We start from the raw sequence: 288,358 nt of genomic DNA, 5'->3' as shown, positions 1-288,358 counted from the left end.
CTAGCCTTGCTTGTTTTTCCTGAAAGGTGAGAATACTTTTTTGTGAATAACTTTATTGTTTATTGTGCTAGAGTTTTCATTCCAAAAGTTTTAGAAAGAGGACGTTTTGTTTGTTGAGATGAGCTATCATACACTCCTATAGCTGGAAAACCAGAGGATAGAAACGACCCCCAACGTCGTGGTTCCTCTGGGAACCATCCGGCGGTAGCAAGACCAGATGAGACGGTAAGCCGTATACAGTGTGAGATGCCTAGATATCATGAAAACAGTTGCTTTACACCATTGGAATCAAATTTTGAGAGCTCGACCATGTCTCGACCATGTTCTGTGGCTTCAAGGAACCATCCGGCATGCATAGCTCCGAATTAGCCAGATGCTGCGTGGAAGGATCATCTTGTCGTCGACCAAGAAATGAGTGGCAAGACACCCCTGGAATTTGTCAGGCTGTTTTTTGACCAAGGCGTGGTCAACCATATACGTGACCAAACGAAAATTTACACTCTTCAAAAAGATGCCAAAGAATTTGGAGTTTCATCTGCCGAGGTGGAATGCTTCTTAGGGATCCTTGCATTCACAGGAATAGTGAAAATGCCGTCATACCGCAGTTACTGGTCAAACGAAACGCGCTACCCTGTTAAGGCTGATGCCATGCCGCGTGACAGATTCGAGCAGATCAAAAAGTATCTTCATTTCAACGACAATCTTACCCAGAAACCACGAGAAGACCCTGGGCACGACAAGATCCACAAAGTTCGTCCTCTGATAGAGATGATCAGAGATAACTTTATGAAGATACCCCCAGAAGAACACCAGGCAGTAGACGAGCAAATTGTGCCGACAAAACAGAGAATTTCGTTAAAGCAGTACAATCCCAAGAAACCGCATAAGTGGGGTTATAAGTTCATCTCAAGGGCTGGGGAGAGTGGTTTCGTTTACGACTTTGAAATGTATACGGGTAAGGGGTCGGTTGATGTCAGTGACCTGGGAGTTGGAGCTGATTTTGTCCTGCGGCTTGCAAGAGGAATACCCAAGCACAAAAATTACAAGCTATTCTTTGACAATTGGTTCTCCTCGTTAGACTTGGCACAAACACTAAGTGATCAGGGCATACTTACACTGGCCACAGTGAGGGCAAACAGGTTGAAAGGCTGTGCTTTGGAATCCGACAGCAAATTGAAAGCCCGAGGAAGAGGCTCTTACGACTGGCGAGTGGAAACGCAGTCGAATACCATTGTGGTGAAGCGGTATGACAATAAGCCAGTCCACTTGATTTCGACCTATGCCGCCCTAGACCCAGAAGATACGTGTAGGCGGTGGGATGGTAAACGAAAAGAGTATGCCGATGTCAAGCGACCATATTGTGTGAAGGAGTACAACCGCTTTCTGGGTGGTGTAGATCTTGCCGACATGTTGCTGGAGCTTTACAGGATCGACTTCAAGTCACGGAGCAAATGGTAAATGAGGATCTTCTTCTTCTTGTTTGACCTCTCCGTTGTGAATGGCTGGCTCTTATACCGCAGGTGTCTTGCTGCTGGGCAGAAACCAATGAACCTGCTACAGTTCAGACAGATGTGGCACGTGCACTTCTATCTGGTGCATCTTTGGCAACACCAAAGAGAGGTAGACCTCTCAGTGACGCAGATACCAACTCTCAGAAAAAAGAAATTATACTTGTCGCCCCCCAGATTCGACAAGACTCGATGGACAGGGGCACTTCCCGGCTTAGATAGGGAGCAAACAGAGATGCAGAGTATGTGTACAAGCTCATTCCAAAGTGAAATGCGTAAAATGTGAAGTGTCCTTGTGTTTCACACCCAACAGGAATTGTTTTCTGACTTACCACACTATGTAGCCGATCAGAGTGTTTTTGTGCCATGATTGCCGGATGGTTCCTGTGGGAACCATTTTTTTTATTTCATCATCTTTATCAATACATTTTTTTTCTTGCCATTTCTGTCGTGGAATAGGTCATAACGAAGCCTGGAAACGGCCGAAATATTTTTCCCATTCTTTTTTCATAATTCAGGCATCAAAGGGTTAATAAAAGTAATTTGAATCCAAATCCTGTCATAATCCCACTCTTATGGTCTGTTATATGGAAACTCTGGATTGTACAACATGTGCTGTTTCAGAAAATTCACCATTGGCTTGGTGCAAGCGAGAAATTCAGGATTTGAATTCAGAAAATATGGGCTTTCTGAGTCATTTTCAAATGTTTAATGAAATCTATCAACTTGATGTTTCCAGTTACTATATTTCTTGTAAATGGAGAGTCGGCGCCTAAAAAAAAGGAGTAACTTTGTTACTAGGGAGAAAGCTTCTTTATTCTGTCCTAGTGTGTAATCGGTAAGGATATTTTAATAAATAAACTTTTTCTGAAACGAATAGTAGGAACTAATAACAAATGACCAAGGAAATCCAAGGTTCTGTTTTAACTATTGTATTAACCGAAAATGCAGTGCAAGCACGAGACAACCAATAAAATTTATAAAAACGCCTAACTAATTGGAAAAGAATTTAAGATGGATGAAATAATTTTTGAAAGACAATTTGTGAAGTTCCTGATGATGACTTAGGAACTTCAAGCGGCCTTAAAAGGAAAAAACTCTGAATCGAACAAAACCACTTTTTTTAATCTTTTCTTTCTCCCCTTTCTAAATAAAATCTTAATTTCAGCAAACCTGTTCTCAAGTAAAGTTAATCCGTCAGGTTTCATTGTTAGTTCGTCAGTCTCACAATCATCACTAGATTTTTTTTTTGTATTCCTGGTATTTCTCTGTAAGCACAGACTTCAAGCGCCCTAAAAAGGAAAAAAAATCAGTATCGAATAAAAATCCTTTTGTCTTAATCTTTTCTTTCTTCCCTTTCTATCTTTTGAATTAGTCTGAATCTGAAATCTGAAGTGCAGCAAATCTGTTGCTAGGTAAAGGCAGTTTCTTAGATTGTCTTTCAGGCTTGTTCTTCCTTATTTTTTCTTCATCTTTTTTAGTTTTTTTGTCTTCTTCGTAATTCACTGTACGCACAGAAAACGTGTCAAAAACTTTATCTAGTAAGGAGTGTACTGAACATGCATCTTTAACTTTTTGCCTCCTATCTGGCTTATTCACCGCGTTAGACAAATAGAGAAATCGTCCACTGTAATTTGTCACCATATCATTTTCAGGATACGGAACAAATGTTAATTACTAATATAACAATTGCTAATATAACTTGAAGCATTATAATTTCGAAAAGATAAAATTGGCCTAATCATTACACACATACGCTCCATAATTGACAAAATGTTGAAAAGAGCATGGCGTTATACAGAACAAAGGAAATAATAGAGAGTCAATTTCAGCCATTCTTTTATCAACGTCTTCTTTATTTTTTTTTTATCTGAGTTAGGGAATGTTAGGGAACAAGAAACCCTTTCTTTCCTTCTGCGCATCCTCACTTGGTTGCAATCCTTTGTCTAATTTTAGGAATTGAAAAAAGGATTCCTTTAATTCGTTAGTATTTTTCTTCAGTCTCATTACTTGTTCAAATAATTTTTCGAACGGCATATGATCTAGTTTCATCAATATTTTGTTATTTGTTAGAAGCGAATGTGTGTGCTTGAATAATACTCCATGTTTTTTTGATTTCCTGTGCATTTGTATGAATAAAAATGCTCATCAAAATCGTTATGAGCTTCATTTTAATTTTCTAAAACTAACGTTAATATTATTTGAGTTCCAAAGCAATTCTCTTTATTTTTCTTGTTCAAAAGTAATTCTCTTAATTATACTAAGTTTTTTTTTAATATTTGTGTTTTTAGAAAGAATATTTGGGAGGTAGTCGTTATTTTGTATTTTATTATCTACTCTGAAAAATGCTTTACTCAAAGGTCGTAATTATTGACCATATAATACATGTCATAGAGTTCAGTCAAACATAGCCTCGTTGGCTACAGGGCAAGAGACACAATTTCTAGAAGTGACCAATTATTGGTAAATAATATAAAATTATTTATTTGCAAACTTAAAAATGATAAATCGTGGCAAAAACGCCAGTTAAGTTCTTATATTTGAGAACTTGAGATAGGTGGCCTCCAGTGCCATTAGGACTACCTTACGTGACCATTCAAAAGGATCAAAATTACTGCAAATCATAATATAAGAGTCATAATTAAACTTATACAAAATTCGAACGTCTCATAAACTAGAAAAAATTCAACTGATGGCTTTAAATAAGAAATTCTCTTTTGTATATTCAAAGAATTGCGTAGTTGGTTTTTGCAACTGCACAGGAATTATTTTTGCATTAAGAAATCCGCACGTGCTATGCATAATAATTTTCCCTTGTGTGCATAAATTTCAAAAAGGAAGTATTTTTCTTTGAAATTTTATTCTGGAAAGATGAAACTTTTATTGCTGTAGCTTTTTTTCAGTCTTTTTATTATATTTTTCTGTGTTCAAATGTGTGTATCATCTCAGACAAATATTGGATTTCACGGCATGATATGGCTTTGATTTTATTATTAAAGTTACAGCTGAAGGAGCCTTGACCAGTCAAAAGGATCAAAATTACTGCAAAACAAAATGTAACAGTCATAATTAAACTTATACAAAATTCGACACTTATCATCTTATAAATTTGGCTATCTGTTCGCGCAACTTTTCAAACAATTTCACAGCATTTTTAAACCATTCAAACCTTTCGTGATCGATTCCATCCTTTTCGGGATCGAAATTGTTACTGCACCAATATCTGATTATAAACATATATTTCTCAAATCTTTTATTTCGCTTCATGTCTATATCGTCCACCAAAAAAAATTTTTTTTTGTGTCTTATAAATAATTTCTTCCACTCCTCGTCTTCACAATTACTTTCACTTTTTGAGAATTCCTTTCCCATGTCACTTATAAGCTTCTCCATTTCCTGTATATCATTACAACTCTTCTTGATTGAAACTGTTCTTAGTAAATACTTTGCATACGATTCTTCATAGATTAAATCTTTTGTGAACTTTTCTATGAGTTTTTTAATTACTACATCAAGTTTGAGAAGATCAACACGCATTTCATCTAAATCCAACAATATGTCCACATCTGATGAAATTAAATCTGATGACCTGTGATACATTGGGTTTCTCATTTGACCCATTTCAGATAATAAAATACTGAAAAGATCTGCGGGACTCCTTGGGTATTCATCCTCTAAGATACTCACCTTAACTTTATAGAATACAAATTCAAGATACTCCAGATTTTCTTCATCACATTTTCTTCTTCAAATACTCAAGATTTTCTTCATCACAATCAGGATGTGTTGCAAGCAATCTGTGTTCAAATATGTGTATCATTTCAAACAAATATTGGATTTCACGGCATGATATGGCTTTGATTTTACAATCTTCACAATTACTTTCACTTTTTGAAAATTCCTTTCCTATGTCACTTATAAGCTTCTCCGTTTGCTGTATATCATTACAACTCTTCTTGATTGAAACTCTTCTTAGTAAATACTTTGTATACGATTCTTCATAGATTAAATCTTTTGTGAAGTTTTCTATGAGTTTTTTAATTACTACATCAAGTTTGAGAAGATCAACACGCATTTCATCTAAATCCAGCAATATGTCCACATCTGATGACATTAAATTTGATGACCTGTGATACATTGGGTTTCTCATTTGACCCATTTCAGATAATAAAATAATGAAAAGATCTGCGGGATTCCTTGGGTATTCATCCTCTAAGATACTCACCTTAACTTTATAGAATACAAACTCCAGATACTCCAGATTTTCTTCATCACATTTTCTTCTTCAAATACTCCAGATTTTCTTCATCACAATCAGGATGTGTTGCAAGCAATCTGTGTTCAAATATGTGTATCATTTCAAACAAATATTGGATTTCACGGCATGATATGGCTTTGATTTTACAATCTTCACAATTACTTTCACTTTTTGAAAATTCCTTTCCTATGTCACTTATAAGCTTCTCCGTTTGCTGTATATCATTACAACTCTTCTTGATTGAAACTCTTCTTAGTAAATACTTTGCGTACGATTCTTCATAGATTAAATCTTTTGTGAAGTTTTCTATGAGTTCTTTAATTACTACATCAAGTTTGAGAAGATCAACACGCATTTCATCTAAATCCAGCAATATGTCCACATCTGATGACATTAAATCTGATGACCTCTGATTCATTGGGTTTCTTATTTGACCCATTTCAGATAATAAAATACTGAAAAGATCTGCGGGATTTCTTGGGTATACATCCTCTAAGATACTCAGTTTAACTTTATAGAAGACAAACTCCAGATGCTCTAGATTTTCTTCATCACAATCAGGATGTGTTGCAAGCAATCTGTGTTCAAATATGTGTATCATTTCAGACAAATATTGGATTTCACGGCATGATATGGCTTTGATTTTATTATTAAAGTTACAGCTGAAGGAGCCATGACCATTCAAAAGGATCCAAATTACTGCAAAACACAATGTAAGAGTCATAATTAAATTTATACAAAATTCGACACTTATCATCTTATAAATGTGGCTATCTGTTCGCGCAACTTTTCAAACAATTTCACAGCATTTTTAAACCATTCAAACCTTTCGTGATCGATTCCATCCTTTTCGCGATCGAAATCATTACTGCACCAATATCTGATTATAAACATATATTTCTCGAATCTTTTCTTTCGCTTCACGGCTGTATCGTTCACCAAAAAAAAATTGTTTTTGTGTCTTATAAATAATTTCTTCCACTCCTCGTCTTCACAATTACTTTCACTTTTTGAAAATTCGTTTTCCATGTCACTTATAAGCTTCTCGAGTTGCTGTATATCATTACAACTCTTCTTGATTGAAACTCTTCTTAGTAAATACTTTGCATACGATTCTTCATAGATTAAATCTTCTGTGAACTTTTCTATGAGTTCTGTAATTACTACATCAAGTTTGAGAAGATCAACACGCATTTCATCTAAATCCAGCAATATGTCCACATCTGATGACATTAAATCTGATGACCTGTGATACATTGGGTTTCTCGTTTCACCCATTCCAGATAATAAAATACTGAAAAAATCTGCGGGATTCCTTGGGTATACATCCTCTAAGATACTCACTTTAACTTTATAGAATACAAACTCCAGATACTCCAGATTTTCTTCATCACAATCAGGATGTGTTGCAAGCAATCTGTGTTCAAATGTAGGTATCATTTCAGACAAATATTGGATTTCACGGCATGATATGGCTTTGATTTTATTATTAAATTTACAGCTGAAGGAGCCTTGACCATTGAAAAGGATCAAAATTACTGCAAATCACAATATAAGAGTCATAATTAAACTTATACAAAATTCGAACGTCTCATAAACTAGCAAAAAGTCAACTGATGGCTTTAAATAAGAAATTCTCTTTTGTATATTCAAAGAATTGCGTAGTTGGTTTTTGCAATTGCGCAATTGTTTTTTTGCAACTGCATAGGAATTATTTTTGCATTAAGAATTCCGCACTGGCTATGCATAATAATTTTCCCTTGTGTGCACTAAATTTCAAAAAGGAAGTATTTTTTCTATAAATTTTATTCTGGAAAGACTAAACTTTTATTGCTGTAGCTTTTTTTTCAGTCTTTTTATTTTATTTTTCTGTGTTCAAATCTGTGTATCATTTCAGACAAATATTGGATTTCACGGCATGATATGGCTTTGATTTTATTAATAAAGTTACAGCTGAAGGAGCCATGACCATTCAAAAGGATCAAAATTACTGCAAAACACAATGTAAGAGTCATAATTAAACTTATACAAAATTCGACACTTATCATCTTATAAATGTGGCTATCTGTTCGCGCAACTTTTCAAACAATTTCACAGCATTTTTAAACCATTCAAACCTTTCGTGATCGATTCCATCCTTTTCGGGATCGAAATCGTTACTGCACCAATATCTGATTATAAACATATGTTTCTTGAATCTTTTCTTTCGCTTCACGTCTGTATCGTCCACCAAAAAAAAATTGTTTTTGTGTCTTATAAATAATTTCTTCCACTCCTCGTCTTCACAATTACTTTTACTTTTTGAAAATTCCTTTCCTATGTCACTTATAATCTTCTCCGTTTGCTGCATATCATTACAACTCTTCTTGATTGAAACTCTTCTTAGTAAATACTTTGCATACGATTCTTCATAGATTAAATCTTTTGTGAACTTTTCTATGAGTTCTTTAATTACTACATCAAGTTTGAGAAGATCAACAAGCATTTCATCTAAATCCAGCAATTATGTGCACATCTGATGACATTAAATCTGATGACCTGTGATACATTGGGTTTCTCATTTGACCCATTTCAGATAATAAAATACTGAAAAGATCTGCGGGATTCCTTGGGTATACATCCTCTAAGATACTCACTTTAACTTTATAAAAATCAAACTCCAAATTTTCTTCATCACAATCAGGATGTGTTGCAAGCAATCTGTGTTCAAATGTGTGTATCATTTCAAACAAACATTGGATTTCACGGCATGATATGGCTTTGATTTTATTATTAAAGTTACAGCTGAAGGAGCCATGACCATTCAAAAGGATCAAAATTACTGCAAAACACAATATAAGAGTCATAATTAAACTTATACAAAATTCGACACTTATCATCTTATAAATTTGGCTATCTGTTCGCGCAACTTTTCAAACAATTTCACAGCATTTTTAAACCATTCAAACCTTTCGTGATCGATTCCATCCTTTTCGGGATCGAAATTGTTACTGCACCAATATCTGATTATAAACTTATATTTCTCGAATCTTTTATTTCACTTCAAGTCTGTATCGTCCACCAAAAAAAATTTTTTTGTGTCTTATAAATAATTTCTTCCACTCCTCGTCTTCACAATTACTTTCACTTTTTAGAAAATTCCTTTCCCATGTCACTTATAAGCTTCTCCATTTGCTGTATATCATTACAACTCTTCTTGATTGAAACTCTTCTTAGTAAATACTTTGCATACGATTCTTCATAGATTAAATCTTTTCTGAACTTTTCTATGAGATTTTTAATTACTACATCAAGTTTGAGAAGATCAACACGCATTTCATCTAAATCCAGCAATATGTCCACATCTGATGACATTAAATCTGATGACCTGTGATACATTGGGTTTCTCATTTGACCCATTTCAGATAATAAAATACTGAAAAGATCTGCGGGATTCCTTGGGTATTCATCCTCTAAGATACTCACCTTAACTTTATAGAATACAAACTCCAGATACTCCAGATTTTCTTCATCACAATCAGGATGTGTTGCAAGCAATCTGTGTTCAAATGTGGGTATCATTTCAGACAAATATTGGATTTTACGGCATGATTTGGCTTTGATTTTATTATTAAAGTTACAGCTGAAGGAGCCATGACCATTGAAAAGGATCAAAATTACTGCAAATCACAATATAAGAGTCATAATTAAACTTACACAAAATTCGAACGTCTCATAAACTAGCAAAAAGTCAACTGATGGCTTTAAATAAGAAATTCTCTTTTGTATATTCAAAGAATTGCGTAATTGGTTTTTGCAGCTGCGCAATTGTTTTTTTGCAACTGCACAGGAATTATTTTTGCATTAAGAATTCCGCACTGGCTATGCATAATAATTTTCCCTTATGTGCATTAGATTTCAAAAAGGAAGTATTTTTTTTCTATAAATTTTATTCTGGAAAGACTAAACTTTTATTGCTGTTGCTTTTTTTCAGTCTTTTTATTTTATTTTTCTGTGTTCAAATCTATGTATCATTTCAGACAAATATTGGATTTCACGGCATGATATGGCTTTGATTTTATTATTAAAGTTACAGCTGAAGGAGCCATGACCATTCAAAAGGATCAAAATTACTGCAAAACACAATGTAAGAGTCATAATTAAACTTATACAAAATTCGACACTTATCATCTTATAAATGTGGCTATCTGTTCGTGCAACTTTTCAAACAATTTCACAGCATTTTTAAACCATTCAAAACTTTCGTGATCGATTCCATCCTTTTCGGGATCGAATTCGTTACTGCACCAATATCTGATTATAAACATATGTTTCTCGAATCTTTTCTTTCGCTTCACGTCTATATCGTCCACCAAAAAAAAATAGTTTTTGTGTCTTATAAATAATTTCTTCCACTCCTCGTCTTCACAATTACTTTCACTTTTTGAAAATTCCTTTCCCATGTCACTTATAAGCTTCTCCGTTTGCTGTATATCACTACAACTCTTCTTGATTGAAACTCTTCTTAGTAAATACTTTGCATACGATTTTTCATAGATTAAATCTTTTGTGAACTTTTCTATGAGTTCTTTAATTACTACATCAAGTTTGAGAAGATCAACAAGCATTTCATCTAAATCCAGCAATATGTCCACATCTGATGACATTAAATCTGATGACCTGTGATACATCGGGTTTCTCATTTGACCCATTTCAGATAATAAAATACTGAAAAGATCTGCGGGATTCCTTGGGTATACATCCTCTAAGATACTCACTTTAACTTTATAGAAGACAAACTCCAGATTTTCTTCCTCACAATCAGGATGTGTTGCAAGCAATCTGTGTTCAAATGTGTGTATCATTTCAAACAAATATTGGATTTCACGGCATGATATGGCTTTGATTTTATTATTAAAGTTACAGCTGAAGGAGCCATGACCATTCAAAAGGATCAAAATTACTGCAAAACACAATGTAAGAGTCATAATTAAACTTATACAAAATTCGACACTTATCATCTTATAAATTTGGCTAACCTTTCGTGATCGATTCCATCCTTTTCGGGATCGAAACTGTTACTGCACCAATATCTGATTATAAACATATATTTCTCGAATCTTTTATTTCGCTTCATGTCTGTATCGTCCACCAAAAAAAAATTGTTTTTGTGTCTTATAAATAATTTCTTCCACTCCTCGTCTTCACAATTACTTTCACTTTTTGAAAATTCCTTTCCCATGTCACTTATAAGCTTCTCCATTTGCTGTATATCATTACAACTCTTCTTGATTGAAACTCTTCTTAGTAAATACTTTGCATACGATTCTTCATAGATTAAATCTTTTGTGAACTTTTCTATGAGTTTTTTAATTGCTACATCAAGTTTGAGAAGATCAACACGCATTTCATCTAAATCCAGCAATATGTCCACATCTGATGACATTAAATCCGATGACCTGTGATAAATTGGGTTTCTCATTTGACCCATTTCAGATAATAAAATACTGAAAAGATCTGCGGGATTCCTTGGGTATTCATCCTCTAAGATACTCACCTTAACTTTATAGAATACAAACTCCAGATACTCCAGATTTTCTTCATCACAATCAGGATGTGCTGCAAGCAATCTGTGTTCAAATGTGTGTATCATTTCAGACAAATATTGGATTTCACTGCATGATATGGCTTTGATTTTATTATTAAAGTTACAGCTGAAGGAGGCATGACCATTCAAAAGGATCAACATTACTGCAAAACACAATGTAAGAGTCATAATTAAACTTATACAAAATTCGACACTTATCATCTTATAAATGTGGCTATCTGTTCGCGCAACTTTTCAAACAATTTCACAGCATTTTTAAGCCATTCAAACCTTTCGTGATCGATTCCATCCTTTTCGGGATCAAAATCGTTACTGCACCAATATCTGATTACAAACATATATTTCTCGAATCTTTTCTTTCGCTTCACGTCTGTATCGTCCACCAAAAAAAATTGTTTTTGTGTCTTATAAATAATTTCTTCCACTCCTCGTCTTCACAATTATTTTCACTTTTTGAAAATTCCTTTCCCATGTCACTTATAAGCTTCTCCGTTTGCTGCATATCATCACAACTCTTCTTGATTGAAACTCTTCTTAGTAAATACTTTGCATACGATTCTTCATAGATTAAATCTTTTGTGAACTTTTCTATGAGTTTTTTAATTGCTACATCAAGTTTGAGAAGATCAACACGCAATTCATCTAAATCCAGCAATATGTCCACATCTGATGACATTAAATCTGATGACCTGTGATAAATTGGGTTTCTCATTTGACCCATTTCAGATAATAAAATACTGAAAAGATCAGCGGGATTCCTTGGGTATTCATCCTCTAAGATACTCACTTTAACTTTATAGAATACAAACTCCAGATACTCCAGATTTTCTTCATCACAATCAGGATGTGCTGCAAGCAATCTGTGTTCAAATGTGTGTATCATTTCAGACAAATATTGGATTTCACGGCATGATATGGCTTTGATTTTATTATTAAATTTACAGCTGAAGGAGCCATGACCATTGAAAAGGATCAAAATTACTGCAAATCACAATATAAGAGTCATAATTAAACTAATACAAAATTCGAATGTCTCATAAACTAGCAAAAAGTCAACTGATGGCTTTAAATAAGAAATTCTCTTTTGTATATTCAAAGAATTGCGTAGTTGGTTTTTGCAACTGCGCAATTGTTTTTTGCAACTGCACAGGAATTATTTTTGCATTAAGAATTCTGCACGTGCTATGCATAATAATTTTCCCTTGTGTGCATTAAATTTCAAAAAGAAAGTATTTTTCTTTGAAATTTTATTCTGGAAAGACTAAACTTTTATTGCTGTAGCTTTTTTTCAGTCTTTTGATTTTATTTTTCTGTGTTCAAATGTGTGTATCATTTCATACAAATATTGGATTTCACGGCATGATATGGCTTTGATTTTATTATTAAAGTTACAGCAGAAGGAGCCATGACCATTCAAAAGGATCCGAATTACTGCTTAACACAATGTAAGAGTCATAATTAAACTTATACAAAATTCGACACTTATCATCTTATAAATGTGGCTATCTGTTCGCGCAACTTTTCAAACAATGTCACAGCATTTTTAAACCATTCAAACCTTTCGTGATGGATTCCACCCTTTTCGGGATCGAAATCGTTACTGCACTAATATTTGATTATAAACATATATTTCTCGAATCTTTTCTTTCGCTTCACGTCTGTATCGTTCACCAAAAAAAATTGTTTTTGTGTCTTATTAATAATTTCTTCCACTCCTCGTCTTCACAATTACTTTCACTTTTTGAAAATTCCTTTCCCATGTCACTTATAAGCTTCTCCATTTGCTGTATATCATTACAACTCTTCTTGATTGAAACTCTTCTTAGTAAATACTTTGCATACGATTCTTCATAGATTAAATCTTTTGTGAGCTTTTCTATGAGTTCTTTAATTACTACATCAAGTTTGAGAAGATCAACACGCATTTCATCTAAATCCAGCAATATGTCCACATCTGATGACATTAAATCTGATGACCTGTGATACATTGGGTTTCTCATTTGACCCATTTCAGATAATAAAATACTGAAAAGATCTGCGGGATTCCTTGGGTATACATCCTCTAAGATACTCACTTTAACTTTATAGAATACAGACTCCAGATACTCTAGATTTTCTTCATCACAATCAGGATGTGTTGCAAGCAATCAGTGTTCAAATGTGTGTATCATTTCAGACAAATATTGGATTTCACGGCATGATATGGCTTTGATTTTATTGTTAAATTTACAGCTGAAGGAGCCAAGACCATTCAAAAGGATCAAAATTACTGCAAAACACAATGTAAGAGTCATAATTAAACTTATACAAAATTCGAACGACTCATAAACCAGCAAAAAGTCAACTGATGGCTTTAAATAAGAAATTCTCTTTTGTATATTCAAAGAATTGCGTAGTTGTTTTTTGCAACTGCGCAATTGTTTTTTTGCAACTGCACAGGAATTATTTTTGCATTAAGAATTCCGCACGTGCTATGCATAATTATTTTCCCTTGTGTGCATTAAATTTCAAAAAGAAAGTATTTTTCTTTGAAATTTTATTCTGGAAAGACTAAACTTTTATTGCTGTGGCTTTTTTTCAGTCTTTTTATTTTATTTTTCTGTGTTCAAATGTGTGTATCATTTCAGACAAATATTGGATTTCACGGCATGATATGGCTTTGATTTTATTATTAAAGTTACAGCTGAAGGAGCCATGACCATTCAAAAGGATCAAAATTACTGCAAAACACAATGTAAGAGTCATAATTAAGCTTATACAAAATTCGACACTTATCATCTTATAAATGTGGATCGTTACTGCACTAATATTTGATTATAAACATATATTTCTCGAATCTTTTCTTTCGCTTCACGTCTGTATCGTTCACCAAAAAAAATTTGTTTTTGTGTCTTATAAATAATTTCTTCCACTCCTCGTCTTCACAATTACTTTCACTTTTTGAAAATTCCTTTCCCATGTCACTTATAAGCTTCTCCATTTGCTGTATATCATTACAACTCTTCTTGATTGAAACTCTTCTTAGTAAATACTTTGCATACGATTCTTCATAGATTAAATCTTTTGTGAGCTTTTCTATGAGTTCTTTAATTACTACATCAAGTTTGAGAAGATCAACACGCATTTCATCTAAATCCAGCAATATGTCCACATCTGATGACATTAAATCTGATGACCTGTGATACATTGGGTTTCTCATTTGACCCATTTCAGATAATAAAATACTGAAAAGATCTGCGGGATTCCTTGGGTATACATCCTCTAAGATACTCACTTTAACTTTATAGAATACAGACTCCAGATACTCTAGATTTTCTTCATCACAATCAGGATGTGTTGCAAGCAATCAGTGTTCAAATGTGTGTATCATTTCAGACAAATATTGGATTTCACGGCATGATATGGCTTTGATTTTATTATTAAATTTACAGCTGAAGGAGCCAAGACCATTCAAAAGGATCAAAATTACTGCAAAACACAATGTAAGAGTCATAATTAAACTTATACAAAATTTGAACGACTCATAAACTAGCAAAAAGTCAACTGATGGCTTTAAATAAGAAATTCTCTTTTGTATATTCAAAGAATTGCGTAGTTGTTTTTTGCAACTGCGCAATTGTTTTTTTGCAACTGCACAGGAATTATTTTTGCATTAAGAATTCCGCACGTGCTATGCATAATAATTTTCCCTTGTGTGCGTTAAATTTCAAAAAGAAAGTATTTTTCTTTGAAATTTTATTCTGGAAAGACTAAACTTTTATTGCTGTAGCTTTTTTTCAGTCTTTTTATTTTATTTTTCTGTGTTCCAATGTGTGTATCATTTCAGACAAATATTGGATTTCACGGCATGATATGGCTTTGATTTTATTATTAAAGTTACAGCTGAAGGAGCCATGACCATTCAAAAGGATCAAAATTACTGCAAAACACAATGTAAGAGTCATAATTAAACTTATACAAAATTCGACACTTATCATCTTATAAATGTGGATCGTTACTGCACTAATATTTGATTATAAACATATATTTCTCGAATCTTTTCTTTCGCTTCACGTCTGTATCGTTCACCAAAAAAAATTGTTTTTGTGTCTTATAAATAATTTCTTCCACTCCTCGTCTTCACAATTACTTTCACTTTTTGAAAATTCCTTTCCCATGTCACTTATAAGCTTCTCCATTTGATGTATATCATTACAACTCTTCTTGATTGAAACTCTTCTTAGTAAATACTTTGCATACGATTCTTCATAGATTAAATCTTTTGTGAACTTTTCTATGAGTTCTTTAATTACTACATTAAGTTTGAGAAGATCAACACGCATTTCATCTAAGTCCAGCAATATGTCCACATCTGATGACATTAAATCTGATGACCTGTGATACATTGGGTTTCTCATTTGACCCATTTCAGATAATAAAATACTGAAAAGATCTGCGGGATTCCTTGGGTATACATCCTCTAAGATACTCACTTTAACTTTATAGAATACAAACTCCAGATGCTCCAGATTTTCTTCATCAAAATCAGGATATGTTGCAAGCAATCTGTGTTCAAATGTGTGTATCATTTCAGACAAATATTGGATTTCACGGCATGATATGGCTTTGATATTATTATTAAAGTTACAGCTGAAGGAGCCATGACCATTCAAAAGGATCAAAATTACTGCAAAACACAATGTAAGAGTCATAATTAAACTTATACAAAATTTGAACGTCTCATAAACTAGCAAAAAGTCAACTGATGGCTTTAAATAAGAAATTCTCTTTTGTATATTCAAAGAATTGCGTAGTTGGTTTTTGCAACTGCGCAATTGTTTTTTTGCAACTACACAGGAATTATTTTTGCATTAAGAATTCCGCACGTGCTATGCATAATAATTTTCCCTTTTGTGCATTAAATTTCAAAAAGAAAGTATTTTTCTTTGAAATTTTATTCTGGAAAGACTAAACTTTTATTGATGTAGCTTTTTTTCAGTCTTTTTATTTTATTTTTCTGTGCTCAAATGTGTGTATCATTTCAGACAAATATTGGATTTCACGGCATGATATGGCTTTGATTTTATTATTAAAGTTACAGCTGAAGGAGCCATGACCATTCAAAAGGATCAAAATTACTGCAAAACACAATGTAAGAGTCATAATTAAACTTATACAAAATTCATCATCTTATAAATGTGGATCGTTACTGCACTAATATTTGATTATAAACATATATTTCTCGAATCTTTTCTTTCGCTTCACGTCTGTATCGTTCACCAAAAAAAAATTGTTTTTGTGTCTTATAAATAATTTCTTCATGACCATTCAAAAAGGATCAAAATTACTGCAAAACACAATGTAAGAGTCATAATTAAACTTATACAAAATTCAACACTTATCATCTTATAAATTTGGCTATCTGTTCGCGCAACTTTTCAAACAATTTCACAGCATTTTTAAACCATTCAAACCTTTCATGATCGATTCCATCCTTTTCGCGATCGAAATCGTTACTGCACCATTATCTGATTATAAACATATATTTCTCGAATCTTTTCTTTCGCTTCACGTCTGTATCGTCCACCAAAAAAAATTGTTTTTGTGTCTTATAAATAATTTCTTCCATTCTTCGTCTTCAAAATTACTTTCACTTTTTGAAAATTCCTTTCCCATGTCACTTATAAGCTTCTCGATTTGCTGTATATCATTACAACACTTCTTGATTGAAACTCATCTTAGTAAATACTTTGCATACGATTCTTCATAGATTAAATCTTTTGTGAACTTTTTTATGAGCTCTTTAATTACTACATCAAGTTTGAGAAGATCAACACGCATTTCATCTAAATCCAGCATTATTTCCACATCTGATGACATTAAATCTGATGACCTGTGATATATTGGGTTTCTCATTTGACCCATTTCAGATAATAAAATACTGAAAAGATCTGCGGGATTTCTTGGGTATACATCCTCTAAGATACTCACTTTAACTTTATAGAATACAAACTCCAGATTTTCTTCATCATATCAGGATGTGTTGCAAGCAATCTGCGTTCAAATGTGTGTATCATTTCAGACAAATATTGGATTTCACGGCATGATATGGCTTTGATTTTATTATTAAAGCTACAGCTGAAGGAGCCATGACCATTCAAAAGGATCAAAATTACTGCAAAACACAATGTATGAGTCATAATTAAACTTATACAAAATTCGAAACTTATCATCTTATAAATGTAGCTATCTGTTCGCGAAACTTTTCAAACAATTTCACAGCATTTTTAAACCATTCAAACCTTTCGTGATCGATTCCATCCTTTTCGGGATCAAAATTGTTACTGCACCAATATCTGATTATAAACATATATTTCTCGAATCTTTTCTTTCGCTTCACGTCTGTATCGTCCACCAAAAAAAAAATGCTTTTGTGTTTTATAAATAATTTCTTCCACTCCTCGTTTTCACAATTACTATCACTTTTTGAAAATTCCTTTCCCATGTCACTTATAAGCTTCTACATTTGCTGTATATCATTACAACTCTTCTTGATTGAAACTCTTCTTAGAAAATACTTTGCATACGATTCTTCATAGATTAAATCTTTTGTGAACTTTTCAATGAGTTCTTTAATTACTACATCAAGTTTGAGAAGATCAACACGCATTTCATCTAAATCCAGCAATATGTCCACATTTGATGACATTAAATCTGATGACCTGTGATACATTGGGTTTCTCATTTGACCCATTTCAGATAATAAAATACTGAAAAGATCTGCGGGATTCCTTGGGTATACATCCTCTAAGATACTCACTTTAACTTTATAGAATACAAACTCCAGATACTCCAGATTTTCTTCATCACAATCAGGATGTGTTGCAAGCAATCTGTTTTCAAATGTGTGTATCATTTCAGACAAAAATTGGATTTCACGGCATGATATGGCTTTGATTTTATTATTAAAGTTACAGCTGAAGGAGCCATGACCATTCAAAAGGATCAAAATTACTGCAAAACACAATTTAAGAGTCATAATCAAACTTATACAAAATTCGACACTTATCATCTTATAAATGTGGCTATCTGTTCGCGCAACTTTTCAAACAATTTCACAGCATTTTTAAACCATTCAAACCTTTCGTGATCGATTCCATCCTTTTCGGGATCGAAATCGTTACTGCACCAATATCTGATTATAAACATATATTTTTCGAATCTTTTTTTTCGCTTCACGTCTGTATCGTTCACCAAAAAAAAAAAAATTGTTTTTGTGTCTTATAAATAATTTCTTCCACTCCTCGTCTTCACAATTACTTTCACTTTTGAAAATTAATTTCCCATGTCACTTATAAGCTTCTCCATTTGCTGTATATCATTACAACTCTTCTTGATTGAAACTCTTCTTAGTAAATACTTTGCATACGATTCTTCATAGATTAAATCCTTTGTGAACTTTTCTATGAGTTCTTTAATTACTACATCAAGTTTGAGAACATCAACACGCATTTCATCTAAATCCAGCAATATGTCCACATCTGATGACATTAAATCTGATGACCTGTGATACATTGGGTTTCTCATTTGACCCATTTCAGATAATAAAATACGGAAAAGATCGGCGGGATTCATTGGGTATACATCCTCTAAGATACTCACTTTAACTTTATAGAATACAAAGTCCAGATACTCCAGATTTTCTTCATCACAATCAGGATGTGTTGCAAGCAATCTGTTTCCAAATGTGTGTATCATTTCGGACAAATATTGGATTTCACGGCATGATATGGCTTTGATTTTATTATTAAAGTTACAGCTGAAGGAGCCATGACCATTCAAAAGGATCAAAATTACTGCAAAACACAATGTAAGAGTCATAATTAAACTTATACAAAATTCGACACTTATCATCTTATAAATGTGGCTATCTGTTCGCACAACTTTTCAAATAATTTCACAGCATTTTTAAACCATTCAAACCTTTCGTGATCGATTCCATCCTTTTCGGGATCGAAATCGTTACTGCAGCAATATCTGATTATAAACATATATTTCTCGAATCTTTTCTTTCGCTTCACGTTTGTATCGTTCACCAAAAAAGAAAATTGTTTTTGTGTCTTATAAATAATTTTTTCCACTCCTCGTCTTCACAATTACTTTCACTTTTGAAAATTCCTTTCCCATGTCACTTATAAGCTTCTCCATTTGCTTTATATCATTACAACTCTTCTTGACTGAAACTCTTCTTAGTAAATACTTTGCATACGATTCTTCATAGATTAAATCCTTTGTGAACTTTTCTATGAGTTCTTTAATTACTACATCAAGTTTGAGAACATCAACACGCATTTCATCTAAATCCAGCAATATGTCCACATCTGATGACATTAAATCTGATGACCTGTGATACATTGGGTTTCTCATTTGACCCATTTCAGATAATAAAATACGGAAAAGATCGGCGGGATTCATTGGGTATACATCCTCTAAGATACTCACTTTAACTTTATAGAATACAAACTCCAGATACTCCAGATTTTCTTCATCACAATCAGGATGTGTTGCAAGCAATCTGTTTCCAAATGTGTGTATCATTTCGGACAAATATTGGATTTCACGGCATGATATGGCTTTGATTTTATTATTAAAGTTACAGCTGAAGGAGCCATGACCATTCAAAAGGATCAAAATTACTGCAAAACACAATGTAAGAGACATAATTAAACTTATACAAAATTTGAACGTCTCATAAACTAGCAAAAAGTCAACTGATGGCTTTAAATAAGAAATTCTCTTTTGTATATTCAAAGAATTGCGTAGTTGGTTTTTGCAACTGCGCAATGGTTTTTTTGCAACTGCACAGGAATTATTTTTGCATTAAGAATTCCGCACGTGCTATGCATAATAATTTTCTCTTGTGTGTATTAAATTTCAAAAAGGAAGTATTTTTCTTTGAAATTTTATTCTGGAACGACTAAACTTTTATTGCTTCAGCTTTTTTTCAGTCTTTTTATTTTATTTTTCTGTGTTCAAATGTCTGTATCATTTCAGACAAATATTGGATTTCACGGCATGATATGCCTTTGATTTTATTATTAAAGTTACAACTGAAGGAACCATGACCATTCAAAAGGATCAAAATTACTGCAAACACAATATAAGAGTCATAATTAAACTTATACAAAATTCGACACTTATCATCTTATAAATGTGGCTATCTGTTCGCACAACTTTTCAAATAATTTCACAGCATTTTTAAACCATTCAAACCTTTCGTGATCGATTCCATCCTTTTCGGGATCGAAATCGTTACTGCACCAATATCTGATTATAAACATATATTTCTAGAATCTTTTCTTTCGCTTCACTTCTGTATCGTCCACCAAAAAAAAATTGTTTTTGTGTCTTATAAATAATTTCTTCCACTCCTCGTCTTCACAATTACTTTCAGTTTCCACGTACGCCAACGGGGGATCGTTACCGCGATAACATCAACTGCCTTTATAAAATATTTTCAAAAGCTGGTGCAATTATTGAAGTTGTATTTGCACATCTTTTGTGGAAGAGGGTCGAACCTGTATGTACGATCGATTGGAAATACTTGACTATGCTAGTCTGACCCAAACTTACCTGAACATAATTTACAGGCATTGCGGTTCTGATTTGCCTCCTGTGTTTAAATCAAGTGACAAAATTGTTCTCCTTTACTTTACAAAAAATGAAGCTACAGGTTTTATTTGATTCAAAACCCTTTATAAGACAATCAAGACTGTCTGTGATTGTGGCCAAAACAGTGGAGAGAAACTTACAGAATTTTTGGCAGAAATCAGTCATTGGAACAAATACCCTTGCAGGTTGAGATTGTATATACCGGATGTAAATGTTTATGCCAAAGGACAAGGTGTTCTGATACATGCAGTGTGGGAACCTATTACAAATGTGGAGGCACTATTTTAGATAAAAGATGGATCGTAACGGCTGCCCACTGTTTTAAATATATCAAATTGGAATTCCTCCGAATAAAACTTGGAGAATATGATATGGAAGATTAACAAGAATATACCAGGAAAGATTTTGCCTTTGACAGGGTGGAGAAACGCAGAGGATCGGACATAGTACTTATCCGGTTAACAGAAATATTTAACTATAAGGTTGGTATTGATCTAATATGCCTGTTCTGGAGACAATTGGAGACAATTGGTTTTGACGGCCACAGTAAGCGGTTGTGGTATGACAGAATCTGATACATATCCAAAAATTCTAAGAACAAAGGTGCAGATCATAGAAAACCAGGTATGCCGTGATTGGCTTTTAAATATTCGACAAGAAGTTTTTCCTTTCTTTTATGGTAACAATGGTAGGACGAGGCTTTTTCAAGAATACTGAGTAAGAAAGAGAAGAAGGGGAGAGACTCATTACCTTGAGCAGCAACAGGGTTCCTTCAGGCCACGATAATGGTTTCTGATTCAAACGGTCAAGCATACGATTGAACTTACGATTTATCTCGTTGACGGTTGACACTGGACAAACTTCTTGAGGCTTAAAAATAACGAACTGAGGAAGCTGTCCCTTTTCTTTGGCACAGCGAGCGAACATCTTTGCAATATCCAGCAAGCTGTCCTCGTCCTTTACATGTTTTATTACACGTTCCCCTAAGTCCTTGTTGCGATTGATAATTTCCTTTGCTTCTAAAATCGCTTAACGGCTGAAAAACTCGTGTCCTCGCCTTGTAAAAAAAACATTTGTTTTCACACCAGCTATCATAGATCTTGAGATAAAGTTCAGTACTGCACTTTGCACTAGGTTATCACCCATCACAAACCGGTTTTACATGAAAAAAATTAAATAAAACTTCTCTTGTCGAGAGTCGCATATTCGTCTACAAAAACCAGTAATGAAGGAGCCTAGGAACTAGGGAAGTGTAAGGACCCCTTCAACTATTCCCCGCAATTTAAGGGTAACTTAATTACGGGGTAATTTACAGTGGGTACAATACGTCGCTTGCAGGAAGTTCGTTCCCCTCTTCTGCTTGTACCCAGAACACTTCTTAATGATTTGACAACAAAGATGGTGCTACATGAAATCAAGAAAATAGATGTCATGTATAAAAAAAGATAGAGCTGTTTAAAATGCTCAGAAAGAAAGACCTATCTTAGGAATGGGAGAAGTTATCTCAGATACTAATTAACTAAAAATCTATCTCTAGGGTGAATCAATTAATATGAAGATAACCTCAAAATAATGCAGAAGCTTTATCCCATTAAGGGCAAAGAAGGAAATTCAGCCAAAAAAAACTTTTGATATAACATAGATCGTGCACACGTCGTCTTGTTTCTTTCCATCGCAATATAATAAAAAAACGAATTCCATGAAAACTATTTCAGTTTGGTCTTGAATATTGGCTTAAGCAGACATCTGAATCAGATAAAAAACTATCAGAGTGGAAAAGACATACAAAATGAAACAGCATGCTAATAATGAAGGTATACGGCTTAAAAACTGGTACACTGGCGAAGTCCTCTATGATAAATTGGGTTCAACAAGTAACGTCCAAGCTTTGAATTGCCGTCCAACGATATTTTCTATGCGCCCATTCTATGAGTTCTATGCGTCCATTGAAAAATTTTGGTCTGAAGAGTATCTAAGCCGTTGGAGTGAAATTAAAATGAAGATCGAAGAATCAGATGGTTACACCATGAAAACCAAAGAATTGAAATACGGTGCTATAGTTGCCAGGAGAAAAGATCCACGTTGTTCTGGACTTATCCAGTGAAAAAATACAGGTTTTTGATAGTCGTCATGTTAGTACAACACAGGAAATGTGAGAAGCCATGTGTATCCACCTACAATACAAACCTAATGATGGGATTCGTCGCTCAGCAATTACGGTGTCTCCACCCTGTCAAAAGGAAGGTGTGACTTCTGTGTGTGGAATTCTACTATGATTGGATATGCATGCTATAAACAACCTGATGGCACCCTTCTTGGTATCCATTTGACTTGGAACTGACTAAGGCTGCTCAGAGGCTTGGTTGGACTGGAAACATATCAAACAATTGGTTTGCCCTCCCGGGATTGTCACGCTTAAAATTAGACTGTTGTGGTTTAGAATTCAGTGAAATACCCTTCAGTGGCTCGTACTCGGATTCAGAAATAGGATGACGTGATTTAGGAGAATAACAGGTATTCAATCTCGCACTTGTGAAAGCTGGTATCATGGGCCTGAACACAGAAACAAACGAGAGCAATTGGTGAGACTTGGCCATCAGCGAGCTGGTTGTCACTGTAGCGCATAATTTTCGGGAAGCAAAAATCCCCATAGTTAACCATTAGACAGATTGCGACTTTTATTGAACATTTCAAGAGCGAGCATGACGAAAGAGGTGGATGTCCCACAGATTGGGTTAAATTCTGATTATTGTAATATCAGTGTTTCTATTGATTTTGCAGGAACGTTTGTTGGTGGGAATGTTGCATGTGAGTGGGAAAAATGTTCTTCACCTTGATAGAATTCAAAAAGCTGTTCTATTTTGGAAACAATGGGACCTCCCTTATCCCTTGCCTACCTTCCCAAAGGTTCCTCTCGATAGGAGAGAAAGGTACGCAAATGTTAGCAAATATCAAAGTATTTTTATTCAGTTCAGTAGTGGGAATATAATATACTTTCTTAGTGAAGTTTTTTAACTGAAGGTAATCAGCAAGATTGGTAACAGATTGAGTCAACCCGTCTGTATCATTTACAACTCCAGTTTACCACCAAGAAGTTTTATTCTACTGGATTAAACCCTTGTACGACTATCAGGATCAGCCATAGAAGACATATAATTTTGGGAAACATATCAGAGGAACATTACAAAAGAGAGAAATCGATTACTTGAAGAGGTTTAGGCAAATTGCGAGGATAGCTTTTTTCGCTCAAAGGATGTTTATGAAAGCTTATGCCAACAGAACAAGAGCAATGATTCTCTATGCAAATGAAACTGGCAAATCCCTTAGTTTTGACAAACAATTGGCACATGTATTCTCAAAAGCTTTAAAACCCGAGGTTATGTGTGTAACGAATTGATATCCCCTGGGCATGCGAGAGCTACGGGTGTCCTAATGAGATAAGAAACCGCGGAAAGAGAGTTGTCGAAATGGGCTCTGGAGATCTGGAAAAAAGGCAGATCTTGAAGAGACTTAAACCAGAGCAGATCTGGTTGAGACTAGAACGATGTCAGAGATTGATTTGGAAAGTGGACTATAGTAAAGTGAATAATAAAGTAAGTTTTTTATATCTTGAGTGTTATTGTAGGACTCGTATTGGGTAGGATATTGCAAGGTTTCATTAGCCCCAAAGCGGACCCGTATGCCTCCGATAGTAAAGACCCTTTAGGTCGGGCCGGCCACCAGACTAATACATACTCCGGTAAGATCTAAATATAACTTTATGAACTCTTAAGGTGTTAAAATACAAGCATAACATTTGGTGGCGCGTCCGTCTTTGGGGAGAGTGAATATCTTGCAATTGGTATTTTTTTTGTTGCTAGTGTTCAAATTGAGTATGACAGGCTTTGCTACTTTTGCCGAGTTTTGGTGTCGCGGTTATCATGCCATCCCTAGTATAATCATTATGCCATCCTTAATATAATTAAAAAAAAACTTTTACCGGTAATAATAGTCACCAAATTAAAATTAGCCTCAGGAACATTTTGAAAATTTAAAAACTAATTTTGAGTCAATATAAAAATGGCTGTTGCAACCCCTTTATCTTTATCTGAAATTTTAAAAACCGCTGAACAGGTTCCTATTTTTGACGGATCTTCAGATGTTATTTTGTTTTTGGAAGGAATTGCTACGTTGGGAAAATGGGATGAAAGAATAAACGATAGGGCTCTGTTTAAAATTACTTTCATGAGAACATTGGGCGCACCGTCAAGCGTTTAAAGTTCAATAGAACCTACAACATTGGTAATGGTTTGTAAATTACTAAAACAAAAATTCGGTCATAATAGTAGTCAGTCAAAATTGATTCATCAGGATCTTAATTTGTGTAAAGGAGAGGATCCATACCCTTTCATTGAAGCAGTTAAGTAAAAGGTGCTTCAATTTCTATCGTTGTCAAAGGTACCAGCTTCAACTGACGCCAGAGGTTCCATTATCTATGACAGTTTACTGAAAAATACGCTTTTGAGTAGTTTATCATCCGATTTGGGTATGAAAGTTATGTCGAGAATGCCAAAATCAGCTATTGAAATCGAACTATTTTAGTAAATGAATTCACAATCATCATGAGTATGGTAGGCTCAGGTTGCAAAAGCTAAATGTAACGGAAAACCCTCAGGCTACAGAAGTTCAGACGCAGGTTCCTTCGGGTGATGAATCACGAAATAACAGGACTAACTGCAGGTAGTAGTTAGGATTTTCATATTAATAATCATATTAATATGATTATATGATTCATATTAATTTCATATCAATAATTTGGATTTTAATACGGAGTTATAGAAAAGTTAGACGCATTAACGGAAATGTCTCCAAATCGCAAGATTCGAGTCTAACCACAGAGGAAAGGCGAGCGGTTAGAGAATATTGTTCTTACGTAGGAGTATTAGACAGGAATCTGATAAAAACAGCAAATAGTATGTTAAATGAAAGCTCCACATTTTTCTTTTGTTTTCTTTTCAAGAAAATTAATTAGTAGAATTTAATCTAAACAGTGAGAAAGTAGTGATAGAAATGATTCTTAAAAGGAATTTAAGCTTAATTACAGCGTTTCAGATAGTGCATGCACTAAATGAAGTCAAGCTAGGTCTAGGACATATAATTGTCCCATATGAAGGACTTCTGGAAGTCACTTCTTCAACTTGGACCATAGCAGGAGAATTTTCGTTCGATTTCTTCAAAGAAAATTCGGTTACAACCAGGAAGTATATAGGCCATCTCCAGAGATATGAAGCTGAACGTTGGCAAAAAAAAAACAAATTTTGTAATTCGTTATGACTATAAAAATCAAGAAATACTTTCGCTAGCTGATAAATCAGAAACTGAAGTTAAAAGTCTTATGACGTTGCTTTCCAGTAAGAATAGAAATCGCCGAGGTTTAGTTGATCTTAAAGGTGACCTATTATAATTTCTGTTTGGTACTGCTTCTGAGAGGGATGTTGCTCGCATATCCAAAGCTTTGGATCAGTTATAATTGGCCGGTAAAAAAAACCAGTTATCTCTGGTATGGGAACAGGTCACTTTTTCGAAACAACTCTTTCTTGAATATCAGTATCAAAATGAGCTAATGAATAATCTAACAAAAAAACTCGCATTAGTACGTCAAGAATGGAGTATTATGAAAAATAAACAAGATCATATTCTGGATCATTTACATATAATAGAATTAGAGGTAGCATACCTTAAATTAAGACAGGCTTTACTCGAAGCCAGACAAAAAGTACATTCTCTAGAAATTGATTTAAACACTCTTTCCAGTAGTAGAATACCTTTGAATCTGATAAACCCTATTACTTTATCCAAAAGTCTAGAAAAATATTTAAAAGTCTACAACCACAATTCCGATTACTAACAAAGAATTTTCAACAAGTTTGGCCTTATTATCATTCTTTAGCAACTACATCGACAATTTTAACTGATTCTGGGTTAAGAATTTTCATTAATATAACTTTGATTTCGATTAACGGACAGTACGAGCTATATTGCATTTTACCCTTTCCTACTTTGCATAATGAATTGCTCCAGAACATTATAACTATTCACCTCTCTCGACTCTATATTGCTATTAAGAAAGATGAACGAACAAACTCTTTGAAATTAGAAGAATTCGATCTGCAACATTGTGCCATCTTTGAAAATAGAATCTGTACTATTTTTAAGCCGATTCTGAAAAAATAATTCATGACTCTTGCAATTTTGCTATTTTCCATGGATGCCAAAATTTTATTCAATCCAACTGCAAAGTAACTTTTTCTAAACCGCCAACTAAATCCATTCCTATTTTGAAACAAGTAAAAGGAAATCATTGGGCATATACAGCAAAAGGTACTGAAATTTCTATGTGTTGTGAACAGAAAATTTAAATAAAATAACGCTTGTAAATTCAGGTATCTTTGAGGTACCAATTGGCTGTACCGTCTTTAGTGAAACTTTTACCATTCCGGCATACTTTAAGAACTTTTCTAAAATCAAAATTGAAAACCAGAACTTTTCCATGAATATTGAAGTCAGTGCCCTATATTTCCCTGCAATAAAATAATTTGAACCTAATTTAGTTGCAAAGAAACTAAATAACAAGGCTAATAGGGTGAAGGATCTTGAAATTTCATTACAAAAATTGGAACGCTCCTTAAAACGAAATGAACCTATCATTAAAGAATCTTATCAAGCTTGTAACTATCGACTTCATTATGTCAAAGAATCAACGATATGAGTACGCTATGACAGCCTCATTACCCGCCAGCATTAGTATTTCTATATTGATAGTTTTCCTCTATCACTATATTTTCCAAAGATCTCGGGAAAGTTCATTCACTGTTAAGTATGAAAATCCTGCTCAGAAAGAACATCCTCTTATTAGTTTACCGATGATTGATCAGAACGAATTTGATTTATCACTACCTCTTCCAATGCCTCCCCCACTTCCGCCATGTCAACCTGACTACTTCTCTTTTTACAGGAAGATATAAGTGTTGTACAGTAATAAGCTTTTGACTAATTTATAGATGGTTTTACTGTGTAAGGGCTCAGGGTTCTGATGAGGACTATTATTTTATCTCATTTTGTGTATTAACTGAAATTTATCAACCATAATCGCCTTTTAATAATCCCTATTTAGAATTGTCTTGTGAATAATGATAGAAGTTGAAAAGTTTTAGATGATTTTCAAGTTGAAATCTTGAAATAAAAACAAAGAATAATATTTGCTATAAGTAGATTTACTGCTGAACTGGAAATTCAAAGATAAATATCTGAAGTTGATTAGTTTAAATGATTTTGAATTTAATATCTGATTTTCTTGCAATTTTATTGTTTTTTGTTTAGAAAGCTGTAAATAAGCTTAAATATGATTTGAATTCGCCAATAAGTTCCAATTGCTCTTACAAATTATTTTACAAGTTCTGACCATACTTATACCCCGAGTCTGGAACGGTTGCTACTTGTCGCTGTCAATGGTAATGGTTCAGATCGAGACATTTACTCTCATATGGGACACCACCTGATTACTCCGCAATTACCCCTTGGCATTCGTTAGGTCCAATTTTTGCTCCAACAGTAGTCACTCTAAACATAGTTACTCCAAACATAGTAGTCACTCTACTATGTCGAGTGACATAATTATGACGTTGGTATCCCGATCCATTTACGACGACGTCAATTAATGATTTTACAATGAACAATGTGAATGTCCGTCAAGCCCCATACCAATAATGACTTTTGAGGGTAAATGTGCTAAGCCTTTGAATGTTTGGATCTACATACTAGGATAACAACAGACGAAGTCATGAACACTTAAATCTTAATTGTGTCTGAATCTATAACCAAACCAAAATGTGAAAGCCAAAAAAGTAACAAAGAAAAAATAATAATGATGAATTAAAAAAAAAATTGCTTTGCTTTTGTTCAATTGCCAAATTCCAAATCAATATCCGATAAAACCGTCAACAGATTTTTTCATGAAATTCTATTTTTTAATATTAACAGTTCTCTGTGTAGAATCCTGACGCTCGATTTCCGAGGTTTTGAAAAAGGGACACTAGCTCTCAAGAAAAGAAATTTAAAGACAAATTTTAGTTAGAAGGAAGGGAAAGTGGCACAACAGACTTCCGCTTTATCGCATTTAAACCATCATTTAGAATTAAATGCAGTAAATTTTGAAAACAGGATCAAGGAGGGACACTAATGCAATAATATTGAAAGCAGACACAAGATATTTTCTCATATTTTGGCAAAGAAAAAAAAGAGGGAAGTTGGAACAATTATTCGAAATTTTTAGCTAACAATTAAAAATATAGAAAAAAGAAGATATTGGTCACGTCGACGTCCCCCTCCTCTTTTTTTGTAAATTCCTTGAACATGGCTACGAGACAATCTATTCTTAATTGCGAAGCCAATCTATTCTTAATTGCAGATCAGTTTCTTGCCATAGCAATTTTCATCCTGCTCGTTTGTTAATTTGTCGTTAATAAATTTCTATAACCAAAGAAACTAATAACCTACAACTTGTCATTTAAAATAGATTAAAGAACTTAATTCACGACCAGACAATAACCCCCTATCCAGTAAATAAGGTGAAATTGCGGTTTTGAAATCAAAATTAGACAGAACTATAAATAGTGATCTGATTAATACAAATTATTTACGAATTATTAATTTTACACGTCAAATTTTTTTCAAATTTAAAAAATCATGGCAAAAGCTTGAGATCGAAATCTGCCCATATTTTTATGAGTTCTGTCGATATCTCCACCACTTTTGATTCTGCTGTGCATTCTAAGCTTTTCCTAGTTCGGTATTCATTCAGTTCAATTCACATTGAACTTTCAGATGGGAGTTCATCGTCACCTGTACGCCTTCTACAATTTGTAAGGTAGGGTTCCGTCCTGATTCCCCTGCTTTGTAATGCACAGATTCACACTATTATAAAGAAAATAACTGGAGGCTTTCTATTCGATTTTTTTACCTGAACCTTATATGTGCAGTTGCTTTACCGATTATATATGATGTTTCCCCAATGTGGAATTGGCTGTCTAATAAAGAAAAACTTAAGATTAGATATGTTTTCTTCTAATAATTGAAGTTTCTTCTCTGGCTCCCTCTTTATACCAAGATTACATACATGGAGAAAGAGTATGACTTATGCAATATTTTAACTCAGCTACCCAAGGTTGAATATCATGGTCAATTAAAAGTTCTAAGCAGTTTTCCTGAATAAATATGTAGATATTTGATCTACTCTGCGGATTTCTAAATGTTTCATTTTTGTGTTTTATATGTACATTAATTTAAGGTTTTTAATAGTTTATTTTTATTTCTTTGTTTATTCACTCCACCCATTCTTATGTAGTTATACAGTGAGCTATAAATAAAATTCAGTCATTCATTCAAAATTTCTTTTGGAAAATATTATTGCTTGTTATGGTCTGCTTGAAGCTGTTTTAAGCGTTCATGGTTTAAATTTTGGTAATATAGAGATAAGGAAGATGTTTTCCGAAAAAATTGTAAGAAAAACCTATATTAAATTTTTTTTTTAAATTACTCATTGGTTCACCATCCAGATCTGATTATTTCCAAATGAAACATGTCAAAATTGCCCAGGAAAACCATCCTATGCAGAAAGATTTATTTGGACTACTGGACTCTATACATCCCGATGGTTCTTTAGATGAAGTTAAAATGATAGAAACGATTTCGGAAGTACCGGAAGAGGATCTCGCTTCAAGATTTTACGTCTCGGACTGGTGTGTAAAGACTGAAAGTTGCAATATAAATTACGATCATCTTAAACCTGGGGATTTGCTGGAATTCGAAAAAGAAAACCGAAACTATCCCTTCAATCACTGGGCTGTTTATATTGGTCCAGTGAGAGGCCTTGTTGCCAATGTTGGCGATCCAGCAAATTTCAACCAGGTGGTCGTACACATGCACGGAAAGGATGATCCTGAACGGTCATGAACATTTTGGTTCAATCAGCCTGGATACCCTGTTTCGTTTGGCTTTCTGGCCGAGGAAATAGAAGTAAGCGTTAAATGGAGAATTAACAATGAAGTAGCAGACGGCTTTGTTGCACCCCCTAGAGTAGCTGTGCTCTTTTTGACCATTCTACCTTCATTTGGGATTTATCTGTTTTCAGAATTGCCATGTCCTTAAAGCCAATTGCGAGTATTTCGCTAAATTTTGCTTTTATTTGGGGAAAAAGGAAAGTCGGCAGACAGAACCTGGCAAACTGCATATGACATTGCTGAAAAGTACCAGGAATAATATTCGGAAGTGGAAGAAGTAGAACAGCCTCTGTAGTGCCTTATTATGACTCTTTACCTGTGTTGTACCTTTACTGAATAGCTTTATAACTGAGAAAACTGCCAAAAAAAAAATAATAATAATAATTCCGGGGAGTAGCTGAGGGGGTCCTTACACTTCCATTGTTCCTAGGTTCCTTCACTACTGGTTTTGATTGACGAATGTGCAAGGAAAATGGACTTCTATCTTGAACCTTCGGAATGTTTAGTTTTTCCCCCGTTCTGAACTTTCTTCAGTACAACTTGGAAAGAGAAGTAGATGTAGTTATTTTGAAATCAGCTGTTGACTTTTTTGAGCTGGCTGATATTACAAAGGGGAAGAAGCTGCTTTGGGAAAAGCTGTCGATTACGGATGCTTGTCCCAAACGCACGGGACCACATGCTCTAATGAATCACCTGAAGGACATGCTTGAACAGTTTCAAAAAATGAAAACTGAGCCTTTTCCTATCATTCCTGTTTCTGTGATACGTTCCCCCACAGAGGCTCCGTGTTTTCCTGCAGTAGCCTATTCTAGGCTCTCGGCAAAAATTAATACTCTTCATCAGACCCTGCTGCAAATTAAAGATAAGTTGACTGCTTATGATCTCCACTTCCCAGGATTACCAGGGGACGGTGATGCTTCCATTCCAGTTGTAACGAATCAAGCAACAATCGTTATCACGAAGACACCGCGTCATCTTGACAATCCATCAAAACAAAAAGCTGTGATTGATAAAACTGCCGGACATGAATGTGTTGAGAATATTCGTACCTCTGGAGACAGAATACTCGTGAATATTGACAGCGTTGCGGCAAGCGGCTTTTGTGATTCAGCCCGATCAGTCTTGCGTGGATCGGATGTGAAGTTTCTGGAAAGGAAGTTCTACGGAATCGCAAAAGGGATTGGCGTCTCGTTTGATTTATCTTTATTCAAGAACTGTTCTGCAGTTGCTGAAGCCACCCGGAGTGGAAATTCCCGGTGTGTCAAGATTGCCTTTAGTGATCAAGGTCTCTTATTTCGGCTCTTAGATTGGGGTTGAAAATTGAATATGAACTGATCCGTGTCTATGAATTTAAAAAAATCCCGAGACGCTGTAACAAATGCCAGTCTCCTGAAAATCTAATTGCTAATTGTCCTAGTACCTGCTATAAATGTGCTATATGCTCTGGTCCTCATGAATATTGCAGACATCCCATATACAGATCCGATAAAATGCGCAAATTGCGGTGATGATCATGTTGCATTTAGTTTTCGCTGTCCTCGTCTCCAGGCTCTTGTTAAGACCGTTACAGGGCGCCTTCATAAATGAACTATCGCAAAATTTCGATGTGCTCGTTTAACATTAACGGGACTAAAGACAATGTGCCAAGTCTGGAGGAAAAGTTAAGCCGTTTTAATGTCCTTCTCCTAAAAGAAAACTTTCTTCCTGCCAGCAGCGTGAACTTTTTACGAAGGAATCGTGATCACATTGTGTTTAGTACCAATGCTAGACGGACTTGGGGTAGGCCTTCTGGTGGCCTCACGTGTTATATCAGACGGAATCTTGTAGATTTATCACCGATGTGCTACCACTCATCTGATCATTTTCTAGTTGTAAGACTAATTAATGCTTACCTGCCGCATGATAAAAAGTCGGTACAGTCGTTCTCGAGTTTTGCCAAGTCTTGTGATATGCTACAAGGTCTAATTAGCAAAATTGAATCTCTTGGGTATTCATGGCTTCTTGCCGGTGATCTAAATTGCAACATTCACATATCATCCAGTCGATCTGAGACCCTACTAAATGCTCTACCAGCCACGCATAGGACTATAAATAAAGATTACAGCTTCTCATATATCCATAATAGTGGAGCAGTTTCTCATTTGGACCATTGTGTGTGTTCGCCCCTTCTTCATACCTCTGATGTTCATGTCGATGATGAGAAAAGAGACTATGACCATCTCCCTCTTAATTTAGATCTATCTATTAGCTCTACAATCAGCTTCAGTGCTCCTGCTAAGCCTAAAAAATGGATTTGCAAACGTGATTGGGATAATGCAAATTGATCACTCTATTTTTCGACTCTCGCTATTTTGCTATCCACTATTTTGGTGCCTTACCATCTTCTTGGCGCTGTTTATTTTGTGAGTGATGCTCGTGGTAAGTTAAATTCTTACAACAGAAATATCGTTTCTTCAATTGAACAAGCTGAAGCAATAGCTGTTCCGTTGACTCGCGTGCGACTTAACACCCGTAAGACCTTTTGGAAGTGTGATCCGGAACTTAAGAAAATGAAGAACCAAGCCAAGTTTTGGTTTAAAATGTGAATTGCTTGCGGTAGACGTTCAAGTGGTCAAGTTTTTAGCATCAAGCAGAGAACAAAATCAGTTTATAAGCGTCATCTTCGTGTAGTTCGGTTTTTGGGCGCTAAATTTCCGACAAATGGTAAACAGTGGCAAAATGTTCTGAATGTGCCGAAACTCGAAGAATCTTCTTCTAGTGATATTATTCCAAGATTGTCGTGGATTAAACATTATACGCGCATCTTTTCCGCTATTAATTATGATGTTCATATCCGTTTTACTGCTTTAGTGGCCAAGGTTCTTCCTAATAGTGTGAGCATAAGAAATATTATGCCTGTTGATAAAGCTAATATTGTGAAATCTCTTCGACGGTTAAAGTCAAAGTCTTGTGACTTTGATGGTATTTGGGCCGCTCATCTTGATCCAAGGTCAGCTGAACTCCTGTCGCATCTTCAGTTATTATTTCAGAGGTGCCTTTCAAGGTCTAATGTTCCTGATTCATTTTTATGTGGAAGTGTTACTACTATATTAAAGAAAGGAAAAGATCTAAATTCGTTTAACTCGCACAGGCAAATTACTGTCGCCTGTACTCTAAGTTAATTATTTGAGTATGTTCTACTCCCACATATCGATGAATTTGTTAATTATGAGGCTAACCAGTTCGGCTTCCGGTCAGGTCTGAAATGTCAACATGCTCATCGTGTTTTAGCGCAGCTCATCAAGGAAGCCACTCGGAATAATTATAGTCTTTATTTTTGCACCCTTGATATATAAGAGCATTCGATAGTGTTTGCCATGCTCAGGCTTGGTATGCTCTTAGTTAGCTTGGTGTGAATGCGTCTGTGATTCTGGTTTTGAAGTTTTGGTATTCAAATTCTTATTTAAAATTAAAGTCAGGAAATGGTGATTTTTTCGGACATATACCAGTCTAGTGTCGAGTGAGACAGGGAGGAGTTCTCTCTCCTCATATCTTTAATGCTTTTATTGAAAATGTTTTGTCTGGTATACGTAGTTCTTGTTTTACAGAATTCACAGACGTATCATACTTAGCATATGCTGACGACTTGCTTCTTATTACCGAACTGAGACCAGTTTAGCGCGTTCTGTCCGATCCGTTGCTGATGCATTTGCAAGAATTAGATTATTACTAAATGTAGATAAATGTAAATTTCTTATATCTAATGGGGTTAGTTCGTCTCATCCTTGGAATTGCATTTCTTTTTCCGTACCAAAAGTTACTTCTTTTCAATGGCTTGGGATTTCTGCTTGCAATTCTTTAAGTTCTTTTCGTTTTCAGATGATTAGGGATATTCAATTTAAACTTTAACTGGGGTATTCTAAAATTGTTGGAAATCGTGGACATTTCCGGCGACAAGCACTTACAAAGCTGTACTCGAGTTTTTGCGACCATTCTGTGTTATTTTGTGCTGGTTCTTTTATGCTTTCGAATAAAGGCGACGTAAAGAGGGTCAAGACGGATTACTATCGGTATTTAAAGTTCCTACTTTATTTACCACGATCATTTCGGAACCGAAGGTTAATTAGTAAATATCAGGCAACGGATATTGTTTTTTTCAGTGGAAAAACTAACTTCAAATTTAATTGATGAAGCGCCAATCTGTCTTGGTCCTAACAATCATCTTATCCGCCTTGTTTGCTAAATTGTTATATTTTTGTCTTATATTTGTGTTATTTGTTTTTGTTTTTTTTGTGTTCTTTGTAGTTCTTTGTTTTTCTCCTTGTACTCTACTTTTTCCCTTTTGAAAGTGGGTAAGAAATTAATTATTATTATTTTTTTATTATTATATTAGCTGATTTATAATTCAATAGACCGATAAACGTAAGTTACTTTGATTGCTTTGAATCCAATGTTACACGAGTAGTAGTACTAAAATATATGTTAAATTCACCAAACTTACTTAAATGAGATTAAAATTCGAAGGTCAAAAAAGGCTTTATAAAAAGATTCAAAAGACATTTGCATAATAAAGCTTGAGTATAATAAATGTGTAATAAAGATATTGTATAATAAAGATTCAAATGACATTAATTGCCTCTGGAGATATTGCGTATTGCCTTGCCACAACTTTGATTGATAGAAAATGCACCATTATTCTTTTTGTGTACTGTATGTGGCGTTAACTGCATAAAATTTTTTTCAATTTGGCTTCTTTAAATCCAAGGGAATTGAGAAAAAGAACGTCAAATTCTAGGGTCCTTAAAAGGGCCAGCCTCAAAGACTATTTGAAACAAAATTCTCAGTTTTCCAAATTTTGTGAGAAAGTGACGAGCCAGTATAAAGAGAAGAATGATACCATGAACCCTCATTGCGATGCTTGATATCCAGAGGATACAGAAAATAGACCATATTACCCTAAGTCTTACAGACCAAACAATAATGTAATATTTAATGATAACATACTCCTTTCTAGTTCAGATACTCCAGAATCCCTTAAAGCTGCTTCTCCTACCAAAATAGAATCGTTTCGTTTATATCTCTTTATCGATATGCACAATAAAATGTTAACTGATGAAACAAAAATTAATTTAATTGACTCTGATAATGCTATTGAAACAGGAGACACTAATGTTTTTCTAAATTACCTTATGGGCTGAAGTTTCACGAATAACTGAGGAGTCCAGAATAATCTATGAAGGTGAATGTTCTAAAACTATTTCTTCACCTAAAGAAAGTGAAATTACACTATCATCCCCGAATTCCAATGTTAAAAGAAAGGGAGATCAAAGTAATCAAAACATGAAGAAAATCTGTTTTACTGCTTAAAAAATTAGAATTGTTAAAAATGGAAGGTACTTGATAAGTTCTTTTTTTTTGGAGAAAGTATAAATTCAAGTCATGCATAAAGGCCAAAATTTGGGACCCCTCAAATGGTTATTTGGTTGAATTTTTCGTCTAAAAATTTCAGAATAAGGTTCAATGGCTTTTATATTTTCATATGATGTAGCCAATTCCTGCATTAGTAGAAACCTAATTATTCAGTATACTTATACAAATTAAAATACCGAGTTTTGTCTATGTATCATGTTATTGAATTAGTGTTACTCTTTATTTTGTAAGATGAAGGTCTTTAAAATTAAACGTAATTATTTCCAGATGAGTTGCTTGACGATGAAACAAACCTATTATTAGTGTATTCCTTAATTTTGGAATATTGGCTAAGGGATCTTTTTTGTCATTAGACGGATAACAATCCTTCGTTCGAAGAGGCATAGGCTTCCAATATTTGGGTGAACTTTGAACTGGATCAAGTTATTATTACAGGTTTACTTTCTTTTTTAGCGTAAAACAGCTTAAAAACACGGCTTCACTGCTTAGAATTCGGGTGGAAGATATGCTGAAAATTATTAGAGAAGAGATTAAATTTTGAAAATGTTATCCTTGATGAAGATGTTGAAACACTTAAAACGTATTAGAGTATGTAGGAAAAATCGTCCCCATAATTTATTGGATTAAAACAAATTTAGTTATTGATAAGGTGTTGGAACTCTTGAAAATAAGAAAAAAAATATTTATTTCTGAACTTGATCTTATTTCAAATATCATAGAAGAATTCAAATTTAAGATTGTCAATCATAGTAAGATAAGGGTCATTTACCTATAGTGAGGCAGATCAGTGAAGTTCTGTTCGGTTTAATTGCTACAAGCTTTTCGGAAAAAATTGTCTAACAAATTCGAAGAACTAAGTAATGACCAAGACATGGTTTCAATATTCGATTCTGTATCAGCGTCGGTAATATCTCAATTAGAAATTTTTCTTGATAAGCTGCTTAAAATTTGTATGCGGTATTGTATTATATTATATCTAATATTTGTATCATTTATGTTATATTAGTATTAAACATTTTTTCATAAGATAATTTGTTGATGGATAATATTGGGAATTTTTTCTGGGCTAGCGTTCTCTAAAAAACAAGTTTAGATAACAGGTTCATGTGCCTTAGTTTCCTGAGCTCCCGAAACCAGCAATTCAGGGTTCTGTCTCCTAAGGCCCTCGAAGTTTGCGCTTATTGTCGACTTGTCTCATCATCCAAATAAAGAGTTGTCGTTGGCTTCTAGAAGCGGAGAAAAAGGAAGTTATTGTCGATAAGAGATGTGCAATTGTAACAGTTCATTTTTTCTAGGGAAATGAGATGTTAAGTGAAAAGACGATACTTGCTGCAAAAAGTATAACAATATCTACTTTAAAAATACTTTATTTTAGCGAAAAGAATCTTTAGACCAAGTAAGCCAATCCTTTAAAACCTTCAAATCAGAACTGTTTAAAATGCCTTGAAATAGCTTCTTTCTTATTTGTAAACTTTGCCAAAAACACAATGTAATTGAGAAACTAAATTCTGATATTTTAAATAGATAACAGTTTTCGCTTGCATTTTGAACAGTTTTCCTACGGTCTGATTCAAGTGTTAAATACTTATTTCTCTGTTGGCGTTATATCCCCAGTAAAGTTTATATCATGCTTGAACTTTGTACAGAAAAGGCTACCTAAAGGGTTTGAGTTGGCTATTGACGATTTTAAAAATGGTTTGATTATAGAAACCTTAAAGCCATGGAATGGAGTTTTGAACTTGATTTGATTAAGGTTTTGCTTGTTTTCGACTTTCCTCTTTCAAAAATTCTAGATGTCTTTCAACTTTATAAGATTTTTGAGGCCTTTGTTGATATTCATTATTTCCTTACTGCTAGCAATAAGCAAATATATTCAGTAATTACCGATGGAGAACCTTTTATTGGAATAGGAGGAGATGAATCAAGCTATACAATATGTGACGAAAGTTTCATGTCATCCTGTTTTTACGTACAGTCAAAATTTATGTGTAAAAGACGCTTTATTATATACAAATTTCCATTATCAAACTGATGTGCTTTTTTGATTTTTTTTAATAAAACACTTAAAAAAATATTTTGTAAGCGTAGTTTAAAAACATTAGATTGCTTTTTATTCATTTTCTGTCTGATAACCAATTTTGTTTTGACGGAGGACTGATTAGTCCAATTACTATTAATAAACATTATAAAACATTTTCGTACAAATTAACCAGACATAACTCTTTAATAGTAAATATTCCCGATTAGTGTTCAGTTACCTCTGAATACTTTAGAATCAATAAGGAATCCCTTATATGATGGATGAGAGAATCAGTCTCGATTAACTAAGCCTTACCTCGCAACATTAAATTCTTTCTAGTTCCCTCCCCCCATAATACTTTCTACATTTTTCCATATTTTTTCCTACCAAGTTACAAATTAACCTTAAAAATTAAATTTCGTCTTAATTTAAATTTAAGGCCAACAATTTTTTGGAAACCAATAAGGCTATCTTAAACTGTCAGGAGTGTTAATAACAAAATAACGCTAACATATATAGAAATCAAACCCTTACCCCTTAACCTAATACCCTCGGCTAATCTTATACTATAACTTTTGGCATGGTTTAAAAACCTTTCCAATATAACTTACCTAGGAGGCTTTGGAAAGAATTTCATCCCTTAAGATATAGTTACTAGACCTTATAACCTTATTAGTTAATAACAGTCCACTAGATATTAACGAGAAAGACCGATAATACAACATTATCAGGTGTACAAACACAAAGCCATTAAATTCTTTTACTAGTAATTGTTCAACTGTGCATCTGAAGATTGTGCACCTTGCCCTGTAACCAGCAAGGCTAAAGAAAAAAATAAAGGTTCAGCTCAACACTACGACTAATGTGATGCATGCCAGATAATTTAGATTCAGGAATAATACATATATCATAGTAAATAATAAAAAGTAGAAGTACAGTACCTACTAAATATTCTGGCAAAGACACCAATGCTTGACAAACTTTAGAAAATCCTATATTTTTTTTAAGTAACCAACTGATGCTGACATTAATTTTAAAAGCCTTAATGATGATCGTAGTATATTAGATTAATATTTACAGTGTGCATACAGTGAGTCAGGAATAGTCACTCGTGAGAACCAGAAGTTGGAAAATGTTAGAATCAATGTGGATTATTTTTGAAAAATTCCTGTACATTATCATAACGTTTTGAGTTCCTCTTGTTTAACAAACAACAAGAGCAATACGAACATTAAAATATGGAAACCTCCTAAGACGAGGAGGATTTTTTTTTAGAACAGTACTCTTGTATTCACCGCCATGATTTGTAGTTAATGGCAAAATAATAATGTGTTAGATATTACTCATTCCTGAGGAGAAATTCAGAAGAAGGAGAAATTCAGTTTCCACGTTAGCCAGCTGGGGATCGTTACCCCGATAACATCAACTGCCTTTATAAAATAATTGCAAAAGCTAGTGCAATTATTGAAGTTGTATTTGCACATCTTTTGTGGAAGAGGGTCGAACCTCTATGTACTATCGATTGGAAATACTTGACTATGCTAGTCCGACCCAAACTTACCAGGTTCAGATCGTATGTATCGGATGTAAATGTTTAAGCCCAACGACAAGGTGTTCTGATACATGAAGTGTGGGAACCTATTACAAATGTGGAGGCACTAAATATAAATATATAAGTTTTAAATATATCAAATTGGAGTTACTCCGAATTAAGCTTGGATAATATGACATGGAAGATTAACAAGAATACACCAGGGAAGATTTTGCTTTTGACAGGGTGGAGAAACGCAGAGGATCGGACATAATACTTATCCGGCTAACAGAAATATTTAACTATAAAGTTGGTATTGATCTAATATGCCTGTTCTGGAGACAATTGGTTTGACGGCCACAGTAAGCGGTTGGGGTTTGACAGAATCTGATACGTATTCAAAAAGTCTAAGAATACAGGTGCAGATCATAGAAAACAAGGTATGCCGTGATTGGCTTTTAAATATTCGACAAGAAGTTTTTCCTTTCTTCTGCGGTAACAACGGTAGGAGGAGGCTTTTTTACGACTATTTAGTAAGAAAGAGAAGAAGGGGATAGACTCATTACCTTGAGCAGCAACAGGGTTGCCTTCAAGCCAAGGTAATGGTTTACGGTTCAAACGGTCAAGCAGACCATTGAACTTGCCATTTATCTCGTCGACGGTTGACACTACACAAGCAGCAATCTCTTCAGTACAGGCAAGCACTTCTTGAGGCTCAAAAAAAACGAACTGAGGAAGCTGTCCCTTTTCTTTGGCACAGCGAGCGAACATCTTTGCAATATCCAGCAAGCTGTCCTCGTCCTTTACTTTTTTTATTACACGTTCCCCTAAGTCCTTCTTGCGACTGATAATTTCCTTCGCTTCTAAAATCGCTTAACGGCTGAAAAACTCGTGTCCTTGCCTTGTATAAAACATTTGTTTTCACACCTGTTATCATAGCTCTTGAGATAAAGTTCAGTACTGCATTCCGCACTAGGTTATCACCCATCACAAACCGGTTTTACACGAAAAAAATAAAATAAAACTTCTCTTGTCGAGAGTTGCACATTCGTCCACACAAACAAGCAGTGAAGGAACCTAGGAACTAGGAAAGTGTAAGGACCCCCTCAACTATTCCCCGCAATTTACGGGTAACTTAATTACGGGGTAATTTACAGTGGGTACAATACGTCGCTTGCGGGAAGTTACTTCCCCTCTTCTACTTGTACCCAGTACATTTCTTAATGATATGACAACAAAGATGATGCAACATGTAATCAAGAAAATAGATGTCATGTATAAAATGGCACTGTTGAAAATGCTCAGAAAGAAAGACCTATCTTAGGAATGGGAGAAGTTCTCTCAGATACTAATTAACCAAAAATTTATCTCTAGGGTGAAGGAATCAATATGAAGATAACCTCAAAATAAAGCAGAAGCTTTATCACATTAAGGGGAAAGAAGGAAACTCAGCCAAAAAAACTTTTGATATAACATAGATCGTGCACACGTCGTCTTGTTTCTTTCCATCGCAATATAAAAAAACGGATTTCATGAAAACTATTTGAGTTTAGTCTTGAATATTGACTTAAGCAGACATCTGAATCAGATAAAAAAACTATCAGAGTGGAAAGGACATACAAAATGAAGTAGCATGCTAATAATGAAGGTATACGGCTTAAAAACTGGTCCACTGGCGAAGTCCTCTATGATACACTGCGTTCGACAAGTAACGTCAAAGCTTTGAATTGCCGTCCAACGATATGTACTGCAGATCATATGAACACTGTTAAAGAAGTGAAACCCATTAAAACTGGAGACGCAGTTTAATACGATGCCAAAAAGTTTATTGACGAGTTCTATGCGTCCATTGAAAAATTTTGGTCTAAAGAGTATCTAAACCGTTGGAGTGAAATTAAAATGAGGATCGAAGAATCAGATGGTTACACCAGGAAAACCAAAGAATTGAAATACGGTGATATAGTGGCCAGAAGAAAAGATCCACGTTGTCCTGGACGTATCCAATGAAAAAAATACAGGTATTTGATAGTCGTCATGTTAGTACAACACAGGAAATGTGTGAAGCCATGTGTATCCACCTACAATACGCCCCTAATGATGGGATTCGTCGATCAGCAATTACGGTGTTTCCTCCCTGTCAAAAGGAAGATGTGAATTTCGTGTGTGAAATTCTACTATGATTGGATATGCATGCTATAAACAACCTGATGGCACCCTTCTTGATATCCATTTGACCTGGAACTAACTAAGGCTGCTCAGAAGCTTGTTTGGGCTGGAAACATATCAAACAATTGGTTTGCCCTCCCGGAAGTGTCATGCTTATAATTAGACTGTTTTGGTGTAGAATTCAGTGCAATACCCTTCAGTGGCTCGTACTCGGATTCAGAAATAGGATCACGTGATTTAGGAGAAAAACAGATATTCAATCTCGCACCTGTGATGGCTGGTATCATGGGCCTGAACACAGAAACAAACGAGAGCAATTGGTGAGACTTGGCCATCAGCGAGCTGGTTGTCACTTTAGCGCATATTTTTCGGGAAGCAAAAATCCCCATATTTAAACATTAGACAGCTTGTGACTTTTATTGAACATTTCAAGAGCGAGCATGAAGAAAGAGGTGGATGTCCCCCAGATTGGGTTAAATTCTGATTATTGTAATATCAGTGTTTCTATTGATTTTGCAGGAACGTTTGTTGGTGGGAATGTTGCATGTGACTGGGAAAAATGTTCTTCACCTTGATAGAATTCAAAAAGCTGTTCCATTTTGGAAACAATGGGACCTCCATTATCCCTTGCCTACCTTCCCAAAGGTTCCTCTCGATAGGAGAGAAAGGTACGCAAATGTTGGCAAATATCAAAGTATTTTCATTCAGTTCAGTAGTAGGAATATAATATACTTTCTTGGTGAAGTTTTTTAACTGAAGGTAAGCAGCAAGATTGGTAACAGATTGGGTCAACCCGCCTGGATCATTTATAACTCCAGTTTACCACCAAGAAGTTTTATTCTACTGGATTAAACCCTTGTACGACTATCAGAATCAGCCATAGAAGACATATAATTTTTGGAAACATATCAGAGGAACATAATAAAAGAGAGAAATCGATTACTTGAAGAGGTTTAGGCAAATTGCGAGGACAGTTTTTTTCGCTCAAAGGATGTTTATGAAAGCTTATGCCAACAGAACAAGAGCAATGATTCTCTATGCAAATGAAACTGGCAAATTCCTTACTTTTGACAAACGATTGGCACATGTATTCTCAAAAGCTTTCAAACCCGAGGTTATGTGTGTAACGAATTGATATCCCCTGGGTATGCGAGAGCTACGGATCTCCTAATGAGATAAGAAACCACGGAAAGAGAGTTGTCGAAATGGGCTCTGGAGATGTGGAAAAAAGGCAGATCTTGAAGAGACTTAAACCAGACCAGATCTCGTTGAGACTAGAACGATATCAGATATTGATTTGAAAAGCGGACTATAGTAAAGTGAATAATAAAGTAAGTTTTTTATATCTTGAGTGTTGTTGTAAAACTCGTATTGGGTAGGATATTGCAAGGTTTCATTAGCGCCAAAGCGGACCCGTATGCCTCCGATAGTAAAGACCCATTAGGTCGGGCCGGCCACCACGCTACCGAGTTACCGCGCTACCAGGCTACCGGGCTACCAGACTAATACATACTCCGGTATGATCTAAATATAACTTCATGACTTTATGAACTCTTAAGGCGTTAAAATACAATCATAACATTTGGTGGCGCGTCGGTCTTTGGGGAGAGTGAATATCTTGCAAGTGCTATGTTTTATTGCTAGTGTTTAAATTGAGTATGACAGGCTTTGCTACTTACGCCGAGTTTTGGTGTCGCGGTCATCATGCCATCCCTAGTATTATCATCATGCCATCTTTAATATAATTTCAAAAAAAAATTTTACCGGTAATAATAGCCATCAAATTAAAATTAGCCTCAGAAAAATTTTGAAAATTTAAAAACTAATTTTGAGTCAACATAAAAATGCCTGTTGCAGCCCCTTTATCTTTATCTGAAATTTTAAAAATCGCTGAACAGGTTCTGGATCATTTACATATAGTAGAATTAGAGGTAGCATACCTTAAATTAAGACAGGCTTTACTCGAAGCCAGACAAAAAGTACATTCTCTAGAAATTGATTTAAACACTCTTTCCAGTAGTAGAATACCTTTGAATCTGATAAACCCTATTACTTTATCCGAACGTCTAGAAAAATATCTAAAAGTATACAACCACAATTCCGATTACCTACAAAGAATTTCATTTCATTTTGTGTATTAACTGAAATATGTCAACCATAATCGCCTTTTAATGATCCCTATTTAGAATTGTCTGGTGAATAATGATAGAAGTTGACAAGTTTTAGATGATTTTCAAGTTGAAATCCTGAAACAAAAACAAAGAAGAATACTTGCTATGAATAGGTTTACTGCTGAACTGGAAATACAAAAATAAATATCTGAAGTTGATTAGTTTAAATGATTTTGAATTTAATATCTGATTTTCTTGCAATTTTATTGTCTTTTGTTTAGAAAGCTGTAAATAAGCCTAAATATGGTTTGAAGTTTGCCTGTAAGTTCCAATTGCTCTTAAAAAATTTTTTTTACAAGTTCTGACCATACTTATACCCCGGGTCTGGAACGGTTGCTACGTGTCGCTGTCAATGGTAATGGTTCAGATTGAGATATGTACTTTCATGTGGGACACCACCTGATTACTCCGCAATTACCCCTTGGCATTCGTTAGCACCAATCTTTACTCTAATAGTAGTCACTCTAAACATAGTCACTCCAAACATAGTAGTCACTCTACCATGTCGAGTGACATAATTATGACGTTGGTATCCCGATCCATTTTTGACGACGTCAATTAATGATTTTACAATGAACAATGTGAATGTTCGTCAAGCCCCATAACATTAATGACTTTTGAGGGTAAATGTGCCAAGCCTTTGAATGTTTGGATCTACATACTGGGGTACCAACAGACGAAGTAATGTAACATATAGACCAGCCCCCCCCCCCTCTATAAAATTCAGGACCAAATCTCATTCATACCCCCTTAGAAATTCTTAAATACAGGACCAAATCTCTCATCAATACTCCTATAGAAACTCAGTTCAGGACTAAATTTCTCAGTCATACCCCTTTAGTAAATTTCAAAATTAGAAAAAGAATTAAATTAAGTCTTATAGAATCTGGAATTTAGCAGTTATTCAATACTTTGTGGGCTATATGCCTTTAAACACAAGTCAAACAAAAGAGTAGAAATGTTTCTTTTTGAATCAACCAATCAAAATCAAATCTCTATAACTGGTTTATTTGAACTCTGTTTTTTTAACTCAAAACCAGAAGGGAAATCCTTGTTACAAAAATAACTCCTGGGAGCGGAGACTGGCCAAAGCATCATGATTGGGGGATACCAGCAGTATTGCAACATTATGTGGTAAAGGTCAACTGCCCAGGTCACCAAGCTTGTCCGCCAAGTTCTTGTTTTTAGAAATCGCGTCTTAGACTTATATTAGCTCGACTCAGGCAGTTGGTAAGTCAGTCTTATGATAGTCAAGTTCCAGTGTTCATGTGCACCCTTTCATATTATAAATTATTGGAAGTCTTTTGTCCAAAGTTGTATGCAAGTAAGAAAATAAAACTCAGGCATCAGGTACAGTTCCTCTAGTCTTCAGGTACGGTCCCAAGGGAATCTATACTATTTGAGGAGACCTCGAACATCACTGAGATGATTCTGTCTCCCAGGTTACTGGGGATTATCTACAGAGCCTTTTTATTCTTTTAGCAATTTAGCTCCCATATCTCATATCAAAATTAAGCTACCAAGACTTAGAAAAGTCCCAAGTACCTCATGGCAAAAATCCCCCCGTAAGTAAAACTTCCCACCAAACCCATTAACTAACCAAACCCCTTCCGGTAACAGTCATGAACACTTGAATCTTAATTGTGTCTGAATCTAGAACGAAACCAAAATGTGACAGCCAAGAAGTAACGAAGAAAAAATAATAATGATGAATTAAAAAAAAAGAATTTTGCTTTGCTTTTGTTAAATTGCCCAATTCCAAATCAATATCCGATAAAACTGTACGTACAACCAACAAATCCTGCTCTTATCTTTAAAAGTTTTAGAAGGGCGATAGTTGTACTCTTAATTGTAGTAATTTCTGTTAATTTTAAGTCTGATTTGGTTATTATTTTAATTTCTGTTTGTTTTATCATTCAGGATTTAAGCCATTGCAGTGTCTATTTTCTTTCTGTTTGATCTGAGTATACGTTTTAATTTCTTTTCGCTTTTGTTTTCATTTATTCTTTCACAGTAATATCTGTTTGACTTAAATTTTAAATGTTAATTGGCTTTATATCTGCTCATTTTGTGTTTGAATAAGACTCTTTAATTTGCTTTGCAAAGCTATGTTTTTAGAAGATGTTTGTTACAATTGATCATGAGAAATAAAGAGATTTAATTATCAAAGTAGTTGTGAAACTTTTTATTTTCACAGCTCAAATAAATTAGTATTAAAAAAATGAACCATCAGAAAGAAAATGAACTCAGAATTCTCTTTGTATTGTTTTTTTCGCAGATAAGAATATGCTTAAAGGTTGCTTTTTTGTAAGTCAGATTTTATTTTGTATCCTTTTCAGACTTTTGGTACCTAACCTCTCAACTGATGCAGTGTGGTTTGATGCTATGGCATACGGACCTAAAGGACCATCGCTAGAAAGTATCCTCAGGAAGTGAAAATGTGTATTTTGTATAAAAATTCAATTTTCATACATTTTTCAATACAATTATCTTTGTATTGTTTTTTTTTCGTAGATAAAAATATCTTATCTACGAAACAGAAATTGTGAAAGAATTTCATCTCATTTTGTGTATTAACTGAAATTTATCAACCATAATCGCCTTTTAATGATCCCTATTTAGAATTGTCTAGTGAATAATGATAGAAGTTGACAAGTTTTAGATGATTTTCAAGTTGAAATCAAGAAATAAAAACAAAGAATAATATTTGCTATAAATAGGTATACTGCTGAACTGGAAATTCAAAGACAAATATCTGAAGTTGATTAGTTTAAATGATTTGAATTTAATATCTGATTTTCTTGCAATTTTATTGTCTTTTGTTTAGAAAGCTGTAAATAAGCTTAAATATGATTTGAAGTTTGCCTATAAGTTACAATTGCTATGAGTTCCTCTGATATGTTTCCCAAAATTACATGTCTTCTATGGCTGATCCTGATAGTCGTACAAGGGTTTAATCCAGTAGAATAAAACTTCTTGGTGGTAAACTGGAGTTATAAATGATCCAGGCGGGTTGACCCAATCTGTTACCAATCTTGCTGCTTACCTTCAGTTAAAAAACTTAACTACCGTAAAATACCGAGTTTTGTCTATGTATCATGTTATTGAATTAGTGTTACTCTGTATTTTGTAAGATGAAGGTCTTTAAAATTAAACGTAATTATTTTCAGATGAGTTGCTTGACGATGAAACAAACTTATTATTAGTGTATTCCTTAATTTTGGAATATTGGCTAAGGGATCTTTTTTGTCATTAGACGGACAACAATCCTTCGTTCGAAGAAGCATAGGCTTCCAATATTTGGGCGAACTTTGAACTGGATCAAGTTGATATTACAAGTTTACTTTCTTTTTTAGCGTAAAACAGCTTAAAAACACGGCTTCACTGCTTAGAATTCAGGTGGAAGATATGCTGAAAATTCTTAGAGAAAAGATTAAATTTTGAAAATGTTATACTTGATGAAGATGTTGAAACACTTAAAACGTATTAGAGTATGTAGGAAAAATGGTCATCTTAATTTATTGGATTAAAAGAAATTTAGTTATTGATAAGGTGTTGGAACTCTTGAAAATAAGATAAAAATTATTTATTTCTGAACTTGATCTTATTTCAAATATCATAGAAGAATTCGAATTTAATATTGTCAATCATAGTAAGATAAGGGCCATTTACCTATAGTGAGGCAGATCTGTGAAGTTCTGTTTGGTTTAATTGCTACAAGCTTTTCGGAAAAAATTATCTAACAAATTCGAAGAACTAAGTAATGACCAAGACAAGGTTACAATATTCGATTTTTTATCAGCGTCGGTAATATCTCAATTAGAAATTTTTCTTGATAAACTGTTTAAAATTTGTATGCGGTATTGTGTTATATTATATCTAATATTTGTATCATTTATGTTATATTAGTATTAAACATTTTTCATAAGATAATTTGTTGATGGATAATATTGAGAATTTTTCTGGGCTAGCCGTCTCTAAAAGACAAGTTTAGATAATAAGTTCATGTGCCTTAGTTTCCTGAGCTCCCGAAACCAGCAATTCAGGGTTCTGTCCCCTAAGACCCTCGAAGTTTGCGCTTATTGTCGACTTGTCTCATCACCCAAATAAAGAGTTGTCGTTGGCTTCTAGAAGCGGAGAAAAAGGTAGTTATTGTCCATAAGAAATGTACGATTGTAACAGTTCGTTTTTTCTACGGAAATGAGATGTTAAGTGAAAAGACGACATTTGCTGCAAAAAGTATAACAATATCTACTTTAAAAATACTTTATTTTAACGTAAAGAATCTTTAGACCAAGTAAGCCAATCCTTTAAAACCTTCAAATCTGAACTGTTTAAAATGCCTTAAAATAGCTTCTTTCTTATTTCTAAACTTTGCCAAAAACACAATGTAATTGAGAAACTAAATTCTGATATTTTAAATAGATAACAGTTTTCGCTTGCATTTTGAACAGTTGTCCTAAGGTCTGATTCAAGTGTTAAATACTTATTTCTCTGTTGGCGTTATATCCCAAGTAAAGTTTATATCATGCTTGAACTTTGTACAGAAAAGCCTACCTAAAGGGTTTGAGTTGGCTATTGACGATTTTAAAAGTGGTTTGATTATAGAAACCTTAAAGCCATGGAATGGAGTTTTGAACTTGATTTGATTAAGGTTTTGCTTGTTTTCGACTTTCCTCTTTCAAAAATTCTAGATGTCTTTCAACTTTATAAGACTTTAGAGGCCTTTGTTGATATTCATAATTTCCTTACTGCTAGCAATAAGCAAATATATTCAGTAGTTACCGATGGAGAACCTTTTATTGGAAGAGGAGGAGATGAATCAAGCTATACAATATGTGACGAAAGTTTCATGTCATCCTGTTTTTATGTAAGGTCAAAATTTATGTGTAAAACACGCTTTATCATATACAAATTTCCATTATCAAACTGATGTGCTTTTTTGACGTTTTTTAATAAAACACTTGAAAAAAATATTTTGTAGGCATAGTTTATTACTTTAGATTGCTTTTTATTCATTTTCTGTCTGATAACCAATTTTGTTTTGACGGAGGACTGATTAGTCCAATTACTATTAATAAACATTATGAAACATTTTCGTACAAATTAACCAGACATAACTCTTTAATAGTAAATATTCCCGATTAGTGTTCAGTTACCTCTGAATACTTTAGAATCAATAAGGAATCCCTTATATGATGGATGAGAGAATCAGTCTCGATTTACTAAGCCTTACCTCACAACATTAAATTCTTTCTAGTTCCCTCCCCCCATAATACTTTCTACATTTTTCCATATTTTTTACCTACAAAGTTACAAATTAACCTACAAAATTAAATTTTGTCTTAATTTAAATTTAAGGCCAACAATTTTTTGGAAACCAATGGAAACCAATTATCTTAAACTGGCAGGAGTATTAATAACAAAATAACGCTAACATATATAGAAATCAAACCCTTACCCCTTAACCTAATACCCTCGCCTAATCTTATACTATAACTTTTGGCATGGTTTAAAACCTTTTCAATATAACTTACCTAGGAGGCTTTGGAAAGAATTTCATCCCTTAAGATATAGTTACTAGACCTTATAACCTTTTTAGTTAATAACAGTCTATTAGATATTAACGATAAGACCCTCCACCGACTCCTCCCTGGGGAGGTTAATACTTCAAACTTTGATTATATTAAACCACATGTTTAATAGCCTATAATTGAATTTTGGCTGAGTTCGGATTTGAACTTCATGCCAACAAATGTTGGACCCCAAATAGGCTAGTTGGTTTAAAACTGGCAAAAAGTAGCAGTGACAATGTAATAAAACTCTTCTCTTACTCCTCCATAAAAACGTTAGTGTTTAAACTCTAAGCTGTATAATTTTGACCAAATATATTTTATAGGACTAAGTTAGCCCTGCCCCAGACCTCAAAGCGATGTGTCAACCAAAATCACTAATAACTTATTATACTTTAAAGTTTTATTTCATTTTTATTTATTTATTAGTAATATGCCTATTACGATTCCAAATGCTACATAGCCCAAATTTTAAAAACAAATCTACAACTAATTTTTTGCATAGCTTAACATTATCAGGTGTACAAACACAAAGCCATTAAATTCTTTTACTAGTAATTGTTCAACTGTGCATCTGAAGATTGTGCACCTTGCCCTGTAACCAGCAAGGCTAAAGAAAAAAATAAAGGTTCAGCTCAACACTACGACTAATGTGATGCATGCCAGATAATTTAGATTCAGGAATAATACATATATCATAGTAAATAATAAAACGTAGAAGTACATTACCTACCAAATATTCTGGCAAAGACACCAATGCTTGACAAACTTTAGATAATCCTGTATTTTTTTTTAAGTAACCAACTAATGCTGACATTAATTTTAGAAGCCTTAATCATGATCGTAGTATATTAGATTAATATTTACAGTGTTCATACAGTGAGTCAGGAATACTCACTCGTGAGAACCAGAAGTTGGAAAATGTCAAGAATCATTATGGATTATTTTTGAAAAATTCCTGTACAATATCATAATGTTTTGAATTCCTCTTGTTTAACAAACAACAAGAGCAATACGAACATTAAAATATGGAAACCTCCTAAGACGAGGAGGATTTTTTTTTTAAGAACAGTACTCTTGTACTCACCGCCATGATTTGTAGTTAATGGCAAAATAATAATGTGTTAGATATTACTCATTACTGAGGAAAAAATTCAGAAAAAGGAGAAATTCAGTTTCCACGTTAGCCAACGAGGGATCGTTACCCCGACAACATCAACTGCCTTTATAAGATAATTGCAAAAGCTGGTGCAATTATTGAAGTTATATTTGCACATCTTTTGTGGAAGAGGGTCGAACCTCTATGTACGATCGATTGGAAATACTTGACTATGCTAGTCCGACCCAAACTTACCTGAAGATAATTTCAAAGCATTGCGGTTCTGATTTGCCTCCTGTATTTAAATCAACTGAAAATACTGCTCTCCTTAACTTTACAACAAGTGAAGCTACAGGTTTTAGTTGATTCAAATTCCATTATAAGACAATCAAGACTGTCTGTGATTGTGACCAAAACATTGGAGAGAAACTTAAAGAATATTTGGCAGAAATCAGTCATTGGAACAAATACCCTGGCAGGTTCAGATCGTATGTATCGGATGTAAATGTTTATGCCCAACGACAAGGTGTTCTGATACATGAAGTGTGGGAACCTATTACAAATGTGGAGGCACTAAATATAAATATATAAGTTTTAAATATATCAAATTGGAATTACTCCGAATTAAGCTTGGATAATATGACATGGAAGATTAACAAGAATATACCAGGGAAGATTTTGGCTTTTACAGGGTGGAGAAACGCAGAGGATCGGACATAGTACTTATCCGGTTAACAAAAATATTTAACTATAAAGTTGGTATTGATCTAATATGCCTGTTCTGGAGACAATTGTTTTGACGGCCACAGTAAGCGGTTGGGGTATGACAGAATCTGATACATATCCAAAAAGTCTAAGAATACAGGTGTAGATCATAGAAAACAAGGTATGCCGTGATTGGTTTTTAAATATTCAACGAGAAGTTTTTCCTTTCTTCTGCGGTAACAACGGTAGGAGGAGGCTTTTTAACGACTATTGAGTAAGAAAGAGAAGAAGGGAATAGACTCATTACCTTGAGCAGCCACAGGCTTGCCTTCAGGCCACGGTAATGGTCTCTGGTTCAAACGGTCAAGCAGACCATTGAACTTGCGATTTATCTCGTTGACGGTTGACACTACACAAGCAGCAATCTCTTCAGTACAGGTGGACACTTCTTAAGGCTCAAAATTAACGAACAGAGAAAGCTGTCCCTTTTCTTTGGCACAGCGAGAAAACATCTTTGCAATATCCAGCAAGCTCTCCTCGTCCTTTACATGTTTTATTACACGTTCCCCTAAGTCCTTCTTGAGATTGATAATTTCCTTCGCTTCTAAAATCGCTTAACGGCTGAAAAACTCGTGTCCTCGCCTTGTATAAAACAGTTGTTTTCACACCTGCTATCATAGCTCTTGAGATAAAGTTCAGTACTGCATTCCGCACTAGGTTATCACCCATCACAAACTGGTTTTACACGAAAAAAATAAAATAAAACTTCTCTTGTCGAGAGTTGCACATTCGTCCACACAAACCAGTAGTGAAGGAACCTAGGAACTAGGGAAATGTAAGGACCCCCTTAACTATTCCCCGCAATTAACGGGTAACTTAATTACGGGGTAATTTACAGTGGGTACAATACGTAGCTTGCGGGAAGTTCCTTCCCCTCTTCTACTTGTACCCAGTACACTTCTTAATGATATGAAAACAAAGATGGTGCTACATGAAATCAAGAAAATAGATGTCATGTATAAAATGGCGCTGTTGAAAATGCTCGGAAAAAAAGACCTATCTTAGGAATGGGAGAAGTTATCTCATATACTAATTAACCAAAAATTTATCTCTAGGGTGAAGAAACCAATATGAAGATAACCTCAAAATAATGCAGAAGCTTTGTCCCATTAAGGGCAAAGAAGGAAACTCTGCCAAAAAAACTTTTGATATAACATAGATCGTGCCTACGTCGTCTTGTTTCTTTCCATCGCAATATAAAAAAAACAGATTTCATGAAAACTATTTCAGTTTAGTCCTGAATATTGACTTAAGCAGACATATGAATCAGATAAAAAACTATCAGAGTGGAAAGGACATACAAAATGAAGTAGCATGCTAATAATGAAGGTACACGGCTTAAAAACTGGTCCACTGGCGAAGTCCTCTATGATACACTGCGTTCGACAAGTAACGTCAAATCTTTGAATTGCCGTTCAACGATATGTACTGCAGATCATATGAACACTGTTAAAGAAGTGAAACCCATTAGAACTTGAGACGCAGTTTTATACAATGCCGAAAGGTTTATTGACGAGTTCTATGCGTCCATTGAAAAATTTTGGTCTGAAGAGTATCTAAACCGCTATTAAAATGAAGATCGAAGAATCAGATGGTTACACCATGAAAACCAAAGAATTGAAATACGGTGCTATAGTTGCCAGGAGAAAAGATCCACGTTGTCCTGGACGTATCCAATGAAAAAAAATACAGGTATTTGATAGTCGTCATGTTAGTACAACACAGGAAATGTGAGAAGTCATGTGTATCCACCTATAATACGCCCCTAATGATGGGATTCGTCGATCAGCAATTACGGTGTTTCCCCCCCGTCAAAAGGAAGATGTAACTTTCGTGTGTGAAATTCAACTATGATTGGATATGCATGCTATAAACAACCTGATGGCACCCTTCTTGATATCCATTTGACTTTGAACTGACTAAGGCTGCTCAGAAGCTTGGTTGGGCTGGAAACATCAAAAAATTGGTTTGCCCTCCCGGGAATGTCATGCTTAAAATTATACTGTTGTGGTTTAGAATTCAGTGCAATACCCTTCAGTGGGTCGTACTCGGATTCAGAAATAGGATCACGTGATTTAGGAGAAAAACAGATATTCAATCTCGCACCTGTGATGGCTGGTATCATGGGCCTGAACACAGAAACAAACGAGAGCAATTGGGGAGAATCGGCCATCAGCGAGCTGGTTGTCACTTTAGCGCATATTTTTCGGGAAGCAAAAATCCCCGTAATTAACCATTAGACAGCTTGCGACTTTTATTGAGCATTTCAAGAGCGAGCATGAAGAAAGAGGTGGATGTCCCACAGATTGGGTTAAATTCTGATTATTGTAATATCAGTGTTTCTATTGATTTTGCAGGAACGTTTGTTGGTGGGAATGTTGCATGTGACTGGGAAAAATGTTCTTCACCTTGATAGAATTCAAAAATCTGTTCCATTTTGGAAGCAATGGGACCTCCCTTATCCCTTGCCTACCTTCCCAAAGGTTCCTCTCGATAGGAGAGAAAGGTACGCAAATTTTGGCAAATATCAAAGTATTTTCATTCAGTTCAGTAGTGGGAATATAATATACTTTCTTAGTGAAGTTTTTTAACTGAAGGTAAGCAGCAAGATTGGTAACAGATTGGGTCAACCCGCCTGGATCATTTACAACTCCAGTTTACCACCAAGAAGTTTTATTCTACTGGATTAAACCCTTGTACGACTATCAGGATCAGCCATAGAAGACATATAATTTTTGGAAACATATCAGAGGAACATTTGAAATCGATTACTTGAAGAGGTTTAGGCAAATTGCGAGGACAGCTTTTTTCGCTCAAAGGATGTTTATGAAAGCTTATGCCAACAGAACAAGAGCAATGATTTTCTATGCAAATGAAACTGGCAAATCCCTTGGTTTTGAAAAACAATTGGCCCATGTATTCTCAAAAGCTTTCAAACCTGAGGTTATGTGTATAACGAATTGATATCTCCTGTGTATACGAGAGCTACGGATGTCCTAATGAGATAAGAAACCGCGGAAAGAGAGTTATCGAAATGGGCTCTGGAGATCTGGAAAAAAGGCAGATCTTGAAGAGACATAAACCAGAGCAGACCTTGTTGAGACTAGAACGATATAAGATATTGATTTGGAAAGTGGACTATAGTAAAGTGAATAATAAAGTAAGTTTTTCATATCTTGAGTGTTGTTGTAAGACTCGTATTGGGTAGGATATTGCAAGGTTTTATTAGCCCCAAAGCGGACCGTATGCCTCCGATAGTAAAGACCCTTTAGGTCGGGCCGGGCAACACACTACCGAGTTACCACACTACCAGTCTACCACGCTACCTGACTAATACATACTCCGGTATGATCTAAATATAACTTCATGACTTTATGAACTCTTAAGGCGTTGAAATACAAGCATAACATTTGGTGGCGCGTCGGTCTTTGGGGAGAGTGAATATCTTGCAAGTACTATGTTTTATTGCTAGTGTTTAAATTGAGTATGACAGGCTTTGCTACTTTTGCCGAGTTTTGGTGTCACGGTATCATGCCATCCCTAGTATAATGATCATGCCATCCTTAATATAATTAAAAAAAAACTTTTACCGGTAATAATAGTCATCAAATTAAAATTCGCCTCAGAAAGATTTTGAAAATTTAAAAACTAATTTTGAGTCAACATAAAAATAGCTGTTGCAACCCCTTTATCTTTTATCTGAAATTTAAAAAATCGCTGAACAGGTTCCTATTTCTGACGGATCTTCAGATGTTATATTGTTTTTGGAAGGAATTGCTAGGTTGGGACAATGGGATGAAAGAATAAACGATGGGGTTCAGGTTAAAATTACTTTCATGAGAACATTGGGCGCAGCGTCTTGCGTTTTAAGTTCAATAAAACCTACAACAATGGTAATGGTTTGTAAATTGCTAAAAGAAAAATTCGGTTATAATAGTAATCAGTCAAAATTGATTTATCAGGATCTTATTTTGTGTGAAGGAGAGGATCTATACCCTTTCATTGAAGCAATTAAGCAAAAGGTGCTTCAATTACTATCGTTGTCAAAGGTACCAGCTTCAACTGACGCCAGCGGTTCCGTTATCTATGACAGTTTACTGAAAAATACGCTTTTGAGTAGTTTGTCATCCGATTTGGGTATGAGAGTTATGTTGAGAATGCCAAAATCAGCTATTGAAATAGGAACTAATTTAGTAAATGAATTCACAATTCGCGAGTATGGTAGGCTCAGGTTGCAAAAGCAAAATGTAACAGAAAACCCTCAGGCTACAAAAGTTTAGACGTAGGTTTCGTCGGGTGATGAATCGCAAAATGTCAGGACTAACTACAGGTAGTAGTTAGTTTTTTCATATTAATAATCATATTAATATGATTCATGCTAATTTCATATCAATAATTTGGATTTTCATACGGAGTGATAGAAAAGTTACACGCATTAACGGAAATGTCTCCTAATCACAAGATTTGAGTCTAACCACAGAGGAAAGGCGAGCGGTTAGAGAGTATTGTTCTTATGTAGGAGTATCAGATGGGAATCTGATATAAACCGCAAATAGTATGATAAATGAGAGCTCCACATTTTTCTTTTGTTTTCTTTTCAAGAAAATTAATTAGCAGAATTCCATCTAAACAGTGAGAAAGTAGTGATAGAAATGATTCTTAAAAGGAACTTAAGCTTAATTACAGCGTTTCAGATAGTGCATGCACTAAATGAAGTCAAGCTAGGTCTAGGACATTTAATTGTCCCATATGAAGGACTTCTGGAAGTCACTTCTTCAACTTGGACCATAGCAGGAGAATTTTCGTTCGACTTCTTCAAAGAAATTTCGGTTACAAACAGGAAGTATATAGGCCATCTCCAGAGATATGAAGCAGAACGTTGGCAACCCAAGATTCGGAAAAATGTCTCAAATACCCAGCAGTTGGCCAGCTATAAATTGAAAAAGAATTTTGCAATTCGATATGGCTATAAAAATCAAGAAATACTTTCGCTAGCTGATAAATCAGAAACTGAAGTTAAAAGTCTTATGACGTTGCTTTCCAGTAAGAATAGAAATCGCCGAGGTTTAGTTGATCTTAAAGGTGACCTAATACAATTTCTGTTTGGTACTGCTTCTGAGAGGGATGTTGCTCGCATATCCAAAGCTTTGGATCAGTTAAAATTGGCCGGTAAAAAAACATTTAACTCTGGTATCGGAATAGGTCACTTTTTCGAAACAACTCTTTCTTAAATATCAGTATCAAAATGAACTAATGAACAATCTCACAAAAAAAACTCGCATTAGTAAAACAAGAATGGATTATTATGAAAAATAAACAAGATCATATACTGGATCATTGACATATAGTAGAATTAGAGGTAGCATACCTTAAATTAAGACAGGCTTTACTCGAAGCCAGACAAAAAGTATATTCTCTAGAAATTGATTTAAACACTCTTCCCAGTAGTGGAATACCTTTGAATCTGATAAACCCTATTACTTTATCCGAAAGTCTAGAAAAATATCTAATAGTTTACAACCACAATTCCGATTACCAACAAAGAATTTCATCTCATTTTGTGTATTAACTGAAATGTATCAACCATAATCGCCTTTTAATGATCCCTATTTAGAATTGTCTGGTGAATAATGATAGAAGTTTACAAGTTTTAGATGATTTTCAAGTTGAAATCTTGAAATAAAAACAAAGAATAATATTTGCTATAAATAGGTTTACTGATAAACTGGAAATTCAAAGATAAATATCTGAAGTTGATTAGTTTAAATGATTTTGAATTTAATATCTGGTTTTCTTGCAATTTTATTGTCTTTTGTTTAGAAAGCTGTAAATAAGCCTAAATATGGTTTGAAGTTTGCCTATAAGTTCCAATTGCTCTTAAATTTTTTTTTTTACAAGTTCTGACAATACTTATGCCCCGGGTCTGGAACGGTTGCTACTTGTCGCTGTCAATGGTAATGGTTCAGATCGAGACATGTACTTTCATATGGGACACCACCTGATTACTCCGCAATTACCCCTTGGCATTCGTTAGCACCAATCTTTGCTCCAATAGTAGTCCCTCTAAACATAGTCACTCCAAACATAGTAGTCACTCTACCATGTCGAGTGAAATAATTATGACGTTGGTATCCCGATCCATTTTTGACGACGTCAATTAATGATTTTACAATGAACAATGTAAATGTCCGTCAAGCCCCATAACAATAATGACTTTTGAGGGTAAATGTGCTAAGCCTTTGAATGTTTGGTTGTACATACTGGGATACAAACAGACGAAGTCATGAACACTTGAATCTTAATTGAGTCTGAATCTATAACCAAACCAAAATGTGAAAGCCAAGAAGTAACGAAGAAAAAATAATAACGATGAATTAAAAAAAAATAATTTTGCTTTGCTTTTGTTAAATTGCCAAATTCCAAATCAATATCCGATAAAACCGTCAACAGATTTTTTCCTGAAATTCTATTTTTTAACATTAACAGTTCTCTGTGTAGAATCCAGACAATCGATTTCCGCGGTTTTGAAAAAGGGACACTAGCTCTCAAGAAAAGAAATTTAAGGAAAAAATTTTAGTTGGAAGGAAAGGAAAGTGACACAACAGACTTTCGCTTCATCGCATTTAAACCATTATTTAGAATTAATTGCAATAAATTTTGAACACACGATCAAGGAGGAAAACTAATGCAATAGCATTGAAAGCAGACACAAGATATTTTCTCATATTTTGGCAAAGAAAAAAAGAGGTAAATTGGAACTATTTTTCGAAATTTTTAGTTAACAATTAAAAATATAGAAAAAAGAAGATATTGGTCACGTCAACGTCCCCTTTCTCTTTTTTTTTAATTTCTTGAACATGGTTACGAGACAATCTATTCTTAATTGCGAAGCCGATCTATTCTTAATTGCAGACCAGTTTCTTGGCACAGCAATTTTCATCCTGCTTGTTTGTTAATTTGTCGTTAATCAATTTCTATAACCAAAGAAACTAATAACCTATAACTTGTCATTTAAAATAGAATAAAGAACTTAATTCACGACCAGACAATAACTCCTCATCCAGTAAATAAGGTGAAATTGCGGTTTTGAAACCAAAATTAGACAGAACTATATATAGTGATCTGATTAATAAAAATTATTAACGAATTATTAATTTTACGCGTCATATTTTTTCAGATTTAAAAAATTATAGCAAAAGCTCGAGATCGAAATCTGCCCATATTTTTATGTTGTGTAGATATCTCCACCACTTTATATTCTGTTGTGCATTCTAAGCTTTTCCTAGTATTTTGGACTAAGGAGCTAATCCTTATATAGTAACTCTTTTGTTTTATCGGTATTCATTCAGTTCAATTCACATTAAACTTTCAGATGGAAGTTCATCGTCACCTGTACGCCTTATACAATTTGTAAGGTAGGGTTCGGTCCTAATTCCCCTGCTTTGTAATGCACAGATTCACACTATTATATTTTTTTTCTGCAAAGAAGCTTGTCACGTGAAAGACGTAATGGTTCATGGTAGTCCTGGGAAGGGTGGAGGTTGTGGGGGAGTTAGAGTTGGACCCATTGTACCAAATTTGTTGGCTAAAGGTCATGATATGACAAAAACTACTGACACAAATGACAAGGGTAAGCTAGTCCCTCTATCAAACACTTCTGCTGGATATCTAGGGCGTAGATTGGCTGTAGCTCTAGGAAACGACTATGGGAAAATACTCCCACGATTAGGTCCTGGAGGCTCACTTGAAGTTGTTCCAAAAAATCTACACATAGCTAATAAGATCCTAGGCATAAGGGATCTCACATTGAATAATATAGTGATCAAATTTGAAATGAAGCCAGCAAATATGCTATACTCAAGCAGAAAAGGAGTACTATACGTTCCCAGGGATTTAGCTACTCCTGAAGAACTCTGTAAGGAGATTCAGCAAGTAGAGCAGGTTACAAAGGCAACTGTACTAAACCCTCATCCCACATCTAGAGATGGTAAACCATACACTAGCTACACTATACATGTTGACTTCTCTCAAGAAATAGATTTCCCTACAATAATTCCTATATGGATTGCCCTCACTGTGGTGAAACAGTTCATAACAAAACCGTTGAGATGTTTCAAGTGCCAGAAATTTGGCCATAACTCTCTAAACTCTTGGGGTAAAGATACTTGTGGTATTTCTGGAGATAATCACCCCATGACAGCATGCCCTGAGATAAACAAAAACAGAAATGAACAAAAAGTAAGATGTGCAAACTGTAATGGACAACACACTGCCCTCAGTAAAGAGTGCCAGGATTACAAGTTTAGAGCTGCAATACTGAAAACGTCAGTTACAAAAGGTGTATCATTCAAAGATGCAGTTCAAGCTTTTACTGACACCAAAGGGAAGACTCTGTACACACCACCACCAGCTTTAAACTTTGAAAATTTTCCAGTCCTTGTTCACCCTTCAATCCCACCAGAAGCAAAAATACAGGAAACAATTAACAAGGAAGTTGTCTTACTGAGAGAAAAAATAGACCAACTAACCACAGTAGTGTCATCATTGTGCTCACTGATTGCTTCCAGTTTAAAGTTAAGCAAAAGCTCGAAGTCAGAGGTACAGAAGATCCTGTCTTCACTGAAGAAATCTGAATCCTTTGTTTCTGGAAATGAAACAGACTCAGAGGATGGTATGGATGAAGATAACTTTGTTCCAAAGAAAATTTTGTCCTCTCCAGGGAAAAAGACAATAAATAAGCGTGTTCAAAAACAAAAAATCCAACTGGAAGTCTTCTATTCGATTTTTTTACCTGAACCTTATATGTGCAGTTGCTTTACCGGTTATATAAGATGTTTCGCCAATGTGGAATTGGCTGTCAAATAAAGGAAAACTTAAGATTAGATCAGTTTTCTTCTAATAATTGAAGTTTCTTCTCTGGCTCCCTCTTTATACCAAGATTACATACCTGGAGAAAGAGTATGAGTTATGCAATACTTTAACTCAGCTACCCAAGGTTTAATATCATGGTCAATTAAAAGTTCTAAGCAGTTTTCCTGAATAAATATGTACATATTTGATCTACTCTACGGATTTCTAAATGTTTCATTTTTGTGTTTTGTATGTACATTAATTTAAGGTTTTCTTCTTAACTTATTTTTATTTCGTTGTTTATTCACTCCGCCCATTCTTAAGTAGTTATACAGTGGGCTAGGGTCACTGTATAACAAGGGTCAATAACATTTTGGTTCAATCAGCCTGGATACCCTATTTCGTTTGGCTTTCTGGCCGAGGAAATAGAAGTAAGCGTTAAGTGGAGAATTAACAATGAAGTAGCAGACGGATTTGTTGCGCCTCCAAGAGTTGATGTGCTCTTTTTGGCCATTCTACCTTCATTTGGGATTTATCTCTTTTCAGAATTTGAGAAGTACCATGTCTTTAAAGCCAATTGCGAGTATTTCGCTAAATTTTGCTTTTATTTGGGGAAAAAGGAAAGTCGGCAGACAGAACCTGGCAAACTGCTTATGACATTGCTGAAAGGTGCCAGGAATAATATTCGGAAGTGGAAGAAGTAGAACAGCCTCCTTTAGTGCCTTATTATAAATCTTTACCTGTGTTGTATCTTTAGCGAATAGCTTTACAACTGAAAAAACTGCCAAAAAAAATAAAAAATTGCGGGGAATAGTTGAGGGGGTCCTTACACTTCCCTTGTTTCTAGGTTCCTTCCTTACTGGTTTTAGATTGACGAATGTTCAAGGAAAATGGAGTTCGATCTTGAACCTTCGGAATGTTTAGTTTTTTCCCCCGTTCTGAACTTTCTTCAGTACAACTTGGAAAGAGGAGTAGAAGATGTACTTACTTTGAAATCAGCTGTTGACTTTTTTGAACTGGCTGATATTACGAAGGGGAAGAAGCTGCTGTGGGAAAAGCTGTCGATTACGGATGCTTGTCCTAAACGCACGGGACCACATGCTCTAATGAATCACCTGAAGGACATGCTTGAACAGTTTCAGAAAATGAAAACTTAGCCTTTTCCTATCATTTCTGTTTTTGTGATATGTTCCCCCCCAGAGGTTCCGTGTTTGCCTGCAGTAGCCTATTCTAGGCTCTCGGCAAAAATTAATACTCTTCATCAGACCCTGCTGCAAATTAAAGATAAGTTGACTGCTTATGATCTCCACTTCCCAGGATTACCAGGGGACGGTGATGCTTCCGTTCCAGTTGTAACGATTCAAGTGATAATCGTTATCACGAAGACACCGCGTGATCTTGACAATCCGTCGAAACGAAAAGCTGTGATTTATACAAATTGCTGGACATGAATGTGTTAAGAATACTCGCGCCTCTGGAGACAGAATAATTGTGAATATTGACAGTGTTGCGGCAGGCAGCTTTTATGATTCAGCCCGATCAGTCTTGCGTGGATCGGAAGTGAAGTTTCTGGAAAGGAAGTTCTACCTAATCGCAAAAGGGATTGGCGACTCTTTTGATTTATCTCTGTTCTTGAGTTGCTGAAGCCACCCGGATTGGAAATTCCCGGTGTGTCAAGATTGCCTTTAGTGATCAAGGATCTCTTATTTCGGCTCTTAGACTGAAGTTTAAAATTGAATATGAACTGATCCGTGTCTATGAATTTAAGAAAATCCCGAGACGCTGTAACAAATGCCAGTCTCCTGAACATCTAATTGCTAACTGTCCTAGTACCTGATATAAATGTGCTAGATGCTCTGGTCCTCACGAATATTGCAAAGACAGCGCATGTACGGATCCGATAAAATGCGCAAATTGCGGTGATGATCATGTGGCATTTAGTTTTCGCTGTCCTCGTCTCCAGGCTCTTGTTAAGACCGTTACAGGGCGCCTTCATAAATGAACTGTCGTAAAATTTCGGTGTGTTCGTTTAACATTAACGGGACTAAAGACAAAGTGCCAAGTCTGGAGGAAAAGTTAGGCCGTTTTGATGTCCTTCTCCTGCAAGAGCACTTGCTTCCTGCCTGCAGCGTGAACTTTTTACGAAGGAATCGTGATCACATTGTGTTTAGTACCAATGCTAGACGGACTCGGGGTAGGCCTTCTGGTGGCCTCGCGTGTTATATCAGACGGAATCTTGCAGATTTATCACCGGTGTGCTACCACTCATCTGAGCATTTTCTAGCTGTAAGACTTGGTGACTCTGTCTTAACTAATGCTTACCTGCCACATGATAAAAAGTCGGTACAGTCGTTCTCGAGTTTTGCCAAGTCATGTGATAAGCTACAAGGTCTAATTAGCGGAATTGAATCTCTTGGGTATTCATGGCTTCTTGCCGGTGATCTAAATTGCAACATTCACATATCATCCAGTCGATCTGAGACCCTACTAAATGCTCTACCAGCCACGCATAGGACTATAAAGAAAGATTGCAGCTTCTCATATATCCATAATAGTGGAGCAGTTTCTGATATCGACCATTGTGTGTGTTCGCCCCTTCTTCATACCTCTGATGTTCATGTCGATGATGAGAAAAGAGACTATGCCCATCTCCCTCTTAATTTAGATCTATCTATTAGCTCTACAATCAGCTTCAGTGCTCCTGCTAAGCCTAAAAAAATGGATTTGCAAACGTGATTGGGATAATGCAAATTGGTCACTTTATTTTTCGACTCTCGCTATTCTGCTATCCACTATTTCGGTGTCTTATCATCTTCTTGGCGCTGGTTATTTTGTATGTGATACTCGTGGTAAGTTAAACTCTTATTACAGAAATATCGTTTCTTCAATTAGACCAGCTGAAGCAATAGCTGTTCCGTTGACTCGCGTGCGACTTAACACCCGTAAGACCTTTTGGAAGTGTGATCCAGAACTTAAGAAAGTGAAGAACCAAGCCAAGTTTTGGTTGAAAATGTGGATTGCTTGCGGTAGACCTTCAAGTGGTCACGTTTTTAGCATCAAGCAACGAACAAAATCAGTTTATAAGCGTCATCTTCGTGCAGTTCGATTTTCGGGCGCTGAATTTCCGACCAATGGTAAATAATGGCAAAATGTTCTGAATGCGCCGAAACTCAAAGAATCTTCTTCTAGTGATATTATTCCAAGATTGTCGTGGATTAAACATTATACGCGAATCTTTTCCGCTATTAAATATGATGTTCATAGCCGATTTACTGCTTTAGTGGCCAAGGTTCTTCCTAATAGTGTGAGCTAAAGACATATTATGCCTGTTGATAAAGCTAATATTGTGAACTCTCTTCGACGGTTAAAGTCAAAGTCTTTTGACCTTGATGGTATTTGTGCCACTCATCTTGATTCAAGGTCAGCTGAACTCGTGTTGCATCTTCAGTTATTATTTCAGATGTACTTTTCAAGGTCTATTGTTCCTGATAAATTAAACTAAAACCTGACTAAAAATCTATCTCTAGGGGGAAAAAATCAGTATGAAGATAACCTCGAAATAATGCAGAAGCTTTATCCCATTAAGGACAAAGAAGGAAACTCAGCCAAAAAAATTTTGATATAACATAGATCGTGCACACGTCGTCTTATTTCTTTCCATCGCAATACAAAAAAAAACAGATTTCATGAAAACTATTTCAATTTAGTCTTGAATATTGACTTAAGCAGACATCTGAATCAAATTAAAAACTATCAGAGTGGAAAGGACATACAAACTGAAGCAGCAGGCTAATAAAGAAGGTATACGACTTAAAAACTGGTCCACTGGCGAAGTCCTCTATGATACACTACGTTCGACAAGTAACGTCAAAGCTTTCAATTGCCGCCCAACGATATGTACTGCAAATCATATGAACACTGTTACAGAAGTGAAACCCATTAGAACTGGAGACACAGTTTTATGCGATGCTAAAAAGTTTATTGACGAGTTATATGCGTCCTATGACGAGTTTTATGCGAACTTTCTTCCTTATAAGATAAGGCCTCAGCAAACTAGATAATTGTATTAAAAATGCATTCCTGCCTAAAGAACAAAAGTCGCGCTATCCAACATTCTGTATCGCGTGTTACATGGGAAAACACTAAATGTGCTGTCCCCTGCACCGCGTTATGTCGTTATATGCGCCGCATAAAGAAAAACTCAATGCGCCATATGAAAATACTTAATTCGTTTTTCATAGTATAATAAAAATGATTTTTTTTTTACCACGCGTCACTATGCGCTGAAAAACTGTGCATATAGTAATAAAATAATTTAATTTCCTTTTAACTTTAAGGATTTAATACTATAATGTTTCTGAATAATCCTCGACGGGGTATATTACCCCGTGATGGCAGACCTCATTAGCAAGTCAGATTAAAGGAAGCATGATTTACGGTTAGAAGTTAAGCCAACGTGCAAATTTTTATATGCTATAATTTAGCATAATTTTTATGCTACTTCAAAAAATGCATGTTTATCATTTAAAAATAAATAGCCTAAAGAACTTAATTCATGGTCAAATAAATATTTCCACTATCTTATTAAAACAACACCACTTTCCTGAGTGCCTAAAACAAAATTCTCCTTGAGATTATAAGCCAAATCGTTTCTAGATAAGCTAAATGAAACAAAAATGCTATTATTTTAAACAGGAGGCTATATTAAACAACATGCTTAATATATATGTAAGTTTGTTTATTTATATGTATATATATATATATATATGTATATATATATATATATATATATATATACATATAAATATATATATATATATAATTTTTCTTTACCTAGAAAATGTTAAAGCCAGAGTGGTTTAAATAACTTCTTGTCAAAATTTGGCTTAGAAACTGTAATTTATAACAATTTTTTTTAGCAAAGAAAAAAAGGGAAAGTTGAAAAATTTTCGAAATTTTTCATCTAACAATTTAAATTTTCTTGAACATGAAGATGACACAATCTCTTCTTAATTACGAGACCATATAAGCTTATATAACAAAAGAGACTAATAACCTACGACTTATCATTTAAGTTAGGTTAAAGATGGACTGAATTTAAATTATAGGTCAAAAGTTTTTTTTTACCAATTAGGCTACTTAATTTTGAGATGACAGGAGTTCAGGTACAAAACAATGATAACATGTCGAAAGTCGAACCCTTATACCTCAATATAATATTTTCAGCCAACTCGTGCCAGTTTTTGGCATAGATATAATTATTTCCCAAAGTGCATACCTATAAAGCTATTAAAAATAAAAAAAAGGTTTTCTTTTCATTTTTGAGATATAGTTACTAGGCCTTATAATCTTATTATTTAATAATAATCCCTCATTTTAAGCTCCAGAGTATATTAACCCATCTGTAGTTTGATTTTAACCAAAAAAGTCAAATTTGAACCATAAATCAAAATTTTTAAATAATAAAATAAGCTAATAAATTTCAGCTGGAAGAAATACCATATCAATTTAATGGTTAACCTTTCTCTTACACCTCCATAAGAAATTAGTAATTTGAGCTTTAGGTCATAATAAACAAATAATTTATCTCCTACATTTATCTGATATGTGGTGTTAAAAGAATTTCCTCTTAGATAGCAAAGCTCGCCGAACCAAAAATCTTAGCATTATGTTAATTTGATTTTTAACCGTAAATAAATAAGTGAAGACCATAATAGTATCGAAGAAAAGATAATTTTAATAATATTCAGAGATGCTACTCTTTTCGTTCTTAATTAATTTTCTTCAACATCCAAGTATTTTTATAAACAATAAAATCGTAAATGTTACTAATGTCTATCCATCTTCCCCAAAGCTCTCTTTTAGTAGCGAGTAATGAACATATAATAGGTCTTGAGTTAACCCCATCCCAGGCCTAAAGCAAAAAAAAATTTCAAGAAAGTCACTAATAAATTATTAGTAAGCCTCAAGTTGGTTCTTTAATTTGTTGACAATATACATATTAAAATACCTAATGCTACACCCTTAAAATATTATTGTTCTATCTTCTAATTGTTAATTGATTTTTTGAAAAAAACGATCACTTCCTTTCTCAGCTCTATTTCATATTTGTTGATATTTGTAGATTAACTCTTTTAACACTATTTGTTAGTAATTAAACTATAAGGTTATTAGCCTTTTAGATTAATCTATGCTCAGCAATTCAAATGCTATTTAATCAATCTCATTGTTACGCAATTCATTTTTTTTCTACCATATTTATTAAAAAAAAAATTATTAAACATTAATTACAGATAAGAAATGATGATCTTAACATTTTTTATGACCATGTGTATAAATGCCTATACACAAGATGTCGTAAAAAATGGAATAATATTCAAACACGAAAATTCGCTTCTAACTAGTATCAACGCTTAGAAAATATTTATGAAGCTAGACTCTAAACCATTTGAAACATTGTTCCAACAAGTTATAAAACTGGAGAAAAATACATATGACCTGAAAGAATCAATTTTTCAATTCTTAAGATCAGACAAGGGACTACAAGCAAGCAAAAGCACCCACAAAGTAAAAACGATACACCATTCTCTACCTATCCCAAAACCAAAACAAAGAAAATAGTTGATGATTTCGATGCAAAAATGGCGGAAATTGATAAAGCTCTAGGACTCGGAAAAGCCATTGAAGAGAGAAAAAGAAGATAAATTAATAAAAACCAAAACCCAGATACCAATAAAGAGATCCAAAATATAATTAAACCAATTCAAACCCAACTTAGACAAAGAAAATTTTATAATGGACAATATGCATTATTAAACGAATTGTCGACAGTGTGAAATTTCTTCCAAGAACTATGGAATAGGCCAAAATCAGCTAACACGGCTGAGAAGAAACCAATACAAGAAAAGATAAATTTCTCTGAAATAAAGCCAACAGAAGTTGAAATGAAAGATGTAACAGATATTCTCCTAAACACACAAGAAACCGCTCCAACTGAAGCCCAAACAACTAAACTTGTATCTAACCTTGTAAAACGAACAAACAAAATACCAGAAACAATAAAGGGTATAGAAAACATAGAAGTAACATCAAATTCTACTAATGGTACCAGCAAACCGAAATACAAGTTCAAATGTCAATACTTCCGTAAAATAATAAACGTCACAAAAGAAACGACAAAACCCAACACAACTCAACACAACCCGTATTCTACATCTTACTACTAAAAATAATATAGAGGCAACCACTAACAAAGTACTGGAAACCTCAAAATGTACATCAAAGAAATATGAAACAACAACCTTCTGGGAATCCAATACTCAAAACGAATAAACAACGGCCAAAACTGAATACACCCCAATAACAGAAGTGGAAAAAACCTTCCCCGCGTCAAACCCCACGACTACTGACCACAACCAATAGAGTTAGACACCTCAAAGTCAGAAATTACTACAGTAACTATCCCTAGTGTATTGATACCAAATAACAACGATGAAATTTTAATAGGAGTAAGCCAACCATACAGATCCACTAGTCGGATATGGACTTCTACAAAAAAGGAAGAATACAAGTTAGATGGCAAATCCCTTTTGTCGACACCGACTATGGTAGAACACAATGTATGGATGGAGACAAAAAATACCATTATGAAAATCACTGGAGAGAATGTTGGACTATAGACGGTAAAAAAAAACTTGCGCACGACTGGCCATACCAGCTGACGAACCAGCTAAAAATGAATTAGAACCACTCCCTGGATTAACCACGGAAAATGCTCATAAAATATCAACTCATCAGGCATTCCTCATATTATATAGACAAAGGTTGAAAGCGTTATTTGAACTATTCAATACAGAAATACAAAAACTTAAACAAAGCACAACTCGTATATTTGAAGTATTTTTCCAAAAGAGTAAATATAAAAGATCGACAAGTTTAATCACAATAGTAGGGGAGCTTGCTTCTCGTCTATTCGGTTTTTCCACCGAAGATGATTTAAATATATTAAGCGATAATGTTAAAAGGCTCAACACAGCCATGAATACAATACTACATGTACAAAAAATACAAGTAAGAATCGCCAACTATCAAAACAATAAAATTGAGGCCATATAAAAAAAATCTCAAGAACGGTCAACACTATAAATTTTTTTAAAAATGAAGTAGATAGAGCAATCTCTGATTCCAGCCTAACATTGGTTTACTCGACATTGTTATTATGTCTTTGTTGAACTTAGCTACTGATGTCAGTAAATTTGAATTCGCATTATTTGAATTAACAGGAGGATCCCTTTCTTACGATTTAGTAGATCCCTCGGACCTAAAGAACATTCTAAACGAGATAAAAACTCACTTAACATTTGGTCTCCACTTACCAGTAGAACTAGAAGTAGCTAACTTGTTTTTATATCATACCAAACTAAAGGTGCATATCACCGAAATTAATGAACAAGTCTTTGCAGTAATTACAATTCCATTAATTAATCAACAATCCATATATGACCTATACAAAATATCTACTTTCCCCATTAACATAAAAGAGACAAATTCCTTCATGAGCATCATCCCAGAAGCGGAATATATGTTAATAGATCAAGACAGGAGAAAATACGCACTAGCAAATGCCCAAGAATTAAAGAATCGCGTGTCATTTAAAAATTTGGTCTGCCAACGAACATTACCAATATATAACGTAAAAATAGGATCATGCATGCTAGATCTGTTCCTGAAGGAAACACAGCAACAAAATATTCCCGACTCTTGTGAAGCCCTAATAGGAAGTACCAAAAGAGAAACTTTCATTAATTTACGGAACGATTTATGGTTATTTACAGTACCTAAAAAGACGGTAGGAACCCTATCCTGCTACAACAATACAGCAAAAATTGACCCAAGTTTTCGAGCCGAAATATTGTTACAGGACGTTAAAACTATTACAATCAAACAAGGTTGCAGACTTGTAACTAAAGAAACAACTGTGCAAACACCTCTAATCACAACCAGCACTAACGTCATGAGCCCGAAAATAATAAACTTTCAAGGAATAAACTTGTCTTTCACAATTCCGAATATAAATAATGAGGAATATAAAACATCCATATGGCCAAAAATAGAAAAGATTAAAGGTACAATGTAATTAACAAAAATAAAGGAAGCATTAGATTTGTAAATACCCTTATTCATTGACGAAGACCAAAGGTTAAAATACGTGGAGAGTCAATACGGATTATTCTCACCAAATTCATGGTATAATATTATAATCACTATATTCATGGTATTTCTTATTCCACTAACAATAAGAGCGCTACTAACAATTAACTATGGAAAACTCTTGAAGCGAAAAAGGATAAATAATGATATAATTGAGGCACAAGAGATGCATCAATTAAACCCTACTGCTCCTGATGACATTTCAGTCATTTTAACAGGGAGGATGTGAGGATACAGGAAAACTGAGAGGTCTTTTCCCATACGTTCACATATCCTTTTCCTACTGTAGGAAATATTGTTGGTGTATAACAGCTAAAAGGCTATGATGCAATAAACAGTATTTCTTTTTGGCGTATACATCAAAAATACTTTTGGCCGAAAATCTTATGTAAATATAGACCTCCAACAAGTACGGAAAATAAGTTAAATTCTTTTCTTATGTGCAAGAGAATTAAGAGGTCGTCTCTTGTAATTTTACTACTCTATTTCCAAACTAAAAATATTCCAAGGCATGGTGATTGAAAGGCTATGATGCAAAATTGTATTAAACCTTTGGATTAAACAAAATAACAACCAAATAACAATTTGTTGGGTAACATTTGGTGTAAAAATAAAATTAATTGCTACTAAAATGAAATGCAACAATCATTGACGAAGACAACTACAGAAGAATCAGGCTCTCAAGGGGATCTACACAACCTAGGAGATCCACATCACTGAGATGATTCTGTCTCCCATTTCATTGAGGATCATCAACAAAGTCTTTCCATTATAATTCCTCAACTATTTGGCTCACATGAAACAATCTTGATTAGAATATCCCTTATTTTATACATACGTTAAGCTCCCAAGATTCAAGGAAAACTAACAGCAACATTCATAGAATTAAACCCCCTAGTGACATTGCAAATAAATACCCTCCCCTTCCTCCACTGAAACAGCTGGCACTTCCTTCTAAAGAAAGACAATTAGAGGAACTAGGCGCAACTAGGCGCCTACTGACGTAGACAATTAAGATTATTTACTTCTTTTTTTTTGGCTTTTAGTGCCGTGTAATTTTATTTGTTTTTCTTTATATACGCATACCCTATCCAAAATAATTCAAATGTTTAAAAATTAAATAAAATTTACAAAAAGAAGTAAAAATTAATTGCAACTTCAGTAGAAATTACAAAATCATAACCAGAATAAGAAGGAGATACGGATGTTGATCAATTCAATACCAAATTCGCTCAATTTTTGAGATGACAAAAATTGACTTGAAAGTGTTCAAAAAATGCTACTCCTAATATTGAACGGACAGGCACCAATATTTTTGAAACAAATCGAAAATACCATAGGCTAAGAAGCCACCAGAACAATTCACTCAATAGAGTTATTGCAACAAGCCCTGCAAAAAAGATTCATTGACACAAGTTCAATGAATAAACTAAAACACGGTTAAATTATCGATAAATACTGTAGAAAATAAAACCCCTATAAAATCAGGAGATTCTTCTCCACGATTGTTCTCTAGAGAATCATCACCAGAACCCGTTCGAAATCAAAATCGAACCCCGACAACTCCAAGACAAATACGTTTTGCCCCCAATTATCAATTGAGCTCACCAACCAGTAACCAACCAATAAAGTGTTAAACCTGTAATCGATTAGGCCATATAGCCCGGAACTGTTGTGTGAACGACAATTATCACCCCAGTTTTACAGGGACAAGCAGCCGTTTGTACAGGGGGACAAACTATAAAGGGTACGCAACAAATGGTAATCGAGGGCACACTTTCTTGACAAGAGGTAATCACTAAAATCCAAACGAGAATTTCCAAAGCAATACACATCAGTATCGCCGGAGAACAAAACAACCTTATAATGGTTGGAATTGGAATACAAGAGGTAGTTATACCAGCCGACAGGAACAATATAACAATTCCACTTCAAATAGTAATCAAACAAACCAAATTAGATCAAATCAAATTTCTACATCTAACATCTGGGAGCCTCAGGGAAACAATACAAGCCTCCATAACTCGTAGGACCAAAATTTCGCGGCAAACATTTTTAAAGGTCACCAACAGTGATCACACCATTTTTATGTGCAGCAAACAATAAAATGTTACCGATATTTAAGGATATTTGGGTAGCAAAATATTCATGTCTCAGCCCTTTTAGATTCAGGGGCAATGGTAAATGCGATAAATGCATTCGTATTTAACAAATTGCCCAATTATATTATACGGCAAATGAGTAATATATGCTCCAGCCTGTCAAGTGTAACCGGACATGATCTGGACGTGAAAGGATCTGTGTATCTAACCATACGTACGGATAACAAAAACTTTCCTACTCGATTAATAATTTGCTAAAACTTCCCAGACGAGGCTAATTTTATAAAACCAATAAAATATTATTTTACGTTGCAAACTCAAAATTCGTCTACCTGACAAATAATAAAAGAATGATAAATAACATAAAAACTAATCGAATAAAGGAAAAAATATGCAATATGAAAGAGTATAGAGAAAAATAAATTGATGAAATTTCCAATTTATGGAAGAAATTTGCAAATATAGAGCCTGCATTGAAAGAACCAATGGATATATTCTGAATTTAATAAAGGAAAATCTTAATGAAAAATACTATGGATTTCTAGTGTGTCAGACTAAAATTCCTCCGAAATCAATTCAGAGTTCAAATATCGCAAATGCTAGAGCCAACAAATGATAAAAATAAAATTTGGGTGGCCTCACCAATGGAAGATATCCTGAAAAATCTAACATATGAAGAACAAATTATAAATTACGAAAGAGCTGAAGTTTATATTTGAGTAAAAAAGACTCACGCAAATGATCTGATTACCCTAAACAAAGGAACATGTTTAGTGGAAATACAAGTAGTATCGAAGACTGATATAAATAATTGGAAAAAATCGGAAAAGAACTTCGTAAACAACATAGATTACCCAAACTGACCATGAATACCCCCTATCAAGAAATCAATTTCTTCAGAAATTTGATCTAAACCACATAACTGACACCTCATTGGAACAAAAATTATACAACCTACTGTGGGAAATTAAAGAGGTTTTTTCGACATCTGAAGACGACATGGGACTTTTCCCATTTTACAAAAAATGCAATCCAAACTACGGGATTATCAGTGGCAAAAAATCCCTATCGTATCCCATATAAGCATAAAGAATGGCTAATAAATAAAATGTAGAAGCTAGAAAGAAATGAGAACAAATATATGTATATAATATTCCACTTAAAGAAACCGATTGGATCGATTGTTGAAAGTCAGGACAAATCAATTTTAAAACAGATTTCAAGCGACTGTAGTTTGTGGGTATTAGATTTAAAAGGAGATAGATAACAAGGTTATCGAAATTCACGAGGTTTCCTTCTATGAGGGGGTACAGTTAAAAGGGGTTCAAAAAATTTTCAAGTGTGAGATAACAGTGTGCTCACTCAATTTCTATGGGTTTGCAGGTGGGCTAAAATTTGAGAGGATTTTCTAGAAGCTTTATTTCTGTCAAAATGTCAGTTTTTGTTGATTTAAGCCCAAAGAAACAGCTAAGATTACATTTAGATTTAGTTATATTTAGTATATACTTTGGGTATTGCTTACTTTGAGGTCATAGATAAGCAAAACAGTGCTGATGACCTAGCCTTTGATCTTAAGCCTTGTGTTTGTGCGTAAATTGTATTCTGTTTGGGGCTATCGACATGTAATTTCAACAGTAAACATAATCATAATTGGTCTTCTCTATTTAATAATTTAATGATAGAGTTACGATTCTTATGATTTATATCTTATATCGTTTCTATGTTGATTGTGTTACGTTATGGATCTTTTGATTTTGTTCTTATGATTGTAAAAAGTACTTATTTTTGTTCACAGATTTTCTTCACTTTGCTCTTTTTTCCCCTAACATTATGAACTTTCATTTAGCGGATTTGCGCCCCTTTTTGTTTTGATAGGATATAAATAAAGTTTTATAAAGCAGTTGGTTGTCCAATTTTATTTCAATTTCCAGTTAATCCTGAAAGGAGCACTCTGATTGTGGTAAAAGAAGATGGGTCTTGATATTGGAGTGTAAGGCAACTGGTGCCCAACAACCTGATATTATATGGTCCAAAGAGAGCTATGGAAAACATAAAGAATGGAAGCGAAATTTTTTGATAATGGAGAAATTTTTAGCGAAACACTAACAATTTCAACACTAAAAATTTCCAACATCGATAGAAAAGAAGCTGGTTCATATGAATGTGTTGCTACTTTTTTTAAGAAAGAAATGAGGTTGTCCAATTTTATTTCAATTTCCAGTTAATCCTGAAAGGAGCACTAAGATTATGGCAAAAGAAGATGGGTCTGTGACATTACAGTGTAAGGCAACTGGTGCCCACAACCTGATGTTATATGGTCCAAAGAGATATGGAAAATATGGAGAATGGAAGCAAAATTTCTTTGATAATGGAGAAATTTTTAGTGAAACACTAACAATTTCAACACTAAAAATTTCCAACACCAATAGAAAAGCAGCTGGATCATATGAATCTGTTGCTAATTTTTTTTTTTTATAAGAAAGAAATGAGATCGTAAGACCAAGCACAAGTCCATATTCTGCACCCGTTATTTTGGTCACCCCAAAAAATAATGATCTTAGGTTAATAGTAAATTATAGAGCCCTAAACAAACAAAAGTTAGCGACAAATTTCCTCTACCTAGAATAGATGAAATTCTAGATCACATATGAAATAAGAATAAAATATTTACTACCCTAGGTTCAACACAAGGTTATCATCAAGTTAAAATAGCCCAGAATGAAGTATTTAAAACTGCGTTCTCCAAAACAGAGTGTGGCTCTTATGAATATTTAAGAGTACCTTTTGGACTAAAAACGAGTTCAAGTGCATTATGTAGTGCAATTATTGTGAAAGTGCATTATTGTAAAGAGATCTAAATAACATAATTCATTTTGTTGAAGACGTCGTTTGTATGGATAATAATTCAGAAGAACATTTAGTAACCTCAGCAAAAGTATTTGAAAAATTTAGAGAAGGAAATTTAAAATGAAGACCAGAAAACGTATTTTTCTTCAAACAAACAAAAATATAGTTTTGACACAAGGACAAATTCCCCCAGACCCTCACAAATAAAATCAGTTAAAAATCTCAAAAACCCTCAAACTATTAAACAATTGAGAGGAATTCTAGGATTAATGAGCTATTTTAGGAGATTCATAAGGAATTACTCACAGGAAGCAAAACCACTAACTGACCTTATCCAAGCAAATTCACAAAAAATTACTTGGTCAATAAAAGCTCAAGATTCCTTAGATTACCTAAAAAAAGGCACTTATTTCAGAATCTATCTGATCATTACCAGATTTCTAAACAGAAAAATTCGTTGTTATATCGGATGCCTCAACTAAGGGAATTGGGGCAATCGAATCCCAAATAATAAACGGAGAAGAAAAAGTTATTGCGTAGCCTAGCGTGTCAATTATACATGCACTCTATGTGTTTATGCAATAAAGGCTGACTAAAGTGTTAGATTAGATAAAGCAAAAAACAAAAACTAAAATATTGTTCTTGTGTCTTTAAAAGTGTGTATTATTGTGTGTGTATTGTTTTTTATTTGTTAACTTCTGCAAGTATTAGTGTTGTGTTTGTGCTTTTGTTTCTAGTGTTATAAAAATGGCTGAAATTCCACCTCATGATGGAAAAATAGAGTTTAAAGATAAAATACCGTTATTGACAAATATTAATGAATACGACGATGAATTTGACAAGAATCCAGCTTATGTCCTGGGGAGGGAGGTTTTGGAAACACTTTCTAGAACTGATTTTGGTACTGATGAACATAATAACGCTGTGGCTACACGTGATAAATTGAATGAGGAAATTAAAGAAGCTAACAAAAAGACTAATGAAACTATGCGTGCTCAGGGATATGACCCCGCAGTATATAGTGCCGAACAAATGATGTTGGTTTTACCTGCTCAAATCATTCCTGCACAGAAAGCGTCAACAGTACCAAAACCTGTCCCTTTACCTACTGGTAAACAAGGTAGAGCACCAGCTTCAAAACCAATTCAAGATAAATGTGGTGTTTCTAGATATGAACAAGATGTTGAAAATTTTGGGGAGAATGAAGGTATTGAAAAATACGATGGAATTCAAAAAGAAAAGAAGCAATCTGTTGATTTACCAGTGCGAGAATATGATGAGGACGTTCCGGACCCCGAAGACGTTAAACAACTACTATATTTGTTCGAATTGTCCAATGGTCAAGACGCTTATTCCCACGAAGGGGTAACTATCGGGTCATTACGCAAGAAGGAATATTTAGTCATCCCACCTGATTACACTGTTCCAAGGATTGGGCCAGAACATGTTCTAACACAAAATGCTAGGGACCAGCTAGAAATGCGGCACTTCTTCCAGATTGCTTACTTAAATTCTAAAGTATTTGCAGATGACCTAACAGATTCTAACAAAGACATTGCTGCGGGTTTTGTGCGGGCTTTCATAGTAAAAGACGGTTGGCTAGATCCTGATGATTTGTACGAGGTGAGGCGGGCTGATGTTACAGAAATGCCTAGTAAGAAAAATCTTCAAGAATTCAAGAAAAGGATTGTTAGTAGTCAGGATAATAATGTTGAAATAAAATCCGGATCATTAGTAGTAGATATAGAAAAATGCTCTAAAGTGGCAAAACTTATACCTATGGCGGCTGAGTTGGTTTTTAGGACTCGAGGACATCATTATATTACTGATTTATCAGATGAATATAAACAGGCTTACTCTAACATTCTTAAAGCTTGTTTAGCTGGTGACATTGTTGGTTACTTTCCACCGAATTACCTATTTCACAAAATTGCGCATTTTGTATCTGTCAACAGAGCTTATGATGTAATCCAAACGAGTGTATCAACTCAAGCCACTGAGGTACCACGAGCTATACAGATTAGGGCAGGAGCTACACCAGCTGGCACGGCTGTTGTTTGTTCTTCAGTTGCAGTTATTGCTCAAATGAGGAACAAGTATTGGTGGAATGAGCTGTATGGGTTATGTAAGACTGATATTGAAAAAATGGTGAAAATGAATAAGCTCATAAAACAAGACCCAAGGAAATGGCATATAAATCATATCGCATACAGATGCCCGCGGTTGACTCCATCCGAGTCATCGATGTTGGAAGATGCGCAAATGCCCGCCGCTTCATTGGCACCTATTGTACAAGCATATATTACTGCTACGGTGGATAGTTCTAGAGGCACAGCAAAGTCATCATTGGTAAGCATAAAAGCAATAGCCAAATATGCTCAAACGGACTCGGGCACATTAAGAGCTATGACCCACTTTTTCAAGAAGTCTTTTTCAAGTGCAGGTAGGGCTACAAACTTAACTGAAGTCCTTGGAAAAATGTCAAATAACACACCGAATGATCCATTTATGGACTATATTGTAATGTGTTTTTTCAGTATGAAAGTATATTCTATGTGGACGTATATATATAACCGTATTATATTATTGTATTTCTGGTATGGAATATATTCAAACTAGGCTAGTTTATATGTTCAATGTTTTACATGAGTGCAATGTATTGTGCGTTTCCAAGTGTGTAACATGTTTTCGAATTAGTTAGTAGACATAACCGAGTGCTTTAGAAAGTGCTTTAATGCTTCTGGTACCCTAGATACGTGTATCCATGATACACTTACGAGATACAAGATACATGGCACAGTACTGATGCATGTTTAAATGAAGTTTCACCTCAAATCAGCGATGAAGCTTCTTCAAAGAAATTCACTGAATCGCGAGTGTTTAATGAATATCCAAGATACAGCTACAAGATACAAGACAGTAGAACAGCAATAGTTGAAAAGAATGCAGGAGATGGCAAACGGACAAAACAGGAAGATTTGGCACAGAAGACGAAAAAGAACAAGAGTAAAATGGACAAGGAAGACAAGAAAAAGTAAAAGAGACAAAGGAGACACGAAAAAATTGATTCAAAATCGAAAGGCTGCAAAAAATAAGGGGAAAAAGCTGAGAAATTTATTTTGAAGAAGCAAGTTTTAGATCTTGTGCGGGAAAATCAACAAATGGAAGAAACGAAAAACAGTATAACGTACGCTTCTCAGACCCTAAACCTTGGAGAAAGCAATTACTCAGCTACCCGGCTTGAATTATTGTCAATTATACACCAACTAGACAAATTTCGACTGTATCTATTGGGAACCTAATTTAAACTAAGTTTAGATCATAAAAGCCTTCAATATCAACAGACTTTCAAAAAGCCGACGGGGATACTTGCACGATGGATCCTAAAAATTCAAGATTTAGATTATAAATTCGAATATCTTAAAGGAAAACACGCAATCCCTTTGAACAATGAATCCGAGAAAGTTAACGCAATAAAGCCAAAATACTACTCAAAAAAGAAATAAAAAATAAAACCGACAATCCTATGAAGGAAGAATGCAAAGACAGTCTACTTTCATTAAATAACATAAAAATATGTAAAAAAAAAGGAATCTGTGCTGTCCTAATATATTATTTCCTATAAGACGAAGAACTACCTAATGCCCCGATAACTTTCAAAAAAGAAATTGACAATTTTTATTATGACTTAGATGAAAAAATATTGTACAGAATTATGACTTGACTTAACTTGACTTCATGCTCCTGCCGAAATGATTCCGGCGTCGAGAGTGATGCTACATGGTGCCTCCATTTGGACCGGTCTCTTGTAAGGATGTGGACATCCTCCTGAAAGAATAAATAAATTAGGACTAAATACATTTGGGAATAAATAAAACCTTCCATTAACTAAGCAGTAATTTTTCTTTACTTCAGCATTAACAAAATTGAAGGATTACGCGAATAGCTGTGAAACATGTAACTGGTAAAATTGAAAACAGAAGTAAACAATTTTCTAATATTTTAGGAATTTAAACAAAAGAAAATAGAAGAGATTGACATGAAACCATCCTCTATTTAACAAATGCGATTAATACATTTTTCTCCCAAGTTGTACGTGATAGCTCATTTTATATACTATTCGGACAAGATTTTCGAATCCCGTAAGATGAGATTATGAAGTCAAGACAATAATACTCTAATGATTCCGTAAAATATCCAGCCAAAAATATCCAGAATGTCAAAGATGAACTCGATTTTCAAGTAGGAGATTGCGTTTACTTAAAAAATGAAAACAAATCGGACGGCAAAAAGCTCTCTGACCGATACACCGGACCCTACAGAATAATAAAAAATATGATAATAACGTTACATTTAAACTATTAAAACCAAAAACGGGAAAAATCTATAGAACGCATGTCAGTCGTATAAAAAGGGCAAAATTCACAGAAACATGGACCCCTCAACCTTCAACATCGAATACCTCGGAGGACGAAAATGATCCACCTCGCTCTAGACTATCTGAGCTTAAACCTTTTCAACAAGGATATTTTGAAAATAGTAGTGACGAGGAGAAATTTAAGGAATTTCTAACGATGACAAATATGGTTACCCCCCAGAAAAAGTACCCCCGTCATGCGGAGACGGAGGAAAACCGACTCATCTTCAAGTGAGGAGTCAGAAGCATTGGACGATACGATTTCTCCACAAACACAATTTTTCCCAGATAGAATATCAACCCCTAATCATCCAAAACGCTTCCCCGACAATTTGGCACACCCTATTACACCAATAGACCGACCATTGTCGTTACACGATGAATTAAATAAGGCTATACAGACTCCTGGGGACATAGAGTCAGAAAGAGTCAACCAGCCCCAAAGACAGAGATTACGAGTAGCAATGGATCTTATTAATTATCAGATTAAGACTAGACAAAGTACATTTAATGCTAGTCCGGCCACGGGTGAACAACAGTATCACAACATAAAAGTATCAAAAGCAAAACCAAAGGACTGGGTTTTTTGGAAGGAAACCATGATGCAATCAATTCCCCATCCTCCTGAGGATATGGCTTTCAAACAATGGAGGCACCCCAAGAAAACGTTTGAATCCTCCCAAAGCTCCCAAGAATCCTTCAATTCTCCCGAGCCAAGAAATCAACAAGACGAGTCAATTAGTATCCCTCTACTTCGCGAGGAGAAGAAATTTATGAAGGTCAAGCAAGGTCAACACCTAAATCTCAAATTTCTTCTTCAAAAGAACCAGATTCTAAATCTACAAATACCAGTTCCTCAGATACTGACAGTGAATCAGACGCAGATAAGCTCAAGGACTCAGAAGGAACAAGACCACATAGTGCTACTGCCCAAGCTAAAAGGGCACAACTAAAAGGTCAAAAATTCCTTAAGAAACAGTATAAAAATTTGATTTAATATCGCTAGCAAAGCCAAAGAAGAAAACTGAGCCTAAAGAAGAAAAGGTAGCAACAAGATCAGGCCGAGTTGTCAAAAGACCAGATAAATTAGATTTTTAATAAGCAATCTATCGGCCTGGAGTAAAATAAAAATAGTTATTTATTGAAAAAATCAAGATAATTCAAAAAAAATTAATTTAATTTAATTCTGTGCCGCTAGGAAACCACGCCGTAATAAACTACCCTAAAAGAAAATACTTTTTAGGAAGTCTGCTAAGACAAAAATTGAAAAATTGACCTGCTTTGTCAAAAAGCGATCAGTATTTTAAGTAAGTCACGAATCATCTTTTTTAACAAGAATAATAAAAAAAAGTGCAACTGTTTTGTTAACATGTTCTACCGCAAAAATAATTCCTAAACGTAAAAGCTTATTAACACCACTATAACTAACACTTGCCCTACAGGAGTCGCTGTCCTTTTATCTAATGTAAAATTAAAATATTGTAAAACATAAAGGCCTATCGAGATCATCGTCGAACAATAGTCAATTAAAGTTCATCATTAGCCTTAAACAAAAAAAAAATAATAATAAATTTCAAATAATCAAGTGACAACGAGCGTCCTCGTGAGCTGTGCTCGAAGAACCAAACTTGTTCCAATTTGCTTATACAATAACTTTGTATCACTCCCTTATTCCTTTTGGGCATATTCTTAGTTCATTTCTTGCTATTCAATAAATTTAGTGGCATCGAACAAATTAACTTTTAGCTAAAAACGTCATTAATACAGCTATAACTTGCGACACCTAACAAGCATTTACATTTGGCATCGAAACTATTTTTTTTAATTAAGATTGTAAGTAAGACTTGTAATTCTACTCGAATAAAAGACCTTTTGAAATTATTGTCGGATAATTTACCGGACAAAGTAAGAACAACTTATTATTCAATAGAAAACTTTCCTAAGGACCCCATCCAATCCTCCCCGCGGTATTAAGGTCGCGCTTAAATACTTTTTTAAACTATTCTAATTTCTTAGTTACTAATTCCACCTCTATTAATTAATTATCTAATTTTCTCCGTAATTCTGGGCAAAGCAATTATAGACAAAGAATTTATTTCAATTATTCATGCTAAGGAAAATGCAATTTATTTGGCCGCAATGTTAGTTCAAGACGAAAATTGTAAAGAAGTATTCGCAGAAGCCTGGAAACTAAATTATGATTTAACGAAATTTAAACCTCAAACGTATAAATATGGGCTAAAATTAGCAAACACCCCAAAATATCGACCTGCAAGAGGGGAAGTAAAAAAAACCTCGAACAAAAGCAAAAAAGGTAAAAACTTAACAAGTGTACAATTAACAATAAGAAAATTACAGCAAAAATTTAATATCCGCTACTGGTTTTGCAAAGGCCCGACCCAAACAGATCTCCTTTAAACTGATAAATATAAAAACCCGAAAATATGCTATAAAATCGAAGAAAATAAAAATTGTATTAAATATGAAGGGGTACATCATTCATTAGAGGAAATCCGGTATTACGCAAAATTTTTATATGATCCGAGCGCACAAGAATATGCCTTAAAGGGGGATAACATTTTCTTAAGACGTAAAAAATCTAAACAATCAGAAAAAGACGCATATAAAAACGAGTTATCTTACAAAAAATTTTAGTTCCTAAATACAAAATATTATTTTTAGATCCGTAACCAGAAGGAACCCAAATCAGGTAAAAATCCACTCAACTATCCACTTATACTAACCGGGGAAAATGTCGTATAAAAGAACCTTATACAATATAGATCCTAATGTTCTAAGACCTTTGGAATTCGTCCAAACCCAAATACCCACAAGACGAGACTTTTGGCTTCCAAATAAAACCCAGAGCTTACCAGATTTCTCAAAAATAAGTCATGAGACAAACGAAAAAATCTTAGAATCGGCTATGAGAAATGCATTAAGAAATTTGCGTTACGACATTCTTCGATCCTTGCTGCGCGTTCCAATTATCCCTAGCGACAATTTGATAATTGAAATAATGGTCATATTGCTAATAGGTACCTTTTCGCCAGAGATAATGAGAAAAAACTATGGATACAAGCAAAGATTCTCTCTATACAATTTTGCAGTACTTCTTTGTTCAATCCCCCCTAAGAAGTGTCCGTTGATTGCGTCCCTAATATGTGAAAATTTTTGATTAACACCACTTGCAGAGGAAAATTTTGAGTTGCCTTAGCCTTTAAAATTCTTAGCAATGCTAATGGAAGTAGATTATAGGATATTTAACGAAAATCTTTTCTTTAAAATCAACGAGAACCACAAAATACACAATTCTTACTGGATCAATAACTCAATTCATTACTTATATCTAGAACAATACGAAGGATTAAAACGTTTAATAAATAAGTTTTATAAAATCGATGAAAACAATGGGTCAAAATTAGTAAAAGGGAAAGATATTTTAATATATGAAAAAATAATAAACTGCATAAGTCCGCTATGTTTCCATAAACAACTGATTTTCAAAAGAGTTCGAATTACTCCAAATAAACCAAGTTTAAAGGAGCTGTGTAGAAAAAACATACGTTTAGTAATGAGAAAAACAGACATTCACAACACTTTGGCTAATCTAGCACTCCCCGAAAATCTTAAACGGTATTTACTATACATCGAAGATATTCTTGGAAACAGCAGCCAAGAATATCGATTGACATTTATGACTCCACACCTACAATACGAAGGATTAAAACGTTTAATAAATAAGTTTTATAAAATCGATGAAAACAATGGGTCAAAATTAGTAAAAGGGAAAGATATTTTAATATATGAAAAAATAATAAACTGCATAAGTCCGCTATGTTTCCATAAACAACTGATTTTCAAAAGAGTTCGAATTACTCCAAATAAACAAAGTTTAAAGGAGCTGTGTAGAAAAAACATACGTTTAGTAATGAGAAAAACAGACATTCACAACACTTTGGCTAATCTAGCACTCCCCGAAAATCTTAAACGGTATTTACTATACATCGAAGATATTCTTGGAAACAGCAGCCAAGAATATCGATTGACATTTATGACTCCACACCTATTAAAATCTGAAATAAACCAGACTTCAGGCCAAGGGCCAATATTAAGTATTCCAAATGACCGTGAATTAGACCGTTCAAATCCAATCTAACTACTATTCCTTTTAACAGTAGGTTAATACTAAAATAATTTCTTTTACGGTAAATATAGACCTTTCATAATAAAAAAAAAGAAAAATCGACACATCACTAGCTCTATGAAAAAGTTTGTCAAAAAATATATAAGTCAACATAAAAATCATTAAGTTAATGTAACTTAATATTTTTTTTTGAAATTGGGTGACACCTGTCAAGGAAATTCAAGGAAAATGAGTAACCTTCCACCAACTTATTTTTTCGCCATTCAAGTAAAAAGCGCGCAAATAAAGGCAAAGGCCTCACAGATACAAAACCACTTGATTGAAAACGATACTAGTCTATCACAGGCTGTAATTGAACACAATTCTTTCCACATTACATTAAAAGTTATCCACCTAAAAAACAATAGTGAAGTTGAACTAATGAAAAATGCTTTCACAAGAGCCATGACAGCTTTTCAGCAAGAATTTAGCGAAAATCAAATACTACTTGACTTTCAAGGCGTCGGAGAATTCTCTGAACAAATTTTATATGCAAAATTAAATAATGAGACAGAATTCAAAGCACGCTTAAGACCTGTTTTAGAAAGAATCGCTGAAGAAGTCAGTGAAAGCGGTATACAATTCGCAAGCCAGGAATGCTGGAAGCCTCACTTGACATTAGTAAACATAAGAAAAGTATCCAGGCTAAGAAGGATGGCGAAAAAACTTCACCCCTCCTTAACATCTCTTTTTAAAAATACGAAATTCGGAGTCGAATTGGCAACAAGTCTCCAATTTTGTTCAATGCAAGGTCCAAACAACAAAGAAAATTACTATGAAATATTAACCGAAATTAAATTCGACCAAACAACCACCTAAAGGGATCTGGAAGAATTTGGAACAAGAAAATAAAATAGATAATACAATTAACAGGTATCTATATTGATGGGGAGTAGTTATAACATATATATATATACATATATATATATATATATATATATATATATATATATATATATATATATATATATATATATATATATGTATATATATATATATATATATATATATATCATTGCTATAAGCTTAATAACTCTTGACGTCACTAATAGCATAGTAACTAACCTATGTGTGTCTTTTCATACAATTAAAATTTTGCTTACAAGTATAAAAATATGTATTTTGCAAACCCAATATGTCTATAAATAAAACTGATTATCCTAATTATAATAAAAGTGAGCCTTAAAAACCTTAGATTATCTTTTGAATTAAACTCCTCTTATACAAATAAATAAATTCTTATTTTTTTAATAATATATAAACATATATTTAATTAAACAAATTTAAATTCAATCTACAGTTTATCGCCAAATAAGGTGTGAATTTAGAAAACAAAAAAAAAGGGGGGGAGAGAAGCATAGAAAAAATAAAATCGCAAAAATTTTAGCCTTACCAAGTTTTAGCTTCGTCTTAGCATAAAAAATGCCAATTCTGTAATAAATATACATCCTAAAAACTTAAAATATGAACGCTTAAATCCGTACGTATGAACAATAAGAAAAAAAGCATACCTGGCAAAACAACAGAACTCTGAAGGGCAAAATTGCTAGCCGTGACGTTCGAAAGTGAAAATCATGAATAGGCATTCGATCTAAGAGACTTGTGAAACATAAAACGTACAATGTAATGCATTGTATAATAAATAACCCTTGAGGAAACTTCTATCAATGGAAAAATGACTTACTACCCAAAAATATACTTCAATTAAAACACCCAACAAATGCCTTTCGCATAACAAGAGTGTGAAGGAATAATTACACTTGACAGATATATGCTCGCTGAAAAAAAAGGGCTATAAATATAAGTAAAAATAATATTAGAAAACATTATAACTAAAAAACCTGAAGCGATTTTTAAAGAATGTTAAATTATACCTGAAAACCGCATGTCGGATTTCAGACTCATGAAAAGTTACCACCCATTTTTTGAATTAACCAAATACAATGCAGGATCTCCGCCAGGCATTTAAAGAAATAACCAATCACAGTGCTAGATCTCAGTGATAGATATATATAATTCTGAAGCCCGATTATTTTGTCAAATAATTTCTGTTTATTTATGTAATCATCGCAAGCTAGATAATTATGTCAAATAACTTAATGAAAACTAAAACGCTATAATTTTAACTTTTTTTCTTTTTCAAAATAATAATAGAAAATTATACAAGACAAAAAAGTTACAAATTAACTTACCAACCAATTTTGTTTATATTCAAGGAAAAAATGCAATCATTTTTATATTCATTAAATTGAAACTATTACGTTTACCTATTTATTTATCTAACCTAAATTTCAACGTAATCTAGTTAACACTCAAAAATGTTAACTAGTTGTTCATAAACAAATTCAAGACATCGCTATATATAACGAATAATTTCGCTTAATGTTTACGGTGCACTGATTGGGAAAACACTCAAAGTGCTGTTCCGTGCGCCATATTGTTCCGTATATTGCGCCACATAATAAAAAAAATTTTGCGTTGCACAAAAAATACTTAATTCATTGTATAAAATAAATAATGCGACGCATAAAAAACTCTTAATACGCCGCATAAAACAATTTTTTCTTCTCTTACCGTACTTGGATAAGAAAAGAAGTGCATATATAAATAAAATAACTTAAATCCTTTTAACCTAAAAGAATTAATAAAATAATATTTCTAGTTAATCCTCAAGCTAATCCCACGATAACAGGTAAACCTAGATTATATCCTGCTTTGAATAAGAAAACTAACAAAATGCATGTAAGGAAAACGGTCAGTAACCCAAATCTTAAAAACGATGAACCAGAATACAACCTCCTAGACCGCATAAAACCGGGTTCTTATGAAGACTACAATAGTTTACCCAATTTCTACAAATTTAATTATGAAATTAATGAAATAACTTGGAACAGCTTGATCAGAAGAGCAGTAATAAATCTAGATTACAAATTTTTGAGAATGCCCATCATTATTAAAAGCAATGTAATAAGAGAGATAATGAATATAATATTATATTGCCGATTTTCACAAGAAGTAATCAGGGAGGGTTTTGAGTACATAAGAAAACTTTCATCAATCACTTTTGAAGCAATACTTAATAAAGTCACCAAGAGGAACTACCCCCTGATAGCAGACCTCATTAGCGAAAGTCTATATATTATGTGTGACGTAGATGGTTTCACAATTATCTGGCCTCTACATCTTATATTAATACTAGCAGAAAAAGACTTCAAATTGTCAATAAAATCAAACTTAATTCTTTCACTTTACGATAAATATATCAGTAATAATTCAGAAAATGACTTTTTTGAAGGATGTCCCATTTTACATAAGGAAGATTACGATACACTAAAGAAAATAACAGTAAACTTATGCAAGGGTAAACAAAACTTTTGGTCAGAGGTTTGTCCGGAAACAGACATCATCGTATCTGAAACTATTGTAGAATGTGTCAATCCTTCATATGGTTATAAGTTATTAAAATATAATATAATTCGCAATAAAACTAATCAATCGAGTTTCAAAGGACTATGTAGGGAAAAAATACGGACGATCATGCAAATAATGAACATAAACAATACATTAGAAAGTTTCCAAATACCAAAATGTCTAGTAGATTACCTGCTGTATATTAACATCGAAAACAGCGACCAAATATTAGAAATGAACTTTAGAACTTGTGATTCTTTAAAATCATAATTTAAAAAAGTTAATGAAAAAGGACCTATCTTCAATATTACAAAACTAATAAGAAATCTGTAGAAAAACTTATACTTTAATTTCTAATTAGAAAAAGTAACATAATTCTTTGGAGAATAGAATATTAATTTACTTTATACCAGTTTGTATTATATACTAATGCTATTAACACCTAATCTTGGTGGAAGTGGTGGAGAAACAAAAAAAATATTAAGGTGGTATAGCTCAAACACAGTTTAAACCCTCCCCCATAAAAAAATCTTATTTATACTAATCACTGAAATAACTTTTCTAGGAAAAATGAAGTTGATAACAATATTGATGACCCGATGTACCCATTCCAACACACAAGACATAATAAAACATGGAATAATTTTCAAACATGAAAATTCACTTCTAACCAGTAAAAACGCGTGGAAAATATTTATGAAACTAGATCCTAAACCATTTGAAACTTTATTCCAACAAGTAATAAGTAACAACAATCTCAACAATCGCAATAGGAAGAAAATCAAACAGGGCTTCTACTTCCAGAGGAGAGAAAATTTTCACAGGACAAGGAGCGTCAACACCAAAATCTCAAATTTCTTCTTCCAAAGACCTAAATACTAAATCATCAATCATCAGTTCTTTAAAAACTGACAGTGAATCAGACCGAGAAGAACTTAAGGACTTAGAAAGATAGAAGCCGCAATCCGCGACAGTACACGCGAAATAAGCGTAATTAAAGGTCAAAAATTCCTAAAGAAACAGTAAAAGAAATTTGACCAAATATCGCTGGCAAAACCAAAGAAAGAGATCCTCAAGCAAAACAAGAAAAAAAACACTAAATCAGGCAGAGTAATCAGAAAACCTGAAAAGTATGAATAAATATAATATGAAACTGTGCGTAAAATCAAATAGTAAGATTAAAAAACATAGGCGATGAATAAAAACGTAATTTCACAAGAACGGGGACAAAAACGTTCTTATAAACCCACAAAGTTGCCAGGTTCAACATGTATTAGTTCTTCAGATGTATCAAACATAACAAATCTACGAGGAATTATCAGTAAAGATTCATTACGACACTTAAAATTTTCACATACCAGGGAACAAAAGTATATTTTTAAATCCGTTTAGCGTCGTAAAACACCAATCCACTCCAATAGTACGTTCAATTTAAGCATAGACAAAACACTGAAAAAAGTGGATTAAACCTTTGGATTAAACAAAATAACAACCAAATAACAATTTGTTGGGTAACATTTGGTGTAAAAATAAAATTAATCGCTACTAAAATGAAATGCAACAATCATTGACGAAGACAACTACAGAAGAATCAGGCTCTCAAGGGGATCTACACAACCTAGGAAACCCACATCGCTGAGATGATTCTGTCTCCCATTTCATTGAGGATCATCAACAAAGTCTTTCCATTATAATTCCTCAACTATTTGGCTCCCATGAAATAATCTTGATCAGAATATCCCTTATTTTATACATACGTTAAGCTCCCAAGACTCAAGGAAAACTAACAGCAACATTCATAGAATTAAACCCCCTAGTGACATTGCAAATAAATACCCTCCACTTCCCCCGCTGAAACAGCTGGCACTTCCTTCTAAAGAAAGACAATTAGAGGAACTGTCAACTAGGCGCCTACTGACGTAGAAAATTACGATTATTTACTTCTTTTTTTTGGCTTTTCGTGCCGTGTAATTTTTATTTGTTTTTCTTTATATACGCCTACCCTATCCAAAATAATTCAAATGTTTAAAAATTAAAATAAAATTTACAAAAAGAAGTAAAAATTAATTGCAACTTCAGTAGAAATTACAAAATCATTACCAGAATATGAAGGAGATACGGATGTTGATCAATTCAATACCAAATTCGCTCAATTTTTTGAGATGACAAAAATTGACTTGAAAGTGTTCAAAAAATGCTACTCCTAATATTGAAAGGACAGGGACCAATATTTTTGAAACAAATCGAAAATACCATAGGCTAAGAAGCCACCAGAACAATTCACTCAATAGAGTTATTGCAACAACTACTACTACTACTACTACTAATAACTCACTGCAGCACCAAGCCGCCTGAGGCCAACACAGCTACGCACGCTCCTCCTCCAACCTAATCTATTTAAAGCCTCCCTCTTTACACCCTCCCAGGAAGTTCCCATTTCCTTTAAATCCTTATTTATGACATCCTCCCAACCCAGACAAGGACGACCTGCTTTCCGTGTAGCCCCAGACGGTTGGCCAAAAAGGACAATCTTTGGTAATCTGTCATCCTTCATCCGTAGAACGTGGCCTAGCCATCTCAACCTTTCTTTCATTATAGCCCCAGAAAGCGAGATTGAACCACACTTTTCGTTCAACCTACTGTTTGAAATACGGTTTGTCAGCCGGGTACCCAGAACAATCCGTAGGCAATTTCTCTGGAAAACATCTAGTAAATTTTCATCTGCTTTTCGGAGTGTCCATGCTTCAGAGCCATATTTGACCACTGTCATCACTGTAGCTTCCAATATTCTAATCTTGGTTTGTAGGCTTATCTTTCTATTCTTCCAAACTTTTTTTAACTGTGAAAAAACACCCTGAGCTTTAGCTATTCTACTTTTAACATCTTCACTGCTCCCACCATCTTTACTAATAATACTACCAAGGTAACTGAAGCTCCCAACCTGATCAATCTTTTCGTTACCTAAGGTCACCTGTTCATCTTCACTTATTCCTAACCTTAGTGACTTAGTCTTCTTAACATTAATTTTCAAGCCTATTTTAGCACCCTGAACTCGTAAAACCTCTAAAAATTCATTCATTTTTCTCACACTTTCATCTAATATGCTTAAATCATCAGCATAATCTAAGTCCAGGAGCGTTCTTCCTCCCCATTTGATTCCATGGTCTCCAATTGCCTTTCCTGTGCTCCTTAAGACGAAGTCCATCAAAATGATCCATATAAAGGGGGATAGAACACAACCCTGCTTAACTCCTGATTTAATACAAAACCAGTTGCTAACCTCATTTCCTACCTTAACCGCAGCAGTATTATTCTCGTACATAGCGCAAATCACTTTAATGTATTTTTCTGGTATACCATATAACGATAAGACCTTTGTTAACGCTGTTCTATCAACAGAATCGAAAGCTTGCTCATAATCGATAAAACTAAGGACCAAAGGTGTTTGACAACGAAGGGACTTCTCAATTATTAACCTAAGAGTGAAAACATGGTCGACACATCCTCTACCTTTTCTAAAACCGCATTGTTCTTCCCTTAAAACTTTGTCTACAGCATGTCTCAGTCTAAAAAGTATCATATTACTCAGTAATTTGCTACCTACAGAGACCAGACTAATGCCTCGATAATTCCGACATTCACTCTTGTCACCTTTCTTATACAGTGGTTTAATTAAGGTTTTCCTAAAATCATTGGGTACTTCCCCTTTTTCAAAAATCATGTTCATAATCTTCAGTAGCTTATTCCTAACCTCAGAGCCACCATATTTAAGGAACTCATTAATCATACTATCAGCACCTGGGGCCTTATTATTTTTTAGTCCTTCTAGTACTGTCGCTAATTCTTCCTCACTAAACAAATCTTCCTTCACATCCAAGGTATCACAAACTTTTTCATTTTCATCTATATCTTTTCCTGCAACTGTATCTCGGTTTAGCACATTCTCAAAATGTTCCACCCATCTTTCTTTAACTTTTTCCTTATCACTAATTGTGACCCCATTTCTATCTTTAACTGGGACTAGTCCGGATCGGCTACTCCCTTTCAATTTATTAACATGCCAGTATAATATTTTACTATTATGCCGTCTATCCGCATCTTCCAGATCCTCAGCAATTTTATCCATCGCCTCCATTTCACATCTCCTTAGTTCATATTTTAATGCTTTCTCCACTTTCTTTACATTCCTTTTGTTTTCATACGATCTATCGCTCAGATAATTCTTATACAAACCCCTTCTACTCTCTATTAAACCTAAAGCTTTTTCACTAATATTCCTAGTTGCTGTCTTAGCACTCTTCCCTAGGACACCATCAGCAACTTCACAAATTGTTTTTCTGAAATTATTCCATCCATCTTCCACATTGTCAAATTTTAAACCCTCAAGTTTAGTACTCAACTGTTCCTGGAATTTTTTTCTCAAATTTTCATCCTGAAGTCTACCAGCATCATAACTTCCCGGGAGGGAGTTACTCTTCCGAAATTTCAGCTTTAAATTAACCTTAGACACTACTAGATGGTGATCTTTACTTTTAACATCAATAACGGCACTCCTATACACCCTAGTATCTTGTATTGATCCTGCTAGTCTTCTGTTTACAATAACATAATCAATAAGGTTTGCTGTCTTACCATCACGTGAATACCATGTCAACTTATGGGCCATTTTGTGACCAAACACCGTATTGGTTATAACTAGGTTGTTATACCTACAAAATTGCAAAAGCCTATAGCCATTACTGTTTTCTTTTCCTACACCAAAATTACCTAGGCTAGGATACCATCTATCCCTATTTCTACCAACCTGGGCATTAAAATCTCCTAGCAAAAACACCATATTTCTACCTGGTACCCTGTCTATTTGCTCCTGTAACTGTAAGTAAAATTCATCTGAGTCACTAGTATCTCCATCAGTTGGTTCAATGGGGGCATATACTACTATAACTGATACCCTAAACTTTTTAGTCATAAAATGAGCAATTAGTATTCTATTATTAATACCTTCCCAGCCTAAACAAGACTTAGCAGCTTCCTTATTCATCATGAGCCCTACTCCCTGTCTATGTACCCCATCCTTCCTTCCTGAGTAAACAAATTCTATGTCACCTAATTTCATGCTTCCTACCCCTGGGATATGAGTTTCTGAAACTCCTAATAAATCCAGTTCAAACCGTCTGAATTCGTCAGTCAAAATGTCGATGCGATAGTCATTTTTTAACGTCGATCCCGGATACCAGTGCAGGATGGGGACCAACATATCTTCTCAAGTCTACACCGAAGCGCTTAAGCCGGCTTAGAACCGGACAGCAAGAAGTCCCTGGGACCTCCAGTAAGTTGGAGGCTTTGTGCAATCCTGGGCCCATCTTGGTCACAACATGGTTTTCAGCACTTGGCGATGCTCTTCTATCAACAAGAGTCGAAATCCTGCACAGACAGTCCCAAGCCTATTACCTCCGACTCATTATATATTCAAGCCTACAAATATTATGCTACTACGGGGAGGCAGCCCATAGTAGATAAATTAGCTAGGAAGAGGTTTTTCAGCCCGAAAACGCCCATCAAAACAAACCAAGCCCAGAAAATTATCCAATAATCAGAATCCCGTACGAGTGCTGTGTTGTTTACTAGGCTATAATTTCCTCGAGGGGCGCCACTCCTCAAGTGGGAAAAATTGACCGCAAGTTTCCCAGTCTTGCAGGTACCCCGAAAGGGTCGAGGCAGCCCTTTACAGAGGCCGTTGTCCATAAATCTGGATCTTACGCCCTGCCGCAGTTGTCCTCCTATAGAGGATCCTCCCACGATGGTGTTCTGCTTCACCATGCAATTTAACCCATTACTGGGAGAAGGTTTGTAACTCATCTGACGCGTGAACACGGCAGTTGGCCCTGCTGAGTGTACATTTGAGGGGCCTTCTTCCTCCTCCACCTGAAATTATGACCCCCAGGGGAGGGTTTCCCAGTTTCTATTATGGGCCCCACTGGGACAAGGTCCTACTTGGCCTAAGCCTCCTATGGAGCTACTCTACCTATCTATAGGGCTTACATATATACATATATATATATATATATACACATACATATACATACATATACATACACACATACATATACACATACACACACATACACATACATACACATATACTCACTAACGTGCAAATATATACCCTGAATTGGTATAGGCTAGGTCTGTATATGGTGAATATTAATTTCCTTTCTGATGCAAATGCACAATAACTTTGGATTCAGGATGCAATTCTGACTATAGAGATAAGTATTTTTCTTACTTGAAGTGTATGTGCAGAATTAGAAATTCTGCTGGTACTACAAAAGTAGACCTAAGTAGCCAATTTAGCCTGTCTGAAACATCTCACAAGCCAACACCTTATAAAAAACACCTTTGATAATTTAAATGAATAAGAAAACTTATTAGAAATTCTGCTGATACTGCAAAAGTAGACCTAAGTAGCCAATTTAGCCTGTTTGAAACATCTCACAAGCCAACACCCTATAGAAAACACCTTTGAGAATTTAAATGAAGAAGAAAACTTATTAGAGACTCTGCTAATACTGCAAAAGTAGACCTAAGTATCCAATTTAGCCTGTTTGAAACATCTCACAAGCCAACACCCTATAGAAAACACCTTTGACAATTTAAATGAATATGAAAACTAGTTAAAAACTCTGCTAATACTGCAAAAGTAGACCTAAGTAGCCAATTTAGCCTGTTTGAAGCATCTCATAAGCCGACACCCTATAGAAAAACACCTTTGACAATTTAAATGAATAAGAAAACTAGTTAAAAACTCTGCTAATACTGCAAAAGTAGACCTAAGTATCCAATTTAGCCTGTTTGCTTCAATTCAAATCAAATAGGCGGATGTCTGGATGGCCGCAGCGATGACTGACGATTCTTCTTAAATACCCTAAGTGCCTCTAAAGGCATAGGATTATCTAGTGTCTAAGATAAGCAACTCTAAGCCACATATGGGTAACACAATATCACACACTTTTGTTCTGTTCCAATGTATTCAAAGCTATACCCCGTGAGGCTTCAACTGCCTTTAAATCCAGTCTATTGCCTTTAAATCCTTTAAATCCTGCATTATGAGTGGCAAAAAAGCGCACGCTTTTGGTGACCTCTCATCCTCCATCCGTGAAGAAAATTGTGTTCTAAAGTTCTCCTTAGACATATGCTTTGGAAACATTTAGCAAAAGATTTGCAAAATAACGTAATTCTAAATAACAACTCTACATAAAAAACAAAAAACTAAAAAATATGTCAATATAACACAATTTTCTAGTGACGCTATAAATAACCACCGGGAACTTTCACTAAGAGATTGTTATTTTACAGAAAGAGCAAAACTAAAAGTTGACTAACATTGTAGACTAAACACATAATTTTCTATGTATAACAAATTTGCTTATGCAAAACAGCTATGCATAACAACATTTTACTTTATACTTTTACAAGATCTTTAAAACTATTAATAGTCGACAAGAACAGAATAGACTTCAGGAAATAGAACATGGTTGATTTGATCACTAATCAGCGTTGAGGGATACTAAAAAAAAAAAAAAAAAAAAAAAAAAAAAAAAAAAAAAAAAAAAAAAAAAAAAAAAAAAAAAAAAAAAAAAAAAAACTTGCAACAAGCCCTGCAAAAAAGATTCATTGACAGAAGTTCACTGAATAAACTAAAACACGGTTAAATTATCGATAAATACTGTAGAAAATAAAACCCCTATAAAATCAGGAGATTCTTCTCCACGATTGTTCTCTAAAGAATCATCACCGGAACCCGTTCGAAATCAAAATCGAACCCCGACAACTCCAAGACAAATATGTTTTGCCCCCAATTATCAATTGAGCTCACCAACCAGTAACCAACCAATAAAGTGTTAAACCTGTAATCGATTAGGCAATATAGCCTGGAACTGTTGGTGAACGACAATTATCACCCCAATTTTAGAGGGACGAGCAGCCGTTTGTTCAGGGGGACAAGCTATAAAGGGTACGCAACAAATGGTAATCGAGGGCACACTTTCTTGACAAGAGGTAATTACTAAAATCCAAACGAAAATTTCCAAAGCAATGCACATCAGTATCGCCGGAGAACAAAACAACCTTATAATGGTTTGAATTGGAATACAAGAGGTAGTTATACCAGCCGACAGGAACAATATAACAATTCCATTTCAAATAGTAATCAAAAGAACCAAATTAGATCAGATCAAATTTCTACACCTAACATCTGGGAGCCCCAGGGAAACAATACAAGCCTCCATAGCTCATAGGACCAAAATTTGGCGGCAGACATTTTTAAAGGTCCCCAACAGTGATCACACCATTTTTATGTGCAGCAAACAATAAAATGTTACCGATATTTAAGGATTTTAGGGTAGCAAAATATTCATTTCTCAGCCCTTTTAGATTCAGGGGCAATGGTAAATGCGATAAATGCATTCGTATTTGACAAATTACCCAATTATATTATACGGCAAATGAGTAATATATGCTCCAGCCTGTCAAGTGTAACCAGACATGATCTGGACGTGAAAGGATCTGTGTATCAAACCATACGTAGGGATAACAAAAACTTTCCTACTCGATTAATAATTTGCTAAAACTTCCCAGACGAGGCTAATTTTATAAAACCAATAAAATATTATTTTACGTTGCAAACTCAAAATTCGTCTACCTGACAGATAATAAAAGAATGATAAATAACATAAAAACTAATCGAATAAAGGAAAAAAATATGCAATATGAAAGAGTATAGAGAAAAATAAATTGATGAAATTTCCAATTTATGGAAGAAATTTGCGAATATAGAGCCTGCATTGAAAGAACCAATGGATACATTCTGAATTTAATAAAGGAAAATCTTAATGAAAAATACTATGGATTTCTAGTGTGTCAGACTAAAATTCCTCCAAAATCAATTCAGAGTTCAAATATCGCAAATGCTAGAGCCAACAAATGATAAAAACAAAATTTGGGTGGCCTCACCGATGGAAGATATCCCGAAAAATCTAACATATGAAGAACAAATTATAAATTACGAAAGAGCTGAAGTTTATATTTGAGTAAAAAAGACTCACGCAAATGATCTGATTACCCTAAACAAAGGTAAATGTTTAGTGGAAATACAAGTAGTATCGAAGACTGACATAGATAATTGGAAAAAATCGGAAAAGAACTTCGTAAACAATATAAATTACCCAAACTGACCATGAATACCCCCTATCAAGAAATCAATTTCTTCAGAAATCTGATCTAAACCACATAACTGACACCTAATTGAAACAAAAATTATACAACCTACTGTGGGAAATTAAAGATGTTTTTTCGACATCTGAAGACGACATGGGACTTTTCCCATTTTACAAAAATGCAATCCAAACTACGGGATTATCAGTGGCAAAACAGCCCTATCGTAAACCATATAAGCATAAAGAATGGCTAATAAATAAAATGTAGAAGCTAGAAGGAAATGAGAACAAACATATGTATATAATATTCCACTTAAAGAAACCGATAGGATCGATTGTTGAAAGTCAGGACAAATCAATTTTAAAACAAATTTCGAGCGACTGTAGTTTGTGGGTATTAGATTTTAAAGGAGATAGATAACAAGGTTATCAAAGGTCACGAGGTTTCCTTCTATGAGGGGGTACAGTTAAAAGGGGTTCAAAAAATTTTCAAGGGTGAGATAAAAGTGTGCTCACTCAATTTCTATGGGTTTGCAGGTGGGCTAAAATTTGAGAGGATTTTCTAGAAGCTTTATTTTTGTCAAAATGTCAACTTTTGTTGATTTAAGCCCAAAGAAACAGCTAAGATTACATTTAGATTTAGTTATATTTAGTATATACTTTGGGTATTGCTTACTTTGAGGTCATAAATAAGCAAAACAGTGCTGATGACCTAGCCTTTGATTTTAAGCCTTTTGTTTATGCGTAAATTGTATTCTGTTTGGGGCTATCGACATGTAATTTCAACAGTAAACTTAATCATAATTGGTCTTCTCTATTTAATAATTAAATGATAGAGTTATGATTCTTATGATTTATATCTTATATCATTTCTATGTTGATTGTGTTACGTTATGGATCTTTCGATTTTGTTCTTATGATTGTAAAAAGTACTTATTTTTGTTCACAGATTTTCTTCACTTTTCTCTTTTTTCCCCTAACATTATGATCTTTCATTTAGCGGATTTGCGCCCCTTTTTGTTTTGATAGGATATAAATAAAGTTTTATAAAGCAGTTGGTTGTCCAATTTTATTTCAATTTCCAGTTAATCCTGAAAGGAGCACTATGATTGTGGTAAAAGAAGATGGGTCTTTGATATTGGAGTGTAAGGCAACTGGTGCCCAACAACCTGATATTATATGGTCCAAAGAGAGCTATGGAAAATATAAAGAATGGAAGCGAAATTTTTTGATAATGGAGAAATTTTTAGCGAAACACTAACAATCTCAACACTAAAAATTTCCAACATCGATAGAAAAGAAGCTGGTTCATATGAATGTGTTGCTACTTTTTTTTAAGAAAGAAATGAGGTTGTCCAATTTTATTTCAATTTCCAGTTAATCCTGAAAGGAGCAATAAGATTGTGGCAAAAGAAAATGGGTCTGTGACATTACAGTGTAAGGCAACTGGTGCCCACAACCTGATATTATATGGTCCAAAGAGATATGGAAAATATGGAGAATGGAAGCAAAATTTCTTTGATAATGGAGAAATTTTTAGTGAAACACTAACAATTTCAACACTAAAAATTTCCAACATCAATAGAAAAGCAGCTGGATCATATGAATCTGTTGCTAATTTTTTTTTATAAGAAAGAAATGAGATCGTAAGACCAAGCACGAGTCCATATTCTGCACCCGTTATTTTGATCACCCCAAAAAATAATGATCTTAGGTTAATAGTAAATTATACAGCCCTAAACAAACAAAAGTTAGCGACAAATTTCCTCTACCTAGAATAGATGAAATTCTAGATCACATATAAAATAAGAATAAAATATTTACTACCCTAGGTTCAACACAAAGTTACCATCAAGTTAAAATAGCTCAGAATGAAATATTTAAAACTGCGATCTCCAAAACGGAGTGTGGCTCTTATGAATATTTAAGAGTACCTTATGGACTAAAAACGAGTTCAAGTGCATTATGTAGTGCAATTATTGTGAAATTGCATTATTGTGAAGAGATCTAAATAACATAGTTCATTTTGTTGAAGACGTCATTTGTCTGGATAATAATTCAGAAAACCATTTAGTAACCTCAGCAAAAGTATTTGAAAAATTTAGAGAAGGAAATTTAAAATGAAGACCAGAAAACGTATTTTTCTTCAAACAAACAAAAAAATAGTTTTGACACAAGGACAAATTTCCCCAGACCCTGAAAAATAAAATCAGTTAAAAATCTCAAAATCCCTCAAACTATTAAACAATTGAGAGGGATTCTAGGATTAATGAGCTATTTCAGGAGATTCATAAGGAATTACTCACAGGAAGCAAAACTACTAGCTGAAATATCCAAGCAAATTCACAAAAAATTACTTGGTCAATAAAAGCTCAAGATTCCTTAGATTACCTAAAAAAAAGCACCTATTTCAGAATCTATCTGATCATTACCAGATTTCTAAACAGGAAAATTCGTTGTTACATCGGATGCCTCAACTAAAGGAATTGGGGCAATCGAATCCCAAATAATAAACGGAGAAGAAAAGTTATTAAGTAGCCTAGCGTTTAAATGATACATGCACTCTATGTGTTTATGTAATAAAGGCTGACTAAAGTGTTAGATTAGATAAAGCAAAAAACAAAAACTAAAATATTGTTCTAGTGTCTTTAAAAGTGTGTATTATTGTGTGTGTATTGTTTTATATTTGTTAACTTGTGAAAGTATTAGTGTTGTGTTTGTGCTTTTGTTTCTAGTGTTACAAAAATGGTTGAAATTCCACCTTATGATGAAAAAATAGAGTTTAAAGATATAATACCGTTATTGACAAATATTAATGAATACGACGATGAATTTGACAAGAATCCAGCTTATGTCCTGGGGAGGGAGGTTTTGGAAACACTTTCTTGAACTGATTTTGGTACTGATGAACATAATAACGCTGTGGCTACACGTGATAAATTGAATGAGGAAATTAAAGAAGCTAACAAAAAGACTTATGAAACTATGCGTGCTCAAGGATATGACCCCGCAGTATATAGTGCCGAACAAATGATGTTGGATTTAGCTGCTCAAATCACTCCTGCACAGAAAGCCTCAGCAGTACCAAAACCTGTCCCTTTACCTACTGGTAAACAAGGTAGAGCACCAACTTCAAAACCAATTCAAGATAAATGGGGGGTTTCTAGATATGAACAAAATGTTGAAAATTTTAGGGAGAATGAAGGTATCGAAAATACGATGGAATTCAAAAAGAAAAGAATCAATCTGTTGATTTACCAGTGCGAGAATATGATGAGGACGTTCCCGACCCCGAAGACGTTAAACAACTACTATATTTGTTCGAGTTGTTCAATGGTCAAGACACTTATTCCCACGAAAGGGTAACTATCGGGCCATTACGCAAGAAGGAATATTTAGTCATCCCACCTGATTACACTGTTCCAAGGATTAAGCCAGAACATGTTCTAACACAAAATGCTGGGGACCAGCTAGAAATGCGGCACTTCTTCCAGATTGCTTACTTAAATTCTAAAGTATTTGCAGATGACCTAACAGATTCTAACAAAGGGATTGCTGCGAGTTTTGTGCGGGCTTTCATAGTACAAGACGGTTGGCTAGATCCTGATGATTTGTACGAGGTGAGGCGGGCTGATGTTACAGAAATGCCTAGTAAGAAAAATCTTCAAGAATTCAAGAAAAGGATTGTTAATAGTAAGGATAATAATGTTGAAATAAAATCTGGATCAGTAGTGGTAGATATAGAAAAATGCTCTAAAGTGGCAAAACTTATACCTATGGCGGCTGAGTTGGTTTTTAGGACTCGAGGACATCATTATATTACTGATTTATCAGATGAATATAAACAGGCTTACTCTAATATTCTTCAAGCTTGTTTAGCTGGTGACATTGTTGGTTACTTTCCACCGAATTACCTATTTCACAAAATTGCGCATTTTGTATCTGTCAACAGAGCTTATGATGTAATCCAAACGAGCGTATCAACTCAAGCCACTGAGGTACCACGAGCTATACAGATTAGGGCAGGAGCTACACCAGCTGGCACGGCTGTTGTTTGTTCTTCAGTTGCAGTTATTGCTCAAATGAGGAACAAGTATTGGTGGAATGAGGTGTATGGGTTATGTAAGACTAATATTGAGAAAATTGTGAACATGAATAAGCTCATAAAACAAGACCCAAGGAAATGGCATATAAATTATATCGCTTACAGATGCCCGAGGTTGACTCCATCCGAGTCATCGATATTGGAAGATGCGCGAATGTCCGCCGCTTCATTGGCACCTATTGTACAAGCATATATTACTGCTACGGTGGATAGTTCTAGAGGCACAGCAAAGTCATCATTGGTAGGCATAAAAGCGATAGCCAAATATGCTCAAACGGACTCGGGCACATTAAGAGCTATGACCCACTTTTTCAAGAAGTCTTTTTCAAGTTCAGGTAGGGCTACAAACTTAACTAAAGTCCTTGGAAAAATGTCGAATAACACACCGAATGATCCATTTATGGACTAAATTGTAATGTGTTTTTTCAGTATGAGAGTATATTCTATGTGGACGTATATATATATAACCGTATTATATTATTGTATTTCTGGTATGGAATATATTCGAACTAGGCTAGTTTATATGTTCAATGTTTTACATGAGTGCAATGTATTGTGTGTTTCCAAGTGTGTGACATGTATTCGAATTAGTTAGTAGACATAACCGAGTGCTTTAGAGAGTGCTTTAATGCTTCTCGTACCCTAGATACGTGTATCCATGATACACTTACGAGATACAAGATACATGCCATAGTACTGATGCATGTTTAAATGAAATTTCACCTCAAATAAGCGATGAAGCTTCTTCAAAGAAATTCACTGAATTGCGAGTGTTTAATGAATATCCAAAATACAGCTACAAGATACAAGACAGTAGAACAGCAATAGTTGAAAAGAATGCAGGAGATGACAAACGGACAAAACAGGAAGATTTGGCACAGAAGACGAAAAAGAACAAGAGTAAAATGGACAAGGAAGACAAGAAAAAGTAAAAGAGACAAAGGAGACACGAAAAAATTGATTCAAAATCGAAAGGCTACAAAAAAATAAGGGGAAAAAAGCTGAGAAATTTATTTTGAAGAAGCAAGTTTTAGATCTTGTGCGGGAAAATCAACAAATGGAAGAAACGATAAACAGTATAACGTACGCTTCTCGGACCCTAAACCCTGGAGAAGGCAATTACTCAGCTACCCGGCTTGAATTATTGTCAATTATACACCAACTAGATAAATTACGACTGTATCTATTGGGAACATAATTTAAACTAAGTTTAGATCATAAAAGCCTTCAATATCAACAGACTTTCAAAAAGCCGACGGGGATACTTGCACGATGGATCCTAAAAATTCAAGATTTAGATTATGACTTCGAATATCTTAAAGGAAAACACGCAATCCCTTTGGAAAATGAATCCGAGAAAGTTAACGCAATAAAGCCAAAATACTACTCAAAACAGAAATAAAAAATAAAACCGACAATCCTATCAAGGAAGAATGCAAAAACAGTCTACTTTCATTAAATAACATAAAAATATGTCAAAAAAAAGATAAAATCTGTGCTGCCCTAATATATTATTTCCTATAAGACGAAGAACTACCTAAAGCCCCGATAACTTTCAAAAAAGAAATTGACAATTTTTATTGTGACTTAGATGAAAAAATATTGTACAGAATTGTGACTTGACTTAACTTGACTTAATGCTCCTGCCGAAATGCTTCCGGCGTCGAGAGTGATGCTTCATGGTGCCTCCATTTGGACCGGTCTCTTGTAAGGATGTGGACATCCTCCTGAAAGAATAAATAAATTAGGACTAAATACATTTAGGAATAAATAAAACCTTCCATAAACTAAGCAGTAATTTTTTGTTACTTCAGCCTTAACAAAATTGAAGGATTACGCGAATAGCTGTGAAACATGTAACTGGTAAAATTGAAAACAGAAGCAAACAATTTTCTAATATTTTAGGAATTTAAACAAAAGAAAATAGAAGAGATTGACATGAAACCATCCCCTATTTAACAAATGCGATTAATACATTTTTCTCCCAAGTTATACGTGATAGCTCATTTTATATACTATTCGGACAAGATTTTCGAATCCCGTAAGATGAGATTATGAAGTCAAGACAATAATACTCTAATGATTCCGTAGATTATAAATAAGAATTTATCAACAGAATGAGAAAGATTTAGAAACTTGTAAAACAAGAAATCGAAAAATCAAAAATAAAAAAGAAGCAAAAAACATCTTAAATATTAAGAGAGAACTTATTATTCAAATAGGAGATTGTGTTTACTTAAAAAATGAAACGGAAGCCGACGGCAAAAAGCTCTCTGACCAATATTTTTTACCTTATAGAATTATAAACAAATATGACAACAACATTACATTTAAATTCCTAAACCCTAAATCTTAACAACACCTATACAACACATATTAGTCACATAAAAAGGGCGAAATTCACAGAAACATGGACCCAATGCCCAACAACATTGGATTCTTCCAATAATAAAAATAAATCTCCGCAATCAAGACTGAGGGAACTTAGACCTTTTAATTTCAAACAAGGTTATTTTGAGAATAGGAGTAATGAGCAAAATTCAACAAATTTCTAACGATGACAAATATGATTGCTTGCAAAGATAGAACCACCATCACGCAAAAACGCAAAGATAGGGATTCATCTTCCTGTGACATATGGACCAGCAGCCCCCCTCCGCCTTACAGAACTCAGAACCAAATCCCTCATTTGTTCACTTTATAAAGTTTTAAGATAAGAATCTCTTATACGTCCTAAGATTTTAAAGTGTAAATTACTCCATCGGATAACTCTATCGGAACGTTTTCAAATTTCGAAAACAAAATGACCACTTTACAGTTGTATATCTACAAAAAAGAAGCTATTTTTGTAGTTTCATAGTTTTATACATGCTGATAATTCTAACGAAATATTTTTAAAATTTTTAAAACAAAACGTTACTGTACAGTTGTATATCAACAAAAAAGAAGCTATTTTCCAAGCTTCATAGTTTTATACTTTCCGATAATTCTATCAAAATGTTTTCATATTTTGATAACGACCCCCTACCACCCCCAGGCCAATGGAAAAATTGAGAACAGGCACAAGCTATTCTCTAATATTTTAGGAATTTACACTAAGGGTGATGGATGGAACTGGCACGAAACCTTACCTTATTTAACGAATGTGATTAATACAGCTTATTCCCCAGTTATACGTGATAACCCATTTTATATAATATTCCGACGAGACTTTAGAATCCCGTATAATGAAATTATAGAGTCAAGACAATACTATAATGACTCTGAAGATTATAAGCAAGAATTTATCAATAGAATGAGAAAAACTTATAAACTTGTAAAACAAGAAATAGAAAAATCAAAAAGGAAACAAGATGCCAAAAATATCCAGGATGTCAAAGGTGAACTCGATTTTCAAGTAGGTTATTGCGTTTACTTAAAAAATGAAAACAAATCGGACGGCAAAAAGCTCTCTGACCGATACACTGGACCCTAGAGAATAATTAAAAAATATGATAATAACGTTACATTTAAACTATTAAAACCAAAAACGGGAAAAAACTATAAAACGCATGTCAGTCGTATAAAAAGGGCAAACTTCACAGAAATATGGACCCCTCAACCTTCAACATCGAATACCTCGGAGGACGAAAATGAACCACCTCGCTCTAGACTAAGTGAGCTTAAACCTTTTAATTTTAAACAAGGATATTTTGAAAATAGTAGTGACGAGGAGAAATTTAAGAAATTTCTAACGATGACAAATATGGTTACCCCCCAAAAAAGTACCCCCGTCACGCGGAGACGGAGGAACACCGACTCATCTTCAAGTGAGGAGTCAGAGGCATTGGACGATTCGATTTCTCCACAAACACAATTTTTCCCAGATAGAATATCAACCCCTTATCCTCCAAAACGTTTTCCCGACAATTTGGTACACCCTATCACACCAATAGACAGACCTTTATCGTTACAGGATGAATTAAATAAGGCTATACAGACTCCTGGGGACATAGAGTCAGAAAGAGTCAACCAGCCCCAAAGACAAACATTACGAGAAGCAATGGATCTTATTAATTATCAGATTAAGACTAGACAAAGTACATTTAATGCTAGTCCGGCCACGGGTGAACAACAGTATCACAACATAACAGTATCAAAAGCAAAACCAAAGAACTGGGTTTCTTGGAAAGAAACCATGATGCAATCAATTCCCCATCCTCCCGAGGATATGGCTTTCAAACAATGGAGGCACCCCAAGAAAACGTTTGAATCCTCCCAAAGCTCCCAAGAATCCTTCAATTCTCCCGAGCCAAGAAATCAACAAGACGAGTCAATTAGTAAACCCTCTACTTCGCGAGGAGAAGAAATTTAAGAAGGTCAAGCAAGGTCAACACCTAAATCTCAAACTTCTTCTTCAAAAGAACCAGATTCTAAATCTACAAATACCAGTTCCTCAGATACTGACAGTGAATCAGACGCAGATAAGCTCAAGGACTCAGAAGGAACAAGACCACATAGTGCTACTTCCCAAGCTAAAAGGGCACAACTAAAAGGTCAAAAATTCCTTAAGAAACAGTATAAAAAATTTGATTTAATATCGCTAGCAAAACCGAAGAAGAAAACTGAGCCTAAAGAAGAAAAGGTAGCAACAAGATCAGGCCGAGTTGTCAAAAGACCAGATAAATTAGATTTTTAATAAGCAATCTATCGGCCTGGAATAAAATAAAAATAGTTATTTATTGAAAAAATCAAGATAATTTAAAAAAAAATATTTTTTTTATTTGATTTAATTCTTTGCCGCTAAGAAAGGAAAATAAGAAAGAAAAATTTTATGTAAAATCCAGACCTCTGACAAGTACAAATCACTTGTCCCTTTTTAATATAAACAAGAGAATAGGTTGTCACTTGTAATTTTCGATATTGTGTTACTAAGACGAAATATTCCTAATACATGACAGTTGAAAGGCTATGACACTATACAATGACGTTTCTTTTCTACAAAGTCATGGGTTGGGAATATAAAGAATTAGAAATATGTGAGAATAAAACCTCTAATTTAATCATGTGCTTAACCGTCGCTTTTGAACAGTGTCCCTTATTAACATAACAAAATATTAATACGTTGCCACGTTTACCATATGCTTAATCATCCTTGAAACAAGTGCAATTAAATGTTTAATTGTTTAATGTTTAATTGTTTAATTTGTTAAATGTTTAATTTTTGTTTTGTTTAATAACCATATGATTCTGCCTGGAAATTTTTATTATAGAAATTGGCATACTCTGGCATTGGCCGACTATATGGCATGGTCAAAATTAAGAAACACCTATCATGTTTTATCAACCGTCAAAAATTGCCCAAATCACAAATCTGACTGAACCGACAGCTATCGCCCAAAGTAAGACTGCTCAAACAAGCTACAGCTACTGTCCTGCAATCATCTTCATCCCTCTAACTGAATCGTAGAGACCTGAGCAGACACAATATCCAAGCGAGGAGGTACACCCAACACACGCTCCCGAAGGCATCACGACGTACAGCCTGCATCAACTTGAAACCCGACTTTAGCAACGTCACAAACACAGATGAAGATTTGGAAGAAAACAACTTACCCTAATTTTATAACTAGTGCAACAACTGCCAAGTAAGGTATTACTTATTTAAGAATTACCTTAACCTCGTAAAACAATCAACAAACGCTTTAAGAACAACACAAATGCAGAAGAGAGTGGAAACGGAACGGAAGAGCCGTAGTACCAGCTGTACTATCGTACTTAAATTGCTAGGGGATAGGTGTCCCGGGTCCCGCACTTCCCATTTTGTCAGAAAGCGTAAAATTAAAATAAACTTCAACAATCGCTAAAGTCTCAAGCAGTAAATATGATTTGAGGTGAAAGACTGAAAAATGACATTATCCTTAGACATCAGTTCAATTAGTGAAATGGGCGAAAATAGAAAAATTGTGATTATGCCTAAAACTAACATTCTAACAATAGGTGATGAACAATACAAGAAAATGCCAATATTAAAGTGAAATTGGAAATCAAAATAAATTTAAATCTAACAATAAGTGACGAATGATACAAGAAAACGCCAATATTATAGTGAAATTTGAAGTAAATGTGTCAGTGTAATCTTTATCATATAATTTTAATGTATTTGTATGCCTTAATGTTAGAATACCTGGGATTAATTGGAAACTAAATACAATACAAACAAATTCAAATAAAAGACAAACAATTGGAATCAGATATTCACGTGTAAACCTTGTTCATGTCAAGTGATGTATTAATATAATTCAAGTGTAAGGTGTAGGATCAATACAAGGTGTAGGAATATATACATTTTCTTTAAATAATCATTTTTGAGGTGAAAGAATTAAAATAAAAATATTTTGACAATAAAAAGTTTTAAGAAAGGTAAAATTTAAGGAAAGGGAATGTTCTGATTGACGAGGGCGTCAATCTACAGCAGGATAGGGGATATGTGACACATGGACCAGCAGCCCCCCTCCCCCTTACAGAACTCAGAACCAAATCCCTCATTTGGTCACTTTAGAAAGTTTTAAAATAAGAATCTCTTATACGTCTAAAGATTTTAAAGTGTAAATTCATCATCTCATAAGATTTGTGCTTTTGGCACAAGTTTTAAAGCAAGCAAAAAATGATACTTTTTACTTTTGGCACAAGTTTTACAGCAAGCCAAAAATGATACTTTTTAAAATTGGCACAAGTTTTACAGCAAGCAAAAAAAGATACTTTTTAAACTAACAAAATTGGATTCAAAAATGTAACTTTTGATTAAAGCCAATTAGAAACCAGACTTCTATTACTGGTTTGGTCAACGAACTAGAGGTGAAAATCCTCGTTGTAATAAATCTTTTGCAAGGAGGTTAGGCCATATGTTGGATAATTAAAAGAACAGTTGTATTGCAACATTTCTGAGGTCAGTCTACCCAGTGCTCAATTTAGAAATCCGGGTTGATTCTGGATATATAAGGTAGACCTGGAAGCCAGAAGAGTATTCAGGAAAATTCTGTCTTTGATGAACAATGTACAGCTAATTCATATTGAAGTCATTTTTATCTGAAGTTGTATACGAAGTAAGAAAATAAAGCTATTGTCAATAATTGTCTTTGTCTATGAGTCAAGGTATCAGGTACAGTTCCTATTGTCTGTTGGATCGTTCCCACGGGAATCTGCACAGCTCGGGAGACCTGAACATCACGATAATGATTCTGTCTCCATGGTTATAGAGATTTGTTAATAGAACCCTCTCAGTCTATGCCCCTTAACTACCCTGCTCCCATGTTCAAATTTGCACATCCACTTAACTTAACTTTATAAGAAACCCCCCCCGTAACATTCCAGCAAAAATTGGGAAGGACTGGACTATACGATTTCCCCAAAAACCATAATTTTTCCCGATACAATCTTAACTCTTACCCTCAAAACGATTCCCAGACGACATGCTACCCCCTATCACACCATACATAGACCCGTAACATTATATTATGGATTAAAAAAGCTATACATACTCCCGGTGACAAAAGGTCAGAACAAGTGAATCAGCCCTAAAGGCAAACATTGCGAGAGGCCATGGACTTAATAATATACCCAATTAAGATCAGAAAAAGTACGCTTGAAACAAAAGTGGTCACCAGTGAACAACAATACCATGATATAACAGTATCAAAAGCAAAACCAAAGGACTGGGTATCTTGGAAGGAAACCATAATGCAATGAATTCCCTATCGTCCTGAGGACATGGCTTTCAAACAATGGAGGTATAACAAGAAAATGTTTGACTTCCCTAAGCTCCAAAGAATCCTTCAACTCACCTGAGCCAAGAAAACAACAAGAAAAATCAATAAACAACCCTTCTACCTCCCTAGAAGAACAAAAAACAGTTTGATTCCCCTACAATCTATGGGTTTGAAAATTGTTACTTTGCAATTCAATGTCTCAATAGCAAAAATTTAGCCAAAAATTATCTAAAAAGTAATCAGACAAAAAGCATGACAAAAACAAGAGCTAAGAGCACACATAGCACTTGTGACGAGATCGGAAGAGCCAAGAGCTCATATGGCAAAGCTCAAGCGAAATTCGAAGGATCAACTGATCAATTTTAAAAAGAATATCAGAGGCTTAATGTCAGTCATGATTTAAAATATGAGCTCTGAAACACAAGGTCCTTCTAAATATCAAGATTCATGAGGATACGATCACCCACTCGTAATTAAAAAATAGCTCATTTTTTTCTAATTTTTCCTCTCATTTCAGATAGTCGAATCGGGGAAAACAACTTTATCAACTCAATTTGAGCATGAACCTGACATGCATACCAATTAACATCGTCCTAACACATCCAAAAGCGCTGAACTCACCAAAGCACTGGACTCCTCCCCCCTAACTCCCCCAAAAAGAGCAGATCCGGTCCAGTTACGTCAGTGACGTATCTACATTTGCTTATTCTAACCACCAAGTTTTATCCTGATCTATTTACTCTAAGCGTTTTCCAAGATTTCCGGTTTCCTCTTCCGACTCCTCCCCCTGGTCACCGGATCTGGTCGGTATTTAAAATAAGACCTCTGAGACATGAGTTCCTTCTAAATGTTAAACTTCATTAAAGTCCTTTCACCGGTTCTTAGGTTAAATATACCTCAATTTTTCTACTTTTTCCGAACTGACACCCCCCCAACTCCCCCAAAGAAAGCGGATTCAGTCCGATTATGTCAATCACGTATCTAGGACTTCTGCTTATTCTTCCCACCATGTTTCATCCCGATCTCTGCACTCTAAGTATTTTGCAAGATTTCCCATTTCTCCCTCCAACTCCCCCAGTATCACTGGATCCAGTCGGGGTTCAAAATAAGATCTCTGAAACACGAGGTCCTTTTAAGATCCAGTCGCCCGTTCTTAAGTTAAAAATAACTCATTTTTTTTTTAATTAACCCCCCCTCCTAACCCCCCCAAGAGATAAAATCCATTCCAGTTATGTCAATCAAGTTTCTAGAACTTGTGCTTATTCTTCCCATCAAGTTTCATCGCGATCTCTCCACTCTAAGTGTGTTCCCAGATTTCCGGTTTCCAAGATTTCTGTTTTCCCCACCCAGCCCATTATGTCACCGAATCCGATTCGAATTGAAAATGGAGGTTTTGAAACATAAGATCTTTCTAAATATCAAGTTTCATTAAGATCCGATCACCCATTCGTAAGAGAAAGATTCCTCAATTTTCACGTTTTTCAAGATTTTAGGTTTCCCCCCTCATCTCCCCCCTAATGCTACCGGATCTGGTTGGGGTTTCTAATAATATTTCTAAAGCACAAGATCCTTCTAAATATCAAATTTCATTAAGATCTGATCACCCGTTCGTAAGTTGGAAATACTTCATTTTTTCCAATATTTCCAAATTACTAACACCCCCCCCCCCCACTCCAACTCCCCAAAAAACAGCGGATCCAGTCCGTTTATGTCAGCCATGTATCTTGGACTTTGGCTTATCCTTACCACAAAATTTCAGCTTGTTCTTTCCGCTTTAATCGTTTTCCAAGATTTCAGCCACCCCCCCCCCCCACAACTCCCCCCACACTGGATCCGGTAGAGATTTAAATATGACATCTGAGTTACGAGGTCGTTATAAATATGATATTTCATTAAGATTTGATCAATCATTCGCAAGTTAAAAATACCTCATTCTTTCTAATTTTTCAGAGTTAAGCCTCCCCCCCCCAACTCCCTCAAAGAGAGCAGATCCGTTCCGGTTATGTCAATCACGTATATAGGACATTGGCTTATTTTTCCGCCAAGTTTCATGCCGATCCCTCCACTAAGTGTTTCCCAAGATTTTAGGTTCCCCTCCAACTCCCCCAAATGTTGGGATTTAAAAATAAGAGCTTTCAGACACAATATCAATCTAAATATCAAATTTCATTAAGATCCGTTCACCCGTTTGCAAGTTAAAAACACTTATTTTTTCTTATTTTTCCGAAATTAACCGTCCCACCCCCTCCCCCTCCCCAGATGTTTAAATAGGAAAAATAACTATTTCCAATTTGATTTGGTCTGTTCTCCGATACGCCTGCCAAATTTCATAGTCGTAGCGTATCTGAAAGTGCCTAAACTAGCAAAACTGGGAAAGACAGACCGACAGGCCGACAGAATTTGTGATCGCTATATGTCACTTGGTGAATATCAAGTGCCAAAAAATAGCATTTGACTACTTAGTGACTCCAGCAAAGTTCCTAACCGACTTCAAAAGCAAAGGCTAATTATATGCTGAATGTAGGTTCCATAAATTTGAGTATGCGTCACATAAATCTTATACTATCTCACTACTTCGTGACTCCAGCAAAGTTCATAATCGACATCACAAGCATACGTTAATTAAATGCTGAATATATGTTCCATAGCGAAATTGCAAAGTCGTGAGATCCTGGTTTACAGGGAGGTCAAAATTCCCACAACTAGTGAATATATACAAAAAGACTGAAGAAATTTGGCAGTCAATTTCTAGACGGGTGGAAGTGAAAAACTAGCCTGGGTAGGATTTTAAGACAATATTGATTTGTACCTAAGCCTGAGTTTATCCATGTTTCAGTTTTCAATTTGTTGCATTACACCTACTGTACAATTTGTATGTAAGCACTGAAATAAATTATTATTTGTGATTTTATCATCTTAGTTTATGAATCCAGATGCCAGGCATAATTCCCGTGGTCTTTAGAAACGCTTTATAGGGAATCTATGCGATAAACCAAGACCCATCCACCCCCAAGATGATTATATTACTGAGAAGATTGGGCATTATCAACAGCGTCCCTCTATCTTAATCTCTCACTTGTTTAACCCCTGTAGGATCTTAATCTTTCACTCGTTTCACTCCCATAACGTCATTTTAAGTTGAACCTCCCATATTGTTTTATTATCAACATACCCCCCTGTAACATTATTAACAATACCCCCCTCCCCCCGTAACAGTAGTGTATCAAGTTCGTCCTTCTTTCAAAACAATTTTAAAATTGATGATTACCCTAACTTCTTCAGGGCTGGCATAAGCGAAACGAATGGTCAAACTATTAAGGGTTATTAGTAATAACATAAATACTAGTTAAAACTTAGGTATACCAAACTTAATAAGTGAAAACAGTTATGCTGTTATAATAAGAGTGAAGAAAAAACTTCTGTTTCAAAATGACAGTCAAACGTAGACACAAAAATTGAAGAACTGTGTTTTTCCTTATCAAACACAACCTCTATGATACTTTTAAAACCTAATAAATTTATGAATATGTTTTTATCACAGCCTACTTTATTTAATTTTTATTTATAGCCAAAATTTTGGCTAGAGAGTAAACCAGAAGTATTTTAGCCAGAAATAAGAGAGCATCTTTGTCATGTGGAAATTCGAAGTAGGAACAATCAACCCGTGAGATTAGAAAGGTTGAACTTTTGGCTTTTTGACATTCAGTAAAAAAAAATCTATATGTTTTAATCAAAAACTGTGTTATCTTTTTTTATTTGTTAGTGGTAACTAGTTTTCATTTAAATAGATCACCATTTTTTTTACGCACAAGCTTCTTGTTATCAGCGTAACAATTTTGTTATCAATAATAGAATCAAGGACGGCTAAATACCAGTTTAAGAATAAAAGATGAGATATGATTCTCGGAATAAAGTATTACCGAAAACTCAAAAACAAAAATTGCAACAAAAAATACATACCACACATCCAACAGTTGCAAAAAAAATCAGCCAAAATTCAGGTGATCCAAGGACATTGGAACTATATGGCTCATGTTCATTCTTGTTTCGGTTTTTTTTTTTCAGTGAAGGAATGAGGGAAGGTTAAATGTCTGCTTAAAAATAAGAGATGAGAAATAACGCTCAGAAGAAAGTATTAACAAAAGTTTGAGCACAAAAAATTACAGTAAAATACATCAACCAAAGCTGCAATAAATAATATTTGTTTTCTAGATTGACCCAGTGGTCAGTCTAGAAAAGGTCTTTTAGGAAAAATACGAAAATGAGCATTCTTAATTTTTTTTTTATTGTTTCTATGTCTTTGTTTCTGGCAACTGTGAGTGCAATGGTTGTATTAATTGCAAGGAATTACCACAGAAATACAGCTAGAAAGAGGAATAGATAAAACACTAGAATGGTATGCAGACGACAAATGTCAAAAAAACGCATTCGGCATATTCTATTACAACACAATGAATTAACTGAGAAACAAAGTCCTTCTAAATATCAAATTTCATTAAGATCTGATCACCCGTTCGTAAGTTAAAAAAACCTAATTATTTCTAATTTTTCCGAATCAACAGTCCTTAAACCACCACCCCCCCCCAGATGGTCGAATCGGGGAAGTGACTATTTCAAATTTAATCTGGTCTGGTCCCTGATACGTCAACCAACTTTCAGCGATCGCTATACTGATCATGTATCTAGGTTCGTATCTTCTTCAAGTAAAAATCGGAGTGGGCCAGGATTGGAACCTGAGACCTCTCACACCCTAAACATGAATGATGCTACCAGCAAGCCACATGTATGAACAATAATCATTTCTCTTATCGACAAATAAAACTTTTCTCAAACTATTTGGTTCACTCCCCCCCCCCTCCCCAGATGGTCAAATCGGGGAAGCGACTATTTTAAATTTAATCTGGTCCGGTCCCTGATACGCCGGCTAACTTTAGCGATCGCTGAATTAATCATGTATTTAGTTCCAGATCTCCTTCAAGTAAAAATTGGGGTAGGCCTGCATTCGAACCTAAGACCTCTCGCACCCTAAACGAGAATCACGCCACCAGACCAACAAGCCAAATTTAAGACCAACAATCCTTTGTTTAATCGGAAAACAAAATTCTTCTCAATTATCTGGTTCGCCTGATCCACGCCCCAGATGGTCGAATTGGGGAAGCGACTATTTTTAATTCAATTTGGTCTGGTTTCTGATACACCTACCAACTGTCATCGTCCTTGATTATCTGAAGGAGCCTAAGCTAGCAAAACTGGGACCGATTAACAAACAGAGACAGACTGATGGACAGAAATTACGAACGCTATATGTCACTTGCTAAATACCAAGTGCCATAAAAACTGTATATTCAAAATAACAATATTACTCATAAAGCTAAATACCCTATCTCCTTTCTAAAACTCCTGAATAAGGATTCTCCTTCTGATTCGTCAAAGATTTATATATATTAAGGATGTATGTTTATGAGAAAACTAAATAATGAGTCGAATGTAAGAAAGTAAAAGAAGGAATTCCATAAAATAATTAATTGTTTGTTTGTAAGGAATTCATTCGACTGAGGAAAGAATTTTTTGGGTGTGGTATATAAGGAAGGAATGGATGGAAATTATATTAAATTTATTTATTTATTTTATTTTCTTTATTTCCCTCAAAAAATGAGGAGTATGCTACAATATAATATAAAGAAAAAACAACTGATAACACTTACAATCAAAACGTATCAAATATTGATCGAACACTTACAAAAAAAAAAAAAAAAAAAAAAGAAAAAAAAAAAAAAAAAAAAAAAAAAAAAAACACTTGCTAAATAGATTAGCCTATAAATCATGAAGAGCCAGAACTGTTACTAAAAAACGGAAATAAATTGTGGCCTAAAAGGCTAATTTTCGCCCTATCTTCAAATGTTTTATATTTTTTCTTTATACAGACTACAGGATCCTTCACATTAAGCTTTAAAACAATCTCAGTGTTACTAAAAGAAAGGGGGAAACCAAGTAAAAATTTACAAAATTTAAAATAAGCAACTTTAATGGGCGAAAGATCAGAAGGTCTGAAATTTCGGAAGAGGAGGGACGGGAACAATACGTGAGGCAGAGCAACAGCGCTATACATACGACCAAGGACGTCCCGACGGTAAAGACCCCGAAAACGAATTAAAAGACCAAATGCCTTGCGTAGTTTCATCTGAACATGCTGAACCAGGACTGGTTTGAAATCTCTTTTCGAAGCAGCATAAGGTAATCCCAAATAAGTGACTATTGGCGACGACTGAAAAATAACACCATTGCCGCAATCGAGAGTCGCCCTGACATTATCCTCTAAACAATTTACAACAAAAAATTGACATTTTTCAAAACTGATAGAAAGGCCCAAACCTTTTAAACAATTAATTAAAATATTAAAATTAGAAACAAGACTAGACTTGGACCGGCTTAGAAGGATAATGTCATCAGCATATGCAATGTAAGACAGATTTCGAGATAATGAAACAAACGAGCAGGAAAGAGAATTAAGGGCAGTAGCTAAACAAGAATTGAATATATAAGGAGAAATAATTCCTCCTTGTCTAATTCCTCTACCCACTTGAATTAATTTGGACTGAGATGAAGACGAACTCGGACAGATACGGATCTTTAAACCAGAATACCAAGAGCGAAGGACTCGTATGACAGCTAGGGGCAATCCACCATGGATTAAAGTGAGCAGAGCGGATGCATGAGAAATGTTATCAAAGGCCCCTTTGATATCAATCAAGAGGGCGTATAGCGGTTGACCAGAGATTCTCGCTTCTTCAATAACTTTGCTGAAAGATGCATGGGCATGGTCACATCCCAAACCTCTCTTGAAACCAACTTGATTAGAACCAGTGTCAAGAATTTCAAGAAGATCCTTCAAACACAACTCAAACACTTTCCCAATCATAGAACCCCTAGTAATTGGCCTCCAGGAGCTACAAGATGACAAGTCTTTTTTCCCGCTCTTAGGAATAGGCGTAACTATGCCAATATAGAATGACGATGGTACTAAACCAGTAGTAAGTAAAAGGTTGAAAAATGCCAGTAGAGTAATAAGAAAAGAAGAAGGAGCAAGTTTGAGGTGATTAGCAAATAAGCCATCATGATCCTTAGCCGACTGCGCCTTTAACGTTTTGATTGCTCCACGTAACATATCCTCAGTAATCCTGTAATCAGTTGAAAAATTCTTCAACCTTTCATCTAATTGCAACACAACACTGTTAGAATCGTACGAAGTCGACAACTTAGAAAAATAATTTTCCCACTCTTTTAGCGACGGTGTGGAATTAGTATCAGGCATGTTAATCCGCCTATTGCCTCGGAGAACATTCCAAAGGAGATTTTTGTCCTTGTCGTTATCAATGTTTGAAGAAGCTTCTTCTATGATCAGGTTATTATGACGACGGAGCTCTGCTTGGAATTCAGCCTTTCTCTTTTTCATTAGCAAAAAAACTGGATGCGAGTCTCTTGGCTTACCGAGGGCTCGCCATTCCCAATACGCTTGTTTAGCCGCCTTATTAGAATTTACCAAAAAAGGATTGAGGCTCCAAAAAGGTTTCTGCGCGCCCAATCTTATCCTATTAGTAGGAAAAACTGCCGCAGCACCATACTTTAAGCAATGGATTAATTCAAAATAAAGACAATTAATAGTCAAAGAGGGATTACTATCCATTGAATCCAAACTATCAGGGATATAGACTTTATCAATTAAAGTCCCAACTCTTTCTTGGTAAAGCGGTCTAAAATTTGGATTCCAATCAACCCGATCAAAAAATTTAGGAAGCTTATTACCAGAAAAACGAACTGGGGAAGGACGAGAAGCCAAAGGGGGTATAAGGAACTGAAGCGGCATGTGGTCACTAACGGGGAAATCTTCGATTACAGTAACCACAGGCAAAGGATCACTTGGGTTATAAGAAAAAACATGATCAATATTAGTTGTACTACCACTCCAATGAATATAAGTAAAATCCTGGGACTTCGGTAAAACAGAAAAATTAGGAAGACAAGAAAATAAAATTGTACCCCTTTCATTTGCTATATTTGGATCACAGTTAAAATCACCTAAAATATAAGTACGCAAATTTGACTGTAAACTAGAGACAAAACGACTAAGATTAAAACAGCATTGAGTAAACGCATCAAAAGAAATATCATCATGGTAATCAGTCGGAAAATAACAATTAATTAAAACTACGTTTGAAAAACTACAAGCTAAAAAATTTGTATCAATTGCTAGAATAGCTGCATTAAGAGACTTGGGTAAAATAGTAGCTAAACCACCAGAGGGACGTCCACCAGTCGGTGTAGCGGGAACAGCAAAAATGTCATGCTCAGTGGACAGACTAGAAAGCAGATTCAACGAATGATCAAGGAGGTGGTGTTCCTGAAGACATAATAACGATGATTTTTCATTCAAAAAACTATGAAGTACAGGTAATTTCCCTAACACACCATTTGAATTAAAAGACGTAATACAAAGTAATACATTCATTTACAAAATTTCTTTAAAATCGGACACCTAAAGCTGTAAACTGGATGATCATTCGAGCCACAACTGGCGCATTTAACTGGCGCTTGACATGGGGAGTCTTTAGTCGAAATGTGATTACCGCTACATCGGGCACATTTGAAACATTCAGATTTACACTGATTTTGAACATGGTTAAAACTTTGACATTTAAAACAACGCCTAGGCTGAATACGATCACGTTCCACTCGGAAAATCTCATAACCGAATTTGATGCCATGTTTGATGTAAAAATGCAGGTATTCTTCAGTTTGAAAAATAACTCTTACAGTTTGCGATTTTCCTAGCCGGTTAAACTCGATTATACCCGGAAAGTCCAATGCGTAGGCACTAACATCAAAATCAATGTCCACACTCCTGATAATTCCAAAAAATCGCCGAGGCTTGGAAGTTATTATGCTTTCAGGAAAATTAACCTTTAGATCACAACTGAGCTTCGATGCATCTTGACATGGTACCGATACCATAACACTATCCTTAGTTGCTTTAACATAACGAATATTTGCACACCCTGTCTTATCAAATTCTTTCTTGCGGCAGACAGGATCCTTCAGTAGGAGAGTGGGTGGGTTTTTTATCACTATGGTCTCTAATGGGACAGTCTTTAGTGGGAGAGGCGGCCATTCATGGTGGGGCACAGTGGGGGGATTGAGATCAAGATCATTGCCAGGCGTTATTTTTTTCTCTAAATTAGATTCGATACGCTCAATAGAAGAAAGTGTTTTTTCAAGCTTTCGGGAATAGTCATAAACAAGTTTATCAAGCCGGACGCTGATGTCAGGCTTTAATACTGGACATTCATTAAAGCTCCGTGGGACGATTACAGGCCATATGAACTGTTTCGAATCAAGTTCTATGATAAAACGCATTATGTCCGAGGCAGTAGTCTTTTCAGCTGTTTTTCTTCTCCTTTCTTGCAATCTACCAGCTTTACGACACAGACATGCGAGCAGCGTTTTTGCTACATTCAACTCCTCTAAACGATAGAATCCTGCCATTGCGTTAGATATTTCATCAACACTTATTCCTGCTTTCAACGAATCAAGAGCGAAGAATAATATCGAATTAACTACGACATGCGAAATTCCTGTCTCTGACACAAAAGTCTTATCAAAATCGCATGCATTGACTGGCTGGCTTGTGACGTCAGATATATTGTCACTTGCAATTATCTCAGTGGAATGTTTATTTGGTCTTGAAATAGACTGGATTGACAGGTCCACGCTTCGACTGCATGAATTTTCAGCTACAGAATTAGTATTAGCGGGAATGGATTTTTGACTGCTGATTATCGGGGATATACAGGGATTATTATCAGAGATGCAAGATTAATGTACTTCATCGTTATTTGAACAGATTAAGCAAATCCAATTCGGTTTTTCTTTACGCTCAATTGGGGAAATGCCTGCACACTGTGGGTGAAACATCTCGAGACATTTTGTGCATTGCAGGGTAATCCCCTTGCCACAAGATCGACCACAACCAGGACAAATAAATATTGACATTTCTCACTCCTTAGGTCTGGGGTTAAATAAGCAAGGCCAAAAAAATAAAATCGCCTTTAGCGCTCCATTAAGCTTATAATGCAATAGAATCCTTTATGTAGGTCAATAAGTATAGTAGGGATTATGCGTCACTATAATCCCTATTGCGAAATTTTTGAGTTTCTTCACATAAAACTTACTGAATTAATAATGTCCATGCAATATCCAATTTAGATATTGACACTTTGAACTCTGAACTGATACTGATAAGTTATATAAATAAATGATAAGTTATATGGGGCTTAAGGAGTTGGAAGAGCTTTTGAGTGCATAAGGACCATTTTCTGTAATCTAATCGCTTCTTAATATAGAATAGAACATATTTATTCACTAGAGATACTCGTTTGTCCGTCCGCATCTTGAATATGTTTCTACGGTTGGGCATCCGCAAATTTCGCAAAGATGTTCAACCAAATTAATTTTATTCAAAGAACAGCACTTAACTTCAAGATACGAAAAAAAGTGTCCCTTGTGTCCGGGAAAAATTATAGAAGAAAATTCCTCTTTTTTACGCTTGTACTGACCTTCAGTTCACAGTCTTTTCATTTTCATATAAGAAATTATTTGGTCCATATAATATGGCTCAAAATATAAATGGGTGTTTTCAAAATTTTTATTGATTTGTTTTTATAAAATGACGGTGCATTCCTTTGTCAGTTTTACATATAGAAGTGTTTTAAGCCTCTAATATGTTGTTCTGCTTTTGGTTTTACTTCATAATAGAAATGCAACCCATGCAAGCTTGTGAGTTATATCTAAAGTACATTTTATCTTAACGTTTGCAATTACTTAAAACTTTGAAGCGTAAGCAAAGTTACATTATTCTGGTCTAACTGATCAACTATCTATAAAAAGGCAAACAAGCAATCAAATTTTAAAATTGTCAATAATGTAACAAGCTTAGCTTATGCCTCCTTTAGATCCCCCTTTCTTATATCCCCTTTAGGCTCCCTTCATAAAAATTCTATCAGCCTTTAAATTTCTATCAGCAAAACGAAATTTATTTTATTATTACATATATCATTTTCCTGACTGAAAGACAAAGAACGAGTTCAAATAAACAATTTAGCAAGTAATTGTAAAATCCCAAGAACTATTATACTAGTTGTTTCACATTTTAGTTTTAATGGGCGGCTTTTGAGATTTCTATTCGTTAAACAGAGGGGTCTTGAAATCAAATAGTGTGAATTAACTCAAGGATAAACGGCAATTCACCCTTTACCGTTATTAGGATTTAACTCAAGAATAGCTTGTACAAATTTGTCCTCAGTCTTTAAGTAAGAAAAATTTTATAAGAACAAAATTCTAAGTAAGAAATATTTGTTAAATATCCGTGACACCAAAATTGATAGCCTCTACCTAATCTCTAGTATAACTCCAAAAGTAAAAAAATCTTTAGAGGGAGAATATCAGAGAACGATTCTAACAGCAGCAAATAATATGCTAAAATAGCAATAGATAATTGCAAGTCAAACACATTTAATTAAATTTCAGCTTTCAATCAAGTTTCCAAAAATCTCATCCCCCTGTTTACATCCAAGAGACCCAATATTCATCGACTGTTATCAGACAAATAATGCAAATTTGCTTTCCAGATTAATGTCTACTACCTTATATCAGCCATTGGTATCACATTGGGTGTCGCTGAGTCTCTTCTTCTCTCTTAAATATCATGAAACGACCATTTCCAGCTTCTATTGACATTGTTATTCTATTTTTGAAGGTGTGCTTCTTTTATATCACGGTGAGAATTCTGCGCCTGAAAAGGTATGTAATATATGTGAAGTAAACAGACACATTTTACTGCCGGGCTTGCCTCATATACCTTGCTTTGGTACGGTGATCAACGAATAAGTTTTTTTTCAACAGATGAAACACAATTGATGAAACGAAATGTTGAGCAGGAGACGTAAGATGGCACGTACGCAGGGGGTGGGATCCAGCCCCCCCCCCCAAAAAAATCCCACGATTTGATTTTATTTTCACATAGTCTTCTTATACCTACCACAGAATAAGGAATTTGAAAGATTTGTGTACCCCAAAACACATTCCTGCGTACGTACCTGGACAGGGGAATTCAATCACACCATCCCTTTACCGCAAAAAAAGTAGTTTTTTATTGTTCGACTATAGACCACTGTCTATAGTGTTTCGCATTGTTTCGCAACAAAAGACTCGAAACAAAACTCGAAAACATCTAATGGAGAAGACAAACAAAAAGAAAGTACTAAAAACGAAACAAAAATAAAAATAGACGAAAATAACCACAGGGTATCCAGTTACTTTAAAAATGTAGAGTACAGAAAGTAAACAAGAAGACATAACTCAGTGTTTTATATACATGGTATTGAGAGGATTATCCAAGCATATAAATAAATAGTAGCCAAATTAATGATAAAATAAAATTTTTAGCAACTTCAGAAACAGGGTCTGGAAAATGGTCCTAGCGTCAAATAATATCACTAATTCCATCTAGAGTTCGACCAATCTTGCCGATATTGTTTTCTGTCATTAACTTAGTAAATTTGTTAGTTTCAGAAACTGAGACCCAGTGCTTATTACTATGCTAATATTGCCTTACAATTACACCAAAGGAACTGAAGAAACGTCAAATACCAGATCAGGCGTTGGTCACTTTTTCTTCGGTAGTAGCGCAAAATTTAACTGTTTTAAGCTACAAAGATCTCATCGAGATTTTCTCAATTTAGAATTACGCAAGCATTACAACTTATAGCATAGGAAAGAAAAAAAACAGATAGAAAAACAAGTATTTAGTTAGATACCAATCAGAAACATTTTCTGAATTTGATAATCTCCGCTGTCACAGTTATATACTACTCACACCCTCCTAAAAGACCGACACATAGTCCCTAACTATTTGTAAAATGAATATACAGATATATCTTGCTGAAAACAAATATCAACAAATATCCAGCAGATTGGTGTTTGCTTTTAGACTGAGGACTCTTAAAAACACGCGTTAGAAGACCAAACTTTGTGATAAACTAGCACTTTACTGAAAACTAAGGTTTATTAGAGAATTGAGACCTAAAAATGTTTATTAGAGAATTCCATAGCGGGCAAAAGACTATGCTGAGCTTTACAAACTTTATTTCTGTTGGCTAACTAAGGAATAATCTGCTCCTAATAATGTTTTGTGTTTTCAGTCAAGAGCTATAGTTTCATAATTCTAGAGCCATGGGAAAACAACAACAGCCAGTGTATTTGGAGGAGCTTTTTAAAAATATGATGCATAAACTAGGAAAACGAAACTTCAGTAGGTCAAAACTTTCAACTTCTCTCTTTACTTTAACATACAAAAAAATTAATTAATTTTTGGTAGAAGAACATACATCTTTAACACCAATTAATTAACAATAAATTAATTATTGATACGGCAGTTCGTTAGGGGAAAACCAAAGAGGTTCGGCCGGGCTAACGAAGAACTGATTTTTGTTTTGGGATGAATCTAATTAACTTATTTTCGAAATTCCAATATGACCAAATCAGCAAAAAAATTGATCAATTCCCACAATTTTATGATTATAGCTATTATATACAAAACAAGGTTGTTCTATTTATGAATGGCACAGCTGAGACCGGACCAGAAAAACGTGTTCAAAAAGCCAAGTTGAAACAAAATTATCTTTCTCCACGAAAAAATGAAAATTAGATTCGTACATCCAGATACAGTTCTGTATATTTTGAAGATACATTACTATCAGTATTTGGGCTCTTGAAAAAAATCGCGTGAGCAATAGACAAGAGCATGGTAAATATCCGACATACATTTTTTCTCCTTGGTATTTTTCAGCGTTGCCAGTCAACTTATTTGGTTTTATGCAAAGTCTGATGGTTTAATCTAAGTTAGCTTTTTAACCCATTTCTAAGATTTATAACTTAATTTAACCTAACATTTAATATCAAAGCTTGCATAAGACTGAAAATACTGATTCGTAAAGCTAATTGAATCCAAGCATGAAAAAGGAATTTCGGACAGTCACCGGTGAACGACGACGTTAACCAGATTTTGGAAATTCACAGTAACAGCTCTACTAAAATAACTATTCTTTCTTCTGAGAAGGAAGATCAAAGTTCGAGTCACTCTGTAAATACAAACAAAAGGAGACTGTTTGGTGTGACAACTTTTTGGATCACTACTTTTTGTGGATTCTGTACAATTAATAGAACTCACTGTGGCACTAAGCTGCCTTACTAAGCACTTTCTAAGACCAAACTATTCTTCTCTCATACACCTGTCTATAGCATCTCTCAGTCTAAAGATCATCGTGTTACTAAGTAATTTACGGTCTACAAAGACCAGGCTAATGCCTAGATAAATACCACAGTCACTCACTTAACACCTGTCTTATATAATGGTTTAATTAAGCTTTTTTTTCTGAAATCGCAAGGTACTTCCCCTTTTCCGTAAATCATATTTACAATCTTCAGGAGGTTATTTCTAACCTCAGGGGCACCCTGATTAAGAAACTCATCTTGTATTGTCTAATCATGCACCGGCTGACATGATTTCCCCTTTCTTTCTGTGATTTTCGCATTAGAAATTGAAATAAGAATTGGGAAGCTAAGAAAAGCAAGTGCCTGTCCTTTAGATATCTCATTTCCCCTTATTAAAATACTGGTTTTGAAGGTGTTCCTCTGATCTCGTTTATTCTCCTAACTATACAGAGAATTTTTTTGATTGGCAGAGAAAAAATCCTTCTTTCTTTTAAAGACCTGGGAGCATTCAGAAGTCTCAGTTCCACATTTACCTTAATTCTATTGCTTATCTTGTCAACTTAACTGATAAAATTCCTCAAAAGCCTAACGCCTGACGTAGATATCCATTTAAGAGCCAAAAATAACATTTTACTTGGTTAATCACAATGTATTAGTTCGAAATTTTCACTGAATTCAATATTGACCTTTCCCTAGTGAAATTGGTTTATCTTTTATATCAAACAAATCACAAGTAGTCATATATCATATTCATTGTTTCACCCTCCCTGTTCCGAATGGAGTAACCCAACGTACTCTCCATGTTCGACACCACGTCTTGCTAAGGAGATTTCCCAAAAATTGAAAATTACTGACGAGCTTATGGTTGTTGAAACCTTGTATAAAAATAAATGAGTGTCCCAATTAACATTAAACGAGATGTCTTCCTCAATAATGCCAATGTGTTTCCTTAACCCTAGAAGGGTAAAAATTCGTATATTTTACGACACCAAAACACATTTTGCAAGTTACCATGGAAACGGAAGCTTTGCAGGAACCCACCTCCCATATATACTAATACTATGCTTAGTCAGTTCTAGTGCTGTCATCGGGTATTTATTATCTGAACTGGTTGGGGAAATACTAAGGATTAGTGGTATAATTTACAAAAGCTTTACTATCTAAGTAACTTTCTCACCTGTTCGTGAAAACTTGTGTCTATATTAAAACTGCGTCATTACAAAGCTTTTTTGAACAATGGGGTCCGATCAGTTTTCAAACGTTTTTTGCAAGCTTCATAGCAAATTTCGTCTCATATATCATATGAAAATGCTGAATTTAGCTTGAAAATTTTCTGGTTTAACATAATTGTTTGCCTATCTGGGAAACAAATAGAAACGTCACACTTGACAACAGGACATCGGTTACATTTGCAGCCGAGCTTCTGAAAAAATGTTCGACTTAAGACAATTGGGACTGTATGAAAAAAAAAGGGATATTCTGGCAGAGCTGCTTGTGAGCAATGGGAGAATTACAGGAACCGGAATGTTCTGTTTCGATTAGGAGCTGAGTCTAGTGTCTTATCTAGCTAATCTATCAAAATGGTTCTGTTTCTGTCAACTTGCCATAAGGCTTACTAGTATAACACATATAATACAGAAGCCTGATATCACTGAATACTACAATAACACCAAAGGCGGTGTTGAAACATTCAACTGACTGTGTAGTTCAATGTCAACCGTTTGGAAGATCAACATGTAGCCCATGTGCCTGTTTTATGGGCTGATCAACATCGAGTGCATCAACAGTTATGTCATCTACTCCTTAATTATCTCCAAACTCAGCAGCATTCGATCAGACTCGATATCAGTCGAACAACGGAAGTGAAAGGTGAAATACGTTCAATTGTGTCTGTGGAAAGGGAAAGAACAACCTGTAGCCTTTGCCCAGCGTGCATTTGTCGAATGACTACTAATTTCTGAAACCGCGAAAAAATTCCGTTTTACGGTGAATACCATGCTAAGTCATGCACATAATGTAACTCCGAGAAATGACACTAATCTTTTCTGCTGTTTAAGACATTATTTGGATATCTATTTTCATAATTCCAACTTTTTGTTGGAATTACATTTTGAAAGTCAGTATTTTTTCAATTAGTAATTTTTAAGAAAGTTTACCATCTACATTACATTTTGGGAAGATTACCTTTCTGGGGTTAATTTCCCCCCCCCCCTCTTTTTCTTAATTATATGCCTTCTGAAATTTATGCTTCCTCCCTGAAACTACTCGGTATCATAAATTCCTTCTCTTAAAAACCGTATATTCAAAATAACAATACTATTCATAAAGCAAAAGCACACATCTCCTTTCTATAACTCCTGAATAAGGTTTCTCCTTCTCATTGGTCAAAGATTTATATATATCAACGAGGTATGTTTATGAAAAACTAAATAATGAATCGAATGTAAGAAAGTAAAAGAGAGAATTCTGTAAGATAATTGTTGGTTCGTAAAGAATTCAATTGACTGAGGAAGGCACCCGTAAATGGAGATATGCTTCTCCAGTTTGGCACCTGCAAATTTTGCAAGAAATCCAAACAAATGAATTTTATTCAAAGAAAAGCCTCTTCACCTCAACAATTGCTGCTTGACTTCACGATACGAAAAAAAAAATGTCCCTTGTGTCCGGGAAAAATTATCACAGAAATTTTCCTGTTTTTTACGCTTTTACTGACCTCTTTTCAAGTTCACAGTCTTTTTTTTTTATATTATAGCCCATATAATCTGAACCAAAATTTATACTGGTGTTTTAAAATTCTTTATTGATTGTTTTTATAATATGGATGGTGCATTCTTTTGCCAGTTTTATATAAGCATACAAGCATTTTATATGTTGTTCTGTTTTTGTTTTTATTTCAGAATGGAAATTCAGCCAAGCCAGACTCGTGAGTTATTTAAAATATATATATATATATATATATATATATATATATATATATATATATATATATATATATATATATATATATATATATATATATATATATATATATATATATATATATATCTTACCGTTTGCATTAGGTGGCGTTTGCATTCGCTCAAATCTTCTGTTTAGTCAAAGGAAAAATTTTAATATTTGAAAATTTGAACCGTAAGCAACGAGACAATATTCGGCTCTAACTGATCGACTATCTGTAAATAGGCAGATACATTATCAAATTTTAAAATTGATACTAATGTAACACACTAAGTTTATGTCCCCTTTAAATTCCCCTCCTTAAAATTCTCCTTTAAATTTCTATCAACAAAACAAAATTTCTTTTATTAAATATATAATTTTCCTGGCTGAAAGACAAAGAGCGAATTCACATAAACGATTACGCTAGTAATTGCAAATTCCCAAGAACTATTATTGTAGTTGTGTTACATTTTAGTTTTAATGGGTAACTTCTGAGATTTTTATCCGTTAGAGAGAGGGGGTCTTGAAATCAAACAGCGTCAGTTAACTCAATGATAAACGGCAAAAAAGAGCCAAGAGCTCATATCACACTTGTGTAGAGGTCGGAAGAGGGAAGAGCCGAGAGCTTCTTCCAACCAAGTCTCATTACGATATCTCCAAATCGGGGGAGCGACTACTTCTAATTGTGTGGCGAGAGCAACACTTTGGTTTTGTCCGAGTTTTTTTTTTCTATGCCACCGATCTCTGCTTATTCCTAGAAACTGGTAAATATTTAACCTGTGCGGTATTTACGGATAGTGTGGACCTCAGGCCAGATTGACGAATGACATTACATTTTGGAAAGCTCCGCAGAACTGTTGCCTAGGACCAAAAAGGATGGTTTTTGCTTGTCCACGAGCCAGAACCTATGGTGTTCGAAGTGAAGTGGAGTTATATAGCCTATGTCAGAGAAGAGTATCTAAAGTTGTGCAGCCAAGCTTTCGTTTCATCAAACCATGTTTCTGCTTTCGAGTGGAAAGCACCGTTCGAGCAGGCAAGCAGGCAAGCTCCACTTTCAAAGCAAAAATGTGGCATTTTCCCACGGGTCGAGAGTGCTGTCATCTATTGTTTCTACCCATTTCGTGATTTCAGCTGTGTTTATCAGTCGGTATTTCGGACTTGGGATTGCGGTAGAGAAATGGTATTAGATGAGCCTAATAAACTTTAAAAGTTCTCTCATTGCTAAGGAAATTGGAGCTTATCCTTTCCTCCTTTTTAAGTGGTGACGTTAGAAAGTTGGTCTACGGAAAAAAAAAATTTTGAACTAAGACAGATAGGATTTTTTTTACGGTAATCGATAGCTCTTGATGAGCTGATCGAAGTATACGACATCCATTTTTTGGCACAAAAATTCCTTCATGAGGTATACCAGTTTGAAAGTTTCAAGGGGTTGACAACTTCAGTAGTAAGGTACACACGAAAACGAAATCTATGCCGATAAAACTTTTGAGATATATAAAGGACTTGTAAGCAACAGTCGGCTGTTAGGTAATAATCGGCAATCTTCTGCAATGAGGGGTTGCCACTTTTGCTAGTTGGTGTACCCATTATTTGTTTCCGGTGTATTTGATGGTTAAACCAATTTGGTTCCAGTGGTAAGACAAGTAGGGAACTTGTAAGTAATAATCGGTTGGCCTACAATCATCTTCAGCGATGAAGGATTTGCATCTTTTGCTAGTTGGTGTACCCATTTATTTGTTCCCAGTGAACTTAATGTCCATCACGGGAGAGGGACTTGTAAGTAAGAATCCGTTCACTTTGGGCGAGAAATTTGTGCAAATTGTATTCAATCTCTTTAAATCTGACAGAATTAAGTGTTTACGCAATGGGTACAAACGATAACGTAAAACAATGAGGTAGTTCCGTAATGATTAGTGTCACCTATGGTGTACCCGGTGTACCCAATTCTTCGATTTGGGACGGGGGTCAGTGGCGTGACTCTGTAAGCTTAGCCAGAGTCGACCCAGCTCTAAATGGGTACCTGGAGAAATCTGGGGAAGGTAAACAGGAAGGGTGTGCGAAAGCACAGGTTGGCTGGCCCCCAACCCCCCATTGCACTTCCTGGCTGAAGGGCCAAGAAACGGAGATCAGCACCGCCGGTACGGACTGTAAAGTCTAATGCCGTATCCTTTACCTTTTTTTTTTTATTTTAATCCTTAAAAGTTACGGATAGCTTTATAATACCAACTAGACTATATAAGATATTGTTCCAAGTTTTCATCCATCACGATGTCTACGACTGAAAAAGACAAAGTTCAACTGGCTGCAAAGTCAATTTAGTCCCTTCTTTCGATATTATTTTGTAGTTGTTGTTTTTTCAACGCTGAGGAATAGCCTTCAGTTATGTGACAACTGATTGCTTTCTTGTTTGAACATACCGTTTTAAAAACTTCGATAGGCTGACCACTTCATAATTTAACCGATAATGAAGAAACAAGCACAAACGAGAATGTAAAACAATAAGATAGTTTCGTAACAATTAATAGAATGTCATCTATGGTATTTTGATCCTGAAAAGTTAGGGATAGCTTTATAACACCAACTAGATTATATAAGATATTGTTCCGAGTTTTCATCTGTCATGATGTCTACGATTGAAAAGGATAAAGTTCAAATGGCTGCAAAGTCAATTTAGCAAGTCAATAGCCTTTGATCATGTGACTACTGATCGATAGCGTAGAGACAAAACCAAAGTGTCGCTCTCGCAGCACTTTAGTCGGTGAAACTGGACAAAGGTTGCCGCAACACTTCACGTTGCCCTGGCAACTTAGGTCTAGGTTAGTCTGGTCAGGTCCCTATACACCTGCCAGCTTTCAGCGATCGATGTATTGATCATCCATCTAGTTTTGGATCTTCTTCATACAAAAATTAGGGTGTTCCTGGATTCAAACCTAAGACCTCTCGCACCTTAAGATAGAATCATACCCCTAGACCACACGCCATAATTAAGAAGAACAATCATTTGTTTTATCGGCAAATACAATTCTTCTCAACTATCTTGTTCGCTTGCAATCCCCCAGATGATCGAATCGGGGAAGAAAATATTTCTAATTTAATCTAGTCTGGTCCCTGATACGCCTGCCAACTTTCATCGTCCTAACTTATCTGGAACTGTCCAAACTAGTAAATCCCCCCAACCACCCCTAAGAGAGTGAATCCAGTCCGGTTATTTCAATAACACATCTAGGACATGTGCTGATTCTTCCCATCAAGTTTTATCCCGATCTCACCACTCTAAGCGTTTTCCAAGATTTCCTGTTTACCCCTCCAAATACCCCCAATGTCACCAGATCCACTCAGGATTTAAAATAAGAAATCTGAGACACAAGGTCCTACTAAATATTCAATTTCATTAAGATCTGATCACCCGTTCGTGAGTTAAAAATATCAGATTTTTTCTAATTTTTCCGAATTACCCCTTCCCCCCAACTCCCCCTAAGAGAGCCAATCCGTTCTGGTTATATTTATCACGTATCTAGGACTTGTGTTTATTCTTCTCACCAAATATTATCACGATCTATCTACCCTAGGCGTTTTCCAAGATTTCCGGTCTCTTCTTCCAACTCCCTCCAATGTCTTCGAACCGGGTCAGGATTTAAAATAAGAGCTCTGAAACACAAGGTCTTTCTAAATATCAAATTGCATTAGGATCCAATCACTCGTACGTAAGTTAAAAATAGCTCATTTTTCCCAATTTTTCCGAATTAACAAATTAGATACCTCTCCCCCCCCCCGCCCAAAATCCTCCAAAAAAAGCTGATCCTGTCCTATTATGTTAATCACAAATCTAGGATTTGTGGTTATTCTTCCCATGAAGTTTCATCTCGATTTCTCAACTATAAGCGTTTTCCAAGATTTCTCCCCCCCCCCCAACTTCCCCAAACACCACTGGATCCGGTTGGGATTTGAAATAAGAAGTCTGAGTTATAAGGTACTTCTAATTATCAAATTCCATTAAGATCCGATCACTCGTTGGTAAGTTAAAAATACCTCTTTTTTAATAATTTCTCCGATTCCCCCCCCCAATCTCCCCCAAAGAGCTAAAATCCGTTCTGGTTATGGAGAGCAGGTATCTAGGACTTGTGCTTATTTTTCTCACCAAGTTTCATCCCGATCTCTCCACTCCAAGCCTCTTCCAAGATTTCAGGTTTCCCCCTCCAACTCCCCCCAATGTCACTGGATCCCGTAAGAATTGAACATCAGAGCTCTGAGATATGGTATACTTCTAAATATTAAGTTTCAATAAGATCCGATCACTAGTTCGTAAGTTAAAAATACATTTTTTTCAAATTTTTCCGAATTAACGGTCCCCCTACTCACCCCAGATGGTCGAATAGGAGAAACTTATCATTCTAATTTAATCTGCTCTGGTTCTGGTTCTGGTCTGGCCAAATTTCATCGTCGTAAGTTATCTGGAAGCGCCCAAACTAGCAAAACCGGGACAGACAGACCGACAAAATGGTCTGGTATCTAGAACTTGTGGTTATTATTCCCATGTAGTTTCATCCCGATCTCTCGACTCTAAGCGTCTTCTAAGATTTTCGGTCCCCCTCTCCAACTTCCCCCAATAAATTGGATCCGGTCGAGATTTATAATAAGAGGTCTGAGTTATGAGTTCCTTCTAACAACCAAATTTCATCAAGATCCGATCACTCTTTCGTAAGTTAAAAATACCTCATTTTTGCGAATTACCCATCACCCAACCAACCCCCCCCCCTCAAAGAGAGCGGATCCGTTCTGGTAATATAAATCACGTACATATGATCTGTGCTTATTTTTCTCACCAAGTTTCATCCTGATCTCTCCACTGTAAGCGTTTTCCAAGATTTCCCGTATCCCCCTCCAATTCCCCCCAGTGTCACCAGATCTGGTCAGAATATAAATAAGACCCCAGGGACACGGTATCCTTCTAAATATGAAATTTCATTGAGATCCGATCACCCGTTCACGAGTAAAAAAAAACACTTCATTTTTTTCTGATTTTCCTGAACTAGCTGTCCCTTTACCCCCCCCCCCCCCCCGATGGTCAAATTTGGGAAACGACTATTTCTAATTTAATCCGGTCTGGTCCCTGATACGCCTGCCGAATTTCATCGTCCTTGCTTATCTGGAAGTGCCCAAACTAACAAAACTGGGACAGACAGACCGACAGCAATTGCGATCGCTATATGTCAATTGGTAAACATCAAGTGCCGTAAAAACTCTTTAGAGGGAGAATAGCACAGAATGATGCTAACTACTGCACATAATAAATAGAAATCCAATAAAATAAGAAATCCAAGGTAAAATAGAAATAAATAATTTCCAGTCAACCACATTTAATTCAGTTTCAGCCTTCAATCAAGTTTCAAGAAACCTTATCCCCCTGTTTATATCTAAGAGACCCAATAATCCTCCAAGAAATAATACAAATACAAAATAAATAAATCCAAGAATAGTACAAATACAAATCCAAGAAATAATACAAATTTATTTTCCATATCAATGTCTACTACCTTGTATCCTCCTTCGTAAAATAGGCAAAATTTACCACAGGGTATCCAGTTGCTTTAAAAATGTAGGGTACAGAAAGTAAGCAAGAAGACATAATTCAGTGTTTTATGTAGAAACCTAGTTAGTGATCAAATGAAAACTTCTATAAACGGTGGAGACTGAGACTGAAAATTTGTCCTAGCGTCAAAAATATCACTTGTTCCATCTAGCGTTTGACAGATCTTGCCGCTATTGTTTTTTTTTTAACTTAGCAAATTTGCTGGTTTCAGAAACTGAGATCCACTGCTTATTACTAAATTAATACTGCCTTACAATTACACCAAAATAACTGAAGAAACGTCAAATACCAGACCAGGCGTCGGTCACTTTTTCTTCGACAATAGCGCAAACTTTAACTGTTTTAAGTTACTATGATCTTATCGAGATTTTCTTCATTTATAATTACGCAAGCATCACAACTTATAGCATATAGTGCATGCGAAAAGCGTCGAAAAACACCAGAGTACTTCCGTATTTGAGGAGAGCACCAAAATTGGCTGAGATGTACTTTCGAGTATGCTCTTTTCCCTCGGAACGCCACTAGGTGGCTTGAAATCCAAGATGGCGGACAAAATACGAATTTGTCAAGATGAGAAGACATGTCCGTTCAAACAGGCTAGTATGGAGTAATCGATGGCATATGTTCCGAATATATGCTTAAAAATAACCTAAGTTGTACCGTAGTGCCGGTAGGTGCCTCAAATCCAAAATGGCAGACGAAAATACGAGTTTGTCAAAATGAGAAGACATGGCCGTTCAAATAGGCTAGTATGGGTTAATCGATGGCATAGGTTCTGAATACGAACGCAAAAACAACCTAAGTTGTACCGTAGTGCCACTAGGTGCCTAAAATTCGAAATGGCAGACGAAAATACGAGTTTGTTAAAATGAGAAGACATGACCGCTCAAATAGGCTAGTCTGGGGTAATCAATGGCACTGGTATATGAAAGTAAGAGTGGACTAAAGTAATAATATCTGGAATTCCGTCTATTGCTCTGAATAATGATAAAAAGCATTTCACACCATCAGATTCAGCGTATCAGAAGGCAGATCACAGATGCGTGTTTATTTGTTTTTTTTTCTGTTTTTTTGTCTGTTATTTCCCAGGGGTGATTGTATCGACTCAAGTGATCCTGATATGTCGCGAGAGGGCTCACTATAACAAAAAATAATTATAAGTTCTAGTGCCCTTTTTAAGTGACCAAAAAAATTGGAGGGCACCTAGGCCCCCTCCTACACTAGTTTTTTCCCTATGGTCACCGGATCAAAATTCTGAGATAGGCATTTCATTCACCATAGTCGAAAGAACCTATTAACTATGTCTTTGAGGCCGACTTACTCCACCACAGTCCCCGCGGGAGGGGCTGCAAGTTACAAACTTCGACTAGTGTTTACATATAGTAATGGTTATTGGGAAGTGTATAGACGTTTTCACAGGGATTTTATGGTTTGGGGGGGGGAGTTACGTGGGAGGATCTATCCATGGACGAATTTTTCATGGGGAAAAGAATTTCAATGAAAGAGATGCAGGATTTTCTAGAATTACTAAAAACAATCAAAAAAAATATGAAAACCATTTCTCCGACAGATGACCAAGAGCATGCAGAGACTTCCTCTAGCTAGTGCTTCGCTTTTACAACATATTCTTAGAGTTGCACTACAGTCAGATCATGTGTGGAGTCGCAGCCTGAAATCAAAACCCACCCTTACCAGTTTTTCTGACTTTGGCTGGGTCAGAGGCACCGATGGAAAGTGACTTCCCAATTGGTTAGGTTCCCTTCCCCCAGCGTCAAAAGTCTGTCGCGAGACAGTGCGTTGTGGCTACAAAAAAGGGTGTGAAAGAAGGTGCCGCTGCAGGAAATTTGACCTTAACTGTAGCCCAATATACTGGTGCAAATCAAAGTGCTTTAATTGTTGAAAATGTGAATATACTTTTTACCTGAAGATTCGATTGGTCTCTTTGTGTTCCTGATAAAATTATAATTCTTAAATGCTTTAATCCGTCCGTTTAGCTGATGTTGATTCACTTATAATAAATAAAGAGATGACGTGTTAACAAGTATTTAACTGATTTTGATTTAGCAAATGTATACAAAGGCCATAAATTGGACGCGTCTTGGTCTCATGCTTAGAAAATTTGTACTGTACAGACTGTATTACTATTCCCCGTATGTCAGAATGACAGAACGATATTTAAAACTGCTGCATTAATTACTCCACTCCAGCCAGTAATATCGAGATCATGAACCTCGCGCGATTCGAAAAAATGACATTTTCTTCCGCCATCTTCGATTTTAGACCCCAATTGGATCAACGGTACAACTAAGGTATATTTATGTGAATGTACGTGCGTTTTCAGAATCTGAAGTATCAATTGCTCCTAATCGGCCCATTTGAAGTCATTACTTCTTGTTTTAACAAAACTTGTATTTTTCGACCGCCGCCTTGAATCTGAAGCGGCTAGCAACACTACGGTACAACTTAAGTTAGTTTTACGTTCATATTTGGAACTTCTGCAATCGATTGGTTGGTCAATTTACAGAGGATTATTGTTTGGATATTTATTTCATTGTGCAACTATTGAAATTGTGTAAAATGCTGTATAGTGCCGTGAACAATTTGCTTTCGATAATTGGATAATTAAAATCATGTACGCAACTATTAAAGTTGTGTAAAGTGCTGTATAGCGCTGTGAACAATTTGCTTTGAATAATTGGATATTTTGAATAATTAAAATTGTGTACGCAACTTGTGAATATACATCTTGTGAATATTGCTACCTGATTTGCTATCGCCCTTACTGACAACTATTGTGGCCCCGCTCACGAATTTTGATGAAATTTGATCATTTCACCGGATGATGCCAGGTGAAAGACTTGTATTGAATCCCTTGTTGAATTTCATTTCACGGGCTAGAAATGCAGGTTATTCAGCTGATAATATCGTAAAAATTGCTTGTGATTTTTACAAAGGAGAGATGTTAATTGAAGCAAAGAAGATTTTGTGGGCTGACACCTCTATTAATAGGGTAACTGAGCGCCCCAAAGTGACTGATTATGTAAGCGATATGGTTCGAGCCTTTGATCTTTGTGACGAGAAAAAGATCAGCCTACCTCAGTATATGATTTTCGAGCCAGATCAGGTCCCATGTGTGCCAGGGGAGACAATAGCTACGTTAACTCGAAAGGTTAATGAACTCTACATGAAATTTAAAAGCTTCGCTGAGCACCATAAAGCAAGGTCAGTCGTGCAAACTATTCCTGAAATGAAACCTTCCCCACCCGCAAAACCGTCCTATTCAGTTATTGTGAAAAATCCACCAAAAAACTTGAATAATCCTGACGCTCGAAAAGATTTCCTGGATAAAGCTTGTGGGGGTGTCAGTTCAAGCATAGTTGTTTTGAGGCCTAGGAGGGATGCATGGCAAGTAGTTCTGTCGGACAAGGGTGCCGCCAATACTTTGGCAGATGCATTAAGCAAAGCAGACCAATCCATTAATGCTAAAGTGAAGAGTCCTGCCTTTTTCGGTATAGTACGCCGAGCGCCTGACGGAACATCTAAAAGTGACCTATGCGATCTCGCTAATAACTGTACAGAAGTTGTTCAGTTAGGAAGTACGAGGTCTTTTCGATTAAAGTTTGAGTCACGTGACCACCTAAAGTATGCCAGTGAGAATCCCCTTGTTATTGGTTACGAGCGTCTACCCATAACTGAGTACAAGTTTTTGCCTACCCAGTGCTACAAATGCCAGTGCTACGGCCATACTGCAAATAACTGTAAAGCTTCCCCGAGATGCTCTAAATGCGCTAGTGACCACCAGAACTCCAAAGAAAACCCGTGTCAACTTGTCATGAAATGTGCTCTCTGTGGCTCATCCGATCACCCCTGTTATTCGTATAAATGTCCAGAAGCACAGAAACTACTGCTTAAGAAATGAACAGTCAAACAAACACAAGTACAAGTACTGTACAAGATTTTACGTTTCTTACTAATTTATCACTGTGCAATAATGTTGTTTTTAATTATTACGATGACCAAAATAATCTGTCCACCAACACCTTAGCTAGCCCCGATAGCCCTTTAAACCAAATTAACTGTAAATATCTCGACACTTTTGATTTTGTGAAAAATGTGAAACCTAATCTAATGGAAGAGACCAAACTTAATGTAATTTGCTTTAATATCAGAAGCATATGGGATAAGCGGGCTAATTTTAAAGATTTAATTTTAACAAATGGTTACTGCCCTTTCGACGTAATTGGAATAACGGAGACGTGGCTTTCAGCAAAATTCCCTCACTGGCTTTCAAGCTATTCATATTGAAAGAAAATTAACCAAGTCCTCTGGTGGCATTTCTCTTTACATCCGATCAAGTCTAAAATTCACCAGACTATTAGACTGTGAATTCTTGTTCTCGCAACCTATAAATAAAGATGCATTTATTCAATAAACGTCGACATAAGTGTAGACGAGAATTCTTTTATTTTTTCGTTATTTTATAAACCACCCTCATTTCCGACACCTTTCTTTTGTAATCTGTTTGATGATTTTTCTAGTTTTATTAATTTACCACAAAAGAAGGCAATAGTTTTTGGGGATTTCAATTGAAATTTATTAAATGTTAGCAATAACAATGATTGTGATACCTTCTTTGAAACATTTACCTCAAGTGGTCTTCTTCCCACAATCCTTTTTCCTACTAGAGTTGATCCCATAAGGTCTACCGCTACTTTAATTGATAACATTTTTGTATCCACTTCCCTGGGAAACCACCTGTCCTCCAAAATAATATTTTCTGATCTGTCAGATCACTTTCCAATCTATTTTTCCTTACCCTGCCTATCAGCTACTCAACCCCGTAGAACTCATACCCCTACGCCTAATAGAATATATAATACTATGAATATGAACCGGTTCACGGATTGTTTGAAATCCTTCGACTGGTCCAAGACTTTGGATTGTCAGGATGTTAATTCTGCCACAAGTAGTTTTGCACAGGGATTGAGTGATCTTATCAGTTCAACCTTTCCAGTTCGTAAATCAAACCGAAAAACTACCCATATACGCCCCTGGATGTCAAATAGCCTGATAATCTCTTCATACCGAAAAAATGACCTATATAAGTTAGTTTGCAAAACCAGTAGCGTTATTGACCTGACTAATTATAAAAAATACAAAAACGTATATACCAAACTCATCCGGGAAGCAAAGAAAAATTATTATTATTCAAAAATCTCTCACTGCAAAGGGAACTTGCAAAACATTTGGTCTACAATAAATTAAATTCTTTCAAAAAAAAAACGAATTTAAGATCTGTTCCTATTAACCTTAGGGACATCAGTGGCAGATTAATTGACCCATTTTCAGTACCGGATGCTTTTAATAATTATTTCACTAATATTCCAAATGCTAACTCCTGTTCCTTCTCACAGTCAGTACACCCTAGCAAGAATCCCAGATCCATGTTTTTCTCTCCAACTGATCGCAAAGAGGTGCTTCAAGTTATCGAATCTCTCTCTAATAGTAGTACACCTGACTTCTTTGGCATAAGTAATAAGCTTCTTAGGACCGTATCTTCCTATATTTGTGAACCCATTGTGCACATAGCAAACCTGTCTATGCCAATGGAGTCTTCCCAGAAATATTTAAATCAGCAATCGTTATCCCGATTCATAAAAAAGGCGATCCGTCTGAGATAAGCAATTATCGTCCAATCTCACTTCTCCCAGTTATATCTAAGGTGCTCGAGAGAATTATATTCCGACGTCTTTCTCCCTTTGTATTTGGGAATCATTCATCAGATTCGTAGATTTCTCCTCATCAATATGGCTTCCGTACCAAATTTTCAACTGCTCATGCACTAATAGATGCCACACAGTTTATACGTTCCCAACTTGACCTTAAAAATACTGTATTGGGCTTATTTTTGGATTTTTCAAAAGCCTTTGACATGGTTGCTCACAGTGTTTTATTAAGTAAACTCAATAACCTAGGGATTCGCGGAGTTCCTTTCTAATGGTTCGGCTCTTATCTCTCTGGTAGAGTACAGAGTGTGAGACTGGGCGGGGTGACTTCACATCCCCTATCTGTCCGGAGGGGCGTCCCACAGGGCTCTGTTCTTGGTCCAATACTTTTTCTCCTTTATATTTATGATTTGATTACAGACCTGGGTCCATCAGTGCACCCAGTACTTTTTGCTGACGATAGCAACTTTTTCATCACCGGTCCTAATTTACCATCCGTCGTCACCTCTACTCAAACCCTTCTGAATAGAGTACAGGAGTGGTGTCTCGTTAACTGCATGATCATTAACAGCAAGAAAAGTCAGGTGGTATTATTTCAAACCCCTGACAAAAAAAAAATGAAGCTCAGCCAGCACTTGGCCTAAAATATTCTACCAATCTCCTCCCGCAGGTCGAAGTTGCCAAGTTTCTTGGTGTCCACATAGACTCCTGCCGATCATTTGCAAAACATGTGTCCTATATCAGGGCCATAATTTTGCGACAAATAAGTATGATTAATCGTGTCAATTATTTTCTTCCTTCGATATCCTTGTCACCCTTTATTATTCTTTTATTTACCCATATATCTCATACTTCGGATCTATATGGGGCAATACTTATCCTTCAGTTACCAATAAATTAAAATCTGCTCAAAACCATGCCGTCGAAGCAGTTTTTCGGTTGCCACGACTATATCCCAGCAAGGACTCGTACTCCAATTTTGGTATTATCCCTTTTGAACAAATCATCAAAAAATTAAATCTATCCCTTGCATACTCCGCTTACCATAATAATCTTCCTCCCCACTTAGTATCTTATTTTAAAAGTAATAATTTTGAAGGCCACTGTCTCCGTTCATCCAACCGTTTCTTCATTGTCCCCAGGTGTATCTCTAGTTCCGCCCAGCGATCCCCAATTTATAAACATGTAATTCAATGGAATTTAATACCCTCCAGTGTCGAGCTATCCACATGTTTTCGGACGCTATATAGCAATGCACTAAAATCTTGATATTATATTTCTCTGAACGTTTGTTCAATTTGGTTTAATTACCCCTGTTTTCTCTTTTCTTTTTTTTTCTCTCCTTCATTTTCAATTTTTTGTTGTTTTGGTCCTTAACAAGTTCGCTTCTAGGAAATTTATTATTATTGTTGTTATGTGTTTTCTTTTCTTTTTGAATAAATTGAATTGAATTGAATTGATTACCCCATACAGGCCTATTTGAACGGTCATATCTTTTCATTTTGACAAACTCATATTTTCGACCGCCATCTTCGACTAGAGGCACCTAGCGGCACTACGGTACAACTTAGGTTATTTTTAAGCTCATATTCGGAACCTGTGCCATCGATTACCCCATATTAGCCTATTTGAACGGCCATGTCTTCTCATTTTGACAAACTCATATTTTCGTCTGCCATCTTGGATGTCAAGCTACCTAGCGGCGTTCTGAGGAAAAATTTCGCTTGCGTAATCAAACCATATTAAAGAGCATGCTCGAAAGTACATCTCGGCCAATTTTGGTGCTTTCCTCAAACACGGAAGTATTTTGGTCCATTACGCCCGCACTAACAGGAAAGAAAAAAAAAACAGAAAAAAACAAGTATACAGTTAGATTACCCATCAGATACATTTAAAAAAAAACTGATAATCTCCGATGTCACAGTTATATACGACTCACGCCCTCCTAAAAGACCAACACACAGTCCCTAACTATATGCCAAATTAAAATATATCTTGCTTAAAACAAATAGCCGGAAGAGACTTTGTGTTTGCTTTTAGCCGGAGGACTCGCAAAAAAACATGTTAGAAAACCAAACTTAGTGTTCAAAAAGCCAAGTTGAAAAGAAATTATCTTTCTCCCCGAAAAAATAAAAATTCGTGGAATAGTGTATCCTGATACACTACTGTATATTTTGAAGATATATTACTAACAATATTTGGGCTCTTGTAAACATCACTTGAGCTTTTTCAGTTATTTATAGAGAGGCTAAGCTGTGGAATAAGCTTGTTCTAAGTACCAAAAACCACCCATCAATCAATTCAAAACCGAGCTGCCTGTGGGGTTGCTTGGTAGGTATACCTTTGAAATATATTGAGATTTATGGATATATATATATATATATATATATATATATATATATATATATATATATATATATATATATATATATGTATGTGTGTGTGTGTGTGTGTGTATTCAAAAAATACTTCACTTTTAAATAAAAACTTCACATAGCTATATCTCCTCCGAATCCCAACTGGAAGGATAATCAAACAAATCCACAAACTTAACAAGAGCTAAGAGCTCATATGGCACTTGTGACAAGGTCGGAAGAGCCAAGAGCTCATATGGTATGAGCTCTAGCAAAATTCTAAGAATCAATATATTGCTTTAAAAGGTAAATCAGAGGCTTAATGCCGGTCGGGAATTTATAATAAGAACTCTGAGTCACGAGTCCTTCTAAATATCAAAATTCATTAAGATCCAATCACCCAATCGTAAGTTAAAAATATCGCAATTTTTCTAATTTTTCCTCTCCTTTCAGCCCCCCAGACGTTTGAATCGGGGAAAACAACTTTTTAAAGTCAATTTGTGCAGCTCCCTGACATGCCTACCAATTTTCATCGTCATAGCACGTCCAAAAGCACCAAACTCGCCAAAGCACTGAACCCCACCACCTAACTCCACCCAAGAGAGCAGATCCAGTCTGGTTACATCAATCACGTATCTACGACATTTATAAGCGTTTACCAAGATTTCTGGTTTCCCCCTCCAACTCCCCCAATTGTCAAAAGATCTGGTCAGGATTTAAAATAAGAGCTCTGAGACATGAGTTCTTTATAAATATCAAATTTCATTAAGATCCGGTCACCCGTACTTAAGCTAAAAATACCTCAATTTTTCTGATTTTTTCAAATTAACAACCCCAAGCTCCCGCAAAGAGAACGGATCCGTACCAATTATGTCAATTTCGTATCTATACCTTGTGCTTATTCTTCCCATCAAGTTTCATCCCGATCTCTCCACTCTAAGGATTTTCCAAGATTTCCGGTTTCCAAGATTTCTGTTTCCCCCCTCCAACCCTCTATGTCCCCGGATCCGATTCGAATTGAAAATGCAGCATCTGAAACATAAGATCCTTCTATATATCAATTTTCATTAAGATCCGATCACCCATTCGTAAGATTAAGATACCTCAATTTTCAAATTTAGCAAGAATTCCGGTTTTCCCCCCAACTCCCCCAAATGTCACCAGATCTGGTCGGGATTATAAATAAGAGCTCTAAAGCACGACATCCTTCTAAATATAAAATTTTATTAAGATCTAATCACCCGTTCGTAAGTTACAAATACCTCATTTTTTCTAATTTTTACTGAAGGATTTTCTAGCATTATTAAAAAAATAATAAAAGTAAATATGAAAACCGTTTCTCCGACAGAAGACCAAGAACATACAGAGACTTCCTCCAGCTAGTGCTTCGCTTTTACAACATATTCTTAGAGTTCCACTACAGTCAGATCATGTTTGGAGTCGCAGCCTGAAATCAAAACCCACCCTTCCCAGTTTTTCTGACTTTGGCTGGGTCAGAGGCACCGATGGAAAGTGGCTTCCCAATTGGTTAGGTTCCCTTCCCCCAGCGTCAAAGGTCTGTCGCGAGACAGTGCATTGTGGTTGCAAAAAAGGGTGTGAAAGAAGGTGCCGCTGAAGGAAATTTGACCTTACTACGCTTTGGCCCACTATGCTGGTGCAAATCAAAGTGCTTTAATTGTTGAACATGTGATTATTCTTTTTACCTGAAGATTCGATTGATCTCTTTGTGTTCCTGATAAAATTATAATTTTTAAATGCTTTAATCCGTCCGTTTAGCTGATGTTGATTCACTCAAATGTATACAAAGGCCATAAATTGGACGCGTCTTGGTCTCATACTTAGAAAATTTGTACTGTACAGACTGTATTATATTACTATTAGGCGTAAGTCAGAATGACAGAACGATATTTAAAACTGCTGCATTAATTACTCCACTCAAGCCAGTAATAATTAAAATTATATACTACTCACGCCCTCCTAAAAGACCGACACACAGTCCCTAACTATATGCCAAATTCAAATATATCTTGCTTAAAACAAATAGCCGGCAGAGACTTTGTGTTTGCTTTTAGACGGAGGACTCGCAAAAAAACATGTTAGAAGACCAAACTTAGTGTTCAAAAAGCCAAGTTGAAAAGAAATTATCTTTCTCCCCGAAAAAAAAAAAAAATTCGTGGAATAGTGTATCCTGATACAGTAGTGTATCCTGATACAGTGATGTATATTTTGAAGATATATTACTCACAATATTTGGGCTCTTGTAAACATCGCTTGAGCTTTTTCAGTTATTTATAGAGAGGCTAAGCTGTGGAATAAGCTTGTTCTAAGTACCAAAGATTTGCCCATTAATCAATTCAAAACCGAGTCGCCTGTGGGGTTGCTTGGTAGGTATACCTTTGAAATATATTGAGATTTATGGATTTATTTTTATATATATATATATATATATATATATATATATATATATATATATATATATATAGATACGATCACTCTTTCGTAAGTCAAAAATACCTCATTTTTTCTAATTTTTGAGAATTAACCCTCCCCCCAACTCCCCCAATGAGAACTGATCCGTTCCGGTTGTATCAATCTCGTATCTGGGACTTGGGCTTATTTTTCCCACCAAGCCTCATTCCGATCCCTCACCTCTAAGCGTTTTCCAAGAATTTAGGTTCCGCCGCCCCCCTCCCGCGGAAGGGGCCCGAGGGGAAGCGGCCTTCCCCATCCCTTTCCCGAGGGGAAGGGGCCTTGTGGGAAGATCTTTTCTCGGAAGAATATATCATGTGGGAATACAAATTCAATGAAGGGGGGCGCAGGATTTTCTAGCATTATTATAAAAAAAAAAACAATGAAAAAATAAATATGAAAAAGTTTTTTCAACTGAAAGTAAGGAGTAGTATTAAAATTTAAAACAAACAGAGATTATTACGCATACGAGGGGTTCTTCTCCTCTTAAATATCTCGCTCTCTACGCTTCAAGTATTTTTAGTAATTTCAACTATTTATTTTACTGCCTTTCTGATTCAGGGGTCATTCTTAAAGAATTGGGACAAAATTTGAGCTTTAGTGTAAAGAGTGAGGTATTAACGAGAGGACAAACCCCCTCGTATACATAATGAAAATAGACGAATATAGAAGTTCGTTACGCAAGTTAATTCTCAAGTTACGTACATTTTTTACTACTAAAAACGTTTGATAAAAATTTAAAGTTCTAGTTGTCTTTTTAAGTAACCAAAAAATTTGATGGCAACTAGGCCTCCTCCCCCACCCTTTTTTCTCAAAACCGTCTGATCAAAACAAAGAGAAAGCCATTTAGCCAAAAAAAGAATGAATATGTAAATTTCATTTTAATAGTTTTTGAGCGGAGAGCCAAAATCAAACATGCATTAATTCAAAAACTTTCAGAAATTAAATAAGAAAACCTTGTTCTTTACGCTAAAGTTGACTCTTTCTCTCAATTCTACTGTATTAAACAGTAAAAAACTTAAGCGTAAAAAGCAGGGCGTTGAGAAGGGGACAGCCCCTTTCGTATTCGGAATAATTTCTGTTCGTTTTAAGTTTTGATGTCACTCCTTACTTTCAGTAAAAAAAACTAGTTTTTTTATTAAATATCTCACTGAGACGAAGTTAATTATCTCTGAACACAGACAGACTCCAGTTTTACTCGGATCAAGAACTTGAGTGTGGTTGCTATAACACGCAAGTACCTTAAATAAACATAATTTAAATAATTTGATCATAATAATTAATAATAATTAAATAATTTTAATGATAAATTAATAATAGTCAAAAAGAAACTATTCATTATATAATAAAATTACAATAATTCCTTTAATATAAGAGAACTTTGTTAAAATTTTGCCTGGAAATTTGGTGAAAGAGGGAGAAAGAGGCGATAATCAAGATTTTAGTACGATAGCTTAGTAGGCTGACAGAAGAAAAATTGTTAATTCTTAATTTTTTCTGGTTTCCATGGTATTTAATTTATCATCCTATTCATATAAGAATTGTTAATAAAAAAATTCACTGCAAGTAAAGAAGTCTTGAAAGCACTAAATAAGATTAGTCTAACGATTTAAGTGGGAACCTGAGTTAAGTTGGCAATTGATCTTGAGGGAAATTTAAATACTTTCTAAAAACCCTTTTTTTCACGATAAATTTATAAAATTAAAAGTACTGGAAAGTTTAATACGAAACTAAATACAAATAAAGCAATCCAAAGAATACACAGGCATAATTCAACATATTTAGCGTTCCCACGTTTGATGCTCCATTTTTACGATAATAACAGTAATTTCCCTATCAAACGTAACCTAACTTTTTTGTGTCCAAATATATACCCCATTTTAGGCTATATATTTCCAACCAGATTCAGCGTATCAGCGAGTCCTTCTGTTTCAAGCTCCTACCTGTTGATTTTTGTATTTTCTGCCAGAACAATGATAACGGATGCGTTGTTAGTTTTTTTTTTGCTTTTTCTTCAGCGGTTATCTTATCGACCCAGGAGCCCTAAAATATCGAGAGAGGGCTCATTTGACCAGAAATTAAAGGTTCTAGTCATGTTTTTTATGTGACCAAAAATATTAGAGGGCAATTCAGCAATTTAATATGTGTTCTGGCCTGGCCAGTCCCCTTTCTATAATTCTTTGTTGTAGTTTCCATGATTTTTTGTACTAAAATGTTACGTTTTCATCATATTTTAGAATATTTGATAAGGATAAATCTAATTAAATTTCTGGAGTGTTGTCGGGCTAACACGTAAGTACCAAATTTTGAGATAGCCATTTTGTTCAGCATAGTTGAAAGGCAGAATACCTATGACTTTAGAGATAACACGAAACCCCACAACCCCTGGGGAAGGGTCTAAGCTATAAGATTTCCTTATTGTTTACACATAGTATTTGTTATTGGTAAGTAGGCATACATTTTTCGAGTAAGGGGCAAATTTTCTGCAGGGGATTTTTCCACAAGGAGAATTTGCCATAGGGAGGAAAGTTTCCCGGAAGTGAATTTTAAACCGGGGGAATTTGCCAGAATTCCAAATATCTTGGGATTCTGTGGCCAAATATTGGGGGAATAGCCAAATATATTCATTTATGATTCTAAATAAGTTTTAGAATGCCTGGTATAATTTCCTCCATGTCCTCTAGAGGGGAATAAATTCTGACAAAAGCAAATTTAAAGATAAAAAAAAAGATAATTTAAAAATACTGCTCATTTATTTTTTCCTTGTCGAGAGCATCAAATCTAGTTTTACCAATACAAGTCCTTTCACTTTGAAGCATGTCATTTCTAAATGACAATTCTTGCATCTGCCTAAAGGCACTTTGATGCCCTTTAAATAAACTTGCCTGATTCAGATGAATTTGTAGCAAAGGGAATAGCGGATGGAAACAACCGGGGTCGCATCCAGGATTTTCCGGAGGGAGGGGGCCGGTGTTAATGAAGGATCTTTTTTGGGGTGGGTGGGAGATTTATAAACCACTTTTCAGCTAAAACAGTATATATATATGTATATGTATATATATATATATATATATATATATATATATATATATATATATATATATATATATATATATATATATATATACATATATATATATATATATATATATATATATATATATATATATATATATATATATATATATATATATATATATAGGGAGTCTCATTCTCGGCTTGAAAGTGTGAACATCTAAACCCTGAGGATAAACTTATAATTGAATATACCATAAGTGCTATAGCTTACGTTGTCGTTAAGACCAAATTAAATTTGAAGAACACAGTTAAAATATGTAAAATTTGACCAAGGTTTAAAATGATCTCGATGATTTAAATGTGAATGTCGATCTTTAGAAATTGAGACGACCGTTGGAAGTATGGCTGACCCAGATGAAATCATTTTCACTCAAGAAAAAAATGTGTCTAAATTGCTTGCCTATCTGAAAGAGGCAACCAAAGAGCATATAGTCAGTGGCGGTAAAAGAAATGCTTATATTGCCTGTGATAGGATCGGTGAACTCTACACTTTTCTAATAGAAGAGAATGCAACATTACTGCGAAGAGATAATGACAGACTTTCTGAAATTTTAAGGCTAGAGAAAGAAAACCTACTTCTCAAGTCAAATCCCCTTCCTTTTTCTTCACCCATTGCACCAAGATCGCATATCACTTCATATGCGAGCACTATTAAAGGTCCAGAGTAGCATTCGGTTATTCTTGAGCCCCTGACATGTAATACGAGTCAAAACCATCGTGGAAAAAAAAGTTGCGAAAAGTGAGGTAAGAAAAATTGTTTCTGACCTGGGGAAAAAGATCCAGGATAGTGGAAAAAGCTTTTCTGTTTTGAACGCTATGCCTGGAAGGAATAGGAAAATAATCCTTGAATTATCCTCGCAAGAGGATGCAAAAAAAGCAGTTCAAGTATTTGAGGAGAAATCGGAACTGACCAGATATAACCCAAAGAAAGACCAAGGATGATAGTTAGAAATCTTTCTTGTTCCAAAGATATTGAACAAGTAAGAACCTGTCTTTTAAATAGCAACGCAATTATAGCCGAATTGGAAAGTCGAGGAGAATTTTTCAAAGTAATTACGTTGCTTCGAAAAAGTGAAGACTCGTCCGACGTTGTGCTAGACGTTTCCCCGAAGATAAGGAATCAAATAAAAAATCAAAGAGGTGTCAAAACCGGTTTTATGATAAATGATTGTACTGATTATATATATTTGCAGAGATGTGGTAGGTGCTGCTTATATGGACATAAAAGTGCCGAATGTAAAGGAACTACTGTCTGTTCTTATTGTATGGGGAACCACGAGTACGGAACATACAATTCAAATCGTCCATACTGCCATTCTTGTCACGTGAAAGGTTTGAAAGCGGATGGCCATACGTCCTATGATATAAAAAAATGTCCACTAATCAAAAATTAAAAGAGATTTTGCAAAACCGCATAGATTATTCTTATGACTAACACTCCTTCGACAACCGGCCGTTTGAAGTTATTGCAGATAAATCTACAACATTCATATGCATCACTTTTAGAATTATATAATACCATGGATGAATTGGACCCCGATGTGGCACTCATCCAAGAACCATATGTCAATAAGCAGTCCAAAATTATTTCTGTGCCTGTTAAGTATATATGCTACGATAAAATAGATTTAGAAAAAAAATTTTTTAGTGCTGCTATATTAATTAAGAAAAATTTGAAATCTGATATTTGTGCCCATTTATCTTCAAATGAATGTGTTATTGCGACGATATATTTTAGAAGCAAAAAAAAATAACTGCGTGTTCTGCCTATTGTCCTCCGTCAGGAGCCTCCCCCTGTGACAATGTTTCATCTTTAGTAATTGGTGCCGACGTCAATGCACGCAGCCCCTTGTGGTCGGAAGTTAACAATGCCGATAAAAGGGGTAGAGATATGGAACAATTTTTAGTTCGTAATAATTTGGTCGTGATAAATAATCCTTCTATTTCTATGTATAGACGTACTGGTAGTACCAGTCCAGATATCACCGTGTTGGGATCTCGGCTATTGTCAAAGTTGTGTGATTGAAATGTGTTAGACTACCCCTCACTATCCGATCATAGTTATATCACGTTCTCACTCGCTTTTGGAGAAGCTGAGTTTCAACATAATTCAGGCCCTGTTCGCTATAATTATAAAAAGACTGATTGGAATATTTTTAGCACAGTATTATTACCAGATATAGATGGTATTTACAGTTTACCCGTTTGTTCACGGGAAGATATAGATGTTATAGTTTCCAACCTGACAAATTTAATACAAAAATGCACTGAAAGTTCAATCCACAGAAAGAGCTATTGTAATTTTCTAGTTATAAACGATGGTGGAATTATGACCATTAATGGACATATGACCATTATGGAAATGCAATCAGAAAAGCTAAATTTGATGATTGGAAACGATTTTGTGCTGAACAGGCAAGTGTAGACCCTTGGAATACAATTCATAAAGTCTGTAGCTCAAAACCTCCCCCTGTATTACCTATTCATATACAAAAAAGTGACGGGTCTCAGAACTCTTCGTATGCTGAAACTGGCGAAGAACTGTTAAAGAATTGGTTTCCGAGTGATGATTTACAAAGCGAGAGTTTCTATCATAAAAATACAAGAAATAAAGTGAAAGAAAAATTAAACTCCTGTGAAGGAGTTCCTGAACCTATTGCGCTAGATTCACTAGAGGATATAATAAAGTCTTTAAAACCATTAAAAGCTCCTGGCCCGGATGGAATTGTAAGTTTAGTCATACAAAAAAAATTTGGAGTGTTATCCCCAACGCTGTTAAAAATCTATAATGCATGTTTGTCATTGAAGTATTTTCCAATATCGTGGAAGGAGGCGAATGTAATCGTTCTTTTAAAAAGAGGAAAATCAAATGATGGTATATCTTCATCGTATAGGCCTATTAGCCTTTTGTCACACCTTGGAAAAATTTTAGAGAAAATAATATTAAATAGAGTTTTTGAGAAAAACCTTGAGAGTGAATGGGTATCAAACGAACAGTTTGGATTTGTTAAAAGTAGATCAACAATAGACGCTTTAGATAAACTGGTAACGATAGTTGAAAATGATTAAAAATCAAAGCGTTACACACAAAGTTTATTTTTTTATATTAAAGGTGCTTTTGATAACGCGTGGCACCCCGGAATTTTGTATAAATTGGTTGAAAAAGGTTACGATTTATCGTTGATTAAGATTATTGAAAGTTATTTGAGCGATAGGTGTGCTATGTATGGTAATAGTTCTGATTTTTTCAATACGTCTTTAGAAAAATCCTGTCCTCAGGGAGGTATTTTATCCCCTTTTCTTTGGTTAATTAATATAGATGACCTACTGCGTGTCAATTTCGGGAGACATTGTGCAGTACAGGCCTATGCTGATGACATTTGTGCTACAATTTCTGTAGATACTCCCCAGAAACTCATTTATATGGCAAATGGAGTATTTATGAGGTTTTGTGAATGGGCAGGCAATAATTAGCTTAAGTTTGATGAAAATAAAACAGAAGCGCTGTTGTTCACAAGAAAACATAAAGTACCAGATATAACGCTAATGTTTATGAATACCCGTGTAGAAATTAAAGAGAAAGTCAGGTACCTCGGTGTTATTTTGGATCGAAAGCTGTCGTGGAGCGAACATATCACTACCAGAGTTAATGTAGCTAAACAGTATTCCATGCGACTTATGTCAGCAGCAAAAACCACATGGGGTTTAAAACCACTGGCTTTAAGAAATTTATATAAAGGTGTCATTGAAAGCACTATATTATACGCCGCGCCTGTATGGGTAGTAGCCGTGAAGAAAAAATTTATTCAAAATGCACTAAGATCCGTACAAAGAATGTCAATGATTGCCATTTCAGAAGGTTTCCGATCTACGAAAACAGATACAGTGACAGCTGTCGCCGGATGTCTTCCTCTCGATCAACGTGCAATTGAAGTATCTTTGAGCAGATATTTTAAAAAAGGTAGACCAAGTTATTGGCCTAGTCAAGAAAACTGGCATTCTGGCATTTGTTTCAGGCCAAATATGCATAGTGTTTTTATAGATGAAGAAGCATTATTATTATTTACGAGTTGTGAAAATATAAGTGACCAATTTTTCTAACTTTGATAGGAAAAAATTACATGATATAATTTTACCTCGATGGTTTTCAGCCTTCCAAATCACAGCCAAGCCGTGGAAAAAACACTTTTTTAAAACAGTCAATGATTTTAAAGCAGCGGCAAAGACAAACCCATCTTTTAAGCTTACACAAGTTATTACATGTCATTCTAGATTAAATTCATTTTTATACAAAATCAAGAAAATCGATTCCCCTTTATGTGTCTGTGGTAAAGATGAAACTATGGATCATGTCATTTTTGATTGTCCCTTGTACATACGAGCTAGATTTTCATTACAAGTAAATTTAACTTTTTATAGCGTAAGCTTCCCATTTGATCTAAACTTGGTGTGGCATATGAAGGATGTACGTCATTTATTCATGAATTTTATTAACAAAATTGGTCGCCTAGATTTTTAGAATCATGGAATTTTGAACTCATTAATATGTTTCGTGTATTTTGTATCTATGTGTGGTAAATGAATTGTTTTTTTTTTTTTTTTTTTTTTTTTTTTTTTTTTTTTTTTTTTTTTTTTTTTTTTTTTTTTTTTTTTTTTTTTTTTTTTTTTTTTTTTTTTTTTTTTGTCCATAGTGCTTAGCTTTAGAATAGAAAGTGAAATACATTTTGTAAGTCGAATCACTAAAAAAATTCATTCATATATATATATATATATATATATATATATATATATATATATATATATATATATATATATATATATATATATATATATATACATATATATATATATATATATATATATATATATATATATATATATATATATATATATATATATATATAGGTATTTTCTCGATCTGTGTCTATTACCATGTATTTTGTTTGCCATTAGCCATTGGTATCACACTGAGCATCGCTGAGTCTCTTCTTTTCTCCTAAATAACATCTTGCGGTCATATCCAATTTCTAATATTTCTATAGACGTTGTTCTTCTTTTTTTGACGATGCGCTTCTTTCATAATACGGTGGGGGGCTATTGCACCTGAAAAAGCATATAATTTATGATAAGTAAACGGTCACATTTTACTACCGTGCTTTGGTACGGCGATCAGGAAATCAGTATTTTTTTTTTTTTTTTTTTTAATAGATGAATAACAATTCCGAGAAGGTAGGCAGGAGACATGGGCATTCAATCCCAAAATCTTAAATTTTCTTTTTTCACTAAGTGTTTCGCGACTTCACGAAAGACTCGAAACAAATCTTGAAAAATACACCTAAACGAAAAATCGTACAAAATTGAAGTGCTAAAAACGCAACAAAAATTACAATGAGTCTCATTGACAGGGTATCCAGTTGCTTTAAAGTAAAGAAAGCAAGCAAGAAGACATGTTTGCCAAAACCCTAGGCCGTTACAAGATATCAAAGGCCTAATTCAGTGTTGTTCAAAGATACTATTGAGAGGATTATCCGGGGCATACAATTGAATATTACTCTAATTAGTGGTCAAATAAAAACTCCTAGAAACTGTTCTACCGTCTTTCATAATTATGCTACCGTGGTATGTGACGCTGCTTTATTGACTCAAGCTTTCGTAAAATTAATTTTTCAAACGTATTCTAGCCCCTTGAACTCGCATTAACCATTTTACCAACATTTTCATCTAAGATGCTTACATTATCATCAAGTCTAGGGGACTTTTAATTCCGTGCTCTCACATTGCCTTTGCTGTGCTTCTTAGGACAAAGTGCACCAGAATCATACGTGCTAATGGTGATAGAACGAAACCCCATTGAAGTCCTGATTAAACATGATACCAGCTTCTAACCTCATATTCTACCTTATCCGCAGCAGTGTTATCAAACAGTTCGTGGTAACAAACTGTAGTAAGAAGGAACCCGACTGAATAGTAACCGAAACTGTAAAAAATGGAATTTTGATACCAATACATATATCACCTGAATCGGACTTGTATGCTGATTTTAAATATACATGTTTCATCAAGTTAAACCCTACCCATCAAAAGTTAAGAGTCTGAGAAAAGTTGTCTTATTTTTGAAAAACAAGTAAAGACGCCCTAAAAGTCATAGAATCTTAATGGAAAGCACACAATCAGATTCAGAATATCAGATTACCCTACTGTAGAGGTTTCAAGCTCCTATCTGCAAATATGTGGAATTTTGTTGTTGTTTTTTTGCCAGAAAAATCACAGTATTTATTTGTTGTTGTTTTTGTTTTTGTTTTTTTTTTCAGGGGTGATCCTGTCGACGCAATGGTCAAAGAGTGTTGCGAAAGAGCTCATTCTAACAGATTTAAAAGTTCTAGTGCCCTTTTTGAGTGAACACAAAAAATGAAGGGCAACTAGGTCCCCTCCCACGCTCATTTCATCGGGGGAACAATGAGCGCCCCTCACACCCCTCTCTTTAAGCAAACGCTCTTTACGTTGACGTTAGAATCTTTCTCACGACTCCACTTTAAAAAAAAAAAAAACTTTAGCGTAAAGAGCGGGGTGTTGAGGAGGGGAAAGTCCCTTTAATATACGGAATATTTTCTGTTCGTTTTAAGTTTTAATGTCGCTCCTTATTTCCAGTTAAAAATAAAACTTGTTTTTCTTACTTAATTCTTGTACACAGCACTAATCACTTTAATGTATTTGTCTGGTATACCATACAAGGACAAGACCTTCGCTGAAGCTCTTCTATCAACAGAATCGAAAGCTTGGTCAAAATCTATAAAACTAAGGACTAAATGTGTTTGATCACTCAGACACTTTTCATCTATTAACCTGAAATGGAAAATTTGGCCAAGACGTCCTCAACACTTTCTAAGACCAGACTGTTTTTCTGTCATAAACTTGTCCACACCATGTCTCAGTTCAAAAATCGACATGTTTACTAAGTAATTTGCGGCCTACAAAGACCAGGTTAATGCCTAGATAGATACCACAGTCAGTCAAGTATCACCTATACAGGGGCTTAATTAAGTTTCTTTTTTTCTAAATCGCTAAGTACTTCCCCTTTTCCGTAAATCATATTCACAATCTTCAGTAATTTATTTATAACCTCAGGGCCACTATGTTTAAGAAAATCATCTTCTATTGTCTAATCGTGGAGGCTTCATGTAGCACGATGAGGACCACGCTGTTCCTAGTAGGGAAAAACAATTTCTTAGGAGGTAAAGGAATGCAGAGACTCCTTACTTTCATTTAAAAGTTTTTTTTTGTTTAATTTCTGGACGTTTTTGAATTAACGCATGTTTTGATCTTGGCTCTCTGCACATAAATAATTAAAAAGAAATTTGCATATTAATTAATTACAATTAATCGGAAGATTTTGAGAAAAATGAGTGAGGGAGGAGGCCTAGTTGCCCTCCAATTTTTTGATTACTTAAAAAAGCAACTAGAACTTTTAATTTTTCCAAACGTTTTCATTGGTAAGAAATATACGTAACTTACGAATTAACTTACGTAACGAAATTCTATATTCCTATGTTTTATTGCGTATATGAGGGGGTTCAACCCTCGTCGATACATCGCTCTTTACACTAAAGCTTAAGTTTTGTCCCAATTCCTTAAGAATGACCTCTGAATCACAAAGGCCGTAGAATAAATAGTTGAAATTACTAAAAATACTTTAGCGTAAAGAGTGAGGTATTTTAGGTTTTAATGCTGCTCCTTACTTTCAGTAAAAAAAAAATTTTTTTAATTTATTTTTTCATTGTTTTTTCAAATAATGCTAGGAAATCATGCGCCCTTGATTGAAATTCTCTTCTCCCATGAGAAGTTTCTCCATGGAAGTATCCTCCCACGTAACCCCCCCCCCCCCCCTCAACTCTCCCCCTAAGCCAAAAAAATCCCCCTGAAAACGTCTGTACACTTCCCAGTAACCATTACTATATGTAAACACAGGTCAAAGTTTGTAACTTGCAGCCCCTCCCACGGGGACTGCGGGGGAGTAAGTCGTCCTTAAAGACACAGTTATTAGGTTTTTCAACTATGGTGAATAAAATGGCTATCTCATAATGTTGATCTGGTGACTTTGGGGAAAAAATAAGCGTGGGAGGAGGCCTAGGGGCCCTCCGATTTTTTTTGGTCATTTAAAAAGGGCACTAGAACTTTTAATTTCCGCTAAAATGAGCCCTCTCACGACATTCTAGGATGACTGAATCAATACGATCACCCCTGGGAAAAAAAACTAAAACAAAAAAAACAAACAAACAAAACAAATCCGTGATCTGTCTTCTGGCAAAAAATGCGAAATTCCACATTTTCGTAGATAGGAGCTTTAAACTTCTACAACAAGGTTCTCTGATACGCTGAATCTGATGGTGTGATTTTCGTTAAGATTGTATGACTTTTAGGGGGTTTTCCCTCCTATTTTCTAAAATAATACAAATTTTCTCAGGCTCGTAACTTTTAATGGATAAGACTAAACTTGACGAAACTTATATATTTAAAATCAACATTAAAATGCTATTCTTTGATGTAACTATTGGTATCAAAATTCCATTTTTTTTTTTTTTTTAGTTTCGGTAACTATTGAGCCGGGTCACTCCTTACTACAGTTCGTTACCACGAACTTTTTGATGACCTTAAATTCTTCTGTTTTTACCGAGCAAACCCTAGTAACAAGAGAAGGATGCCATTGAACTGGCAAGACATCTGGCAAACTTCGCTACAAGTAACACGCGGTAACAATAGATAGCGCTGTCTATCCAACTAATAAAGAGGAACTACTTGCCGATACAAGCATCAACAATACGTTTCGTTAATCCCTGAGTAATGTCTTGCATACATCTTTTTCAACCACCAATTCCTGTGGACCAATACCACCAATAAGATTGTACGACTTTTAGGGGGTGTTTCCCCCTATTTTCTAAAATGAGGCATATTTTCTCATGCTTGTAACTTTTGATGGGTAAAACTAAACTTGATGAAACTTATATATTTAAAATCAGCAAAAAAATTCGATTCTTTTAACGTATCTTTTAGTATCAAACTTTCGTTTTTTAGAGTTTCTTTTACTATTGAGCCTCGTCGCTCCTTACTTCAGTTCGATACCACGAACTGTTTGAAACGGTATGCGTGTAACTTAAATACCGTGTAACTCAACCTCCAGCAACCGAACCCCCATAACTGAACCACCGTGGAACTCTTTGTCACAGCATTGTCACAATGCGAAATCACACCATCGCATTCAGCGTATCAGAGAACCCTATATTAAAAGTTTCAAGCTCCTATCTAGAAAAATGTGGAACTTCGTATGTTTTGCCACAAGACCGATCACGGGTGCGTGTTTATTTGTTTGTTTTGTTTTTTTTTTTTTTTTTCTTAAGCGGTCATCGTATCGACCAACTGGTCCTAGAATGTCACAAGAGGGCTCATTTTAACGGAAATGAAAAGTTCTAGTGCCCTTTTTAAGTGATCAAAAATTGCAGGGCACCTAGGCCCCCTCCCAAGCTCATTTTTTCCCAAAGTCAACGGATCAAAATTGAGATAGCCACTTTGTTCAACATAGTCGAAAATCATAATAACTATGTCCTTAGGGATGACAGCCTTTGGGGGGAGGGGCTGCAAGTTACAGACTGTGACAAGCGTTTACATACAGTAATGGTTATTTGGAAGTGTACAGACATTTTCAGAGGTTTTTTTTTGGTTTGGGGGGATAGAGGGGAAGGGGCCTTGTGGGAAGATCTTTTCTAGGAAGAATATGTCGTAGGGGAAAACAAATTCAATGAAAAGGGGGCGCAGGATTTTCAGAGGCTTTTTTTGGATTGGGGGGATAGAGAGGAAGGGGCCTTGTGGGAAGATCTTTTCTTGGAAGAATATGTCATGGGGGAATACACATTCAATGAAGGGGGGCGCAGGATTTTCTAGCATTATTATAAAAGAAAACAATGAAAAAATAAATATGAAAGTTTTTTCAACTGAAAGTAAGGAGTAGTATTAAAATCTAAAACAAACAGAGATTATAACGCATACGAAGGGTTCTTCTCCTCTTAAATATCTCGCTCTTTACGCTCAAGTGTTTTTAGTAATTTCAACTATTTATTTTACTGCCTTTCTGATTCAGGGGTCATTCTTAAAGAATTAGGACAAAATTTGACCTTTAGTGTAAAGAGTGAGGTATTAACGAGAGGACAAACCCCTTCATATACATAATAAAAATAGACGAATATAGAAGTTCGTTACGCAAGTTATTTCTTAAGTCACGTACATTTTTTACTACTAAAAACGTTTGATAAAAATTTAAAAGTTCTAGTTGTCTTTTTAAGTAACCAAAAAATTGGATGGCAACTAGGCCTCCTCCCCCACCATTTTTTCTCAAAATCGTCTGATCAAAACAGAGAAAGCCATTTAGCCAAAAAAAGAATTAATATGCAAATTTCATTTTAATAGTTTTTGAGCGGAGAGCCAAAATCAAACATGCATTAATTCAAAAACTTTCAGAAATTAAACAAGAAAAACTAGTTTTTTTAACTGAAAGTAAGGAGCGACATTAAAACTTAAAACGAACAGAAATTATTCCGAATACGAAAGGGGCTGTCCCCTTCTCAACGCCCTGCTTTTTACGCTTAAGTTTTTTACTGTTTAATAAAGTAGAATTGAGAGAAAGAGTCAAACTTTAGCGTAAAGAGCTGGGCATTGAGAAGGGAACAGCCCCTTTCGTACTCGGAATAATTTCTGTTCGTTTTAAGTTTTAATGTCGCTCCTTACTTTCAGTTTAAAAAAAAATAGTTTTTTTTATTTAATATCTCACTGAGACGAAGTTAATTATCTCTGAACACAGACAGACTCCAGTTTTACTCGGATCAAGAACTTGAGTGTGGTTGCTATAACGCGCAAGTACCTTAAATAAACATAATTTAAATAATTTGATCATAATAATTAATAATAATTAAATAATTTTAATGATAAATTAATAATAGTCAAAAAGAAACTATTCATTATATAATAAAATTACAATAATTCCTTTAATATAAGAGAACTTTGTTAAAATTTTGCCTGGAAATTTGGTGAAAGAGGGAGGGAGAGGCGATAATCAAGATTTTAGTACGATAGCTTAGTAGGCTGACAGAAGAAAAATTGTTAATTCTTAATTTTTTCTGGTTTCCATGGTATTTAATATATCATCCTGTTCATATAAGAATTGTTCATAAAAAAATTCACTGCAAGTAAAGAAGTCTTGAAAGCACTAAATAAGATTAGTCCAACGATTTAAGTGGGGACCTGAGTTAAGTTGGCCATTGATCTTGGGATAAATTCTTGGCACGATAAATTTATAAAATTAAAAGTACTTGAAAGTTTAATACGAAACTAAATACAAATAAAGCAATCCAAAGAATACACAGGCATAATTCAACATATTTAGCGTTCCCACGTTTGATGCTCCATTTTTACGATAATAACAGTAATTTCCCTATCAAACGTAACCTAACTTTTTTGTGTCCAAATATATACCCCATTTTAGGCTATATATTTCCAACCAGATTCAGCGTATCAGCGAGTCCTTCTATGGAAGTTTCAAGCTCCTACCTGTTGATTCTTGTATTTTCTGCCAGAACAATAATAACGGATGCGTTGTTAGTTTTTTTTTTTTTTTTGCTTTTTCTTCAGCGGTTATCTTATCGACCCAGGAGCCCTAAAATATCGAGAGAGGGCTCATTTGACCAGAAATTAAAGGTTCTAGTCATGTTTTTTATGTGACCAAAAATATTAGAGGGCAATTCAGCAATTTAGTATGTGTTCTGGCCTGGCCAGTCCCCTTTCTATAATTCTTTGTTGTAGTTTCCATGATTTGTTATACTAAAGTATTACATTTTCATCATATTTTAGAATATTTGATAAGGATAAATCTAATTAAATTTCTGGAGTGTTGTCGGGCTAACACGTAAGTACAAAATTTTGAGATAGCCATTTTGTTCAGCATAGTTGAAAGGCAGAATAACTGTGACTTTAGAGATAACACGAAACCCCACAACCCCTGGGGAAGGGTCTAAGCTATAAGATTTCCTTATTGTTTACACATAGTATTTGTTATTGGTAAGTAGGCATACATTTTTCGAGTAAGGGGCAAATTTTCTGCAGGGGATTTTTCCACAAGGAGAATTTGCCATAGGGAGGAAAGTTTCCCGGAAGTGAATTTTAAACCGGGGGAATTTGCCAGAATTCCAAATATCTTGGAATTCTGTGGCCAAATATTGGGGGAATAGCCAAATATCTTCATTTATGATTCTAAATAAGTTTTAGATTGCCTGGTATAATTTCCTCCATGTCTTCTAGAGGGAAACAAATTCTGACAAAAGAAAATTTAAAGATAAAAAAAAGATGATTTAAAAATACTGCTCATTTCTTTTTTCCTTGTCGAGAGCATCAAATCTAGTTTTACCAATACAAGTCCTTTCACTTTGAAGCATGTCATTTCTAAATGACAATTCTCGCATCTGCCTAAAGGCACTTTGAGGCCCTTTAAATGAACTTGCCTGATTCAGATGAATTTGTAGCAAAGGGAATAGCGGATGGAAACAACCAGGGTCGCATCCAGGATTTTTCAGAGGGAGGGGGCCGGTGTTAATGAAAGATCTTTTTTGGTGTGGGTGGGAGATTTATAAACCACTTTTCAGCTAAAACAGTATATATATATATGTATATATATATATATATATATATATATATATATATATATATATATATATATATATATATATATATATATATATATATATATATATATATATATATATATATTATATATATATATATATATATATATATATATATATATATATATATATATATATATATATATATATATATATATATATATATATATATATATATATATATATATATATATATATATATATATATATATATATATATATATATATATATATATATATATATATATATATATATATATATATATATATATATATATATATAGGTATTTTCTCGATCTGTGTCTACTACCTTGTATTTTGTTTGCCATTAGCCATTGGTATCACATTGAGCGTCGCTGAGTCTCTTCTTTTCTCCTAAATATCATCTTGCGGTCATATCCAATTTCTAATATTTCTATAGACGTTGTTCTTCTTTTTTTGACGATGCGCTTCTTTCATAATACGGTGGGGGGATATAGCACCTGAAAAAGCATATAATTTATGATAAGTAAACAGTCACATTTAACTACCGTGCTTTGGTACGGCGATCAGGAAATCAGTATTTTTATTTTTTTTTTTTTTTTATAGATGAAAGACAATTCCGAGAAGGTAGGCAGGAGACATGGGCATTCAATCCCAAAATCTTAAATTTTCTTTTTTCACTAAGTGTTTCGCGACTTCACGAAAGACTCGAAACAAATCTTGAAAAATACACCTAAGCGAAAAATCGTACAAAATTGAAGTGCTAAAAACACAACAAAAATTACAATGAGTCTCATTGACAGGGTATCCAGTTGCTTTAAAGTAAAGAAAGCAAGCAAGAAGACATGTTTGCCACAACCCTAAGCCGTTACAAGATATCAAAGGCCTAATTCAGTGTTATACAAAGATACTATTGATAGGATTATCTGGGGCATACAATTAAATATTACCCTAATTAGTGGTCAAATAAAAAGTCCTAAAAACTGTTCTACCGTCTTTCATAATTATGCTACCGTGGTACGTGACGCTGCTTTATTAACTCAAGCTTTCTTAAAATTAATTTTTCAAACGTATTCTAGCCCCTTGAACTCGCATAATTCATTTTACCAACATTTTCATCTAAGATGCTCACATTATCATCAAGTCTAGGGGTTTTTTAATTCCGTGCTCTCACATTGCCTTTGCTGTGCTTCTTAGGACAAAGTGCACCAGAATCATACGTGCTAATGGTGATAGAACGCAACCCCATTGAAGTCCTGATTAAACATGATACCAGCTTCTAACCTCATATTCTACCTTATCCGCAGCAGTGTTATCAAACAGTTCGTGGTAACAAACTGTAGTAAGGAGGAACCCGACTGAATAGTAACTGAAACTGTAAAAAATGGAATTTTGATACCAATACATACATCACCTGAATCGGACTTTTATGCTGATTTTAAATATACACGTTTCATCAAGTTAAATCCTACCCATCAAAAGTTAAGAGTCTGAGAAAAGTTGTCTTATTTTTGAAAAACAAGTAAAGACGCCCTAAAAGTCATAGAATCTAAATGGAAAGCACACAATCAGATTCAGAATATCAGATTACCCTACTGTAGAGGTTTCAAGCTCCTATCTGCAAATATGTGGAATTTTGTTGTTGTTTTTTGCCAGAAAAATCACAGTATTTATTTGTCGTTGTTTTTGTTTGTTTTTTTAGGGGTAATCCTGTCGACGCAATGGTCAAATAGTGTTGTGAAAGAGCTCATTCTAACAGATTTAAAAGTTCTAGTGCCCTTTTTGAGTGAACACAAAAAATGAAGGGCAACTAGGTCCCCTCCCACACTCATTTTAATCGGGGGAACAATGAGCGCCCCTCACACCCCTCTCTTTAAGCAAACGCTCTTTACGTTGAAGTTAGAATCTTTCTCATGACTCCAATTTAAAAAAAAATTAAAAACTTTAGCGTAAAGAGCGGGGTGTTGAGGAGGGGAAAGTCCCTTTAATATAGGGAATATTTTCTGTTCGTTTTAAGTTTTAATGTCGCTCCTTATTTCCAGTTAAAAATAAAACTTGTTTTTCTTACTTAATTCTTGTACACAGCACTAGGCACTTTAATGTATTTGTCTGGTATACCATACAAGGACAAGACCTTCGCTGAAGCTCTTCTATCAACAGAATCGAAAGCTTGCTCATCATCTATAAAACTAAGGAATAAATGTGTTTGATCACTCAGACACTTCTCATTTATTAACCTGAAATGGAAAATTTGGCCAAGACGTCCTCAACACTTTCTAAGACCAGACTGTTTTTCTGTCATAAACTTGTCTACACCATCTCTCAGTTCAAAAATCAACATGTTTACTTAGTAATTTGCGGCCTACAAAGACCAGGTTAATGCCTAGATAGATACCACAGTCAGTCACGTATCACCTATACAGGGGATTAATTAAGCTCCTTTTTTTTTAATCGCTAAGTACTTCCCCTTTTCCGTAAATCATATTCACAATCTTCAGTAATTTATTTATAACCTCAGGGCCACTATGTTTAAGAAACTCATCTTCTATTGTCTAATCGTGGAGGCTTCATGTAGCACGATGAGGACCACGCTGTTCCTAGTAGGGGAAAACAATGTCTTAGGAGGTAGAGGATGCAGAAACTCCTTACTTTCATTTAAAAGTTTTTTTTTGTTTAATTTCTGGACGTTTTTGAATTAACGCATGTTTTGATCTTGGCTCTCTGCCCATAAATAATTAAAAAGAAATTTGCATATTAATTAATTGCAATTAATCGGAAGATTTTGAGAAAAATTAGCGAGGGAGGAGGCCTAGTTGCCCTCCAATTTTTTGATTACTTAAAAAAGCAACTAGAACTTTTAATTTTTTCCAAACGTTTTCATTGGTAAGAAATATACGTAACTTAAGAATTAACCTAAGTAACGAAATTCTATATTCCTATGTTTTTATTGCGTATATGAGGGGGTTCAACCCTCGTCGATACCTCGCTCTTTACACTAAAGCCTAAGTTTTGCCCCAATTCCTTAAGAATGACCTCTGAATCACAAAGGCCGTAGAATAAATAGTTGAAATTACTAAAAACACTTTAGCGTAAAGAGTGAGGTATTTTAGGTTTTAATGCTGCTCCTTACTTTCAGTAAAAAAAAATTCCAAATTTATTTTTTCATTGTTTTTTCAAATAATGCTAGGAAATCATGTGCCCTTGATTGAAATTCTCTTCCCCCATGAGAAGTTTCTCCATGGAAGTATCCTCCCACGTAACCCCGCCCCCTCAACTCTCCCCCTAAACCAAAAAATCCCCTTGAAAACGCCTGTACACTTCCCAGTAACCATTACTATATGTAAACACAGGTCAAAGTTTGTAACTTGCAGCCCCTCCCACGGGGACTGCGGGGGAGTAAGTCGTCCCTAAAGACACAGTTATTAGGTTTTTCAACTATGGTGAATAAAATGGCTATGTCATAATGTTGATCTGGTGACTTTGGGGAAAAAATAAGCGTGGGAGGGGGCCTAGGGGCCCTCCAATTTTTTTGGTCACTTAAAAAGGGCACTAGAACTTAATTTCTGCTAGAATGAGCCCTCTCACGACATTCTAGGACCACTGAATCGATACGATCACCCCTGGGAAAAAAACTAAAACAAAAAAACAAACAAACAAAACAAATCCGTGATCTGTCTTCTGGAAAAAAAATGCGAAATTCTACATTTTTGTAGATAGGAGCTTGAAACTTCTACAAAAAGGTTCTCTGATACGCTGAATCTGATGGTGTGATTTTAAAAAGATTTGATGGTGTTGATTTTTTAAGATTGTATGACTTTCAGGGGGTTTTCCCTCCTGTTTTCTAAAATAATACAAATTTTCTCAGGCTCGTAACTTTTAATAGATAAGACTAAACTTGACGAAACTTATAAATTTAAAATCAACATTAAAATGTGATTCTTTGATGTAACTATTGGTTTCAAAATTCCATTTTTTTTTTTTTTAGTTTCGGAAACTATTGAGCCGGGTCACTCCTTACTACAGTTCGTTACCACGAACTGTTTGATGACCGTAAATTCTTCTGTTTTTACCGGGCAAACCTTAGTAACAAGAGAAGGATGCCATTGAACTGGCAAGACATCTGGCAAACTTCGCTAGAAGTAACACGCGGTAACAATAGATAGCGCTGTCTATCCAACTAATAAAGAGGAACTACTTGCCGATACAAGCATCAACAATACGTTTCGTTAATCCCTGAGTAATGTCTTGCATGCATCTTTTTCAACCACCAATTCCTGTGGACCAACACCACCAATAAGATTGTATGACTTTTAGGGGGGGTGTCCCCCTATTTTCTAAAATGAGGCAAATTTTCTCAGGCTCGTAACTTTTGATGGGTAAAACTAAACGTGATGAAACTTATATATTTAAAATCAGCAAAAAAATTCGATTCTTTTAATGTATCTTTTAGTATCAAACTTTCATTTTTTAGAGTTTCTTTTACTATTGAGCCTCGTCAATCCTTACTTCAGTTCGTTACCACGAACTGTTTGAAACGGTATGCGTGTAACTTAAATACCGTGTAACTCAACCCCCAGCAACTGAACCCCCATAACTGAACCACCTTGGAACTCTTTGTCACAACATTGTCACAATGCGAAATCACACCATCGCATTCAGCGTATCGGAGAACCGTATATTAAAAGTTTCAAGCTCCTATGTAGAAAAATGTGGAACTTCGTATTTTATGCTAGAAGACCGATCACGGGTGCGTGTTTATTTGTTTTTTTTGTTTGTTTTTTTTTAAGCGGTCATCGTATCGACCAACTGGTCCTAGAATCTCACAAGAAGGCTCATTTTAACGGAAATGAAAAGTTCTAGTGCCCTTTTTAAGTGATCAAAAATTGCAGGGCACCTAGGCCCCCTCCCAAGCTCATTTTTTCCCAAAGTCAACGGATCAAAATTGAGATAGCCACTTTGTTCAACATAGTCGAAAATCATAATAACTATGTCCTTAGGGATGACTTACTCCCCCACAGCCTTTGGGGGGAGGGGCTGCAAGTTACAAACTGTGACATGCATTTACATAAAGTAATGGTTATTTGGAAGTGTACAGACGTTTTCAGAGGTTTTTTTTTTGGTTTGGGGGGATAGAGGGGAAGGGGCCTTGTGGGAAGATCTTTTCTAGGAAGAATATGTCATGGGGGAAAACAAATTCAATGAAGAAGGGCGCAGGATTTTCAGAGGGTTTTTTTGGATTGGGGGGATAGAGGGGAAGGGGCCTTGCGGGAAGATCTTTTCTTGGAAGAATATGTCATGGAGGAATACAAATTCAATAAAGGGGGGCGCAGGATTTTCTAGCATTACTATAAAAAAAAACAATGAAGAAATAAATATGAAAAAGTTTTTTCAACTGAAAGTAAGCAGTAGTATTAAAATCTAAAACAAACAGAGATTATTACGCATACGAGGGGTTCTTCTCCTCTTAAATGTCTCGCTCTTTACGCTCAAGTATTTTTAGTAATTTCAACTATTTATTTTACTGCCTTTCTGATTCAGGGGTCATTCTTAAAGAATTAGGACAAAATCTGAGCTTTAGTGTAAAGAGCGAGATATTAACGAGAGGACAAACCCCCTCATATACATAATAAAAATAGACGAATATAGAAGTTTGTTACGCAAGTTAATTCTTAAGTCACGTACATTTTTTACTACTAAAAACGTTTGATAAAAATTTAAAAGTTCTAGTTGTCTTTTTAAGTAACCAAAAAATTGGACGGCAACTAGGCCTCCTCCCCCACCCTTTTTTCTCAAAACCGTCTGATCAAAACAAAGAGAAAGCCATTTAGCCAAAAAAAGAATTAATATGCAAATTTCATTTTAATAGTTTTTGAGCGGAGAGCCAAAATCAAACACGCATTAATTCAAAAACTTTCAGAAATTAAATAAGAAAAACTAGTTTTTTTAACTGAAAGTAAGGAGCGACATTAAAACTTAAAACGAACAGAAATTATTCCGAATAGGAAAGGGGCTATCGCCTTCTCAACGCCCTGCTTTTTACGCTTAAGTTTTTTACTGTTTAGTAAAGTAGAATTGAGAGAAAGAGTCAAACTTTAGCGTAAAGAGCTGGGCGTTGAGAAGGGAACAGCCCCTTTCGTACTCGGAATAATTTCTGTTCGTTTTAAGTTTTAATGTCGCTCCTTACTTTCAGTTTAAAAAAAAAAATAGTTTTTTTTATTTAATATCTCACTGAGACGAAGTTAATTTTCTCTGAACACAGACAGACTCCAGTTTTACTTGGATCAAGAACTTGAGTGTGGTTGCTATAACGGGCAAGTACCTTAAATAAACATAGTTTAAATAATTTGATCATAATAATTAATAATAATTAAATAATTTTAATGATAAATTAATAACAGTCAAAAAGAAACTATTCATTATATAATAAAATTACAATAATTCCTTTAATATAAGAGAACTTTGTTAAAATTTTGCCTGGAAATTTTGTGAAAGAGGGAGGGAGAGGCGATAATCAAGATTTTAGTACGATAACTTAGTAGGCTGACAGAAGCAAAATTGTTAATTCTTAAGTTTTTCTGGTTTCCATGGTATTTAATTTATCATCCTGTTCATAAAAACGTAACCTACCTTTTTTGTGTCCAAATATATACCCCATCTTAGGCTATATATTTCCAACCAGATTCAGCGTATCAGAGAGTTCTTCTGTGGAGGTTTCAAGCTCCTACCTGTTGATTTTTGTAATTTTCTGCCAGAACAATGATAACGGATGCGTTATTTTTTTTTTTTTTTTTTTTTTGCTTTTTCTTCAGTGGTTATCTTATCGACCCAGCAGCCCTAAAATATCGAGAGAGGGCTTATTTGACCAGAAATTGAAGGTTCTAATCATGTTTTTTATGTGACCAAAAATATTAGAGGGCAATTCAGCAATTTAGTATGTGTTCTGGCCAGTCCCCTTCTTATAATTCTTTGTTGTAGTTTCCATGATTTGTTTTACTAAAGTATTACATTTTCATCATATTTTAGAATATTTAATTAGGATAAATCTAATTACATTTCTGGAAGGCATTTGAAAGGCAGAATAACTATGACTTTAGAGATAACACGAAACCCCACAACCCCTGGGGAAGGGTTTAAGCTATAAGATTTCCCTATTGTTTACACATAGTATTTTTTATTGGTAAGTATACACACATTTTTCGAGTAAGGGGCAAATTTTCTGCAGGGGATTTTTCCACAAGGAGAATTTTCCATAGGGAGGAAATTTTCCCGGAAGTGAATTTTAAACTGGGGAAATTTGCCAGAATTCCTATGCCAAATTCTTCTTATGCCTGGCTTTCTCTTTGTCGACTCGGTTTTACGCAGAGATGTTAAGGGTAATTGTTCGGGGTAAATTTTCACCAAGATTGAATTGTCTAAAGGATATATCCGTGGGGAAGAGATTTCCGTGAAGGTGGAGCCAGATTTCCTGTCATTATTTCAAAGAACTATTGGAAATTAAATAAGAAAGCAAGTTTTTTCAACTGAAAGTACGGAGCAACATTAAAATTCAAAACGAACAGAAATTACTATGGTTATTAAGGGGTAGCCCCCTCCACAACACCTCGCTCTTTATGCTATAGTTTGAAATTTGTCCCCATTCTCTCGAAACAACTCCTGGAACAAAAGGTTCGTTTAATTAGAACAGTAAGAAGCTTTTTTGAAATTACTCAAAAACTTCGGACTAAAGAGCACAGTAAAAATATTTACAACACGTCCCGAATTAAATGTAAACAAAGAGCGGAATCGAAGAGAAAAATTGGGTCAAAATGGGATATTTCCGAGCCGCGGTTCCCCCTAAGCCACGGCACCCGGAATACCTCTCACAGTTACCCCCCCCCCCCACCTGGGAATGGTTCTTGCTGGAGTAAAGTAGAGTGGAAGTGCCTTCAAATGTGTTAATTAGGCAAAAATGTTCTGCATATTATGAAGCATGAATTATTCTCTTAACACTTATCCTTTTCAATCAAAACAGTCCCATTTGAAGGTTAGCCAAATATCTTCATTTATGATTCTAAATAAGTTTGAGATTGCCTGGTATAATTTCTTCCATGTCCTCTAGAGGGGAATAAATTCTGACAAAAGAAAATTTAAAGATAAAAAAAAGATAATTTAAAAATACTGCTCATTTATTTTTTCCTTGTCGAGAGCATCAAATCTAGTTTTACCAATACAAGTCCTTTCACTTTGAAGCAAAACTGCTCTTATTCCTATTTAAATACTCCATAGAAAACAAACAACACAGAAACTCGAATTTAAAAAAAAAATCATATCGTTCCACTTTGACTGCCTCATCCAGAATGTGTGAATCAACATGATTGATCATTTGAAGATATTTCCAGGCATTGAAAGAAAAAGGCAAGAATTCAACGCAAAACGTCTTCATACATAAAGCATGTCTAACCTGTTTATTTGTATCAATAAAATATTGAAAGCGTGCTTCCACATTAGGGAATACCATTCAAGACGAGTCTGTGAGCTTTTCCTGCGCATACTCTAGTCATCTAAAAAATCATGTTATTGCCAATGATGTTCATAACGTATTGTCAAATTCCAGTAGGGTGCTCGGGAGCTTTCAAAGAGTAAGCTAACTGTAAGATTTCTAAATGACAATTCTCGCATCTGCCTAAAGGAACTTTGAGGCCCTTTAAATGAACTTGCCTGATTCAGATGAATTTGTAGCAATGGGAATAGCGGATGGAAACAGCCAGGGTCGCATCCAGGATTTTTTGGAGGGAGGGGGCGGGTGTTAGTGAAGGATCTTTTTTGGGGTGGGTGGGAGATTTATAAACAGCTTTTCAGCTAAAACAGTATATATATATATATATATATATATATATATATATATATATATATATATATATATATATATATATATATATATATATATATATATATGGTATCTTCTCGATCTGTGTCTACTACCTTGTAAATTGTTTGCCATTAGCAATTGGTATCACATTGAGCGTCGCTGAGTCCCTTCTTTTCTCCTAAATAACATCTTGCGGTCATATCCAATTTCTAATATTTCTATAGACGTTGTTCTTCTTTTTTTGACGATGCGCTTCTTTCATAATACGGTGGGGGGGCTATTGCACCTGAACAAGCATATAATTTATGATAAGTAAACAGTCACATTTTACTACCGTGCTTTGGTACGGCAATCAGGAAATCAGTATTTTTTTTTTTTTTTTTATTTATTTTTTTTTTTAATAGATGAAAGACGATTCCCAGAAGGTAGGCAGGAGACATGGGCATTCAATCCCAAAATCTTAAATTTTCTTCGCGACTAAGTGTTTCGCGACTTCACGAAAGGCTCGAAACAAATCTTGAAAAATACACCTAAACGAAAAATCGTACAAAATTGAAGTGCTAAAAACACTACAAAAATTACAATGAGTCTCATTGACAGGGTATCCAGTTGCTTTAAAGTAAAGAAAGCAAGCAAGAAGACATGTTTGCCACAACCCTAAGCCGTTACAAGATATCAAATACCTAATTCAGTGTTGTACAAAGATACTATTGAGAGGATTATCCGGGGCATACAATTAAATATTACCCTAATTAGTGGTCAAATAAAAACTCCTAAAAACTGCTCTACCGTCTTTCATAATTATGCTACCGTGGTAAGTGACGCTGCTTTATTGACTCAAGCATTCTTAAAATTAATTTTTCAAACGTATTCTAGCCCCTTGAACTCGCATAATTCGTTTTACCAACATTTTCTTCTAAGATGCTAGGGGACTTTTAATTCCGTGCTCTCACATTGCCTTTGCTGTGCTCCTTAGGACAAAGTGCACCAGAATCATACGTGCTAATGGTGATAGAACGCAACCCCATTGAACTCCTGATTAAATATGAAACCAGCTTCTAATCTCATATTCTACCTTATCCGCAGCAGTGTTATGAAACAGTTCGTGGTAACAAACTGTAGTAAGGAGGAACCCGACTGAATAGTAACCAAAACTGTAAAAAATAGAATTTTGATACCAATACACACATCACCTGAATCGGACTTTTATGCTGATTTTAAATATACATGTTTCATCAAGTTAAATCCTACCCATCAAATGTTAAGAGTCTGAGACAAGTTGTCTTATTTTTGAAAAACAAGTAAAGACGCCCTAAAAGTCATAGAATCTTAATGGAAATCACACAATCAGATTCAGAACATCAGATTACCCTACTGTAGAGGTTTCAAGCTCCTATCTGCAAATATGTGGAATTTTGTTGTTTGTTTTTTTTTTGCCAGAAAAATCACAGTATTTATTTGATGTTGTTTTTGTTTTGTTTTTCAGGGGTGATCCTGTCGACGCAATGGTCAAAGAGTGTTGCGAAAGAGCTCATTCTAACAGATTTAAAAGTTCTAGTGCCCTTTTTGAGTGAACACAAAAAATGAAGGGCAACTAGGTCCCCCTACACGCTCATTTCATCGGGGGAACAATGAGTGCCACTCTCTTTAAGCAAACGCTCTTTACGCTGAAGTTTGAATCTTTCTCACGACTCCAATTTTTTAAAAAAATAAAAAACTTTAGCGTAAAGAGCGGGGTGTTGAGGAGGGGAAAGTCCCTTTAATATACGGAATATTTTCTGTTCGTTTTAAGTTTTAATTTCGCTCCTTATTTTCAGTTAAAAATAAAACTTGTTTTTCTTACTTAATTCTTGTACACAGCACTAATCACTTTAATGTATTTGTCTGGTATACCATACAAGGACAAGACCTTCGCTGAAGCTCTTCTATCAACAGAATCGAAAGCTTGCTCATCATCTATAAAACTAAGGACTAAATGTGTTTGATCACTCAGACACTTCTCATTTATTAACCTGAAATGGAAAATTTGGCCAAGACATCCTCAACACTTTCTAAGACCAGACTGTTTTTCTGTCATAAACTTGTCTACACCATCTCTCAGTTCAAAAATCAACATGTTTACTAAGTAATTTGCGGCCTACAAAGACCAGGTTAATGCCTAGATAGATACCACAGTCAGTCACTTATCACCTATACAGGGGCTTAATTAAGCTTCTTTTTTTAATCGCTAAGTACTTCCCCTTTTCCGTAAATCATATTCACAATCTTCAGTAATTTATTTATAACCTCAGGGTAACTATGTTTAAGAAACTCATCTTCTATTGTCTAATCATGTACCTGGTGACACGATTTCCCCTTTCTCCCAGTGATTTTTGCAATAGAAATTGAAAGAAGAATTGGGAAGCTAAGAAAAACAAGTACCTGTCCTTTAGATATCCCATTTCCCCTTATTAGAATACTGGTTTTGAGGGTGTTCATCCGATCTCATTTATTCTGCTAACTATACAAAGAATTTTTTGTTGATTGGCAGAGAAAAAATTTTTCCTCCTCTTATAGGCCTGGGACCAATCGGGAACCTCAGTTCCACATCTACCTATAATTCTTGTGCTTATCTTGTCTACATAACTGGTAAAATTCCTAGAAAGTCTAATGGCTGACTTAAATAATTTCCATTTAAGATCTAAAAATAGCATTTGATTTGTTTAATTATAATGTATTATTTCAAAACTTTCACTGAATTCAATATTGACCTTTTTCTAGTGAAATTGGTTTCTTCTTTTATATCAAATAAATCATAAGTAATCAAATACCATATTCGTTATTTCATCCTCCCTGTTCCAAATGCAGTTCGACTCCACAATCTCCCTAAGGAGTTTTCCCAAGAATTGAAATTTGCTAATGAGCTTAAGGTTGTTGAAACCTTCTAAAAAAACTAATGAGTATTTTGATTGACACTGGACAAGATGCCTTTCTCAATAATGCCAATGTGTTTCCTTAACCCTAGCTAGAAGGGTAAGAATTAGTAAATTTTACGACACCACAACACGTTTTAGCAGTTACCATCGAAACGGAAGCTTTGCACTATGACCAATCAATTCTTGTGCTGTCACCGGGTTTTATTATCTGAACTGGTTGGGGAGATTTTAAGGATTAGTAGAAAAAATTACGAAAGCTTTACCATTTATGTAACTTTTTCACCTGTTCATGAAAACTGATATTTTTTATTAAAACTGTGTAATTATAGAGCTTTTCAAACCTTGTTTACAAGCTTCGTAGTAAATTTCATCAGGTATAGTGTATGAAAATGCTGAATTTAGCTATTTTCTGATTTAACATAATTAAACGTCACGCTTGACAACGGGTTTACATCGGTTACATTTGCAGCAGAACTTCTGAAAGAAAATGTTTTCTTTTTCTCACTGTTTTCTTTTTTTCTAATTTTATGATTATGATTCTGGCTTTGATTCTGATTTTATTTTACGTAAAATACCAATAAAACTTTCACTTTTATAATTATAATTTGCGAAAATAAAAATTTCTGCAAATTGGAATTTTTAATTTGCAAGAGTTCGGAAAAATAAGCAATAAAAACCGAATCCCCTAATTGATTTAGTCCATACTTTTACTTGGAATTCGAAGTATCTATAGAAAATTGCGCATTTATATTCAGCAGAATTCTTTAATTGTCAGTAGTTTTGTTGAATATTTAACAAAAGATGTTATTTTTGAAGGTCAAAATTTTTTTTTTTCCCCAGGGGTCATCGTATCGACCAAGTGGTCCTAGAATGTCGCAAGAGGGCTCATTCTAACGGAAATGAAAAGTTCTAGTGCCCTTTTTAAGTGACCAAAAAAATTGGAGGGCATCTAGGCCCCCTCCCACGCTCATTTTTTTCTCAAAATCAACGGATCAAAATTTTGAGATAGCCATTTTGTTCAGCATAGTCGAAAACCATAATAACTATGTCTTTGGGGATGTCTTACTCCCCCACAATTCCCTGGGGGAGGGGCTGCAAGTTACAAACTTTGATCAGTGTTTACATATAGTAATGGTTATTGGGAAGTGTACAGACGTTTTCAGGGGGATTTTATTTTGTTTGGGGGTGGGGCTGAGGAGAGGGGGCTATGTTGGAGGATCTTTCCTTGGAGAAATCTGTCATGGGGGATGAAAAATTCAATGAAAAGGGCGCAGGATTCTCTAGCATTACTATAAGAAAACAATGAAAAATAAACATGAAAACTTTTTTTCAAATGAAAGGAAGAAGTAGCATTGAAACTTAAAACGAACAGAGATTATTACGCATATGAGGGGTTCTAAAAATACTTTAGCATAAAGAGCGAGGTATTTAGGAGGAGATAAATACCTTGCTCTTTATGCTAAAGTATTTTTAGTAATTTCAACTATTTATTCTACGGCCTTTCTGATTCAGGGGTCATTCTTAAAGAATTGGGAGAAAAGTTAAGATTTAGTGTAAAGAGCGAGGTATTAACGAGGGTACAAACCCCCTCATATACATAATAAAAATATAAGGTTATGAAAGTTTGTTACGTAAGTTAATTCTTAAGTTACGTATATTTTTTACTAATAAAAACGTTCGTTAAAAATTAAAAGTTCTAGTAGCCTTTTTAAGTAACCGAAAAATTGGAGGGCAACTAGGCCTCCTTCTCCACCCCTTATTTCTCAAAATCGTCTGATCAAAACTAAGAGAAAGCCATTTAGCCAAAAAAGAATTAATATACAAATTTCATTTTAATAATTTATGTGCGGAGAGCCAAAACCAAACATGCATTAATTCAAAAACGTTCAGAAATTAAATAAAAAAAACTGATTTTTTTAGCTGAAAGTAAGGAGCGACATTAAAACTTAAAACGAACAGAAATTACTCCGTATATGAAATGGGATGTCCCCTCTGCAATCCCTCGCTCTTTACGCTAAAGTTTGACTCTTTGCCACAATTCTACTTTTTAAAACAATTAAAAGCTTTAGCGTAAAGAGCGAGGGATTGCAGAGGGGACAACCCATTTCATATACGGAGTAATTTCTGTTCGTTTTAAGTTTTAATGTCGCTCCTTACTTTCAGCTAAAAAAATCTGTTTTTTTTTATTTAATTACACCAAAAGAACTGAAGAAACGTCAAATATCAGACCAGGCGTTGGTAACTTTTTCTTCGACAATAGTGAAAACTTTAACTGTTTTAAGTTACCAAGATCTAATCGAGATTTTCTTTATTCAGAATTACGCAAGCATTACAAATTATTGTATAGGAAAGAAAAAAATAACAGAAAGAAAAAACAAGTATACAGTTAGATTACCCGTCAGATACATCTTCAAAATTTGATATTCTCCGCTGTCATAGTTATATGCTATTCACACCCTCCTAAAAGACCGACACGCAGTCCCTAACTATATGCAAAAAGAATTCATCGATATATCTTGCTGAAAATAAATAGCCGGCAGAGAATTTCATCGATATATCTTGCTGAAAACAAATAGCTGGCAGAGACTTTGTGTTTGCTTTTAGACGGAGGACTCGCAAAAAAACATGTTAGAAGACCAAACTTAGTGATCAAAAAACCAAGTTGAAAAGAAATTATCTTTCTCTCCGAAAAAAAAAATTCGCGGATTAGTGTATCCTGATACAGTACTGTATATTTTGAAGATATATTACTAACAATATTTGGGCTCTTGTAAACATTGTTTGAGCTTTTTCAGTTACTTATAGAGAGGCTAAGACATCTACATATATTGTATTCCTCTACATGTATTCCTGTATACATCGACATTCCTCTCTACATATAGAGAGGAATAAGCTTGTTCCAAGTACCAAAGAATCACCCATCAATCAATTCAAAACCGAGCCGCGTGTAGGGTTGCTTGGTAGGTACACCTTTCAAATATATTGAGATTTATGGATTTATATAGATCAAGGCTTCTTAAACTATGAGTCGCGACCCCATTTGGGGTCGCGTAGCAAAATTATGGGGTCTCGAGTGATAAAAATACAATTTAACAAAAAATGTTTTTTAACTTGTAAAATTATTGTTATAAAGAAAAATAACAATCATCGTAGATAAATACATCATAAAATGTTCTGGTTCGGTAAGACTGTTTATACCAGCATTTCTATTCCGATCATTATAATATCTTGTATAAATTTACAATGAATCAGAGTATGTTATAGAAATTTATAAAAAATGTAGATTTATTTTTGTCAATCTCTTAAAACTGAGATAATCCTGATAATTATTATCAACAAAATTTCTAAGTGTTATTTCGAAGAAACTATATAAACATTATGTGTTATTTTTATTTAACCGTTGTATGATTGTGAACGAAGTGCATGTTATTCCGAATTAACCCTTAGTTGAACCCCTAGTTTTCCGAGTTTAACCCTTTCGCGACCGACAGGACCTTACAGTCCCAGCATGTAAAAATCCTTTGGGCGCTTCTTAACTGATTGATAGCACCAGAATTGAACGATGTGCTTCGGGATGCTGTAAAGGTCATAAATATTATTAAGAGCAATGCCCTTAACAGTCGCTTATTTTCATATCTCTGTAAGGATACGATTTTCAATTATACAACTTTTTTGTTACATGCAGAAGTAAGATGGCTGTCAAGAGGTCAAAGTTTAAAAAGATTATTGTTTTTAAAGGACGAGATCGAAATATTTTTAACTGAACGAAAATGTGAATTTGCTGCTTTTTTTCAAGATGACTTGTGGCTATCCAAGCTGTGTTATTTGGCAGATATTTTTGCGAAGTTAAACGATCTTAACTTGTCTCTCCAAGGAAAAAAAATGCGATATATTTACTTCAAACGATAAAATTTGAAGTTTTATTAAAAAGATCAGCATTTGGAAAAGTAGGGTCGACAAAAATTCGTTCGAAATGTTTTCCAGTGTCGACAATTTTGTAATTGAGGAAATTCATCGTAAAACTTTTATCGCAAAAACTATTGTAGATCACTTAAAAGGGCTAGAAATACTGTTCCATACATATTCTATATTTAATATTGATTTACAAAACATATATTGGATTCAAAAGCCATTTTGGATTGGCTTAAGCGAGATTGATCATCTGCCACTTAAAGCTCAAGAGGAATTTGCTGAGCTTTCGTGTGACTCAAACTTAAAAATACAATTCCAAAAAAAAGCCCTTGACCGAATTCTGGATCGGAACTAGAACTGAATATCCCACGATCGCCGATATGGTGTTAAAAGTACTTCTGTCATTCAACACCACATATTTATGTGAAGTTACTTTCTCAGCTTTAACACACATTAAATCCCAACATCATTCAGCGATAAATATGTTGAAGAGGTCTTACGTCCAGCAGTTTCAAACATTACACCAAGATTTGATTTTTTTTAGGCAATTAAAAGGCACGTCCATTTCATTAAATTTTTAACGTAAACTTTAATTTAATATTTACCATGCAACTACCTGGATATATTCGAGAGAATTAAGACGGTCAGAATCGACTTTTGTCTTTGAAACTATAATAAAAACATTTCTATAACGTTTTTGGCAAATTTCAATTTTAGATTTTTATATGTTTCAAAACGAATTCCAAATTTATATAATTTCATATGCATATGTATATTGTTACCTAAAAAATGTATCATAAAAAAATATTAATTTATTTTTCTTTTATATTTGTTGGGGTCGTTAAGAAACTCGCAATCATAAATGGGGTCGGGAATTACAAAAGTTTAAGAGGCCCTGATATAGATAGATAGATAGATAGATAGATAGATAGATAGATAGATAGATAGATAGATAGATAGATAGATAGATAGATAGATAGATAGATAGATAGATAGATAGATAGATAGATAGATAGATAGATAGATGGATAGATGGATAGATAGATAGATAGATAGATAGATAGATAAATAGATAGATAGATAGATAGATAGATAGATAGATAGATAGATAGATAGATAGATAGATAGATAGATAGATAGATAGATAGATAGATAGATAGATAGATATAGATATAGATATAGATATAGATATAGATATAGATAGATATATATATATATATATATATATATATATATATATATATATATATATATATATATATATATATATATATAACAAAATTCACTTCTAAGCAAAACTTCATATAGCCATATCCCCTCCAAATCCCGCGGCATGATACACAGGAAGGATAATCAAACAAGTCCACAAACTAAAAAATTAGAGTGACTGATTTGAGATCTCATATAGACATCTAGTGGTAAAACATTAAGGAGAAGATGACAAAAATCATGACATATATGAGGGGGGAAAGGTATATTTTGATTAAGACGATTATTATATCCGGGAAAGGCCTAAACAAGGCATTGAGTAGGGTCCACTTTATTCCTATGTAAGTAAAGAATTTATCTCCAAACTTATATAAAAAATATTTTGCAAAATCTAGAAGGGGGTGTGAGTTTTTTCAATTTTTTTACGTGAGAATCGCAAAACTATGTAACTTTCAAAATCTAAGGGAAGGAGCAACAAATATAGGGGGATATACCCCCTCACCTAGATTGTATTCCGAAAGAAATATGACTTTAATAGTTCTTAAATTCATTGTTCATAATTATCATATCTGGAAGCAAGCATTTTGCACAAATATCTATTAATAATCAATACAAAATATGTCGCTTACGTCTAAAGTCAACTTCTAGAAAAAGAAGTATAGCATACTATAAAATTGCATTACTTATAATTGTTTTAAAACTTAGGCGCCTCCTCAAGCGAAAAGATCAGTCAACAAAAAAGAGAAAAAAGTTATTACTGATGCGTCTACAGTCTACACCCAATCGTGTAGTCAGGTAACAGAACCGGAACCATGTCGTCACAAAAAGCAAGAATTAGACAGGTCCCCTGCAAATAGATTCATTTTTAACGAAAAATTCAACTAATTAGGAGGCATCTTGTAGCACGATAAGGAACGCGTAGTTCCTTGTAGGGGCAACAAATTTCTTAGGAGGTAAAGAATGCAAAATCTGATGAAATCCAGGAAATATTAGGATTTTGTGTTACTGTGAATATCACACGAATGTTGACATTTACCGGTGAATATAAGACATAGATTTTTTCTAGTTGGTTTTATTCAGCTTGGCAGTCATTAGTTTTATGCACGGTATGATGGTGATAGGTTTATATAGGTTAGATTTTTTTACCCATTTTTAAAATTTATAGCTTAATTTAACCTAACTTATACCATCAAAGCTTGCATAAGACTGAAAATGCTGATTCGCAAAGCTAATTGATTCCAATTAGAGAAAAGGGAATTTCGGACAGTCAACGGTCAATGACGAAATTAACCAGACTGCGGAAATTCACAGTAACAACTGAACTGCAATGACTATCCTTTCTTCTGGAAAAGGAAGATCAACGTTCGAGTCGCTCTGTAGATACAGACAAAAGGAGACTTATAGGTATGAAGAATTTTGAAATCACTACTTTTTGTAGATTCTGTAACAACTACTAGAGCTTACTACGATACCAAGCTGCCTAACACCAACATAGCTAGGCACGCTTCTCCTCCGTACCAACATCTCTAGAGCCACTCTCTTTGTGCCCTTCCAAAAATTTTCAATTCCCCTTAAATCCTCCAAAATGAACTCGCCAGCCTAATTTGGAAACGACTTGCATTCCGTTTGGCCGTGGATAGTTGGTTGATAGTAGAGTATTTGATTGTCTGCCATTTTTCATTTGTAGCACGGGTCCTAGCCATCTCAGCCTTTCTCTCATTCTAACACTTTAAAGCAGTATCGAATCTAATTTTCTCTACAACTTACGGATTGAAACACAATTAGTCCGGCAGGCTCACTTAAAGGAGTATTTATTTTTAAATGAGCTCCACCGGTTGCGGCCAGGGATGCCCCCCCTCGCTTTTCTAGGAAAACTCCGAAATAATTATCAAAGTATGGAAATGAGAAATAAGATTCTCCCGTTTTAGGAATTTCTAGTTTCCCTCCTTGTCTGAACTTGCCCATCCAAAATAAATAAGGTGGGTAAAGAAAAAGGTAAAGAATACCCCATTCGACTTTAAAGTCCCTAGAGGCGGCGCTGCTCTCCGTTTCTTGAACCTTCAGCCCGGAAGTGCAATGGGGGTGGGGGGCCAACCATCCTGTGTTTTCGTAAACCCTTCCTGCTTACCTTCCGCAGATTTCTTCCGGTACCCATTTACAGCTGGGTTGACTCTGGCTGAGCTTACAGAGTCTAGCCATTGCCCCCCGTCCCAAACTAAATAATTGGGTACGTTCAAAATAAATACGACAAAATAAATCAGGCATTATGGCGCTTTTCCCGGCCTGTCAGTTTTTCTGGTAGAATAGTGTTTTTTTTTAATATTCGAGTTACTTTTCCGAATTTTCAATTCATCAAAAAAAAGAAAAGCGACAATAATAAAAAAGGGGCCCCAAATACCTGTCAATCTTTCGTAAGACCCCTTCCCAGTCCACTTGAGGATACCCTGCCCTTGATTGGGTCCATTGAATGGATGAAAGTAAAAGCAAGATCTTCTGATAGATGTTTGGATGGTAGAAAGACGAACTTTGGAAGCTATAAAGAGAATTCAAATAAAGTAGAGTAACAGTAACTGATTGCTATCGAACAGTAATGAAACTGCGTTAGTTTGAGGGTGAAAAACTGGCAGTCCCCCTCCAATTCTGATAACCTCAACATCCCCCATTCCATAATGCGTGCATAATTCTACATGGGATAGACTCTGTCGTCCACATTAAACTACATAACAAAATGCTACCATGTTAAAAGACGTGTTTTTAAACTGAAAGTACGGAGTAGCGTAAAAAGTTAAAACGAACAGAAACTATTCTGTATATGAACGGAATTGCCCCCTCCTCAATACCACGCTCTTTGCACTTAAATTTGACCTTTTGTTCCAATTATTTAAGAATAACTCTTGTATTATTAGAATAATAACCTTTTTTTAAAGGTTATAAAATAAAATTAGCGTAAAGAGCACATTGAGGAGGAGGCAACATTCCTCATATACGTCATAGTTTCTGTTTGTTTAAGTTTTGATGTTGCTTCGTAATTTCAGTTGAAAAGACTTGTTATTTCTTATTTAATTCTGATAGTTAATAGAACTATTCTGATAGAAAGAATCAGAATTAGAAGATATCAGAATTAGAACTAATTCTGATCGAAAGATATTTAATCTTTCTTGATTTCTGTGAATATTTCTGGCCCACGCTGTTATTATGAGAATAAAGAGAGACACTAAACCCAAAAATGAGCAAAATTCATTCCGTATAGGAGGGGGACTACACCTTTCTCATCTGCACCTTCGTCTAATGGTTTTAGTAACTTCAGAGGATTGTCATTCGAACAGAAATTGAGAGTTCTAGTCCTTTTTATAAGTCAAAAGTGACTTGAAACCCACCAGCTGTTGGAAGGGTGGTTTTGGGTATTTTCAAGGGAAGGGGCATTTTTGGATAATGATAGGGTGGAGACATAAAACATAAAAAAAGTAGAAAGAAATCTAGCTTTAATGGTTTGCGACGTCCGATTTTCTGTTTTTGCGATAAAAAAAGAGCTTGTTTGTGAATCATCTTGATAGTATTTTATATAATGAATTAAAAAAAAAACAATTCCAGCAAGGTAACAAATAAAAACCCATCCGTTATCATTCTTCCGGGAGAAAATACAAAAATACAAAATATGACATACGATACAGAATAAAAAGATCGTAAAAAAGTGAAAGCAGATGTTACAAGATCAATGGCGGCGCCATGGGCGCTATCAAAATCTTTACCTCTTGCTGATATAATGAATGCTGCTGGCTGGTCTTCGGAGTCATTACCTTCATGAAATAGAATATCAAATCGTTGCTTTAAATTTTGTCGCGGTTCAGACAGCTATTTAGTTACGCATGGAAATATTTGAGTTGATAATAAAATATATATTAGCTGATTTAAGAACCCACCACCAAATCGGTTGGAATCTAGGCTTCTGTTAATAATGTACAACAACGTGTGAGGTAGGTCAGCAATGACAAGGCCGAACTTTTGAATAAGAGTTCAGTTTGGCTAGCATATATTTGCCTTACATATTGGTACTAAAAGTCCCTCCACCATCCCGCTTATAGAGGGCTATGGAGTTATCAGATATTTAGTTCAAAACTGAAAACTGCTTATATTATAGATACATCAATAGGCTATTCGCCGTGGGGTCTTCGCGGAATTTGTGGTGTCTATGTTCGACTTCGGATTAAAAAAACAAAGAAAAGCTTTTGTTAATAGTTTATCAATGTGTGAGGTAAATATAGGCTAGCCAAACTGAACTTTCATTCGAAGGTTCGGCTTTTGACTGCTTTGGCTCTCCATGCTTGAATATTTAAATCATTTAGTTTTGCTTGACAAACGCAACTTCAGTTTCCACGATAACTGACTTAAAACAGTCTTAGGCCTATAGGGAGGCAACTCATATTTAAAAATAAATATATGAACACTCCGGTATAAACAGAGACAATAAGAAAATTTTTATAAACCAATTGCATTATAATTTAATGCAACGAGAACAAACTAGCATTCCTTTTCATCAAACAGTTCATCGTACGAACTGTAAGTAGGGAGCAACTTGGCCCAAAAGTATACGAGGCTGTAAAAAGGGAATTTTGATTATAATTGATAGATCAAAAGAACTGGCCTTTTTTACTGAATCCAAATAAAAAAAAATTCGTTAACTTTAATGCTGGCAAGCAAAATCTACGACTCGGAGAAAATTTCCTTATTTTCGGAAAAGAGGATCCCCTAAAAGTTTCAATAATCTTAATAAAGACTACACTATTATATTCCGCGTGTCAGAGACCACTCTAATAAAAGTTTCAAGGTCATATCTACAAAAATGGGGAGCTTTATATAAAGCCAATGGTCCTCAAACGTCAGAACAGAGCTCGTTCCAACAAACATCAGAAGTTCTAGCGCCCCTTTTACGTGACCAAAGAGATTGGAGGAAAACTAGCCCCCGCCCGAGCCCCTCCCCCCAAGTCACCTGATAAAAATTTAGGAGAGCTATTTGAGTCAGCATAGTAGAAAGATCCAATAACTATGTCTTTGGGAATGACAAATCGCCCCACAACCTTAGAAATTTGTTTTCTTAGATGGGGGAGGGTATTCCACGGAGATAATTTTCATGGAAATCAAAGGTTTTTAGGGATTTTTCCACGATGATTTTACAATGGGATGGGGGATTCCATAGTAAGAATATAAAAAGGTCCGAAATTATCCCGTGTATGAGGAGGACTGCCATCTCCTCTGTTTCTTCTTTGTTACATTAAAGTTTTTCAGTTCTTTTAGCAGTTTCTGGTTACAATTCAGCAGCTTTTCTGATTTAGGGACTCGTTCTCAAGGAATTGGGACAAAAGCTTAAACTTCAGCGTAAAAACCGAGGGATGAGAAAGAGGAAGCCTCCTATTCTTGGATACAAAATAATTTATGTTCTTTTTAAGTTTTAATGCCAATCTTTACTTTCAGCCGGAAAAAAAAATATTAAATTTTAAGACAGTACACATTTATCATTTTTAGAACAAATTTGGGTACTTGCTAATTATAGCGACCGCACCCGAGAAGTTAATTATAGCGACCACACCCAAGAACTGACGTTAGAAACCAGGTCCACTTCATAATATGCAAATAATTCTATCTAAAAAAAATTTACATGTAGACCCACTACACTTTACCCCCTACCCCAGGCCTCATAATGCGCAAATATATAGCCCAATTTACAAATTTTCTATCTATTCTCCTAATGTGGCTCTCCTGATTCAACTTGTTTGCCTGTAAATTGAATCACTGTGACGAACCAAGAACCGAAAAACAAGTGACAGGTGACAAAGCGCATTGGACTTAAATGATTTGGGGTATGTATTTGTACAATAGGGGGGGGGATAAAGTGCAGCGGGTTAGCAAAACTAATTAGCTACAATTATTCTGAGTTTTATGAAGTAAGAATTGTTTTCTAACTTCAGACTGCCCAAATATTGATTTGGTCGCTATAATTAATAAGTGACTCAAATCTGGTCATTAGCAACAGAGTGTTTGCCTAACCTAATTTCTGAATGGTCTTTTCACTGCTTTGACTTGGTTGTTGTTTATTCCATTTCATCTTACTTTTTTTAGTTTTTCCTTCCCTTTTTCTAGGGCTAAGGACACCTTAGCAAAGGTACTTGCCAAAATATGTACTTTGCTATTTTGAAAACCAACAATTATAAAGTATCTTTTCATTTACTTTTATTTCAACATAAACTTTCTCGAAAATTTCTACTTTATACCCTATTAGAGCATCTGTAAAATAGTAGTAGTAGCAGTAGCAGTAGCCCTGAGAGTTTCAACTTAACGCCCTTAGCGTTCCTGATCTGCCGTTTGGACAATCAGATTCCAACTAGTACCTTTTCATCTGGTGTCAAATAGCCTAAGACTCAAACAGTAGTAGTAGCAGTGATTATAACACTAGTAGTGGTATTAGCATTAGCAGTAAGTCTTAAGTGTTTCATATCCTGAGTTTCAATAAAAGTTGCATTTCCTAATAGTTTCAACAAAATCATCGAAGCCATTCATGAGATATTGTTGATGCACCCTTTTGACAACCGGCAAGCACATAGTGAATTTTGATTTAGCTTAACAAATCCCTCTATATATTTTATCTGGCTCACGCTACGTTAAAACACTCCCTTCCTTTACGGGAAACTTCTCCGTGACAGTTACTTCCATGTAAAATACACCCCTCCCACCATGTAATTCCCCGGAAAAATTGTCCTTAACATACTTCCATATGAAAAAGACTTAAATTTCTGGTTATATTTCCAGTCACTCCAGAAATCCCCCATTCCGTGAAAATATTTTCTGGTAAATCCAAACCTGCTGAAAATTCCCTTCGGGCCATTCCCCCAAAACATATTCACATGCGAACTTCAGTTGGCAAAGAGAAAGTAAGACAAATTTAAAGAATTTCGTATAGGAATTCTGTCAAAGCCCACAGTCTAAAATTTCCTCAGAAAGGTTCATCCTAAAAACTTCCCTCCCGGCGGCAAATTTTCCACATGAAAACCAACAACAGTTCTTGCTTGGAGGACTGTGGGGAGGTTGACATCCCCAAAGACATAATTACAGTACCTTTCAACAATGCTTAACAAAATAGCTCTCTTAAAATTCTTATCAGGAGTGCTTCGGGAATGATAGGCTGGGGTGGGGGATTGCTGGTTACCCTCTATTCACTTTTGACTCTTAAAAAGGGTACTAGAACTTCCAATTAAATGAGCCCCATCCGATTCGAAGTTTATGCGACCATCCGTTCCATAGATAACTTATATGTCCTAGGGGATAACTTACAACCCATGCCTCTGGGCTCTAGGTGGTCGTGTCCAGTCTGAAGACATTGTTATATGCTCTTTGGATTGTTGTCAACAAAAGACTATCTCACACTTTCGATCGGATATGTTTTGGGAATATAGAATCTCAAGGAGGGAAAGCTATTGGCCTTTCATCATTTTTGACTCTTTAAAGGGAACTAGAATTACACCTTTGCAATCCAATGAACCTCCTCTTAAGTTTACACGATCATTCCTCCATAAAAGCCTTATAACCCTAGGAACATAACTTACAACCCTTGCCCCTAGACTCTGGAAGGTTGTGTCAACCCCAAAGGCCTTGCAACGTGATGTTTGGACAATTTTTCGGACGAACGGTTATTTCAAAATTTCTATCGGATTCATTTGGGAAAAATGCGACGTGGAGGAAGGGAGATAGCTGACCTCCGATCACTTTGTCTCTTAAAAAGGGCACTGAAATTTATGATTTACAATCCAGTGAGCCCCCTTCAAGTTTATACGACCATATTTTTAAATAACTTATATCCCCCCAGGGAATAACTTAGAACTCTTGTCCTGAGGGCTATAGAAGGGAGGGATTGTCATCCAACAAGACAATTTCTGGACCTTTCAACAAAGCTGAACAAAATGGTTATCTCGAAATTTTGATTCGGTGTGTTTGGAGCAATGAAGGGCTTGGAAGGGGAGATTGGTTGCCCTCTTATAACTCGACTATCAAAAAGGGCTTTCAGTTTCGAATTTACTGAACCCGTTTCGAAGTTTCTGCGACAATCCTTATATATGAAAAGCCCTAGTCTAAAAAAATCAAATAAATAAACAATATATTGTACCCACAATGCTCATCACCTGGGTAGGCTAATGTCTATATTAACGGACTGTTCAAGTAACTAAGAAATAAACTTACCTCTGAAGACAGAATTATGTCATGAATCCAAATTTGATATTCATTTGCATTGGAAATGAACTTTACCCCCACCCCTAACGTGCAAGTATATACCCTGAATTGGTAAATACAGAAGTGGAGTGAAGTTTATTTCCGATGCAAAAGAATGCTAAATTTGGATTTAGGATGCAGTGCTGACTAAAGAATTAAGTTTACTTCTTAGGTAACTGAATATTTCATTTGAAGAAACATTACCCCTTAAGCTGCACTATTGCGCTACCTATGATAACAATAACATAGGCCACATAATCTTGAAAGATAGTTCCTATTGGTCCATGGGCCCATTTTCCGAGGCCCGTTTTCAGCGGATGAACAAACATCCAAATAATAAATTAAATGGTTCTTGTGTCTTATAGCCACCGCACCCAAGAAAAGAAGTTAGGTTAATCCTAATGAAACAATTCGTGCTTCATAAAACGCAAACGAATTGTAGCCAACGCATTTTGAATGCAGATCCACTATGCTTTACCCCACCCCCTATCTGTAAATATACAGCCCAAATTATATATTTTCCAGCTATTCTTGCAATGCGTTTCTCTTTGTTTCCACCCGTGTTAATTTAAATTGAAATAAAAACTGAAACGAAACCTGACCAAAAAAAACTGGAAAAACAAGTTAGGGATGGGAAAATGCATTGAAAATATATAATTTGGCAATATATTTGCACTTTACGGGGGGGGGGTAAAGTATAGAGGGTCAACATGCAAGATGTGTTAACTATGATTATTCTGCATGTCGGGAAGCAAGAATTGTTTTCTTAACATATTTCTTCTCTCCAGTTAGTTCTCAAGGCAAATTACCCAGACTATAATTTACGTTAATTATTTGCGCATTATGGAAAAGAGGGGGCAGAGCCAGCTACTTATTGATTATATAAAATCGGGAAGTAAAGTTCAATTAGTGCTAATGAAATGAAACAAAATATGATTTAAGGCCTATACAATAGTTTAGAAACAAATTTGGGCTATATATTTTTGCGCATTAGGAGGGGACGGCATAGCATATATTAAATACGTAAACTAACCATTGCTGCATTTAATATTTGCTAAGTTTTACCAACACCCCCCTTCCACCACTAATGTGCAAATATATAGCCCAAATTCGTTTGCATAGACCTAACCAAACCAAAATACAAACTAAATACTTAAATAAAATATAGCTACAATTTATTTTTCAGCCAGACCAAAGCTAATTGTGTGGTCTAAAGAAGTTGCTTGACTAGTTTCTTGTATGATTAAATAAAAAAACAAGTTTTTTTTAACGGAAAATAAGGAGCGACATTAAAACTTAAAACGAACAGAAATTACTTCTTATTTGAAAGGGGCTACTTCTTCATCAACGCCCCGCTCTTTATGCTAAGGTTTGACTCTTTCTCTTAACTCTACTTTTTAAAACAGTAAAAAACTTTAGCGTAAAGAGCGGTGCGTTGATGAGGAAGTAGCCCCTTTCATATACGAAGTAATTTCTGTTCGTTTTAAGTTTTAATGTTGCTCCTTACTTTCCGTTAAAAAACTTGTTTTTTTTATTTTAATTTCTGAACGTTTTTGAATCAATGCATGTTTTGATTTTGGCTCTCCGCTGATAAATAATTAAAACGAAATTTGCATATTTATTTTTTTGGCTAAATGGCTTTCTCATAGTTTTGATCGAATGATTTTGAGAAAAAGGGAGCGGGGGAGGAGGCCTAGTTGCCCTCCAATTTATGATTACTTAAAAAGGTAACTAGAACTTTCAATTTTTTACGAATGTTTTTATTAGTAAAAGATATACGTAACTTACAAATTAGCTTACGTAACGAACTTCTGTATTCTCATGTTTGTATTACGTATATGAAGGGGTTCACCCCCTCGTCAGTACCTCGCTCTTTACACTAAAGCTTAAATTTTGTCCCAATTTCTTTAGAATTTTCCTGAATCACAAAAGCCGTGGAGTAAATAGTTGAAATTACTAAAAATACTTTAGCGTAAAGAGCGAGGTATTAGGAGGAGGAGAGCCCATCATATGCGTAATAATTTCTGTTCGTTCTAAGTTTTAATACTTCTCCTTACTTTCAGTTGAAAAAACTTTTTCATAATTATTTTTTCATTTTTTTTTTTTTTGTAATAATGCTAGAAAATCCTGCACTTCCTTCATGGAAATTTTCTTCCCCCAATGATAAATTCCTCCATGGAAAGTTCCCCAACATATCCCCCTCTTATCACCCCCCCCCCTCACAGCCTAAAAATCCCCCAGAAATCCCCTGTACGTTTCCAAATAACCATTACTATATGTAAGCACTGGTCAAAGTTTGTAACTTGTGGCCCCTCCCATGGGGACTGTGGGGAAGTAAGTCGTCCCAAAAGACAAAGTTATAATGTTTTTTTACTACGCTGAATAAAATGGCTATCTCAGAATTTTGATCCGGTGACTTTGGGAAGATAATTAGCGTGGGAAGGGGCCTATTTGCCCTCTAATTTTTTGGTCACTTAAAAAGGGCACTAGAACTTTTAATTTCCGTTAGAATGAGCCCTCTCTCAAGATTCTATGACCACTGGGTCGATATGATCACCCCTGTGAAAAGTAACCATGGTATGAGCTATAACAAAATTCTGTGAATCAATAGATTGATTTAAAAGGAAAATAAGAGGCTTAATGCCTGTCAGGATTTAAAATAAGAGCTCTGAGTCACGATGTCCTTCTAAATATAAAAATTCATTGAGATCCGATCACCCACTCGTATGTTATAAATGCCAAATTTTTTTCTAATTTTTCCTCTCCTTTTAGCCCCCAGATGGTCGAATCTGGGAAAACGACTTTATCAAGTCAATTTGTGCAGCTCCCTGACACGCCTACCAATTTTCATCGTCCTAGCACGTCCAGAAGCACCAAACTCGCCAAATCACTGAACCCCTCCCCCCAACCCCCCCAAAGAGAGCGAATCCAGTACGGTTCCGTCAATCACGTATCAAGGACATTTGCTTATTCTATCCACCAAGCTTCATCCCGATTCCTCCACTCAAAGTGTTTTCCAAGATTTCCCCCTCCAACTCCCCCCAATGTCAAAAGATCTGGTCGGGATTTGAAATAAGAGCTCTAAGACATGAATTCCTTCTAAATATCAAATTTCATTAAGATCCGATCACCTATTCGTAAGATAAAAATACCCCAATTTTCACGTTTTCCAAGAATTCCGGTTTCCCTCTCCAACTCCCCCCAATGTCACAGGATCTGGTCGGGATTCAAAATTATAGCTTTAAAGCACAAGATCCTTCTAAATATCAAATTTCATTAAGATCTGGTCATCCTTTCGTAAGTTACAAATGCCTCAATTTTCAAAATTACCCCCCCCTCCCAAATCCACCAAAGAGAGCAGATCCGGTCCGGTTATGTCAGTCACGTATCTTAGACAGATTTTTATTCTTCCCATCCAGTTCCTTGAGTACCACCCAGAGCCGTTCCTAGAGTAGATGATGTCTGAGGAAAAATTAATTACATCCCCCTTTCCCTCCTTCCCAGTTTAAAAATAAAACAGAATCAAAGTGAAAAATTAGATATAAATAGTCGACTCCCAGCCGGAACGCCCTCCACGGCACTCGGAGCAACTGCCAAGGTGCCCCCCCCCCCCCTTGAACGGTTCGGGTTAGGATAAACCATTATAGAAGCACCTTCAAATGTTTTAGCTAAAAAATATCGGCATATTATAAAGTATAAATTGTTTTCCTAATACTTTTCCTCTTTTCCATAATATGTAAATATTTAAAGTAAATTATAGCCTGGGTAATTTGCCTTGAGAACTAACTAGAGAGAAGAAATATATTAAGAAAACAATTCTTACTTCATTTGTAGGCTAAAATCTGTATTTAAGATTCTAAACAATTTTTGGTAAATATCACTTCTTCCATAATATTTACAGTGGAGTGGATTGACACAACAGGGAAGTACCTACCTCCACTTTTTATCCCTCTAGAGGGCCCTGACCTATGATGACCTTTCAAAATATGTGTGTTATAAAAGTGAAACCTTACAAAATAGACCTTCTGCTTAAAGGAAGAACAACAAAATTGTTTTCAGCTTCACAATTTTGCTCAATCCCAATTTATAGGGTTTTAAAGATATGCAAATATATTTCCTAAATTCTGAAGAAAAAAACATTGACACTGAAAAGACATAATGTGTGATGGACATAAAAAAGAGAATCTAAACATGCTACCCCTTTTACTTCCTAGTTATTCCTTCTGGAGAGCCGCAAATCGACGATGTTACCATAACGGGCTATTCATGTGACTAAGAAATAAACTTACCTCTATAGGCTATCTTTATACTCTTATAGGTAGTTACCTTTGTAGGCTAGGCAGCTAAAAAATATTCCAGTTCACAGTATATATTTGCACATTAGGTAGGTGTGGGGTAAAGTTCATTTCCAATGCAAACCAATGTTAAATCTCGATTCAGGATAAAATTCTGACTAGCCTATTGATGTAATTTTAGGCTACCTGAATAGCCCGTTAATTGTACATTACACCCAATACCAATCTCTTCACTATGACCCAAAGTTGTGTTAATTCCTATTTCAATACGCAAATAAAACTGAAACTCACATAAAAAAAAAGTCAAATAATTCCACTTTTATTCAAAATGTATGAAGCAAGATAAACCAGAAGAATCCATATTGGAAAGAGGCCAGAGTCTCATGCGCAGATGTTTTCATACGAAGCCTGTCAAACCTGTTCATTTGTACCAATGAAAAATTGCAAGTATGAATATGAAGTGTGTTTGCATTTTTGAGATTTCCCATCTAAAATTATATTCTGTTTTGGAGCGTCTTTAGGGGGTGGACTGTTTCATTTATGTTAATACAAATCTTCTGGATTTTCTGAAAGAATTATCATTTCGAATTTGAAATTGTGAAGTTATTGCTAACTACTTCGTAATGCAGGGGTGCTAATCCATGGAAACATGGGGGAGGGTAAGGATTTTATCAAGTTACAAAAAGCTATTAAAAACCTTGATGTATGGGGGGGGATTCAAATTTGTTTAAATTGTATTACACAAAAAGGGTTTATGACAGAAACCCCTTTACTAATTCTGGTTAAAATATCAATCACTCCCCCTCCTCTTTTTGACACTGCCTTACTTAGCTAAGGGAGCAACATCTCCTCAGTCAACCATTGAAATTAGGGTGATAGGATTATTCAGAATAGGCTACTTATTTATTATAGCGACAACACTCAAGAAGTTAAGTTCGGTTAATCCTAATGAAATATACCTATGCATGATCAAAATATAATACTTTAGAAATAAAATTGAACTATAAATTTACAAATTAGAAGAGGTGAGGGTAAAGTATAGAATTGTTTTCTAACGTCACACTGTCCACATAGTTTACCCCACCTCACCAATGTGCAAATATATAACCCAAATTGTATATTTCCCATCTTTTCTATCACTTGTCTGTATTGTCTTATTCTAAGCTGAAAAAACTAACGCAAGAAACCGGTTCTACAATATATCAATGAATGAGTACGTATGTAAATTTGAATGAGTATATAAATTCTGCATTCTTTTCGTATTGCGTTGCAAATCGAGAAATATTTCGAATTTTTATATTTTTACGTGTTTTCAAACAGTACGTGGTAACGAACTGTAAAGGAACGACCCGGCTCAATGGTAACCGAAACTCTAAAAAACTGAATATTGATACCAATAGTTACATCAAAAGAATTACATATTAACGCTGATTTTAAATATATAAGTTTCATCAAGTTTAGCCTTACCCATCAAAAGCTACGAGCCTAAGAAAATGTGCCTTACTTTAGAAATTAGGGGAAAACACCCCTTAAACGTCATAGAATTTTAACGAAAATCACACCGTTAGATTCAGCGTATCAGAGAACCCTATTATAGAAGTTTCAAGCTCCTATCTACAAAAATGTGGAATTTCGTGTTTTTGGCCTACAAGACCCGGATGCGTGTTTATTTGTTTTTGTTTTTTTTTCCAGGGGTGATCATATTTTCCCGGTAAAGTGGTCCTAGAATGTCGCGAGAGGTCTTATTCTAATGTAAATTAAAAGTTCTAGTGCCCTTTTTAAGTGACCAAAAATTCAAGGGCACCTAGGCCTCCACTGGCAACTGGAAGGCACCCGTCACCAAGGAAGACCAAAGAACACTTTCTGTAGGATGTAGGAACATGATAAAAGAGCCCTCTAGACGAGTCTCATTACAGAGGGGGAAGACATATACACAGTGGCTCACATGAGGGAAGATTCGAGGCTATTCACGACACCCTGTGCTCCTGAGAAAACACTGGAGGAATTAACGTAATTTTACGGGGGAGGGGTAAACGCCAGCTCCAACCGCAATAATTTATTACAACTGATTAAACCTAATGGGTTATAACACAGTTAATATAAAGAGGTGTATTTTGTATGTTTATTTGTGGGGGCGTATTTTCAGAGCGTATTTCCAAGGAGTAATTTAAAGGGGAGGGGTAAACACCATCACCTATTGCAATAATTCATTACAACTGATTAAACCTTATGAATAATAACAAAAGATAAAATAAAGATGCTCCAACAGCGTCAATAGATTTTTTCACGGAGTTTCAAAAAGAAACAAAAAACACAAAATAGAATAGAAGTTCACTTAAAACAGGGATAGGCACTTACCCCCTTTCCCCCTGAAAATACCCGTCGTGTAAATAACTTGTCGTTGCTCGTTGGTCTCCAATCAATTTCAGTCGAAAATGCGTCACTGTTCAGACTTCGAAATCTGGTGCCGAAATCTTTCAACGAAGACTGAATTCTACTTGGGTTCTATTTTTTGCTTTGATTTCTAGCCTTAGGAAGGGTAAACTGCATACTGTTTTGGCCCCATCTGGTAACAGTGTCTCTGACTTCCTTGTTTTTTTTTTCCATTGTTTTTCCCACTCATGACTGCACTATCTAATATTGCCAGAATGTCTAAGCCAGAACACCCGAAAAAGAAAAAGCGGAAATACATCAATTACGTAGTTTCTCTTCCCTTGTAGCGGTGTCTCAAATCAGGCCCCTGACCACACTGGTATGTCTGGTAATGAGTCGAGCAATGGAGCATGTGAAATCCAAGTGGAAAAAAAATTGTCTGTAGCTAAGTTCCCGTGAGAATTCAAGAAAACCTTCTATAGGCCTGTAAAATATATATCATGAAAAGAGAAATCACCAATGCTACAGCACAAACACAAAAAAAAAAAAAAAAAAAAAAAAAAAAAAAAAAAAAAAAAAAAAAAAAAAAAAAAAGAGAGACAGAAGGAGAAAAGGAAGACTGTTTTCCTAAATTAGTGATTAATATAGACCAGCACTTGAATGAGGCCTTAACCCTACTCATCCATACAATCACATAGGTCAAACAGCATAGCCACACACAATCAACCATAAAGAATAATCCATGGACAGGCAGTCATGTCGTCAATAAGTATAAGTCGTCATTTACCGAACAATAGAAAAAATAATATAGACAAATAATTCAGAGGCAACACCCAACATAAGGGCTCATCAGGAGAATACACTAGCCTATATAGGGTTTCGCCCTATATAGGTTTTGGCCTATATATATGTACAATATGAGAATGTCTCATTATAAGAACGTTTTGATATTTAGGAACGAAAACGGGTAAACAGTTACATCAATTCACGGAAATATAGGGAGACTGATGTATTTGTTGTTGATTATTTTTGGGGGGGAGGGAGAGAGCAGAAACGATAAAAGTATAATGATTGACAAAATCAAAAGGGAGCATACTAATATGATGCAAATAGTATAGTTATATTCCCTATTTTATGCTCTTTCCGAACAAAACATCTTTCCCAGACCTATGTCCTAGGGCTATATCTGGATCTTAAGGGGGGAGGGATTGCATTGTAAGTTAATTGATCAGGATATTTTTATGCAGTAAGGAGTATAATAGTAATATTTATATTAGCAAGTTCCCTTTAGGTAGGATCAACCACTACAAATTTACCAGGCAATTTTTTTGGATGTTTTCAACGAAAATACCAAAAAAGAGATATTTCAGTAAGAGTACAATTTTTTTTTTTAATTTAGAAGGGCTACATCCCATTGCCTCTTTGGCACCACCGGGCCTCGGGTTAGACCAGAACATAGTAGCTTGGGTAAATTCAACAGTTTTTTACACTTTTTAAATTTAGTTTCTTACTATTTGGGATACCAGTTTCTTAAAGCAAATCAAAATAAAAAAAACAGGTTTTTTTAAGTGCAAATAAGGAGCGACATTAAAGCTTAAAACGAACACAAATTATTCCGTATAAAATGCAACTAGTTTTTTTTACGAACATTTTTGTTAGTAATAAACATACGTACCTTACGAATATACTTACGTAACAAACTTCTATATCTGTGTATTTTCATTGCGTATATGAGGGGGTTCACACCCTCGTCAATACCTTCGTCTTTACGATAAAGCTTGCATTTTGTCCCAAATCTTCAAGAATGACCCCTGAATCACAAAGGCCGTAAAATAAATAGTTGAAATTACAAAAAAAAAAAATACTTAAGCGTAAACCGCAAGGTATTGTTGAGGAGACGAACCCCATTATATACGTAATATCTTATGTTTATTTTAAGTTTTAATGCTGCTCATTACTTCTAGTTGAAAACATTGTTTATTTATTTTCTCTTTGTTTCTTTAAAATAATGCTAGAAAATCCTGCGCCCCCCTCATGGAAACTCTCTTCCCTCATGAAAAATTCCTCCATGGAAAGATCGAAAATTGGTATAAAAATTCGTTTCTTAGAGTTTTGGTGACTATTGAGCAGAGTCGCTCCTTAAGTTTGTTACCACGAACCGTTTGATAACAAGGAATAGGATTTATCATTTAAACGCTATCTAAGAAATTAAAACGATATTTGCAAAGGAAGCGACTTGTTGGATATATTTTAAAAGAACACAGAAAGACGCATAGAGTTGTGTCTTTACCTAGCAAAATGACGCAAAAACCATAAAATCACCAAATTGTTATGATAATTGTAAACATGTTTAAATTTTCAGAGAGGGTTGGATTTGTAGCCCTTTCCAGGACAGGATCACTAATTGAAGGAGGGAGGGTAAGGATTATTTTAGATTTTTTAAATGATGATGCGAAAAAATTGCTTTTCAAAGTATTAGGGGCATGTACCTCTCCCCCCAATCCATACCCCTATTTTGGTTATTTGCCTGGCTTTTGGCTCAATATGAACAACATTTAACGGCTTGAATATAGTGACGGCTTGGTAAAAGCAAAGGCAAAATTAAATTTTTCCAAGAAGGAAAAAGATATCGGAAAAAAATTAGGAGAGTGGCTCGTCTGATGGGAACACTTTAATAAATTGAATTGGGAATTGTTTCTCAATAAACATTTTTTCCTAATAAAATGTTTGTTACTCTGACAATGAGCCCCACATCCTTGATTTGTCGAAAGTATTCGCCCTATCTGAATGCAAAGTAAATTAAAATATTTAAGAATGATTTATAAATAGTGATGAGAATGGAAGGAAACATGATAATATGTTTAATAAAAATCTGCTCCATGTTATAAAGTTACACTGTTTTAGTTGTCTATTCTATTTCTAGACTGCTACAAAACATCTCTAGTCTGTGGAAGATTGGAGTTGAGAAAGAATATGGGTTCTAGCCACCACAAAACTGAGTTCAGAAGCCAAGACACGGCAAAGCAAGTCATTTTCCCTCTGTGTCGAGTCTATGGTATTAATAGGTAAAGACAGGAAACGGATTTCAAACCCGTTAGAGCTTATCTCTATTTCAAGGCCCGTCAGCCAGGAAGTACAATGAGGGCTGGAGGCCAGAAATCCTCTTCCTTAGATCACCCGTCCTGCTTAACTTCCCCAGACTTCTCCAGGTTCCGAGCTAAGGCTGGGTTGACTCTGGCTGGGCTTATAGTCATTCCACTGACCCTTGTTTCAAACCAAATAATCAGCCACGCCAGGAATCAAACCCCACTCTTCGGATATAGAATTCCAAATCCAGTGGACCAGCCAATCGGCTAGAACGACACATGGAATCAATAGCAATGAAGTTAAAATCGCGGAAGCCAAGATTACTAATTTCTTAGTAGAAAATGATTCGCTGCCAAGTGTAAGTGATAATCTGCTACCTTTGTTGAAAAGCCTTATTCTGAATCAAGTTCTTGAGACAATAGCTTTGGGGAAGAAAAGCCAACGAATGAAAATTCGCATGGGGCTTGGTCCTCACTTGTTGAGACTCTCTTGTTGAGACTGAAAAGTATTCCACTTTCCTTTATGATGAACGTTACCACTGACACGGGCGTGAAAAAACAGCTTTCAATAGCAGTGCTTTGGTGTGGCAAAATTCTCGCCATTCAGGTTGATATTTTAGACGCTATTGAAAGTCCTGAAGGCAGAGCCAAAACACTCTTCAGCCTCATGGAAAGTAATCTGGAAAAAAAATGAATCACTTCTTTAAAGAATTGAATTGATTTTTGTGCAGACACTTGCAAGGCCAAGTTGTGATAAGACAACTCAGCACCAAGCAAAATTAAAACTGAATATCCGTGGGTTGCTTGAAATCATTGTAGTAGCCTTGTCATTAATTTTGTTGCATTGTACTTCTGTAAATAGCTACCAAAGCAACTGGAGGACTTTTGTAAATCCTCTGGGTTTCTATTAAATCCAGTTCATTTTCGACATTCTTACAACATATTTATCATTTACTTATAACTGTTTTCTCTTTTAAGCACCAAACCTTATTTAGACAAACTCCCCATCGTCAAATAATAAACATTTTAAAGACTTTTATCCAAAACATAGACCATGTCAAATTTTTTAATTTTTTCACTATATTCCAAATTCCCCACTTGCGTACCTAAAATTTTCACCAAAATCAAGTTATTATTAAAGAAAATCTGGAAAAACAGAAAAAAGTCCAACTCCCAGGTTGTAAATCTACTGATAATTAATAATTTTTTGCTTCCTGTATATTTTTTTCAAGTTCCTTAAGTTTTGCTTTATAGCGCAACTTTTGGTATGAGAAAGTAGTGAATATTGCGAAATTTGAAAACGTTGCTTCAATGGAAGCTAGAAAATCAAACAAAAAGGCAAGATCAAAAGATGTGTTTTGGAAACAAAATAAGCTTTATATTGAACTTGTGAGATATTTTGCTCATGGGATTTCTTGTGTCGCATCCTCGCTACCTAGCAAATTTCAGAAAACATTAAAATAAAAAAAAAACAGGAGAGAGAATTACTACTCATTGATAAAAGTGATTTTCCTGTCAAAAATATTTACCCAAAACGTTGGAATAAGCTTCAAGAATAATTGGTAAAAAAAAAACAATAAGTAGTGCTATTTGTTTTTCTTTTTTTCGCATGTTGTGCTTTAGTTTTTAAACTTTACTTATTAAGAAGCCAAAGCATCACCTACAGCTGATGAATGTGAGGATTAATTTTTTCTGTGATTTTCTGCACTCATTTCTTATGAGCTCCCACTGTCTTTGTCCTTTTTTGTGCCAAAAAGAATAAATGAGGTTCTGCTCTTCCTGGCGTTGAAATTCAAAAATTTCAGTCAGCTAGAATCTTCAAACTGTCTTATTGCCAGGTTTGATTTAAGACGTCATATTGCAATGCTGAAAAACGAGTATATGTTAGCAAAAAATTCAAATCTAAGCAGCCTGTGCTTGCCAGGAAAACTTTTGGATTTTTTACTGTTACAAAGAGATTTTTCACGATTTTTTACCGAACAAAACAGATATTTCATTTTCTAGTGTGAGAACAATGGTCTTCACTAGCATAAAGAGGGTCGCATTGGGGATCTTATGTCAGGAACGGGTAGCATACAATTATGGTAGTATTGGAATAAAAACAGACAATTAGAAAAGTATCAAAATAAATAGTTTTTTAATCAAGTAGATAATGAGCTTTTATAAATTTTATTAGTTTCAAGGAGCACTTCAAGCAATAATAGACACTGTGCAGTGTTATCAGCAACGTATATTTTTTCCTTATGACTTGTTGTATCGTCGCTTCATACCACCCAGCATTCTGATTTTCATTGCCAAAATAATAAGTCGTTCTCGAAAGGGGATCTCAACACAAAATAACAAAAAATAATGCCGGTGTTGGACAAAAGGCTCATTATGTTTGAAAATTGGGTTCTAAAATACGTTTTGATTAAAAAAATGTTAATTCCAAGACGGAGTGTGTAGAAACCCGTAAAATACTTAGTATACTCCCCAACTGGCTCCTAATGGTGCCAGTTCACGTTCTTGGGGCAAAAGGCTGCTGCAGCTCTGTTTGACTTAGAATAACGATAATTATGTAAAGAATATAAATTTTCAAGAACAATATTAGCTTTCTTTTGAGACATTAAGCTGGTTTTTATTCTATACCGTTCTGGAGCTATGGGTCGATATGTCATTGGTCAAAAATTTTGATTTTTTCAAACTTTGAGTGACGAGGGGGACGGGCTAACGTCACCCATTCGAGCTGAAATTTCGGCTATCTTAATATCTGGAAAGGGTAGTCATTGCTGGCGGTTAAGACTAAGATAAATACTACATTAATATTTTGTAATCCCCCCTAATCTACCTAGCAATGTACCACAACTTGGATTTGGGTAAGCCATTTAAAAACCGACTTTAATCTGATACAGTAAATAAATAACAAAAATAGATTAAAGAGATGAAAAAGGGGTAGCTGTATTGTCTAGGATCTTTTACATGTTGGGTAAATTTTGATAGTTTTCTAAAATCACACGGGGAGGATAAAAATGAGATATGAGAACAAAAAGGTCATATTTTGTTGCCTGAATCACCTTACTCCATGAAGCTCCTCGTTTAGTGAAACCTGTTAAGAAGGGGACAGTGTGTATATCATCCGTCTTATATTTTTTACACTCCCCCCTCAATTCTGAAAATGTTTTCTTTGGTGGTTTAGTTGACAAATGCCTTTTTCGGTGTTTATGTCAAAAACCTTGAATCCTAAAAAAAAATTGTTTTTTTTGTCCCTAGATTTGTCCCCGTCCCTAGATTTTGAAAAAAATATTTTGCCCCTCCCCAAATCATAATCAATCATAATCAATACCCAAACTGGTTTTGTTGTTTGCAAATTAGAACAAAGCGCGGTATACATGTAGTTAACGTCATTGCCAAAAAAGGATACGATTAAGAAGATTGTTTCTTAGTATTTGAAGAATTGGAATTTACCTGTTTGTTTTCGGTTTACACATTGGCGAATATTGAGAAAATAAATAAAAAATTGGCAATTGTAATGAATTCAGTCAATCAAGGCTTTTATTGCAAAGAGTGCAAATATCAAACTAAGTAAAATTATTTTATATTAAACATTAATTCTTTTTTTTTCATTACTTCTTTCAAGTCATTTTAACAATTAGAGTAATTTTAGCGTACTTATCGGTTATATAATAGACACCCGGGAAGTGAACTTCGATTAATGCTAATGAAATTAAACAAAATATGATGAATATATAAATAGTTTAGAAACAAAGTTGGGCTATATAGTTGCAAATTAGGGGGGTGAAGGTAAAGTATAGCAAATATTAAACGCGTAAACTAACCATTACTGTATTTAATATATGCTATGCTTTACCCCCACCCCCCTAACTTGCAAATATATAGCCCAAAATTTAATAAAGCTAATGAAATAAAACTAACCGGTTATTATCTCATCTTATCTTCGCCATCCAAATGATCTACAGTATAAAGAAGTTACTTGACCAGTTTCTTGTGTCGAAATTTTATAGTGTTTATTATATAATCGATAACTAAAAATGTTAGTTATAGTTTCTGTCAAAACTTGAAGAACTAAGCACATTGTCCAGCATCCACACATTTCTTGATATCCAAAAATGACGAAATAGGCCTTAAAAATGTCATGCAGAGCCATTTGGAGGGGGCAGGGGCAACTGAGAAAGCTGACGTAATTATCATGACCGAAGTGGGCGGAGGAAGCATGCACCTGAGGGGGGGGCAGGCTGCCGACTTTGATTAAGTTTTTACTTTGGTTTGGCTTTCTTTTCTTATTTTTCAGTCGAGAAGGAGGGGGTTACATTTTACTTTCCAGTCGCATAATGATTTTTGTTTCATATATTTACCTGTTGGGTATGTTTGACAGAACAATTAATTTTGATTTCTGATTGCTTTTTTGTTTATTGATTGTTTGATAGCAGACAAAAATCGTTTCTGAGACCACACTGGCTAATCATGACAAAATGAAAGAACCGTAAATATGAGAGACCGTAAAGAAGAGAGAGTGAGGATTAATTTTCATACAGAAATCGCAACTATTTCTTTTAGCCTTTACTTTATATTGTGTGCTGTGCTTTACTTTTTAATTTAATTTTAATTTTCGAATTTGATGGTCGTGCCCGTTTTTAGCATAGTCAAATATATGGCGACGGAAGAAAGAAACAGGTCGAAATTTGTCAATTTTATTGACAATTGTAAATTAGAGACCTCTACTACAGGCTAAACTGAGCTCGACGAGAGCGAAGCTAGAAGTTTGGTCGTTGTTTCCTGATAATAATCTTTTTCAAAAATTTTAGAATGCAAAGTGCCTTCGGAATACAGTATGCATACATTTTTTGCCTGGGTTTTTTTCTTGGAGACAATTTTGTATTAGGGAGGGGGCTGAACTTTTCAAATAAAAACCTGGAGGGGGGGTCGGAGCCACTTGTACTAAATTAAAAAAATGTGACTGTGTAAACAGATTGGGGCAAGTCCAAAATATTAATCAATATTTATAATTATCTTAATTTATCTATTAGTTTATCTATTTATCTATCTATTAATTTAATAATTTATCTTATTAGGAACCAAGATGACATGCTGGTGCCATCCACCCCTGCAGTGCACTCATACTTGAGTCTGAGAGTTGCTATCGGGCGTGCCTGGAACTCCATTCCTGTTGAGATTTGACGGTCCTGTACCTTAGGCTCTTTCAAAAAATAGTTAAAGAAATTTTTATTAAAAAGAATTAAAAGAATTAAATCAAATTAATTTTTTTTTCAGATTTGGGTATTCTGAGTGTTGGTTCCTCGATGTTTGTTTGGGTATTAATCTTTTTAGATTTTAAATCAGTATTCCAGACTCAGGTTTATCTTAAAATTACCACCATCTGTTAAAGTTTTATGCATTTTGTGGCGCAGTTCTTAAGGTCCCAAAATGCATTAGATTTACGGTACACTAGACGGACCGGTTTTTATGTCACTTGATATCTTCCAAGTGATATGCAGCGATCGCAAATTTTGTCGTTCGGTCTGTCTGTCCCGGTTTTGCTAGTTTAGGCACTTCCAGGTAAGCAAGGACGATGAAATTTGGCAGGCGTATCAGGAACCAGATTCAATTAAAAATTGTAGTTTCCCCGATTCGGCCATCTGGGGGGGGGAGTGGGTGAACGGTTAAATGGGAAAAATTAGAAAAAATTAGGTACTTTTAACTTACGAAAGGATGATCAGATTTTGATGAAATTTGATATTTAGCAGTATATTGTGTCTCAAAGCTCTAATTTCTAATAACGATCGGATCCGGTGACATTGGGGGAGAGTTGGGGAGAACCTAAAATCTTGGAAAACACTTAGAATGGAGGGATCGGGATGAAACTTGGTGGGACAAATAAAAAGAAGTTTTAGATGCGTGTTTGAAATAACTGGAACGAATCTGCTCTGTTTTGTGGAGTCGGGGGGGGGGAGTGCTAATTCTGAAAAAGTAGAAAAAATGACGTATTTTTAACTTACAAAGGAGTGATCGGATCTTAATGAAATTTCATATTTAGAAGAACCTCGTAAATCAGATCTCTTCTTTTCAATCCTGATTGGATTCATTGTCGTTGGGGGGGGGGGAGTTGGGGAAGGACCGGAAATCTTGGAAAACGCTTAAAGCGGAGAGATCAGGATGGAACTTGGTGGGAAGAATAAGCACAAAACCAAGATACGTGACTGACATAACCAGACTGGATCCGTTCTCTTTCGTGGAGCTGGGGGGGGGGGGGGGGTAATGCGGAAAAATAAAAAAATGAGGTAATTGTAACTTGCGAACGGGTGATGAGGTCTCAATGAAATTTGATATTTAGAAGGATCTTGTATTTTAGAACTAGTATTTAAATCCCTACCAGATCCAGAGACATTGGGGGAGTTGGAGGGGGAAACCGGAATTCTTGTAAAGCGTAAAAATCGAGGTATCTCACGAATGGGTGATCAGATCTTAATGAAACCTGATATATGGAAGAATCTTAAGTCTCCATTAAGTACTCCATTTTCAATTCAAATCGGATCCGAGGACATAGAGGGCTGGAGGGAGGAAACAGAAATCTTGGAAAACCCTTAGAGTGGAGAGATCGGGATGAACCGTGATGGAAAGAATAAGGACAAGCTATAGATAGGTGATTGACACAAGTGGAGCTGATGCGTTCTCTTTGGGGGAGCTGGGGGTTGTTATTTTGGAAAAATTAGAAAAATTGAAGAAATTTTAACTTAAGAACGAATGACCGGATCTTAATGAAATTTGATATTTAGAAACTCATGTCTCAGAGCTCTTATTTCAAATCCCGGCCAGATCTGTTGACATTCGGGGAGTTGGAAACCGGAAATCTTGGAAAACTCCTAGAGTGGAGAGATCGGGGTGAAACTTGATGGGTAGAATAAGCAAATGTCGTAGATACTTGATAGACTTAACTCTACTGGATCCGCTCTCTTTGGAGGAGTTTGGGGTTGGGGTTCAGTGCTTTTGCGACTTTGGTGCTTCTGGACGTGCTAGGACAATAAAAATTGGTAAGCGTCTCAGGGAGCTGCACTAATTGACTTGACAAAGTCGTTTTCCCCGATTCGATCATCTAGGAGGCTTAAGAGAGAGGGAAAATTTGAAAAAATAAGGTATTTTTAACTTACGAGTGGATGATTGGATCTTAATGAATTTTGATATTTAGAAGAACCTCGTGACCCAGAGCTCTTATTTTAAATCCTGACCGGCATTAAGCCTCTGATTTTCCTTTTAAATCAATCTACTGATTCTTAGAATTTTGCTAGAGTTCATACCAAATGAGCTCTTGGCTCTTCCGGCCTCGTCACAAGCAGTAATATAGAATAATTTACATTATATAGAAGGAGTTAGGGACTCTCACCAAACATTCTTAGGTCTGTAATCCATTCCTAAAAGTTCATTTTCCTAACCATTTTTCAAGATACTGAAAAGTAGCTATATATAAACCGAGCAGTTATTTATAAACAAAATATTTATAAACAGAAAGTTTATTATCTATGGCTATAAATTTAACTAAAATTATTAAGCAAACTTTCTTATTCAGTAACAACTTAGGATTTTCATCTCCAAATTTACAATGTACATATTTAGAATTGCCATACAAGGTGATTCGTTGATTACCTGCCATCGATATTTAAGTTCAATGATGGGGTCACTCAAAATAACGCCATTTATAGGAAAACCTCCTGGTCAGATTTTCAGTTTTATCAAATGCAACTCTTTTTCATTTCCCAAAACCCAATTTTAATTGTCGTTGTGATGTTGCGAGTTTCAAGCCGATGTTTCGTAGTATATAGCATGAAGATGTTTTAATTGTTCAGGTTTGTTATCTTCCTAAAGAAAACTTTCAGCTGCACTGTCTGTAGATGCAACGTTTGGAACAAAAAATATTTCTACTTGACAGATGTATAGGCATTGTGTGTGAATTTTTTCTCAAAATTGATTTTTTTTTCAACTACAGGAATTTCCAGAGATAATTGACAATGGATAGGTACTCTGCTGAATAAAACATCAAAAAATGAAAATTGCAGATTATTTTAATCAACTCTGTGCTCTGTGCATTGATTTTCAATTAAACTCAAGTAAGTTGGGTTTAGATTCATTATGTACCCCTATCTGGACTTTCGTTGTTGGCAAGATACAATAAGAAGAAGAAGAAAAAATGCAAGAAGAAAAGAAGAATTTTAAGAAACAAGACGAGGTAGGAATATTGTTTTGGACTTTGATATTGCGTTATTTTGATAGCTAGAACTAGTTTATCTCTTTTTCAAGAACAAAAGGACTACATAAATAAGTCTACAAATGCTGCAATTCTTCAGTGAAAATATTCCGCCTATTAACCTCAGAGAGTATGAAAGATCTGTGCCTTATCTAGAACATTAACCTCTTTTTGGGCTGGGTGCTTATTATCTAGCCTTTTTGTCTCACACCAAAAGTAGAAATTGTTAAAGAGACTTGGGCTAGGGAAATGAAACTTCCAGGGATTGGTCTACAGGCTAAAGTATGTCTTGGGAAGGTATTTTGAAGTACCTACCTCCATGCCTTTGCCCTTTTGAGGGTCCTGCCCTTTAATAAGTCTAAAAGTGAAATTTAAAAAAATGGATCTTATTCTCAAATGATGTACAACAAAAATTTTTTCAGCTTCAAAACTTTGATCAATCCCAATTTAGGCCTATGAGGTTTTAAAGATATGCAAATACATTTCCCAAATTTAGAAAAAAAGGAGTTGATATTTCAATATATTGTATAAGTTTAATGTAGGCAATGGTAGTTTCCCACGAAATTTAATGTAAATTGTAATTTATGGCTGTAAATGCTATAGAATTAATTAAGGTGGTCTGATGTAGGTGGCTATACTAGTGGAAACAATACTAGGAAACTAGTGGAAACTATACTAGTGGAAACAGTTGCATCAAAACAATAACAAATACATGTGGTTGCATAATTTTGAACCCTGGATATATATGTATTAAACTGTGAGATAAAACTGTTTTTCTTTGTTTTTTGCATTTTCTCAGGTCTTGTGTTACCCTAGGTGTTGATTTAAGGGACCTACCTCAGTGCTGTGATTGATATATTTAGACTTTTGGGCAATTCATTTTAATTTCAATTCTCCAGGGAATTGCACATCTTCCCGTTCTTCATTAAGCGATATCAGTGTTGAATTTTTCCGCCCAGCGTTGCCGCTCATTCTGAAATTATGGCGTCCAATAGCTCAAAACGCCTAAAACCCGCAACACCCGAAAAAGGAGTCGATAAGTGTGCTGTCTCTGGTTGTGTTCTGAGTGAGTCCTCGCCAGCCATTCAGTGTGATGAATGTGATAAATGGCTCTGTGCAACATGTCTAGGAATGAGTACAGCCGAATACAACATTTTCTGCAAAATGAATGAAAGACTTGGAAGTATTTGGACATGCCCATTATGTAAAACAGGTTCCAGTAAGCCTGATGTTCCAAATATAGTGAAAAGCACTCTCGAATCCCATTGTAGTGAAATGCGTGACATGTTTGCTGGTTTCAGATCTGATATGCAGACTTCTTTGGACACTGTGAGGGCTCAGGTGGAAACGCTTGAGACGGCTATACAATCAAAGGTTTCCATAGATGATGTGCAGAAACTTGTGGAAAACTCTATAACTACCCGTCTCGAAACAGACGTCCGCAAAATAGTGAGACAAGAGCAAGACAGAAACAGAAGACGACTTAATCTGATTGCCTATGGCGTTCCTCTGCAAACCAACGATGCTCAGTTCATCTCAACTTACTTAAAAGATGAATACTCAATTAATGTCGGGGCTATTACTAACTTGAAACGTCTACCTAATGGTAAGAATGCAAATACCATAGACAGACCCAACCCAATCCTTTTTTCTATAAATGATTACAAAATAAAAATTGATATATTGAAGGCCTCAAGAGAGAGGAGGGGGAGTATCTCATTCTTTGCTGATGCATCCAATGAAGACCGCCAGAGAAGGAAAGAACTAATTGAAGAGATAAAGAGGCGTGCAGCAGCCGGTGAAAAAAACCTTGTCATCCGTGATGGCGCCATCGTGTCAAAAAACGTGATCCCCCGGGGGGAGGGAGTCCTTCCCCCCCCTCGCTCGATGGTTCACTAGACTTACCCATATCCCTTGTAAATAGTGTAAATAATGCATCAAGCCTAGCCAGAAAGACTTCTATAAGTTCAACCTTTGTTTCCGCGGCTTCGGTTTTGAGCTCTGTCTCTCCATCAAGTGCTGCATCTGATTCGTCTGAGACCAACTACGTCACTGCTAGTTCGGGCGACGAAAATCCATATCAGAGTTCAAAAGCCAGAACTAGCAACAGCCCAGTCGGCCAAAGAAAACGGACGCAACTAAGAATATTATATACAAACATTGATTCTTTAGTGCCAAAACTCTCAGAACTAAAAGTGTTACTTTATGAAAAGGATGTAGATGTTTTCTGTGTTTGTGAGGCGTGTCCTAAGAACTCTTTGACCAAATTGGAAGACGCACATATTCAAATCCCTGGATACTTACTCCTGAGCAACCTAGATAGTAACCTGTGTCGAAGAGGAGTGGCTATCTACACTAGGCTTGGAATTAAGGTAGATAAAATTGATTTTTCTATTTCTCAACCTACTAATACTTGGGTGGAACATGTATTAGTTAGACTTCTAATTGGATTTGAAATTGTGAATATTGGTGTGCTTTACCGTAGCCCATCAGCTCCAAACCAACTAGTATCTCACCAAGCAGTTTCTAACGTAATACAGATCTTATGTAATCTAAATTCATCACTTGTGCTTTATGGTGATTTTAATATGCCAGAAGTTCGTTGGTCTGAAGGTATTGGGTACTCACCCCCTAATAACCCCTCCTACACAACCATCCAAACCCTTGCTGACAACTTCCTAACTCAGATAATAATGCAACCCACTAGATTTAGACATTCACAACAACCATCATTACTTGACCTCCTTATTACAAATGACCCTGAGAGGATTACTTCCACTTGTTACCTCCCAGCTATTGGTGCAAGTGACCACATATGTATAATGAATGACATTAATATTAACCATAGTCGTGATGGTAAACTTAAGAGAACTTTTACCAATTATGCTTTAATCCGTGAAGAACTAGCTAATATAAATTGGGATGAGGGATTATCAGATGAGACAGACATTGAATCTAGTTGGAATCGTTTTAAGTCTACTTTACTAGGTGCATGTAGGAAGCATACAAAGGTTTATTGGTCAGATAAACCAAAGACTCTTCCATACCTTCCCAGGAATATTAAGAAAATTATCAAAAAGAAAAATAGAGCATGGAATAAATACCTAAAATGCAAGTGTGACAACCATCACAACAAATTCGCCATGCTCCGAAACAAGCTGAGAAACATGACAAGAAAAGTTATCCAAGACCATGAAGAATCTATCGCAAATGAGTCAAAGAAAAACCCAAAAAAGTTCTGGCGCTATGTTACAGCTAACAACCCTTCCCGTCGACGCACCAACAGGCTAAAAAAATCAGATGGCTCCAGTACTACTGACCCGAAAGAAATCGCTGATTGCATGAATGCCAGCTTTTGCACAAACTTCACCTCTAAGCCACCTGACATTACACTCCCAACCATACCTCCTGTAACAGTACACAACCCAATGTCCCCTGTAATCATTACTCAAGAAGATGTATTTAAAATACTAAGAAGTTTAAACTCCAACAAAGCTGCTGGACCTGATAATCTCCACCCTCGGCTTTTGATAGAATCTGCTGCTCACATTTCCCTCCCCCTTTCCAGAATATTCAACATGTCCCTGGCCAAAAAGTCAGTACCAAATGATTGGAGAACAGCAAATATTATACCAATTTTTAAGAAAGGCGACAAGGATAACCCAGGAAATTATCGACCAATAAGCCTAACCTCAGCCATTTGCAAGATTATGGAAGGTATCATTAACCATGCTCTTATAAATTATTTAGAAGAAAATACACTTATTAGCGATAGACAACATGGATTTCGCAGGGGCAGGTCAATCGACACCAACTTTATTCAATCATATGATCATGCAACTAAAATTTTGGATATGGGTAAACCGGTAGACATTATCTTACTTGACCAAGCCAAAGCCTTTGACAAAGTTGAACACTCATACCTGTTGCTGAAGCTTAGAGCTTATCAGGTGCATGAGGATGTGATTGATTGGATTGGAGCATTCCTAACTGGCAGATCTCAACGTGTCATGATCTACACTGATAATGGCGATCCAGTTTTCTCCTCCACTTCCCCGGTTATAAGCGGCGTCCCACAGGGAACCATCCTTGGGCCAACATTGTTCAGCATATATATTAACGACTGTACAACTTATCTATGCAACCTTTTAACATTATATGCTGACGACTGTAAGCTCATTGGACCTGCTGAAACTGAAGAAGAAAGAGCCTGCATTCAGCTGGACCTTGACAGGCTATCCTCTTGGTCATCAACTTGGGCCCTACAATTCAATGCAACAAAATGCAAGGTACTGCACTTAGGGCACAATAACCCCCACCATCCCTACCATATAGGGTGTGATCAGTTGGAAGCAGTTGCCGAGGAAAGAGACTTAGGCGTCATTGTGGACAAAGATTTAAAATTCCACAGCCACACTCAGGCTCAGGTTGCAAAAGCTAATCGAGCTCTCGGACTCATTAAGCGCTCTTTTGTAACCAGAAAGTCATGTGTGGTTATAAAACTTTATAAATCCCTTGTCCGTCCCCACCTTGAGTTTGGCTTGACTTTGGCCTTTCCCCAAAATAAAATGGACACAAGAGCCCTTGAAAGTGTCCAAAGGAGAGCAACCAAACTGGTCCGTGGCTTAAATAATGTCCCTTACCAGGATCGCCTAGGATCTTTGAGACTTCCAACCCTCACCTATCGAAGATATAGAGGAGATGTGATCATGGCACGCAAAATTTTCAAATCCGGTCACCTGAACCAGATCTTCACCCCCTCTTTGGCTAACAATTCAAGAGGTCACAGTCTTAAGCTTCACCTGCCTGGATGTCGGAGAAGGGAACGACGTGGTTTCTTTTCCATTCGGGTGGTCCCCCTCTGGAATAGCCTATCCGAGTCTACCATCCAAGCTGAGACACCCCACTCCTTCAAGGCTGGAGTCGACAGGGACTGGGAGAGGGCCGAGTGGAGGCTGGACTGGGAAGCTAAGCCAACATAATTACATCACTCACCACCAGCGAGAACTACAGGAGGATCTACCACCTTATCTCGCTGGCAAATGCGATTTAAGGTAATTTTAAGGTTAAGGTAAAAAATGGTTTGCCACCAACAAAGAATCTGCAAATAACGATTCTAAGTGATTCACTAATCTGAAAGTAGTCATTGTTTCTTAAAAATTCTCCATACACATTGTCTGGACAAGATTGATATGTACATGACGGAGCTGATTCATGCTCCAAAAACGTTGAAATCAACAACAACAACAGGAGTTGATATGGCTTAAAATACTAGGCTAGCCTACTGGAGTATCAGGAATTACATTTTCAGAGCTAAAGCCAGAGACAAAGAAACTGAAAACTGAAAATCTAGGGAAAATGTTTTGTCAAAATTTCCACAGCTATAGACCTGTCATGTTGGCAAATTTCAGGACCCTGTAGAGGGAGAAAGAGTGGTGTTAGGCACTTTAGACTACCTTCCTGCAACATACTTTGATACTTCTTACACATGAGAAATTGTTTTGCAAACATTAGAAAAGAAACTGCAGTAAAATTCTAGTTTAGTGACTTCTTGCTATCTCAGAAAGGGGTTAGGTTAGGAAAATGAAACTTTCAGGGATGGGTCTACAGGCTAAAGTATGTCCTGGTAAGGTATTTTGAAGTACCCACCTCCACTCCCTCTAGAGGGTCCTGACCTGTGATGACCTTTAAGAATATGTGTTATAAAAGTGAAACCTTGCAAAATAGTTCTTCTGCTTGTCTGAAGTAGGCTACAACCAAATTGTTTTGAGCTTTACAACTTTGCTCAATCCCAATTTATAAGTTTTTAGAGATACACAAATACATTTCCTAAATGAAAAAAAAAAAAAAACAAAAAACATTGATATGGCTTAGAATTCTACTCAAATCACAGGAATTGCATTTTTAGAACTAAAGGCAGAGAAAAAGCAACTGGTAACTGAAAATTTAGGTAAAATGTTGTTTTGTCTAAATTTCAATAGGTATAAACCTGTCATGTAAGCAAAGTTCAGGGCCCTCTAGAGGGAGAAGGAGTGGAAGTGGGTACTTTAAAATACCTTCCTGGGATATACTTTAGCCTGTAGACCCATCACTGAAAGTTTCATTTTCCTAACCTAACCCTTTTCCAAGATAGCAAGAAGTCACTAAACTAGAATTTTATTGAAACAGCTATAACAACTTCTTGATTCCAGACAATTAGCTTTGGCTTCTTTGGAAAATATATTTTAGCTATATTTTATTTTTATATTTAGTTGGTATTTTGGTTAAGTTTGGTTAGAATAAGTTCTTTTAGGTTATGTATTTGATATATGCTATGCTTTACCCCCCCCCTTTAATGTGGAAATTTATTGTCAAAATTTGTTTCTAAACTATTATATTTTTATCATGCTTAGGTATATTTGATTATGATTAACCTAACTTCAATTCTCAAGTTTGTTCTAGCTAACAAGGAAGTTCCCATAATTTAGCCCATAGACCCATCCCGAAGCTCCATTTTCCTAACCTAACCCCTTCCCATGATAGCCATAGTAGTTTAAGTAGAAACTAAATTCTTCTGAATAACCTACCCTATCAATTATTTAGCCTACAAAAATTTATAACATTATCAAAAGTCAATTAAAGCTCAAGATTAAAAGTAGCCTTAGTTTTAAATAGTTCAAGGTTGTAATATCTAATGATGTAATTAAACAAGCAGAGTGATTTGTAATATTCTGATTTAGTCACCTTTTGCTATCTTGGAAAGGGATTAGGTTTGGAAAAATGAAACTCTCAGTAATGAATCTAGGGCCCAAAACATAATCTGAGAAGGTAATACCAAGCCTCCATGTTAACCCTCTTCTGATTTCAGAGTTGTAAGAAATTTGCCTGCTTGATAGAAATTTTGAACTATTGAAATTTTATATTCAATATATTTATAAGACAAAATAACAAATTACCTTAATTTTTAGTTATCAGCTTCTTTATTTTATATTTCAGTTCTGAAAATGCAATTCCTGTAATTTGAGTAGAATTTTAAGCCATATCTATGGTTTTTTTTTCTAAATTTAAGAAATGTAGCCTATTTGCAAATCATTGAAACCTTATCAATTAGAATATTGCAAAGATGTGAAGCTGAAAACAGTTCCTGTATTTCATTTGTTACTTCTCTGTTATAGTGTCAACCTCAAATTTCTTTATCTAAGTAGAACCTGTTTCTCTGATGCTCAATCCTTTTGAAATATCACAAAATATGATGAAAACATAACACTTTATTAACAACATTATTGAAATATCTAGTTCTTATTCATAACAGGTCATAGCTTCCACCATGGACAAGTAACCGTATTGTGACAAGTCGGTATGGGATTATCGACCCTAATGAAGCAATATTAGCCCAGATTGCCAGATATAACTCTAATATTGTTACTCATCCTTGGGCAATTGTTTTGAGGCAATAGGTTTTTGTTTTTTGTAGTTAGATACCCATTTGTTCTTTATTTTTCTTATGTGTTGTGTATTCTTTTGTAGTGAGTTTTTTTTTGTGCTTTTTTATCTTATACTCCATCTGTTTTTTTTATGGGAAATAAATATATGTATGTATGTATAGATGATCATTTGTTAAACTACAGATAAATGAAACAAATGGCATTTGGCTATAATCAAACCACATATTGACATACAAACCAGCTTGTTTCTGACCTGCCTTTCTCATACAGCTCCAGCAAAGCTTTATCAAAAAGTATAAAATAATTTTGTGTCCATTGACAAACTGTTTTGTTTTGGGCATCAGCTGCTTGGAAAAATCTAATTGCCTCTTCTTCAGCCTTTGACAAAGACCAAATTTTCATTTAACATCTGTGGTCAGACACTATTCTAATGCAGATTGCAAAGAAAAAAATTTATACATGGTATAAAAAAACAATTCCACATAGGGTGTACTTAGATGAAGAATTTGAGGTTGGCACTATAACAGACAAGTATCATTCATTTAAGCAGATATGTTTTGCAAGGTTTCACTTTCATAGCATTTTAAAGGTCATCAAAGGTCACTGCCCTTTTTACAGATTTAGTCTGTAGACCTATTGCTGAAAGTTTCATTTTCATGACAATCCCTTCCCATGATAGCAAAAAGTAGCTAAACTAGAATTTTTCCAAGATATTCCCAGTATAATTGGTTGGAAAATAGCTGATTGAAGGTAACAAATTTGTTTTGTGGTGAATTAAGGGGTAAATTATGAAGGAAATTGTAGACAAGCTACTTTTTGTTATCCTATCTATATTAGGAAAATGGAGCTTTCAAGGATGGATCTACTGGCTAAAACGTGTCCAAGGAAAGTATTTTCAAGTGCCTACCTCTACTCCTTTTGCCTCAAGAGGGCACTTCAATAAAGAAGCATGGATGCTCTGAAAAGCAGATGAACATTTACTAGATGTTTTCCAGAGAAATTGCCTATGGATTGTTCTGGATACCCTGTCTACTAACCCTTTTTCAAATAGTAGGCTGTACAAAAAATGTAGTTCAATCCTGCTTTTTAGGGCTATAGTGAAAGAAAGGTTGAGATGGCTTGGCCAGGTTCTGCCTATGAAGGATGACATATTGCCAAAGATTGTCCTTGTCAGTCAACTTTTCTAGGGCTAAACGGAAAGCAGGTTGTCCTTGTCAAGAGTGGGAGGGTGTCATAAATAAAGATTTAAAGGAAATGGGAACTTTGCGGGAAGGTGTAAAGACAAAGGCTTTGAATAGATTGGGTTGGAGGAGGAGCATGCATAGCTGTGTTGGCCCCAGGCAGCTTGGTGCTGTAGTGAGTTATTAGTAGTAGTAGTAAATAAAAAACAAGAAAATGGTTAAAGCTTCTGACTTTTGATCAATCCCAATTTATGAGGTTTGAAATTTCTGCAAACAGAATTTCAAAATTGTATATTAAGTTTTAAGAATTGTTTCTTAATATGTTTCCATATGTGGAGGTAGCTATCTAGGCAATTATCATAATTCTATTTTCCAAACTAAAACCTGAAAAAAAGAAGCTGAAAACTAAAAGATTGGGTTAATGTTGTTTTGTCAAAATTTCAATAGGTAATAGACTTGTTAAGTACACAAATTTACAAAACTTATAAGTAAAAAGATGGTAAACATAGCCTAATAGCTCAGCAATACCTCCCCAGAGTATTTTTTGCACTGTATTCAATGCTTAAAGTTTAATTTTCCTGACCTAATTCCATTCCAAAATAGGAAAAAGTAGCTTGTCTAGAATTGTATCATTTATCAACTTGTCAGAACAGTTGTTTAAAAGGAGGTTTCAGCTATTTGTGCTAGACCAATGTAGTTTTTTCATGTAGCCTTCTAGTTTTTCAATAGGGCTGTATTTTGGCTGTGGATGATGTATCTTTAATTTCTATAGGATATTTCTCTAGCCTTAGTTCCTAATATCTATGTCCAAGAATACGCTTGAGTTAGGACAAATTGTTTTTGCTATACACCAGGGTTCCTAGTTATTTTAGGCTTAGTCTTCATGACATATTCAACTCTATGTCTTATATTGACAGATTTTCACACCCCCCCTCTATTCTCACTGATACCAAGAGCCCTAGCCTATTCTGCTTAAATTTAAAGGTCTTGTTTGTTTGGATGGCCTAGGTTTCTACTTTTGATGTTCCCTAAGTATTAGAGCACAATTGGAGTAAATTTGGAGATGTTTCTATGGTAAAGGTCTAGGTTTTTAGTTATTGAGAAGAAAACATGTTAAGAAAACAATTCTTAGGCTACTTGATAATATGCTGAATAATTTTAGCTACCACATTGTGAATCCAGCTCCACAAAAATTTACCCCACCCTTCTTCCCTGATGTGAAATTATAAAGACGAAATTGTGTATTTCCAATGGGTACCCACAAGGGGGGGGGGAGAGGAATGCACCCCTAGAAATCTTGTAATTTGAAGTATAAGAAAATCAATGTAAATAGAAAAGAGTAGCAAAAAATCATGGAATAAAGTGTGTTTGCTCATGGTCTGATGCCTTCCTATAGACTTTGATCCTTAATAGGAGTAATACAAATTATAATTAGTTTTCCCTGATACACTGAAAGTTCCCATCAATGCAAATATCCTCTCTTGTGGTGTCCAAGTTCTGTAGTAAGTCTCCAATTTCTTCGAAAATAATAATGCACTATAAATAATTGGATTTGATGCAACATTCTTCAAATGCTTCCCAGTATAGAATGGATATAGCCTCAGGTACTAAAGTACAAGCAGCAACGGCTTTATAATACGGTTTTCCACACATCGCTTTGTTTGCAGTTAAGTCTAGTAGAATTCCAGCCTCATAATTCAGCTCCTCTAAGCCAGAGCCCTTCATTATATTACCAATTGTAATCATAAAATTCATTAAAGTATGAAGACCACCCATTCTGAGGACAATGTCAGAATATACAGCCAGATTTTTCACTCTTAAGGCATGTACAATTCTATATATAGCCTGGTCGCATGTGACAACAGAATAATTCATTCTTAGTTCTTTGAAATTTTTTGGAAAGTCTTAATGACTTCTGCCACAACTGCTGGGCAGAGGGAGAATGGGGAACCACTGGAAGTTACCCAATTTTGGAAATATGAATATCAACCTTATTGTCATATGCAGTTGAGAAACATTTGAAACCAAAATAAGGTGGAGATTCTGCTGAATCACTTGACACATTCATGAGCTGTATTTTTAACGCTCTACAAACAATCCATATTGTAAAAAAAAAGTCTGAAATGGAAACCTTCTTAGCAGCTGGTAAACCAATGAGATCTCTACATTTTGAAGTCACCTCTATTTTTGTTTTAGGTACAACTTGCCAAAATTTCCTGGCTGACAAGAAGTTAAGCTGAATTAATTACACATGACATTACAAATTAACCATTTAGCTGAAACAACTGTAGTATATGTTGCTCTAAATTGACGCCTGGAGTTCTATCAGAGGGAAATAAGTGCTCTGGCAGGTTGTCAAAGGTTCTAAAAGTCAAAAATACAACTTTCCCTAAAAATGGGCGTTTGGGATGTTTGGGAGTTGCGAGCCCCTAGGACTGGAAAAAAATGTCCTGAGTTAAATTTAGAACCTTCTCTTTTGTACATTCTGCCAAACTGTACTGAGTTTTGCTGTCTACAGGGGGATCTGAGAGGTCCCTGACCAAAAATACAATTTTGTTAAAGAGCAAAGGTGGAACTATAAAATCTGCTGTATTGTAAGTCAAATCAGTGCTACCTTTGCTTACTTTGAATTTCTTCACACTTTCAATTCATTCAGTCTTGTTCTTAGTCATTAAATAAAAGAAGTGTTTTCTTTTCTCCATGTCAAATATATTACTTATTCCATTAGGACCAGAATTTTTTGACCCTGATGACTGCAAAAATCTTTGTTAAGTTCTATGTTCACTTTCTTTATCATCATTTTTTATGCCAATATACTAACTACCACCAAGTTCAACATCAATTGATGTCACTGATTCAGGAGATTGTCAAGTACATCAGGGTTTACCTCATTTGAATCAGAGGAGTCACTGTTTTCATCATCTGAATCTATAAGAATTCGACTGTATTCAAATTCTCTAATCATTTTCTTCACTTATACAGCCATAAGCCCAGGAAAGACTGTTCATTTTATATTATATGTGTCGTTTTGAGGGTCAAGAAACTTAATAAGCTGGTTTCTAAGATATCTATTTAAATTTCTCTTTAAGCCAACGCTTCTACCAAACAAGTCTATTTTATATTATTTCCATGCTAACCGTTTCTTTCAGACCTGAAAAGTGGTATATTCTCCCTTCCTTGAACTTAGACTCAATCCCTTCTTTTTGTTGGTGTTTTTTTGTTTATTTATTGAAGATAAACACTGCCGTTTTTTTGTTTAGCTAGTGAAGCTCCAAGAAGCGCAAATGTTTACCAATTCCGTTATTAAGATAAAAATTACGTCAATTATTTGTTTTTAGACATGACAATCCCAAAAGTGCAATTATCCATGAAAAGCTGTTATTTTGAAGGTGATAGGAAGCACTACTCAGTCAGTATGAAGTGGCATCCCTACTTGCCCCCTTTTGATTTTGATGAGTGTGCCCTCTGTAGCTTTAATGTAAGTATAAAGCTAAACCTTCTACAAATAATGCATACTATAGTAACTTCTCTCTTTTTGAACAGGTAAATTTTTCCTCTTTTCAGAAATACTATCAAAAAGCATTTTGCACCTATAGTATCACCTCCCAGCTGTCTGATAATTTATTCTGCTCTTGGAAGTTCTTTGCTAAATCAGAGTTATTTGAGATTTTAAATTTATGCCACATATACTTGGGTATCAACAAAATAGACTATTCTTCAAAAAAAAGAATCCAGATATTCTATGCTTAGTAAAATTAAGAGCATGTAACCCAGCCTAGTAACAACTACCAGGCATCTACTAAGAGACCCTAGCATCTATAAACACTGTCCCTGTCTGGTAGTTGTGGAGATGAGGAATGACGATTTCCTAAGAAATAAATTAGAAAAAGCCAACTGGCCAAATTTTGATACCTTTTCAAAGATCACTTCTGCAAAATTTTCATGCTGCTGACATGTCGGGTCAGAGAGCGAGATCTCTTTTCATAGCTTAAGAAAATTAACATTGCAATGGATTTATAGATATTAACCTTAAAAGTGATAAAAGTGATCAAGATGATTTGATATCTTCAAGGATCAACTTATTTCATCCAAACTTTGTACCCAAATTCTGTAGAATTGATTGGGCGGTCTTGCCATAACTTGTAGTGGTTAGGTTAACCTAACTTGTAGAGCTTAGATTGGAGATCCAAAAGAAAACGATAGAGGAAAATGAAAAGTTTTGTGGTACCTTGGATATGAAGGAAGATTTATTTTGTCAGGAAGAATTAGCAACAATTCTAAAAGGATTAAAAAATAATAAGGCTCCAGCTGCTGATAGTGTGGTAAATGAGTTTCTTAAGTATAGTGTCCCTGAGGTTAGAAAGAAGCTACTGAACATTATGAATATGATTTTTGAAAAAACGAATGTACCTAACGATTTTAGGAAAACGCTAATTACACCACTGTATAAGAAAGGTGATAAGAGTGAGTGGTAATTATCGAGGCATTAGTCTAGCCTCTGTAGGTAGCAAATTACTTAGTAATATAATACGACTGAGAGATGCTGTAGGCAAAGTTTTGAGAAAAGGACAGTGCAGTTTTAGAAAATCTAGAGGATTTATTGACCTAATCTTTACTCTTAGGTTTATGATTGAGAAGTGCCTGAGTTATCAAATACCTTTGATTCTCAGTCTTGTAGATTATGAGCAGGCGTATGACTCTGTTGATGGAAGAGCTTTAGCAAAGGTTTTATCCTTGTATGGTATACCAGACAAATATACTAAAGTGATTAGTGCTATGTACAAGAATAACACTGCTGGGGCTAGGGTAGGATATGAATTTAGCATCTGGTTTTGTATTAAATCAGGAGTTAAACAGGGCTGTGTTCTATCCCCCCTTATATGGATCATTTTGATGGACTTCGTCTTAAGGAGCACAGGAAAGGCAATTGGAGACCATGGAATCAAATGGGGAATGGAAACTCTGGTGGACATAGATTATGCTAAGGATTTACGCATCCTAGATGAAAGTATGATCAGAATGAATGAATTTTTAGAGGTTTTAAGTCACTAAGGCTAGGAATAAGTGAAAATTAAAAGGTTACGTTGGGTAACGAAAAGAATGATCAGGCGGGGAGTTTCACTTACCTTGGTAGCATTATTAGTAAAGACGATTGGAGCAGTGAAGATGTTAAAAGTAGAATAGTCAATGCTCAGGGTGTTTTTTCACAGCTAAAAAAAAATTTGGAAGAATAGCAAGATAAGTCTGCAAACCGAGATTAGAATGTTAGAAGCTAAAGTGATGGCAGTAGTCAAATATGGCTCTGAAGCATGGGTTTTCCGAAAAGCGGATGAAGATTTGCTAGATGTTTTCGAGAGAAATTACCTACAGATTGTTCTGGGTACCTGACTCACTGACTGTATTTCATACAGTAGGCTCTTCGAAAAATATGGTTCAATCCCGCTTTCTAGGGCTATAATGAAAGAAAAGCTGAGATGGCATGGGCACGTTGTGCAGATGAAGGATGACAGATTGCCGAAGATTGTCCTTTTCGGCCAACCGCCTAGGATTAAACGGAAAGCTAGCCATCCTTGTCTGGTGTGGAAGGACATCTTAAAGAAAGATTTAAAGGAAATGGAAACTTCCTGGGTGGGTGTAAAGAGGATGTTTTGGATGGATTGGGATAGAGGAGGAGTGTCTGTATTTGTGTTGGCCTCAGGCTGCTTCATGCTGTTGGGATTTACTAGTAGTAGTAGTGTGCACATTGATTAGACAGCGTTTTGAATAATAATTAGAAAGAGACTAGACGTTTTCTTTATTTTAAACTAGCTTTTCAAGGTGTTCGTAGGTTTAAGATCCCCTATCCGTTTTTTTCCAAAATTGTTTCGGAAGTTCTCTGTTGTGTGCTGAGAAAACTTACCAATGAGACGGTCAGCCGACAATAAGACTCGCAAAGTGATTTTTAAGCTGTTGACCCACCTTAGGTGTGAATTTTTCATAAAGACAAAAGAATAATTGGCCAGAGAAACCCCCAATCACCATGTGGATGAAATGGCATTTTATTTTGTAATCGAATCTACTGAGTTTACTCCATCAGAAGTTTGCAAATTGAATTGTTTAAACTATATTCAAATCGAAATTTGAAAAATCATAGTTGTAGGGTTGAAGTGGCAGAATTTTTCTTTGGAGCAACACTAGTGTGCTTGACATGACTCACAGAGGGAGGAGCTAATGGTGGCAAACACATCTTAGTAATTTATACAATCCCACTACCAAGCAGACGATGATACGGTTAATCAAACAAAAACACTTCGAAAATGTTTGCGTTTCAGGACTGTACTCATGACTTTGCTCAGTGGACTTATTCTTACGTCATAAACTACGTTTGCTAAATAGATTTATACTTACGCGATAGAGTTATACTTACGTCATAACGCTTAAATTTGTACCTTTATAGGTATCAAATGGTAAAGGATAATGCTCAACTTACGAGGGTAATAAAGGGTGGAGCTTGGGCAAAAGAGCAGGACAGACTTTTATAGAGTATGCTAAATCCTGCTGCTACCTGTAGAAGAGTTTTGTATACATAATCAGATCTATTTGTTTACTCTGGGGACTTCATGTCTCAGCTACAATTTCTGTTCCGGCACTCTAGGACCTTTCTTTTTTATAGATTCTGCTTTCTCTCAACTAGTACTTTGTTCACAAAATCTGCCTGTTTCGTTGAATTTGTCTTCCCCCTTCTCCCAAATATAAATTCCTGTGTTTCAACTGCTTAATGAACCATAGAAAAGATTATAATAATTTTTAGGTTTTCGTCCAGTTTTACTAGCTTTGCGATGATAATATATTAATAGAAACACTTAAATTCAAATTACTAAAAGACGAAAGGGAAAATTTGTTTTCCTTTCTCTTGTATTCAGCCACACTAAAGGCTGATTTGGTCGACTAGTGTTATTTAACCACAATAAAAAAACCCTGAGAGTTAAAAGAATTCATTCTATCTATTTTCATAGACTGGAACACTTGAAGATTGACTGCCCTGGATTGACATGCCCCAAGCACCAATATCCCAAGAGTAATTGGTACCAACCCGACCCAAAATCATGTTGCCAAAAATGTAAGATTCTTGAACCTACCCAGTCGACTAAGAATTATGAAAAAGGCAGAGAACAGGACGAAGAGGCACAGGTTTGTTTTCCAATTAAACAATTCTATGATCATTCATGGATCATTTCATCTTTTGTTAGATTCTCCTCAGCAAGTTTCTTTTTGGAAAAACCTTTCCGTAGGGTATTAGAAACCAAGCTTCTAATATCTTGTGGGTCAACATTGATTTTTGTCTTATTTAGAGTTATAACTGAATCTACATTGGATATGATTTGTTCTACTGGTATGTGTTTGGGGGGGATGTTGCCAAAAATGTAAGATTCTTGAACCTACCCAGTCGACTAAGAATTATGAAAAAGGCAGAGAACAGGACGAAGAGGCACAGGTTTGTTTTCCAATTAAACAATTCTACCTGTAGAAATTGTAATCATTATTACCTGTAATCACTATAATTATATAATATTTTAATTATTGTTATTTATTTTATGAATATCGTCCCTCTGGAAGATCTACAGAGTTGAAAGAAAAAAGTAAAAAAAAAGTAAACAGATTCAAAAGAACGGGAGAGATTCAGGGAAGATAGTAAATAGAAGTATACAATAAACTAATATAATAGTATAGAAACGAACATAGAGCAAAAATCCAAGTCAATGCGGTGCGTCTTGTAAAGCGAAAACGTCTAAGCGACGTTGTTAGGTTAAGGATGGAAATTTTCTATCCCCCCAAACACATACCAGTAGAACAAATCATATCCAATGTAGATTCAGTTATAACTCTAAATAAGACAAAAATCAATATTGACCCACAAGATATTAGAAGCTTGGTTTCTAATACCCTACGGAAAGGTTTTTCCAAAAAGAAACTTGCTGAGGAGAATCTAACAAAAGGTGAAATGAAAGTCCTCACAGATCTTAAGAATGATACCAATATCATAATTACCAAAGCTGATAAAGGCAATACAATAGTTATCCTTAATGAGACTGAGTATGTCAGCAAATCATTAAACCTCTTGAGTGACAATAAAGTGTATGAAAAAGTTGACGTTAATGCTGTAAAGGTTGCTTATGATAATGTCAAAAAAGCTCTGGATAATCTCAGCCTTACCAATAGGATTAATGATAAACTTTACCGAACACTCCTTCCTGTCAGACCAGTCATTCCTAGATTTTATAATGTACCGAAAATTCACAAACCAGATATACCCCTTAGACCTATTATCTCAACAGTAGGTTCAGCCACACAGAAGTTGGAAAGATATTTGGCTGGTATTTTAAGATCCATAACCCTCAGCAGCAAGCACACAATAAGAAATACTAAAGAAGTAGTTGATAAGCTAAATAGCATCAACATTGGGGAGAATACCACAATGTGCAGTTTTGATGTTGTATCTTTATTTACCAGCATACCCTTGCCGCGTCTTATACCAGCTTTACAATCAGCTTTAGAAAAGGATGGTTCCTGGAGAGAACTGACTTGCTTGGACTCCACAGAAATCATTACTCTCACGTCTTTATGTCTCAGCAATGCTTACTTTACTTTCAGACATCAAACTTATAAACAGATTTGGGGCATACCAATGGGATCAGCCTTGGCACCAGTTCTTAGCGAGGTGTTTCTACAACATATTGAAACTAATATCTTCAAACAGGACTTCAAGTATCTCCAACTCTACATGAGATATGTTGACGATTGCTTAATAATTTGGAATGGGGCACAAGACAAATTAATATCCTTTCTCAATATTTTTAACAAGCAGGACCCAGATATTAAGTTCACCATTGAACTTGAAAATAACTGCAATTTACCCTTCTTAGATGTCCTCATTACAAAACGAGAAACTAGGTTGGACTTGAGTGTGTATAGAAAGCCAACTCATAGTGATAGATATCTGAGATATGACTCCTATAACCACCCTATAGTTAAAAATTCTGTAGTCTATTCGTTGGTTGATAGAGCATTTCTGGTGTGCTCCTCTGATTTTGAGCTGAAGGCTGAACTTGATTATATAAGAGATGTTCTGATAGGTAACGGATACCCCCGAAAAGTCATTGACAAGGTTATTTTCAGGAGAAAGATGAGTGGAATTACCAAGAATTTCGCTCCTAAGATTGAAGATGATAAACCCTTTTTGTCATTACCTTATATCAAGGGCATTACTGACATTTTAAGTTCCAAACTCACTAAACTTGGCTTTAAGGTGTTTTTTCCCTCTGGAAGGACTATTTCCTCCTTCTTGAACAAAGGCAAGGATAAGATTACTTCAGATCTACCAGGGGTATATGAGATTCCTTGCAGTTGTGGTGATACCTATATAGGTCGTACCATGAGACCTCTACATCACCGATTAAAAGAACATGCTGATTCCATTGATGCCTGCCTTAAAAAGACAAAGCTAAAGGAGGAAGATAATTTCTCTGCATTGGCCCATCATATCTTTGAAAACCCTTCCCACTCCATTAAGTTTGACCAAGCCCAACTTATTGCTATTGTCCCACAACTCTTAAAGCAGAAAATCAGAGAAGCTTTGGAAATTGCTAAAAATAAACCAGCCATCAATAAAGACAATGGTGAGTTTCATATTAGCGAAATTTGGGAACCAATCACCCATAAATTGAAAACTCACAAAAGACTCCACCCCTTTCCTAAAGGCCCAACCTCTTTAAGATCCACCAGGACAGCAGCCATCAACGCCTCTACCAAAATTCGGGCCATGGCACAACAATAACTCCAGGTTCGGCTCATAATTAGTGTTGTTCAGTGTTTTTAGTTTTATTTATTTAGTGATTTTACTTTCCGGCAAGAAATTTGAATTAACCTGATGATGACAGGCACAGGTCCTGTCGAAATTATCGTTAGAAGAAAAATCAGTCACCTGACATCCATAGCTTAGGTAAGCTTATTACCTTCTATCATCATTATGTATGAAAGTCAGGTTGGCCTCAGAGAATATATAATTCATGGGCATATTGATAAATTCCAGTACGGTGGACTCCCCAAGTGTAATACTACAATCTACCTAGTACTGATGTTTGACTGCGTCCTCCAATGGCTTGAAAAAGGTAGCTGTTTCGTCGACATTTGCGCAGTGGATTTCCAAAAGGCCTTTGACCTAATCCGCCACCGGACTGCAGGCATGAATCTCCAGGAAATGGGGGCCAAACGATGCACCCTTGGCCTTGTACTCGACTTCTTAACTGGCCGAAAACAAAAAGTCTTTGCACTCCACGAAAACGATTCGGATTCATCATGGTCAGATACTTCTTGCGGGGCCCCACAAGGCACAAAATTAGCTGGAATAATTTTCCTGGCTGTAATTAATTCCCTGCTTAACCATCACGACGACCGTTACAAGTTTGTAGATGATCTATCCATAGTGCTCGCTTACCTGTTCGAAAACACTATCATAGCAAAGCAGTTTTCAGACCAGTTATTTGATCAGCTAAAGACCGAATGCTCAAGTCATGATCTTACCATTAACGTAGCCAAGTCGAAGATAATTCGTTTCAACCCTCTGAAGCGGAATATAGATATGCCTCTAGTCCCTTTCCCGATTGTGAACGAAATAAAAATCTTAGGAGTAACTTTCACTAGTGACTGTAGTTTCAGTGCCCATATTAAGTTAACCGTCCACAAAGCTAATGCAAGCCTTCAGACACTTACCAAAATGAGGCGTTTTGGGTGTGATATTAAAAGCCTTCTCCATGCCTACACATGTTATGTTCGCCCGTTGCTCGAGTACGCGTGCCCGGTGTGGGGTCCATCTGCTATCCGCACAGCGTATCTATTACGCGACATAGAGTGCGTCCAGAAAAGAGCAACAAGGATTATACTCCGAGACCGTGGCATACCCTACGATCAAGCCCTCGCTAAATTAAGTTTATCTCCACTTAAAGTCCGGCTGGAACACCTTATTCACCAATTTGGAAAATTCATCCTAGCCAATAAGAGCCACCGATCTTTACTACCCGAACCAGCCCCTCCCAATAGCCGAACTCGATTACGAAATAAACTTGTACCCCCTAAAGTACGAACCAATCGATACGCAAACTCATTTGTGCCTTTTTTCACATCAGTTTTTAATGCTGAGTTGTAGTGTGTGATTTTTGTTTAAATGTATGATTTTTGTGAAAAAACAGAATTTAGCTCTATGCTACAATAGGTTTTAAATATACCGATCTCTCTCTCTCTCTCTCTCTCAGACAGACCGAAAGAATTTGCGCTCGCTATAGGTCACTCGGTTAATACCAAGTGCCATTCGAATAAAGTCATTTGACTTTCGAATAGTCCCAGGATGGAACCTCAAATTATGTCGATTATTATCAAGTAAATGCTATTGAAATATTTATAATATAAATGAAATCACAGAGAAAAGGAAAATGTTGATAAAATAACATTGGCTCTAGCAACAACTGATTTTAATTATTATGTTTTGAGTTGAAGCAACAAGAAATATGGATTTTGTATTCAGACATCATACTCACTCGTTAGTTTTATCCAAACAATCTATATTCTATGAAAAAAGGGCATACATCTCAAACATAGGTAGCGTTGACCAGGAAATAATTGCTGGTAAAATCAATTAATTTATTCTTATATTTTATAGTTCAGAATTTAAGACGAAATATTCAGTTTTGTTTCGAAAATTTTGTATATCTGATTCGTTGTACCCATAATGTTTTATACAGACTTGGCAAAAAAAAAATTAATAGTCTATTGTGGCAACCAAAAAAAATTACAAAAATCAACAGTAAATACCAGTTGGATATTTCAATTTCAATTTATATGTACTTAAAATCGAATATAATATACACATTCCGTATATACTATAAGGAATGCATAAATTAAGAGTAAGAAAAAAAATAGATCTACGTCGCAAGGGCCAACGTGAGGTGTAATTAGCTAGCTGTGGAAACTTTTTAATTAGAAAGGCTGTGGCTAATACCTAAAAATAAACAATTGGCTTTACATCACTTTTGTTCTACAGAGGTTTCAATTAGGATTTTCTTAAAATTCTTAGGTCCTACCCTTTTTCAAAAATCACATTCATAATCTTTAGTAACCTATTTATAAGCCCATAACCACCATATTTAAGAACCCATTTACCAATTATCAGCACCTGGGGCATTATCATGTTTTAATCATTTTAGTACTGTCACTAATTGTTCCTCACAAAATAAATCATCCTTCAAATTTCATCGTCCTAGCTTATCTGGAATTGCTTAAACCAGCAAAACCAGGACAGACAGAGCCATCATGAGATGGCTCTGGTTGACGCTTTGCAGCAGTCCCAGAGACCTTTCTAAGTATAGCTTAATTGTGCCTGTTTCATGTAATATGACGAAAGGATACTGTTTATTATATAATTATTGACACTCCTAAGTTTGTCTAATGTGTGGGCCATGCCATTGAAATATGATTAAGTAGTCTTAATCGGACTGTTTTTACCTGAGTTAACTGTGGTGCCATCTTTTTTTTTGCAAAAATTCTAAGTTCAACTTAATTGTACCTGTTTCACGCAATATAACGAAGGAATACTATTTATAATATAGTTATTAACACTATTAAGTTAGTCTTATGTGTGTGCCATGCCATTCAAATATGATAAAGAAGTCTTAATTGGACTGTTTTCACCTGAGCTAACTGTGGCGCCATCTTTTTTTGCAAAACTCGTAACATTAAATTTGCTCGGAAGAACGCCAGATGACAGACCATTACCCCAAGAGCTCCTGTCTAACCGTAAGAAGCGAAAGCGATGCCGCAAGCGTGGCGGAAAACGAGGTCAGCTGATGATCCCAGTTATCGTTTCATTAAGATCAACTAGTCTTGCTCCAAAAACCTCACCCCATCAACGTATCCTTGTTAAGATAGACTGTTCTACAAATGCCAATATGCCATCTCTTATTCCCTTCAATCAAGCTCCGGTATGTTCGACTAGTAGTGATCTGCCTCCCCCTCTATTAAGGTCAGTGACTTTTAATTCGAAAAATAGAATGCCGAATTTTCTCGTTATAAACTGCCAGTCATTGTGTAACAAAATGGAAGAATTTGAAGTTATCGTCCGTCAAAATAGTATCCCAGTTATCGCAGTTACAGAAACTTGGAATCTTGATGGGTTGTCAGGTCATATGGCAGGTTACAAAATTTTCCTGAGCACACGTGCTGATCGAGGTGAGCATAGACTAGGTGGAGGTGTTGCCTTGTACATACGGAAAGACATCCCTTGTAAATTATTACCGGAATTATTAGATCCAGCTCATGAAGTAATCTGGGCTATTTGCAAACCTAAATCTCTTCCCCGGCGCTTTTCTTGTATTATAGTCGCTTCAGTATATTACCCGGAAATTGCAAGAAACCGGGGTGACTTGGTCTTCTACCTCCAAACGACTGTTGATCATCTGAGAAGTATATACAGTAGCCCCGCTTTTATTATAGGAGAAGACTTTAACCAAACCAAGAAGAGTTGGTTATCATCTTGTTTGTCTTTAAAACAAGTAGTACACATACCCACCCACTCTTTGGGGGGCATATTGGACCTTATACTCACAAATTGTGATGATTTTTACTCCCCTCCCTTTTCTCTTGGTCCCGTTGGTATGTCAGACCACAACGCAATTCTTTGGAAAGCGAGAGTCTTTACCAAAGCCCAAACTATCCCGTGTCACTGTTCGTCCTTGTACGGAGTCGGCCATCTGTGAATACGGTCGATGGATTGGCACATATGACTTCCCCGAAGTGTACAATACCGGGCTCTTGGAAACTAAGGTATCCGATTTCAATGCCACGCTATACAGTCAATACCTAAAGATCTTTACAACAAAATCATTTGTTGTTAGTGAATACGACAAACCATGGATATCCCCAGCTATTAAATCACTAATAAAAACGAGGTCTCGCCTCTACTCCCGTGGTGATATAATCAACGGCAAGAAATTGCTAAATCAAATAGTCTCTTTGGTAAAGAAAGCCAAAGCTCGGTATGGTCGTGAAACCATGCCCTACCAATTACTTACTTCAGACCCCAAAAAGTGGCACAACGCTGTGAAAAAGGTGGCCGGCCAAGTTTTTGACAGCAGTGTAAAGATCAGCAATCATGGCGGGTCATTAATCAGTGCAGAAGAAGTGAGTGAATTCTTCACCAAGATCTGTACTACCTATCCAACTATTACGGCTCATGAAAAGTCCACCATACTTGAAAAATGTGAGCCTGAGAACAACATAATAGTCAGTGAGTTTGATGTTTACATGGAATTACGGAAGATCAAACCGAATACATCTTCATACCCTGGTGAATTACCTGCCAAACTGCTACGTGAATATGCAGCCTTCATAGCATTACCACTGTCCAGCATCATTAACGAGTGTTTTGCTTCTGGCTTTTTCCCGTCACAGTGGAAAAGGGCCTATATTAGAATTATTCCAAAAAAGCGCGCCCCTAGTGCATGCGACGATCTCCGCCCGATCTCACTTACACCTTGTTTGGCGAAAGTAACTGAGGCCTTTATACTTAAGTTTCTTCTGAAACAAATTCATGGGCGTAATGATGATAGAAGGTAATAAGCTTACCTAAGCTATGGATGTCAGGTGACTGATTTTTCTTCTAACGATAATTTCGACAGGACCTGTGCCTGTCATCATCAGGTTAATTCAAATTTCTTGCCGGAAAGTAAAATCACTAAATAAATAAAACTAAAAACACTGAACAACACTAATTATGAGCCGAACCTGGAGTTATTGTTGTGCCATGGCCCGAATTTTAGTAGAGGCGTTGATGGCTGCTGTCCTGGTGGATCTTAAAGAGGTTGGGCCTTTAGGAAAGGGGTGGAGTCTTTTGTGAGTTTTCAATTTATGGGTGATTGGTTCCCAAATTTCGCTAATATGAAACTCACTATTGTCTTTATTGATGGCTGGTTTATTTTTAGCAATTTCCAAAGCTTCTCTGATTTTCTGCTTTAAGAGTTGTGGGACAATAGCAATAAGTTGGGCTTGGTCAAACTTAATGGAGTGGGAAGGGTTTTCAAAGATATGATGGGCCAATGCAGAGAAATTATCTTCCTCCTTTAGCTTTGTCTTTTTAAGGCAGGCATCAATGGAATCAGCATGTTCTTTTAATCGGTGATGTAGAGGTCTCATGGTACGACCTATATAGGTATCACCACAACTGCAAGGAATCTCATATACCCCTGGTGGATCTGAAGTAATCTTATCCTTGCCTTTGTTCAAGAAGGAGGAAATAGTCCTTCCAGAGGGAAAAAACACCTCAAAGCCAAGTCTAGTGAGTTTGGAACTTAAAATGTCAGTAATGCCCTTGATATAAGGTAATGACAAAAAGGGTTTATCATCTTCAATCTTAGGAGCGAAATTCTTGGTAATTCCACGCATCTTTCTCCTGAAAATAACCTTGTCAATGACTTTTCGGGGGTATCCGTTACCTATCAGAACATCTCTTATGTAATCAAGTTCAGCCTTCAGCTCAAAATCAGAGGAGCACACTAGAAATGCTCTATCAACCAACGAATAGACTACAGAATTTTTAACTATAGGGTGGTTATAGGAGTCATATCTCAGATATCTATCACTATGAGTTGGCTTTCTATACACACTCAAGTCCAACCTAGTTTCTCGTTTTGTAATGAGGACATCTAAGAAGGGTAAATTGCAGTTATTTTCAAGTTCAATGGTGAACTTAATATCTGAGTCCTGCTTGTTAAAAATATTGAGAAAGGATATTAATTTGTCCTGTGCCCCATTCCAAATTATTAAGCAATCGTCAACATATCTCATGTAGAGTTGGAGATACTTGAAGTCCTGTTTGAAGATATTAGTTTCAATATGTTGTAGAAACACCTCGCTAAGAACTGGTGCCAAGGCTGATCCCATTGGTATGCCCCAAATCTGTTTATAAGTTTGATGTCTGAAAGTAAAGTAAGCATTGCTGAGACATAAAGACGTGAGAGTAATGATTTCTGTGGAGTCCAAGCAAGTCAGTTCTCTCCAGGAACCATCCTTTTCTAAAGCTGATTGTAAAGCTGGTATAAGACGCGGCAAGGGTATGCTGGTAAATAAAGATACAACATCAAAACTGCACATTGTGGTATTCTCCCCAATGTTGATGCTATTTAGCTTATCAACTACTTCTTTAGTATTTCTTATTGTGTGCTTGCTGCTGAGGGTTATGGATCTTAAAATACCAGCCAAATATCTTTCCAACTTCTGTGTGGCTGAACCTACTGTTGAGATAATAGGTCTAAGGGGTATATCTGGTTTGTGAATTTTCGGTACACCATAAAATCTAGGAATGACTGGTCTGACAGGAAGGAGTGTTCGGTAAAGTTTATCATTAATCCTATTGGTAAGGCTGAGATTATCCAGAGCTTTTTTGACATTATCATAAGCAACCTTTACAGCATTAACGTCAACTTTTTCATACACTTTATTGTCACTCAAGAGGTTTAATGATTTGCTGACATACTCAGTCTCATTAAGGATAACTATTGTATTGCCTTTATCAGCTTTGGTAATTATGATATTGGTATCATTCTTAAGATCTGTGAGGACTTTCATTTCATCTTTTGTTAGATTCTCCTCAGCAAGTTTCTTTTTGGAAAAACCTTTCCGTAGGGTATTAGAAACCAAGCTTCTAATATCTTGTGGGTCAACATTGATTTTTGTCTTATTTAGAGTTATAACTGAATCTACATTGGATATGATTTGTTCTACTGGTATGTGTTTGGGGGGGATAGAAAATTTCCATCCTTTTGAAAGAATGTCTAATTTCTTTTGGTCAAAAGTTTGTTGACTTAAATTGATGACTGCTGGACCTGGAGATACTCTAGGAATGTATGTATCCCTAGAAGAAAACTTCCCAAACTTAAGCTTTTCCAGCTTATCTATATGTACTTTTCTGGTTATTGAAAAGACAAACTTAAAATCTTTGTCATGGATCTTGCCAACTTTGGTGAGGTCTTCTAGGCTAAGAGTATTACTCAGTTGCTGTCTAATTGTGTTTATCTGTTGAAAAACCATATTTCTCCGCTGTTGTAGGTCATTTAATTCATGGTTGATAAAGATTAGGCCAGCTCTGTGCTGTGCAGATTTATAGTTCTTACTAGATATTTTCACTCTGGGTCTCATAGAGTGTGGAATTAGATCTAGTTTCTTACATTGTTGTAAGAATTTTTGGTGATTAATAATTCTAGCTTTCTTCCTAAATAGGAGAGATAGATCTTTGACTTGTTTGGCCACATACCCTCCATAGGTATTTGTAATATATTCTCTGAGGCCAACCTGACTTTCATACATAATGATGATAGAAGGTAATAAGCTTACCTAAGCTATGGATGTCAGGTGACTGATTTTTCTTCTAACGATCAACATTGAATCTAACGATTCAACATCAACATTGGGGAGAATACCACAATGTGCAGTTTTGATGTTGTATCTTTATTTACCAGCATACCCTTGCCGCGTCTTATACCAGCTTTACAATCAGCTTTAGAAAAGGATGGTTCCTGGAGAGAACTGACTTGCTTAGACTCCACAGAAATCATTACTCTCACGACTTTATGTCTCAGCAATGCTTACTTTACTTTCAGGCATCAAACTTATAAACAGATTTGGGGCATACCAATGGGATCAGCCTTGGCACCAGTTCTTAGCGAGGTGTTTCTACAACATATTGAAACTAATATCTTCAAACAGGACTTCAAGTATCTCCAACTCTACATGAGATATGTTGACGATTGCTTAATAATTTGGAATGGGGCACAAGACAAATTAATATCCTTTCTCAATATTTTTAACAAGCAGGACTCAGATATTAAGTTCACCATTGAACTTGAAAATAACTGCAATTTACCCTTCTTAGATGTCCTCATTACAAAACGAGAAACTAGGTTGGACTTGAGTGTGTATAGAAAGCCAACTCATAGTGATAGATATCTGAGATATGACTCCTATAACCACCCTATAGTTAAAAATTCTGTAGTCTATTCGTTGGTTGATAGAGCATTTCTAGTGTGCTCCTCTGATTTTGAGCTGAAGGCTGAACTTGATTACATAAGAGATGTTCTGATAGGTAACGGATACCCCCGAAAAGTCATTGACAAGGTTATTTTCAGGAGAAAGATGCGTGGAATTACCAAGAATTTCGCTCCTAAGATTGAAGATGATAAACCCTTTTTGTCATTACCTTATATCAAGGGCATTACTGACATTTTAAGTTCCAAACTCACTAGACTTGGCTTTGAGGTGTTTTTTCCCTCTGGAAGGACTATTTCCTCCTTCTTGAACAAAGGCAAGGATAAGATTACTTCAGATCCACCAGGGGTATATGAGATTCCTTGCAGTTGTGGTGATACCTATATAGGTCGTACCATGAGACCTCTACATCACCGATTAAAAGAACATGCTGATTCCATTGATGCCTGCCTTAAAAAGACAAAGCTAAAGGAGGAAGATAATTTCTCTGCATTGGCCCATCATATCTTTGAAAACCCTTCCCACTCCATTAAGTTTGACCAAGCCCAACTTATTGCTATTGTCCCACAACTCTTAAAGCAGAAAATCAGAGAAGCTTTGGAAATTGCTAAAAATAAACCAGCCATCAATAAAGACAATAGTGAGTTTCATATTAGCGAAATTTGGGAACCAATCACCCATAAATTGAAAACTCACAAAAGACTCCACCCCTTTCCTAAAGGCCCAACCTCTTTAAGATCCACCAGGACAGCAGCCATCAACGCCTCTACTAAAATTCGGGCCATGGCACAACAATAACTCCAGGTTCGGCTCATAATTAGTGTTGTTCAGTGTTTTTAGTTTTATTTATTTAGTGATTTTACTTTCCGGCAAGAAATTTGAATTAACCTGATGATGACAGGCACAGGTCCTGTCGAAATTATCGTTAGAAGAAAAATCAGTCACCTGACATCCATAGCTTAGGTAAGCTTATTACCTTCTATCATCATTACGCCCATGAATTTGTTTCAGAAGAAACTTAAGTATAAAGGCCTCAGTTACTTTCGCCAAACAAGGTGTAAGTGAGATCGGGCGGAGATCGTCGCATGCACTAGGGGCGCGCTTTTTTGGAATAATTCTAATATAGGCCCTTTTCCACTGTGACGGGAAAAAGCCAGAAGCAAAACACTCGTTAATGATGCTGGACAGTGGTAATGCTATGAAGGCTGCATATTTACGTAGCAGTTTGGCAGGTAATTCACCAGGGTATGAAGATGTATTCGGTTTGATCTTCCGTAATTCCATGTAAACATCAAACTCACTGACTATTATGTTGTTCTCAGGCTCACATTTTTCGAGTATGGTGGACTTTTCATGAGCCGTAATAGTTGGATAGGTAGTACAGATCTTGGTGAAGAATTCACTCACTTCTTCTGCACTGATTAATGACCCGCCATCATTGCTGATCTTTACACTGCTGTCAAAAGCTTGGCCGGCCACCTTTTTCACAGCGTTGTGCCACTTTTTGGGGTCTGAAGTAAGTAATTGGTAGGGCATGGTTTCACAACCATACCGAGCTTTGGCTTTCTTTACCAAAGAGACTATTTGATTTAGCAATTTCTTGCCGTTGATTATATCACCACGGGAGTAGAGGCGAGACCTCGTTTTTATTAGTGATTTAATAGCTGGGGATATCCATGGTTTGTCGTATTCACTAACAACAAATGATTTTGTTGTAAAGATCTTTAGGTATTGACTGTATAACGTGGCATTGAAATCGGATACCTTAGTTTCCAAGAGCCCGGTATTGTACACTTCGGGGAAGTAATATGTGCCAATCCATCGACCGTATTCACAGATGGCCGACTCCGTACAAGGACGAACAGCGACACGGGATAGTTTGGGCTTTGGTAAAGACTCTTGCTTTCCAAAGAATTGCGTTGTGGTCTGACATACCAACGGGACCAAGAGAAAAGGGAGGGGAGTAAAAATCATCACAATTTGTGAGTATAAGGTCCAATATGCCCCCCAAAGAGTGGGTGGGTATGTGTACTACTTGTTTTAAAGACAAACAAGATGATAACCAACTCTTCTTGGTTTGGTTAAAGTCTTCTCCTATAATAAAAGCGGGGCTACTGTATATACTTCTCAGATGATCAACAGTCGTTTGGAGGTAGAAGACCAAGTCACCCCGGTTTCTTGCACTTTCCGGGTAATATACTGAAGCGACTATAATACAAGAAAAGCGCCGGGGAAGAGATTTAGGTTTGCAAATAGCCCAGATTACTTCATGAGCTGGATCTAATAATTCCGGTAATAACTTACAAGGGATGTCTTTCCGTATGTACAAGGCAACACCTCCACCTAGTCTATGCTCACCTCGATCAGCACGTGTGCTCAGGAAAATTTTGTAACCTGCCATATGACCTGACAACCCATCAAGATTCCAAGTTTCTGTAACTGCGATAACTGGGATACTATTTTGACGGACGATAACTTCAAATTCTTCCATTTTGTTACACAATGACTGGCAGTTTATAACGAGAAAATTCGGCATTCTATTTTTCGAATTAAAAGTCACTGACCTTAATAGAGGGGGAGGCAGATCACTACTAGTCGAACATACCGGAGCTTGATTGAAGGGAATAAGAGATGGCATATTGGCATTTGTAGAACAGTCTATCTTAACAAGGATACGTTGATGGGGTGAGGTTTTTGGAGCAAGACTAGTTGATCTTAATGAAACGATAACTGGGATCATCAGCTGAGCTCGTTTTCCGCCACGCTTGCGGCATCGCTTTCGCTTCTTACGGTTAGACAGGAGCTCTTGGGGTAATGGTCTGTCATCTGGCGTTCTTCCGAGCAAATTTAATGTTACGAGTTTTGCAAAAAAAGATGGCGCCACAGTTAGATCAGGTGAAAACAGTCCAATTAAGACTTCTTTATCATATTTGAATGGCATGGCACACACATAAGACTAACTTAATAGTGTTAATAACTATATTATAAATAGTATTCCTTCGTTATATTGCGTGAAACAGGTACAATTAAGTTGAACTTAGAATTTTTGCAAAAAAAAGATGGCGCCACAGTTAACTCAGGTAAAAACAGTCCGATTAAGACTACTTAATCATATTTCAATGGCATGGCCCACACATTAGACAAACTTGGGAGTGTCAATAATTATATAATAAACAGTATCCTTTCGTCATATTACATGAAACAGGCACAATTAAGCTATACTTAGAAAGGTCTCTGGGACTGCTGCAAAGCGTCAACCAGAGCCATCTCATGATGGCTCTGTCTGTCCTGGTTTTGCTGGTTTAAGCAATTCCAGATAAGCTAGGACGATGAAATTTGAAGGATGATTTATTTTGTGAGGAACAATTAGTGACAGTACTAAAATGATTAAAACATGATAATGCCCCAGGTGCTGATAATTGGTAAATGGGTTCTTAAATATGGTGGTTATGGGCTTATAAATAGGTTACTAAAGATTATGAATGTGATTTTTGAAAAAGGGTAGGACCTAAGAATTTTAAGAAAATCCTAATTGAAACCTCTGTAGAACAAAAGTGATGTAAAGCCAATTGTTTATTTTTAGGTATTAGCCACAGCCTTTCTAATTAAAAAGTTTCCACAGCTAGCTAATTAATTAGTATGATGGTAATCATAGTAAGGATACGAGTTTTGTCCTATTGTTAGCAACTGCAATTCAGGGTATAATTTCTAGACTAGGAGATACAGTAGACAAAACTTTAAGAGAAGAACAGTGTGCTCTTAGGAAGCATAGAGAATGTTCACAATTTTACTGGGACATTAATAATTAAGAAGTGCCTGAGTTATCGAACACCTTTTGTCGTCATTTCTACAGATTATGAGCAATGGTTTGATTCAGCTTATTGAAGACCTTTAGCAAAGGTATTGACTTTTTATGGTGTAGCCTAACAATCAAATATATCAAAGTAATTAATGCTATGTACATAAATAACAATGCTAAAGTCAAGGTAGTAAAAGAGGTTAGTAGCTGGTTTTGTTCAAAATCAGGAGTTAAGTTGTTTTGTGTTCTCTGCCTATTTGGGTAGATTATTTTGATAGACTTTGGCCTAAGGAGATAAGCAAAGGCTAATGTAAAACATGGAACCAATGGGGGAAGTAAACATTTCTTGGAGTTAGATTTTGTTGATGATTTCAGCATCTTAGATGAAAGTATGAGGAAAATGAATGAGCTTCTTGACGTTTTGCAAGTTCAGGGTGCTACAATAGGTTTGAAAATTAATGTTTAGTAGACTAGGTTGCTAAGGCTAGGAGTAAGTCAAAATGACCAGGTGACACTGGGTAACAAAACATTGATCAAGCAGACAGCTTAATTGACCTAGGTAGTATTATTAGTAAAAATGGTGGGTGCATTGAAGATATTAAAAGCTAAATGCCTAAGTCCCAGGATATTTTTCTACAGTTGAAAAAAAATTGACAGGATATGAAGAAAAATCTTCAAGCCTAGATTAGAATATTGGAAGCTAAAATGATGGTAGAGTTAAGTATGGTTCTGAAGTATAGGTGCTTCTAATAACAGGAAGATTTTAAGATGCTTTCCAGAGAAATTGCCAATAGATTGTTTTGGGTACCCAACTGACTGACCATATTTCAAACAGTAGGCTATACAAAAATGTGGTTCTAGTTTGTGTACCTATTATTTGCTTCCTGTATATTTGATGGTAAGACCAATTTGGTCTCAGTGGTAAGAAATGCAAGGGATTTAACAACTTAACAGCTTAACAACTTCAGCGTTTAATCGAAGCGAGGGAACAAAACCAAAGTGTTTCGAGTGCTCTCGCAACACGATTGCCGCATCACCTCACGTTGGTCTTGCAACGCAGATCTAGTTTTTTTCTTACTCTTAATTGATTCATTCCTTATAGTATATACGGAATGTGTGTATTATATTCGATTTTAAGTACATATAAATTGAAATTGAAATATCCAACTAGTATTTACTGATGATATTGTAATTTTTTTTTGGTTGCCGCAATAGACTATTATTTTTTTTTGCAAAGTCTGTATAAAGCATTGTGGGTACAACGAATCAGATATACAAAATTTTCGAAACAAAACTGAATATTTCGTATTAAATTCTGAACTATAAAATATAAGAATAAATTATATGATTTTACCAGCAATTATTTCCTGGTCAACGCTACCTATGTTTGAGATGTATGCCCTTTTTTCATAGAATATAGATGGCAATATCAAATTGTTATAAATGACTGATCTGTTGTATTTCCAATCCCAATGTGCCATCACAACTTTATGCTAGTATTGTTTGGATAAAACTAACGAGTGAGTATGATGTCTGAATACAAAATCCATATTTCTTGTTGCTTCAACTCAAACCTTAATAATTAAAATTAGTTGTTGCTAGAACCAATGTTATTTTATCAACATTTTCCTTTTCTCTGTGATTTCATTTATATTGTAAACATTTCAATAGCATTTACCATAATTCAACTTTTCAAGTAAATAGATGTCACTTCGATTAAAAGGAAAGTAAAAATTCCACACCTACTATAATTTTTTTAATCCTCGATTACTCTTTATCTGGGTGTTATATGCTTTCAAAACTCGATCTATAATCTTTATAGTTTGTTGCATATACTACTTGTTTTCTTGCTGTGTTTGTTTTATAGTTTTCTTAAAGCAGTAAATGTATATAGTTTTTTGTTAATATTTACTTTTTGCTGTTCAACTTTTACCAAGAATTTTTCAAACTTCAAATTTGAAGGGCCATGTCAAATTCGCAAAATTAACTGTTGATTGTTTATTGTTTTTTTTTTCATTATATTACAAAATTTATAACTTTTTTCTGCAAAAGCTATAGTCAAACATTTCCCAAACTGTTCAATACCCCCCCCCCTCCGCTAATTCTTTCGGTAACACACCCTTGAGAAATATCTTTGTTCCTGAAGGAACAGCTCTGTACAAAATTGACATATTTTCATAAATTATAATTTCTCTTTCTTATTCCTAAAGATTTCACGTAGTTGCAGTTAAATGATATAGCTTGTCTCGAGAATTACTCCTTTTATATAAGCATAAAAAAATTAGTGTAATCTCTTTAATGATTATTACCTTGTAAAATGTTCTATCAATGCCTGGTAAAAAGTGAACTTTGAATATAATTAAGAATATCTTATTTTTCAGTAAGACAACAAGACGGTTATAGCTTCTATTTCTCCTTCGCGGGGTTTGACCATGGATAATAAGAGTTTGAGTCAGTTGAAACCATAGATGAGGAGTATCGTCTTATGTTCAGGGTAAGATTCGAGTTTTTTCCTGAAAACTCTTTAACAAATTTCTTGCCCTGATGCTTTAAAAGAAAAAGACTTTTGCCAGCTTTGCCTAAAGATATTAACTTTATTCAGGAAGGTTCAGATTCCATAGTTTAAATTATGTTATGAAAGAGAGAGAAGAAGAAGAGGTTTTGAAGTAAAACAACGGAAAGAAACACATCATTTAAATTATATTTAAAACAAAATTACAATTTAAAATAACTTTGATCAAAATTGAATATTTAAATATGATTTTAAACAAAACTAAAACTTATAACTGAAACCAAATTCAAAAATATTAATTTTTCTTAATTCCAGTGTTAGGCACTAAAGCTTTGAAAACAGAAGCCTTATTTTTAATTCAAAAGTTTGAAGGGCCATAAGCAAGAGTGTATGTACTAATGTTAATGATATTGTTTTACGTGAAAAATTTTCAAGATCTGCGTTTTCCCAGTTTGGAGCAACTGTCAAAAGTTGCCATGAGAGCCTGCCTGGTGTTGGTATCACCCGAAGAAAACATAGAGGTTGGCAAAAATCTGTTATCAGTATTCTTGCTATTACTTAAACGGTGTAATTGAAGCTGAAATAGGCCCTAACGAAAGGTATAAATTCGTCTGGGAAAGCTTAGCTTTAAATAAAGGAGAAATCAGGTTGTTCGGCCATTGGGTGGGAGGGAGGTTTGAGCAGTGAACATCAAATGATGAAAGGTAAAAATACGCGTGGAATGTATAAAAGCAGTACCAAAAAGTAAAAATTTGAATGAACAATGTATGGTAGCAATTTAAGGAGGAAGGTGAGAAAGCTACCCCGAGCTTGAGGCATGGGGATTTAGATTGTAAAAATAAGTTATGATATTGAAAAGCAAACATTAGCTGGTACAAAGGAACGATAAAATTTATTGAGAGAGACGGGGTTATTTTTAGCTGAAGGGAAAGGAACCAAAAATAAGAAATAAAAGAAGCAGATCTAAGATCTAAGAGGGGCCTAAGAGAGTCCCCCTGATAAGATTGATGCAAAAATATGCATGGAAAAGGGATGTCAATTTTAATAAGATTAAGAAAAACCTGAAGACTGGGGAGGGGGGGGGGCTTAAGTAAATAAAGAAATATCAAACCAAAATGCTCAGAATTTTGAATTTTTTACATATATTCAAGACAACTGGAAGGGTTCGTTCTAGGAAGTAGTTCTATTATAGGAAATAAATCATGAAAATATTGGTAGACGGATCAGAAGGTCCTCCCAGTGAAGAGGGACATGGACAGGAATATGGTAGTCTAAGAATACGCAAGCGCCTCACATTGTGGGTCCATAACCACTTTTAAATTCAGGGTTATAGATTTTATATTTTTTGATCCTATTCGGCTTTTGTGTAATAGCTTTGGCATGCGGTGTAATTTGATGTGACGTAAAAAAAAAATCAATAAATTCTAGTTATTTGAGTTTTACTTTCATTATCTCCTGGGCTCAAAGTAAAGCTCCTATGATGTTAAACACTCTAGGTCACGGACCTTTTGAATCCCCCCCCTCTCCAAATTGATATCCCAAAGATTGCACCTAAGGTGTTTTATTCCCCAGTAAAAGTTTTGCTGTCCTAGCCAACCTCGGCAAAGTTTCAAAACTATCCTATACGATTTAGTATTGCTGCTCTTAATTTAAAGAAATGGTTGGGCCCATTATCAAAGAGGCAAGACGTGCCTCAGCAACCAAACCCAAAAATGGATACTTGGAAATGGACAAGTTAAAATATTTGAGATGTGGTAGCAACGGAAACTGAAACTTTCGCGATAATAAATGATGCCCAAAAGCTTTACCAATTGATTGCTGAGACCGTTTCCAGAAAGCAAGAAGAGTGTCCCACTCCAAAAGAAATAGACTGGAAATTCTTTGCTGAAAATCAGTTGAGAAATGAATGATGTTGTACAGGCTTTAAATCTGTTCAGTCTGCAAACACTACAGACGAATCGTTACTGGCCTCAAGCATCACCTACTTCTCCCCATCCCCTAAGCGCCCAGGACCTTCAAGAATATATGGGGTAATGAATGAGGATCACTTGACTCGTAAAGAGTAGCAAATTACCTAGCAAAGATTCAGTACTACCTGAAGAGTTGCCTATGCCTTTTGGATTTGATCTTAAAATTCGATAAAACAGTGAACGAGATCCACTTTTTAATACAGTGCTGTTTTTTCAATTTAAAATAATTTGGAGGGGGGAGGTAAATTTTAAAACTCGTCTCCGTTTCTTTTCAAAACTGAGCTGTTTTTTTTTACTTTCATTTGACGCGTTTTCTCTATGGGTTCAGTATATATTTTTCCCAACATATTCAAAAGGCGGGGCAGCAATAAAGATACTGTAATAAAAATTAATCGGTTTTTTTTTTTTGTCATCTCAGGATAGTTTGATTTTTTTTTTCCTAGGACAATAAGGGGGCCTTATTGATTTTACATACTTGATTTACCTGATTATATAGATGAATTACCTGATTATACCTGAATTGATTTACATGACAAACAAGGTTTTAAAAAGTCTTTAGTTGTTTTTAAAGCGTCTTTATATACTCTGTATGTCTGCGTATACTCTGATATAATTTTAATGACCCGTAATTACCGTTTTATTTTTTTTTAATATTTATCCACTAATTGATCACTGTCTTTTTTGAAGTGATTGAACCTAACGAGTCAGTTTTGTTAATAATCAATAGCCTAAAATCTATTTTATCCATCTATCAAATTATATTTTCACAATTTGTTTACCGTTTTTTAGATTAAAGCTGTATGAATCATAAGAAAGTCCAAAGTATATCATAAATTTGACGCATAAAATGTAGGGTTTTGTTGACATTACTATTTTCAAAAAAAGAGAAAAGAGTTTCTCTTGAAATTTTACATGAAACTTCTGTCAAATTGCAGCTTTTTGTATAGGTAGGACAATTGATAGGAAATATATCTACTTCTAGAAATAAATTGGCTTTTGCAAAAAAAAAAAGGTTTTGTTTTGACATAAAAGCTGCATGACGGTTGAAAAAAAAAAAGGAATTATAATCTAGAAATTGAGGGCGATTTTACGCATTTGTGAAATAAAGAATAGTCAAAATAAAAACAGATTTTTTGACAGGGATCTCCACCAACCTGCAGTAAAAAAAAAAAAAAAAAAAAAAAAAACATCGAAACAAACTCTGTTTTGCGGAAAATCTTTTCCATAAGAGAATTCCGATGGAAAACCCACTCCGCTTCACTGGAAATTCCCTTTGGGACCTTCCTCTCTGCGGACTATTCCCTCTGCCGAAAATCACTGAAGGAAATTTGTAACATTAATTTATTTCCTTTAAATCTTTTCTTTGTGTTTTGTAGTTGGGATTTGAGCTTAATTATTGGATTGAAAAACATAATATTTTAATTGATTTACTTGTTAATTTGAAATTAGGGATTTTGGCCAATCGTTCATGTGAGCTTTCGAAAGACTCCTAGATAAAGAAGAATATAAAAAATTGATGGTTCGGTTTCCTTTTTGATAATTAAACTGAATAGAAAATCATACTAAAATGCTAAATAAATATTTTGCAAAAATACGATCCAAATAAACGCAAGTATCTTCTATTTTATCTCTTACATTATTCTTCTGTTTTTCTGGCACTTGGTATTAACCAAGTGACATATAGCAATCACAAATTCTGTCGGTCTGTCGATCTGTCTGTCGGTCCCGGTTTTGCTACTTTAGGCAATTCCAGGTAAGCTAGGACGAGGAAATTTGGCAGGCGTATCAGGGACCAGACCAGATTAAATTAGAAACATCGTTTTCCCGATTTGACCATCTTGGGGGAGTGGGTGGCCCGTTAATTTGAAAAAAATAGAAAAATAGAAGTATATTTAACTTACGAACGGTTGATCAGATCTTAATGAAATTTGATGTTTGGAAGGATATCGTGTCTCAGAGCTGTTATTTTAAATCCTGACCGGATCTCGTGACATTGGGGGGGATTTGGTAGGGAGTGGGGTGGGGGGGAACTCAAAATCTTTGAAACACTTAGAGTGGAGAGATCGGGATTAAACTTGGTGGGAAAACCAGCACAAGTCCTAGATATATGATTGACATAACCGGAACGGATCCGCTCTCTTTGGGGTAGTTGGGGGGGGGGATAATTCTGAAAAATTAGAAAACATGAGGTACTTTTAACTTACGAACGGGTGATCTGATCTCAATGAAATTTGATATTTAGAAGGATATCGTGTCTCAAAGCTCCTATTTTAAATCCCGACCGGATCTAGTGACACTGGGCGGAGTTTGGGGTGGGGGAACCTAAAATCATGAAAAACGCTTAGATCGGGACGAAACTTGGTGGGAAAAATTAGCAGAAGTCTTAGTTACGTGATTTACATAATTTGAACGGATATATTCTATTGGGGGGGGGGTTAATTCTTAAAAATTAGAAAAAATGACGTATTTTTAACTTATGAAGGAGTGATCATATTTTCATGAAACTTCATATTTAGAAGGACCTCGTAACTCAGATCTCTTATTTTAAATCTCAACCGGATCCAGTGTCATTGGGGGGGGGCAGTTGGAGGGGGTGGCAGAAATCTTAGAAAATACTTAAAGCGGAGAGATCAGGATGAAACTGGATGGGAAGAATACAAACCTGTCTAAGATACGTGACTGACATAACCGGACCGGATCTGCTCTCTTTGGTGGAGTTGGGGGGGGGTTAATTTTGAAAATGGAGGTATTTGTTACTTACGAAAGGGTGAGCAGATCTTAATGAAATTTGATATTTAGAAGCAGCAAGTGATTTAAAGCTCTAATTTTAAATTCCGACCAGATCCTGTAACATTGGGGGGAGTTGGAGGTGGAAACCAGAATTCTTGGAATACGTGAAAATTGGGGTATTTTTTATCTTACGAATAGGTGATCGGATCTTAATGAAATTTGATATTTAGATGGAATTCATGTCTCAGAGCGATTATTTCAAATCCCGACCAGATCTTTTGACATTGGGGGGAGTTGGAGGGGGAAATCTTGGAATACACTTGGAGTGGAGGAATCGGGATAAAGCTTGGTGGATAGAATAAGCAAATGTCCTTGATACGTGATTGACGTAACCGTACTGGATTCGCTCTCTTTGGGGGAGTTGGGGGGAGGCGTTCAGCGATTTGGCGAGTTTGGTGCTTCTGGACATGCTAGGACGATGAAAATTGGTAGGCGTGTCAGGGAGCTGCACAAATTGACTTGATAAAGTCGTTTACCAGATTCATTCATCTGGGGGGCTAAAGGGAGAAGAAAAATTAGAAAAAAATAGGTATTTATAACTTACGAGTAGGTGATCGGGTCTTAATGAATTTTGATATTTAGAAGGACATCGTGACTCAGAGCTCTTTATTTTAAATCATGACCGGCATTAAGCCTCTGGTTTTCCTTTTAAATCAATCTATTGATTCTTAGAATTTTGTTCGAGCTCATATCATATGAGCTCTTAGCTCTTCTTGCCTCGTCACAAGTGCCATATGAGCTCTTAGCTCTTGTTCTCTCTATTTCTAGCCTCCTTTCCACCTGGTTCCCCTTTCATTTACCACCTCTATTAGTAAATTTATTTTTTAACCTTTTACTTGGGTGCATCTCTTCGTTCTGGACAATGCTTTCATATTACCTTTGTCAAAGATAAGTATAGTTTTATCTTATCTTTTAAAGTTGTCAAAGTTTTTTTTTACATCTGGTTTTATGTTCATAGCTGTCAACTACTTAATTCAGTCTCAGAAATCACTCTTTATTTCAAAACTGAGTTCGCAGTCTTTAAATTGTGATAATGTGTACCATAGCTTCATATATCTCAATCCATTGGGAGAATTATTAGATCTGCAAAGAAAACATCTCGGTCATACAATTTACAAGGTATTTTCAAGTTTATTTTTTCGGTCACGGTTCTCATGGGAGTGAGGTCCATAGAGCCATTCACTTACGCCCAAAGTTTCAGAGATTCTGATGGATACTATACTCCTTTTATTTGTGGGATTCAGAATGTTCCCATCAAGAAAAAAGGCTCTGTAAAAAACAGAAGTTAACGTAGGAAAAACCAGATTTTGACTCAGTGAAACTTATGTTTACAATATTCAGATCACAATTAATGATCCGGATAGTAATACTAAACCTGGTTAATTGTCTAATTTTTGTAAAAATTATGTTTTGAAATAATAGGACTTTTAAGGGGTGTTTCATGCGTTCGCTTACCGAGATCTGTAATTACTTACAGGGTTTGGTTGCGTAATATATGTTTTGTCAGATATTTTGTTAACAACTCTTTACAACACGTATTGTTCTTACATTATAATAGAAAATCTATTGCATAAATGCAATTCAGGGTATATATTTGCACACTAGGGGCAGTTGTAAAGTCATTTTTGTGGTTAATGAATCACTTAGTGTATACTCGTTTTCAAAATAAAACTTCTTACCCTGACAGTGTACTTCCTTCTCCTGATAAACCCATTTATTGCTTTAATAACATATTTTTCTGTTATTTTTTTCTGTTGTTTAATCCGTTCTAGTACCGATTGTGTTAATTAGCTTCGAATATATCCATTTTAAAATGAGTGACTGATGAATATTCGCAAAAAACACTCTTTAAAATCTGTTAAAAATCTGAATAATAATTCTACGTGGAGAGTAGCCTCTTGTATATATATAACTTTTTATTCGATTCATTTTTCAGGGTAAAGATTTTACCAGAGATAAAATTGAATTTGCACTTCTTGCTGTGTCTGATTTTTGCAAGAAGAAACCCATATACTCCACAGACAAAAGATAGATTGAATATTGAAAAATATTGCTAAAATGATCTATAAGTGGAACAGGAGGTTGAGCCGTACCACCGTTTAGCAACTTCTACACTTTTCTCTATTATATTGCATTTGATTACTCATTTTTATGGCACTTGGTATTAACCAAGTGACACATAGCAGTCGCAAATTCTCTGTCTGTTGGTCTGTCGGTCCCGGTTTTGCTACTTTAGGCACTTCCAGGTAAGCTACGAAGATGAAATTTGGCAGGCATATCAGAGACCGGACCACATTAAATTAGAAATAGTCGTTTTCCCGATTTGACCATCTTGGGGGGGGGGCGACTGGGGGGCCCGTTAATTCGGAAAAATAGAAAAATGAAGTATTTTTAACTTACGAACGGTTGATCAGATCTTAATGAAATTTGATGTATGGAAGAATGTCGTGTCTTAGAGCTGTTATTTTAAATCCCGACTGGATCTGGTGACATTTGGGGGGGGGGAGTTGGGAGGGGGAAACCTAAAACTTGGAAAACACTTATAGTGGAGGGATCGGGATGAAACTTGGTGGGAAAAATAAGCAAAAGTCCTAGATACATGATTGACATAACCAGAACAGATCGGCCCTCTCTGGGGTAGTTAGGGGTTGGGGTTAATTCTGAAAAAATAGAAAAAATGAGGGATTTTTAACTTACGAACGGCTGATCGGATCTCAATGAAATTTGATATTTAGAAGGATATCGTGTCTCAAAGCTCTTCTTTTAAATCCAACCGGATTTGGTGACATTGGGGAGAGTTTGTGGGGGGGAACCCAAAATCATGGGAAACGCTTAGATTGGAGGGATCGGGATGAAACTTGGTGGGAAAAATAAGCAGAAGTCTTAGATACGTGATTTATATAATTTGAATGGATCCGCTCTATTGGGGGGGGGGGGGTAATTCTTAAAAATTAGAAAAAATGACGTATTTTTAACTTACGAAGGAGTGATCGGATCTTCATGAAACTTCGTATTTAGAAGGATCTCGTAACTCAGATCTCTTATTTTAAATCTCAACCGGATCCAGCGTTATTGGGGGGGGGGGGGCAGTTGGGGGGTGGACCGGAAATCTTAGAAAATACCTTAAGCGGAGAAATCAGGATGAAACTGGATGGGAAGGATAAAAACCTGTCTAAGATACGTGACTGACATAACCGGACTGGATCTGCTCTCTTTGGTGGAGTTGGGAGGGGGATAATTTGGAAAAATGAGGTATTTGTAACTTACAAAAGGGTGACCAGATCTTAATGAAATTTGATATTTAGAAGGATCTTGTGCTTTAAAGCTCTAATTTTAAATTCTGACCTGATCCTGTGACATTGGGGATAGTTGGAGGGGGAAACCCGAATTCTTTGAAAACTTGAAATTGGGGTATTTTTATCTTACGAATAGGTGATCGAATCTTAATGAAATTTGATATTTAGAAGAAATTCATGTCTCAGAGCTCTTTTTTCAAATCCCGACCAGATCTTTTGACATTGGGGGGGGGGGGGGAAGTTGGAGGGGGAAATCTTGGAAACACTTGGAGTAGAGGAATCGGGATGAAGCATGGTGGATAGAATAAGCAAATTTCCTTGATAGTAATTGACCTAATTGTACTGGTTTCGCTCTCTTTGGGGGGGTTGGTGGGAGGGGTTCAGTGATTTGGTGACTTTGGTACTTCTGGACGTGCTAGGACGATGAAAATTGGTAGGCGTGTCAGGGAGCTGCACAAATTGACTGGTGAAAGTCGTTTTCCGAGGTTCGACCATCTGGGGGGCTAAAGGGAGAGGAAAAATTAGAAAAAATGAGGTATTTATAGCTTACGAGTGGGTGATCGGATCTTAAAGAATTTTGATATTTAGAAGGACATCGTGACTCAGAGCTCTTATTTTAAATCCTGACCGGCATTAAGCCTCTGATTTTCCTTTTAAATCAATCTATTGGCTCTTAGAATTTTGTTAGAGCTCATACCATATGAGCTCTTGGCTCTTAGCTCTTCTTGCCTCGTCACAAGTGCCAAATGAGCTCTTAGCTCTGGTTGTTTTAAAAATCAGAAAATATTTAGAATTAAAAATGAAAGAAAATTGCACAACATATGAAGAAGGCTGCAACTTTTGATTGTTTTGCTTTTCGTCTGATCCCTTGTAAAAAAGGATTTTTAAATGTTTTAGATTTAAGCTAAAGTTAAATTTAATTATTCCAGTTTAATTTTTTAGAGTTAAAATTTATTGGAGGGTAACAGGCATCCTTGCCCTCCTTCCCGGAAATAGTCTGTGTCATATAAACATGCCTCTTGGGCTAACACAGCCCTCCCAGAGCCTGGGCGATAGGGTTGCCAGTTGTAGCCAGGGGGCTTATATAAAGCCTACTTCTGTTTATGTAAAGAGGTAATTCTATCTATATTGAAGAGGAATCTATATTGATATTTTGTTTTGACAGCCTGAATACCCGTCATTAATAGGTTTGCTACTGTTTTGATGAGAGTTAAAAATTTTATTCTTCCAGTCGGCAATATTTTTCTTAAAATACATAATTAAAATAGACTGTTATTATAGAGTTATTATAGAAGAGGTGGTCATGTCAACTTTGGAAGACACTCATTTTATTGATAATTTAAAATTCTAATTTTCTTTTCAAGAGTCAAAAGTGATTGGGGGCAATAGGCCCCTGGAGCTTGGGGACTATGGTTGTAAGTTTTGCCCCGGGGGTATATAAGCTTATTTTGGAAGGGGGAGGGGGTCATATATAATTTGGAAGAGTCTGATTTGATATTAAAAGTTTTTTTTTTAATTTATTAAAGAGGAACTAGCCCCTGTAACATCCTTTCCCACCAAGTATATTTGATCAAAATTTTGAGATAGTTTTTTGTTGAAAATAGTCCACTTGTCATATAACAATACCTCTGCGGCTAACACTGGCCCCCAGAGTTTACGGGAAAGGGCTGTAAGTTTTGCCATAGGGGTATATTAGGCTATTTTAGAAGGGTTGGTTGCATCGACTATGGAGGAGGCTCATTTCATAAGCAATCGAAAGTTCTAGTTGCCTATCTTTTGAGTCAATAGTGATTGGAGAGCAATATCCCCTCCATGCCCTCTTTTTCTCAAGTATATCCAAAAGAAATTTTGCGATAGCGACTTTGTTCAAAATAATCCCTGTCATATAAAAATGCCTTTGGGGCTGACATTGCTCCCGAAAGTTAGGGGGCAAGAGTTGTAAGTTGTGACCTAGGGGCATATAAAGTTATTTTTGATGGGGTGGTAATATCAGCTTTGATAGAGGGTCATTTGATTTGAATTTTTTAGTTGTATAAAAGTGATCAGAAAGCAACTAGCCCCCCTAACGGCCTTCCCCCGAAATGTATCTTGACAAAATTTTGAGATAGCCCTTTTGGTAAATGAAATCTACGTCTTATATAACAATGCCTCTTGGGTTGACACAGTTCCCTAAGCTTTGGGAAAGGGTTGTAAGTTGTGTCCTGGGGCATATAAGGCTATTGTGGATGGGGTTGTAATATCAGTTTAGGAGGAGGCTCATTTGATTGGAAATTCTAAGCTCTATTTTCTTTGAGTTCAAATTTATTGGAGTTTTACAGACCTCATACGCCTCCTTCCCCCAGCTAGTCTATGTGTTTTATGACAATGACTCTTTTGACTGACAGCCCCCCCCCCCCCAGAGCTCGGGGGAGAGTTTTAGGTTGTGCCCTTGGGGTATGTAAGATTATTTTGGATGGGGTGCTCATATCAAATTTGAAAGTCTGATTTGATATGCGAAATTCTTGATTTTTTTTAAGACTCAAAAGTGATCAGAGGGCAACAGACCTCTGGAGTTCGAGGCAAGGGTCGTAATCTGTGTCCTGAGGGTGTATAAGGTTACTTTTGAAGGGGTAGTTATATCAACCTGTGAAGAGGGATAATTTGATTGGATATTAAAGGTTCTATCTTAAAGGTTTACTTTTTAAGTGTCAAAAGTGATCAGAAGGCAACTAAGATTTCCCCCCTGACGCATTAACCCTCAAAATTAAACTAATCCAAACTACGAGATAGCTCTTTTGTGCCAACTAGTCCACGTGTCTTAACAATGCTTCTGGAGTTGACACTCCCCCTCGCCCCCTAGATCTTGGGGAAAGGGCTGTAAATTATGTCCTGGGGGAATGTAAGGTTATTTTGGAATTCATTATTGTCAAACAATATGAAAATCTAACATTGGTGACACATCTCAATTCTTTAATAATGTATAATTGTATCTAGTCTTTTCCTTTTTTTTCAAAATAGTAATGTCTACAAAAACCAACATTTATGTGTCAAATTTTTTATACTATATTGGATTTTCTTTTGATTTATAAAACTTAAATCCAAAGAAAAGAGAAACATATTGTGGAAAATACAATTCGGTAGATAGACTATTGATTATAGGGTTAATGTAAGAGATACAATATTAGATATTTGAGATTGTTTGGACCTTGCTTTTGCAAAATATTCCTTTAGTATTCTAGTGTAATTTTCTAATTAGTTTGTTTATCAGAAAGGAAAGCTCACCATTAATTTACTATATTTATCCCAGTTTTCAAAAATGAATGTTTGGTATATCTCAGGAACTTCTAAGAGTATTAAGTAGAAACTTTCAGGTAATAGTAAGGATGTTCCTGGACAACATCAAAGCTACTGTGTATATCAAGTATAAAAAAGGATACATTGGTAAAATTTGCAATTTACCGAAAGCTGGATATATCTTAAACGTTTTTCCATTTATACGGCTCATAAATCTGAAATTGCCCGAGCTTTCAAGAACAGATATCAATATATAATAAACTATTAATCTACATAGCTTATTATTCCCAGTAATTTTGCTTAATGTGATGGTTTTAATTTTATTTTTATGTTATGACAAATAAATACATACGAATCGAAATAAAAATGTAGTGCATGATTTATTTTGGTGTAAAGCTGAAATTGCTATTGAACTTTATTGATGCACTTTTTGTATTTAATATAGCTGTACTTTACTGTAGAAGTTTCTTTGTTGGTAGAATTAAAAAAAAAAACTAATTTGCCAAGAACTAAATGGATGCTGCCTTGTCACTGCAAGTGTTGTAGCATTCATCCCCAGGTTTTTATGGCACTTGGTATTAACCAAGTGACATATAGCAATCGCAAATTCTGTCGGTCTGTCTCTCAGTCCCGGTTTTGCTACTTTAGGCACTTCCAGGTAAGCTAGGACGATGAAATTTGTCAGGTGTATCAGGGACTGGACCAGGTAAAATGAGAAATAGTTATTCATTAAATTGCTTTCCCGATTTAACCATCTGGGGGGGGAGTGGGGGGCCGGCTAATTTGGAAAAAGTAGAAAAAATTTAGTATTTTTAACTTACGAACGTTTGATCGGATCTTTGTGAAATTTGATGTTTGGAAGGATATCGTGCCTCAGAGCTCTTATTTTAAATCCCGACCAGATCTGGTGACATTGGTGGGGGGGGGGTGAGGTTGGAGGGGGAAACCTAAAATCTCGGAAAACACTCAGAGTGGAGGGATCGGAATGAAACTTGGTGGGAAAAATAAGCACAAATCTTAGATACATGATTGACATAACCGGGATGGATCCGCTTTCTCTGGGGTAGTTTGGGGGGGAGGTTAATTCTGAAAAAAAAGAAAAAATGAGGTATTTTTAACTTACGAACGGGTGATCGGATCTCAATGAAATTTGATATTTGGAAGTATATCGTGTCTCAAAGCTCTTATTTTAAATCCCCACCGGATCTTGAGATTTTGGGGGGAGTTTGTGGGGGGGGACCTAAAATCATGGAAAACGTTTAGAGTGGAGGGATCGGGATGCAACTTGGTGGGAAAAATTAGCAGAAATCTTAGATATATGGTTGATATAATTGGAACAGATCTGATCTATTTGGAGGAATTTAACTTACGAAGGAGTGATCGGATCTTCATGAAACTTCATATTTAGAAGGACCTTGTAACTCAGATCTCGTATGTTAAATCTCAACCGGATCCAGCGTCATTGGGGGGGGGGGCAGAAATCTTAGAAAATACTTAAAGCGGAGAGATCAGAATGAAACTGGATGGGAAGAATAAAAACAAGTCCAAGATGCGTGACTGACATAACCGGACTGGATCCCCTCTCTGGTGGAGTTGGGGGGGGGGGATAACTTGGAAAAATGAGGAATTTGTAACTTACGAATGGGTGATCAGATCTTAATGAAATTTGATATTTAGAAGGATATTATGATTTAAAGCTCTCATTTTAAATTCCAACCAGATCCTACGACATTGGGTGGAGTTATAGGGGGGAACCGGAATTCTCGGAAAACGTGAAAATTGGGGTATTTTTATCTTACGAATAGGTGATCGGATCTTAATGAAACTTGATATATAGAAGGATGTTATGTCTTAGATGCTCCATTTTCGACTCGAATTGGATCCGGGGACATAGGGGGTTGGAGGAGGGAAACAGAAATCTTGGAAAACGCTTAGAGTGGAGAGATCGGATGAAACTAGATGGGAAGAATAAGTACAAGTTCTAGATACGTGATTGAAATAATTGGAACGGATCCATCCTCTTTGGAGGAGCTGGTGGGGGGGGGGGGGTCAATTTGGAAAATAAGAAAAATTGAGGTATTTTTAACTTAAGAACGGGTGACCGGATCTTAAGGAAATTTGATATTTAGAAGGAATTCATGTCTCAGAGCTCATATTTCAAATCCCGACCGGATCTGTTGATATTGGGGGAGTTGGAGGGGGAAATAGGAAATCTTGGAAAACGCTTAGAGTGGAGGAATTGGGATGAAGCTTGGTGGATAGAAAAAGCAAATTTCGTAGATACATGATTGACATAATCGTACTGGATTCGCTCTCTTTGGGAGAGTTGGGGAGAGGGGCTCAGTGCTTTGGCGAGTTTGATGCTTCTGGACGTGCTGGGACGATAAAAATTGGTAGGCGTGTCAGGGAGCTGGACAAATTGACTTGATAAAGTCGTTTTCCCAGATTCGACCATCTGGGGGGGCTAAAGGGAGAGGAAAAATTAGAAATTATGAGGTATTTGTAACTTACGAGTGGTTGATCGGATCTTAATGAATTTTGATATTTAGAAGGACATCGTGACTCAGAGCTCTTATTTAAAAATCCCGACCGGCATTAAGCCTCTGATTTTCCTTTTAAATCAATCTAATGATTCTTAGAATTTTGTTAGAGCTCATACCATATGAGCTCTTGGCTCTTAGCTCTTCTGGCCTCGTCACAAGTGCCGTATGAGCTCTTAGCTCTTGCTCTTTAGTATCTTTTTTGTAAAACCAATTTCTCCCCTTTTGACTAAACGCTAAACATGAGAGCAGAGTAAGATTTTTTGTGTCTGTTTGTTACAGCTTTTGTAATTTCTTCTTTTAAAAATGAACGTAAAGGCTGCCTCATATGCCCTCCTCCTTTGTATGAAAGACACATGGACAAGCCGAGCACACTACTTGATTAATTTTGTAATCGAGATTGATTAGACTTGATTACATTGGAAGAAGCATCATAAAATGCCGTATCTCAATGTGTCTATTCTGTATAACCAGCTTGTGTATTTAACTCACATTTGTTTGATGGGTATGGTCGGGAGTATTGAACCCCAGGTTTTTTCCAAGCCCTTATTCTCCCAAAAGGAAAATTTAGATTTTCTGAATATGAAGTAAAATGAAGTAAAGCTCTACGATTATATTCCACGTTTTAAGCCATTTTTGAATGTCGCATTTTGGTTTCTGACAATCCCCCTATCCCAATTCTTTATTGGGTAAATATTTTTATCCCTGTTTTTAAGAGAAACCACGAAACCGTGGTAGAAAAAATACACCAATATATCCATGGGTTAACATTGAATTTAATTATTTAATTAAAAAAAAGCAAGACTAATCCCTCTGCATAAAGGTGGCCCTCAGGACAATTCATCGATCTTCCAACCCATATAAATATTATCCGTTTTTTCAAAAGTTTTTGAAAAACCCTTGCAAAGACTACTTCACCAGTTTCTAAAAAAAAGGATTTTTTAACAGTCGTCAGTTTGGCTTCAGACCTGGTCATTGAACAGAAGACGTTCTGGGATCCTTAAGCTTATTCATCAATAAGGCACCTGACTCAGGTCTTCTGCCAGCTATTATATTGATTTACATCAAGAAAACATTTGACAGTATGGGTCATACATTCTTATTGGGAAAGCTGGCACTTATTAGAGTGAGAGGGATAGCCCTGCAATGGTTTGAATCTTACCTTCAAAATAGGTGCATATATATTGATGACCACCCCAAGAGCGACACTGCTTTGAAATTTGGTGTGCTCCAAGGATCGATCCTCGGTCCTCATTTGTTTTTAGTCTATGTAAATGACCTAACTCGTATCCTTAAACCAAACCATCATCAAACACAGAGAAGATTATTTCTCGCTGAAATCGCTGTTTGAGCTTTCCTGCTTGGTTTTTGCTTTAAGATTTCTCGCCGGCTTGCTTCCACCGCCTTTTAGGAATCTATCCCATTTGGTAGCCGAACAGAATCTTCCAATTACAAGACTATCTACACAGATCCATATTCGACATAAGCCAACAGTGAGGTCGAATTTTTCGACTGACATCTTCTACGCTAAGGCTTACAATACCCTACCGCTTGAACTGAGAGGTAGGAGCTCCCATGGTTCTTTCAAAAAGAGAATAAAAAATTATCTTATTTTGAATTAGTTTAAATGGTATAAAAAATTTAAATAGTTAAGTGATTTTAGCCATTATTGTATATTTTTTTGTGTATGGGGATTGGAGTGGTTTGCTCTTGGATGAAAAGTTGGGGACTTGTAAGGTTTTTTTTTGCTGGTAGGCCCATGGTCGTGCCGAGAAGTGGAGGGAGAGCCATAGTGTGTATTTAGTTTTGAGGCGATAAGAGACTCAGCATGCATTTTTGGCAAAGAAATGAGGAATTATGTATGTTATGACTGTTATATTTTTTTGTTTAAATAACCCCGAGTAAACTAAATTGAACTGATTTAACGCTTTACCTCTTATAAAGGACAGACGCTAAACATATGTTATTATGTTACAGGGACGTAATGTTATCGAGTCGCAAAGTTCTTTCGCAGTCCCCTTGAAGAAGATTGCATGCTGGCATAACTGATCTGTTGTATTTCCAATCCCAACGTGCCATCACAACTTTATGTTAGTATTGTTTGGATAAAACTAACGAGTGAGTATGATGGCTGAGCACAAAATATCTATTATTTTGTTGCTTCAACTCAAAATATAATAATAAAAGTCAGTTGTTGCTAGGCCCAATGTTTTTTTATTAACATTTTCCTGTGATTTCATTGATATTATAAATATTTCAATAGCATTTACCCTTATTCATCTTTCAAATAAATAGATGTCATTTGTTTAAAAGAAAATTAAAAGTTCCACACCTACTATAATTTTTTTTAAATCCTCGATCACTCTTTATCTTAGTGTTATATACTTTCCAAATTTGATCCATAATCTCTATAAATTGTTGCATATACTACTAGTTTTCTTGCTGCGTTAGTTTTATCGTTTTCTTAAATCTGTAAATGGATATAGTTTTTTTTTTTAATGTTCACGTTTTGTTGTTTATCTTTTAATAAGAATTTTGCAAACTTCAACTTTGAACGGTCACATTATATTTCACAATTTAGGATCTGCTTTCTTTCTGCAAAAACTATAGTCAAACAGTTCCTAAATTGTTCAATAGCCCCCTACCCCCCAATTCTTTTGGTATGCCACACATGAGAAATAACCTTGTGCCTGAAGGCACAGCTCTCTACAGAATTGACATATTTTCATAAACTATAATTTCTCTTTCTTATTCCTAGAGACTTAACGTAGTGGCAGTAAAATGATATAGCTTGTTTCGAGAATTACTCCTTTTATATAAGCATGAAAAAATAATCTAAATTTTCAATGGTTTTTACCTTGTAAAATGTTATTCCAAAGCCAGGTAAAAAGTGAACTTTAAATATAATTGAGAATATTGCATTTTTCAGTAAGACAACAAGACGGTTTTAGCTTCTATTTCTCCTTCGAGGGGGTTGATCATGGATAATAAGAGTTTGAGTCTGTTGAAACCATAGATGATGAGTATCGTCTTATGTTCGGGGTAAGGTACGAGGTTTTTCTTGAAAATCCTTAAAAAAATCTCATTACCCTGATGCTTAAAAAGAAAAAGGCTTTTGTCAGCTTTGCCTCTTACTCAGACTATCAGTCTTGGGTTTTTATGGCACTTGATATTAACCGAGTGACATATAGCAATCGCAAATTCTGTCGGTCTGTCGGTCTGTCTGTCTGTCGGTTTGTCGGTCCCGGTTTTGCTACTATAGGCACTTCCAGGTAAGCTACGAAGATGAAATTTGGCAGGCATATCAGGGACCGGACCAGATTAAATTAGAAACAGTCATTTTCCCAATTTGACCATCTGGGGGGGGAATGGGGGGCCCATTAATTTGGAAAACATAGAAAAATGAAGTATTTTTAACTTACAAACGGTTGATCAGATCTTAATGAAATTTGATGTTTGGAAGGATATCGTATCTCAGAGCTGTTATTTTAAATCCCGACCGGATCTGGTGATATTGGGGGGGGAGTTGGGAGGGGGAAACCTAAAATCTTGGAAAACACTTAGAGTGGAGGGATCGGGATGAAACTTGGTGGGAAAAACATGCACAATTCCTAGATACATGATGGACATAACGGGAACGGATCCGCCTTCTTTGGGGTAGTGGGGGGAGGGGGGGGGGTAATTCTGAAAAATTTGAAAAAATGAGGTATTTTTAACTTACAAACAGGTGATCGGATCTCAATGAAATTTGATATTTAGAAGGATATCGTGTCTCAAAGCTCTTATTTTAAATCCCGACCTGATCTGGTGACATTGGGGGGGGGGAACCTAAAATCATGGAAAACGCTTAGATTGGAGGGATCGGGATGAAACTTGGGGGAAAAAATAAGCAGAAGCTATAGATACGTGATTTACATAATTGGAACGGATCCGGTCTATTGGGGGGGGGGGGGTGTTATTTCTGAAAAATTAGAAAAAATGACGTATTTTTAACTTACGAAGGAGTGATCAGATCTTAATGAAACTTCATATTTAGAAGGACCTCGTAACTCAGATTTCTTATTTTAAATCTCAACCGGATCCAGCGTCATTGGGGGGGGGGGCGGAAATCTTAGAAAATAATTAAAGCGGAGAGATCAGGATGAAACTGGATGGGAAGAATAAAAACCTGTCTAAGATACGTGACTGACATAACCGGACTGGATCTGCTCTCTTTGGTGGAGTTGGGGGGGGGGGGGTAATTTGGAAAAATGAGGTATTTGTAACTTACGAAAGGGTGACCAGATCTTAATGAAATTTGATATTTTTAAGGATCTTGTGCTTTAAAGCTCTAATTTTAAATTCCGACCAGATCGTTTGACATTGGGGGGGTGTTGGAGGGGAAACCGGAATTCTTGGAAAACGTGAAAATCGGGGTATTTTTATCTTACGAATAGGTGATCGGATCTTAATGAAATTTGATATTTAGAAGGAATTCATGTCTCAGAGCTCTTATTTCAAATCCCGAGCAGATCTTTTGACATTGGGGGGAGTTGGAGTGGGAAATCTTGGAAAACACTTGGAGTGGAGGAATCGGGATGAAGCTTGGTGGATAGAATAAGCAAATGTCCTTGATACGTGATTGACGTAACCATACTGGATTCGCTCTCTTTGGGGGAGTTGGGGGGAGGCGTTCAGTGATTTGGCGAGTTTGGTGCTTCTGGACGTGCTAGGACGATGAAAGTTGGTTGGTGTGTCAGGGACCTGCACAAATTGACTTGATAAAGTCGTTTTCCCAGATTCGACCATCTGGGGGGCTAAAGGGAGAGAAATTTTTTTGAAAAAATGAGGTATTTATAACTTACGAGTGAGTGATCGGATCTTAATGAATTTTGATATTTAGATGGACATCGTGACTCAGAGCTCTTATTTTAAATCCTGACCGGCATTAAGCCTCTGAATTTCCTTTTAATTCAATCTATTGATTCTTAGAATTTTGTTAGAGCTCATAGCGTATAGGCTCTTGGCTCTTCTTGCCTCGTCACAAGTGCCATATGAGCTCTTAGCTCTTGTTTTTTCAATTAGCCATGGCTCTTAATTCTTTTATGCTAAGGCCACCAACTTGATTTTAATTCCAAAATCTATCTGTTTTAAATTCGCCTAAAGATGTAAATCCATTAGAGGCGAGAAAGAAAAATTGACAACAAATAAATGGGTTTGTCAATGGACTTCCGTCAAATAAATGAGACATGAGAAGAAAAAGAGGTTTTATAGTAAGACAATCGAAAGAAACACATCAATTAAATTATATTTAAGACATAATTTAAACTTAAAAATAACTTTTTGAACAAAATTGAATATTTAAATATAATTTTAAATGAAACTAAAATTTATACCTGAAATTAAATTCAAAAACATTTATTTTTTCTTGATTCAAGTATGAGGCAATAAAACTTTGAAAATAGAATCCTTTTTTGTAATTTAAAAGTTTTAAGTATTTATTTACGAACATTAACGGGCCATAGGAAAAATATGTGCACTAAAATCAAAGATATTGTTTTTATTTGAGAAATTTAAAATTTTAACAAATCACTCACCCTAAATTCATCTGTCTAAAATGTCCATGAGACAAATAACAGACATACCCCCTAGAAGGAAATGTCTTTTCCATACGGTGATGTTGATTAGCTGACAAGCGATCTAGATTTGCGTTTTCCCAGTTTAAAGTAACTGTCAAAAGTTGCCATGAGAGCCTACTTGGTGTTGGTTATGACCCAGAGGAAAATTTTACCAAGAGATTGGTAAAATCTATGGTCAGTGTTCTTGCTTTACGTAACCGGTGTAATTGAAGCTGAAACCGGAGCTATTGAAAGGTATAAATACGTTCGGGAAAGCTTAGCTTTAAATAAAGAAGAAATAAGATAGTTGTACCAAAATTAGTTGGTACAAAGGAACGATAAAATTTACCGAGGGAGACGGGGGAATTTTTAGCTTAAAGGGAAGGGACCCAAAATAAGTAACAAAAGAAGTAGTGTCAAGATCTAAGAGGGGCTTAAGAAAATTCTCCTGACAAAGTTGATGCAATAATATGCAGGTAAAAGGGATGGCAATTTTAATATGATTTAGAAAAGACTGTAGACTGGGGAGTGGGGGGGGGTGCTTTAGAAAATGTATAAATATCAAACCAAAATGCTCAGAATTTTGAAGCTTTTTACGTATTTTAAAAATATCTGGAAGGGTTAGTTCTATTCTAGGAAATAACTCATTAGACAGACCCAGAACCCTTTTCAGGTATTTCACTTGGGGTAATTTAAAACCAACATTTTTGAACCATAGTAACAATTCTGTGTTGTAAGTAAATAGGCTACACAAGAGGAAATATTGGTAGACGGATAAGAAAGTCCTTCCAGTCAAGAGGGACATGGACAGGAATATGTTAGTCTAAGAATATGCAAGCGCCTCACATTTTGGACCCCTAATTGCTTTCTATTTGGTGGTTATAGATTTTATATTTTTTATCTTATCCGGATCTTGTCTAATACCTCTGGCATGCGGTTTTTTTTCATGTGACGTAAAAAAATCTATAAAATTCTATTTATTTCAATTTCACTTTCAAATTATGGCTCCGAAGATGTTAAACACTCTTGGTCACGGACCTTTTTAAACCCCCCTCTCCAAATTGATATTTCAAAGCTTGCACCTAAGGCTGCTTATTCCCCAACAAACGTTTTGCTGTCCTAGCCAACCTCAGTGAAGTTTCAAAACCGCCCCATACGATTTAGTACTGCTGCTCTTAATTTAAAGAAATGGTTGAATCCACTAACAAAGAGGTCAGAGGTGGCTCAACAACCAAATTCAAAAATAAATGCTTGGAAATGGATAAGTAATAATATTTGAGATTGGTAGCAAAGGAAATTGAAACTTTTGAGATAAGAAATGATGCCCAAAAGCTGTACCAAATGCTCACTGAGGCCATTTCTAGAAAGCAAGAAGAGCGCCCTCTCCAAAAGAAACAGATTGGAAATTCATTACTGATAAGATGTTGAAAACTGAAAGATGTCGAACAGACTTTAAATCTCTTCGGTCTTCAAACACTACCAACGAATCGTTCCTGGCCTCCAGCAATACCTACTTCTCCCCTTCCCCTAAGCGCCGAGGACCTTCAAGAACATATGGGGTGATGAATGTGGATCACATGACTCGTAAAGAGTAGCAAATTACCTAGCAAAGATTCAGTACTACCTGAAGAGTTGCCTATGCCTTTTGGATTTGATCTTAAAATTCGATAAAACAGTGAACGAGATCCACTTTTTAAAACAGTGCTATTTTTTCAATTTAAAACAATTTGGAGGCTGGAGGGGGGAGGTAAATTTTAAAACTCGTCTCCGTTTCTTTTCAAAACTGAGCTGTTTTTTACTTTCATTTGAGCGTTTTCTCTATAGGTTCAGTATATATTTTTCCCAGCATATTCAAAAGGCGGGGCAGCAATAAAGATACTGTAATAAAAATTAATCGGTGTTTTTTTTTGTCTTCTCTGGATAGTTTGATTTTTTTTTTCTAGGTGATCCCTCCCGCCCCAAATTTCTGTTAGATTCTAAGAGCGTTTATTTCTCAATATTAATTAAAATCAATAAGGGGGGAGACCTTATTGATTTTACATACTTGATTTACCTGATTATATAGAAGATTTACCTGATTATACCTGAATGGATTTACCTGACAAACAAGGTTTTAACAAGTCTTTAGTTGTTTTTAAAGCGTCTTTATATACTCTGTATGTCTGCGTATACTCTGATATACTTTTAATGACCCGTAATTACAGTTTTATTTTATTTTTTAAATATTTATCCACTGATTGATTACTGTCTTTTTGAAGTGATTGACCTAACGAGTCAGTTTTGTTAATAATCAATAGCCTATAATCTATTTATAAGTCGACGTCTTATATAAAAATGCCTCTGGGGTTGACACAGTCCCCTAAGCTTTGGGAAAGGGTTGTAAGATGTGTCCTGGGGCATATAAGGTTATTGTGGATGGGGTTGTCATCAATTTAGGAGGAGGCTTATTTGATCGAAAATTCCAAGTTCTATTTTTTTTTTCTCCGACGAGTTTAGTATCCACACAAAAATCATTAAAAAAGATTTGCCTTTTTGTCGCTATTAAAGAAAAAAAAATTATAATTCTTTATTTCGTTCCCTACAAATAATCCATATTTATCACATGTTTATCACTATATTTATCACAAATAATCCATATTCGCTTTTCTTATTTTGTCAGTCCATGACGGTTAGACTCTTCTTAAAGGATTTAATTGATACATGTCCTGGACTATAGACTACTGTTTATAATACCGTTATAGAGAACTGTTTTGTAAATGTGAGCATTAATTTTTGAAATGAAATTCATGTGAATATCAATTGCAGGAAAGCAAGATTCTGACGAGGATTCAAACAACTTAAAAATTGACGAAAGGAAAGAAGAAAAGGAAACAGCAAGCTCTGCCGGTGAGGAAAAATTTCGTGACCAGACCGAGAACACTAAATACCCTAAAGCTAATCTTCTTTTAGAAGGAGGTTTGTAAAGCCAGTTCTATTGATTGACATGAATAAAAATTGATATAAATCGACATAATTTGAGGTTCCATCCTGGGACTGTTCAGTCCACATGGACAGTGAAATAAGAAAATTGGTTCTAAGGCAAAAATTTAAAGAGTATATTTAAGTTAAATTAGGATTATAAGGGAAAGAATTAGGATTGGACTGTAAATGTATTTGAAACAGAAACCAAAAGCTAAAGAAATAGAACGAATTCCAATACATTAATAGAATTCCAACTACATTAGAAAGCAAAAATGAAAGTAGGAAATTCTTAGCCATTTCTCTTGGTTTTCTTCGGAGCTCTTATGAGCCTTTGACGAAACCCAGAAACTAAGAAGAGGTTAAATAAAAATATTCCTCCCGCTAGTTTACATGAGTTGTTCAGAAGTCAAATCGATTCAAAGGAACTTGTCAGATTTTTTAGTTTGAGAATTCTGTGTTAAAGGACTTAATTGAATAAAGTCAGTATCCTATTCCCTTATTACAGAAATCTGTTCAAAAAGTCGCTAACTAATTTATTTATTGATTATTTGATGAATTGATTTATGCCAAATAATACGAAAATATTCTCTATGCTAAAACGCAAATAAACAAACTCTGAAGAATCCTTGACATATCTTTGCAATAATAGCCGGAAACGTATGATGTGTTTCTATTATTTGTTCTATAGAATTATTCAAATTAGCTTCTTACCGGTGTATACCATGGTTTGCATGAGAATTTGAAAAAGTGAAACAATTTGGCCAGAAAAATTCAAAAGGTGTATGTGACATTTCCCTAAAAGAATTCGGAAAAACTGTAGAACAAATTGTTCAGTTGTCAAACTGAACAAGTTCTATTGTTAAACTAGCTCGTTTGTTCAACTTATCTCATTTTGTTGTCAAGTTAAATATAAGTTTCTATTATTTCCTTTTCATAAGGGTTTTCCCGTGGAACTTATATTATGTGACATACCGTATTTGATACGGTAATAATATATTTTCCGAGCCTTGAATTTCTCAACATAAAAGTTTTTGACACGTTTTGAGTAAGGGACCTTAGAAGCAGTGATGGATCCAGGCGAGAAAGGGGGCAAGGAGTATACGCCCATCCCCTTGAAAAGGTGGTGGATTTGTGGTTGGGACCGTTTGCTCTGGTTTGGGTTGGAACGAAAGTCATTTTTTTTTGTAATTAGTTTTTATGGCACTTGGTATTAACCAAGTGACATAGTGATCGCAAATTCTGTCGGTCGGTCTGTCTTTCTGTACTGGTTTTTGCTGGTTCAAGCACTTCCAGATAAACTAGGATGATGAAATTTGAAGGATGATTTATTTTGTGGGGAAGAATTAGTGACAGTACTAAAATGATTAAAACATGATAATGCCCCATGTGCTGATAATTGGTAAATGGGTTCTTAAATATGGTGGTTATGGGCTTATAAATAGGTTACTAAAGATTACGAATGTGATTTTTGAAAAAGGGTAGCACCTAGGAATTTTAAGAAAATCCTAAATAAAACCTCTGTAGAACAAAAGTGATGTAAGCAAATTGTTTATTTTTAGGTATTAGCCACAGCCTTTCTAATTAAAAAGTTTCCACAGCTAGCTAATTAATTAGTATGATGGTAATCATAGTAAGGATACAAGTTTTGTCCTATTGTTAGCAACTGCAATTCAGGGTATAATTTGTAGACTAGAAGATACAGTAGACAAAACTTTAAGAGAAGAACAGTGTGCTCTTAGGAAGCATAGAGAATGTACACAATTTTACTGGGACATTAATAATTAAGAAGTGCCTGAGTTATCGAACACCTTTTGTCGTCATTTCTACAGATTATGAGCAATGGTTTGATTCAGCTTATTGAAGACCTTTAGCAAAGGTATTGACTTTTTATGGTGTAGCCTAACAAACAAATACATCAAAGTAATTAGTGCTATGTACATAAATAACAAAGCTAAAGTCAAGGTAGTAAAAGAGGTTAGTAGCTGGTTTTGTTCAAAATCAGGAGTTAAGCAGTTTTGTGTTCTATGCCTATTTGGATAGATTATTCTGATGGACTTGGGCCTAAGGAGGTGAGCAAAGGCTATTGTAAAACATGGATTGAAGGGAAGTAAACATTTCATGGAGTTAGATTTTGTTGATGATTTCAGCATCCTAGATGAAAGTATGAGGAAAATGAATGAGCTTCTTGACGTTTTGCAAGTTCAGGGTGCTACAATAGGTTTGAAAATTAATGTTTAGTAGACTAGGTTGCTAAGGCTAGAAGTAAGTCAAAATGACCAGGTGACACTGGGTAACAAAACATTGATCAAGCAGACAGCTTAATTGACCTAGGTAGTATTATTAGTAAAAATGGTGGGTGCATTGAAGATATTAAAAACTAAATGCCTAAGTCCCAGGATATTTTTCTACAGTTGAAAAAAATTTGACAGGATATAAAGAAAAGTCTTCAAGTCTAGATTAGAATATTGGAAGCTAAATTGATGATAGAATTAAGTATGGTTCTGAAGTATAGGTGCTTGTAAAAACAGGAAGAAGCTTTCCAGAGAAATTGCCAATAGATTGTTTTGGGTACCCAACTGACTGACCATATTTCAAACAGTAGGCTATACAAAAATGTGGTTCTAGTTTGTGTACCTATTATTTGTTTCCTATATATTTGATGGTAAGACCAATTTGGTTTCAGTGGTAAGAAATGTAAGGGACTTAACAACTTCACAACTTAACAATTTTAGCGTTTAATCGAAGCGAGGAAACAAAACCAAAGTGTTGCGAGTGCTCTCGCAACACTTTACTCGGCGAAGCCTAACAAAGGTTGCTGCAACACCTCACGTTGGCCCTTGCGACGTAGATCTATTTTTTTCTTACTCTTAAATGATTCATTCATTATAGTATATACGGAATGTGTGTATTATATTCGATTTTAAGTACATATAAATTGAAATTGAAATATCCAACTAGTATTTACTGATGATTTTTGTAATTTTTTTGGTTGCCACAATAGACTATTAATTTTTTTTGCCAAGTCTGTATAAAACATTGTGGGTACAACGAATCAGATATACAAAATTTTCGAAAGAAAACTGAATATTTCGTCTTAAATTCTGAACTATAAAATATAATTTAGGTATTTGAGATGTATGCCCTTTTTTCATAGAATATAGATGGCAATATCAAATTGTTATAAATGACTGATCTGTTGTATTTCCAATCCCAATGTGCCATCACAACTTTATGCTAGTAGTTATTCTAGTCAACTCTACCTATGTTTGAGATGTATGCCCTTTTTTCAAAGAATATAGATGGCAATATCAAATGGTTTTATATGACTGATCTATTGTATATCCAATCCCAATGTGCCATCATAACTTTATGCTAGTATTGTTTGGATAAAACTAACGAGTGAGTATGATGTCTGAATACAAAATCCATATTTCTTGTTGCTTCAACTCAAAACATAATAATTAAAATCAGTTGTTGCTAGAACCAATGTTATTTTATCAACATTTTCCTTTTCTCTGTGATTTCATTTATATTATAAACATTTCAATAGCATTTACCCTAATTCATCTTTTCAAGTAAGTAGATGTCACTTCGTTTGAAATGAAAGTAAAAATTCCAAACCTACTATAATTTTTTTTAATCCTCGATCACTCTTTATCTGGGTGATATATGCTTTCAAAATTCGATCTATAATCTTCATAGTTTGTTCCATATACTACTTGTTTTCTTGCTGTGTTTGTTTTATAGTTTTTTTAAAGCAGTAAATGTATATAGTTTTTTGTTAATATTCACTTTTTGCTGTTCAACTTTTACCAAGAATTTTTCAAACTTCAAATTTGAAGGGCCATGTCAAATTCGCAAATTAACTGTTGATTGTTTATTGTTTTTTTTTTTCATTATACTACAAAATTTATAACTTTTTTCTGCAAAAGCTATAGTCAAACATTTCCCAAACTGTTCAATACCCCCCCCCCTCCGCTAATTCTTTCGGTAACACACCCTTGAAAAATATCTTTGTGCCTGAAGGAATAGCTCTGTACACAATTGACATATTTTCATAAATTATAATTTCTCTTTCTTATTCCTAGAGATTTCACGTAGTTGCAGTTAAATGATATAGCTTGTCTTGAGAATTGCTCCTTTTATATAAGCATAAAAAAATTAGTGTAATCTCTTTAATGATTATTACCTTGTAAAATGTTCTATCAATGCCTGGTAAAAAGTGAACTTTGAATATAATTAAGAATATCTTATTTTTCAGTAAGACAACAAGACGGTTATAGCTTCTATTTCTCCTTCGCGGGGTTTGACCATGGATAATAAGAGTTTGAGTCAGTTGAAACCATAGATGAGGAGTATCGTCTTATGTTCAGGGTAAGATGCGAGTTTTTTCCTGAAAATTCTTTAACAAATTTCTTGCCCTGATGCTTTAAAACAAAAAGACTTTTGCCAGCTTTGCCTAAGGATATTAACTTCATTCAGGAAGGTTCATATTCCATAGTTTAAATTATGTTATGAAAGAGAGAGAAGAAGAAGAGCTTTTGAAGTAAAACAACGGAAAGAAACACATCATTTAAATTATATTTAAAACAAAATTACAATTTAAAATAACTTTTTGATCAAAATTGAATATTTAAATATGATTTTAAACAAAACTAAAACTTATAACTGAAACCAAATTCAAAAATATTAATTTTTCTTAATTCCAGTGTTAGGCACTAAAGCTTTGAAAACAGAAGCCTTATTTTTAATTCAAAAGTTTGAAGGGCCATAAGCAAGAGTGTATGTACTAATGTTAATGATATTGTTTTACGTGAAAAATTTTCAAGATCTGCGTTTTCCCAGTTTGGAGCAACTGTCAAAAGTTGCCATGAGAGCCTGCCTGGTGTTGGTATCACCCGAAGAAAACATAGAGGTTGGCAAAAATCTGTTATCAGTATTCTTGCTATTACTTAAACGGTGTAATTGAAGCTGAAATAGGCCCTAACGAAAGGTATAAATTTGTCTGGGAAAGCTTAGCTTTAAATAAAGGAGAAATAAGGTTGTTCGGCCATTGGGTGGGAGGGAGGTTTGAGCAGTGAACATCAAATGATGAAAGGTAAAAATACGTGTGGAATGTATAAAAGCAGTACCAAAAAGTAAATATTTGAATGAACAATGGATGGTAGCAATTTAAGGAGGAAGGTGAGAAAGCTACCCCGAGCTGGAGGCATGGGGATTTAGATTGTAAAAATAAGTTATGATATTGAAAAGCAAACATTAGCTGGTACAAAGGAACGATAAAATTTATTGAGAGAGACGGGGTTATTTTTAGCTGAAGGGAAAGGAACCAAAAATAAGAAATAAAAGAAGCAGATCTAAGATCTAAAAGGGGCCTAAGAGAGTCTCCCTGATAAGATTGATGCAAAAATATGCATGGAAAAGGGATGTCAATTTTAATAAGATTAAGAAAAACCTGAAGACTGGGGAGGGGGGGGGGGCTTAAGTAAATAAAGAAATATCAAACCAAAATGCTCAGAATTTTGAATTTTTTACATATATTCAAGACAACTGGAAGGGTTCGTTCTAGGAAGTAGTTCTATTATAGGAAATAAATCATGAAAATATTGGTAGACGGATCAGAAGGTCCTCCCAGTGAAGAGGGACATGGACAGGAATATGGTAGTCTAAGAATACGCAAGCGCCTCACATTGTGGGTCCATAACCACTTTTAAATTCAGGGTTATAGATTTTATATTTTTTGATCCTATTCGGCTTTTGTGTAATAGCTTTGGCATGCGGTGTAATTTGATGTGACGTAAAAAAAAAATCAATAAATTCTAGTTATTTGAGTTTTACTTTCATTATCTCCTGGGCTCAAAGTAAAGCTCCTATGATGTTAAACACTCTAGGTCACGGACCTTTTGAATCCCCCCCCCTCTCCAAATTGATATCCCAAAGATTGCACCTAAGGTTTTTTATTCCCCAGTAAAAGTTTTGCTGTCCTAGCCAACCTCGGCAAAGTTTCAAAACTATCCTATACGATCTAGTATTGCTGCTCTTAATTTAAAGAAATGGTTGGGTCCCATTATCAAAGAGGCAAGACGTGCCTCAGCAACCAAACCCAAAAATGGATACTTGGAAATGGACAAGTTAAAATATTTGAGATGTGGTAGCAACGGAAACTGAAACTTTCGCGATAATAAATGATGCCCAAAAGCTTTACCAATTGATTGCTGAGACCGTTTCCAGAAAGCAAGAAGAGTGTCCCACTCCAAAAGAAATAGACTGGAAATTCTTTGCTGAAAATCAGTTGAGAAATGAATGATGTTGTACAGGCTTTAAATCTGTTCAGTCTGCAAACACTACAGACGAATCGTTACTGGCCTCAAGCATCACCTACTTCTCCCCATCCCCTAAGCGCCAAGGACCTTCAAGAACATATGGGGTAATGAATGAGGATCACTTGACTCGTAAAGAGTAGCAAATTACCTAGCAAAGATTCAGTACTACCTGAAGAGTTGCCTATGCCTTTTGGATTTGATCTTAAAATTCGATAAAACAGTGAACGAGATCCACTTTTTAATACAGTGCTGTTTTTTCAATTTAAAATAATTTGGAGGGGGGAGGTAAATTTTAAAACTCGTCTCCGTTTCTTTTCAAAACTGAGCTGTTTTTTTTTACTTTCATTTGACGCGTTTTCTCTATGGGTTCAGTATATATTTTTCCCAACATATTCAAAAGGCGGGGCAGCAATAAAGATACTGTAATAAAAATTAATCGGTGTTTTTTTTTGTCATCTCAGGATAGTTTGATTTTTTTTTTCCTAGGACAATAAGGGGGCCTTATTGATTTTACATACTTGATTTACCTGATTATATAGATGAATTACCTGATTATACCTGAATTGATTTACATGACAAACAAGGTTTTAAAAAGTCTTTAGTTGTTTTTAAAGCGTCTTTATTTACTCTGTATGTCTGCGTATACTCTGATATAATTTTAATGACCGGTAATTACCGTTTTATTTTTTTTTAATATTTATCCACTAATTGATCACTGTCTTTTTTTGAAGTGATTGAACCTAACGAGTCAGTTTTGTTAATAATCAATAGCCTAAAATCTATTTTATCCATCTATCAAATTATATTTTCACAATTTGTTTACCGTTTTTTAGATTAAAGCTGTATGAATCATAAGAAAGTCCAAAGTATATCATAAATTTGACGCATAAAATGTAGGGTTTTGTTGACATTACTATTTTCAAAAAAAGAGAAAAGAGTTTCTCTTGAAATTTTACATGAAACTTCTGTCAAATTGCAGCTTTTTGTATAGGTAGGACAATTGATAGGAAATATATCTACTTCTAGAAATAAATTGGCTTTTGCAAAAAAAAAAGGTTTTGTTTTGACATAAAAGCTGCATGACGGTTGAAAAAAAAAGGAATTATAATCTAGAAATTGAGGGCGATTTTACGCATTTGTGAAATAAAGAATAGTCAAAATAAAAACAGATTTTGTGACAGGGATCTCCACCAACCCGCAGTAAAAAAAAACAAAAAAAAAAAAAAAAAAAAAAAAAAAAAAAAAAAAAAAAAAAAAAAAAAAAAAAAAAAAAAAAACTCTGTTTTGCGGAAAATCTTTTCCATAAGAGAATTCCGATGGAAAACCCACTCCGCTTCACTGGAAATTCCCTTTGGGACCTTCCTCTGCGGACTATTCGCTCTGCCGAAAATCACTGAAGGAAATTTGTAACATTAATTTATTTCTTTTAAATCTTTTCTTTGTGTTTTGTGGTTGGGATTTGAGCTTAATTATTGGATTGAAAAACATAATATTTTAATTGATTTACTTGTTAATTTGAAATTAGGGATTTTGGCCAATCGTTCATGTGAGCTTTCGAAAGACTCCTAGATAAAGAAGAATATAAAAAATTGATGGTTCGGTTTCCTTTTTGATAATTAAACTGAATAGAAAATCATACTAAAATGCTAAATAAATATTTTGCAAAAATACGATCCAAATAAACACAAGTATCTTCTATTTTATCTCTTACATTATTCTTCTGTTTTTCTGGCACTTGGTATTAACCAAGTGACATATAGCAATCACAAATTCTGTCGGTCTGTCGATCTGTCTGTCGGTCCCGGTTTTGCTACTTTAGGCAATTCCAGGTAAGCTAGGACGAGGAAATTTGGCAGGCGTATCAGGGACCAGACCAGATTAAATTAGAAACGTCGTTTTCCCGATTTGACCATCTTGGGGGAGTGGGTGGCCCGTTAATTCGAAAAAAATAGAAAAATAGAAGTATATTTAACTTACGAACGGTTGGTCAGATCTTAATGAAATTTGATGTTTGGAAGGATGTCGTGTCTCAGAGCTGTTATTTTAAATCCTGACCGGATCTCGTGACATTGGGGGGGATTTGGTAGGGAGTGGGGTGGGGGGGGGGGGGAACTCAAAATCTTTGAAACACTTAAGAGTGGAGAGATCGGGATTAAACTTGGTGGGAAAACAAGCACAAGTCCTAGATATATGATTGACATAACCGGAACGGATCCGCTCTCTTTGGGGTAGTTGGGGGGGGGGGATAATTCTGAAAAATTAGAAAACATGAGGTACTTTTAACTTACGAACGGGTGATCTGATCTCAATGAAATTTGATATTTAGAAGGATATCGTGTCTCAAAGCTCTTATTTTAAATCCCGACCGGATCTAGTGACATTGGGCGGAGTTTGGGGTGGGGGAACCTAAAATCATGAAAAACGCTTAGATTGGAGGGATCGGGATGAAACTTGGTGGGAAAAATTAGCAGAAGTCTTAGGTATGTGATTTACATAATTTAAACGGATATATTCTATTGGGGGGGGGGGGGTTAATTCTTAAAAATTAGAAAAAATGACGTATTTTTAACTTATGAAGGAGTGATCATATTTTCATGAAACTTCATATTTAGAAGGACCTCGTAACTCAGATCTCTTATTTTAAATCTCAACCGGATCCAGTGTCATTGGGGGGGGGCAGTTGGAGGGGGTGGCAGAAATCTTAGAAAATACTTAAAGCGGAGAGATCAGGATGAAACTGGATGGGAAGAATAAAAACCTGTCTAAGATACGTGACTGACATAACCGGACCGGATCTGCTCTCTTTGGTGGAGTTTGGGGGGGGGGTAATTTTGAAAATGGAGGTATTTGTTACTTACGGAAGGGTGAGCAGATCTTAATGGAATTTGATATTTAGAAGCAGCAAGTGATTTAAAGCTCTAATTTTAAATTCCGACCAGATTCTTTAACATTGGGGGGAGTTGGAGGGGGAAACCAGAATTCTTGGAATACGTGAAAATTGGGGTATTTTTATCTTACGAATAGGTGATCGGATCTTAATGAAATTTGATATTTAGATGGAATTCATGTCTCAGAGCGATTACTTCAAATCCCGACCAGATCTTTTGACATTGGGGGGAGTTGGAGGGGGAAATCTTGGAATACACTTGGAGTGGAGGAATCGGGATAAAGCTTGGTGGATAGAATAAGCAAATGTCCTTGATACGTGATTGACGTAACCGTACTGGATTCGCTCTCTTTGGGGGAGTTGGGGGGAGGCGTTCAGTGATTTGGCGAGTTTGGTGCTTCTGGACGTGCTAGGACGATAAAAATTGGTAGGCGTGTCAGGGAGCTGCACAAATTGACTTGATAAAGTCGTTTACCAGATTCATTCATCTGGGGGGCTAAAGGGAGAAGAAAAATTAGAAAAAATTAGGGATTTATAACTTACGAGTAGGTGATCGGGTCTTAATGAATTTTGATATTTAGAAGGACATCGTGACTCAGAGCTCTTTATTTTAAATCATGACCGGCATTAAGCCTCTGGTTTTCCTTTTAAATCAATCTATTGATTCTTAGAACTTTGTTCGAGCTCATATCATATGAGCTCTTGGCTCTTAGCTCTTCTTGCCTCGTCACAAGTGCCTTATGAGCTCTTAGCTCTTGTTCTCTCTATTTCTAGCCTCCTCTCCACCTGGTTCCTCTTTCATTTACCACCTCTATTAGTAAATTTATTTTTTAACCTTTTACTTGGGTGCATCTCTTCGTTCTGGACAATGCTTTCATATTACCTTTGTCAAAGATAAGTCTAGTTTTATCTTATCTTTTAAAGTTGTCAAAGTTTTTTTTTACATCTGGTTTTATGTTCATAGCTGTCAACTACTTAATTCAGTCTCAGAAATCACTCTTTATTTCAAAACAGAGTTCGCAGTCTTTAAATTGTGATAATGTGTACCATAGCTTCATATATCTCAATCCATTGCGATAATTATTAGATCTGCAAAGAAAACATCTCGGTCATACAATTTACAAGGTATTTTCAAGTTTATTTTTTCGGTCACGGTTCTCATGGGAGTGAGGTCCATAGAGCCATTCACTTACGCCCAAAGTTTCAGAGATTCTGATGGATACTATACTCCTTTTATTTGTGGGATTCAGAATGTTCCCATCAAGAAAAAAGGCTCTGTAAAAAACAGAAGTTAACGTAGGAAAAACCAGATTTTGACTCAGTGAAACTTATGTTTACAATATTCAGATCAAAATTAATGATCCGGAAAGTAATACTAAACCTGGTTAATTGTCTAATTTTTGTAAAAATGATGTTCTGAAATAATAGGACTTTTAAGGGGTGTTTCATGCGTTCGCTTACCGAGATCTGTAATTACTTACAGGGTTTGGTAGCGTAATATATGTTTTATCAGATATTTTGTTAACAACTCTTTACAACACAAATTGTTCTGACATTATGATAGAAAATCTATTGCATAAATGCAATTCAGGGTATATATTTGCACACTAGGGGCAGTTGTAAAGTCATTTTTGTGGTTAATGAATCACTTAGTGTATACTCGTTTTAAAAGTAAAACTTCTTACCCTGACAGTGTACTTCCTTCTCCTGATAAACCCATTTATTGCTTTAATAACATATTTTTCTGTTGTTTAATCCGTTCTAGTACCGATTGTGTTAAGGTCAATCTCCGAATCTATTGCATAAATACAATTCAGGGTATATATTTGCACACTAGGGGGGGGGGGTAGTTGTAAAGTCGTTTTTGTGGTTAATGAATCACTTAGTCTATGTTCGTTTTCAAAATAAAACTTCTTACCCTGACAGTGTACTCCCTTCTCCTGATAAGCCCATTTATTGCTTTAATAACATAGTTTTCGGTTTTTTTTTCTATAGTTTAATCCATTCTAGTACTGATTGTGTTAATTAGCCTCGAATTTATCCATTTTAAAATGAGTGACTCTGATGAATATTCGCAAAAAAAATTTTTTAATGTGTTAAAAATCTGACTAATAACCCTACATGGAGAGTAGCTCTTGTATATGTAATAATTTTTATTCGATTCATTTTTCAGGATAAATATTTTACCAATGATAAACTTGACTTTCCATTTTTTGCTGTATCTGATTTTTGCAAGAAGAAACCCGAATACTCCACAGACAAAAGATAGATCGATGAAAAGTTTTGCTAGAATAATCTTTAAGTGGAACAGGAGGTTGAGGCGTACCACGGTTTAGCAACATCCACACTTTTCTCTTTTATATTGCACTTGATTACTCAATTTTGTCTTAAAAATCAGAAAACACATAGAATTAAAAAGGAAAAAAAATTTGCACAACATATGAAGAAGTCTGCGACTTTTGATTGTTTTGCTGTTCGTCTGATCCCTTGTAAAAAAAAAGGAGTTTGAAATGTTTTATATTTAAGCTACAGTTAAATATAATTATTCCGGTTTAATTTTTTAGAGTTAAAATTTATTGGAGGGTTACAGGCACCCTTGCCCTCCTTCCCGCAAATTGTCTATGTGTCATATAAACATGCCTCTTGGGCTAACAAAGCCCCCACCACAGCTTAGGAGATAGGGTTGCCAGTTGTGACCTGGGAGCCAATAGAGTTACTCGGAAGAGTTGGTCATGTCAACTTTGGATGATACCCATATTACTGATAATTTAAAATTCTAGTTTTCTTTTTAAGAGTCAAAAGTGATTGGGGGCAATAGGCCCCTGTAGCTTGGGGACTATGGTTGTAAGTTGTCCCTAGGGGGTATATAAGCTTATTTTTGAAGGGGTGGTCATATATACTTTGGAAGCGTCTGATTTGATATTAAAAGTTTTCTTTTTAAATTTATTAAAGGGGAACTAGCCCTTAACATCCCTTCCCCCAAGTACATCTGATAAAAATTTTGAGATAGATTTTTTTTGTTAAAAATCGTCCACTTGTCATATAACAGTGCCTCTGGGGTTAACACTGTCCCCCAGAGCTTACGGGAAAGATCTGTAAATTTTGCCATAGGGGTATATTAGTTTATTTCAGAAGGGGTGGTCAAGCAATCGAAAGTTCTAGTTCCCTATCGTATGAGTCAATAGTGATTGGAGGGCAACATCCCCTCCATGCCCTCTTTTTCCAAGTATATCCAATTGAAATTTGCGATAGTGAATTTGTTCAAAATAATCCTTGTCATATAAAATTGCCTTTGGGGCTGACATAGTTCCCAAAAGCTAGGGCAAGAGTTGCAAGTTGTGACCTAAGGGCATATAGTTATTTTTGATGGGGTGGTCATATCAACTTTCATAGATGCTCATTTGATTTGAATTTTCTAGTTGTATAATAGTGATCAGAAAAAAACTATTCCCCCTAACGGCTTTTCCTCCGAAATGTATCTGGGCAAAATTTTGAGATAGCCCTTTGTTAAATGAAATCGACGTCTTATATAACAATGCCTCTGGGGTTGACATACTCTCCTAAGCTTTGGGAAAGGGTTATAAGTTGTGTCCTGGGGCATATAAGGCTATTGTGGATGGGGTTGTTCTATCAATTTAGGAGGAGGCTCATTTGATTGGAAATTCTAAGATTTATTTGTTTAGAGTTCAAATTTATTGGAGTTTTACTGTCCTGCTTGCCCCAGCTATATGTTTTATGACAATGACTCTTGGATTGACAGAGCTTCCGACTTTGGGGGAGAGTTTTAAGTTGTGCTCTTGGGATATGTAAGATTATTTTGGATGGGGTGGTCACATCAAATTTGAAAAAGTCTGATTTGATATGGAAAATTCTAGATTTCTTTTTAAGACTCGAAAGTGATCAGAGCCCAACAGACCTCTGGAATTTGGGGGCAAGGGTCGTAAGTTGTGTCCTGAGGGTATATAAGGTTATTTTTGAAGGGGCATTTTTATCAAGTTTGGAAGAGGATGACACTCCCCCCTCGCCCCCTAGATCTTAGGGGAAAGGGCTGTAAATTTTGTTTTGGGGGAATGCAAGGTTATTGTGGGATTCATTATTGTCAAACAATGGGAAAATCTAAAATTGGTGACACATTTTAATTCTTTAGAAATATATAATTCTATCCATATTTTTTTTCAAAATAGTAATGTCTACAAAGACCAATATTTTGTGTGTCAAATTCTTTTATACTATATTGGATTTTATCTTGATTCATACAACTTCAATCCAAAGAAAAGAAAAACATATTGCGAAACATATAATTCGGTAGATAGAATATTGATTATATGGATAATGTAAGAAATAGAATATGATATATTTGAGATTATTTGGATGTTGCTTTTGCAAAATGTTCCTTTAGCATTCTAGTGTAATTTTCTAATTAGTTTGTTTATCAGAAAGGAAAGCTCACCATTAATTTACTATATTTATCCGGGTTTTCGAAAAAGAGTGTTTGGTATATCTCAGGAACTTCTAAGAGTATTAAGTAGAAACTTTCAGGTAATTGCGAAGATGTTGTTGGACAACATCAAAGCTACTATGCATATCAAGTATAAAAAAAGATACATTGGCAAAATTTGCAATATACCGAAAACTGGATATATCTTAAACATTTTTCCTTTCATACGGCTCATAAATCCAAAATTGCCTGAGCTTTCAAGAACAGATATCAATATATAATAAACTATTGATCTACATTGCTTATTATTCTCAGTAATTTTGCTTAATTTGATGATTTAATTTTATTTTCATATTATGACAAATAAAAAATACGAATTGCAATAAAAATGTAGTGCATGATTTATTTTGATGTAAAGCTTAAATTGTTGTTGAACTTTATTTATGCACTTTTTTTTTATTTAATGTAGCTGTACTTTACTGTAAAAGTTTCTTTATTTGTAGAATTTAAAAAAAACTATTTTGCGAAGAACTAGATGGATGCTGCCTTGTCACTGTAAATGTTGTAGCATTCATCCCCAGGTTTTTCTTTAATATCCTTTTTGTGAAACCAGTTTCTCCCCTGTTGACTAACGCTAAACATGAGATCAGGTTAAAATTTTTCATGTGTTTGTTTGTTACAGCTTTTGTAATTTCTTCATCTAAAAATGAACACAAAGGCTGCCTCAAATACCCTCCTCCTTTGTACAAAAGAAACATGGACAATTCGAACACACTACTTGATTACTGTTGTAATCAAGATTGATTAGACTTGATTACATTGGAAGGAAGCATCATAATATGCCTTATGTCTTTTTGTCTTTCTGTTAGTGTTACTCTCCATGTGTCTATACTGTATAACCAGCATGCGTAATTAACTCATATTTGTTTGATGGGTTTTGGGGGTGGTGTTGGGTGTGGTTGGGGGGGCTTATATTTGAGTCGGGAGTGGGGGTGCTGTAATTATTTTTTCTCAGGATCACCCGACCCTTAGGAACGGCTCTGCTCCCAGCTAACCCCTTCCTCTTCCTAATATGCAAATATTCAGTTAGGTCCCATACATTTGGCCATAATGCACTTCTGTTCCGACCTGTAAGTCTGTGGTGCTTTTTCCAGTGGTTTTATCTGATTGATTCGTCGTGTATTCTGTCACAGAGTGCATTTTGAGTTGTTTTCTTTATAAGAAAACCCTGATTTAATGTTACACCGGTGACCCAACTGTCAACATGGAAGTAACCGGTAAGAACATTAATTGCCAGACTAACAAAATTGATAGTTTTTGTGTAGCCTAGAGCTCCATCTGGACACATTGAAGGGTGAGGGAGGTGCATTTTATTGGAATCAATGTTAAAAAGTGTATCGACTCTCACGTTTGTTGTTTTTTGTAGCATAGCTCACGAATTAATTGGGAAAATCGAGAATCTTCTGAATATTTATTTTTAATAAGGGTACTTTTGTCTTATCGCCACCATACTCAAGACTTGAAGTTAGGTTAATCATAATGAAATTTACCAAAACATGATGAAAATATAATCGTTAAGTGACAAAACTATGGAAACTACACCAAAGAATAATGGAAGGGGACCGCCAAGGCTGCATTAGGCTATATTAAATACGTCCTAAACTACCTTAGCCTAACCAAAATTCCAACTAAATATTTAATTAGGTACTTTATATCATATAATACACACTCGAGAACTTTTATCGTGAACATGAGACAATACCTGGTTTTTACGGTATTTATACCAGACAATTTGCTTCGGCTTGGTGGGAAACTACTTTGTACATATATTTTCATTAAATATTTAGTTGGTTTTAGGCTACGTATTTAATATACTGCTTTCTGGGCGGCCCCCTTTCCATAATTCTTCGTTGTAGTTTTCATAATTTTGTTACTAGAGTAGGCCTATTGTATTTTCATTTTATTTCATTAGCATTTCCCAAACCTCACCTCTCTAATGTGTATTATATAACGCATAAGTAACTTTAATTAAAATATAGCTATATTGTGGTTTCCCACCGAGCCGAAAATAATATTGTCTGGTATATAGACCACGAAAACTAGTTATTGTCTTATGTTCGCAAGACAAAATCTGGAGAGAACTTAAGGGTGGTGGCTTTCAGACAAATTTGCCTTATTAAGATTTAATTTAATGCATTATTTGAATTTTGGTTTATCTCATGAAAACGAGCCTTAAGAAGTGGCCCTTGGGCCAATGGGAACTATTTTCTAAGATTTCGAACGCCAAAGGGCATACTGTTATTATCATGAAAACGGAACATAAGAAGTGGGAATGTTGAATTTGTTGAGCTCTTAAAGTTTTTATTCAAGGTTTTAACTGAAGCTAAACTCTAAACTTTGACAATTTGTCCCAATTCCTTAAGAACAATTCCTGAAACACAATGGCCGTTTAATTGGAATAATATGCTTTGTTTTAAAATTCTAAAAAAATTTCAGCATAAAGAGGGAGCAGAAAGCAACCCCTTTCGTATACATAATAATTTCTGTTCATTTTAAGTTTTGATGTTGCTCCTTACTTTGAGTTGAAAACCTGCTTTTTTTAATTTAAATTCTGATCGTCTTCAAAAAATATCGGGAAATGTGTAAACCTCAAGATTGATCCGGTTTCTTCAATAGTTTTTCCGTCTCTTTAAGAAAAGGTTTGGGCTTTATATTTGCACATTTCGGAGGCGGGGAAGAAAAAAGAGTGGGCGTGCTTGCAAAATGTGGTAGGTACACATATTCTGCGTATTATGAAATAAGAAATTAACAGTCCAAAAACTTCCCCCTCCCCTTGTATGCAAATATATAGCGCAAATTATATATTTCCCTTATATTCTGTCACTTGTCTTCGTTTTGTCTCACGCTAAACTGAAAGAAATTAACGAAGAAACCGTGTTTTTCTCGAGTTTTAAGCAGCGTAAACTTGAGCGAGTGGCGTATAATACACAAGTAACAAAATCCTTCCTCCTACAGAAAATAAAAACAAAGCTCAAATAAAATTCTCAAATTTGGAATGCCTTGTTTCCCGTTGGGGGCATTTTCCAGAGGGGGGATATTTATCCGAGGAATATTTTCCGTGGGGCTATTTTCTGGGGGGGGGGGGGGTATTTTCAACGGGGTGTATATTTTGGGGGGAGGATATTTTGCGAAGGGGTTATTTTTAGCGGGGTGTATTCCCTGGGGGAAGTATTTTCCACGGGGGTATTTTCCTCGGGGAGGGGGATAATAATTCCCGGGGGAAACACTGTGGGAGGATTAACACTTAGATTGGGGTATACACCTCCCAACTGATGAAAACGGCGTAAACAAATTCAATGAAATAGAAACTTGAATATGCACAGTGGCAAAAAGCCAGTCTTCGGCTGCAGTAATAGCTACAAAATTATAGAGCAACCCATGGCCCATAGTAATAAAAAAAAAAAATCTTTTTAAAAATGGTATTTCAAAATCGCCATTTGTAGCTCAGTGAGAAATAGTAACTATTATTACCATTGCTTGTAATTGAAAAAAGGTCATTTTAAAGACAAATTTAAATAGATTCTTAAAAAAAGCGTTTGAAGCCATTTGAAAATGTAGTAGGATGGATATGAAAAATACATAAATGGAATTGTGGAAGCCCGATTCGAAAAATTGCAATCCCCCCTTTTGAACAACAAGGAAACTCACTTATTGAATGGATGTTCGTTTAAGTTTCGTTTCAAGTTTCGCTGTTCCTTTTAAGTTTTAGTGTTGCTCCTTACTTTCAGTTGGAAAAAAAACTTGTTTTTATTTATTTAATTACAATAATCAAACGAGTCAAACTCAAAATCAGCAGAAATTAACATGAATAGGGGGTCACAATTCCTATGCCTTCTCAAGGAAAGAACATAATTTGCGCTTTACTGAAATTCTTTTTATTGGTTTCACTTTTATAACTAATAAATACAGAATTAATACGATTTTAAGAGATAAATATCAGTATGTGTATATTAAACTGATGTTACATTTATTTATATTTTTTGAAGCAATTAAATAAAAAACTAATTTTTTTTCAACTGAAAGTACGGAGCAACATTAAAATTTAAAACGAACAGAAATTATTACGTATTTGAGGGGGCTATTATGCTGATGATTTAAGCATCCTTGATGAAAGTGTGAGCAAAATAGATGAACTGTTAGGGGTTTTGCGATGTCACGGTTCTAGAATAGGTCTAAAAATTAATGTTAAGAAAACTAAGGCACTAAGGCTAGGAATAAGTGAAGATGAAAAGTTGAGGTTGGGTCAGAGAATTGGGACATAATTTTAGTTTTTTTGTGAAGAGTGAGGTGGTTTGGAGGAGTAACCCCCCTAATATACATAAGATTTTGTTCGTTTTAAGTTTTAATGTTGCTTTTTTCTTTCGTTTAATTCCAGGAAATCTGGCTACTCCAGATTTCCTTAACTTAATTATTCCAGATTAAGGAGCAGCATTAAACCTCTTTTAAGTGACCAAAGATATTGGAGAGAAACTAGCCTCCACCCAAGCCCCCTTTTCCCTAAAGTCATCTGAACAAGATATTGGGATTCATTTGAGTACATATATATTGTACGGCAAACGCTCAACAAGTGATGTTGGGTTAATCCTAAGTTGAAGTTGGGTTAATTGCAGTCGGACTATTGCTTCTGAAGAGAGACAAAAGATTTTTGGTGATTTCTGGAGACTAAGTAAGGATATGAAGAAAATAATTTACTTGAAAACAACTAAGACCGTTCCAACTAAGACTAAAACCAAGAAGAAAGCGGAGACGCACAGGAGTTGCACACTGCGATATTATTTTGTCGTTAAAACGAAAACAGTCCGGATTTGCAAGAAATTTTACTTGGCTACTCTTGATATTTTAGAGGGAAGAGTTTATTACGCACATTCAAATGTTGCTACAACAGGAGTGCCAAATCCAAAGGCAGTACAGGTACCTGAAAATGAAACTATTAGCGAGGACATTGAACTAGTGATAAAGCATATTGAATCTTTCTCGTGCGTTGAATCACATTATACTCCTGCCAAACTCCCCCCCCTCCCCTTGTGTGCAAATATATAGTGCAAATTATTTATTTTCCTTGTATTCTGTCACTTGTCTTCGTTTTTTCTCATGCTAAACTGAAAGAAATTAACGAAGAAACCGTGTTTTTCTCGAGTTTTAAGCAGCGTAAACTTGAGTGAGTGGCGTATAATACACAAGTAACAAAATCCTTCCTCCTACAGAAAATAAAAACAAAGCTCAAATAAAATTCTCAAATTTGGAACGCCTTGTTTCCTGTTGGGGGCATTTTCCAGGGGGGGGATATTTATCCGAGGAATATTTTCCGTGGGGCTATTTTTTTTTTTGGGGGGGGGGGTATTTTCAACGGGGTGTATATTTTGGGGGGAGAATATTTTGCGAAGGGGTTATTTTCAGCGGGGTGTATTCCCTGGGGGAAGTATTTTCCACGGGGGTATTTTCCTCGGGGGGGGGGGTAATAATTCCCGGGGGAAACATCGTGGGAGGATTAACACTTAGATTGGGGTATACACCTCCCAACTGATGAAAACGGCGTAAACAAATTCAATGAAATAGAAACTTGAATATGCACAGTGGCAAAAAGCCAGTGTTCGGTTGCAGTAATAGCTACAAAATTATAGAGCAACCCATGGCCCATAGTAATAAAAAAAACAATCTTTTTAAAAATGGTATTTCAAAATCGCCATTTGTAGCTCAGTGAGAAATAGTAACTATTATTACCATTGCTCGTAATTGAAAAAAGGTCATTTTAAAGACAAATTTAAATAGATTCTTAAAAAAAGCGCTTGAAACCATTTGAAAATGTAGTAGGATGGATATGAAAATACACAAATGGAATTTTGGAAGCCCGATTCGAAAAATTGCAATCCCCCCCTTTTGAACAACAAGGAAACTCACTTATTGAATGGATGTTCGTTTAAGTTTCGCTGTTCCTTTTAAGTTTTAATGTTGCTCCTTACTTTCAGTTGGAAAAAAACTTGTTTTTATTTATTTAATTACAATAATCAAACGAGTCAAACTCAAAATCAGCAGAAATTAACATGAATAGGGGGTCACAATTCCTATGCCTTCTCAAGGAAAGAACATAATTTGCACTTTACTGAAATTCTTTTTATTGGTTTCACTTTTATAACTAAAAAATACAGAATTATTACGATTTTAAGAGATAAATATCACTATGTGTATATTAAACTGATGTTACATTTATTTATATTTTTGAAGCAATTAAATAAAAAACAAATTTTTTTTCAACTGAAAGTACGGAGCAACATTAAAATTTAAAACGAACAGAAATTATTACGTATTTGAGGGGGCTATTATGCTGATGATTTAAGCAACCTTGATGAAAGTGTGAGCAAAATAGATGAACTGTTAGGGGTTTTGCGATGTCAGGGTGCTAGAATAGGTCTAAAAATTAATGTTAAGAAAACTAAGGCACTAAGGCTAGGAATAAGTGAAGATGAAAAGTTGAGGTTGGGTCAGAGAATTGGGACATAATTTCAGTTTTTTTGTTAAGAGCGAGGTGGTTTGGAGAAGTAACCCCCCTAATATACATAAGATTTTGTTCGTTTTAAGTTTTAATGTTGCTTTTTTCTTTCGTTTAATTCCAGGAAATCTGGCTACTCCAGATTTCCTTAACTTAATTATTCCAGATTAAGGAGCAGCACTAAACCTTTTTTAAGTGACCAAAGATATTGGAGAGAAACTAGCCTCCACCCAAGCCCCCTTTTCCCTAAAGTCATCTGAACAAGATATTGGGATTCATTTGAGTACATATATATTGTACGGCAAACGCTCAACAAGTGAAGTTGGGTTAATCGTAAGTTGAAGTTGGGTTAATTGCAGTCAGACTATTGCTTCTGAAGAGAGACAAAAGATTTTTGGCGATTTCTGGAGACTAAGTAAGGATATGAAGAAAATAATTTACTTGAAAACAACTAAGACCGTTCCAACCAAGACTAAAACCAAGAAGAAAGCGGAGACGCACAGGAGTTGCACACTGCGATATTATTTTGTCGTTAAAACGTAAACAGTCCGGATTTGCAAGAAATTTATTTGGCTACTCTTGATATTTCAGAGGGAAGAGTTTATTACGCACATTCAAATGTTGCTACAACAGGAGTGCCAAATCCAAAGGCAGTACAGGTACCTGAAAATGAAACTAGTAACGAGGACATTGAACTAGTGATAAACATATTGAATCTTTCTCTAGCGTTGAATCGCATTATACTCCAGCTAAGTCTACCAGAAGACTCTTGGAGGCAAATCTAAACTTTCGCAAAATGTTTTAACTGTATCAGGAATACTGCAGAGAACTTGCAAGGAATGATGTTAATGAGTTCAAGTATCGTGAGATCTTGAACACACAGTTTAATTTATCATTTTATATTCCGAAAACAGATCGATGTGATGTATGCAAGGAAAAACGTGTAAGTGAAGAAAACAGAACTGAAATGGATCAGGAAATAAAAGACAAGTATGAGGCTCACGCGAAAAGTAAAATTGAGACCAAGATTGAACTTGACGTGGGCAGGTCAAACCTATCTATTCCTCTCCTTTGTTTTGACTGGATAATTTTTTCCGCTGCCCCGGGGTAATGTTTCTTCATTTTTCTATAAAAGGAAGATTACTACATTCAGCCTCACGGCAATTCTTTCATTCCAGAGAAGGATTGGAGAAGAAAAAATTAATGAGGTATACTGTTGCATTTGGTCCGAGTTTGAGGCTGGACGTGGAGCTAACGAAATAGATAGTGGACTAGTGGCCATACTGGGAAAAGTTCTTGATAATTACCCTGATATCTGTCAGTTAATTACTTGGTCGGACTCCTGCGTGTCCCAGAACCGAAACTCAATTATAAGCTTCAACATCCAGGATGCTCTAAGAGAATTTCCACGCATAGAAAAAGTGGCTATGAAGTATTGTGAACCAGGTCATTTGACTATACAGGAAGTTGATGCTGTACATTGCACTATTGAGCGGGGGCGAAAGCACCTTGATTTGTTTTCTCCACTAGATCTAGTGAGGAAGTTACTGAAAGTAAGAAAGATGCGTCCTTTTAATGTCTTGCAAATGACCAAGTCAAAGTTCTTTGACTTCCAGAAGCCAGCAAAGCTGTACAAGTATTCGTTGGTACCATATTCAAAGGTAAAACAACTTGAGTTCCGTCAGGATAACGCTAAGAGAGTTTGGTTCAAAACTTTTCTCTGGAAACTTGCAAAGGGCTACTATATCACAAGAACGTACTTCGGTTAAAAAGTACCCCAACACTTCGGCTGTCCGTGTTGTTGAACATGTTGTTTTGCCCAAACTTTATCTATACAGAATGCACTGCAGGGCCGACGCAGGGACCTTAGTAGTCAAAAGAAGCGTCGTTAATTCTTCAATAAATAAATAAATTTATCTATTCAGTTATCCAAATACAGTTATCCAAACTGTATCTCCTGAAGTTCATCCCCAACCAAGACCAGAAGTATTTTGAAACCAAGATTGAACAGTACTACAAGGCCAAGGAGGATTTGGAAGCCTCTCCGTCTGCGCGAAATCCATGTCCAGAGGAGGATTCCATTGAAGCAAAACGGCGGCCAGCAAAGAAACTCAACAAAAAATGAACGTTTCTGACGTTTTTTTAAATTTTTATACTTTTCAAATACTATTGCTGCATCCGAACTCGTTTGTCGTATCTTCATGGTGAAAAGAATAGGCAGCCCTGACCATTTTGTCATATCTAAGTTTACTAGAATTTCGGTAAGGTCGGATTGTCATATCTATATTTCATTCCAAGTTTTGACAATGAAATCTTCAGCTTTTCCATCTCATATTCGGGAGACCTTCCTAGTTATTTTTTCTCTTTTTTTGTGATGTATTTGTGAAAAAAATTGGTTGTACCGTGCAAGTTCCAGCAAAGGTGAAATTTTCAAAGTAAGTTTTCTCGGAATTTTGAAAACCTTAGTTACGACAAAACCGCTCTCAGGGGACGAGCTGCTTTTTTTTACATCTAAATTTACATTGAAAATTAAGAAATAATATTAAATAGCTAGGACATCATACTGATGGCCTTATAAAACACACAATTTTGTCCTGAATGCAATTGTATTTTAAAATATTCTTTAGAGATGTTTTAGATAAGTAAAACTGAAAAGAAAAACTCACAGCAATTATGTTTTTTCACAAAAAATGGCTAATTTGTGCCACTAGGTGTTTATGTGGCTACCCTATTACAGGCTCAATACTCCGTACCAGACACCGTATCCTGCTTGGCCCATAATCTGTTTAATTCTGATTGGCCATAGTGCAGTAGGTTACAGGAGAGCTATGATGGTTCTTTGTGCTTCACAGCCTCAATTTTAAGTAATATGTCTGCTGCAGCCTAATCTCTATTAAAATGAAATTTTTACTTCAAAGAGAGGTACAGGTTTATCAATCTTTTATTACTGTACTCTACATAAAACGGCCCAGACCCAATTGCTTTTTTCTTTTTGCTGGGCTATTCCTTCAGATTTTTCAACATTTTGGACCTGTGGCTGCGAGTAGCCATAGTAGAACCATACTAGCCTAGCTCTCCTTTACTTTGTTGACAATAGCAAAACAAGTTATTTGATCATTCCTTTCTAATCCTCTCCTGGCAAAAAGTCTTACTTTAACTTTCCTAAAATCTCAAATTGGTAGCAGCAGCAAAAACATGTGTGAATTTTCAAAAGTTTTGCCTGTCTCAAACTAGTGGTAAGAGGCTTTTGAAAATCACTAACAGAACGGCACACGAATGTTGCTAGTTTGAAAATCCTTCTCTAGTAATGATAATAAAAAAAAAAAAAAAAAAAAAAAAAAAAAAATGAACCATTCAGAATAGGAAACATATCTGTTCCTTATTGAAAATCCGAAAAAATTTCGAAGTCCGATACTACTATTTTTTTCCGACGAGGGCCAAAAATCCGACAATATCAGAAAAATCCGACATAGTAGAAGCACTGGTTCGGATAATCCTCTTAGTACTATCTAAATAAAACACTGAATTATATCTTCTTGCTTACTTTGCGTACTCTACATTTTTAAAGCAGCTGTGGTTAATTTCGACTATTTTTATTCTTGATTCGCTTTTAGTACTTTATTTTTGTTTGTCTTCTCGGTTAGATATATTTCAAGTTTTGTTTCGAGTCTTTTGTTGCGAAACGATCTTAGTGGTCTATAGTCAAACAATAAAAAACTACGTTTTTTGGTGAAAGGATGGTGGGATTGAATTCCCCTGCCCAGGCACGTACGCAGGAATGTGTTTCGCGGGTCCATCAAATCCTTCAAATTCCTTGTTCTGTGAGATGTATCAGAAAAACATGTAAAAATATACACAAATTTGGGGTTTTCGGGGTCGAGGAGGCTTGACCCCACCCCCTGCACACGTGCCAGCCCATTTCCCCTGCTCACCATTTCGGAATTGTGTTTCATCTGTTGATAAATAGATACTGATTTGCTGATTGCCATACCAAAGTACGGTGTTATGTAGGAAAATGTGTCTGTTTACTTCACATAAATTATGTACCTTTTTAGGCGCAGAATTCTCACCGTACTGTACAAAAAGCACAACTTTAAAAAAGAAGAACAATGTCAATAGAAGTTGGAAATGGTAGTTGGATGTTATTTAAGAGAGAAGAAGAGACTCGGCGACATCCAATGTGGTACCAATGGCTGACAAAATAGAATACAAGGTAATAGCCATTAATCTGGAAAACAAATTTGCATTATTTCTTTGATAACGGTTGAGGAATATTGGGTCTCTTGGATATAAACAGAGGTATGAAATTTTTGGAAACTTGATTGAAGGCTGAAACTAAATTAAATATCGTCGTCTGGCAATTGTCTATTTCTATTTTAGCATACTATTTGCAGTTGTTAGCATCGTTCTGTGCTATTTTCCCTCTAAGGAGTCTTTTCTTTTGGATTTATACTAGGGATTAGGGAGAGGCTACCAATTTTGGTGTTATGGGTGTTTAACAAATATTTCTTACTTAGAATTATGTATTTAGGAAATTTTTCTTACTTACAGACTGAGGACAAATTTGTACAAGCTATTTTTGAGTTAAATCCTAATATCGGAAAAAGGGTGAATTTGCCGTTTATCCTTAAGTTATCTGGCGCTATATGATTTCCAGACCCTTGACCTACCTTCGTTAGATTTCTCTAACGAATGGAAATCTCAAAAGCCGCCCATTAAAACTAAAATGTAAAACAACTAGTATAATAGTTCTTGGGAATTTGCAATTACTAGCGTAATCGTTTATGTGAACTCGTTCTTTGTCTTTCAGTCAGGAAAATTATATAGAAATTTCTTTTTGCTGATAGAAGTTTAAAGGAAATTTTTAAGAAGGGGAATTTAAAGGAAGCATAAGCTAAATTGGTATATTAGTGGCAATTTTAAAATTTGATTACGTGTTTGTTCATCTATAGATAGTCGATTAGTTAAAGCAGAATAATGTAACTTTGCTTAGGCTTCAAATTTTCAAATGTTTAAGATTTCTTCTTTAACTAAAAAGAAGATTTAAGCAAATGCAAACGTCAAGATAAAATTTATTTTAGATATAACTCACAAGCTTGGATGAGCCGAATTATTATTCAGAAGTAAAACCTAAACCAGAACAACATATAAAAGGCTTATAAACGCTTCTTTATGTAAAACAGGCAAGGGAATGTAACGTTATTTAATAAAAACAATCAACAAAAAGTTTGAGAACACCTATTTAAATTTTGGGTCATATTATATGGGGGAAATAATTTCTTTCATGAAAAAGAAAAGGCTGTAAACTTGAAAAGGGGTCAGTACAAGCGTAAAAAGGAGGAATCATTTTTTGATAATTTTCTCCCTGACACAAGGGACACTTCTTTTCGTATCTTGAAGTCAAGCAGCTTATCTTAAAGTCAAGCAGCATATCTTGAGGTGAAGAGGCTATTCTTTGAATAAAATTAATTTGATTGGATTTTTTATTAAATTTGTTGGTGCCCAACAGGAGGAGCATATTCAAGATGCAGATGGACAAAGGAGTATCTCTAGTGAATAAATATATTTTATTCAAAATTAATAAGCAACTAGACTACAGAAAATGGTCCTTATGCACTCGATAACTCTCCCAACTCCTTAAGCCCCATATAGCTTATCATTTAATATAACTTCCATCCATTCCTTCCTCATGTACCACACCAGAACATTTCCTTCCTCTGTCGAATGAATTCCTTACAAACAAACATTTAATTATTCTACGGAGTTCCTTCTTTTACTTTCTTACATTCGGTTCACTATTTAGTGCTTCTTCAATCCTTTTATTTCCTGCCACAAAAGAAAGAAAATCAATGGCAGTCAGTTTAAGATGTTTTGAGCTCGTTTCCTTTAGCAGTGTGTTGTTTATTTGTCTAAATTTGTTGTTTGTGGGCATCAAAGTAACCGGCACTTTGCCCTCCTTAAACAAATGACAATATAATTTTGTAGTTTTTTCTGAGGTGGCTCGCGACTTACATCCAAATTTTCATGTTGAAAGACACCGGAGATACTGTTCTTCACAAATTCCAACCCTTATGTTTGCAAGAGTATCTGCATAGTGCTTGTCCTTCCTTTGCTTCATGTTGACTGTCAGCTTATTATACTGAAATTCTTACTATAGATTAAAAGATCCCATGGATTCAAGTCTATTTCGAATCTCTAGACGAGTAAGAGGAATAAAAGGTGGATTTACTGACACGGGCCTTAATTGAAGAAAATATCCAAAGAGAACAAAGTTGGAATTTCCCATTTGGAAACTATTAGATTTAATCACGTCCATTGCAAATGAATATACATAAGAATCAGAGACGAAACCTTGCTTATTTCATCTATAATGAAAATTCGTTTTCGTCCAAGTTTTTCTCTTAATTATCAGCAATTGTTTGGTGGATAACGATGCATACTTTGCAGTTCTCTGCTGGTCAAATGGCAGACTTAAACACCGATGAATGGTAACACCCTTTATACTATGAGTGGCAAATCCAGTTGGAACCATAACAAAAACTGGAAAATCCCCCTCGTGAATTCCTGACAAATGGACCTTCTAAGCACACTAATTACTCATGACTTCACAGTTCTTCCAAATCCAGAAACTATCAGTGTGATGAGCTTGTCATTATTGCATTTTTTCGTTGCTTATAATTCTGTCAACAATTATCTTCGGATCTAAATTAAGGGAATTTAAGTCATTTATTAATGACTTAAATTGCTCTATTCTAGTGCACTTTCAAACTTTTTGTACATCTTCTAATTGCTTTTTGACAATTTTACAATGCTCTTCCAGATTTGTCATTTCATCAACTCCTTTCGAAAGGATTCCACCGATCATGCGAAGGTAACATCTTGTCATGTCAATATTTTTCTGTGAAACAAGATACTCTAGCACCAGCTTATTCTTTTCTAACTGTGCAAGTAAAATGTTCCTAATGTCCTTCTCTGTTTCTTTCTGCCAATCTTCTAAAATCGCAAGATTTTCATTGCGGGATCGTTTAAGCTCTTCAAAAGCCCTATTCCAGAAGGAAAGCTAAAAGCCAGCATGTCATTTCCCAGATATCTTAAAAAAACAGTTTATTTCTTTCAATTTTGGCCTGATATAGAGATATTATGTTTTAATGAAGGCCAGATTTGATCATATTGCTGTTGTGCTAGCTGCAGTATCTGATAGTTCTGACGATGAGTCAACACGTTAAGCAAAATGACTACTGGAAAAAATAAACGCGGCTTCTTTCGTCTCAACTTTGCATATAATAGAAAAAATTGTTAATCATTGTAAATTATTTGTCAGAACAACTTTGAATAGAAAGTTGGCTAATTTATAAGCACCGACAGTGATGTGCAGGATATACAAGACACTCCAAAAGCTGAGAAATGATAACAAATAAAACTTCAGCAAAAACATAACCGAATTCTTGGCTTTACACAATATCCACGAATATTGTTTCCAAGATCCAATTCACCACTCAGAACAAGAGAAGTCAAGCCATTTTCACTGATCTCAAAGATTCTTTCAAATTCAATAACTAATCCGGGCGCCAGGTCTGGAAAATGTGACACCCCCCTCACCCAAAAGGTACACTAGGTTCAAAAGTGGACTTCCCATCAAATTGAATATGCCGGGAACAGCGATTGGAAATCGGTGCTTAAGGTAGAATTGACGCCTAATATAATTGAATACTTTCCCTTCAGTAACAAGTGTTGTTATCAGGTTCAGTAGTTTGAAAAATGAAATCTAGCCGAAATCAAACATGCCCACAATGAAATAATTCCCCCCACCCCCTAAAAAAAAACTTCAAATCGGACACGCTTACTGGTTAAGGACAGATACATATTCAATATATTGCTTAAATATATAGAATCAAAAACTATTTTAGTAATTACAATTCACAAATAATGCTTGAATAAATGACTATACTTCTGTGGCTTGCAGTATTAACGTCCTGAAAACGTTTGATTAGAAATCAAGAAAGTTCTCAACAAGTATCTCAAAAAAGCTTGTTAAAAGATAGAAGGATTCAGAAGAAGTTTCATAAAGAGAGTTGAAGAATTTTGGTAAAAGTAGTCTACTGTCCAACTGAAAACTTTATGTGAAGCTACATCATACTCGGATTAGTCACATTAAAGATGACAGGCTGAACAAGCATTGATTACTTTAGTGATTAGTTGATTAATGGATATTAAATTTCAGATAAGTCATGATTTCCATTTCAATATAAGAAAAATAGCAGGCAAGACATGCATGAGAAACTCACCTTTCTTTATTCTTCATCTGAATTTATTGAGCAGTTGTCACCACATGAGCAAAGTAGATCACACTTTCCATCAAAAGAACAAGGGCAATGTTCTGCACATCCATTTTTGCAAGAGCGTGATTTGGGCACACCCCAAAGGAAAGGAAAAATACCTTCTTATTTCTAATAGTTATTTTCTATTTTAGCTATGTGCTATAGTAAAGTAGCCTGAGACTAACTGATCATTTTTGTTTGTCACCCCTGTGCTCTGTCTTTTCACAGTTATTAAATAGCACTGTACTTCTAAAACTTCTAGAAATTGTGCCAGATAAAAACACAAAGTACACCATTCAAACCACATTGTTCATTAACCCTATAAAACAACTTACAGTCTCTTGGCTTGAAATATAGAAGATGAGATGAGTTGTAGTAAGACATTTGAAGATGGTCTTTATTAGTTACACCACACCAGAAGACTTAAGTTTGGAAATATTCAGAACAGTTGATAAGAGTAGTTTGTCAATCTCTGAATTATTAGCATTACATTTTGATGACCCAAATGTCAACACAAACCTTTTGGAGTGATTGAGAGTGAAAAATATAAATTGACAAATGGTATAATTGGTATCCAGAAGATCTATTTGGTGAACAATGCTTTTGAGAAATGTTAGCACAAGAAAATTGGCAAGAACTGCACAAATTAGTTATCAAAGTGTACTTCTTTAGGGGTTGGTCAGCAAGACTTGAAGATTTGGATTGAGATCAGCATTTTCAAAGCAAGCTTTTCCTGCTTCTACCAGAATGTTAGTAGAGTGAGCAACTCTTTTTGAGTACTATGCAAGCTATATACGAAAGAAAAACCTTGTAGGCTTCTAGGCTGGTACAAGTGGAATTACATATGAAACAGAAATGTAAAAGTAAAAATCATACAACTTGCTCAAGGAGCAGAGGCACTTCTGTGCCTTGATCAGAACTCCATGTTTTTTTTGCAAAAAAAAAAAAAAAAAAAAATCAGTCTACTACCAATTCAAGATATTTTTGAATTTGGAATCTTGTCAATTGGGACCATCCAATAATATCAAAAAATGTCTGTATCCTAGAAAGTGATTATCAGTTGATGGAGACTGGACAGTGAAGCTTTAATATGTTTTATTTTTGCAATAAAACATACTTCATTTCTTCTATATCCGACAAAACTTGACATTTTTTTTTATTCCTTCGGGCATATGTGTGATAATTTTTCCCCCCTGAAGGTACGCAGTTCATAAAGAAACAGGACTGTGGGTAGAAGAATTCAATCCTGGTAAAATATCTCATTAATTTTCAGGTGATTGTAAAAACAAGTCAACAAATTGGCTATTCATGTGGCTAACAATAAAACGCTGATTAAAGGGTTGGGCATTTTCAATTTTTCCAGATATTGCTACATAGAATTTTTTTAAAACCTTGAAACCTATAGGTTCAAACTTCGGCAGGTACAAAGAGCTAAAAAATTGCCAATTTATTCATCTTGTTGGTATATTCAACTGATTGCAGAATCTCTTGTGTTCTACTGATTTATAGTCGTTTTTGGCAGACAAGATGGTAAAAGGACCATTGTTTATATTATATTCTTAAGCTAATATATATATATATATATATATATATATATATATATATATATATATATATATATATATATATATATATATATATATATATATATATATATATATATATATATATCTTCAGCTAATATATAATATTCTTAAGCCAATAATATTCTTAACACAGCTAATAAATTTTATTTTAAGTAATAACAAGACAAATGTATTCATGAAATTATGAAGTTCAGTACCATAAACTGCTTTAAAATTAGCAACAATCAAAGCTGTGGCCACATTATTTTCGAAAATAACTGTTATATGATAGAAGAAACAATGTTTTATCAGATTGAAAACACTTATGCTTGCACGGTCCATCATATCTACAAATGATTTCCAACAGTTTGACGTCTTGAAAGACTTCTTGAAACATTGTCCACGCCAGGCTGGTCCAAAAACTGGCAAAAAAATATGAACCACTCCAATTTCACTATTGTTTTTGCTAGTGAAACAAGAGCCTGGACAGAACCAGATGAGTAACTGAAAAAACAACAACGTATACATATGATATGATGAAGGATTATTAAGAACTCCACGGTTTTGTTAAACATAAAGAAGTCAATGGTATTACTAAATAGAATTTCATGGCAATGAACTGAGCGTAAGAATTGACGAGGCTCAATAGTGACGGAAAAACTAAAAACCGGTATTTTGACACCAATAGATATACCAAAATTGACTTTATGCTGATCCCAAATATATAAAAATCAGTATGTTTAATGCTACGCATCAAAAACAAAGAATCTAAGAAAATTGGCATGATTTTTGAAAAACGGGGAAACAACCCCAAAAAATCAAGCGATTTTAATAAAAAAAATACCATCAATTCAACATATCAGAGAAGGCTAGTTCCAGTGATTTTAAGTTTCCCTCTGCAAAATATCAAGTTTGTGTATTTTTTGCAGGAAGAAAGATCGCAGATGCGTATTTTTTGTTTTTCCCCATGCGTAATCATGTCGAACCAATGGTTTTCGAACATCGGAAGAGGACTCTTTCAAACTGAAATTAAAACTTCTAGTGTTTTTCTAAAGTTACAAAAAGATTGGAGGGTAGATAGCTGAACACTTGAATTCATTCAAAAAGGAATACATTTGTCAACACTTTTTGTCTAGCATTCTTTAAAAATTTCTTCCGTTTTATACATTTTTTGTAACCACCTTCCGGCATAATTTGTGGAGTATGTTCTTTAAACTGCTGTGCTATTCCACTTAGCAACTGATTCCCATTTGTATAAACAAAAGTGGCTTTGGTTGTTGCTCTTCTAATTGCTTCTATAAGGTCTTGGATCTTGAGATTATCTCGTAATTCCTTGTCACTGAAATGTTTCATAATAGTTTGAATATAGCTTGAATCCTTTGGAACTCAATTCTTGAATAACTGTTTCTAGCTTATTTTTCTCCGTAAATGATTCCAAGTTTTCGTTAACACAAATGACACCTAATTTTATATTCCTTTCCACGAAGTGGAAAATTTCTTCCATTAAAAAAAAATTAGTGAATGAGCATCTTTAAGTTCTTCATCGGAAATTCCTATAGAACTCATAAGGCTCTTTGCCTCCGAAAAAGCACCTTCTCCATCCCTGGAATAAAAAAAGTGAAATCGATTATGAGGATTCTTGCAAAGATTGCAAATGAAAATACAAGTATAGTTCATAAAATTAAAAAAAAAACTACTCAAATGTTTTAGGGATAATTCCCAATTATTTTTTCAATAAAGTTTTTTTACTTTGAGGACCTTTGCTATATTGAGGACTCTCCAATGTTAGAGGTTGGGGCTCTCGTACAAGCTACAATTGGCCTGAAAGGAATGCCTTGCTTATGTAATTTTGGTAGACCATAAAATTTTGGACAAAAACTGCCTCTGGGGAAAAATTTATTATATAATTGTGGATTAATTTTACTATTTTGTTTTAGATCTTTTAATTCTTTTATAATTTTGTTAGCAAACTGATCAGTATGATCGTGGGTTATAGTTTTATATGTAGTTTTGTCATTTAGATGTACATAAATTTTTGTGTCGTAATCTTTCATATCCATGACAACCAAAGAATTACTTTTATCTTATTTAGTTATAATAATGGACTGATCTTTGCGGAGACTGAGTAGAATTCTTAGGTCTCGCAAATTGTCTGGTTTTATGTTGGCGGGAGGATTAGCCTTTTTTATTATCGTAAAGTGTATCAATAAGACAAGCACTAACTTCGTCTGGGTTGGAAATAGATGAATAGAATTTGTGCATAGAAGACTCTAGAGAGGGAAATCAAATCTAGAGAGACTCTAAATCCTCTCACTTTATTTTTTTTAAGTTGTGCAAACGTAAACAAGCAAAAATTAAAGGAAAAGGTTATCAACAACTATAAAAAAACCATAAAATACACTTGAATTCACTCAAAAAGGAATACACTTGTCAACACTTTTTGTCAAGACTCCTTTAACAATTTCTTCCAATTTATACATTTTTTTGTAACCACCTTCCGGCATGATTTTTGGAGTATGTTCTTCAAACTGCTGTGCTATTCCACTAAGCAACTGATCCCCATTAGTATAAACAATAGTGGCTCTGGTTGTTGCTCTACTAATTGCTTCTATAAGGTCATGGATCTCGAGATTATCTCGTAATTCCTTGTCACTGAAATGTTTCATAATAGTTTTAAAGATAAACTCTGTCCTCT

The 288,358-nt window shown here is 35.3% G+C and overlaps 2 protein-coding genes and 3 long non-coding RNA genes across 11 annotated transcripts; 3 read left to right on the top strand and 2 right to left on the bottom strand.

The window, feature by feature from the left end:
* The first annotated feature begins 411 nt into the window (after positions 1-411).
* Positions 412-1,458, top strand: LOC136025805 (piggyBac transposable element-derived protein 3-like). The gene has a single exon (XM_065701795.1). It carries the CDS (start codon positions 412-414, stop codon positions 1,456-1,458), a length of 1,047 nt encoding a protein of 348 aa, XP_065557867.1.
* Positions 1,459-22,793: 21,335 nt separating this feature from the next.
* LOC136025803 (nitric oxide synthase 1-like) lies at positions 22,794-23,108 on the top strand. The gene has a single exon (XM_065701794.1). It carries the CDS (start codon positions 22,794-22,796, stop codon positions 23,106-23,108), a length of 315 nt encoding a protein of 104 aa, XP_065557866.1.
* A 55,162-nt stretch (positions 23,109-78,270) lies between these two features.
* On the bottom strand, positions 78,271-186,769 carry LOC136026671 (uncharacterized). Of its 2 annotated transcripts, XR_010617386.1 has the most exons (8): positions 186,479-186,769; positions 176,332-176,466; positions 163,677-163,883; positions 157,378-157,549; positions 149,280-149,451; positions 119,563-119,711; positions 101,748-101,845; positions 78,271-78,612 (listed from the first exon to the last, which is right to left on the bottom strand). It is a non-coding gene; the product is annotated as an uncharacterized LOC136026671 (long non-coding RNA). The 2 variants fall into 2 exon arrangements; XR_010617387.1 differs by lacking the exons at positions 78,271-78,612; positions 101,748-101,845; positions 119,563-119,711 and adding an exon at positions 130,210-135,124.
* Positions 186,770-191,662: 4,893 nt separating this feature from the next.
* LOC136026672 (uncharacterized) lies at positions 191,663-212,000 on the bottom strand. The gene is made up of 3 exons (XR_010617388.1): positions 211,933-212,000; positions 193,608-193,809; positions 191,663-192,622 (listed from the first exon to the last, which is right to left on the bottom strand). It is a non-coding gene; the product is annotated as an uncharacterized LOC136026672 (long non-coding RNA).
* On the top strand, positions 199,871-285,656 carry LOC136026670 (uncharacterized). Of its 6 annotated transcripts, XR_010617380.1 has the most exons (8): positions 199,887-200,158; positions 212,120-212,259; positions 215,777-215,951; positions 233,028-233,140; positions 249,005-249,145; positions 255,430-255,579; positions 259,847-259,959; positions 279,836-285,656. It is a non-coding gene; the product is annotated as an uncharacterized LOC136026670 (long non-coding RNA). The 6 variants fall into 6 exon arrangements; XR_010617383.1 differs by lacking the exon at positions 212,120-212,259 and having other exon boundaries at positions 199,871-200,158; XR_010617381.1 differs by lacking the exon at positions 233,028-233,140 and having other exon boundaries at positions 200,060-200,158.
* The last annotated feature ends 2,702 nt before the right edge of the window (positions 285,657-288,358 follow it).

The sequence above is a fragment of the Artemia franciscana genome, chromosome 4 (assembly GCF_032884065.1).
Source record: "Artemia franciscana chromosome 4, ASM3288406v1, whole genome shotgun sequence".
Classification (NCBI taxonomy): domain Eukaryota; kingdom Metazoa; phylum Arthropoda; class Branchiopoda; order Anostraca; family Artemiidae; genus Artemia; species Artemia franciscana.
Note: the sequence above shows the minus strand (reverse complement) of the source record. Positions and strands in the feature narration are given on the sequence as shown.

Bases quoted from the DNA above. Each gene is read 5' to 3' on its own strand.
- LOC136025805 (XM_065701795.1), top strand. From the start codon at position 412: ATGAGTGGCAAGACACCCCTGGAATTTGTCAGGCTGTTTTTTGACCAA.
- LOC136025803 (XM_065701794.1), top strand. From the start codon at position 22,794: ATGAAACAGCATGCTAATAATGAAGGTATACGGCTTAAAAACTGGTAC.